Raw genomic sequence first — 211,268 nt, forward strand, 5'->3', positions numbered from 1 at the left:
TAAATTTAAGTGTAGACACATGCACAATTAGGTCAATACAAGGTGGCTTACGTTGACCTAATTTTGTAATATAGACCAATCCTAAGAAACTCCACAAACCTCAGCACCTTCCATTTCAGGTGCAGGACACTCATCTTCAGCCTGCCTTTTGCTAGTTCACAGGGCACACAAAATAAAATGTAATTAAATTTAAAAAATCCTTACAGTCTCTTCCATGTGAGGACAGGAAGAAAGAACCACACAGATGGCAGATGCTAGTTATATCTCTCAATATATTATTGCTGGTAGTGTTCAGACCATGGTGATGGGTGTGGCACAGGAATCCAAATAAAATAAAATTGGAGCTGCGGAATGCTCAGGACTTTTGAAAATGTCCTAGGAGTCTATCTTTACATGCTGATTTTGAAAATCTTGGCTGTAGTTTCTTGACCAGGACCAATGTTTAGGCTCTTCAGAAAAGGTTTGTACATTCGTACTATTGTGCTTGATTAGCCTGTACTAGAAGGTTGCACATTTGGTAGCTTGCATAGGCTGGGTGCGTTGCACGCACCAGGCACTTAGTGCATCTCTCTATTCCCCCCACAAACTCCCTGTGTGCCAGCCCCTGCTATTTCAGGAACTCCCTGCAGCCTACTACCTCATGCCAGTGGCTCTGTCACCCATTCCCACATCCACCATGTGCTAGAGGTGCTGTGTTTCCTTTCCCCCTCAGGACTTTCCAGTCTCCCTCTCCTGCCAGGAGCTCTGTATGTCCCCTATTTCTCCCTCAATTATTATTTCTTTTCTTTCTTTGTAGGAGATAAGTCATTCAGGATGTCAATGTTTTAAAACTCTCTGCCTTCCCTCCCAATAGCTGACATGGGGTGCATTGTTATGCTGGAAGGTGTTGATGGCTACCATCAACTGGTTCTTTTACCTAGACAATCACAGGTGGCTGAAGCTATTGGGTCTGCTAACCTGATGCCAGGGTCTCTGTGGGTCTCTACCACCAGGAAACTGACCTGCAAGACCTTGATATCTACTACCACTGGGCAAAAAAGTGACCAGTGTACATGTGGGAGAACAATGCAGCAAAACCTGATGATACAACGTAGGCTATGAGAGAAAATGAAAATCAGCTTTATTAAAAATTAATGAAACAAAGCAGAGTCTATTTTCAGATATGGCTTTTCCTAAGAAGAGAATGTGTGTGTTCTGGAGCCACCAGGATCACCCGCCAGTAACTGGGAGCTGTGCTCTTTGCACAAGAGCAAGAGAAATCCTTACCCTGCACGACCAAGTTCAGAAAAGCAAATATTTCTCTTCCTGTTCTTTTATCTGCTGGAGGCTTCTCTCCCTGCCTGTAGCACAACTCCTATCTGTAGAGCTCCTGAGCCCATTTACTTTCCATGGTACCCTTTGTACACCTGAAACACTGAAGTGCCACACAAGGCTTTTCTCCTGTCACTTGTAGTGCACAAAGCCCTCCATGCCTTCTACGCTGAGCAGCTGCCAGCAGGCAGGCTAGAAAAGCAGGTGAGGAGTTCTGGGAAAACACACACACACACACTCCCTCTTGGAGAGGAGGCACTTTTGTCTGGAGGAAGAGGTTGGAGGGCAGGGGCAATGCTAAGGAAGGAGGGGGAAAGGGTGTGATCTTCCAGCCACTAGCTAATGAGCAGGTCATAGTCTTCTGTGATTGTGCTGTGTTTATGAGTGTTATTTTGGGGGCTGGAGGTAGGTGCTGAGTGCCATCCCTTGACACTAGCTCTGGATGCTCTCTTTACTGCATTACAATTTACTTCCAAAATGCACGGTTCCATTTTGCACCATTCTCCACTCCCTCCAGTCAATCCAAAACCCCACAAACCTGCCTTCCGTGAAGAGACCATTATCTGGGGCAGTCTAATCTGTTCCCTTTGGGAGGGGAAGGTCCATCCTGTAAATGAATCCTTAGTAAACTGGATGGTTCGGGGGTGGCTCTCCCGTGGGGACTAGTTCCTATGGTTTGCCTTTGGTCACTAGAGGGTGCTGTGGCAGGAACAAGAGGAGATCTGTAGCTGCTGGGAGACACAGCTAGGTGAGGATACCAGTCTGCAGTGAATCTTCACTGGCTTTGTCTCCCCCAAGCCAGGACCCCCGGCCTACCCTCCCACTTTCAACTGCCTCATGAGCTGCCAGGTGTTGCTCCCTCCCTCACCAGAGGAATGGCAAGAGGCAGGCGGTTAAGAACAGCAGCTGTTAGGATCCAGCGGTCGGGTGAGTGCAGCTTGTCAGGAAACAGCCAGCCAGAAGGGGTCTCCTACTGGCAGCTTGAGGGGTTGTGTGGTGCACTAATGAGGTGGGAGGGAGGGGTGTATTGTGAGTAGGGAAAGGGAAGCGACAGCAACTACCATTTGAGGGAGTAGTTACTCCGCTCAGCTAAGCCAGACATTAATCTTCAACCTGCTGTGCTTTGGATTTGATTGGAACAGACATCACTGATTATGGCAGTGAGAGATACCTGTCACCACTAGACAAGTGGCTGAATGCGTAGAGCAGGCTGCAGGGACATCACAGCTTACTGCTCTGGTGTCCTGCATGGGACATCCACTCCTTCAGGGGAGGGTTTCCCAGGGACACCAGTTTCTTCAGAAAAGCACTGGGTTGCATTCTGGGAATGTCAGGATGGGCCTCAGAATATTTTTGCAATTTAGCCAGAATGCGAGGTAGCCCAATGGTGGAAGCGTGAAACATGGGGCCACCTCTGTGCTTTGGCCATCCGTAGCCATGAATGTAGATTACATCAATATCTTCTGGGGCAGAAGCTATTCCATCATCTAAGATCTGGAAGCCCTCATTGATGAGGGTATACAGACAACGCTCCAGGATTTCCTCCTCGTCTATGAAGCGTGTCTTAATATGATGGGCATCTCTATACCCAATCAGGAAATTGTGAAGCCATGGATCTGGATTAGCTATTCTAGCCCCAGGTTTCTCATACTGGTACCAGCCCATGCCAGTCTTCTGGCCATACCTTCCATTCTCACATAGAAGATCAGGCAGCGGGCTGTATCTCCTCCTGCCACGCAGGCGAGCAGGAGTCCCTGGAGCCAGTTCAGGTCCAGTCAGGCCCTGCCCTTTCCGAGATCTCCAGCCCACATCAAGCCCAGCAAGATCTGACATTCGGAAGGGCCCCATATTGAAACCAAATCCCTCTAGAGCTTGATCTACTTCTTCTGGTTTACATCCTTCTTCTAGCAGGAAAACTGCCTGTTCAGCATAAGGAGCCATCATTCTGTTCCCAACAAATCCAAAGCAATTCCCTACGACAACCCCTATTTTGCCTATAGCTTTAGCTAAGCCCATGGCGGTGGCAATGGTGATGGGCGAAGTGTGACGACCACGGATTATTTCTAACAGCTTCATTACATGGGCAGGTGAGAAGAAGTGAGTACCAATGACCTGGTGAGGGCGACTGGTGGCTGAAGCAATCTCATCAATATCCAGGGCGGAGGTGTTAGTGCACAAGAAGGACCCTGGCTTGCAGATTGCTGACAACTTATGGAAGATCTCCTTCTTCAGTGCCATGTCCTCAAACACAGCCTCAATAACTAGATCTACATCCTGTAACACATCAAAGTCCAGAGTGAACTGGAGAAGGGCGGGATCACAGGCATCCGGGCGTTGGCCACTCCACTGCATTTTTGAAGCCTCATGTTCTAGAAGGGATGTCACAGCTCTTCCTCCTACCTCCAGCTGCTTCTGATCCTGCTCTAGAGCTACTACGGACATCTTGGCCTTCACCAGAGAAGTCACAATGCCTCGGCCCATTGTTCCCAGCCCTAGTGATAAAAGCAAGAGAGAAACAGAGACTGTAAGTACTAGGAATTGTTAAGTCCACCTCTGCAAATGGGCTCCTTTGGTACTTCCAGCACGTAAAGCAGGACTCTGTGCAAATTAAACAGGGGCATGTAGATGGGAAAAAAGTAAATGGAAAATTGGGGGAAAGCAACATTTTAATTTGGTCTTTGAGTGCACTTAGAGGGCTAATTGGAGCATCTGTCTGAAAACTGAAGATGTAACGGCAAGCTAATGTCTGTTCAAGGATGTGGAACCATGCTGGGGTAGTATGCAGAGCACATGTACCCCTGTGTAATTTAAGTCGGTTCTCCAATTCATATATTATCATATGGGAGGTAGCTGGAGTAGGGCAGTAGAAATCAGGAAACCTGGATTCTATTTGCAGCTCTGCTACTGACTTCCAGTGTGACCCTTTGCAAGGCACTTTTGAGTACCTAAGTTCCCCAGCTGTAAATTAGGGCTGTTGAACCTTTATCTATTTTTGGAACATGCATGCAGAAAACTGTCATACGTAAGCAAGAGGAAACAAGTAAGAGTTTAACTCTAGTGAAGTACAGAACTTGATCTTCCAGACCCTGTACTATGCGGAACTTCAAACTCTGGAAATGGAATTTGGCATTTGATTTAAAATTAGAGTATCAGCCAGGCAAATCATTAATTGTTACTGATACTGTTTCTAGAGTTTATGATGTAACCAATATAATTGAAGAGGAAGATGTGGTACATGTAGAGGTTTTTAAAAATGGTTTCCTGTATCAGAAAGAGTATGGGAAGAAATTGTACAAGCAACTAGACAGAATGAGAATTTACAAAAGATTATTACAGCTATTGAAAAAGGATATAATAAAATGATATTGAAGCCATATAATCAACTTATTAAAGACTTTTCAGTAATTGAAGGAATTCTCTTTAAAGGCAATAGGGTAGTAATTCCTGTAGTGTTAACAGCAGAGATGTTGAAACACATACATGAGGAACATTTAGCCATAGAAAAATGTAAAGGTAGAGAAAGAGAGGTTCTGTATTGACCACAAATGAACCAAACATAGAGGTTTACATAAAAGAAAGTGACATATGTCACAAATATAGAAATGCTCAGTCTAAACAGCCTATGACATTTATTCAAGAAAACAAGACTTTGGTATAAAGTAGGTTTCAATCTATTTGAATATAAAGGACATGCATATGTTATAGTTCTTGATTATTTTTTGTGTTTTCCTGAAATATCTATATTAGAAAACACTTGTGCCAAACAATTCATTAATAAAATGAATGGGGGACTTAGGTACTCAAAAGTTTTTGCATGGCATACTCAATGCAGTAATGATTGATAATGGACTTCAATTTCACAGTCAAGAGTTTAAGTTTTGCCATAGCATATGATTTCAAACATATTACATCAAGTCCAGGTTACCCACAATCTACTGGGCTAATTGAAAATGCTGTTAAAATAGTACAAATATTACAACAAAAGTTAAATTTGGAGAATGAGAAGGATCCTCCAAAGGACACGCTGAAGGAGCAACTGGACGGGTAGGAGGAGAACCAGGTGAAGACAGAGTCCTGAGAGCTAAGGAAGGACAACATTTCAAGAAGAGCAGGGTCAGTTATGCTGAAGGAGTCTGACAGGTCAAGGAGAAGGATGGGGTACTGTTTCTGAGCTTTGGCTAGGAAGAAGTCATTACAGACTTTGGTGAGAGCAGTTTCAATGGAGTGCAAGGGGTGGAAGCGAGATTGGAGAGGTTCTAGGACACAACTCCAGGAGAGGAAGTCCAGACAGTGACTATGAACAGCACATTCCATGAGCCTAGAAATGAAAAGGAGACAAGGGGAAATAGGAGGGAAAAAACAAACAGTGCCACAAACATGCTTTAGTCTCTCCTGTCTTAAAAATCCTACCCTAGACCCCACTTGCCTCTCCAACTACTGCCCCATTCTTCAACTCCTTCAGCTTGTCCTTTGGAGGATCCACCTCATCCCCGCTCCAACTTTCTGCGGGGGTTCCACAGAGCTCTGTCTGGGGACCTCTCCTCTTCTCCCTCTGTATGTTATCTCATCCACAAACATAAATTCAACTGTGCAGATGATTGGCAGGTCTACCTCTCCACTCCTGTCCAAACTAAAATCTTGGCCTGTCTCTCTGACATCTCATTATGGATGTCTAGCCATCAGCTCAAACTCTACACAGCTAAAACAGAGTTCTTAGTCTCCCACCCAACCCTCTTTCTCAGCCACTGTGGACAATACCACCATCCTGCCTATCCCTCAGGCCTGTAATCTGGCTGTCATCTTCAACTCACGCTGTTCTCTACATCCTCACACTCAGGCTATATTTAAATCTTGCAGACTCTTTCTACATAACATTGTTCAGATACGACCTTTCCTATCCATCCTCACTGCTAAAACTCAGGTTCAGGCTCTCATCTTGCACCTTGATAACTGCAACATCCTTTTCCCTGTTCTTGACAAATGCCATCTTGGCCCTACTCACATCCATTCAGAACACTGCTGGAAAGATCATTTCCCTAGCTCATTTCTTTGACCATGTAGCCTCTCTTTTTGCATCCCTCCACTGGCTCCTCCTTCTCTAGAATATCAGACATACTCTACATGTCTTCATTTTCGAGGCTGTTTATGGCCTATCCCCACCCTACCATTCTCTTGTTTGCTATTGAAACGTTAATTCCTGCCTCCGACTGGTCCATGATGCCAGCCTCCATTGCTCATTTGTCAAATTTTCAAACAAACACCTTTGTGCTTTTTCCCACACCGCCCCTCATGCTTGAGAGGAGCTCCCTGTAAACATCTACAAAACTAACTCAATATCCTCCTTCAAATACTCCCTTAAAACTATTCTTTGCTGCGATGCCTGCAAAAAACTTGACAATGGTTGGGCTGCTGGCCCATTGCGTATCACTCTCCTGCTAGTAATAGCTCACCTTACCTGATCACTCTTGTTACAGTCTGTATGGTAACACCCACTGTTTCATGTTCTCTGTGTATATAAAATCTCCCCACTATATTTTCCACTGCATGCATCCGATGAAGTGAGCTGTAGCTCACGAAAGCTTATGCTCAAATAAATTTGTTAGTCTCTAAAGTGCCACAAGTCCTCCTTTTCTTTTTGCGGATACAGACTAACATGGCTGCTACTCTGAAACCTGTCATATTGTCTCATTGTACTCCCCTGTCTTTCTCCATGTGTTGTCTCTTATACTTAGATTGTAAGCTCCTTGGGGAAGAGACAGTCTTGTTCTGAGTTTGTGCAGCACCTAGCACAATGACTAGGGCTCCTGCCTGCTACAGTAATATAAGTAAATAAAAAATAGTCTGAGAACCACATAAAAAGTAAAATGCCAGTGGAGTTCAAAAGTTTTTTCATGTGCCAAGCACTCCTATAAAGCAAAGAGGCACTCTGAATGTGAGCACTGTTAACATCCAGAATAAAGCCACAACTTTACAAGGTCTGCAGTAATTCTATCAAAATGATTTTTTAAAATCCAAAATCCAGCTGACCAGGTTTTCGAATGAAAGTTTATCAGCCAAACAAAGAAACACAAACCAAGGGGATTAAAAAATTAATCTAAAGCTGCTTTATGAAGAATGACTGAAATTATGTCATCAGTAAAACAAGCTCAAGTCTCCATAAAGCAGGTCAAAAAAGGTGGAGTATTTTTTCCACAAGCAGCCTGTCATCACTGATGTAGCTCTGACCACGTGTTATACACACAAACACATGCTATGCAAAACATTTCCTATCTTGACAACAAGAACAAAGATTTTGAAAATGTGTTTTCAAAGACAGCTATTTTACTTCTGATGGGAAATATCACCAGAACTCTTATTTATGCCTGTCTTGGGTCCAATGATGAAAAATAAGATCTGTTACATCATAATCAAAGTTAACATACCACTAAAATTTCATTTATGTAACCAACAAAGGTAAAGTAATTTAAAATGATTGTACATGTCCTTCTGTCCATTCCCATATATTGAATGCAGACAAAATACAGATGTTAACACTAAAAACACGCTGCCAGCCTGCTGCCCCTCCTCCCACCTCTGCCAGATCTTTCATCAGCAACTGGGGGTTTGATGGTGGATTCGGCACCAGGACCTCAGATCTTCCACTGGTGAGCCACGAAGACTATTTTTTGTCTTAGGCAGTCCGACATCCTTGTGGTACTTCATTCTCTGGAACACAGACCTGAGGCCATGGACAAGACCTGAGCTTGCCAAGTTCAATTCTGGCCCAGGATAGTTGGTTACCAAGTTACCACCTGACTCTTCAATGGCCTGTATGTAAGGAGGTTTTCAGTAGCATGGTGGTAAGAGCAGTGGAAGCATCTGGAGCCTTGTTACACTAGAACACCCAGCAGGGATAACACTTGTGGGTTTTTTTCTAAAATTGGGTGGTCGAGACAAGGGGAGACTTGAACATTCAGCAGGTTAAGAGGCACGTCTGCCGATGACCTCATTAGATCCTCTTTGCTTGTAAGGCTGGTGATCTTGAGGAAAAGTGTATATGTGATGGGGTGTACTTCCCACACTTGCCCTGAGAGGGTAAATTAGGCCAATTAACCTATAGGCAGCACCTGGACGAAAGCCAGGGAGTGCTAATTGGTTGATGAAGTCCAGCTGGGGGAGGAGCTGGGCTGGATTTATAAAACCAGGAAGCTGGCAACACACAGGGCTTCAGGGAAGTAGGCTGCAGTCACTCCTTGGGAGAAGGTAAGTGTGTTAGCGGCTAGAGAGTTGTCCATAGTTACTCCCTGGGAGAATGGAATTGGAAGGCTGGTGAATCCAGAGAAGGTGGACATGGCACACGCCAGGCAGAGGACAGTGGACTGCCTGGGACAGTTTGTCCTGGAAAGACTTGGTTACATACACACACACACAGGGAAGGGGAAACCACGTAATGACAGCCCTCCAGAGGAGGAGGCTGCAATTCCTGGAGCAAGAGGGGTCTGCAGGGTGAGAGGATGACAGCAGACACACCATCAGAGGAGGGCGCAATGTCTGGCTGGAGCTAATCCCCAGAACGACCAGCAGGAAGTGCCACCAGCAGCGAGTGCACCCCTCCCCCTCCCATGACAGTATAACAGAACAGAAAAATGGTAGAGAATCGTCAGGACTCTCTGTGATGTGGAGGGACCTGGGGGAAAGAAGAAAAAGTAACTTCTGCTCAGATGATCCAAAATGACTGAATCCCACCTCAAACTATGCAGTCTCCAGCATCAGAAACCCAGGGATGTGACCAGGAAACACTCCACAGGTTGTATGGATTGGGGTGCTTCCTCAGAACTGTTGTGCTCAGGGATTCAGGGCTGTCTTCTCTCATTTCCTCTTAGCCATCTTAATAATAATAAACCAAGCTGTTATCAGAACTGTCTTAGCATATTTCACACCTATTGCAATGCCAACAGCAGCAGGCTCATGGCTTCCTCACAGATAGAACCACCACATCAGATCTTCCCCCTTTCAGTTCTTTGCCATACAGCTAAAAACTACTCTTCTACCCATTTCATTATACAATACATATGTACGTTACAAATCCACTTGTTGGGCAGATTGAGCAAATCATGGTTTTCAGTTATTGATCAGTCATATAAGATACAACTAATATATAGTGACTCCATATATTACAGAAATAGGTACTAAATTCAAAATATATTAAATTGTAATCTGACTTTAAATGTACAATTACATTAAAATGCTATGTCAGGGAAATGCTATGTGGCATGTTCAGAATATACAAGTATTGTTCCAGCATTATGTTTAAAATCATGCAGAACAAATGCTGGCAGACTGATGTAAATTGAGGCTGCTCTATTTCAATGATTATTTGGGGTTAATATTTCTGGTTGAAATTATTAATGTGACAGCAGGTGAACAGGAGGGGCAAACTTCTGTATGGAGTTCACAGGAAGGCGCATGAGAGGTTCTCTTTCTAGGTACAGTTCTATGCTCAAGAGCGTGATGGCCAGCAACAGATCAGTGATTGCAACCTGCAACGGATGGGGAATGTTTTTTTCCTGCCTGAAGCCAGAAGGGACTTCCTATGTACAAAGTGCGAGTTGGTGATTGTGCTGGAAGGAAAGATTTGTGGTTTGGAATTACAAGGACTGACACTGCAGAGCATCAGAGAGGCTGTAGAGTACTGGAACAACCAGATTCAGGAAGCATCGCCACCCCAGAGTCAAGGAAGAAATGAACTGGTGGCCAAAGAATGAGAGAATGTGGAAATCAGAGAGTTTGTAACCACCAGAGGCATGAGGTCAAGTTGGCATTCTACTCTGTTGGAGGCAGATGAGGATAGGCAGGCTGTAACTACCAGAGAGGACCGGGAAGAATTCCACACAGCTAGAAGTATCCAATCAGCTTCTCAGCACGGAAACTGCAGAAAATGTCTCTGAAGAGCCAGCTAGTTGAATGGAACAGGTGCATTGGACATTCCTGAGAATGGCTGCTCAGCCCAAGCTGCAAGACTATCAAGCGTACCTGTGAAGAGATCGCCAGCCATCCACAGAAGACAGATAATACCTAGATGAGGATGCTATGCAAAGGAGAATGGAAAGAACATTCTGCAAAGGACAGGCAGATAGCAGGATGGTGTGCTGCCTTACTGGAGCCAAGACATAAGACATCACTCTAAGATTGGCTAGGCTTCTGAACTCAGCAGGCAACGATCCATTGGCCTCAGTGACACCTCTTCACAGGATACCTTGCAGATTATAGACAACTTCACAGAACTCAGCATGGGGCTGAAGGAGAATATTCAAGTGATCTCTGAGATCCTTCCTGTCTCATGAGCAAAGGAAGACAGAAGTCAGACATTCCAGAGGTGAACGGCTGCCAGGGCAGTAGTGTAAGATAGAGAGTTTTGGTTTTGTGGAACATTGGTCTACCTTCTATGAGGAGAGAGAGCTGCATAGTCACCTCAGTTGAAGGGGAACCAATCTCCTCAGGGACAGGCTGGCTAGAGTAATCAGAAGGGCATTAAACTAACATAGAAGGTGAAAAGGGGCACTCATTTAGTACAAAATCAAGATATCAAAGCACCAAGGGACATGAAAAGAATAAATTGTTTAGCTGCCTATACACCAAAGCTAGGAACCCAAGTAATGAACAAGAAGAATTGGAATTGTTCATTTATTAGCATAAATTTGATGTAGACAGTATTATTGAACCAGGTGGGAAGATCTGCATGATTGGAATTTTAAAATCCGTGGTTACAAGTGGTTTAGGAAGGGTCTAGTGGGCAAAAGGGGAGAAGCAGAGTCACTCTGTCAAAAATGGCATTGCCTGTTTCCAAGTCTCTGACATCTAGGAAGTAAATTATCTTGAATGCTTGTTAGAATATGGATCTATAGATAAAGCACAAGAGGGGTGTCTGCTACAGACACCAAATCACACTTGGGAACAGTATAATCAAATAATAAGACCGATTGCCTACTGGGTCAGACCAATGGTCCATCTAGCTCAGTGACTTATCTTCCGACAGTGGCCAGTGCCAGATGCTTCAGAGGGAATGAACAGAACAGGGCAATTTATCAAGTGACAATACTTGAGCACTAATCTATAATGTGCAGGGGGAAAAAACTGGGTTGTAATGGGTGTCTTCAATCTAATTGACACATGCTGTAGGTTTCTTGCTGCCAATACTAAAAATGTCACTGGAATTTCTATAAATTACAGATGACAATTTTCTAACTCAAACAGTATTGCATCCAGTCCAGGGGGATTCTATCTTAGACTTCTTGACAGATCATGAGGAATTGATCACAGAACTAAAAATTAGTGGTTGCTTACATGCAAGTAATCAATATACTTGGTGGTTTAGAAAGGCCACTTTCACAAAGCTGGAAACAATTATGAGCCGAATCAGCTGGGAGAAAGAAGAGATATATATAAAATGGAAAAAGGAGAAATTGTTAGCAATGAATATAAACTAGAAGCTAGAAACTGTAGAAAATGGATAAGGGATGCAAAAAGACACTGTAACAGGGTGCACCCACCACTGTGGTGCCTCCTTGTGGGTAGCAATCAGCTCTCGTCAGGCCTACCACACCCTTCCATTAGTCACTCAGTTGCTTGCCCGCCCCAGCTGGGCTTCATCATCCATTAGCCTTATCAATCAAGCCTAACTCTCTCGCTGGTGTTAAGGTTAACCGGCCCTTTCTGAGCTACCTTAACCCCTTCAGGGTTGGTGTAAGGTGCATACCCCATCACAATCAAAAAGAGAACTCCTACAGCCAAAAGAGTTAAGGACAATAAGAAGAGTATTTTTTAAAAAGTTTATCAGGAACAAAAGGAACCCTAACAATCTTATTGAAGCTGGAAATGGTAGAACTGTCAATAACAACAATACAGAAAAGGCAGAAGTGTTCAATAAATATTTCTGTTCTGTATTTGGGAAAAAGCCAGATGATGTATTCATATCATATGATGATGATGACTGTCTTTCCATCCCACTAATATTTCAGGAGGATGTTAAGCAGCAGCTACTAAAGTCAGACATTTTTAAATCAGCAGGTCCAGAAAACTTACATGCAAGAGTTTTAAGAGCGCTAGCCATGGAGCTCTTGGGACCATTAACATTAGTTTTAATAAGTCTTGGAACACCAGGGAACTTCTAAATGGACTGGAAGTAAGCTAATGTTATGCCAATATTTAAAAAGGTAAAAGGGATGACCTGAGTAGTTATAGGTCTGTCAGTATGACATCGAACCTGGGCAAAATTATGCAATGATATGATGATGATACAGAACTCAGTTAATAATGAATTAAAAAACAGTAATAGAATGAATGACAATGAACAGAGACTTATGGAAAACAGATCTCGTCAGACCACCTTGATATCATTATTTGATGCGATAACAAGTTTGTTGATAAAGGTAACAGTGTTCATGTTGTCACAGTTCAGGATGACTGCACCTGTATTCCCCCTTTGTGATGCCTTGAGGGCATCCACTTTTCGGCTCCCGACTCCTCAGCCATGATCTCTCTTGAGCAGAGACCTATGCTTCACTCCCTCCCTGACCAGGCATTTTCCAGGCTGTACGGTTCCCTCCCTGCATTGTAATATTCCCAGCAAGCCGGAGTGCCTAAACATGTCAATGTCTGTGCTTTGCTTTCTATCCGAAAGGTATGAAAAGTTGTAATTGCCAGTAGTTACAATTTACCACACAACTCTTTCTAAGCACACACATTTATTCCTAAAACATTACAGTGAAAACAGAGGTCACCCCAGCTCCAACCTTAAGCTCTGGTAGGTGTCAGTTCTTCCAATCCTTCCACAGGGATTGTCCCCTCCCCTTTGAACAGAAGATCCTGTCCATTTGCTAGATCAGAAATAAGGACCTGAGTCAGTTTAAACTCAGGCTATTTATCCAAAATTCCTTTCTTTGCTGGTCTCTGGAGAATCCAGTTTGAACTAGTATATGCGAGCCTCTCCAGGTGGTGGTACTTCTCTGGAGATGTTGCAATCTGAATGAATTTGCCTAATGACCCCCATTTGTTCTTAGTTCCTGGAGGAGCTGTGGTTACTCTCCCTCATGGAATTACATATAATCCCTCCTCCACAAAGATACAAAGATACATAAACTGAATTCAGTAAGATCTCCCAAAGATATTGTAGGAAATTGCCATTTCTGTCACAGTTGTAATATATTTAGACTCCTGTAAGGCATTTGATTTGGTACCTTACACATTTAGATTAAGAAACTAGAATGATAGAAAATCAACATGGCACATTTCAAATGGATTAGACTGGCTAACTGGCAGGTCTCAAAGTGTAATTGTAAATGGGGAAAGATCATCGAGCAGGAGAGTTTCTAGTGAGGTCCTGCAGGTATCTGGTTTCGGCCCTATACTGTGTAACATTTTTATCAATGACCTGGAAGAAAACATAAAATCATCACTGATAAAGTTTGAAGATGAAGCATAGATTTGGGGAGTGATAAATAATGAAGAGGACAAATCACTGATTCAGATCGATCGGGATTGCTTGGTAAACTGGGCGCAAGCAAACAGTATGTATTTCAATACAGCCAAATGTGAGGACAAACATCTAGGACAGTGGTTCTCAAACTGCGGATCGGGACCCCAAAGTGGGTCATGATTCCATTTTAATGGGGTTGCCAGGGCTGCCATTAGACTTACTGGGGCCCAGGGCTGAAGAAGCTGAAGCCCCAGCCCCACCACCTATGGCCAAACCCCAAGCCCAGGGCCAAAGCCTGGGCTTCAGGTCTGGGTGGCGGGACTCAGGCTACAGCCCCCCCCCGGGGCTGAAACCCTTGGGCTCCTCCCTCCCCCCCACGCCTGGAGCAGTGGGACTCAGGCTTTGGCCCCCAGCTTGGGGCAGTGAGACTTGAATGGGCTCAGGCTTCAGTCCTCCCTCCTGGGGTTGTGTAGTAATTTTTGTTGTTACAAGGGGGTCACGATGCAATGAAGTTTGAGAACCCCTGATCTAAGAATTAAGAATGTAGGCCATCCTTCAGGATGGAAGACTCTGTCTTGGGATGCAGTGACTCCAAAAAAGATTTTGGGATCACTGTGGATAACCATCTGAGCATGAGCTCCCAGCGTGACACTGTGGCCAAAAGATTCCAGAATCTCGAGCAGGAGTACAGAGGTTATTTTACCTCTGAATTTGGCACTAGGGTGACTGCTGCTGGAATCGTGCATCCAGTGCTGGTGTCCACAATTTAAGAAGGATGTTGATAAATTAGAGAGGGATCATGAGAATGATTAAAGAATTAGAAAACATGGCTTATTGTGAGACTCAAGGAGCCCAATCTGTTTAATTTAACAAAGACAAAGTTAAGCAGTGACCTGATCACAGTCTGTAAGTACCTACATGAGGAACAGAAATTTGATAATGGGCTCTTCAATCTAGCAGAAAAAGATCTAACATGATCCAGTGATAGCAACCTGAAGCTCAACAAGTTCTGACTAGAACTAAGGCGCAATTTTTTAAGTGAGGATAATTAGCCATTGAACAGTTTACCAAGGGCTGTAGCAGATTCTCTATCACTGGAACTTTTAAATAGAAATTGGATGATTTTCTAGTAGATATGCTCTAGGTCAACCACAGCAGTTAGACTTGAAGCAGGAGTCACAGTTCAGGGCAACTGCACCAATATTTCCCCTCAGGATTCCAGCACAGGCACCCAATCTCAGGCTTCCAGCTCCTCAGCTGCCTTTCCTGGGTGGAGACAGGTGTCCCACTCCCTTCTGACTGGGGTATTCCCAGGATGTACAGTTGCCTGCCTTCACAGTATTATCCCCAGCACAGTCTGCCCAAACAGACCTGCTTGGTTTCTCTTCAGAGACAGTTAATAGGTGTAGTTGCTACAGTTGTAAGGTACCACATGCCACTTCCCACTCAAGCCTGCTATATTCGTAAGGTAACAAGCCTTACAGAGAAAATATATTAAAAAACAATAAAAAGAACATACATGCATGCTAAAAAGCTTATCAGAGTTAACCTCACTCCTAAAATGCGCTCTGGCAAGAGCAGTCCTTCAATACCCAACCCAAGGGGGATTCCTTGTGGTTACAAGTTAATCACAGCTTCAGCTCAGAATAAGCATCCAGCCCTTCCAACCCTACCCTAAGGATTGGGGCTCTGCATGGTCCTGAAGTCCTGTCCATTTGCTGGATCAGGGAGAAGGCCCTGAGCCACTTAAAAACCAGACTATGTATCCAACCCTTTCTTTCTCAATTGGTCTCTGGAGAAACCAGTTTGAACTAGTATATGTATATCTCTACAGAGGGTAGCTTCAAATGGTTGCTAATGGAGGAAGTACATTAGCATCCCCCTTCCCTACTGGAGAAGGTACATACAATGCCACAATAACACATACACTATTATATTTTTGATACAATGTACCCCAAAGGTGTTAAATTAAACCTTATTGAATGAGGGTTAACTCAGTAAATTTATCTTAATTCCTGAAGGTTTGTTCAGGATATTTCAGGATACTGTCAGTCTGTCACAGCAGGAATTAACTCAGAGAAGTCCAATGGCCTGTGCTATGCAGGAGGTCAGACTCCATAGATCACAGTGACCCCTTCTGGCCTTAAAAATGTATGAACCCATGAATTTCCATGAAGGAGTGTGGTTTTTCAAATGACTCATTTATCTAAGTGGGATTTATCCCCCAAACAGCAGAGAATCTCAAGTCTAAGCTCTGCTTCCTGTCACCTATTCCTTCTTACAAAAATGCAAAATGGAGCCCTCCCATGTGTGATAGGACAGATAATATTTACATGAATTCAATCATTTTGCTCAGCAATGAATCACAAGACAGACCCAATAGTGCTCCATGCTGCTTGCATAAATGCCATCTCACCAGGGAAGGACCTCATGACAATTTAATATGAGCCTGTTGGGAGATTAATGTTTGCCAGATTTAAGTACAGTACTTAAAGTCCAAAGATTCATAGATGACCATTCAATATATGACATTAATTAACTCGGCAAAACAAACGAGAAAAAGGGACAGTTCAAGAAACACCATCTGCGGTTTCTTCTGGCAGAGATGAGCTTGAAGAGGGCTCCGAGTTCATTGCAGGAAATGAAGATCCTGTATATGATAACCAGACACCGAAAAGCAGTGGCAACCTGACTGGATATCTCTAAAATTGAAATGGACACTTTCCCAGTTCTCTATTCTTGTCGAGCCATTTTACACAAAGTGTAGCGATCATCATGCAGAGCAGGAAGGTTGGGGTTTTTTTTTTTTGTTTTAGTTTTTAGATCTGTGCAGTGCATCAAAGGGTTTTATTTAAATTGCACTTATAAAAATTTAATGAAAGCATTATCTTCCAGGGGGTGCAAAACGGCAAGGGTGGATCATGATGAGATGAAAGCTTCTTAAAATGCAGCTGTCAACAAAACATTTTTGTATTTATATATCCCTGACACACACTCACTCACTCTCTACACACACAGTCACAGATGACAAAACTGGACTAGAAGAAGAATTTCATACAGAACTCTGTTTATAATATGGAATTAACTAAGCTCTCAGGACAACACTATTTTAAAATGAAATTACCTATATATGGATATTAGGAAAAACTTTTTCACTAGGAGGGTGGTGAAACACTGGAATGCGTTACTAGGGAGGTGGTGGAATCTCCTTCCTTAGAAGTTTTTAAGGTCAGGCTTGACAAAGCCCTGGCTGGGATGATTTAATTGGGGATCGGTCCTGCTTTGAGCAGGGGGTTGGACTATATGACCTCCTGAGGTCCCTTCCAACCCTGATATTCTATGAACTGAGGATGAAGCTGCAGTTGAAGTGATATCAGGGTAGCTGGAGGTAGGAGCATACAGAAATGATCTGACACTATGGGATTAAGCCATTTAACCTCATCTCAGTCCTCACTAGCAGAGATTTACTGTTACAACCAGTTAGTACTAAAAGGTTTCCTTCCTAGAATATACCAATCTTGTGTATTCTGTTTTAACTTGGGAGGCTGGAGAAGCTCTGCCTTCATGAGAGCGTGTACCCCTGGAGGGTACATGCAGAGGCACTGATGCCTCCAGAGGACTCTTCCTCAGCCCTTCCATAAAAGGTAAGGTCTTACTGCAATGAGGCTTTTGGAAGGAGTGGGGAGTAAACTAAGGGGGAAGTTGTGCAGCTTCAGGACTCCAAAGCAGCTCCCAGAGCCCCGTTGTAGGAAGTCATTCAAGACTTTCTGGTTTCCTGGGGCTGCTGTGGTCCCACAAGGTACCCAACATTATTCTATTGTTTCCTTTCCCAGCACTCTTGGGAAAAGCCATACCACTCCAGTTCATTTAGACTGGCATTTGCCATGCTGGCAAGCATAATGGATCTCACCAACTTACCTATCACAGCTACTTTCCGGATGGGCTGAGCTGAAGCAGTTTTCCAGGAAGCTCCAGAGGGTGTTGTCCACTTCTGTGCTGCTCTCTGTGCGAAGAATGCATACTGCAGTGCTTTGGCCTGGCCTGAGGTCAGCAGGAGGTTAAACAGCTCTCTCTCCTTCAAAATTCCCTCTGTGAAGGGTAGTTGCACAGAGGCCTTGACTGCTTGGACACACATCTCTGGAGACAGACACCCCCGGGCCTGCTTTTTCACTTTCACAAGAACCTCACTGAGAATGGCATCCATGTTGGGCAGACTCTGAACTTGCTTCAGACTGAGTCTGCGAGGATTTAATGGCTGACCTGTGTGGGAGAGTTGAGAAATACAGTTACTGAACTGCCAACCCTACCATTTTCCTGGTAGACTACAGATTTTTGCCCCTTTCTACATGGAAAGTCAATGCCTCCTGCTGGTTCGGTTGCTGCTTGGTATGTAAAGATTTCACATGACACCGGAGAGTGATTTGTAAAACGTTTAAAACTCTTCTTCCATTTCCCTGGCTTCTCTCACAATTGCGATTCTCCAAATGCACACTCCCCTTGCCTATTCAGGAGCATAAACCACCAAGCATGCTGTATTCTCTGTCTCCACCTCTCCGTTTCTCATATCCCTTTGCTATCATCCATTTCCAGTGCTGTATTAGTAATTGGTTTACAATTTACTTTGCTACTCAGACACATCCCAGGCAGCGGTCTGGGTCCACAGGGTGTTCATGTGAAAGATTTGGGAATGTCATTTGTTTCTGTATTAATTCTGACCTAACAGCATGAATTTCCCATGACACTTTTGGGAACATCCAACAGGATTACACCCTATCAGAGGTCAGTAAATGAATAGCCAAGGACAGTTTGTATCTACACACCAGCAAGGGGCTAATCAAAGAGTCCCACCAGTGCATGAGTTATTACAAGACACACTGGTTGCTATAGTGATGGCACAAAGGGATTTTAATTGACCAAAATAAGTTACATTTCAGGCACCCCCTCCAAAAATACAAACCCTGGAGTCACTGTTCAGGTCTTTATTCCATTTTCACTCACACAAACTCCTTGTGTTCTCAGGGGAAGTTTGCCTGATTAAGGACGGAGAGAAAAATAGAATAAGAACCTCAGGATCCATCCCATTCATGCTACTAAGGATTTCCATGGTGCTTTACAGCATCACAGCACTGTACAGAACATTAAGTAATTAGCCCTTCCAGCACCCTGAGGGGTAATGCTGGACATTGCCACGCTGAACACAACAGAACAGTTCACGGTGGGCTACCACTCATGATATCAGCTCAAAGACAGGAGCAGTTATAGACCCACACCTGGCAGTGATCTCCTTGCCTGGTGCCCTGAGAAGCATATTAGTTCTGTGGTCTTCCACTGGAGTTTCTTGGCCCCTGCAGCATCAGCGCAACCACAGGAGAGCATTTGCTTCAGCGGTTACTAGAATCTGCCCACCCAGCTCTTCCACTCTCATAGCATCATCTTAGCTATGACAGAGCTTGTGCAGCTGCCTTTCTGGCCTGTCAGCCTGAAGAGAAGGAAAAGCAGCAGAGTAGTGCCCACTCCATATTAGCTGCTGAAATGCAGAAACACTACTGGAGCCATAATGGTAGCTCCCTAACTAGCCCATCCCAGCTCCAGTTCTTCTTTCAAGCCAATAGAGCATTTGAGAGAAATACTAAGCACATGATAGATTAATTTCCTGGGTATGAGGTAAGTTAGACAGCCAGGAAACAAAGAGCTTTTTTTTTTTTTTGAAGTTCAAATTTGTTTATTGAAAACTTGTGAAGAATCCAAAAAGAGAAGGAAAAATACCTCCTGTGCAAGCTGCTCAGCTTTTCTTCAGAGTATATCTGGAGAAAGATTTCTGACTGAGATTGAACAGATTTTGGTTCAACCTTCCAAAACTGGATGGTTTCATTCTTCTCCAGCTTTACTCTTATTTATTCTCCTTTCCTGAATCTACAATTTTTACCTTCAAATCTGCAGTCCTCAATATCAAGACATATACACAGTGGGTTTTCATCTGCTGATCAAAACTGTACTTTGGGATTTGTGGGTGGATCTGATAACTGAAAACAACTGGCACTGATGAACCATACTAAGAGATTTTACATAAAATTTCTGTTGATTTGAGCAGGCCCCTGGAAAGAGATGCTACCATATGCTATGGGAGACATTCAGCATAGCCCTCAGGTAGTGTCTATCACTTGTAGTTAGGAATATTGAGACTAAAGACCAGACGAATAAAGTTCCTTGCACTGGTGACAAAACATGAGTATTTAACACCCTGACAGGGGTGCTGGAACAATTTGTATAGTGGGGGTGCTGAAAGCCATTGAACCAAACTGCAAACCCTGTATATAGTGGAAACCACTACAAGCCGGGGTGCAGCAGCATCCCCAGCACCTTAGTTCCAGCACGTATGCACCCTGATCAGATTATTATAACTCCCTACTTAGATTGTGAAATCTTTGGTATAGGGACCATTTTTTGTTCCATGTCTGTACAGAACCTAGCCTTGACTAGTCCTTGAGTGGGGCTCCTAGTTACTATCACAATAAAAGTAATTGAAAACAATCAGCACCAGATTACTAACACAATGAGAAATAACCCAAATCCAAACCTGTGACAGAGAGACCAGCCCAGACCACCTCTGGCCTGGTAAGGAAAATAAGGGAAATGGGGACAAGGGCAGCATTGTCACCCACAGCTACCCAGAGGGCACAAGAACCCTCAGTCAATGGAAGCTAAGAAAGATACACGTTACCAGGAGCTATATTCTAGGTGGCACCAATTAGAAGCCAAGGATGTAAAATGTTCCAATCTGTAGAATATGCAACAATAATAACTATCATGCCATTGAAGTAAGAGAAATATATGCAGCCTAATTAGGTGCCTAAATTCTTGAAAAATTATTGGGCTCCATGTGCGAGACCCAACCCCGCAGTCTGGTTCCAGCACAATGAACTTCCAGACAAGGAACTGAAGACCAGCTGCTAAGATTCGTCCCTACTCCCCAGGCTAGCAGAGACAGGAAGCACATAAAAGGAAGGCAGTGCACCTAATCCATCAGAAGGACAAATGCCACCCCTTGCTCTCAACTGCCCACCTCTGATCAAGCCAGGAGCAACACTGGTTGGCTCAAGAGCGCAGTATGTCCATCCCTCTTTGTCTAGAGCATTAGGCAGCCACAATAGTGAGCTTCAGAGCGGGACTGAAAAGAGGCAAGGCTATTGGGAACGTCCCCCAAGGATGGTTGAGAGATACAGTTGGTTGGTGCCTGCCTCCAGTGGTCACCACTGAAGAGTCAGGATCTGCCCAGTTACCCAGCAATCGTATCAGTGATGCCCATCGGCAACCTGCTACTCAGACAGGAGACACACATCACCACACTGGCAAATCGGCACTCAGGCTTTCCTCATCCTCTTTCCCACCTACAGCCTGATGCCAAGAGGTGCTGTTTTGACCCAAATCTGCCTCAGGTTCTGCTTGGCTCCCAGTGCGGTTGGTCTTTGAAGAATATGTGCTTTCATGCACTGAGAGCAAGTGAAGAGCCAAGTGACAGTTGAATGACTGAGACTGACAGAGCCAGAAGAGTATCCAGAAGTCACCTACTACAGGACAGGCCCAACAAAGAAAATAACAGAACGCCACTAGCCATCACCTTCAGCCCCCAACTAAAACCTCTCTAACGCATCATCAAGGATCTACAACCTATCCTGAAGGACGACCCATCACTCTCACAGATCTTGGGAGACAGGCCAGTCCTTGCTTACAGACAGCCCCCCAACCTGAAGCAAACACTCACCAACAACCACACACCACACAACAGAACCACTAACCCAGGAACCTATCCTTGCAACAAAGCCCGTTGCCAACTGTGTCCACATATCTATTCAGGGGACACCATCTTAGGGCCTAATCACATCAGCCACAATATCAGAGGCTCGTTCACCTGCACATCTACCAATGTGATATATGCCATCATGTGCCAGCAATGCCCCTCTGCCATGTACATTGGCCAAACTGGACAGTCTCTACATAAAAGAATAAATGGACACAAATCAGACGTCAAGAATTATAACATTCAAAAACCAGTTGGAGAACACTTCAATCTCTCTGGTCACTCGATTACAGATCTAAAAGTGGCAATACTTCAACAAAAAAACTTCAAAAACAGACTCCAACGAGAGACTGCTGAATTGGAATTAATTTGCAAACTGGACACAATTAACTTAGGCTTGAATAGAGACTGGGAGTGGATGGGTCATTACACAAAGTAAAACTATTTCCCCATGTTTATCCCCCACCCCACCCCCCACTGTTCCTCAGACATTCTTGTCAACTGCTGGAAATGGCCCACCTTGATTATCACTACAAAAGGTCGTCCTCCCCCGCCCCCGGCGCTCTCCTGCTGGTAATAGCTCACCTTAAGTGATCACTCTGGTTACAGTCTGTATGGTAACACCCATTGTTTCATGTTCTCTGTGTATATAAAATCTCCCCATTGTATTTTCCACTGCATGCATCCAATGAAGTGAGCTGTAGCTCACGAAAGCTTATGCTCACATAAATTTGTTAGTCTCTAAGGTGCCACAAGTCCTCCTTTTCTTTTTGCGAATACAGACTAACACGGCTGCTACTCTGAAACCAGTTGAATGTTAATTTGCTGGTGCCATCCAGTGGACACATTGTGCAATGCTGCTCTAAATTGGCAGCCGGGACCTTTATTTAAAAAAAAGAAAAAAAAACCAACCTCATGAAAGAACATTCCTCTTATAAATTACAGCTTGCAGCTCTTCAAGAAATTAATCTCTGTCTGTAGTTTTCAGTGTAGTCTCTGTTCCTTTCTTATTAGGGATATTTTCGGAAGTGAGGACATTTATTTTGTCTGCAAAAGCTAAGGCTTGAAGACTATGTTAATTTACCCGACCTGCCGCACATCAGTCTTGATTTTCACTGAATAAGTAAACGTGGAGCATCACTTCTGTAGATGATGTCTGTGTATTCTTATCCTTAAATACACAAAACTGTACCTGAGTGTCCTTCGCTAGGAACATTCCATAACCATTTGTGGATGAAGGATGTTCTTCTAACAGGTGGAGACTGTATAGACAATTCTGTTAAGCACATATTATATTAAACCAAGGAAGCCTTGCACAGTACCAGCCTATCACTATAAAATATGAAAGACTGAGCTTTAGCCACAAAATCTACAGCACTAGCAGACAGCAAAGCTCTGAAAGAAAATAATCTCCAAGTTGACTTTTTGAAACTGATCTTCCATTTACTTGGCTAAGTATCTGATCAAGTGTAGAAATTCTAACAGTGCCACCACAAGTTATTTTACATAAGCAATTATCCAGCTTACATATGAAAAAAGGTTCTTCATCAGTCCTATCAGAAAGCGAGCCTAGTGCTATATGCAAGGATAATGGACTCAAATCTTGGTATTTCCCATGCATCTTGGTTGTTGGTTCCCATAAAATACACGAGCAAATTTGGAAGCACTCACTGAAATTTGAGCTCATGAGTGCAGCCCAAGTAGCTGAGACAGCTGCATCTTTTTTTAAGGTGTTTGACACTGATGGTGCTGTTTTACTATAGTATGACGGAGAAGTAAACAAAGATCAATGTCATAAATCTATCCTATGCTTTCTCTGTCAGCTCATTCTTTCATCTTGATCAGGGATCATGCCGTTAAGTAGTGAACTGACACGTTTTCAGATTTCAGTGTTCTTCAACAAGGCTTGGTGGCAAATCCTCAGAGTAGGTGGGAAATCAGGGCTAACTTTGAAAATGCTGTCTGGGAAAAATGGACAGCTGAAACAGGTATCATGAAAGCTGTAAGGAAAGAGTACATAGCAGTTTAAAAAGCCCTTAGCTTCTTGCTATGATTCTTGTTTGTTACAGTACTCATGCAGTTAATTCTGTTAGTCACTGAGGATGAAATTAAAGTACAGAAATGATCTGGTAATGACAGTAGATATGTAAATCCCAAAAGCAAATGGCATCAAGGAACAGAATGTTGGATGATTCATCCAGTCCTGAGGTTCTCCTCTGAGGTCATGCTGGCTTTCATCATTCTCAGTCACTGCACGATGCATAACTAACTTGTCACAGAGAAGAAAATAAGCATTCAAATGTCTGGGGGTTTTATCTGATTTCAAATAATATTAAGCTGAAAACCAGAGCATTTGCCAAGTCTAGTAATGTATCTACCGAAGTTACATATCTCTGCTATAAATACTGGTATGGACCCTACACAGGGTCATCAACCTGGAGCATACTTCAGAGTGAATCCATTGCTTCTTGGAAAGACATTGCTGAGAAGGGTGATAACTTCTCCAAAAGACAGAGGAGGGACAAACATGGAACTTTAATCTAAAACAGGCAGGTGAGGTTGATGAGCAGAAGTTTCTTTGCCTTGCTTAGAACCAACAGCAAAGTATATTAACACATATCTCTAAGAGCTTTATATTTCCATAGAACTTGGTTGTCTGAACAAAAAAAGAGAGAGGAAGAAGGACTGCTTATGGAAATGATTGATTGTTGCTAAAGACAGAAATAAAAAATCTTAAAAATAACCTGAACACAGTGAGAGGGGAAAGTATCTATTGCAGGAGACCACTTCTGCCAGAGAGCTCTTGGACAAAATGTAGGTGAGAATGCTGCAACATATTGATCTTGAGCAAGAACGCATAAATTAAATAGTGTTAAAAATGGTACATACAGGCATCTAGAATTCTAGATTCACCCTTTGGACTATGCCAGCTTTTGTTGGCATAGCTCTTGGCACAAGGCCCGAAGGTCCACTAGGAAAGAGGCTGCAGCAGGGAAAGCTGTCTGCAACCTTTTCTGTGCTGGGAAGAGGTGGAAGTGGACAAACACCATTCCAGAAGAAGGTGGGGTGTTGGCAGAAAAAGGCATGTGGCCAGGACAGCCAAGGAGTGTGTGGACTCAGTGCTTCCCCGCTTGGCTCTCATGTGCAGAGCTCCAGCAGAGTTCACAGAATCATAGGACTGGAAGGGACCGCGAGAGGTCATCTAGTCCAGTCCCCTGCACTCATGGCAGGACTAAGTATTATCTAAAACCATTCCTGAGAGGTGTTTGTCTAACTTGCTCTTAAAAATCTCCAATGATGGCGATTCCACAACATCCCTAGGCAATTTATTCCAGTGCTTAACAACCCTGACAGTTAGGAAGTTTTTCCTAATGTCCAACCTAAACCACCCTTGCTGCAATTTAAGCCCATTGCTTCTTGTCCTTTCCTGGGAGGTTAAGAAAAACCATTTTCTCCCTCCTCCTTGTAACAACCTTTTACATATTTGAAAACTGTTATCATGTCCCCTCTCAGTCTTCTCTTTTCCAAACTAAACAAACCCAATTTTTTCAATCTTCCCTCACAGGTCATGTTTTCTAGACCTTTAATCATTTTTGTCGCTCTTCTTTGGACTTTCTCCAATTTGTCCACATCCTTCCTGAAATGTGGTGCCCAGAACTGGACAATACTCCAGTTGAGGCCTAATCAGCGTGGAGTAGAGCAGAAGAATTACTTCTCTTGTCTTGCTTAGAAAGCTCCTGCTAATACATCCCAGAATGATATTCGCTTTTTTTTGCAACAGCGTTACACTGTTGACTCATATTTAGCTTGTGGTCCACTATGACCCCCAGATCCCTTTCTGCACTACTTCTTCCTAGGCAGTCATTTCCCACTTTGTATGTGTGCAACTGATCATTCCTTCCTAAATGGAGCACTTTGCATTTGTCCTTATTGAATTTCATCCTATTTACTTCAGACCATTTCTCCAGTTTGTCCAGATCATTTTGAATTTTAATCCTATCCTCCAAAGCACTTGCAACCCCTCCCAGCTTGGTGTCATCCACAAATTTTATAAGTGTACTTTCTATGCCATTATCTAAATCATTGATGAAGATATTGAACAGAACCAGACCCCGAACTGATCCCTGTGAGACCCCATTTGTTATGGCCTTCCAGCATGACTGTGAACCACTGTTAACTACTCTCTGGGAATGGTTTTCCAACCAGTTTTGCATCCACCTTATAGTAGCTCCATCTAGGCTGCATTTCCCTAGTTTGTTTATGAGAAGGTCATGCAAGACAGTATCAAAAGCTTTACTAAAGTCAAGATATACCACGTCTATTGCTTCCTCTCTATCCACAAGGCTTGTTACCCTGTTAAAGAAAGCTATCAGATTGGTTTGACACAATTCGTTCTTGACAAATCCATGCTGTTACTTAACACCTTATTATCTTCTAGATGTTTGCAAATTGATTGCTTAATTATTTGCTCCATTATCTTCCTGGGTACAGAAGTTAAGCTGATTCGTCTGTAATTCCCTAGGTTGTCCTTATTTCCCTTTTTATAGATTGGCACTATATTTTTTCTTTTCCAATCTTCTGGAATCTCTCCCATCTTCCATGATTTTTCAAAGATAATCGCTAATGGCTCAGATATCTCCTCAGTCAGCTCCTTAAGGATGCATTTCATCAGGCCCTGGTGACTTGAAGACATCTAATTTGTCTAAGTAATTTTTAATTTGTTCTTTCCCCATTTTAGTCTGTTCTGATCCTATCTCATTTTCACTTGGATGCTCTCCCCAGAAGATGCACCAAAGCAGGACAGTGGTGAAAACATTTCCTGTGTAAGTAAATTTGGCCTAGTGACCTTTAAGTTCTAAATGACCTCTTCATAGGATTGCCATTTCCGGTGTATCTCCCCTCTTCACAACTCAGCTTCTTCTTAGACAATGACAAAGTAAGAACAGCTGATGGCTAAAGAAATGGTGAAATGGGCATTTAGAGACAGATGTACTGGATCAGTATGCCTGGCTGAGGATTTGCCATTACCAAGAGTTCTTTTAGTGCAGCCAGTATTGATTGTGCAGCGAGCTGTGCACAGCACCAACAAGCCTGGCTGTCCAAGAATGTACTGTATTTGGAAAGTGTGCTTAGTCCTCTTATAAACCCAGAAAACCACCTGGGGTGGAAGCAGTGCTGTTCCTCGGGGGTGTGGAAGGGTGTATGTTTAGCATGCATGAGCCATAGGGAATCTTTGTTGCTTTAACTGTATTTGTCCCCATCTCTCTGCCTCATCTGAATTTGTTGAGAGCCTTGAGGCTCACCAGTATTTTTGAGTTTTTCAGCCATACTTCAGAAAAATAATTGCTCTCTATTTAAAGCTTGTTTTCTGTGGAATTCAAAACCCAGCAAAGAGGCAGGAGATCGAAACGGTGTTTGGAAAAGAGCAAGGGTGCTCTTTTCACAGCAGGCCTTCTGGTTAGCCCCAACTGTTCTCCTTCTGGCCCGCTAACCTGACTAGGCTGAGCTGCTCCTCACCAATGGGCTCCTTGTCATTATTACACTTCCTCCCTTACCTGACACTTTGTTTGCCAAGTGGATTGCTGCATTAATTGTGTTTTCTTCCACGATTTCATCAATGATGCCCAGCTTCAGCGCTTCAGCAGCCAGCACACGTTTCCCTATAATGAAGAAATAAGGTGGCTTCAGCTTCCTGCTGTCAGAGATTTCATTACATTCCATTTGATAAAACTTCTGTATTTGGCTGGCCTGAGATATGTTCCCAGTTGGGATGCATTAGTCACACCAGACAGGAACATGCACTGCTAACTAAATCATTAATTGGCTTTCCTCTGGAATGGCAAAAGCAGGTGTGCTGAGATAACACAGAATGGGAAAAAACAAAGGCAAGCTAGCAGTAAAAACTGAAGGCCAGGTACGTCCTGTTCTGTCAGTTTTCTCCTGTTCTAATTAACTTTGAAGTGTGGTTATACACCTTGTATTTCCCCAGTTGTGCTCTCTCAGCACAGCAGGGTACTGAGGAGCAAAACTCCTTTTCATTTAAAATGTCCCACTGTTTTACTACCTAAAGGTTTCAGTAATCTAATGTGTACAGACAAAATGGCAACTCCGTCTTACAAGAAAGAAAATGGTAATAAATATCTAGATAGAGATTACAAAGCCATTCCTTTTGTCCCCCAGTTAGACCACAGCTAATTCCATTCTGCAAGAGATGCATAGGTATGAATGCATGCACACATGAATGTACCATCTAGGGTATGTCTACACTACAAAATTAGGTCGATATTATAGAAGTCGATTTTTAGAAATCAATTTTATACAGTTGATTGCGTATGTCCACACTAAGCGTATTAAGTCGGCGGAGTGCGTCCTCATTACCGCGGCTAGCATTGACTTACGGAGCGGTGCACTGTGGGTAGCTATCCCACAGTTTCCACAGTCTCCGCCGCCCACTGGAATTCTGGGTTAAGCTCCCAATGCCTGATGGGGCAAAAACATTGTCATGGGTGGTTTTGGGTATCTGTCGTCAATCGCCCCTCACTTCGTGAAAGCAACAGCAGACGACAGTTTCGCACCTTTTTTCCGTGCGGACGCCATATTGTTTTCAGCAGACGGTGCAGTAGGGCTGCTAACCATCGTCATCCACTGCTTCCGCTGCAACTCTGCTCTGCTGCTATTGGAAAAATTCGCTACTGAGACATGTTGTCTGTCATGGGCTCCCGGGTACGTGTGCTCTTCCTCGGGAAATGTGCGCGGTGCTAACAGTCGTTATCCACTGCTTCCGCTGCAACTCTGCTCTCCTGCTCTCATGAATCCACCTCGCAGGTCCTCTCATCGCTCTCTATAAATATCTATTCTCATGGCATCTGTCGTCAGCCACCGCTTCCGCTGCAACTCTGCTCTCTTGCAGACACCATATCACAGCAAGCCTGGAGCCCGCTCAGATCACCGCAGCAGTTATGAGCATTGTAAACACCTCGTGCATTATCCTGCAGTATGTTCAGAACCAGAACCTGCAAAGGCAGGCGACGGAAGTGCGGTGACGAGAGTGATGGGGACATGGACACAGATTTCTCTCAAAAGTACAGGCTCCGGCAATTTGGACATCCTGGTGGCAATGGGGCAGCCTCATGCCATGGAATGCCGATTCTGGGTCTGGGAAACAAGCACAGACTGATGGGACTCCATAGTGCTGCAGGTCTGGGATGATTCCCAGTGGCTGTGAAACTCTCGCATGCATAAGGGCACTTTCATGGAATTTTGTGACTTGCTTTCCCCTGCCCTGAAGTGCAAGAATACCAAGATGAGAGCAGCCCTCAGAGTTCACAAGCGAGTGGCGATAACCCTCTGGAAGTTTGCAATGCCAGACAGCTACTGGTCAGCTGGGAATCAATTTGGACTGGGCAAATCTACTGTGGGGGCTGCTGAAATCCAAGTAGCCAACGCAATCACTGAGCTGCTGCTATCAAGGGTAGTGACTCTGGGAAATGTGCAGGTCATAGTGGATGGCTTTGCTGCAATAGGATTCCCTAACTGTGGTGGGGCGATAGATGGAACGCATATCCCTATCTTGGGACCGGACCACCTTGGCAGCCAGTACGTAAAACGCAAGGGGTACTTTTCAATGGTGCTGCAAGTACTGGTGGATCACAAGGGACGTTTCACCGACATCAACGTGGGACGGCTGGGAAAGGTACATGATGCTTGCATCTTCAGGAACTCTGGTCTATCTGAACAGCTGCAGCAAGGGACTTACTTTCCAGACCAGAAAATAACTGTTGGGGATGTTGAAATGCCTATAGTTATCCTTGGGGACCCAGCCTACCCCTTAATGCCATGGCTCATGAAGCCATACACAGGCACCCTGGACAGTAGTCAGGAGCTGTTCAACTATAGGTTGAGCAAGTGCAGAATGGTGGTAGAATGTGCATTTTGACGTTTAAAAGCACGCTGGTGCAGTTTACTGACTCGGTTAGACCTCAGCGAAACCAATATTCCCATTGTTATTGCTGCTTGCTGTGTTCTCCACGATCTCTGTGAGAGTAAGGGGGAGACGTTTATGGTGGGGTGGGAGGTTGAGGCAAGTCGCCTGGCTGCTGATTACGCGCAGCCAGACACCAGGGCGATTAGCACAGCAGAGCGCGCTGCGCATCAGAGAAGCTTTGAAAACCAGTTTCATGACTGGACAGGCTATGGTGTGACAGTTCTGTTTGTTTCTCCTTGATGAAAACCCGCCCCCTTGGTTCACTCTACTTCCCTGTAAGCCAACCGCCCTCCCCCCTCGATCACCACTTGCAGAGGCAAGAAAATCATTGTTGTTTCAAAATCATGCATTCTTTATTAATTCATCACACAAATAGTGGGATAACTGCCAAGGTAGCCTGGGATGGGTGCGGGAGGAGGGAAACACTGGGTGGGGTGGTGGATGAGGGGAGGAGGGAAGGACAAGGCCACACTGCACTTCAAAACTTATTGAATGCCAGCCTTCTGTTGCTTGGGCAGTCCTCTGGGGTGGAGTGGTTGGGTGCCTGGAGCTCCTCCCCCCCGCGTTCTTGGGCATCTGGGTGAGGAAGCTATGGAACTTGGGGTGGAGGGCGGGCAGTTACACAAGGGCTGCAGTGGCGGTCTGTGCTCCTGCTGCCTTTCCTGCTGTTCCATCAGATGCCGGAGCATATCAGTTTGATCCCCCAGTAGCCTCAGCATTGCATCCCACCTCCTCTCATCATGCTGCCACCACCTCTTCTCTTGCTCACGCAACTTCTCATCTTGCTCATCCCTCCTGTCCTCACGTTCATTTTCTGCTTTCCTGGACTCTGCCATTGTTTGCCTCCATGCATTCTGCTGAGCTCTTTCAGTGCGGGAGGACTGCATGAGCTCAGAGAACATTTCATCACGAGTGCATTTTTTTTGCCTTCTTATTTGCACTAGCTTCTGAGACGAAGATGATAGATGGAGCCTTGAAACATTTGCTGCTGCGGGACGAAAAAAAGGGAGAGTAGTATTTAAAGAGACGTTTTAGAGAACAATGCGTAGACTCTTTCACGGTGAACCAAGCTGTTAACATTACATACTACATGTGCTTTCGGTACAAGGTCGCATTTTACCTCTTATATTGGGGGCCTGCCGGTTTGGTGTGAGAGATCACACACGCAGAGCCGGGCAACAGAATTCGGCTTGCAGGCAGCCATGGTAAGCCACAGTCTTTCAGCTTCTTCAACCTTCATAACATATGGGAATGGTTTTAAACAGCAGCGCCCTCCTTTCCCGTACCAAACACCCGTTGGGTTGGCCGTTTAAAAGGAGGGGCTGCAGTTTTTGGGTTAACGTGCAGCACAAACCCAAATCCCCCCCGCTCCTCCCACTACCCAATTCTCTGGGATGATCGCTTCACCCCTCCTCCCACCATATGACTAGTATCAGGGAAGATCCCTGCCAGCCAAACGCGAACAGCTCAGCATGAACGGGCCCCCCGTGCCACCGCGTGGCTAAAAGCGGGGATGATTTCTTTTCAGCCACTGGCAAACAGCCCAGCAAGAACAGCCACCTCTGAATGTCCCCTTAATAATGTCCTTGGAGGATTTCCGCTCCATCCCCAGAGAGGTTAACAGACTTTTCCAGTAGCTGTATTGACCAGGAATGCATCCCAAGTCTTCAGGGCAAATTAATCATTAAACACGCTTGCTTTTAAACCATGTATTATATTTACAAAGGTACACTCACCAGAGGTGCCTTCTCCGGCTTCATGGTCCGGGAGCCCGCCTTGGGAGGGTTGGGAGGGTATTGGCTCCAGGGTGATAAACAGTTCCTGGCTGTCAGGGAGAACGGTTTCTCCGCTTGCCTGTTGTGCGCTATCCTCCTCCTCCTCGTCCCCAAAATCCTCATGACTGTTGCGTGAGACTCCCCCCTTGCAGGTGTCCACGGACAGGTGTGGGGTAGTGGTAGGGGCACCCCTTAGAACTGCATGCAGCTCATCATAGAAGCGGCATGTCTGGGGCTGTGACCCAGAACGGCAGTTTGCCTCTTTGGTTTTTTGGTAGGTTTGCCTGAGCGCCTTAATTTTCACGCGGCACTGCTGCGCATCCCTGTTATAGCCTCTGTCCATCATGCCCTTGGAGATTTTTTCAAATATTTTGGCATTTCGTCTTTTGGAACGGAGTTCTGATAGCATGGATTCGTCTCCCCATACAGCGATCAGATCCAGTACCTCCTGTTCGGTCCATGCTGGAGCTCTTTTGCGATTCTGGGACTGCATGGTCACCTCTGCTGATGAGCTTGCCACGCTGGCCAAACAGGAAATGAAATTCAAAAGTTCCCGGTGCTTTTCCTGTGTACCTGGCTAGTGCATCTGAGTTGAAAGTGCTGTCCAGAGTGGTCACAATGAAGTACTCTGGGATAGCCCCTGGAGGCCAATACTGTTGAATTGCGTCCACACTACCCCAAATTTGACCCGGCGATGTCAATTTCAGCTCTAATCTTATCGGGGAGAAGTACAGAAATCGATTTTAAGAGCCCTTTAAGTCGATAAAAATGGCTTCGTCGTGTGGACGGGTGCAGGGTTAAATCGATCTAACGCCGCTAAATTCAACCTAAACTCATAGTGTAGACCAGGGCCTAGTGTCACACATAAATATGCCTTGGGAGTGTCTGCACACGTCGTGTCTGTGCATTCACACATATATACAGAGTTTATTCTAACATTCTGGCTTTGTCTAAACCAGGATTTAAAGGTTAATCTGTGTTAGCTCGCTCAGTCTAACATCTTCAAAAACTCAAGTTAAGACAAGGCAAGTTGTTTTGACTCAACCAGATTATCATGTGTTAAAATACAATTTGCATTGTCTGACTAGAGTTTTTGAAGATGTTCAGTAGATTGAGCTAGCTAAAATGATCCCGTGTCACATCTTTCCATCCTATTCTAAACAAAGCCACAGAAATTTACCTGTGGTGATTAGGTCAAGTGCAGCTGGGACTCCAATCAGTCTGGGGAGTCTCTGGGTTCCTCCAGCACCTGGAAGTATCCCAAGGGTGACCTCTGGAAGACCTACCCAGGCCTAGAGCCAAGTGAAGGTAAACAGAAGGTCTAATTAAAGAAAGCAATAATTATATACTACATACAGAATATGCAAGTACAGCAGAATCACAGTCACACCCCATTCCTTCTAACAAACTGCTCTGCGGAGTCCCAAAAGGTGCAAATTGTGTTTTTCAGCAATTTATAACTGTGCTAGATCTGGATACATTTTAATGGGAAAAGCAAAAGATACCCCCCTGACACCACAAACATCACCTGCTAAGTTTCAGGTTTCTACTTCAAAAGTAGGGATACACTAGAGCTCTTTCAAAGAAATCAATGAAGAAAAGTTCAACATTGGCAAAACTGCCTATATCCCCCCAACCTAATTCTTGAGAACAGTTTGTTGAAACTTAAAAGAAATCAAACCACTGTTCACATGGTTAAAGTTTAGCAAATTATAAGCAACTGAAACTAGGTGATTATAATGGACAGTATTTGGCAATATTAACTAGAGATGTGGCCACCTACTCTGCCTATATTTGTAAACTTTCAAAACAACTCTAATGCCACAACAGAGTGGTAGAAACTTGAAATTTGGTCAGGATATAAACTTAGGTCACAAATCTGCCTTCAGTAACTTGGTGAACACCTGTGATGGTTTGATGACTTATGCAGGTTTAAAAGTGCTGTTTTTTGCTGGGCGCTATTGGCACTCATACATTCATCAGCTGAATGGAAATTCAGGCTTTCAATATTCCATTGGTTTTCTACATGTGTGCATGAAAAATCTGAGTGGCCTTTTGTTTTTAATGTGTAGGTACATGTAGAATATGATCTGTGAGATTGTGTATGGGATGAAGCATGGCTCCATCATAGGTAGGTATCCCAGTGTGCAACATGCCATCCTCCAGTGCAGTGCCTTTTGGGAACTTTTTGCAATACGTTGTGGGATAGAAATGACTCACCTAGGGATCCCTGGGAACTAGGAGTCAAGTTCCCAGCATGCACCTTTCTCCATCCCATAATGCCATCCATATGCTAAAATGATTGTGCTTTTTTTATTTCCATAAATCCACGTGGCTCTTTTCGCTGTCCATCATCTCTGACAGAAGCCTGGAGCCTGCAGACCTCTGTGCTATTCTCACGAACGCTGGAAATATAGGACACACGATTCTCGTGTATTTGCAAATCCACAGAAAGTACTGCAACAATGGGGGACATGACAATTTCTTGGAGGACAGTTTGCTGAGGGACATAGTGAAAAACAATTCAAGGCTTTTGGTGGCGTTCACAGAGCAGCTGCAGGTGGTGGAGTGCTGCTTCTCGGCCTGAGAAACAAGCACTGGCTGGTGAGATTGCATCATAATGCAGGTTTGGGATGATAAGCAGTGGCTGCAGAACTTTTGATTGTGAAAGGCCAAGTTTCTGGATTCGTGTGCTGAGCTCACCGCAGCCCTCCAGTGCATGGACACCACAATGTGAGCTGCACTGACAGTTGAGAAACAAGTGGCAATCACATTATGGAAGCTTACAATGCTGGATTACTACTGGTCAGTGGGAAATCATTTTAGAGTTGGAAAATCCACAGCGGGGGCCATTGTCATGCAAGCGCGTAGGGTCATTAACCATCTCCTGATATGCAGAACTGTGATTCTGGGCAACGTGCGCAGGACATCATGGATGGATTTGCAGGTTTGGGATTCCTGAACTGAGATGGTATGATAGATGGAACACACATCGCTATTTTGGCACCAGCCCACCTTAATACAGAATATATCAACAGAAAGGGCTACTTTTCTACAGTTATGTAAGCATTTATGGATCACTGGGGATGCTTCACTGATATCAATGTGGGCTGGTCAGAGAAGATGCATGATACTCACATCGTTAAGCACACAGGATGGTTCAGAAAGCTGCAAGCAGGGACATTCTTTCCTGACCAGCGAATTACTATTAGTGATGTTGAAATACCAACAGTGGTTCTCGGAGACCCAGCCTACTCCTTGCTTCTCTAGCTCTTGAAGCCAGACACCTGCTACCTCGACAGCACCAAGGAAAGATTCAACTACCAGCTCAGCAGGTGCAGAACAACAGTTGCATGTGCTTTTGGTAGACTGAAGGGATGCTGACAGTGTTGATTCACATAGTGGCCTCTGGCGTCCTGCATAATATCTGTGAGCCAAAAGGGGAAAAGCTGCTGCCAGGGTGGAGGTGGAGCAGCTGTGAGCAGACTTTGAACAGTCAGACACAACAGCCATTACAAGAGTTCAGTGTGGAACTATATGGTTGAGGAAGGCTTTGAAAGAGCACTTTAATGGTCACTCACAGTAGTGTTCTGTGCTGGAGTGATCTCTGGGCCTGGAGCTTTGGATGCTACTAAGAAATGTCTAGTGCTTGCTGTACATTTATAACTATTACTGTGTGTTTTATTGAAATCAGGAGTTCTGTGGTGCTGTACATTTACAAGTACTGTATGCTTTGAGTACCATTTCACATTCTGCAATATGTGTTGTGAACAGATAAAGATAGTTTTGTTTAAAAAATATAGAAATTTATTGAGTGGAAAAAACAGTGCAGAAAGACAATGAGCAAAACACAACAGGCAATGCAATACAAACTTTTAACACAGACTAACAGCATGGAACTTTAAAAATGGAAAAGCAGCAAACATACCTGTCCTTTTCAGTGCACAAATGTAGTCCCTTGTGGCTACACATATACCAACTGTGGTTCTCACAGGCCAGTGGATGTGAAGCTGTGGTTTTCCTTGCTGTCCCTAGACAAGAAATGGTAGGGGCAGGGATGCAGTCTGTGATGCCACATGGTATGTTGGGGGGCGTAGGGAGCTGCTAGCATCGAGTTCTCTAAGGACTGCAAAGGGTGGGGAGTCCGTGACTTTTGGATCTGTAGGTCAACTAGGGTCTGCAGCATTTGGGACCGGTAACATGTCCTGCCTAGTCCTCTTCCTTCTCCCCCTCATCAAAGTCAGGCGTTCTCAGGGTGTGGAGGGGGCAAAGGTTGCAAAGGCAGAAGCTGCTGATAAAAACAAGACAGATATGTCATTGGATTTATGGTCACAACAGAAAGTGGAAGATAAGGACGGGGGCCTGGCGGGGTTGAAACTAATTCCCATAAAAACTTTTAAAAAGACATGCTTATTGACATGTCAGCTTTGGGGCACCTGTGCACAGTACCGCTCTCCAGCCCCAGCCATAGTGGGTATGGCCCACCAGTGGTGAGGGGAGAGGGGTGGAAGGAATTTTGGTTTCATGAAACAATAAAATGTCGGTGCCTATTTCAATGGGTACAAGCATAGGGCAATGATACTGAGTATTAGGAGAACTTTTTTACCGGTCGTGATGGTTTTAGCTGATATCTCTCTCCTGAGGGTCACAAAGGCACAGAGAGCACAGCTGCTACTTGTGTCTCACAGCTGCCCAGGTCTGTATGCCACTAGCCTGTTTACTGCAGTGGTGCCAGCCAAACTCATCACAGAGTGGCATGGGGAAGTGTCCCACCATTGAGGAAGAAATAGGGCAGCCATCCCTAGAAACCTTCGGGAGAGGATCACAGAGTATCTCCATGAAAGTTTCATCAAGATTTCCTAGGAGGATGCAGTGTACATAAACAAACTGCTTCGCATGATGCCTCCCATCTAATCCAACAGGGGAATGAAAGCAAACACCAACTCAACCTCTGTTTGTTGTACCTCTACCTCCTCTTGTACACGTAAAATTGAAAAGTTGATACTTGTGTCTTGTGAACTTGGGTATGGGTTGGGTGCCATCTTTAGATTTAAACACTGTAAGAAATAATGCATGCACACACTTACCAGAGGTTCCTTCCCCTTCACTGGGCTTGTCCATGCTCAGCTGGTGGGACTGGCTAGACTGTGGTGGAGTCCTGAACAGGTCCTGGCTCATGGCATGACTGGATCCTTCCACTGTATCTCCACCCGCCCCACCTCAACTCCTCTTCCTCCACCAGCTCCTCATTGTTCGGGCTGCTCCAAGGTATCCATGGTGGTCTGCGGAGTGCTGATGGGATCTCTATGAAGTATGGCATGCAGCCAGTTGTCAGAGTGGCAGGTTTGCAGCACAGCACAAGATTGATAGTCGGTCTCCTTGGCTCTGAGGTACGTCTGGTGCAATTCCTTCGCTTTGGCACTGCTGCTGATCCCTGTTGTACCCCTTTGCCTGATTCCCCATTGCAAATATTTTTGCAGATGTTCACATTTCTACAGCTGCTCCATAGCTGTGCTTGCACAGCCTCTTCTCCCCACAGTCCCAGGAGATCCAATATCTCCTGTCTGCTCCAGACAGGAGCAGGTCTAGCGTGTCCAGCCAGCATGGTTGGTTGGGCAGTTGCACACAATAAGAGAGAGTTATTAGGTGTGCTCATGAGGTGGGCAGTCAGGAAAAGGCATTTCAGATATATGTGGGTAGCTTTATAAGGGCTGGGGTGGCTTCTGATCCCTGTGACCCCTGGGCAGTGGAGTTTGCAACTGTGACCAGAGCAGACACTGTTGCAAGGAATGGGGCATAATGGGACAGCTGCTGGAGGATTGTTAGGATGGACCCATGTCATGCAGTGCATCCACCTCAGTAGGTTGACTGTGGCTCTGTGCCATTCAGGGAGGTGGTTTTACTGTGTCATCGTAACAGGGTGCTTACGTTGGCTGGAGACAAATTTGCGTGTAATCAGATACACAAATCGGTTGACACAAGGTGACTTAAGTTGACTTAACTTTGTAGTGCAGAACAGGCCTAAGTCTCACTCTTCCTGTGCACCTTCTTCCCTATTGCCAAGGGCAGTGTAGAGAATGGGAGGAGCTGGGGGTGAAGCTGTTAAGTGGGATCCTCAGCAAGCAAATGAGGCATTTGGTTATGAGCTCTTTCCTCTAGCCTTTCTTCTGCTCCCAGGAAAGCCATGCAACAGCACTCTTATTAATTCAGCCTCGGGTTCCCCTGGGCTCCCTGTCCAGATCCTTCCATTTCCCCTTGCATTTAGAGCAGCTCTAAGCACTTTATGCTGTGTAGGACCTTGTGTAGGAGGACATATCCTTCTAATACATTTGTTGTCCTTTGTTGGACTCTCGATAGTTAACAGCATGTTACCTGTGCATGTGCAATCCTATAGTGACAGCCCAATGCCACCTCCAGTCCTCCACCCAATGCCATGCCTTCAATGGCAGCCACCACAGGCTTTTCACTTCTCTCTATTAGATCAATTACTGATGTCAGATTGGGCCTGTCTCCTGCCTGAACGGAGGAAAACCCTCGAATGTCAGCACCTGAGGAAACACAGAGGAGCTTAACAAGACCATGAAACATCTGCAGGGCAGGAAGTGCTTGTCATTGCTTAGCATGCCCTTCCTTCCAGACAATTAAGCATTAATGCTGACAGACTATGGACTCCTATTCAATCCTGAACTTGAAGGAAAGCAGCCACAATGCACAGATGTGTGAAATAGGTTGGATGTGGTGAAGAAAGCAGTAAAGATAATAAAACCCACTCATGAGCACAGAGGACGCCTTGGGGAGAACCCTGATCTCAATCCTCTCTCTGGGCCTCGTCATAAAACCTTAGGGATAGATAAGGCACAACTAACTCCACCATCATTGTGGAGTTAGCACTGAAATTCCCAAAAATGTTTAGTTAAAGAGGAGGTCAGGCTGACAGTATGCAGTCCAGCTCACAGCTGAAGAGCAATATTACCCTCTCTACGAACATCCCACAGGTTACACCCTCTGGAAGTGAACATGTAAGGGAGCCAGCCACCTAGTTCCCCACTGGGTTCTCGCTCCCCACAGGCCCCCAGTGCGTGGTGTCTGCTCCTTCCCCACCTCTTGGGGAGACTCAGTGGTGGCTCATCTGGGGAGAGACCCCTACTGCAGCAGCTGCCACCACTAGACACTTCTACCACAGCCTGAGAGTTTCGGGGATAGCTTCAGGTCTGTACACAGACATAAAGCCACATGGCATAAAATAACATGGCAGCCGTGCATCAGGGAGAAGGTGGGGCTGTCCTGCCACACCCCACCTTCAGCATACAGCAACTCTCAGTTCTGGCCCTGGATCTGTCCTCAGCCCATCTCCTGGAACCATCAGGGGCTCTCAATGCCAATCAATGTCAGAACTTGAACAGTCTCAATTTGCAGCTCTGTAAAACAGCCCTTTCCATTTCAGGGCAGGTGGCAACACTACGATATGATGAGTTAATAGTTTCTCTTTGCAGGTCATCTTGATGGGGCTACACCTAATTAGCCCTCTGCAGGGAGTGCTTCCCTGAGTTGATCTCAAATCATGATGAGAGTTACCCCGCAATCACAGGCCACTGTCTGCCTAATTTGGTCTATCTATGAAAAACACTATATTAAAGACACATCTGGTCATTGTTGACTGTTACTGCTAGAACAGTAGTTCTCAAACTTTTGTACTGGTGACCCCTTTCACATAGCAAGCCTCTGAGTGTGACCCCCCTTATAAATTAAAACCATTATAAATGCTGGATGCAAAGCGGGGTTTAGGGTGGAGGCTGACAGCTCGCAACCCCCCCATGTAATAACCTCGCGACCCCCTGAGGGATCCCGACCCTCAGTTTGAGAACCCCTGTGCTAGAATAACACAAGCATAGCGAGACTACAGATCATGCTGCTACTCTGAAGGACCACAGAATTGTTCACCATGATCCTTGTAATTACTGTGGAAAAATTCTCATAGGAGGTTGGAATAATTATTGACTCAATATGTGTGTGTATACTAAATAAAGAGAGAATCTTACCTGCACTGAATGTCCCATTTGTCCCACAAATCACAACAGCTTTCACAGCAGGATCTGCATCTGCTTTCTTCACTCCTTGCTCTAAAGCCCGAACAACTGCAGAGCTAAAACAAATCAACAACAATGCTGCCATTGAGCCTGTCAATCAGGACTGCAACCTGGGGGCCCTCTGGAGGCACATGCGATATCTCTCCCTGCAACCACCTGGGCTTGGGTAAAGAAACCGAAGGGAGAAAAAAGAAAAGGAGTACTAGTGGCACCTTAGAGACTAACCAATTTATTTGAGCATAAGCTTTTGTGAGCTACAGCTCACTTCATCGTAGCATCACTTCATTGTAGGTCACGAAAGCGTATGCTCAAATAAATTGGTTAGTCTCTAAGGTGCCATAAGTACTCCTTTTCTTTTTGCGAATACAGACTAATGCGGCTGCTACTCCGAAGGGAGAAGACAGCCAGAGACTGAAGCCAGCAAGACCAGCTTAAGCAGAGGCCTGTGGATGCTGGTAATGACATCAATATTTTGGACAGTTTTGATGGGGCTTTCTCTCTGTCCTGCTTGGCTGTTTGCTGCAAACCCTCCTTCACAGTCTCCTCATCTCAACCCCACTGCACATATGCCCCCTGACCTTCAGTGTCTCCTCCCCTTCCTTGGTCTTTCCATTTAGACAATCTCTTCCCATCAAAACCCCACTCCCAAAAAATAAAAAAATTGTGTAACTCTCATGACATCTGTAGCTATCACATTGTACATTCTGCCTTGAGTGTCTCTTTGGGGTGTCAGTGCTCTGGGGCAGGAAGTGTCTGCTACTATCTGTACAGTGCCTAGCATAAGTGGGCCCTGTTCTCAGTGTGTCCCTATGCAATACTGTGATAAACAAGATTAATAATAATCTCAACTCCACCCCGTCTCTCGCCCATGTAGCCAGGCTCCAAACTGAAGGGACATATAAATGGGAAGTAGCCCAGGGCAGCGGATTTAGACTTGCTGCTGGGAAAACCCTGCTGGTGTTAAGTATTAGAAGGGTAGCCGTATTAGTCTGTATCCACAAAAACAACAAGGAATCCGGTGGCACCTTAAAGACTAACAGATTTATTTGGCCATAAGCATTCGTGGGTAAAAAACTCCACTTCTTCAGGTGCATGGAGTGAAAATTACAGATACAGGCATAAATATACTGGCACATGAAGAGAAGGGAGTTACCTTGGAGAACCAGTGCTGACAAGGCCAATTCAGTCAGGGTGGATGTGGTCCACCCCCAATAACTGATGTTGGTATTGCTTCCCATAGGGACATGGAGTGGGAAGGCCTGGGTCCTCCTACCATATCCCCTTAAGGGACAAGGCCCAAGTTGAGGTGGAGAACTGAAAATTCTTGGCTTAGTGTCAGGAACAGCCACCTCTACTACCCTGACAAAGAACAAGGGGCTGGAAGTCAGGTATTCTCCACCACCAGGCCCTCCAAGCATCCATCACACCATCTATGGTACCGTACTTGTAGCAGGGTGGTCACCCCGCTCCTGCACTGAAGGGGTTAAAACAGCCCTGGGAGAGGGCTTCCCTGGGGAGCCAATAGTAAAAGCAGCCCTGGAGAAGGCTGTGGCTGGGAAAAGCTAGGCTGACTGGGGGAAGCAGCCACAGCTGGCCCTATAAGAGGGCTGAGGGCCAGGAGCTGTAGGAATCTCACTCTAGTCCTGGAGTGGGAAGGGCTAGCTGCCTGGGAGCAAGGTACCTGAGGTGGAGCAGTGCTGGGGAAGGGCAGAGGGAGCTGGGGAGCTCCAGCCTTGTAAAACCACAGGCTGCAGGCCTTGTTTAAGGCCAAAAGATACTGGGGCTGCAGAAGGGCAGCCCAGAGATAGGCAAAGGCAGCAGGTCCTAACCCCTTGTCAATGATGAGTGGCCATTACACTGCAGTCTGCCCCAGTGAGCAGAGGCTAGATGATGGCTGGCAGTAGTCACTGAAGCAAGGTGGGTTTAGAGGGTTGGGGGTTCCCCTAGGAGGGGAGACCCAGAGTAGGGGTACTGCAGAGGGCAGAACCCCAGGATAAGCGGCACCGGGGTTTGGGAGGAACATGGGGCCAATGGCAGGCGAGACATCGGCCTGCAGAGGGCGTGCCAAAGGCTGGAAAGAGCTAATTCCCAAGACGACCAGCAGGAGACACTGCACCAGTGAGTCTTGACATCGCTACAGTACTATATGTATGACCATCAGTAATTAACAAAGGGCTACATTGCTAATGGCTCTGAATGCTGAAATCAGATAAGATAATAAAACCAATTTTGCCATGATGCAGGGAAACAGACTAGATGACTCACTAAAGGTTCTTTTCAAAGCATATAATTATACGTATCTGGATATCAAACCTTTCTAATTCAGCCATTTCATCTTCTATGGGATGAATACACATTAAAAAGTTTTTTGCATATGATCAGCAGTTATAACATGCTGAGTGTGCTCAGAAGTGTGGTAAACCAGGAGTTAATTTGCACTGGGGAGAGATTTGTGGGGTTTTATGGAAAAAAGTGTGTGTCACAGGTTACTCCTTCTGTCAAGCCTAAGGAAATCCGTCACTTGAGGCTGATACCAAGGGGCAATTCTACCCTCCATTCCCTGTCTTTCCTATCACAGCCTAACACAGAACTGATTTTTCCCAGGGAATAACTGACACTCTGCTAGTACATAAAATTTCCTTTCCCCTCACTCAGCTTGTAGCTTTCATAAATGGGATCATGTTTTTTTGTTTTTTAAGAATTCTAAGAAAAACAATTTTTACTGAAAGCAGGACAAAGGCCAAGAGGAACACCTAACTCTGCACTAGCCTCTCACTCTTGTCAGGTCCAGACAATACACTTGCTCCCATGACAGATGCTGCAGGCCCAATGTATACAAAGTTAGTAACATGCATCCTTATTAGAATGTGCTTCCAAAAAACATAACTTACCATGAAGATTCCTATAATAAGTAATTATAATAATACACAAGAACATCAGAGTTGAAAAATGAGCATAAAAGGAATAGAAGTAGCCAGTTATATTTACACATGTATTTCATTACCATGACAGTATATCCATTCAGTTAACAATGGTGTGAAAATTCACTGTACACATTCCTACAACTTTAACCCTTTCAAGATATGCCTAGCTAAGATATGCATGTATTTGTGCAAAGTTTATATAATGAGAAAGACATTCAGAGAGTTCATAAGGGTGCATGCGGTTGACTTACTGTAGATATATTGGAATGTATATGGTGAATTTTCACTTCATTACTGTTAACTAAATGTATGCCCTGTAAGGTAAGCAAATACTTATGAAGATGACCTTAACATCCTTTTATGCATAGGGTTTTCTTAATTGTAATGATCTTGTCCTGTATTTTATATTATTTTGAGTAGCAATTTCAACTAAGTTAGTTAAGCTTTTTGAATGGGAACTTCGTTCAATTTTTTAAAAAGAACATAAGAAGCCCTGAAGGTTAACTAGGCTTCCTCTTAAAAAAACAAACAAAAAAAGTGCCAAGAACAAAATTTTTCTCTGTCAAACAGGACCGGCTCTAGGCACCAGCAAAGCAAGCACGTGCTTGGGGAGGCACAATGCCAGGAGCGGCATTCCGGCCACCCTTTTTTTTTTGCTTGGGCAGTTGCAGCAAATTTTTTGCTTGAGGCGGCAAAAAACCTAGAGCCGGCTCCGCTGTCAAACACTTTGCGTTCACAAGATAGGCACTCCTCTGCTCAGACTTTAGGAGGTTCATAGCAGAAAGGTTTCCCTTCTGCAAACTACTTAACATACACAGAAAGGGAAGAATGGAAGGTGTGCAAAAGTTTAGCTGTCCTCCAGTGAATCTACTAAGATGTGCAACAACTTTGCTGCATATCTTGCACGACTGTGTATCTAAGGAGGTGCACTGGTGGATTCACAGATGCATAATTTAAGACCACAAAGGACTATTAGATGACATAAGCTCCTATGCACTATGGTAAATACAAATAAGAATAATCTAGCCTAGCTCCTGTATATCACATTTCATGCTGGTATCCAACCAAGCCCAATGATTTGTGCTTTGCTCATGCATATCTTCCCCAAAGACAACCAGTCTTGATTTGAAGATATCAAGAGGTGGAGAATCCACCACTTCCTGGGGTAGTTTGTTCCAGTGGTTAATCATCCTCACTATTAAAAAAGGGTGCCTTATTTCCAGTTTGAATTTGTCAAGCTTCAGCTTCCAGCCATTGGTTCTTGTTCTGTCTTTCTCTACGAGATTAAAGAGCCCTTTAGTACCTGATATTTTCTCCCTAAGAAGGTATCTATGACGTTGCACTCTACATGTTTTAGGGAAATATGCTTATGAGTATAAATATGATGTAACTGGAACATGCTTTATGCAAAAAGTCTCTTGTAAGATATCATTACAAGGGTTATAACCTACTGAATATATTCCTCCTATTTGTATGCATGTAACATTCTTGTATCTGAAGCTAGAAATATAAAGTATAACTCTGAGATCCTATTGTAATTATGCAAAGTGTGGGCCATTAATGGTGGTTTAGAATCATGATGGCTCCCACTGACTAGGACAGGCGTGGGCAAACTAGGCCCATCAGGGCTTTGGATTCAGCCAGTGGGACTGCCACCCTCGTGGCGTTGCGGGCCCTGCAGCGCTCCAGGAAGCAGCTGGCACCACGTCCCTGCGGCCCCTGAAGGGGGGGGGGGGGGAGGGAAGAGGGCTCCATGTGATGCCCTTGCCTGCAGGCACTGCCCCTGCCCCCACCCCGCAGCTCCCATTGGCCAGGAACTGCAGCCAGTGGGAGCTGCGGGGGAGGGGCGGCAGTACCTGCAGCCGAGGGCAGCGTGTGGAACCCTCTGCACCCGCACCCCCACCCCAGGGGCCGCAGAGATGTGGTGCCGGCCGCTTCTGGGAGCGGCGTGGGGCCAGGGCAGGCAGGGAGCCAGCCTTAGCCCTGCTGCGTGCTGCTGCCACCCTGGAGCCGCTCCAGGTAAGTGGTGCCAGGCCAGAGCCCGCACTGTGAACCCCTCCTGCACCCTGCACCCCAAACCCCTGAGTCCCCTGAAGCACCCAGCACACTTCTGTGCCCCAATCCCCTGCCCGAGCCCCCTCCCACACCATTCCTGCACCCCAACCCCCTTCCTGCACCCTGCACCTCTCCTGCACCCCAACCCCCTGCCCTGAGCCCCTTCCTGCACACTGCACTCCTTCCTGCACCCCAACCCCTGCCCCAGCCCTACATTCATGGCCCTGCATGCAATTTCCCCACCCAGATGTGGCCCTTGGGCCAAAAAGTTTGCCCACCCCTGGACTAGGACAATTGATTGTAGATGGTTTATTTACCTGCAAACCTGCTTGGGTACGTGAGGGCCAGCCCTAAAAGAATGGTGGCTGGGGTCTCACAGGACATGTGAACAGGTCACCTGATACTGGAATCCATCTTAAACCTGGTGCTTTTCCATTTAGAAGGAGGGGTGGAGACCCAGAGACACACAAGATTCCCGCCTTGGGCCAAAGCTATAAAAAGGGAAGGAGCATGACAGAGGAGGCTGCCAGTAATGAGAAGACCTTTAGTTTCCACCTACGATGTCTGCTGGAACTAACAAGAACTGTACCAGGGGAAAGGATTGGTCCCAGACTAGGAAGAAGTCTAATCTGTGAAAAAAGCTTATTGGAACATCTCTGAGGGTGAGATATTACCTGTAATCAGTTTTTTTATGTATTAGGCTTAGACTTGCGTGTTTTTGCTTTATTCTGCTTGGTGACTTACTTTGTTCTGTCTGTTATTACTTAAATCCTACTTTTTATACTTAATAAAATCACTTTTATTTATTAATGAACCCAGAGTAAGTGATTAATACCTTATGGAGCAAACAGCTGTGCATATCTCTCTATCAGTGTTACAGAGGGTGGACAATTTATGAGTTTACCCTGTATAAGCTTTATACAGAGTAAAACTGATTTATTTGGGGTTTGGATCCCATTGGGAACTGGGTGTCTGGGTGTTGGAGATAGGTGACCTGCTAAGCAGTTTTTGGTTAAAGTCTGCAGCTTTGGGGGTGTGGACCAGACCCGAGTCTGTGTTGCAGCAGGCTAGTGTGTCTGGTTCAACAAGGCAGGGTTCTGAAGTCCTAAGCTGGCAGGAAACAGGCTCAGAGGTAATTCCAGCATGTCAGGTGACAGTCCCAAGGGGGTCTCTGTAACCGAACCCATCACAGTACCTATACACGGTTATCAAGTCACTGCTCAATCTTCTTTCTGATAAACCAAACAGATTGAGCTCTTTCAGTGTCACTGTAAGGCATTTTCTCCAGTGCTCAGATAATTTCTGTAGCTCTTTTCTGCACTGTCTCCATTTTATCAACATCCCTTTTCAAATGTGAACACTGTCTACGGTATCCCAGTATCAGCTGGAGAGCTATTCTCTTGTGGATAAGAAGAATTGGCTTCAATTTTTGCCAGGATGATTTTCTGACAAAGAAATACCCTTTTTTGCAAAATGGAAATTTTCCATTTTACTGAAATTTTTTTCCATGGGGGTCAATTAAAATGACAGCTCCCTGCTGCAGGCAGAAAATGAAATTGACAGACAGCTGCCGAGGCTCTGGGGCCAAAAAGGCACAGAGCCAGGACACTCAGCCTCCTTGCCTAGCTCTACGAAGTTGGACAGGCACAGCGCTGGGGTGCTCAGCTCCTGTGGCTTCAGGGTTGGAAGGAAGGCGAGAGGCTGAGCATGCCAGCTCTCTGGCTCTCAGGCAGCCAGGCAGGAAGGCTCTTGTCAATTAAGTAAAATGGACAAGAGCCTGCCAGGCGGGCAGCTGGGAAAATCCATTTTGGTTCTCCCAAAACGAAATTTTCCATTAATTTGTTTCCAGCAAAATAATTTGCTTTTTTGGTGTCTCATCCTAATTCAGGACAAATCCCACCCCCCCCAAAAAAACAACCTGTAAAGTATTTTGCAGGAATTTCTTTTTTCTGACCAGCTCTTCTCTTAAAGCTCAGCAAAGAGAAAAAGTCCCCTTTGCTGAAAAGTTCCTGAGCTGCACAGACAAGGGGAGTCTAGGATTCCTGAGCTGAAAGAGAAAGTTGCACTCAGACCTCTGATATTTAAGAGACACTGTGGAAAAGTCATCTGTCCGTCTCCGTTCTGCTGCAGGGTGGAGTCTCTGTTCTCCTGCAAAGTTCCTGAGCTCTGCATAAGGGAAGAGCCTCTGATATTTTGGAAGAAAACAGTTACAGAGCCTCCTCTCTCCAGCAAAGCCCAGGTGCCTCTCCCACAATGCCTTTTACATTTTAAGAGGCTACGAACACTTCCCCTGAACTCATAGGAAAGCAGCAGCAGCTACAGAACCAGGCCAGTGAGGGGAAGTGCTGCATCTGAGCAACTTCTACTGATTTCTGTGGGAGTTTGTTGGTATGCGGGAGCTGCAAAATTGGGCCTTGGGGAGCCCTGCTTCTGCCGAATGCACTGCCTTCCAAGCCTCTGACTAGTTACATTTCTTTCTCGTACTCACCTCTAAAACTGATTTATTTATTTGAGAGAGAATGTTTCCTCTGTAGACTTCTCTGACAATCCTGGAATCTTATTATATATATATTCCAAATATTTATCTGTCACTCTGAAGCCTAGAAAACCTGAGTCAATATGAGGCAAAGGAAACAGCTACAAGCATGGTTAAGGGTTCTTCTTGTTTAGAATATCATCTGGTTGAATCATCATAAGGATTCACAGTCTGTTACCACCCAATTAAGTTCTCATTCATTTTCAGCTTTACAAATTGTACCCTTACGACAACCTGCACTTTTACCCAGTACAGAAAAGCTCTAGGCCCCTTTGACATAAAATATAAAGATCAATAATTCCCTTCATTTTTTACTAAATTGCACCAATTCCATCCCATATAATCGCCCCAACCAACAAACCCACAGTCAAAAGTTGAAACAATCATCCTTTTCCAATCATTTACACTGATGACTCAACAACCTTTACAGGCACTCAGGAAAAGACATGGGCTTTATAGTGTGCCCCACAGGCCATCAAGTTTGGGCTGTTTTGAATCAAGGAAGGGGAACAAGTTCCAAAGCCACAGGCACCGCAAAGAGTGCCCTCCCAACAGCACTCATTAATACGGTAATCACAGTAATAATTTTATTTTAAACTAATATATGCACAAGATCAGTTTAGATCTACATCAACCAACAGATTTGTGCTTCAACAAAAATATTTGCAGATTAAGGGAATCAAAAAAAAAAAAGTTGGACATCAAAACTAGAATCTGAAAAAATAGACCTTTTTAAATTCCTTCAAAGTCCTAAACATGTTTAATTTCCAGAATATTATCCATTTTAAAAATGGGTGGTGGTATTGTGGATATGAAACACATTTATGTTCATCCCTAACAAAGAAAACTGAAACTTCACTTTGAAAATCTCAGAGAAAAACTTAGTTGACGGTGATACTCAAGTTCTTGTGCTTCTTTAAGCCAGGTTGGGCTCCCTCCTGCTTTACAGAGACTCCAAAAAGTATGTGTGCCATGGGTGCTGGAACTAGGGGTGCTGCAGCACCTCCTGCCTTGAAGTGGTTTCCATCATATACAGGGTTTACAGTTTGTTTCAATGGCTCTCAGCACCCCCACTACAAAAATTTGTTCCAGCACCCCTGATGTGTGCTTCTGTTTCTTTGTATCAAAATGGTGAAGGACTGTACACATTTGAGTTAATTTCATGGAGGATTACAGTACCTGTGGTTAGATATTTGGCGGTGTGTATGTGTGTGTTCTCCCTGCATGCTGCCCCAGCTCTGTGCAGACAGCCAGCATGGCAGACCTCGAGCGAACTGCCCAGTGATCACAAGATCCATGAAGGTACGAAGGCACCAGGCCTGGTTTATTGTCAACAAAGCACGGTAATAGCACCTGACAGACTCTATGAGGATACTAAGACATCAAGGGAGGCAGGTATCATAGGCTGGAGGAGGCTGAGCCTACCCAAACAGCCACGTGTGGCCTCGCCCCCACTTCCCCTCCTGCTTCCCGTTCTGCAGGCAACTCTTCCTGTGTGCCATGGCCCCAGATGGGGCTGGCACCGGGGCTGCGCTGCCCGGCCTCCCAGCGCTGGGAGGGCTGGGGCTGAGCTGCCTGGCCTCCTGGCACTCCGGGGCTGGGGCTATGCTGCCCGGCCTCTCGGCACTGTGGCGGGGGTGCAGCCAGTAGCCGCAGTGGCGGGGGGACCTCTGGGCTCTGTTGACCGGCACAGAAGGAGTGGAGGCTTGGGCAGAAGGAGCAGGGAGGGGTCTAGCCTCCCCGAGCCAGCGGTTCACCCGCCGCCCACATAAGACATATATGCCCATGACAATGGAGGCAGCTCAGTGAATGGTGAGACTTTCCATTCCCCCCCCACCCCAGACAAAGATATTCCCTCCAAGATACATCTTTATAACCTGATACAAACAAGATACGTACTGCCTCTGACATAGTTACTGCCCCCGACATGGCTAGTTATCACCCATCACCCTGTACATGTTGGTTCAACTAAAACATCTTTATTGCGTACAGTACTGTTATCCTGACCTTTTCTTTTAAGAGAGCTCAGTGTGTTCCTGTTATCCTTGGGGAATGTTTTTGTACCATCCTTGATATGGGGATGTGTCTGTGTGAGTACTCTATGCTTAGTACTTCTTAGGAATGTGTATTTCTGCAACATCAGCAGTGTTTTGCCAGATTCTGTGAGCATGGCCTGCCTAATACCAGGCCTCTGATACACGGGCTTATGTCTCAGGCTCTCTTCCCCCTACAGTACCCACACAAGGAACTTTTGTTTTTTTAAGTAAATGCAGTAAAAGTCAATTGATTATAAAGTAAGCAGGTTAATGTTTAGAGACAAACCACCAGCTAATTCTGCAACATTGCCAAATTCCCTTCCAGTGCCAGGGTTCTGTTAAGCCAGGGCCAGAGTACAGGGTCAGGGTATCGCTGCAGGCCCATGAACGCACCGGCTGTGCGTGTCCGAACGGGGCACACCCCGCACACAGCGCTACTGGGGCTCGGCCGCCGAACCCCGGCCTGTCCCTGCTGCGGCCGGAGCTGTGCGGAGGGAGGTGCTGGAGCCCAGCCCAGCCCCGGGCGAGGTGCACGGGCGGGCGGAGATACCGGCTCTGCCCACCACCGCACAGGCTCAGCACGAAACAAGGGGTGCCCCGCTGCCCTTCCCGGCGCTGCAGCGCGCCCCTCACCCCGGGAGCTGCTGCTGGCTCCCCCAGTGTGACGGGGGGGGGGGGGAGCCCCGGCCGTTACCTCAGCGCGTTGAGCGGGGGGTTGTTCAGGCGGATCATCGCCACGGCCGCCGCCCCACGCGCGTACTGCTGCGCCATCCTCGCCGCCAGCGGCCTGGACTGTGCCCGGGGCGGGGCCCGCCGGCGGCGGGGCGGTCCCGTGTTCCCGAGCGGCTGCGGCAAAGCCCTGGGGAGCGCTCGTGAGCTGGCGGAGCGCCCCGCCCCCCGCCGCAAGGCCCAGCCCCGCCCGCACGCAGCGGTACAGGGTACGCGCTCCCACCCCAGCTCACGCTGCCACTGCCACAACCGCCCGGCATTGAGACACAGTCACCCCTCCCAGAGCACACCTCCATTGCATGCCCCCCCCCCCGCCCTCAACAGCTGCCTATTGGGTACAATGCTCCCGCAGAGCACATCATTGCCCCATCCCAAGGCATACCAGACCACTCCCAGACGGGACAAACCACCCTCCCCAGCACACCGCCATGGGCTACATCCAGAGCACATTGCCATGGGGTATAACCCCTCTCCCACCCAGGAGAGACATGCACCACTCCATCACACAGTGTATTCCTTGTGTCCCTGTACCGGGGGAGTAGGTGGCCAGCTCCTGCGGGGCAAAGGATTTTCTGTATAGCGTTTCAAAAGTGATACATGAAACACCAGCTGAATCTTCAGAGAGCAGGGTAGCTGTAGTTCGAAGGTGGCTGCATTAACCTGCTGCAGGATCTTGAAAGGACCAAGGCATCGAAAGTCCAGCTTGCAAGCAGGTCTGCCGGTGCAGAGATGCTCTGAGGAGAACCATACCTTTTGTCCCACTGAGTAGGTGGGGCCATGTTGTGGGGTGCTGGTCTGCATTCCATTTATTCCCAGTCCCAGTGCATCTGCTGTATCAGGTCCGAGGAGGCCAGGTTGGGAGAGGAAGCGAGTAATTGGGTGTGGTACACATAGTTAGTAAAATAGGGGCTTTGACCCATAGTCATATGTGCTGAGTTGTTGTAAGCAAATTTTGCATAATGGAGAAGCAAAGACCAATCATACTGGTGGTGACTGATATAGTAGCACAGCTGCTGCTCAAGAATTATGTTGGCCCTTCTGTTTGGCCTTTAGACTGTGGATGGTATGCAGAGGAAAGACAAGTGCAGACTCCCAGCAGGCACAGGGCCTTGCACCAGAACCATGTCATGAATTGTGATCTCCGCTGGGACATGATGTGTTCCAGAAGGCCAGAGGCAGAATACATGGCTAATCCATAGCTGGGCTGTCTCTTCAGCAGAGGGGAGGCCTGCACATCCACCAATGTGATATATTCCATCGTGCCAGCAATGCCCCTCTGCCATGTACATTGGCCAAACCGGACGATCTCTATGCAAAAGAATAAATGGACACAAATCAGACATCAAGAATTATAACATTCAAAAACCAGTTGGAGAACACTTCAACCTCCCTGGTCACTCAATTTCAGACCTAAAAGTCGCAATTCTCCAACAAAAAAAAACTTCAAAAACAGACTCCAATGAGAAACTGTAGAATTGGAATTAATTTGCAAACTGGACACCATTAAATTAGGCTTGAATAAAGACTGGGAGTGGATGGGTCATTACACAAAGTAAAAACTATTTCCCCATGCTAATTTTTCCCCTACTGTTACTCACACCTTCTTGTCAACTGTTTGAAATGGGCCATCCTGATTATCACTACAAAAGTTTTTTTTTCTCCTGCTGATAATAGCCCACCTTAATTGAGTAGTCTCTTTACAGTTGGTCTGGCAACACCCATTTTTTCATGTTCTCTGTGTGTATATATCTTCCTACTATATTTTCCACTGCATGCATCCAATGAAGTGGGCTGTAGCCCACAAAAGCTTATGCCCAAATAAATTTAAGATTCACTAGTGATTTTCAGTTGTGTACACTTTCCTTTAAACATGCAAACTGACAACGTGTGATTTTGTATGCAGTGTAGTTGTAGCCATGTCGGTTCCAGGATATTAAAGAGACAAGGTGGGTGAGGAAATGTCTTTTATTGGACCAACTTCTGTTGGTGAGAGAGACAAGCTGTTGAGCCACACACAGTTCTTCTTCAGGTTTGGGAAAGGTACGCACAGCTAAAGGCAAGGTGTTTAACAGTGGTGTTAACAGACCACTCTACTTTGAATGGTCTCTTAGAACATGTGCTAACTACTTATACTAAACAATCTGTTCCACCTCGAATCAAACTGTACCGTAGAATCTCTATGGCTAGAAATTCCATGATTGAATAAAAAGAGTACGGTAGTAGGAATATATTACCAGCCACCTGATCAGGATGGTGACTGTGAACTGCCCTGGGAGAGTAGAGAGGCTATAAAAATAGAAAACAATAATAGAGGATTCCAGTTATCCCCATATTGACTGGTTACATGTCACCTTAGGACAGGATGCAGAGATAAAACTTCTAGACATCATGAATGACTGCTTCTTGGAGCAGCTAGTCCTGGAACCCACAGGGGGAAAGGCAATTCTTGATTTAATTCTAAGTGAAGAATATGATCTGGTACAAGAGATGAATGTAGCTGAACCTTAGTAATAGCAATCTTAATGTAATTAACTTTAAAATTCTTGTGGGGTGGAAATACCAAAGAAGCCCACCACAGTAGCATTTAACTTCAAGAAGGGGAACGATACAAAAATGAGGAAGCTAGTTAAGTGGAAATTAAAGTAACGAGAGTAAAATGCCTGCAAGCTGCATGGAAAATTTAAAAAACCACCATATTAGAGACTCAAATTAAATATATTCCCCAAATTAAAAAAAAAAAAAAAGCTACCGTGACTAAACAACAAAGAGGCAGTTAGAGGCAGAAAGGAATCCTTTAAAAATTGGAAGTCAAATCCTAGTGAGGAAATCAGAAAGGCGCATAAACGCTGACAAGTCAAGTGTAAACATAAATAAGGCAAGCCAAAAAAGAATTTGAAGAGCTATTACCAAAAGACACAAAACTAAGAGCAAAAACTACATCAGAAGCAGGAAACGTGCCAAACAATCAGTGGGACCACTGGACAATTGAGGTACTAAAGGAGCACTCAATGAAGACAAGGCCATTGTAGACAAGGTAAATTAATTCTTCGCATCAGTCTTTCCTGAAGAGGATGTGAGGGAGATTCCCACCTGAGCCATTCCTTTTAAGTGACAAATCTGAGGAACTGAGGTGTCAGTAGGAGGTTTTGGAACAAACTGATAAATTAAACAGTAATAGGTCACCAGGACCAGATGGTATTCACCCCAAAGTTCGGAAGGAACAGAAATATGAAATTACAGAACTACTAACTGTTGTGTGTAACCTATCACTTAAATCAGCTTCTTTACCAAATGACTGGAGGTTAGTTAATGTGATGCCAATTTTTTTAAAAGACTCCAGAGGCTATCCTTGCGATTACAGGATAGTAAGCCTAAATTCAGTATTAGGCAAATTGGTTGAAACTATAGTGAAGACTAAAAATATCAGACACATAGATGAACATGATTTGCTGGGGAAGAATTAACATGACTTTTGTAAAGGGAAATTATGCCTCACCAATCTATTAAAATTCTTGGAGGAGTGTGATGCCGCGAGACCAGGTGACAGCTTAGGCCAAGGTTTCTAGGCCTCAACTGAACACTATCAAATGCATAGTTGGAAAACAATCTGACTCACCTGTGTGTTAGTACTGCTAAAATAGGTATTAGACTAGACTTGTAACAATGTGTTTAGACTTTGTCATGCTTGTAAATTGCTGCATACATTAATCTCACTTGTAATATCTGTAACCCATGCTGTAAGATAATACTTAAGTGTTTGTTCTGTAACTGTAAAAATGTTTGCTCTCAAACTGCAAATCCAGTGAGGAATCATCACCAAGTGTGAAATACTAGTTTGCACCTATGATCTATTACTCACAAGTGGTAAGATCATCAGGATGATCCCATCACATTTGTCTCCAGCACTGGACAACACAGCTTCAATCTCCCTTTGTTATATAAACTTATTTATAACTTTTTCTTACACATATGTATTAGTCTCTCATTTCCATGTTAAATTTCCTCACTGTCAGTTCAAACTTTCTAGCTTTTTAATTACTTTGTCTTTTCTTTTTCTCACAAACATGATTACTCTGCAATCTTATACATGCACAACACTAAACATGATTACTGTGCAGTTTCTTACACATATGCAGTTCTGCTTATCCTTACGCTGTTAAATGTTATCAGAATATAAGAACAGCCATACTGGGTCAGACCAATGATCCATTTAGTCTAGTAGAATGTCTTCTGACAGTGGCCAGTGCCTGATGCTTCAGAGGCAATGAACAGAACAGCAATTATCACATGATCCATCCCGTCGTCCAGTCCCAGCATCTGGCAGTCAGAGGCTTAGGGACACCAAGAGCGTACGGTTGCGTCCCTGACCATCTTGGCCAATAGCCATTGATGGACCTATCCTCCATTAACTTAATTTTTTTGGAACCCAATTGTACTTTATGCCTTCACAACATCCCCTGGCAATGAGTTCCACAGGTTGACTCTGCATTATGTGAAGAAGTACTTCCTTTTGTGTGTTTTAAACCTAATGCCTATTAATTTAATTGGGTGACCCCTGGTTCTTGTGTTATGTGAAGGGGCAAATAACATGTCCCTCTTCACTTTCTCCACACCATTCATGATTTTATAAACCTGTCTCATATCCCCCTTTAGCTGTCTCTTTTCAAAGCTGCATAGTCCCAGTTTCTTTAATCTCTCCTCATATGGAAGCTGTTGCACCCCCCACCCAATCATTTTTGTTGCCCTTCTCTGTACCTTTTCCATTTCTAATATATCTTTTTTTGAGAGACAGTGACCAGAACTGCATGCAGTATTCAATGTGTGGGTGTACCAGGCATTTGTATGGAGGCATTATGATATTTACTATCTTATATATCACTTTCCTAATGGTTCTTATCATTCTGTTAGCTTATTTGACTGCCACCACTGCATATTGAGCAGATGTTTTCAGAAAATTACCCACAATGACCCAAAGTTCTCTTTCTTGAGTGCTAATAGCTACTTTAGACCCCATCATTTGTATGTATAGCTGGGATTATGTTTTCCAATGTGCATTACTTTGCATTTATCAACATTGAATTTCATCGTCCATTTTCTTGCCCAGTCACCCAGTTTTGTGAGATCCCTCAGTTAAATCCTTACCAGACTGTGAAGAATTACAATCTTGAGTAATTTTGTATCATCTGCTAACTTTGCCACTTCACTGTTTATCCCTTCTTCCAGATTATTTATGGGTATGTTGAACAGCACTGGTCCAAGTACAGATGCCTAAAGGACCCCACTATTTAACTCTCTCTGACCATTTGCACCTACCTTTTGTTTCCTGTGTTTTAACCAGTTACTGATCCATGAGAGGACCTTCCCTTTTATCCCATGACTGCTTATTTTGCTGAAAAGCCTTTGCTGAGGGACCTTGTCAAAAGCTTTCTGAAAGTCCAAGTACACTATATCCACTCACCCTTGTCCACGTTTGTTGACCCCCTTGTCACACTGTTTGGCGTGGCTCATAAGAAAGAATCCTAACCTCAGGCAGACTGTTAAGAAGCAGGGCACAAACCCCAAACTGGTTGTGAGTTCTATACTTAGATCTCAGCAACCACGTAACAAGTGTAAACTCAGGCACCATAAAGCCTTAACATGGAGTCACAGATGGTCTCCTTGGGCATTCTAATGTCTCTTGCCTCCCCAGGCAAGTTTGACTCTGTCACTGATGGTCATTTTACACCTAATATCACAAAATATTCAGGTTACTCCCAGTCCCAAAGGATCAGTCACTTACACCACGTCAGTTTGCACTTTAGATCTCACACCAAACAGTTGTAGCCAATCCTGTAGTAAACTAAGGATTAACTAAGAAGAAGTAGTAACCGTTATTTACAAGGTTAAAACAGGTAAACAGACACACACAAATGAGTTGCAGTCTTACATTTCAGATAGTGATAGAGCTGCTGAAATATGCCAGCTCTATAAGTCTTTTAGGGCTAAGCCAAGTTAATCCTGGGGATCTCTTGCTTATGTTTAGGAATTTTTGTCCCTTAGAGTCCAAACAGCATAAAAAGACCCTAATTTCTTCTTGTCAAGGATTTTTATCCACATCTCCTTAGAGTTCAAGCTGATGGGACAAGTGCTTCTGCACCCCACTCTTCAAAGGTGTGCCGGGAGCAATCAACAAAGTCCTTGTTCTTTGATGGCTTACAGTGGTCCATTTGGATTTAATAGGCCTTCCTGATGGGCTGGAAATAACCATTCCTCATCACTTGCTAAGTGTTTTGCCTTAATAAAGATTTGTTAGACCCAGCTGCTAAGTAAATTATTTTCAAACCAAAATTCTGAGGAGCCAGGCAGTTTGCTGATTGGGCTAACACCTAATATCCCAGAGACTGTGACCTAAGGATATTGAGGGGTTTAAAGCATTTTTAAGGGACAATGGAGTCACTGGGGAGATAAGTATCCCCATGGTGAGGGTCCCCTTAAGGAGATGAACATCTTCACATGACCAAATCAGCTTGAAGCAGCGGTTAAACATCTGGAAGGCAACTTTTTTAGCAAAAAAGATTGCTATAAGAAAAGGGTAAAAACTGCAGTTGTTTGGGATTTGATAGTGACAGCCAGAGCTTTTATGAAACAATATGGAAACTGGAATGTTGAAAATATAAAACTGAAGTTAAATGCAGGCAGGTGAGATTCAAGAATTGACACACAAGGTCACTGAGCAATGGGCACACAATGTTACAAGGTCTGAGGCTTTGACTGAGAAAGCTCAAGAATGTGAGTCTCATAAGGAGCAGAAGGTGCTCTGCAAGCAGTGCAATTGGAGAATACAGAACCGACAGTGAAACTTTTGGAAGGAGAAAGCATTGATGTGGACAGTATAGTCTGAGGAGGCTCCACCTCCTTATAATCCACTTTTTCCTTCCTTGAGCAATCTGGACTCTAAAGCTGCCCCTAAAATGCCTGTCCCTTTGAAGCCTGTAATCACATCCACAGTCCAAAATAATCAGGGTGAAGGTACACGTACAGAAGTGAAGGTTAAACACCTTTCATTAGTGGAGGTATCAGCCATAATGAAAGAAATAGGTCCTTGTCCCAGAAGCAGGGGCACAGAAGTGGATTAGGAAAACTAGGGAGCAGGTTGAATTTTGTGACCTGACTAGAGGAGATTGGGGGAGAATTTTGCAGAAGGGAGTCAGTTCTGAGGTTTGCATATTCCACAGGGTGTTAGAGGTCTGGGACAGTGCCAGTTCCTGTGTTCAGAAATTATCTGAGTTTTATTTGGATCTGCTGCAGCAATCACCATTGCCAGTGTTTGTTAAGCCAAAACCTGACAAGCTCCCTGCAGAATAGGAGTGATTTATGTGTGCTTATTCTCTGGTTATGAATAATCCAGCTCATGATAATCCAGGCTACCCACAACTTGTTATCGATTGGCTACTTCCAGATGTTAAAGTAGTAGTTAAAATGGTGTTTGATAGGGAGCTGTACGAACGTTCAGACTTTGGTTGAAAAAGCAGAATGTGCTTTTCGCTACGTGATGTAGGGTAAGAATAAGGACCCAGTGGATGAGGCTAAAGCACACAGGGTTGAAAGTGGCCAGGAATCCAAGCTAAGGGTAGTACAGGATATTGTAGAAGGTGTGGCCAAGAGAAAGGAAGCAGCCATGTGTGCCCATGGATTCCCTCTTATGAGGTACAGAGGTGTAATGAGGTACTGGAGGAGGTGCAGAGGCTTCAGGAGTGGACCTCAGGGATGGGGAGCGGCCTACCAGCTAGAACCACTTCCTCGATTCCCCGATAGGGATACCAATCCTCCTCCCACTCATCCAAGATTCTTACCTGCATTACCTTGTAGGAGCGGGGATGCCGCCAGGTGCTAACAGTTATAGGAGGCATTTGTAACAAGCTTTGCTTGATCCTGGGGTGTCTGTCTCTTTGACATCTTGAATTCAGGTGGGGGATGTCACACAACCGTGCATTACCATGACCGGAGTGACAGGACAAGGAGCCACTCGCTGGCTTATATGACAAAGCTCTGTCCTTGCCTCCGTGGGTCCTGCGTTTCCTGGCAGATTTTGCTAGCCTCAGAGGCTCACTGTGACCCTCCATGTAACCCTTCTCTCTCTAGAGACAAGAGTCACAGTCTACTGAGCCATTTTCATCATAAGCCAGCGAGGGAGGTGAGGAGAAGTTATCCTTCCTTGCACGGTCTCTGTTGTCTCCCAGTCTCAGTGATTAATCAGGGGGCAAAGAGGGAGAGGGGGAAGAGCCCGCGCCCACTCTCTACTCCAGGCTCCAGCCCAGGGACCCTAATAGTATCAGCTATGGTAGCTGACCTTTTAGAAACATGACATGTACAATTCTCTGGGCTACTTCCCCCACAGCAGCCCTCACTTCCTCAAGCTCCACTTCACCCTTACCTCAGGGCCTCCTTCCTTGTGCCTGATATGGTGTGTACTATTCAGTCTCTCCAACAGCGCAACTTCCTCCCACAGCTCCTGACATGTACCCCCACCTGACTAACTGGGAGGCTTTTAACTAGTTTCAGCCAGCCCCTGATTGGCTTCAGGTGTCCCAATCAACCTAGCATTCTCCCTGCCTTCTGGAAAGTTCTTAATTGGCCCCAGGTGTCTTAATTGACCTGGCGCAGCTGCCACTTCACTTATTCTGGTACCAGGGATTTGTTTAGCCTGGAGCTAATATATCTATCTCCCACTACTTTTCTATAGCCATCTGGCCTTGCCCTGTCACACTTACTAAACCCTTAGATGTCACTGTAGGCAAGTTTTCTGTTACTCATGTTTGTGTGGTCCGTGACTCTCAGGAGACTGCAGACCCAGCTGCAAAATGCAATAAGCTTAAAAAGATCAGCTTTAAGATGCTAAATACATTGACTGAAAATTGTCACTCTGGCCAAAAAGGTACAAAGTTTACAATCTCAAGTTTTTGTAGCTAGTGAAGCCTTTGGAAATGTCCTATTTCACAAACTGAAACTGAATGATTTAAGGGAAATAAATGTTAAGTTAAAAGGAGTTTTGCACAGACTCTAAGGACACTGCAGAGCTTGAAAGGGACTAGACAGTCAAGGGTAGTACAAGGTTTAAAGAGCATAAGTGTTAAAGAGAACAATTTAAAAAAAGGGAGGGGGGAATACCTACGAAGCTGAAGAGGAAAAAATGAATAACAGTAGCTAACATTGCCTTTCAGAAGAACAGTTTAAGTGTAGCAGCAGAAACAAATAAAGAAAGCAAAGCATCAGTCAAACAGAACTTTGCTAAAACACAGCAGATAACAGACCTCAGGCCAAAATAAATAAAATAAAATAAAAGCTCTTGCATGTGAACACTGTATTCAAAACTGAAATATGAAAATAAAATGTGAGCTGCTTAATTTAAGGGAAGCCCAGTGAAAAATGAAAAGATTTTTTAGGGCTATCGATTAATCGCAGTTAACTCATGTGATTAACTCAAATTAATTGTGATTAAAAAAATTAATAGCGATTAATCGCAGTTTTAATCGCATTACTAAACAATAGAATAGCAATTGAAGTGTATTAAATATTTTGGAAGTTTTTCTACATTTTCATATATATTTCCTTCTGTGTTGTAACTGAAATCAAAGTGTATATTTTTTATTACAAATATTTGCACTGTAAAAATTATAAACAAAAGAAATAGTATTTTTCAATTCACCTCATACAAGTACTGTAGTGCAAACTCTTTGTTGTGAAAGTGCAATTTACAAATGTAGAATTTTTTTTTACATAACTGCACTCAAAAACAAAACAATGTAAAACTTCAGAGCCTACAAGTCCACTCAGTCCTACATCTTGTCCAGCCAATCACTAAGACAAACAAGTTTGTTTACATTTACAAGAGCTAATGCTGCCCTCTTCTTATTTACCAGAAAGTGTCACCAGAAAGCGAGAACAGGCATTTGCTTGGCACTTTTGTAGCTGGCATTGCAAGTTATTTACGTGCCAGATATGCTAAACATTCGTATGCCCTTTCATGCTTTGACCAGCATTCCAGAGGGCATGCTTCCACGCTGATGATTCTTGTTAAAAAAAAAATGCGTTAACTAAATTTGTGACTGATTCTCCTTGGGGGAGAATTGTATGTCTCCTGCTCTGTTTTACGCGCATTCTGCTATATATTTCATTTTATAGCAGTCTTGGATGATGACCCAGCACATGTTCATTTTAAAAACACTTTCACTGCAAATTTCAGAAAACGCAAAGAAGGTACAAATTTGAGATTTCTAAAGATAGCTACAGAACTTAACCGAAGGTTTAAGAATCTGAAGTGCCTTCCAAAATCTGAGAGGGATGAGGTGTGGAGCATGCTTTCAGAAGTCTTAAAAAAGCAACATTCTGATACAGAAACTATAGAACCTGAACCACCAAAAAAGAAAATCAACCTTCTGCTGGTGGCATCTGACTCAAGATAATGAAAATGAACATGCGTCGATCCACATTGCTTTGGATTGTTATCAAGTAGAACCTGTCATCTGCATGGATGCATGTTCCCTGGAATGGTGGTCGAAGCATGAAGGGACATATGAATGTTTAGCATATCCGGCACATAAATAACTTGCAATGCCAGCTACAACAGTGCCATGAGAATGCCTGTTCTTACTTTCAGGTGATATTATAAACAAGAAGCGGGCAGTATTATCTCCTGCAAACATAAACAAACTTGTTTGTCTGAGCGATTGGTTGAACAAGAAGTAGGATTGAGTGGACTTGCAGGCTCTAAAATTTTACGTTGTTTTGTTTTTGAATGCAGTTTTTTGGGTACATAATTCTACATTTGTAAGTTCAACTTTCATGATAAAGAGATTGCACTATAGTACTTGTGTATTAGGTGAATTGAAAAATACAATTTCTTTTGTTTTTTTACAGTGCAAATACTTGTAATCAAAAATATAAAGTGTGCACTGTATACTTTGTATTTTGTGTTGTAATTGAAATCAATATTTGAAAATGTAGAAAACGTCCAAAATATTTAAATAAATGGTATTATATTATTAACGGTGTGATTAATCATAATTCATTTTTTAATCACGTGATTAATTTTTATAATAGCTTGACAGGCCTAGTACCAACTAATATCTGTAGTAGTGAATTTAACCAATTTTAAATTACCAAAGCAGCTTCCTGCTACAGGGAGGACTAAAGGAAATTCAAGGAAAATTCAGTCATACCACCATTGCATTCAGGGCTGGCCCTAGACCAAATGGCACCCCAGGTAAGGAGCGTCTTCAGCACCCCCACCTCCCATTTGTTAAACTTTTGAATACCTTATTTTTTTATTGCATTTGTCGTCCATTTCACACTTGGATGCACAATTTGCATGCATGATTTATCCCTCTCATGTAAGATGATAAATTTGCAAGCTACGGTCTGTACATCTGTATTTATTCAAGCCATATATAAGCAAATAAAAAAATTACTTTGTCTAAGCTTACAGAAAGTTTTTAATTTTAAGAATAACTGAAACATACCAACACCAAGAAATTGAACTGTGCATCAAGACTGGGTGGACTAGTATTAAATAGTGTTACAGTAGATGACAGCTATAGAATGTTAACCCTTGTCCTTTAGTTCAAAAGGTTGCTTTTCTTGCTTTTGCCCTCGTGAACTGAAGCACAGCATCACAGAGATCCAAAAATTGGCAAATGGCATTTTGAAGGGATAAAATAGCAAGCAATGTCAGTTTCATCAGCCATCCTTGATCAAAAATATGCTTTAATGAGCCTGAGCTTCAAAAAGCTGCTCTTACCACTTGCTATTGTGACCGTCAGTGTGAGCAGAATCCTCAAAGCTATCCACACTTTAGGAAAAAAAGCGTCCTTTAGCTCTGCATCATGAATGAATTGGAGAACTTGGGAGTGGAAAGTGCTTCCTGTGTTGCAAAATGTGATGCATGTTGTCCAATTTGACATAGGTCTTTATCATTGACTTCTGAACATTCCCCATGTCAGCATCTGGTGAAGGTCTGTACAATTGTTCAAGAGTATTTTCCTGTCTGCTGGTCATACAAAAACCAGGTCTTTTTGTGGTGCTTCATTTGTCCAAACCTTTCTTTGATGGTGTAGTGAAGTGGACTGGCCCACCCCAAACACAGAGGAATAGGGTGGCTCCACCCCCTCGTGGGTGGAGCCCTACTCCTAGCTCTGCCCCCAGAAGCCAAGGGGTGGGGCTGGACATATAAAGGCAGGACGCAGAAGCTGACTAGGGCCCTGGCCACTAGAAGAGACAGATGCATCCCCTGAGCACTCGCGCTGGGAGGTGGCAGCAGGCCTGCAGAGTGCAGACGACTGGACTGGACCACGTGGACCCTGGACTGACCTGACCTAGGGGGAAGCAGAAAACTGGCCTGGACCAGTCTCCCCCTCCCCCTCCCTCAGGGTGGCAGTCTCCCCCTCCCTCAGGCTAGCTGAAGGAAAGCCTGAGTTAACTGACTTTGTTTCACAGGCGCCGACTCTATGGGTGCTGCAGGGCTGGAGCACCCATGGGGAAAAGTTAGTGGGTGCTCCCCCCCCCAACCTCCTCCTCTTCAGCCGAGCTCGTCGCGTCCCTGCTCCTCCCCTTCCCTCTCAGCACTTCCTGCCCGCCGCCTAACAGCTGTTTGGCAGCAATTAAGACTTTCTAGGAGGGAGAGGAAGGAGTGGGGACGCAGCACGCTCAGGGGAGAAGAGACAGGGCAGGGTCGGGGACTTGGGGGAAGAGGGTGGAATGGGGGTGGCGCGAGGGCGGTGCAGCAGGTGAGCACCCACTGGGTAGAGAGGAAGCCAGCACTTATGCTTTGTCTGCAGCCCCACCTGAGTACAGATTGGAGCTGAGTGACTTTGTTTACTGCCCCACTCTGAACCAGAGCCTAGGCTGATTGACTGTTTGCTGCCCAGCCTGAGTACAGGCCTGAGCACGAGACTCTTTGCTACCTTGCCCCGAGGCGGGGCTGGGGCTCTGTAATTGTGTTTATTGTTCAGCAGACCACAGGCCCGAGCTCATGTCTCCCATCGCCCCGCAGATTCCCCATGTCAGGTGACCCCCGGAGACGTAATGGGGTGGCTTGGCCACCCACAGACCCAGAGGAGGAGGAGCCACCTCTGGGGAAAAATGGACTACAGATGGACACTTGAGTAGTGTCAACGAGTGAGCAAAAACCCTCCCTCTTGAATTTTTCTTCTGAGCTTCCCTATCACCTCATTTCTGTCCTCATAATCAAACTGTCTTCTTCCAAACTGTCTACAAGGAAACTCATATTCGACTCCTAAATTTTCCACCATTTCTTTGGCAGCAATGATGGCATATTCAAATCTGGTCTCTCTGTAGACCACAATGAAATCAAGGCAGCTTCTCATCAAAGTTGTGGTGGCCACGCTGCCCATCAACTGATTTTGTAATGCCTTCCTTACGTTACTTGGAACAGAATATTGTGCCAAACCACAATTGAGACCAGAAATTTGAAGTCCATGATCTGGTTTACCAGGCTTTGTGTCGTGTCAGATTCGGCTTCAGCTTTACTCGACTGGGCCAGTTCCAAGAAGGCATCATAAACCTTAGTCATTTGGTACCCCCGTGGCCTTACGGCTGTCAATGCAGCTCTACCAGTGAGTTTCACTTAGTGGCTTCATGGTCAGATTTATAACATTGTCAGTGAAGATCTTCCATGTGATAGTTGATGCTGAAAACAGGACATATACCCTTTGCAGTACTCCAAAAAGAGATACTGAATCTAAGGGCTGGTCTACACTACACAGTTAGGTCAACCTAAGGCAGCTTACATCAACCTAATTAGGTCAGTGTCTACACTTCAGCCTTGCTCCTGCCAATGTAAGTGCCCTACTACACCGACATAATAACTCCATGAGAAGTACAAGCCTCATGTCGGTGTAATTAGGGTGAGACGAGTGTCTGTGTAGACACTGCGTTTTTACATGGGCTTGTGACGGGTTGGATCACAGAAACCCCTCTGGGGCTGCCAACTGATGTGCCAAGACTACTTCTGCCCTTGCTTTCCCTATCAACTTGGGATTCCAGAACCCTGCCAGGTGGTGCCAGACATGCTTACCGGCCACAAACACAGACCCAGATCTAAACCACGTCCCACAAACTGCGAGCTTAACTGAAAGCAGCTTAAGAAGTGTTCTGTCACTCAGATGCCCAACTCCCAATAGGGTCCAAACCCCAATAAATCCGCTTCACCCGCTTTATAAGTGTAAAGCTTATACAGGGTAAACTCATAAATTGTTCGCCTTCTATAACACTGATAGAGAGAGATGCACAGCTGTTTGCCCATCCCCACCAGGTATTATTATTTAACCCAGAGTATATATTAAGTAAAAAGTGATTTTATTAAATACAGAACGTAGGATTTAAGTAGTTCCAAGTAATAACAGACAGAACAAAGTGAATTACCAAGCAAAATAAAATAAAACATGCAAGTCTATGCCTAATACAGTAAGAAAATTGAATACAGATAAAACCTCACCCTCAGAGGTGTTCCAGTAAGCTTCCTTTTACTAACTAGTCTCCTTCTAGTCTGGGTCCAGCAATCACTCACACCCCCTGTAGTTACTGTCCTTTGTTCCAGTTTCTCTCAGGTATCCTTGGTGGCGGAGAGGCTCTCTCTTGAGCCAGCTGAAGACAAAATGGAGGGGTCTCCCAAGGCTTTATATAGTTTCTCCTTGTGGGTCTAAACCCCTTCCTCCACCTGTGTAGAATTACAGGTACAAAATGGAGTTTGAGTCATGCATGGACATGAGACTCCAAAACTGTACAGGCCAAGCCACATAGCCAGGAAAGCTCAGATGTGGATTGGTGTCTATTAAGGTCTATTGTCAGCTTAAGTGTTTCTTGACTGGGCACTTAACTCGCACATTCCTTTCTAAAGAAGCTGACCAAATGCCTTACGAAGGCTATTTAAAAATCAAACAAGTACACAGCCAATATTCATAACTTCAAATACAAAAATGATACATGCATACAGATAGGATGAATATATTCAGTAGATCATAACCTTTACAGAGATGTTACATGGCAAATGTGACATAAAACATATTCCAGTTATGTCATATATACATTCATGAGCATATTCCCATAAAGCATTATGGGGTGCAACATCACAGGCCTGTTAGCTGTTTTGTCAATTTCATGGCAGGAGCCATGAAATTGATAAGAAAGCTGGGTAGCTAAAGCCCAGCTATCCCCTGCTTCCTGCCAAGGTGAGAAGCCCCAGGCGGCTCTCCCCCGCATATACACACACCCCAGCTCCCGATGGGGAACGGGGAGAGCAGCTTGCTGGGAGCCTGTGGGGTAGTTGGGCTCCCACCAGGGAGTCGCCAGCGGAGCGGAGAGATCGGGCTCTCAGCTCCTCCCACTGCCCCTCTTAGGATGGTGGAAGCGCACTTGGTGAGGAAGGATGTGCACCACCGATCCAAGGAGGACATTCAGCCACCACAGTAATTACTCCGATGGTGCAAGTCAACCTAATGTAGGTTGAGTTATGTTTCTAGTGTAGATATACTCTAAAGAAAATGACGCTGCATCTGACTCAACCAGGTTGAGGAAATGGCAGCCACAAAGCAAGCTCTTGGATTCAGCATAAAGATCCTTGCCTGGATGCCACTGTTTCTTCCTTTCATGTTCATGCAGTTGTCAGAGCCTTGGCTGCAGCAGTCCTGAAGCTTTATTTTATTCTCATTCAAAATGTTCATAAACAGTTCGGTTAGGCCTTTTCCAGTAGAGTTGTCCACAAACCAGAAACAGATAAAGTGTTCCTTTGCGGGATACAGCCATCCCCGTCATCAACAAATCTTACTGTGGAATGTCATCTTTTCACTGTGACTAATGTTGGGAGTGCAATCCATTATTCTGGCATAGTACTTCGCTTTGGCGAAGCCACATCAATAGGTTATCAAGCACCTTCCTTGTCATAAGGTCAATAAATTTGTTTTGAATTATTTCACTGCAGTTATGGTCCACAGCTTCTTTACAAACTACTCAACATAGGTGCTCATGCATGACATCAACGTATTTCCCAAGGAGCTCTACCAAACAGAGGAAATTACCACTATGTTCAGTGAACAACTTACCTGACGAGCCTCAGAAAGGCAAATTATTCTTTGCAAGGAAGAGGGTAATTGAGATCAGATGCTTGAGCACATTCCTCCAATGCTGAGTTTCTACATGAATGCTGCGCTGGTTTTCTGCATCTATACATTTATTCAGCTTGAGCCTGGACTTGACCTCCATCCATTTGTAGTAGGCCATAAAAGGTTCTACAAAGGTCCAGAACATTCTAGAAGGTTAGTGAAAAATGAATCCACATAGGAAATACCCCGAGACATTTTACTTTAAACATTCTATTTTCCCTTTTGTTGCTAACAACAAAAACAGCACTGAGAGCCTAGTGTGCCCTCCCCCCACCAGCAAGCCAAGCACCCCAGGCTGTCGCCTGCTCTTAAGTGTGGCCCTGGGCAGAGCAGGAGGCAGGGTAGAGCCATGGCTGGGCTAGGAGCAGAGTGGGGCTGGGGTCAAAGACTGGCTCAGTGAAGCTCCCTCTTCACCTCCCCAAACATTCCTCCACACCCCCTGGGAGGAATGCCCCACAGTTTGGGGAACACTGATGTAGACAAATTGCAGAGTCCAGAGGAGAGCAACAAACATGATAAAAGGTTTAGAAAACCTGACCTGTAGGGAAAGGGGGAAAGAAGTGGGCATGTTTAGACAGCTGAGTGGGACACACCAAATCTTCAAGTCCATTAAGGGCTGTTAGGAAGAGGATGGTGATTGTCTGTTCTCCTAGAGTTGCGAGCTTTCTAATCTCACAAAACTGAACACCCTTGCCCAGTCTCAGCCGACTCCATCCCCGACCCTCACTCGCTTTCACCAGGGTGGGGCAAACGGTTGGGGTGTGGGCAGGAGTGAGGGCTCTGGCTAGGGGAGCAGACTCTGGGGTGGGGCTGGGAATGAGGGGTTTGGGGTTCAGAAGGGGGCTCCGGGCTGGGGCTGAGAGGTTGGAGTGCGGCAGAGGGCTTCGGGCTAGGGGTGTGGTGCGGGAGGGGGTGTGGGCTCTGGGGTGGGGCTGGGGATGAGGGGTTTGGGATGCAGGAGGTGGGTCAGGGTCGTGGCAGGGGGTTGGAGTGTGGGCTCCAGGAGGGAGTTTGGTTGCAGGAAGGGGTTCTGACCTGGGGCAGGAGGGTAGGGTGTGGGATGGGGTTCAGGCTCTGCCTTGGCAGCGCTTACCTCAGGCGGCTCCCAGTTAGCAGTGCAGTGGGGCTGAGGAAGGCTCCCTGTCTGTCCTGGCTTTGCACAGCTCCTGGAAGCAGCCAGCATGTCCAGCTCCTAGGTGGAGGATCCGGGTGCCTCTGCAACTCCTATTGGCCAAAGGGAGGTGTAGAGCCATGGGTGGGAGCTGGGGTACGGGTCAGTGAATGGAACCCCTACAGCCTCCCCGTGCCTAGGAGCTGGATATGCCAGCTACTTCCGGGAGCCACGTGGAGCCAGGCTGCCCCCCAGGCCGAGGTGCCCCCTCTGGCAGGGCAGGGTACCCTGTGGGGGAAGAGCGCTCCCCCCCCTCAGCGTTATAAGTAGCCGACCCGCCAGCCTGGTCCTTTGGGGGAGCGCGGCGCGCGCCAGGAGCGGGGCCATGGCCAGGGCAGAGCTGGGATTGGAGGGGGAGCGGCGCACGAGACGGAAGCCAGCGGGAGATCAACAGAACGGTACAGCTTCTACCCCGCCCGCGGCGCTCGCCTCCCGATTCCCGAACCCCTAGTGCGCACGCGTGTGGCTCAGCTGCTTCCCCAGGTATCTTGGAGCCGGCAGTGACGTCACCAGCGTCGGATGGCTTTGGCTGGGGGTAGTGCCTTGTTCTGCATGGAGGAAATGACGCGTTTGTTGACGCAGTAGGTAACGTAGCAGGTGGTAGCAGCGGGGCTGCAGTGGCAGTCTGAGGCGGTGGCTGGGCGCTCCCGGTGAGTGCGCGTAGCCCTTGGCTAGGTAATGTGGGGCGCTTCTTCTAACGCCGGGAGCGGGAGAGGGGCGGAGCCGAGCGGGCGTGATGGGGGGCGCAGGGGCGCGGGCATGGGGCGCAGGGAGAGGAGGCGGAGCCAAGCGGGTGGGCATGTGCGGGCGGGGAGAAGCCGGGCGGGCGGGCAGGCTGTTGGGGGGCCGTGTGGACTCGGGGTGCCAGGGCAGCGAGTGGGAGAATGGGTTGGTGAGGGGTGTGCACGGGTGTCATCGGGACCAGTGGGGGCAATGCCAGGAGAGAGAGAGGTGGGAGACTGGGAGGGGCAGTGGAAAGGAGGCTGTAGCCGCTGTGAAGTGAGCTGTAGCTCACGAAAGCTTATGCTCAAATAAATTGGTTAGTCTCTAAGGTGCCACAAGTCCTTCTTTTCTTTTTGAGATTGTTACAGTGGCTGCATTGTTCCTAGCACTTCAGAGCCATATGCTCCAATGCTGCCTTTTATTTCTAGCCCCACCTGTTTTTCCAGCCACCCATCAATACTTCACCCACCTATACCCTCTGCATTTCTCCCCAAATGCCAGGGAGGGACCCTGTGCTGAGAAAAAGGAAGCTGGTAGGCAGTTGGAAGAAACACTGAGTAGCTTTCTAATTCAGTGTCAGTGCTGAAGTTTGTCAGTAGTTCTGGAAGGGACAATCATAGGCTACTAAGGGCACGGCTTCACTAGCAACATTAAAGTGCTTTAATGTAGCTGTGTAGTCATGGCACCAAAAAAACCACCTTTATGGGAATAGCTACCATTGGGTGCGCTGTCTACACTGCTACTTTACGGAGCTAAAACTTGTAGCACTCAGAAGGGGTGTTTTTTCACACCCCTGAGCGAGAAAGTTGCAGCGCTGTAAAGTGGCAGTGTAGACAAGGCCTTAGTTACATCCTATATTAGTTACTGTATATAATAGACATAAGTTTTGAATTTCATATGTTGTCAAAGAGAGAATGTATTCTCCTGGGGACTCAGTAGGCCTTTATCCAGAGTGTCTCAGTTCAGAAATTAAGCCAAATAATTCAAAGTCCTGAAACTTCAAAGCTCTTGGTAATATGAGGATATGTACAAATATTTTAAAAAGGAGATTATAGGCCCCCTTTTCTCCTATCCTAATTAACGCAGGTTAGTGTTTGTGGTCCCAGATTAGATTAAACTGATTTTTAGAGACACTTGATTTGTTTCATTTTTCCCCCTCTCATTGCATTACTACAGTGGAATTTTAGAGTTTTTGGGTGCCTTAAATGTTCATTTCTTACAGTAACATGTTTGGGTTTCTTTTATGTCTAATGTTAACTCGTTTTAGGATAATTACAGCATCCCTGTAATGTTCTTTAATTTAAGTTACTGATATGTACTGTCAACCTTAACTACATCTTCAAGTAGTTGTTTTTGGCTGGGAATTTCCTTCATTATTTTAAATTATGAAAATTTCATACATGACTCCTAAACAAAAAACCAAAGAGAATGCTGTCATGCAATGTTTCTAATGATTTGGAGATATAAAATACCAGTCTTAAATTATTGAACTTTTAGTGGGAAAGCCACTGGTGGCACAAAACAGGAAGAGTGCACTGGCCAGTGTAGCTGGCTTACAGCTGCTTTAAATTACTGGAGCAGGGCAAAGCAACCAAAGTGAGTCTGGTCCTTACTTTTCAATTGGTTTAGTGATCTATGTTAGTGAGACTGGTGCTGTGTGAAGTTGGGGCAGGGAGAGCCCCGTCTCTGAGTCACAGTGTGTCTCTGGTTTAAGGTATCCCCCTGTGCCCCAGAATCAATTCTCCCAGCAGTGCTGCTTTAATATGCCGTGGAACTGAGGCAGCAGTACCATGATGCCTAAACTAGCATGCAGCCATGGAATCTTTAATGAGACATCACAGTTGCGCCAGTTCATCTACCAGTGGAAACTCTTGACATCTGTATTTAGTCTCGATCATACCACTGCTCATTACGACCAATAGAACTGTCATTAATAACTTAGTGTAATTGAAACTTACCTGTGAGATTTCAACTAGTTCTAATTATATGGAAACTTTGAAGTGTCTCAGTTTTAATATATTTGGGACAAAGAAAATCCTGATGCAGGATGCTAAATTTGTCAAGGAGCCTATCTTTTAATTAATAATTCATAAACTAAGATTTCCTTGTCAACTCTTGGAACATTTATTTGTACTAGGTCTGTTGATTAATGGTAGTTAATTCACACGATTAACTCAAAAAAATTAATTGCACTGTTAAACATTAGAATACCAACTGAAATTTATTAAATATTTTGGATGTTTTTCTATATTTTCAAATATATCTATTTAAATTACAATACAGAATACAAAATGTACAGTGCTCACTTTATATTATTTTTATTACAAATATTTGCACTGTAAAAATGATAAATATAAGAAATAGTTTGTTACATAACTGCAGTCAAAAACAAAACAATGTAAAACTTTAGAGCCTACAAGTCCACTCAGTCCTACTTCTTGTTCAGCCAATAACTAAGAGAAATAAGTTTGTTTATATTTACGGGAGATAATGCTGCCACTTCTTAATTACAATGTCACCTGAAAGTGAGAACAGGCATTTGCATGGCACTGTTCTAGCTGGCGTCACAAGACATTTATGTGCCAGATCCGCTAAAGATTCATATGCCTCTTCATGCTTCAGCCATCATTCCAGAGGATATGCTTCCGTGCGGATGATGCTGTTTAAAAAAATGAGTTAATTAAATTTGTGACTGAACTCCTTGGGGGAGAACTGTATGTCTCCTGCTCTGTTTTACCCGCATTCTGCCATATATTTCATAGAATCTCGGGGTTGGAAGGGACCTCAGGAGGTCATCTAGTCCAACCCCCTGCTCAAAGCAGGACCAATCCCCAACTAAACCATCCCAGCCAGGGCTTTGTCAAGCCTGACCTTAAAAACCTCTAAGGAAGGAGATTCCACCACCTCTCTAGGTAACCCATTCCAGTACTTCACCACCCTCCTAGTGAAAAAGTTTTTCCTAATATCCAACCTAAACCTCCCCCACTGCAACTTGAGATCATTACTCCTCGTTCTGTCATCTCCTCCCACTGAGAACAGTCTAGATCTGTCCTCTTTGGAACCCCCTTTCAGGTAGTTGAAAGCAGCGCTCAAATCCCCCCTCATTCTTCTCTTCTGCAGACTAAATAATCCCAGTTCCCTCAACCTCTCCTCATAAATCATGTGCTTCAGCCCTCTGACCCTTTTTTTTTTTTTTTGGCCTCCGCTGGACTCTTTCCAATTTTTCCACATCCTTCTTGTAGTGTGGTGCCCAAAACTGGACACAGTATGCCAGATGAGGCCTCACCAATGCCGAATAGAGCGGAATGATGACGTGCCTCGATCTGCTGACAGTGCTCCTACTTATACAGCCCAAAATGCCGTTAGCCTTCTTGGCAACAAGGGCACACTGTTGAGTCTCATCCAGCTTCTTGTCCACTGTAACCCCTAGGTACTTTTCTGCAGAACTGCTGCCTAGCCGCTCGATCCCTATTCTGTAGCAGTGCATGGGATTCTTCCATCCCACAGTGCGTTTCATGTTATAGCCATCTCGGATGATGACCCAGCACATGTTGTTCATTTTAAGAACACTTTCACTGCAAATTTGACAAAATGCAAAGAAGGTGCCAGTGTGAAATTTCTAAAGAAAGCTGCAGTACTCAACCCAAGATTTAAGAATCTGAAGTGCCTTCCAGAAGCTGAGAGGGTTGAGGTATGGAGCATGCTTTCAGAAGTCTTAAAAGAGCAACGCTCTGATGTGGAAACTATGAAACCCAAACCACCAAAAAAGAAAATCAACCTTCTGCTGGTGGCATCTGAATCATGATGATGAAAATGAACATGTCGGTCTACACTGTTTTAGATGGTTATCAAGCAGAACCCATCATCAGCATGGACACATGTCCCCTGGAATGATAGCTGAAGCATGAAGGGACATATGAATCTGGCATGTAAATATCTTGCAACCCTAGCTACAACAGTGCCATGCAAACGCCTGTTCTCACTTTTGGGTGACGTAAACAAGAAGCAGGCAGCATTATCTTCTGCAAATATAAACAAACTTATTTGTCTGAGCGATTGGCTGAACAAGACGTAGGACTGGTTGGACTTGTAGGTGCTAAAGTTTTATATTTTATTTTTGAATGCAGGATTTTTTGGACATAATTCTACGTTTGTAAGTTCAACTTTCATGATAGAGATTGCACTTCAATACTTGTATTAGGTGAATTGAAAAATACTATTTCTTTTGTTTTTTACAGTGAAAATATTTGTAATCAAAAATAAAGTGAGCACTGAACACTGTGTTCTGTGTTGTAATTGAAATGAATATATTTGAAAATGTAGAAAGTGTCCAAAAATATTTTAAAAAATTGATCGCAATTAATCATGCTGTTAAAGAATAATAGAAAACCATTTATTTAATTGCTTTAATTGCAGCCCTAATTTAAATATTTTTTGATGTTTTCTACATTTTCAAATATATTCATTTCAATTACAACACAGAATATGAAGTGTACTATGCTCACTTTATATTTATTTATGCTGACAAAAAGGTGGACATCCTGATTAAGGTCCAGTGGCAGTACCCTAGTGCCTAGTTTGGAGGAACTGAGAGAAATGATATTTTATGACAGATTGCATTGATATTTATTTTGTGTCCTTTACATCTGGGCAAAAAGAAAATTAGTCAAGCTCTGGCTCACTCAGAAGCGTTTTACAGCTGGGTTTCCTCTTTTGAGTCTCATGTATTTATAATTAGAAGGTGGTTCTGGGTACAATGGGTCACCCTCATCTGTTACAAATTGATGCATCCAGTTTATGGCAGATGCGTGGTCTTGTTTTAAGCATAAGACTGTGCGTTGTGAGGTCTGGATTTTATTCAGTCACTTCCACGAACTTCCTGGGGTCTTGAAACCATTTTAATCTCTATTTCTCAGTTTTTTCCATCTGTAAAATGGAGATAAATGACTTAAAGAGGCTTAATTCATTAATGTTTAGAAAATGCTTTGTTGCTGTGTAGAAGGGCTGTGTGGTGGTGGTGGGTTACGTTTTTTGTTTTCCAGTCCACTTCACCACCCTTCCCATTTATTAGCAGTCTGATTTATGAGCTCAGTACCGTAATGTGGTGCTCATTTCCATATATCTTTATGGCAGAATTCTGCTCTCAGATATGCAGGCAGAGCTCCAGTTGAAATTTGTGAGTTTTGTTTGGGTTTCTGAGGTCTGGATTTAGCACTTGGATTGAGACTTCTTCTTAGAGTTCAGGGGCTTAATCTGAGAGTTTTTCTTGGCTTCTTTGTGTAATGCTGATGGCCATTGTTGAAGGCCCATTTAAACTATAAAGCTACCAAGTTTAAAAGTAACCTGCAAAAACATGTGAGAACTGAGGTGTGCACTTTCTCAGCCCTTAATTGAATAAGTACAGGGACTGAAACCGTCACAGAGAATTTCCTGAACTGTTGGTCAGGGATTTGAATTAAAAACATATAAATACCTGTATTTTAAGACCATTTTCCAATTATCTAGTCCTGTGGTTCTCAAAGTATTTGTATTGGTGACACCTTTCATATAGCAAGCTTCTGAATGCAGCCCCCCTTAAAATTAAAACCCCCTGTTTTTAGTTTATATTTAATTTAACAGGGACTCAGGGTGCCAGCCCCACTCCTGGCAGGATTGACACTTTGTGACTCCCAGGTAATAACCTTGTGATCCCCTGGGGGGTTGCAATCCCCAGTTTGGGAACCCGAGCTAGACTGATCACCTCCATATCACAGAATAAAAACAGTTTTAAACTGTCTGACTAAAAATCCCTTCCCTTCTCAGTCACACTTATAAGATTATATGCACTTTTGGTACTTGTGATGTGATAATGCTAGTTTTTCTGTTACCTTTAGAGTCCTCCAGGAAAGTCAGGGTAGCATGAGCTGAATTTCTAGTGTAAAAATACAAACAAAAGGGAGGAAAAATGGTCTGTGGTAGTGTGGAGGAAGGGTGTGGAAATAGCCTCTTGGTCTCCTTTATGCATAATAAACAAGGAAACACAATTGCTTCCTTTGTAGATCACCTTTAATCAGGGCCCTGTGTATTCCATGATTCTGCCATTGCTGCAGAATTATGCTCTAGAATTTCCACTTTAAATGTTTCAGAAATATTCTTTACAACAGGTGTCAACTGCCCTTTTCATTTAATGGGTTGTTAACTCTGAAACCTAAAAATGACAGCTGCATGTTGAAAACTGAAATTGTGGGGACAGTATAAAATGAATGTAATATCCAACTATATATCACAGAGGTAGCTGCACTGACTAGATTAATTTTTTTTATATTTAATGCATTAAGATTCTCCATTAAATATGTATCTGAATCTTCCTCAGAACTCCCAGCAGCAGCAACTGCAGAATGTAGGGACCTTACTTTAGAATGTAGATCCGTTTACTGTGAAGTGAATGAGGTCTTGCATTGAGTAGCTGTGACTGGCCAGGCTATAGCATGGTTTGGTTCAGTTTGTGCAGATAGGGACAAATGTTATTACCTTGACAAAGCCCTGGCTGGGATGATTTAGTCGGGGATTGGTCCTGCTTTGAGCAGGGGGTTGAACTAGATGACCTCCTGAGGTCCCTTCCAACCCTGATATTCTATGATTCTATGAATGAATTAGCCCTGGTGAAGACCTAGTCTGAATCATGGTGTATAGCTTTTTAAACAATTGTCTGTTACACAGTTTGGCTGCCTCCACACACATGCCATGCTATAACTTGGTTTGGGCACAGCCAAATTAAATTACTGTCAAACTAGGTTATTCTGCCTGAAAAATGGGCCTACAGTAACATTCAGTACTCTTAGTGTGAGTGGAGGTTGTTTTGCTATTAAGAGCCTTGTCATAGTTTCTTAGCGCTATATATGCTATAACTTTGTTGTCCCATTCATGCTACAAACAAAAGGCAATCACTTTGTAGCATGGATGGAATTAGCATGGTCTAGGTTTACGTGCTGGCATGGTTAGAATAGTCTCCGAGACCCTGGGAAAATCAAATACCACAGAACTACACGACAGTTTTTCAGCCACATATGAAATCGCAGTGTCCGAAATTAAAAACCGAAAGCCATGTAAATGAATAAAGTGTGAACAGCATAGGCTAGGAGTCTTGAGACTAATGTTCTGTTCATGGCTTTGCCACTGAACTGCTGTGTGACCTTGGGGAAGTGCCTTCACCTGTCTTTTACTAATAGTTCGTACAGCACCTAATGCAATGGGTCCCTGAGCTCGGTTGATGTTACAATGTCATGATGTTAACAGACAACCTCTCCTTGCCCAAGCAGAACTGTGGTTCTGAGCAGAATAATTGTCCACTTTGTTTGGATTTGAGATGAACTTTTATGGAGCCATCAGAAAACAGGAAAAGTGCAGTATGTATGTAACAGTGTGCGCTTTATTGGAGATATATACATTAAATTGGCGTTCTTTTCAGATCTCCAGAATACCAATTTCTGTGAAGAGCACCATACGGATCAAATTAACAGAAACACATGGACCACTAAGTCTTTCAAAAATGAGCAAATTCATACTTTTCTACTGGAACCCACAGTGTCTTGAAAAAGGTAAGGGGTTATTTTTGGTTGCTCTCTATGGCAGGTGAGCTCTTCAATATCTTAGGGTCCTGATTATGCAGAGTGATTAGGGTAGGTAGACCTTTACATCAGTTCAGAATGCCTTTGGCTTTCTGAAGAAGTGCAGGCTGAAGACAAATATGGATTTAGGATCCCATATTTTGAAAATCTTAGCCAGCATTCTTCACTTCCTGTCCTAAACTCTTCTAAATGTTTGCATGCTATTTAAACAGTGGCAACATCTTGCCTAACAAATAGCTGTGTGTTAGTGACGATTCGGCATTGGAGAGACCCCATCTGAAGTACTGTGTCCAGTTTTGGGCCCCACGCTACAAGAAGGATGTGGAAAAATTGGAAAGAGTCCAGCGGAGGGCAACAAAAATTATTAGGGGGCTGGAGCACATGATTTATGAGGAGAGGCTGAGGGAACTGGGATTATTTAGTCTGCAGAAGAGAAGAATGAGGGGGGATTTGAGCGCTGCTTTCAACTACCTGAAAGGGGGTTCCAAAGAGGACAGATCTAGACTGTTCTCAGTGGGAGGAGATGACAGAACGAGGAGTAATGATCTCAAGTTGCAGTGGGGGAGGTTTAGGTTGGATATTAGGAAAAACTTTTTCACTAGGAGGGTGGTAAAGCACTGGAATAGGTTACCTGGGAGGTGGTGGAATCTCCTTCCTTAGAGGTTTTTAAGGTCAGGCTTGATAAAGCCCTGGCTGGGATGATTTAGTTGGGGATTGGTCCTGCTTTGAGCAGGGGGTTGGACAAGATGACCTCCTGAGGTCCCTTCCAACCCTGATATTTTATGATTCTATGATAAAGACTTACAGCTCACTGGGATCTGTGGCAGGTCGCTGCTGGGGGAGCCTCAATCAGCTCCTACCACTCCAGCCCCAATCAGGGGAAATGGATTGCTAGGTTTGGATAATCACTGACTGCACCTGCCAGCCTCTTAAGGCAGAAGCTATAAGGCTGGGAGGAAGTGAGGCTCAGGGAGAGGTAGGAGCCTGCTACTCTGTTGCTGACCAGGCCTGGGTTAGGCCAAGCCATTGTAAATACTCTGTATATAGTAGGAAACTGGTGGTGGGAAATGGACACAAATAAAGAGCATGGATGTTGCACGAGCTTGGAGCCTCCCTGAGTTTGGGAGGAGCAGGGTCAAGGGGCTGAATACTCAGGGGCGCAACGGGCTCCCCATTACAGGATCTTTCAGACTGAATGCTGTAATAAATGTAGTATTATTATTATATATTGCTATTATATTGTTATAGACATGGCATAGAACAATTTTCTAATATTAGGGTTTTTTTGAGTAGTTTTCACCCAAAAGGAAATTAGGCAATTGTAGCAGCAAAACTAGTAATTCATGGACTTCTGATGTAAATGTGGATGGTTGCTAAAACATAAATTTGAAAGCGTTGTTAAATGTTTGTCTGGGGATTCAGTATGATCTCTCAGCACCCTGGATAGTTAATATAGAGCAGGTTAGCAGCTAGGACAGAAAGATCTCAGAATAATTTTCTTTGTCCCAGTTAAGTCAAGAACTATTATAACAGTAGTAATAAGATCACAAGAAGATAAACAAAAGGATAAGGGAAGTGTCAGTCTGATGAGAGGGAAAGGAGGGGCAGTCTGCATGAGTGCATCAGTAAGGCAGAGTTTGGCATTGGAGAAGTAAATTGTGAGAGGCTTCAAATACCAGTGGGGATACAGAAATACTATAAAAGCATCTAGAGACATCAGAAATGTGAACAGCATAACTCTCCCACCCCCCCAAAATGAGATTCAACTTGGAAAAATCCTTCTCGGGAAACAGTAAATAATGATAAATACTGAAGTTAAATGAGAAGGAAAAATCTTTAAAATGGTAATGTTGAAAGAGATGTAGGGGGGCTAATGGAGAGCAAATTATATATGAGTTTGCGGCAATCTGTGGTAGTCAAAAGGCAGATTCAATTTTTGGGCTGCCATGCATGAGGGCATCACATCACAGAGCACGACAAATTAGTCCTTCTTCCTGGCTCCAGTGCGAACACATCGGTAATACTGCTTTGTACACTGCGAGAAATAGACTTATAAACTAGAGAGAGTTTTCAAACAGCAACAGAAGTGATCGGGGGCTGAAGAGATTGATCTATGAGGAGAGGTTAAAAGATGATTACAGGTGGGTTGAAGAGTACATATATGTTTGAAAGGTGTGAACAAAAGAGAAGGAAATAGTACAAGGGTTCTCAAACTGGTCAGCGAGGCTCAGGCTTCGGCTTCAGCCCTAAGTGGTGGGGCTCAGGCTACAGACTCCCTGTCCAGGGCTGAAGCCCTTGGGCTTTGGCCCCGGGACAGCGGGGCTTCGGTCCCCCATCTTGTAGTCGTGTAGTATTATGAAGGGCTTTAAGCTCTGCTGATGAAAAATACTATATAAGTGCTAAGCATGTCCATATATTATTTAATTCTTGTCTCTGTTGAGGCTATTTTCATTGTCTGAGGATGGGACCAGGAACAGTGCTAGCCTCTTTGCTTCCTTGCCCCTGATGTACTTGTCCTTTCAGGTCACATTGAGCCATGGCCACATCCTCATTCTCCCCCTTGCTAGTGTTAGGGAAAGCAAGGCTAGGAACATCACTCCCCATTCTGGGAGTCATAGGAGTTGGACCTTCATTGCCACATAAATCAGAGGGAGTTGATTGGGGCTTGCTGCTTCTCTCTCTGCCCTACCTTCTGCAGAGGCCGGGGTGGTGGTGTTTTTCCCCGCAGAGTCCTTCTGAGTGATGGATGTTTCAAATGTCACTGGGTCTCAGTTGTGGGGGGAGGGAGCCATCTCACTAGTGCCCTGTAGCTCTGTCTGGTCTGAGAGGCCTTTGGATGTATTTAGACCCAATGCTAAGTTCACAGCTCAGCAATTCCTGGCCCGATAGAGCGAGCTGAGTGCCAGTGCTCCATTCCATTGCCCAGCCTGGAATTCCTGATCTTTTTTCACCTCATGGTATTGAAGTTCCTCAAGGGGTTTTACACACTTGCCCACCAGTCAGAGAACCTGCTCCTGCTGGGGACTTGGTCCTCCTGAAGCTCTTGGAGCCTCTGTTTGAGGCTCTTTCAGATGTTCCTTTCCCCATCTCACTCTGAAGTTGGTCTTCCTGGTGGCTGACACTTCAGCCACAAGAGTGAATGAACTTCCGGTGCTTATGGCCCAATCCTCCATATGACAGGACAAGGTCACTACTAAGGTGGTCTTGGAATTTCATTTGAGCCAGTCAGTCCACCTGTCTTGTTACTGAAACCACACTAGATGCTGGGGGAAGAGAAGCTATAGCTCTTGGTGTTACCAGGACTTTGCTTTATTATATTGACAGGACCAAACCGGTTAGAACATTGTCCCTTCTGTTTATTGCCACAGCTAGATGTTCTAAAGGTCCATCCATCTCTCCATAGAGAACGTGGAAATGGGTAACGCAGCATATCTCGCTATGTGCCTGGCATGCTGCTTCCACTGAACATTGCTCCACCAGAGCTCAAGCAACATCCTCTTCCTGCTTCAGGAATGTGCCAATATCAGAAATCTGTAATGTGGAGAAACCCACTGACCTTTGTCAAACACCATGCCTTAGACTTAGTTACTAGCTCAGATGCCACGTTCATGAGAGCCGTACTTCAGTTACTGTTTGATGCAACTGGAACTCTTCGTTTCCTGCCATCCTGAGAGGATGCTGCCTGCCAGTCACTTACAGTGGGATCCACAGTGACTCATGCTGAAAGAGGAAAAAAATGTTGACTTACCCTCTGCAATAACTGTGGTTCTTAGAGATATTGTAGTCAGTGTAGATCCCATGACCCAGCTCAATCCCTATTGAGTCCTCAGCTACCATGGGCTTTAAATTGCGAGGGAAGTGAGGGAGGGTCACAGGTGCCCTGCCGTTACATGCACCTGTAGTGGGAACCACACTGATGACAGCATCTCAAAGAAGCACAGTTTTACTGTAGTATAAGTAGGGCTCTGTGTCTGTCATGGAGGTCATGGATTCCGTGACTTCTGCAGCGGCCAGTGTAGCTGAACCCAAGGCTGCCCAAGCAGCTCTGCAGCCAGCCACACAGGCTGCTGCTCTGGTGGCCCCGGGCAGCTGGCCACAGGGACCACCCAAGCAGATGCCAATGGGGTTGGCCCCAGGACAACCCCCCTTCCCCGCATGGAGGTGGCCCCCACCCCCGGGGCACTCTCCTCCATGCGGTGGTGGTTGGAGCATTTGCCGGCCCACCACGGGGCTCCCCCTTTGGCAGGGCCGGAGCAGCAATGGGCCCCCATGGGGTCCCTTCCCCGCAGCGGGGCCCCGGCTTTCCCCCTGCAGCATGCCTCCACGACATAGAAGTCATGGACAGGTCATGGGGCCCTGATTTTTTTTTTTTGGTTTTTGCCTGTGACCTATCCATGACTTTTTACTAAAAATACTCATGATTAAATTGTAGCCTTAAGTATAAGTAACCTTTTTGGTCCCCTCCTTCCCCCCCCCCCCCACCCCCCCCCCCCCCCCCCCCCCCCCGGTGTGTTGTATTACCATAGAAACAGAAGCAAAGCAATATATACTTAAGTGCAATATTGTTACCCTTGAGCTTTGCCTCTGCTGGAATTCCCCTGTTATTTCAGAAATATCTATTTGTGGAGTTTCGATAGAACCTGGTTTCATGTGACATAATCATTGAGGCATATCAGCCACTAGGTATCTGTGTACCTTGACCTTTGGGTTTGTGCCAGGGGGATGCACAAATATAGTAACTCACAGCATGAAAAAAGCAAGTATTTAAAAAATGAGATTGAATCATGTTTACAGAAAAGTCTTCGTATGGATATATTTTTGTAGGGAGAGCTTGTGGTGAAGAACTGGAAATAAAACTGTATCTATTGCTGACTGTAGTGTTTTTGAGTTCTCTGAATGAAAAAATGGCCAACTACTTCTTGTATTGTCTCCACTCCTGTAAAGAGTGTGTTCAGATAAATAAGAGGTTTTTTAGTTCTCAGAGTTGTGGGGAAACAAAACATAAAATGTATTGTTCCCAACACAGCAATGCCTGTAGTTAAAGTTGCATAAGTGTTCCCATTTTAAAAGTGTCTTTCATTTGTGTGTAACTTTCAAAAGTTTTACCATTTGTGTTTAAAATTGGCCATGTTTGCTCTCAGCCTGTGTGGAGCACCACTGCCTACCTGGTGGGTTTGGACTAGCCACTGCCTCAGTTTCCCCTTCTTGGACTCCTGATAACTTCAGCATTGGCTTTAATGTGTTGAGTGACACCCTTTTGTGGGGGCTGGGTTTATTAACAAAGTTCAAAAGAAAACACAAGAACTCCCCCCAGCCTTCCTAGCTGGCTCACAACCCTTGGTGCAAGGTTCTTAGTCCTGTCCCTGCTGAGGCTTTCCACTAAGCAGACTCACTCTCTATCAAGTAGCAGTTCCTAACAGCGCTTTCTGCCTGGAGTCTCCCTTCTCTTAGCTCTGGCTCTCCACAGGCTTCTGTCTTATTTTCACCTCAAAAGGCCTGATTTAGCCACATGAACTTCTTGTAACATGACTTAGCTTATTCTCTCTGCCTGTAATTGTGTTACAGGTAGGGCTGGACTCTTCTCCCCTGAAAGAGGCCAGCCTCCCTGTGCACTGTGCCTTTTGGTTTTGGGTGACAATCTATTTTGATTTGGCTGAACTTTGTAAGGATTTAGAAGACATCCACAGTGCACATGCCATGATTTCTATTCATAACAGGTATCTATTTAATTCTTTTTATTGCGCATGACTATGGGTATGGAGTATGAGCTGTGAGGGTGTTCATGGAACTAGACAGGATGCTGATTGAGAGCACTGAAGAAGGGAGGTTATAATGGAAGCATTTAGGCCTCTTTATAACTGCCATTACACACTCCAGCTAGAAGTTCATATCTATGTATTTTTATTAAAATTCTTTGCTAGAAGAACAGTTAAGTTCCCGAGTAAGTGTGCACTGTTCTGGAAATGTCAATCTTAATGGCATAGGCATAACTGACCCACTGTGCATATGAATTATTATACAGTCTCTAAAGACATGATTCCATACCATTTTTCCCCGCAGGATGCCGGCCTCTTTGGGCTGCTTGGACAGTGAATGAAACTGGCTTATGTACCTCATAAATCCTGTCTTCATTCAGCAGAGTTGATTGGCATGCTGTGAGTGATGCAAGGATCACGTATTGGTCAGTGATGATAAAATATTGAACAGGCGCTACATTCACTGAGTCTCCTATGCTAATCCTACCTATGCAGTGAATAAGACATGGTTCCTGTGGGGAAAATGGCATGTGCTCATGTATTTTGAGACTCTGTTGTAATGCATATGTGTACAGGGCAGAGGTGAACATTAATATCCCGATTAACTTGGTATTTCCTGTCTATTGGGTAGCATGCCAGGCCATGATTTGTCAGCTGCTCCTCTCTAGACACCTGCTTTCCTCATCCGCCATCTTTCTCTGTAGGGCTGTGATTATCAACAGATTGTATAAAGAAAGTTACCACGTGACACCAAGAGTGCTAGGAAATCAAAACACTATATTTTTTGACCCTGTTGGAAAAGTCAGAGCTGCTTCACAGAAGACTAGCATCCAGCTGCATTAGCGGTGACAGGTACATGGGCTCTGCAAATGGTTCTCACCACCAGCCATCAGTGCTGAAAAGAAATCTAAACCAAAGCTTCTAGATAGGCGTGTTTAATGGCCAAATTAACCATTTAATTGCCTTTTTGAGGATTGATTGAGGATGTTATCACATTTGTGCAATCTCCGTATAGTGTTCTGAAGGGAGATCAGTATTACCGTTACTTCTTATACTTGATGGCATATAGTCAGTGCACTCCCTGCTTCTTAGCAAGCACATCACAATGTACTTATATGTACTTCACAATCTGCCAGGTTGTTCTTTATGTGAGTTAAAAGCTAAGCCCCTTAATGAGCTAAAGCTGTTATGTGGGGGGTTTCCAGTAGGCTGGACAGGTTTAAATAGTCTCAGTAGTTTGTAGCCAATCACTTTGAAAATTGCTAAGACATTCCTCTTTATTAGGCTCTTGCATTGTGAGCTAACCTATGCTTTCCCAGTTTGTTCTGACACTTGCTTGTCAGTTCAATAGTTGTAGCACTGCGTGAACTAGAAGCCAGTATCCTAATATAGTTGTATTAATCTAGCTATAGCAAGAATAGGTGAGTTAGAGCTGCTTGAGATTTATTTAAAGTCAAGAGGGAGAGAGAGAGTGTAACCCTTCCCTTTAATCAGCTGATTGGCAAGTATTACTTAAACAGGAAGTGACATGGGGAGGAGAAAGGCTAGGGGCTTTTAAATGCAGAGTTGTCCCCCTTCTGGTGGCAGAGCAGGAGGGAGTGCAAGAGGGAGAGCTGCTCCAAATGGGCTTCTGCTCTGTCTTCAGGTACATTTGTTTTAGATGGGGGCAATGTGTTAGTTTCTGGGCACATAAATTGTCTTTGTTTTCCTGTTTAAAGCCCCTTTAAGACTGTTGTTAATGCACAATCACTTGTGTGGACCCCAAAAATGTTGTCTGTGGAACTGATTTCTGATAAATGTCACAGGACTCCCTGACTCTGCAAGCTTCAGCATCTCAATCTGTCCCTTCCATTAAAGGGAAAGCATCTGGGAGGCCTTGCAGGAGTTAGTTCAAAAACCCTTGTTACATATTAAACCGTTGTGTATGCCCTGGGGTTCACATAGAGTATGACAGAAGTCTATAAAATCATGACAGGTGTGGAGAAAATAAATAAGGAAGTGTTATTTAATCCTTGTAACACAAGAACTAGGGGTCACCAAATGACATTAATAGGCAGCAGGTTTAAAACAAACAAAAGGAAGTATTTCTTCATGCAATGCACAGTCAACCTGTGGAACTCTTTGCCAGAGGATGTTGTGAAGGCCAAAACTATAACAGGGTTAAAAAAAGAACTAGATAAGCTCATGGAGGATAGGACCATCAATGACTACTAGCCATGATGGGCAGGAATGCAAAACCATGCTCTGAATTGTCCCTAGCTGTTGTGTGCTAGAAGCTGGGAATGGATGACCGGAGATGGATCATTTGATGATTACTTGTTCTGTTCATTCCCTCTGAAGCACCTGGCATTGGCCACTGTCAGAAGACAGGATACTGGGCTAGATGGATCTTTGGTCTGACCCAGAATGACCATTCTTATGTTCACTGGCTCACTCCTGCTGGAGCAATACAAAGGGCCAAACTGTCAAAGTATCTGAAATGTAAAACTTTCTTATAAGAATTTCCCTTATTCTCTGTAAGCGTATAGTCTTTTAGAGGGAAATTCCTTCCTATACAGTTCCTGAGATGGTATTAATCAAGGTGTTAACTTTCCTTATTGTGTGGGGAGTGGCAGGGGGAAGAATGTTTAGACTGTCATTTTTGGGTGACTCTTGATACAGTTGAATCCTGTTCCTTGTCAGTTTATTTTTAAGACAAGGCAAAACAGGAGGAGAGGAAAGAAAGTGCAACAGATGTCTGTTTCTAGTTCAGCTGCTGGGAAACAACAAGCACAGCATATGATCTTATTAGCCCTTCAGCTCTTGGCAAAACTTTTACCAGTATCAGGCTGCTTAAGGCATTATTCAGAGCTTTCTTTTTCATTACAGCAGTGTTACAAGGATGGGTTTATCTTAAGACCGACTTTTACTAGATAGAAAGCAAAAAAGAAACAGAAGTAGTACAATAGGGAAGTAAAAATCACCGTAGGGAAGGGGTGGCAGCAGGTTCCCATGCCAGATGGTGGTCAGGATTCATTCAAACCTAACAGATGGGGGTGATTATCATCTGGCTCCTTCTCCTCTATTCAGGACGTCTTTCAGGATCACGCCCAGTGGTGTGATGGCACATTCCTTGGTCACAGCAGTCGGTGTTGATAGCTGTGATGATGAAGTTCACTTCCTCTCCTTCAGTTTAGCTCCTTTAAACTATCCAGTCCACAATCAAGTTGCTAAGTAATGCTCCTCCCCCCCCCCCCCAATTCAGGAAAAGCCATGTCTAGAAAGGGGTGGCAACATCAGCTATCAAAATTAATATTTATTATTTGTATTGTCATAGTCCCCAGGAGCCCTAGACATGGACCAAGACCCCATTGTGCAAACACAGAACAAAAAGAATTTGCCAAAGAATGCAAAAGAATTTACGTTCTAAGTATAAGGCAAGAGACAACAGATGGATACAGACAGACGGGAGTAGAAAACAGTGACAAGACAATATTTGTTAGCATGACAGGCTGTCTCTCAGCACATCAGCGACCTAACCATTCTCAAGTTTTTTGGAAGCAACTGAAGAAAAATACTGAGGTGGATTTGCAGATGTTTATGGGGAGCTTCTTTCAAGCCTGCATGATGATAAGAAGCTGGCATTGTTGGCTGATTCGATGGGGAAGTCAACATCTTGATAGTGAGTGATCAGTAAGGTGTGGTTTGGCCATGAAAAGCCTTGCTAGTGAGGACAAATAGCTTGTGTTTTATGCAGTAGAAAAGAGGGAGCCAGTGCAGGGATGCAAGGACGGTGTGACATGGCCAAAGTGATGGGCTAGGAAAATGATCCTTGCACAAACATTCTGAATGGATATGAGCAGGCAAGATTGCATTTGTCAAGGCCAGAGAGAATATTGCTGTACTAACTGAGCTGTGAGATGATGAGAGCCTGGACGAGAGTTTTAGCTGTGTGGCGGGATAAGAAAGGCTGTATCTTAGAGGTGTTATTCAGAAAGAATCTGCAAACATTAGATTTACCCTGGATGTGAGGACCTAGAGAGACTTCCAAGTGAAAGATGATGCCCAGGTTATATGGGCCTGCATGACAGGCAGGAGAGTGGTGTTGTCCACAGTAATCAAGAAAGGAGGTAGCAGGGACGGCTTAGGGGGAAGATTGATCTTGATCCGATGGCTAATTATCCATGAGGAGATGTCAGAGAAACAGGCTGAGATTTTAGTTTTTTATGGGAGACAAGTCAGGAGTAGAGAGGTAGATCTGATGGTAGTTGAATCTGTGTTTTGTGAATGACATTATCCAGAGATAAGGTATAGAGGGAGAAGAGAAGGGGACCAAGGACAGAACCCTGTGGAACCCCCTCAGAAAGTGAGAAGGCAAGAGGAGGATCCTCCAAAGAACATGCTGAAGCAGCAATTAAAGAGGTATGAGGAGAACAAGGAGAGGACAGGTTAATGGAAGCCAAGTGGAAGACAAAATTTCAAGAGGAGGAGCATAGTCAGTGGTATTGAAGGTGGCTGTCAGGTCACAGAAGATGAGAATGGAGTACTGGGTCTGAGCTTTGTCTATGAAGAGGTAATTAGAGATTTTGGCGAGAGCAGTTTCAGTGGAGTGCAAGGGATGTGTGACAGATTGTACAAGCAGAACTCCAAACAGCGATGTAGACAACGTATTCAATGAGCCTAGAGATGGAAGGGAGATACGGTGGTAGCTGGAGAGGCAAATGGGGTCCAGGGTGGTTATTTTTTAAGATAGGAGACACTAAAGCATGCTTGCATTATGAGGGGAAAGAGCAAGAGGAGAGTGAGGGTATGAGACTGGGTGTAAGGGAGATTAGAAGATGGGATGGGGTCACTGCCACAAATAGAGGAATTAGAAGAAGAGAGCAGATGAGAAATTTCTGCATGTGTGACAAGGAAGTAAGACGAGAAGGGGGAATGGTAGGTGTGCCAAGGGAGAAAGATCACGTGATATTTAGTCACTTTTCTCTTGGAAGAAATTGGTTAGAGCCTATGCAAAGAAAAATGTGGAGGCAGGAGAGAAGGAGGATTTGAGGAGTGAATCAAAGATGGCCAAAAGGTGGCTGGGATTGAAGACATGGGATTCAATTAAGGTGGAGAAGAAGAGTTTTTAGCTAGGAAGATGGCAGAGGTGAAGGGTGCGTGAACAAAATTATAATGGAGTAAGTCAGCCTGGACATGGGATTTCCGCCAGAGATGCTCCAACAGTGCACCACCTTCTCCTGTCATTCTACTGCCATTTTGATTTGTTGCCATAAGCAATTTTGTGACCTTACCAGAATCCCTGCAAACCCCTAATCTGTTCTTTTAGTTTAAACGTGTTTTGTTTGTACTAGTTTCTTTGGCTCCATCTTTCACTTATTTTATCAATGGTTTTATATAACAGGTCAACTGAACTTTCATCTGTTTTTAACAACTCAGTGTGATGGGCTGGACCCCTTGGGAAGCCACCTGATGTGCTGAGATACCACTGAGTCTACCTGTTCTGCCAGCATGGGCCCCCTTTAACCCGTCTTGCTGAGCCAAGCTCTTAAAACCTCCTCTAACACATATAGGCAGGACCACACCCAGCTGCAGATCAGCTCTGGGAAGACTCAGTTGAAGGAACTTGCTCCAGCCCTCAGATGTCCACCTCCCTTGGAGTGCAGACTCAAAGATATATTATGAAATTCACCCCCTCCCTCAATGTGGATAGAAGTGTGCATGCTTCTTGCCCCCACAGTTAGAAATGACAGAAACTGGGTTTAGTAATAAACAAAACAAGTTTTATTAACTATGAAAGTCAGATTTTACGTGGTAAAAGGGGTAACAAACAGAACAAAGCAGATTACTAAACAAATGAAATCAAGCACGCAAACTAACCTAGTTTCACTAAAGAAATTGGTTACAAATAGTATTTCTCACCCTAGATATTGCAGGCAAAGGTTGCAAAGTTTCTGTGTTTCAGAGTTACAGTTATATTGCTTTTCAGACTAGACCCCTGTTTCAGTCTGGATTCCCCGCTTGCCTTTCCTTCAGGTGGCTTTTGCAATCTTTCTTCTTGGGCAGACAGCCATGGAGAGGAGGATTCCTGCTTGCCTTCCTCTTCACCCTTAAATAGGATTTACATAAGGTGGGACTCCTTTGTTTCCCAAACTTGACCCCCTTATAGTGGAAACTTACAAGAAGTCCCAAGTAATGGTTTAGTGTCAGGTGACAAGACTACGTGACTCTGTAGTATCACATCATCCATGAGTCAGTGGCAGTATGGAGCGTCCACAGGAAGGCCAAGTCCATTTCATAGTCTATTGTCCTTGATGATGGGCCATCCGATGTGTCTGGGTTTTCCATTGTTCTACCAGAAGTGTTGGCAGTGGACGTCACCCAAAGTAGTGTAGTTGAAATACAGATACATTGTCAATATTCCTAACTTTAGATACAGAAATGATACAGGCATGCAAATTGGATAATCACATTCAGTAAATTATCACCTTTCCAATGATATCTCACATGAGCCATCTTGCATAAAGCACATCTCAGTTATGTCATATTCATGTCATAAGCATATTTTATAAAGAATATGGAATGACACATCACACTCAGGTCACAGGCCCTTGCACACCAGCAGCCTTTGAATGCTGTTTTATTTCCCGTCTCATTTCTATATACATTCTTCTCCTCTGGTTCTCCATGGGCATTGCCCTTCCTTGTATGTGCCTGCCATGCTGCTCTTGATCAGCAAGTGGCTTGCAGCACTCACTCTTCTCCTTACTCATCCTCCAGTTCCTCCACTCGCCTCCTCTTTTCTTTCCAGTCCTAGGATGATCTTATTCTTCAGTGTTTTTCTAAGCTGGTTGAGCCTATATTTGAGGCACCATCTTTTGAACTCTGTTTGAGGGTATACAGCCTTCATCCTACTATGTTGTCTAGTGTGCTATAGCAGCCTCTTAAAAGGAAATGAACAGTTAACAGGTATATTAAAAGTTAATATACTTTCTTCTTGTGTTTTAAATCTGTCATTTAAGATAAGGATGCCTTATGCAGCAGTGTGTTTTCCTAAGTTCTTTTAGTTTTGCCCGTGTTCTTTCACATCATTTCATCCCATCAGCTGAAGAGCTTCAAGGCGGGAACACACAGTGTAATGATAAATATATTTATCCTGCTATGGATCTTCTGTGTTGAACAATTTTAACTCATGGGGACAGACCTTCCTTATTGGGTATATTTGAACCAGTAGCTTCTTTTCCAGTCTTTCTGCCTCCTCAGAATAGAGCAGATGTTTCCTCCTCTGTACTTTGACAGAACTCCTGCAAGGAATCCTTTCTTAGTGAAATGAATTTCCCATTGATTTTTTTTATGGCAATTTTACTCTCTCTCCTGGAGTGATTATGGAGAAACTGAACTGAGTGGCCTGGTGAGGGGCTTTTATTATCCTTATCTGCAAGTAATGTTTTCTATCAGGTAGGAAACTCTGTCCCATCCTCGTGGATGATTACCTGATCTCAGATATTCATGCCTTTGTCACCTTTGACTACAGCAGTGTGATATACCTAAGCATGAAGACTTCAGCATTTAGGAAACTCCAACTACCACAGAATGCTGCAACACATCTCCTCAGCTACATGGGTTACTCTGACCACATCAAATCCATCCCTCCCTCTGTGTACTGGCTCCCCATAGAATATAGAGTCAAGTTTAAGGCCTTGGTCCTTATTTTCAAGACACTCAGGATATTTAAAAGGGGAGCCAGGATATTTAAAAGGGCCTAAAGCTCTGGGATAAAGACTGTGGTTGATATTTCTGCTCCTCAGGCGCAATGGTACGTTGTGCTCCTCTGTGCAGCAGAAAGCTTTTTAAGGGTCTGGTTCCAGACTGTGGGACAAATTCTTTCAGAAAGTAAGAACCATCTCAAACCTCCCCACTTTTCACTCCAAGTGCAAGGTGCACTTCCTTGACCTGTCTTCCATAATATAAACACAGAGAAGTGTTGACCTTTAAAAACCCCCCAATAAACAAAGAAGAGTGTGTGGGTGGGTGGGGGGGGGGGGGGAACCATTGCAGACTGTGGATTGGGAAGAACATTTGTGCCCTTGAATGAAGTTATATCTGCCCTTCTAAAAACTGCTAACATACAAACCTAGAAAATTCTTCCTCTATGCCCCCAGCCTGCAAATCAGCTCTTGTCAGTACCTGTTAAAAAAACAAAACACCCCCACCCCCCACCCCTAGCGTACCTGGTGGAGAGAGTCCCTCCTCCTCCTCCTGAGGAACCAGCATGAGCACCATCTGTGCTGCCACATCTTGGTATTAGGGCTCCATAAACAGATCCTGAGGTTCCAGCAAGGCCTTGTGAATCTCTACACAAAACAATGACACTAGCTAAGTGATAGGTCTCAAAATATAATTGTAAATGGGGAAACATCATTGAGCGAGTGTGTTTCTAGTGGGGTCCTGCAGGAATCTGTCCTTGGTCTATTGCTAATTAAAATTTTATTAATGAACTGGAAGAAAACATAAAAATCATCACTGATAAAGTTTGTAGATGACACACAAATTGGGGGAGAGGTAAATAAAGAAAAGGATAGGTCACTGATACAGAGCAATTGGATTGCTTGGTAAACTGGGTGCAAGCGAACAATATATGTTTCAATATGGCTAACTGTAAACATATACATCTAGGAACAAAAGAATGTAGGCCATTCTTCCAGGATGGGTAACTCTATCCTGGGAATCAATGACTCTGAAAAAGATTTAGGGTCACAGTGAACAGGAGCTCCTCATTCAGTGCTGTGGCCAAAAGTACTAATGCAATCCTGGGATGCATAAATAAAGAAATCTTGAGTAGGAGTAGAGCGGTTAATTTGCCTCTGTATTTGGCGCTGGGGTGACTATTGCTGGAATCCTGTGTCCAGTTCTGGTGTCCACAAGTCAAGAAGGATATTGATAAATTGTAGAGGGTTTAGAGAAGAATCACAAGAATGAAGAAAGGATTAGAAAACATTCCTGAGAGTGAACCAGGGATCACCCAATGAAATTAATAGGCAGCAGGTTTAAAACAAACAAAAGGAAGTACTTTTTCACACACTGCAGAGTCAACCTATGGGACTTGTTGCCAGGGGATGTTGTGAAGAACAAAAGTATAACTGGGTTTAAAAAAGAATTAGGTAAGTTCATGGAGGATATGGCTATCAGCTAAGATGGTCAGGGATGCAACTGCTTGCTCTGGATGTCCCAAAGCCTCTGACTGCGAGATGCTGGAACTGGACGGCAGTGGATGGATCTCTTGGTAATTGCCCTGTTTGTTCATTCCCTCTGAAGCATTTTGTCTTGGCCACTGTCAGAAGACAGGATAGTGGGCTAGATGGACCATTGGTCTGGCCAGTCGTATATTCTTATGTTCTTAAAATTGGAAATGACGGACTAGGAAGAAGTACTGCAGAAAAGGATCTGGGGGTTATAGTGGATCACAAACTAAATATGAGTCCATGATATAGTACTGTTGCAAAAAAATGAACATCATTTTGTGGAGTCTGAGCCATACATGAGACATAACTCTTCCACTCTACTCATCACTGTTAAGGCCTCAACTGGAGTACTGTGTCCCATTCTGGGCACCACACTTCAAGAAAGATGTGGTCAAATTGGAGAAAGTCCAGAGGACAGCAACAAAAATGATTTAAAGGTCTAGAAAACATTACTTATGAGGAAAGATTAAAAAAATTGGGTTTGTTTAGTCTGGAGAAGAGAAGACTGAGGGGGGATGTAACAGTCTTCAAGACATAAAAGGTTGTTGTAAAGAGGAGGTTAATAAATTGTTCTTCTTATCCATTGAGTACAGGACAAGAAGTAGTGGGCTTTAATTACAGGAAGGGAGATTTAGGTTAGACCTTAGGAAAAGCTTCCTAACTGTAAGGGTAGTAAAGCACTGGAACAAATTATCTAGGGAGGTTGTGGAAACTCCATCATTTTAGATTTTAAAGAACAGGTTAGACAAACACCTGTCAGGGATGAGCTAGAAAATACTTGGTCCTATCCCAGTGCAGGGGACTGGATTAGATGACCTATCCAAGTTGATTGCTGATAAAACATTGTGCAAAGGAGCTCCAATGTATGCAATGATGTTTGTACATGTAACTGGCTTCCAGCAAACATGACCCCTGGTCAGTGGAGTAGAGAAGGTAGACCAGATAGGCCATGTAAGCTGTAAGAGGTGAGGTGGTAATGGGGGAAATACTTGCACTGTTGGGGCTTTTATGCCCGTGATCCTCATCTACACTAGTACTGTGCTGCACCAGTGGAAATTGGCACAGTGCAGGTCCACGTAACAGTTAGCCTTGAGCCAGTCTAATCAAAAAGATACTGTGGTTGCTTGTGCACTATTGGGAGCATTGTTGTACGTTGCAGGCATGATGCTGGAGGGGGAATGTGTTGGCACATTAGATTTCCTTAGTGTAAGTAAAGCCTTTGAGGAGGAGGGATGGAAGGTATTGTTTTCCTTGTGGTGATGTGGCTTGTGCTGTAATTATTCTCTAAAACAGGACTAATCTATTGTCAGCAGAGGCAAAATAAGCAACGTTTATCTTTGACTTCTACAGAATAAAATAAATTATTTTCTTCCATTGGACGTTTTTCAGGCTTCATATACAAAGTGTTCCCTCTATCCAAGAGGGCTGCAGTCATGGAAGTTTGCGCACACACATGCGTTCTCACTCTCTTCACAGTCATACCTAGACCTATAATTAAGTCACTGCCTTGTCGGCCTGTGAATTACAGTGGGTTGTCAGACCTCTGTCCTTGGGCTTCAGCTTTCTCCAGACATGTAATAAGTTTTGTTTTTCTGTGTCAGGCTAGCAAAGCTTATTCTGTGCTCCTGAGTCCTTTGACAACTCAGGGCTTAAACTAAACTTTCTTAATTCATGTTGATAGTTAAATGGTGCCAGAACATTTTGGAAATGTGACAGTAGATAGGGCTGTAGGTACTAAATACCATTAAGTGACAATAATGTCTAACATTTGTCAATTAAGAGACCCAGCAGTTGCTGGTGAGCAGCTGCACCCAGGATGAATTAGTAATAAGTCTGTAGTTCTCTCTCTGGTTTAAAGTTGCCACCAGCCTTTTGAAGCTCAGCAGTTACCTGGGATTAAGACTGCAGATATTTTCCAGGCCATGTGGGATGATGAAATGCTGCTTACTACCTGTGACAGGTAGAAAGACATGATGGTTTGATTAAGGTTGGCTTGCTAGATGTGTTATGAATCCCAAGGAGTGGGTAAATGAACCTATTTTTTTATTTATTTAAATTATAAACAGACCTTTGTAGTTTTTTTTACTTTTAAAAATAAAGTACAAGAATGTCAATTTAAACCAGGTTTGTTGCAATATTTTTCTAATGATAGTCCTTTAATAAATTAAAATAATTTGAAAAATCCTTTTGTTCTTGTAAGAGTGACATGAATAGATCCAGCAAACCTAATTAAAGTCCACCTGAGAAAGGCAAGATGTAGCACCCTTCAAGGGTTTAGCCACCAATTAGGTCAAATAAGAGATCTTTGCAGATTACTTATGAAAGGGGTTCATATGTGTACAGCATTATTTTGTGATGCAGACAAGTTGCAAAACAAACTTTTGATGACCGTGAACTGATTATCAGTTTGTTGATAATTTACAAAAAAAATTTTTGGTGTGAAGCTTGTGGTGCAAAAATATTCATCTGCAACAGAACCGGCTTTGAAGACCTACTCCACAGTTCATATAGGTGTCCCAAGCAGGAATTGATTCATTAGGAAATGAATTCTCATGAGTTTAGCCTGTTTTCTGACAGATACACCAGCATGAAATGAATTCTGATGGTGTCAGTCCATTTCGGGTGGGTATCTTGTGTAGTAATGCGTTCATCTGTTAATATGCTGAAAATCATCCAAGGCTGCTTTGATATGGGGTCTTGAGCAGGACTCAAACCCAGCTACTAAGAATTAGATCACAAGAACTGGAGGTGGAGGAGAAAGAGGGCAAAGGGGGTTATCTGTGGCCTTTTTTTCCCCCCCTCCTCTTGGCTTGTTTAATCGTTTGTGCACCCATTGCTGTGGCATCTGGGCATACAATGAAAATTAAATTCAACTGGATGTGACATCTATTACAGTTTAATATTAAAAGCAATTTAAATACCTCTCTATAGTTTTCAACCAGCTGATGGTCTAAAATCAACAGAATGCTTCACCAAGAAGATGTGTCTTGGTCCACATCCTAAAGGTCAACAAAGTCAAAGTTGGGTGGACTGCTGGAGACAGTAGGTTCTGCAGATGCTATCCCTGAGAACCCAAGTGTCCCGATCCAGGCATTTTCAGCAGAACCTTTCTATTCATCAATTTTATATGGCTAAAAAATACCTTTACATCAGTTAGGCACCCTAAAATGTAGTGGATAATGAACTCTGCTTAAGGACCTAGTCCAGCATACACTGAAATCAGTGGAAGGACTCCCATTAATTTCAGTGAGAGCTGTATTAGGCATTAAATGCATACTTTAAAAAAAACCAAAAAAACGGGGCTGGCATGGAACTCTGGTTGTAAGACTGGTGGTGGTGACACAGTTACATTGCCATGCTGAGTCAGAGTTCAGGATTTCATTTTAGTACCTGGATTGGCAGAAGCTGGGAATGCAGCAAATACAACAAGCTCCTCCCTTGGAAGGAAGCATTTCATGTTGCTTCCTCCTAATGGCAGCTAAAGCCATCTTCAAGGGTGGGGCTCGTTGCCTTTGAAGAGAGCTGCATATTGCCTTTCTCAGAAGGACTGTGACTGCAGAATTGGTTCTTGGAGTGTGGGGAAAAGCGGGGGATCCTGGAGACTCATAAGGACCCACCCTAAGGGGAAGAAAGAATTCTGGGATTCACAGGCTTACTCGGTATTTTCTTTGCATCTCTCGCTCTTCAAATGTGTTGAACTCGACCTTTGAGAAGTTACTGATAAGCTGTTATCAGCCACGAGTTAAAATAACAAACCCTCCCACCTTACTCAGTTAGATAGAAACTCCCCAGGCCAAATTAATGTGTACAAATGTTATACCAATCCAGGCACGACAGCCTGGCTGAGGACAAAGTTTACTGTGTGAAGAAATCAACCGCAACTGGTAGTTTCACTGTTTATGCAGCCTGTCCCTGTATTGTAAGTATTTCTTTTTACATAGAATATTTTGTTTGGAACTGGGTGTGGTATTGTGAATATGAAATTATGTTCGTAGTCTTGTTAGAAAAATAGAATTATTAAGGGATCTAAAACTGGACATGGGAGAAATCATGCCCTGGTAGAAGTCATTGGCAGCAGTAGGGCCAGGATTTCACCAAAGATTATTTGTCTCTGTGACTCTCTTGATTTCCCATTCCTTTAAGTCATGTTTTCAGGGGACAGTATTTTAACCCAGACAGTAATAACAGTTCTGAAGATATTTTATTAGGGCAAGAAATGCTAGAGTGAAAGAATTTCTCTTAATTCCAAAAGGGAATTAAAAAAATGCAGTCAGTCAGCAAGCATTTTGCATTGGCCTCTATAGAATGTGTTTTGGGTTTTTTTGGTTCCAGTCTGTAGAGCTTGGAATTAACCCAAATGTTAGTTCATAACATTGGTTACTATATATGCACATTGTAAACAATTTTGTTTATTAAATATCTTAATAAAGTGTATGCATTTGTGCTTAACTGAATCCTGTGAGTTGTTGAGTGCCCTTAACTCCCACTAGCTTGAATGGGCATTGGAGATTCTCAGCACCTTGCTGGAATGAGGTCTAAAAGAGGCATGTATAAAGTAAAGGGTAAACCATAAAACAGAAGCATTGGTAGACTAGGGTGCAGGTTTAACTGACATACCGGTACAAGTGATGAAGACCCTGATATCTTCTCTGTTGTAGGGTGCCTGTGGTCCTTAACTAAGAGTCAGACCAGTTCTGGACTGACTGTTTAAAATCTGTTCTAGAAAAGCATTGGTGTTTATGTAAAAAAATTCTAATGGCATGTTGCCACTTTCCAGCATTTATATCCTCCAGTGTTTTTAAGAATCTCTTTACAGTCTACTGCTCTTAATTTTCTATGTGCCTGGGCCATCTTTTAACTGTATTTAGAACTATATTGAAACTATCCATCATATGTTCCTTATTATTATGCTTTTATTTAATTTAACATTAATCTTGTTTTTGTATTTTTGTTTCATCTCTGAGGGTTTACGTTTTGTGGAACAGGAAAATAAAGCTTGATCTTTATACTCCATTTTCCCTCTTGAGACACTTAAGGGTGTGGTGTACTGTAATCACCTGTTCTTTCCCTTGATTAACAACTTTTCTTTGGGCGATTCAGATTCTTGACATTTTTAGATAAAAACCTACGTTGATATTTATATTTAAAATAATTTGTTACAGACCTTTCTAAAGTTCCATCTAATCCAAATGAGCCCATTAAAATATAGTAGTATACATTCTGAGTATTTTATTCTGATTCTAATTTCATCTTCAAGAAACTCCGTTTGCCATCTCGTTGCAGTTAATGCAGTAACCCAAATTATAGTGATACCATCTCATAACTTTTTATAATTCTTAAGTAAAATTCCTTCCAGCTAGAGTAGGTACACTACTGTAGGAAGTATAATCAGGTTTATCTCAGGCCCTGTCTACACTGGCAAGTTTGTGCACAGTAAAGTAGCTTTGAGCGCTGTAACTCCCAAGGTGTACACGCTGCCAAGCCACTTAGTGCGTAGAAACTGCGCAGAGCAGTGCTCTTCTTAAAAAACAAAACAAAACACTCCGAGAGGCTTAGAGCTTTCTGCACCGGGGCTACAGCGCTGCGGTGCCAGTGTAGACACCGTGGTGATTACAGCGCTGCGGATTGGCCCCCGGGAGGTGTCCCACAATGCCTGTTCTCACCTCTCTGGCCATTGGTTTGAGCTCTACTGCCCTGCACTCAGGTTGACCAACCGTCGGCCTCACCCCATACATTCCTTTGCAAATTTGAAAGTCCCCTTCCTGTTTGCTCTGTGATGCATACAGTGGTCTCAGCACATCTTTCTAAGTGGCCATGCCTGCTCCCTGCACCAGGCGATTCCCCGCTTGGAGCAATGCTGAGTGCTGGACCTCATCGGTATTTGGGGAGAGGAGGCTGCGCAGTCCCAGCTGCGCTTCAGCCGTCGGAATTATGATACCTATGGACAGATTTCTAGACGTATGACAGAAAGGGGCCATGACCGGGACACATTGCAGTGCAGGGTCAAAGTGAAGGAGCTGCGGAACACCTACCACAAGGCGCGGGAGGCAAACCGCCGCTCCAGTGCTGTGCCCATGAGCTGCTGGCTATACAAAGAGCTGGATGCGATACTCGGTGGCGACCCCACCTCCACTGTGAAGGACCCTGTGGATACTTCATTGGCTTGCGTGCCAGTCAAGAGTGGACCGAGCCAGGAGGGGGCAATCTTGGACAAAGAGGGGGAGGGGGACCCAGAGGCAGAGGATGACTCGGAGGCCAGAGATACATGCAGTCAGGTTTTCTTTTCTACCCTGGAGGAGCCTATGAGTCACAGCAGTCAGAGCTTGGCGAAGTGCGAAGAGGAGAGACGGGCCCTGGTAAGTGGATCTGATTTTGGGAATTGCTGAAGCGAGTTGTTGGGGGCAGGAGGGTTGCAGAAAGCAGGCTTGTCTCCCACCTCATGCCTAGCCTGAGTGGTGGAACAGGCTGTTGATATACTCCCTCACTTCATGGGAATCTCCTTCAGAGATCTCCAGGAAACTCTCGTGGAGATACTGGGCAATCCGCTGCTGCAGGTTCCTCAGCAGAGCTGCTTTGTTTCATGCCCCATTAACGGTAACTTTCCCGCGCCACTTTGCCTTGACAGGTGGGGGGATTATTGCTTCACACAGGCGAGCTGCATAGGCGCTAGGGTGGAAGCCACAGGCTTGGAGAAGACCTTCCCTTGATTCCCTGCTCACCCTCAGCAGCGAGATATTGTTCATTATGATCCCCTCCTGTGGAAAGTGTGGTGACAGGAATAATTATCAGGCCCACCATACAGTGCTGACTCTCTCCAGGTTCCCAAGAGCCCAGTGTACAGCAGGGTCTGGGAACAGTGATTTACCCTGCCCCTGCTACTCACCATTTTGGGGGTTTTGTGGCTCATGTGTGCTTGCCTGGGGTCAGCCAGTTAATGACAGGTGTGTGAGTACTGGCTGCATTTTAAAGCACTGAAACAGTGTTGTGTGTGTTGGAAACAATACTGCTTCTGTAAAATGTTGCATTTAAACTTCACAGAGATGACCTTGGGAGCACAGCCTCTCTCTTTGTTATCGGCGGCAGAACAGCTGCGCAGAATTAGAAAGCATCCAAGGAGAACTAAAGAGGACTTTCTGCGTGAGGTTATGATGCACTCCGCTGCCAAGAAAAAAGAATTGAAGGAGTGGCGGGACAGCGAGAAGAGGGGACCTAAAGGAGAATGCGGCACACCAGAAAGAAGCCACGGAGTGGCTCTTAACAGTTATGGAGTGCCAAGCAGACACACTCCAGGTGATACTAGCTCTTCAAACCGAGCAGCTCCGCGCCCGCCCTCCCCTGCAGCCTCTGTTACAAAACTCTTTTCCATGTGCCCCCCCACACATCGCCAACACACTGTTATCAACCTCCTGGCTCCACTCTCTACCCGCAGCATTCCACTCCTCCCTCCTCACAGTCCAGCAGTGTGGACTCCCACTACCCACTGCACTCAACACCCATCCCTCTGCAGTTTGGCCCTGCTGAAGTACAGCACCCGCTGCATCGTACTCCAAAGGAGAAGGTTGGGTATGATCCCTGGACATACACAAATCTGTAGCCATCCCGGGACCCCTCCTCCTCTTGAGACCTCCCTTCCTCTATCCCCCTCCCTGCTGCTGATTTTTTTTTGTTTGACTCTCTCTGGTTGTTGTCTTTCAATAAAAGAACTGCGTTGGTTTGAAAGCAATCTTTATTCTATTAAGTGAAAGCAAAAAGAGCACTGCAAAGCAACATACAATTATGTTAAGGTCTCTTCTTGCATCATGTACACCAATCACCTCCAAGCATTACAAGCACTGCAGTCCCGAGCATAGCAACAAATATTAGTGGCTTTCAGCTTCAAATTGCTGCCTCAAAGCATCCCTGAACCTTATGGCCTCACGCTGTGCCCCTCTAATAGCCCTGGTCTCTGGCTGTTCAAACTCAGCCTCCAGGCACTGAGCCTCTGCGGTCCAGCCCTGAATGAAGCTTTCACCCCTCCCTTCACAAATATTATGGAGTGTACAGCAGGCGGCTATAAGCATAGGAATATATTGTCATCGGCCATGTCCAGCTTCCCATACAGGCATCGCTAGCGGGCTTTTAAATGGCCAAATGCACACTCCATAGTCATTCTGTACTTGCTCAGCCTGTTGTTGAACTGCTCATTGCTGCTGTCAAGTTGTGCTGTGTATGGCTTCACAAGCCACGGCATTAAGGGATAGGCGGGGTCTCCCAGGGTCACAATGGGCATTTTGACTTCCCCTATGGTGATCTTCTGGTCAGGGAAGAAAGTCCCTGCTTGCAGCTTCTTGAACAGGTTTGTGCTCCAAAAGATGAGTGCATCATGCACCTTTCCGGACCAGCCTGCGTTAATGTCTGTGAAACGCCCACGGTGATGCACAAGCGCCTGAAGAACCATTGAGAAATACCCCTTGCGATTAATGTACTCTGTGGCTAGGTGGTCTGGTGCCAGAATTGGAATGTGCATGCCGTCGGTTGCTCCTCTGCAGTTCGAGAAGCCCATTTGTGCAAAGCCAGCCACAATTCACGCACATTGCCCAGAGTCACTGTCTTTTGGAGCAGGATGCAATTAATGGCCCTGCACACTTCCATCAACACGACTCCAACGGTCGACTTTCCCACTCCAAACTGGTTAGTGACCGATTGGTAGCAGTCCTGAGTAGCCAGCTTCCACAGTGCAATCGCCATGTGCATCTCCAACGGCAGGACAGCTTTCATTCTCATGTCCTTGCACTCCAGGGCTGGGGCGAGCTCGTCACACGGTCCCATGAATGTGGCTTTCCTCCTGCAAAAGTTCTGCAGCCACTCCTCGTCATCCCAGACATGCATCACGATGTGATCCCACCACTCAGTGCTTGTTTCCCAAGCCTAAAAGCAGCATTCCACTGTGGTCAGCACCTCTGTGAATGCCACAAGCAATCTCATGTCGTAGCTAGTATGCGTGGTGAGATCGATGTTGCACTCCTCTTGCCTTTGTAGTTTAAGGAGTAATTCCACTGCCACTAGTGACGTGTTGGTCAGTGCGAGCAGCATACTGGTCAACAGGTCGGGATCCATTCCTGCAGCCCGAAAGGGGCAGGGCGCGCAGTACAGAAACCATTGAAAGATGGCGCCAAATGCAGACGGAATCACAGGGATTGCTGGGATCGGAAGCAATGCATCACGGGGCATTGGGACAGGACCCAGGATGCCCCATGACCCCTTCCGCCTTCCCACAAGTCTTAACGGCAAAAGAGAAAGAGGTGCGCTGTGGGATAGCTGCCCAGAGTGCACGGCTCCGAATAGTGCCACAAGTGTGAACACGCTATTGCACAGGCAGCTGTCAGTGTGAACACACAACAGCAGTTTTCCTTTGGCGCTCTCTGAGTGGTGCTGTAACTGCCGGCACTGTAACTTTGCAAGCGTAGACGTGCCCTTAGTAATGCTTCTTCTGTCTTTCTACGAGTATTTTTTTTTTACCAATAGTATAAGACAAAGATCATAATGACCTCTGTGGTTGATAATCTCCATTGAGTGGCAAATTGTCCACATTTTCAAGGAGCTCACATACTATTGTGTCGTTAACTTGTGCTTCCCTCATCTGCTTGTTTTACCCACTCTTTGTCACTCATTTTATACTTGTGTGAATTAAAACAGATACAGTTATTTTGGTGCAAGTCTGTGTGTGATCACTCAATTTAAGTCAGTTTATTGCTGACTGCAGCCAATTTTATTCCAAAATAGGAGTATCCATACACAGACTTGCACCAAAATAATTACATTTTAATCGTACCTTTTGTTATGCCAGGCCACGTGTGGGACCATGAATCTTGAAAGGTGTGTTGTGAAGGTGTGGCTCATCGCAGCAGTGGAATTATGCCTAGAGGTTTTGCATCTGTTCTGGCAGGGTCTGGTGCCACTTTGAATTGGTGTACCCTTGTCTGTGGTGAGTTTGCTTCTGATAATGAGGTTGGAGTGGGGGTTGTTTGAAAGCCAGAAGAGGAGATTCAGGAAAGATTTCTTTCAGGATGTGGTCCCCATCGAATATGGGTGTAATTGTTGGATGATACCCCGTATGGGGTCCAGCGTGAGGTGGTAGGTGACAAGTAGAGGTGTGTGGTTGGAGGGGGTTTATTTCTGTGTTGAATCAAGTTCTCTTGTGGTATTTTGGTGGCTTATTCCATGATGCCATCTACTTCTCTGGTTGAGAGTAGCAGCCGTGTTAGTCTGTATCCGCAAAAAGAAAAGGAGTACTTGTGGCACCTTAGAGACTAACCAATTTATTATGCTCAAATAAATTTGTTAGTCTCTAAGGTGCCACAGGTACTCCTTTTCTTTCTTTGGTTGAGTGTCCTTATTTAATGAAGGTGGTTTTAAGTTTATTAAGGTATTTATCCTGGACTTTCTCCTTGGATTATGTTCTGTAGTATCTGAGTACCTGGCTGTAGTGAACAGATTTCTTGGTGTGTTGGGGTGGATACTGGACCCATGAGGGTAGGTCTGGTGATCGTTGGATTTCTTGTATATAGTTGTCTGTAGGGCTCAATTGTTGAAGCTGATCATGGTGTCCAGGAAGTTAATGCTTGTGTGGGAGTGTTCTAAAAAGGGTTTAGTGGATGACTGGGGTTGTTGAAGTTGTGGTGGAAATCTGTGAGGGAGTTTAAATCCTGTGTCCAGAGGATGAAAATATCATTGATATATCTAAGGGATATCACTGATTTGTGGTGCATTTGTCCAGAAATCCTTCAAGGTGGCCCATGAAGAAGTTAGCATATTGGGGAGCCATCCTTGTACCCATGGCTGTTCCCATGGTTTGGACAAAGTGTTCGTCACTGAATGTAAAATGGTAAAGGATGCAATGGATGAGTTTGACTATGTTTGGGTTGGATTCCTGAGTGTTGTCCATTATCTTGTAAATACTGTATTTGAGACTCCACTGCTATGATGATCAACACACCTTTCAAGATCTATGGGTCCTTGTAGCGGGGCAGTCACCCCGCTCTGGTTTGGAAGAGGTTAAAAACAGCCCTGGGAAAGGGCTGCCCCAGGGAGCCAATCAGGGCCCAGCAGGGCCAGTATAAGAAGGGCTCCTGGGGAAAAGGAAGTGAGTCTTGCTCCAGCAGTGGAGCAAGAAGGGCCTAGTTGCCTGGCAGAGACAGGGGTCTCTTGGACAGAGCAGTACTGGGAAAGGGCAGGCTGAGTTGGGGAGCTCTGGCCTGGCGACCTCCCAGGCTGAGGCCTTGCAGTAAAGGCCTGAGGAGGTCCTAGGGCTGCAGGGAGGCAGTCAGGCCAAGAAAAGGCAGCAGGTCAAACCCCCTCTCCAGTGATGAGTGGCCATTTCAGACTGCAGTTTGCCCTTGAGAGAAGGGGCTAGATGACAACTGGCAGTAGCCACTGAGGCAAGGTGGTTATAGGGGGGTTGGGGATCCTCTGGGAGGGGAGACCCAGAGTGTGGGGGCACTGTTGTGGGGCAGCACACCAAGGTAAGGGGCACCAGCGTCGGGGAGGGACACAAGGCCAGAGATGGTGGAGACAACAGGGCATGTAAGCGAGGGCGAGAAATCGGCCAGAGGAGGGCGCTCCTGAGCTGGATGAGCTAATTCTTGGACTGAGCAGCAGGAGGCGCCACGCCAGTGAGTCGGCACTCTGCTACAGTTCTACATGTCCCTATCACAACAAGTGGTATACCTCATCCAGTGCATTGAATGACCCAATAACAAATATGTGTGGGTGAAACTAGACAATCACTATGCTCTTGAATGAACTCACACAGAAAAATGATAAACAACAAAAACACCTCATCACCTGTGGTTGAATGCTTTTCACAAAGCGATCATGCTAAATCTGACCTCTGTCCTTAAGCTGAAAGGAAACCTGCACCAAATATTAAAAAGACAAGCCTGGAAGCTTAAATTCATAACATTGCTAGATACTAAAAATCATGGACTGAACAGAGACTCTGTATTTGTGGTTTATTACAACAATCTATAACCCACTTAACTTCACCCCACCATGCCTGGAGAGGTGTTAACGGACGACTTCACCTTGAATGGTCCCTTGAAATATGTGCTAACTACTTATGCTAAATAAGCTGTTCCACCTTTGTTTAGCTGTGACACTCTGAATACATTTCCCAGACCTAAAAGAAGAAGCTCTTTGTAGCTCAAAAGCTTGTCTCTTTCACCAACAGAAGTTGGTCCATTAAAAGATATTACTCACGTGCCTTGTGTCTCTAATATCCTGGGGACCAACATGGCTACAACTACGCTTTATACAATAGATGTAGAGAGACATTTTGTGCTGTTCTGTCATGAATGCAATGAAGGTAGAATCAGTCAGTTCTTGGATGAGTGTGTTGAGGGTAGTATTGTTTGAAAAATATTTATCAGGGTTTCCTCCCCGCTCTGAACTCTGGGGTACAGATGTGGGGACCCGCATGAAAGCCCCCTAAGCTTATTTCTACTAGCTTAGGTTAAAAACTTCCCTAAATCCTTTGTCCTTGGACAAATCCTTTGTCCTTGGACAGTATGCTGCCACCACCAAGTGATTTAGACAAAGAATCAGGGAAAGAACCACTTGGAATTCTTATTCCCCCAAAATATCCCCCCAAGCCCTACACCCCCTTCCTGGGAAGGCTTGAGAATAATATACCAACCAAATAGGTAAACCAGATTCTTAAAAAACAGAACTTTATTAGAAAGAAAAAAAAAGGTAAAAGAAGCACCTCTGTAAAATCAGGATGGAAGGTAACTTTACAGGGTAATCAGATTCAAAACACAGAGGATTCCCCTCTAGGCAAAACTTTAAAGTTACAAAAAACAGGGATAAACCTCCCTCTTAGCACAGGGAAAATTCACAAGCTAAAACAAAACCTAATCTAACGCGCCTTGCCTTATTTACTTACACTTTTTTGCAATATTGAGACTCATTTTAGGATGGTTTATAGGAGAAGGAGTTTTCTGACCTGATGCTTCTCTGCTTCCCAAGAGAACACACAACCCCAACCCCGGATTTGAAAGTATCTTTTTTCCCCATTGGTCCTTTTGGTCAGGTGCCAACCAGGTTATTTGAGCTTCTTAACCCCTTACAGGTAAGGAGGAATTCTAGGCTACCCTTAGCTGTATGGTTATGACAGTATTAGAGAAAGTATTATTGTACATTAGTGCAATGCTGGCATAGGACTTGAAAATTGAGTGCCAGTTGAGGTCTTGAGGTGATGTAAATTTGGGGGCATTAGGTCAAGCTGTTCCTGAGATAAAGTACTCTTCAAAGTGACTGGTTTTGTTTTGTTTTGTTTTTAAATCGCTTTCTCATGTTGCTTTTTTCTGTGTCAGATATGAAGTTTCTCTTTAATTTATGGTTTCCTTGCTTCTTACTGTTTGCTGTGTCCTGAGGGGAGAGATTTAAACAACTTTAAGTTGACAAGGGAATTAAGAAATTGCTTTTCTTATTATATATTTTTAATTTTCCATTTTCATAATTAGTGAAGATCAAAAAATTGTAATGAATAAATTTATTTCAATTGTCTGCAAGTGAATGGAGACATTCATAGTTCACAATTATATGGTGAACTATTTCTTCAAATAAAACTTGATCTGTAGCTTGTTTATGAACAGTTCATTGTGAGTATTCAGTATTTATAATTTGAACTGGTTTCAGAGTGATAGCCGTGTTAGTCTGTATCAGAAAAAAAACGAGTACTTGTGGCACCTTAGAGACTAACAAATTTATTTGGGCATAAGCTTTCATGGGCTAAAACCCACTTCAGCGGATGCATGCAGTGGAAAATACAGTAGGAAGATATATATATATACATAGAGAACATGGGAAAAAATGGGTGTTGCCATACCAACTCTAACGAGACCAATTAATTAAGGTGGGCTGTTATCAGGAGGAGAAGAAAAACTTTTTGTAGTGATACTCAGGATGGCCCATTTCAAACAGTTGACAAGAAGGTGTGAGTAACAGTAGGGGGAAAAATTAGCATGGGGAAATACATTTTACTTTGTGTAATGACTCTTCCAATTCTGCAGTTTCTCGTTGGAGTCTGTTTTTTGAAGTTTTTTATGTTGGAGAATTGCGACTCGTTACGGTTGGTATGGCAATACCCATTTTTTCATGGTGTGTGTGTGTGTGTGTATCTTCCTACTGTATTTTCCACTGCGTGCATCCGATGAAGTGGGTTTTAGCCCACGAAAGCTTATGCCCAAATAAATTTGTTAGTCTCTCAGATGCCACAAGTACTCCTCGTTTATTTGTTTTTTTTATAATTTGAACTGTTTTACATAAACACAGCTCATGTTGTGTGTTTCTGTTCTCAGTCTTAGCGGAATGTAACACTTAGAACCAGCAAAAAGAAAAGGAGTATTTGTGGCACCTTAGAGACTAACCAATTTATTTGAGCATGAGCTTTCGTGAGCTACAGCTCACTTCATCGGATGCATCCAATGAAGTGAGCTGTAGCTCACGAAAGCTCATGCTCAAATAAATTGGTTAGTCTCTAAGGTGCCACAAGTACTCCTTTTCTTTTTGCGAATACAGACTAACACGGCTGTTACTCTGAAACTTAGAACCAGGATTCTAGTGTGAATGTTCACAATTACAAATTCACAGTTCACATTCTGTGAATATTTTGCAATATTCATTTTAAAGCTGCCTGTTTCAGAAACATTCCTGTCAGTGTATTAACTTTGTAGAATAGTCACAGAAAGCTAACACACAAAGGGGTGCGGGAATGGAAATAGCTATGCAAGTAAAGTTTTTGCTTCTGACTGAACAGATTTCAGTCTCTCCCAAGTCATAAGTAAAGGTGTTTGTTCCGGTTTTATATTGTCTCTTAAAATAATAATGTTGTTACAAATCTCCAAATACCTTATGATTTGTTATATAAAGTCTGTTTATGTTAGAAAGATTTAAAGTCCTATAAAGTCAACTTCAGTGTAAATCGAAGTATTCAGACTTGAAGTAGGTTTAGTACGATATAATGTTTTCAGTTTCAAAATATGTAAACATACCTGTGATCTGATTCTCCAATGACTTGACATACTGTGGGAATAGTTTGACTTCAATGGGGCTGTGCACAATGCATAAAGTTAAGCAGATCCCCATGTCTTTGCAGGATAAGGGCCATAGGCACTTGTCTTTTAGAAATAAAGTCTCTGACCATAGCAACAAAATTGTGCTAGAGTCACTGAGTCCCATCTTCTATATCTATACCCAGTGCAGAGATTTGGTAATTAAAGCTGTTCTGAAAGAAGGCTTTTTTTCCTTTTATAACATAGTTTTATTTTTACACAAACAAAAAAATCATTTCCCCACGCATCTGAGTGTGTGTGGGGGGGCAACTAAGGGTTGGAGGACCTTAATTATTAGTACTGGGTCTACTGTGAAGAGGTCTTTGTCTGATGTGTGTTTGTAGCAGTAAGAACAGTCCATTTTAAGATGATTGTATCCAAAATTTATTATGTTCTGAAACTGTCATGGCTTAACTGCATCAGCCAGATGAGCCATTGGCTTGGAGGAACTTTGACTTTTTTCTGGGAACTAGTGCTATCTGTAGATAATGGGAACATGATAGTTTTCTACAAGCGTTTGAAAGGTGTAAACACGAAGGAAGGAGACTAATAGTTTAGGGTTGTACACTGGGATATAACCAGGTGCGATAGAATATAATTAAGAAACAGAAAATTTAGTAATGAATGAATGGAAAAAATGTAATTTCTAAAATCCATTTGATGTGGCATATTCTTTCAAGGAAAGTGCTATAAGCTCCATTACCTAGGACACGTATTCATATATTCCAAGGCCAGAAGGGATCATTGTGAGTCTGAGCTCTGGTATAACCCAGGCCATAGGATTCCCCCCAACCCCCAACCCCCCCCCAAAAAAAATTTCCTAGAGCATATCTTTTGGAAAAACATCCAATCTTGATTTAAAAATTGTTAGTGATGGAGAATCTACCATGACCATTGGTAAATTTGTGCCAGTGGTTAATTAATTTTACCATCAACAATTGATCTTATTTCCAACCTGAACTTGTCTAGCTTCAATTTCCAGCCATTAGATCATGTTGTTCCTTTGTCTGCTAGACTGAAGAGCCCATTAGTAAATATTTGTTCCCTGTGTAGGTACTTACAGACTATAATCAAGTCACTTCTAAACCTTTGCTTTGTTAAGCTATTAGTGCCATTGTACAAGGCACTGGTAAGACCTTGTTTGGTAACTAGAATTGTATATAGTATTCCAATGTTCTAGAAAGATTAATTTAAACTGGAACAGGTGCAGAGAAGAGCGAGTAGGATGATGAGGGGAACGAAGGGCTCATTTTATGGGAAGAGGCTGGACGAGCTTGTTTAATCTAGCCAAAAGAAGGCTGAGAAAAGATATAATTGCTCTCTGTAAATATATCAGGGAGTAAATACCAGGGATGGTGAGGAGCTATTTAAGCTAAAAGACAATGTTGGCACAAGAAAAAATGGATATAAACTGGCAATGAATAAATTCAGACTGGAAACCAGAAAAAGGTGTCTAACCATCAAATTTGTTCGGTTCTGGGTCAGCCTCCCAATAGGAGTTATGTGGGCAAACAACTTAATTAGTTTTCAGAGAGCTAGACAAATTTGAGTGGGATTGTATGATGGGATTGCTTGTGATGGCAGGGGGCAGGGCTCAGAAGCAGTGTTCCCTTTAATTTTTCTCACACGTGTGAAATGAATTTTATGTGCACCAATATAAAGGTTATGTGTGCCACATCACCTCCATATTGATGCACATAACAAAATTCATGTAAAGGGATGGGGCCAAGGGGTTCGGAGTATGGGAGGGGGCTCAGCGCTGGGGCAGAGGGTTGTGGTGCGTGGGGTGAGGGCTCTGGCTGGTGGTGGGGCCAGGAATGAGGGGTTTGTGGTGCAGGCTGCCCTGGGGCTATGGTGGGGGGAAAGGACTCCCCCAGCTCTCTCTCCCTGCAGCAGCACCTGGGCTGGGGGGAATAGGCGCCTCTCCCCCTGCTGCGGCAGCTCCAGAGCTGTGGCTGGGTTGGGGCCGGGGAAGGAGCACCCTTCCCCCCCGCCACGGCAGGTCTAGGCTGGGGCTGGGTTGGGGCCAGGGGAGGGGCGCCTCTCCCCCGGCCGCGGCGAGCCTCTCCCCCAGCCGCGGCAGGTCCAGGTTGGGTTCGGGCTGGCGGAGGGACACCTATTCTCTGCCCACAGCAGCTCCGGGGCTGGGCTGGGGCCAGCGGGAAGAGGCGCCTCTCCCCTGGCTGCAGCAGGTCTGGGGGTGAGGGAGACGCGCCTTTCCCCCCTGCAACCTGAGTGCCTGTGCCGTGCTTAATAGGCTACTGCGCACACGGCCACGCAGCTTAGGGGGAACTGAGCTCCGCAGCCCTGTGGTTCACTTCCTGTTTGTCTTATGTTCCTAAGAGCTCATACTTCAGGGTTTTAGCTAGCTTCCTGCAGGGGTCAGGAAGGAATTCCCCCTTCCCCCGCCCCATTCTGGTTTTTTTTTTTTTTTTTTTAATCTCCTTCCTCAGAAGCATCACGGATGGCCATGGCTGGATATGGGACATTGCATGGAGTAAGTAGGACAGACTGCTGAGGTGGTACAGAGAATTCTCTCTCAGGTCCTTGCCTGGCTGGTTCTTGCTCACATGCTCAGGGTCTAACTCAGGGGGGGCGGCAAACTTTTTGGCCTGAGGGCCACATCGGGGTTCCAAAACTAGTATGGAGGGCCAGGTAGGGAAGGCTGTGCCTCCCCAAACAGCCTGGCCCCCGCCCCCATCTTCCCCCTCCCACTTCCCGCCCCCTGACTGCCCCCCTCAGAACATCTGACCCATCTGTGGCTGGTAATACTTGGCTCTAATTTAAGTTGTTGGGCTTAATGTGTGGGTGCTAGTGGGCCTGTGTTATACAGAGTAGATGATCTAGTGGTTCCTTCTGGCCTTAAACTTATTGACTGTAAGCTAGATATAATGAGCTCCTTGAGTCTATCATTATAAGGATCAGAAAACATCTTTAATCATTCTTGTTGATGTTCTCTGAACCCTCTCCAATTTATCAGTACCCTTGCTGAATTTTGGGTACCAGAACTGGATGCAGTATTCTAGCACAGAAGTTTTCAAACTTTTTTTCTGGCGACCTAGTTGAAGAAAATTGTTGATGCCTGCGACGCAGTGGAGCTGGGGATGAGGGGTTTGGGGTGTGGAAGGGGCTAGGGGCTGGGGCAGAGGATTTGAGGTACAGGGGTGAGGGCTGCGGCTGGGAATGAGAGTTTCAGGGTTTGGGGGGGGGCTCAGGGTTGGGGCAGGGGGTTGGAGTGTGGGAGGGGGTCAGGGCTCTCGGCTGGGGGTGCAGGCTCTGGGGTGGTGCCGGGGATGAGGGGTTTGGGGTACAGGAAGGGGCTCCAGGTTTGGGGGGGCTGCAGGGGATTGGGGCACTGGTTTACCTCCAACGGCTCCCAGTCAGCGGTGCAGTGGGGCCGCCAAGGAAGCAGAAGCAGCCAGCAGCAGGTCTGGCTCCTAAGTGGAGGCGTGCAAGAGGCTCTGCGCGGCTCTCGCCTGCAGGCACCACCCACCCCCAGCTCCCATTGGCTGGTTCCTGGCCAATGGGAGTGCGGAGCCAGTGGTCAGGGTGGGGGCAGCGCACAGAGCACCATGGCCCTCCCACCTAGGAGCCAGAGCTGCTGCTGGCCGCTTCCAGGGCGCAGCGTGGTTTCAGAACTGGTAGGGACTAGCCTGCCTTCGATGGGCAGCATTGGCGATAGGACTTTTAACGGCCCGGTTGGCGGTGCTGACCAGAGCCGCCGCGACCCAGTGCCTTACGTTCCATGACCCAGTGCTGGGTCACGACCCGCAGTTTGAAAACCACTGTTCTAGCAGCAGTTACAACAGTTCTGAATACAAAGGTATAAACTCTCTTCTCAACTTGAGGTTTCTCTGTTTATGCATTCTGGGATAGCATTAGCCCTTTTGGCAACAACATTGGGACTTCCTGTGCAGCTGATCATTCACCATGACCCCCAAGTCTTTTTCAGAGTCACTGCTTCACAGGATAGAGTGCCCCATCATGTAAGTCTGGCCTACATTCTTTCTTCCTAAATGTATGCATTTATATTTAGCCATTTTGAAACACAGATTGTTTGCTTGAGCCCAATTCACCAATCACTCTGTATTAGTGACCTGTCCTCTTCATTATTTACCACCTCCCCAATTTTTGTGTCCTGTGCAACCTTACCAGTGATTATTTATATTGGACTGGAAAATGTAGAACAAAATATATTGTGGAGAACAACTTTGTGCTATCAGGTATTGGACTAGATGATCTAATAGATCTTTTCTACCTTGGACTTGTATGCTTCTACTTAAGAGTGAAAGAAGAATAGCTAATATTGGATATGCTCGCCTGTATGTAGGTGTGACTCATAATTGTAGAGGCCATGTCTTCATCCTACAAGAATGAAATTTTCCTCTTGGCATTACTGATACACTGTTTTATTTTGGACAGCTCTTAGAGACAGTTTATTCAGGTCCATTCTTGTTTAAACACAACACTGAGTTTTCTTTTATTTCTATTGGTTTTAGAGAGAAGAATCCAATATTGGACCGTCTTAGACACGCTCAGTGCAGCTTCAGAGAGCAGTTTGGTTTATCTAACCTGAAGAGGAAGCATATGGACAACAAGCCAAGAGGACATGGGCTTGCAGTGCACTTGGAAAAATGATCAGGCATCAGAACTGGTTTGTATCTAACTTGTGGTAAGAGTGTGAATAACTTCAACAGATATAAATTCAAAGAGCGCAATTTTCTGCAAGTGCAGTCTTTAATTACCAGGTATATCATCTTCTTCTTAAATAATAGCCACCTCCCATTCCTCCTGTACATAGACATGTCTAATATGTAAATTGCATACTTGTGTTACTGTGAGCTATAGTGCACCTGGATAGGGCTCAGTTCTGATAGGACTCATTTGGCGTGGATAGGGAGGGACAAGAATTTATAGGGTGCCCAAAGCCTGTGGGTACACTTTCAACTGAAGGTTTTTGTCTGGTCTTTTCAAATACAACTTGAACTTTCTGGGCCATTTTGATCCATCACTGATCATGGATTCTCATGGGACAGCTTTGGGATGTCGTTCATTTTTTGCTTTTACTTTTCCTGGAAGCTGACTACTTTTCTCTAACCATTCTTTGTCATAGTAAGGGTATGTCTACACTATGGAATTAGGTCGAATTTATAGAAGTCGATTTTTTTAGGAAGAAATTTTATACAGTCGATTGTGTGTGTCCCCACTAAGCGCATTAAGTTGGCGGAGTGCATCCATAGTACTGTGGCTAGCGTCGACTTTCGGAGCGTTGCACTGTAGGTAGCTATCCTACAGTTCCCGCAGTCTCCGCCGCCCATTGGAATTCTGGGTTAAGCTCCCAATGCCTGATGGGACAAAAACTTTGTCGCGAGTGGTTTTGGGTACACGTCGTCAGTCGCCCCTCCATCTGTGAAAGCAACGGCAGACAATCATTTCGTGCCTTTTTTCCATGCGGACGCCATTCTGCGTTCAGCAGACGGAGCAGTAGGACTGCTAATTGTCGTCATCGAACCACCGCATCAATCAATCACTGAGCTGCGGCTATCAAGGGTAGTAACTCTGGGAAATGTGCAGGTCATAGTGGATGGTTTTGCTGCAATGGGATTCCCTAACTGTGGTAGGGCGATAGACAGAACGCATATCCCTATCTTGGGACCGGACCACCTTGGCAGCCAGAACGTAAACCGCAAGGGGTACTTTTCAATGGTGCTGCAAGCACTAGTGGATCACAAGGGACGTTTCACCAACATCAATGTGGGATGGCCAGGAAAGGTACATGACGCTTGCATCTTCAGGAACTCTGGTCTTTCTGAACAGCTGCAGCAAGGGACTTACTTTCCAGACCAGAAAATAACCGTTGGGGATGTTGAAATGCCTATAGTTATCCTTGGGGACCCAGCCTACCCCTTAATGCCATGGCTCATGAAGCCATACACAGGCACCCTGGAGAGTAGTCAGAAGCTGTTCAACTGTAGGCTGAGCAAGTGCAGAATGGTGGTAGAATGTGCATTTGGATGTTTAAAAGCACGCTGGTGCAGTTTACTGACTTGGTTAGACCTCAGCGAAACCAGTATTCCCATTGTTATTGCTGCTTGCTGTGTGCTCCACAATATCCGTGAGAGTAAGGGGGAGACGTTTATGGTGGGGAGGGAGGTTGAGGCAAGTCACCTGGCCGCTGATTACGCGCAGCCAGACACCACGGTGATTAGAAGAGCACAGCAGGGTACACTGCGCATCAGAGAAGCTTTGAAAACCAGTTTCATGACTGGCCAGGCTATGGTGTGACAGTTCTGTTTGTTTCTCCTTGATGAAAACCCGCCCCCTTGGTTTATTCTACTTCCTTGTAAGCCAACCGCCCTCCCCCCTCGATCACCGCTTGCACAGGCAATAAAATCATTGTTGTTTCAAATTCATGCATTCTCTATTAATTCATCACACAAATAGGAGGATAACTGCCAAGGTAGCCCGGGAGGGGTGGGGGAGGAAGGAAGCACCGGGTGGGGTAGTGGAGGATGGGAGGAGGGAAGGACAAGGCCACACTGCATTTCAAAACTTACTGAATGCCAGTCTTCTGTTGCTTGGGCAGTCTTCTGGGGTGGAGTGGTTGGGTGCCCAGAGGGCCCCCACCATGTTCTTGGGCATCTGGGTGAGGAGGTTATGGAACTTGGGGTGGAGGGCGGGCGGTTACACCGGGGCTGCAGTGTCAGTCTGTGCTCCTGCTGCCTTTTCTGCAGCTCAACCATACGCCGGAGCATATCAGTTTGATTCTCCAGTGGCCAAACAGGAAATGAAATTCTAAAGTCCCCGGGGCTTTCCTGTCTACCTGGCTAGAGCATCTGAGTTGAGAGTGCTGTCCAGAGTGGTCCCAATGAAGCACTCTGGGATAGCTCCCAGAGGCCAATACCGTCGAATTGCGTTCACACTACCCCAAATTCGACCCGGCGATGTCAATTTCAGCGCTAATCCCCTCATCAGGGAGGAGTACAGAAATCGATTTTAAGAGCACTTTAAGCCAACAAAAATGGTTTCATCGTGTGGACGGGTGCAGGGTTAAATTGATCTAATGCTGCTAAATTCAACCTAAGCTCGTAGCGTAGACCAGGGCTAAGTCATAAGAACAAAAAGTCATGCCTTTTTAACTTCAGAAATATGGTTACTGGTGAAGAGGACTCTGAATCTTCAGCTAGTATAGAATATAGTGGCTCATTTCTTGAGATGAGCAAATAACACCAGTGCTCTGTGATTTACATTGGTATTTGTTTCTGGAGCAGCTCAAGGTGTTTGTTTATAATCTGTAAAGTCCTAAATGGCCTCATATGCAATTACTGGAGAGAGCTGTTCTGCCACAGGTATTGAGATCTTCTGGGTCATTCTGGCTGGCTGTTTGAGTTGAAGCATGCCACAGCCAGTGGAAATGCATTGTCCTAGTCACATGGAAAGAGAAAATGCAACGGTTGTGGATTTATTAGGCTGCAGCTTTATTTCTTAACTCATCTGGGAACTAAATGGCAATAGTTTGTACAGTGATTCCTTCCTTAATCATTTCTACCTGGTGGAGAGCTGCCGTCAGCCCCCCACTCCTCCACAGCTAGTCCTAGCCTGGTGCTGGGACCCCAGCACCTTCCTCTCATATAAGGGTTAAGGGGCTGAGAAAATGGGGTTCTCCTCACTGTGCCAGACATTAGGAAGCCCAATCCCCTTCCCCAGCTTCTTTAGGAGATGCATTCCTCCTAAGTCCCTTTCCAATTCATCAAGGAACTGGACTATCTACGGAACGTGAACTTCCACTGGATGCCTGTCACCTGGTAAATTGCAACAACTTGAACGTTACATCCTGACCTACCCCACCGAGACCCTGAGCTGCTGTGGGGAAGGCGAAACCAAAAATAAACAAACCCACCCTGTGCTGGCCAGACTGGTGGTGAGGGAAAAATTTCTTCCCAGTCCCCAAAGAGGCGATTAATGCGGTAGCTCAGCGGTTCTCCAACTGTGGGTCAGGACCCCAAAGTGGGTCATAACCTGTTTTAATGGGGTTGCTGGGGTGGCATTAGACTTGCTGGGGTGGAAGTCGAAGCTTGAGCCCCATTGCCCAGGGCCAAAGCCAAAGCCCAAGGGCTTTAGCCCTGGGTGGTGGGGCACAGGTTACAGACCCTCTGCCTGGGGCTGAAGCCCTTGGGCTTTGGATTTGTTCCCCCATTTGATCTGAGGTGGTGGGGCTCTGGCTTTGGCGGGACTCAGGCAGGCTCAGGCTTCAGTCCCCCATCCTGGGGTTGTGTAGTAATTTTTGTTTTCAGAAGGGGGTGGTGTGCAATTAAGTTTGAGATCTCCTGCAATCCTTGCAACATACCAGAAAACCTGGTCCTATGCTAATCCCAGGAATAGGACGGCGGGAGACACTAATGGGGTGTGAGAGCAGGCTCAGTCTGGAGGGACAGTGTTTTTATATATCATTCCATATATGTGCAGAGCCAATGGGTTACTTGATTCCCACTGGCCTGTCCGTTAGCTCAGGTGATGCCTTCCCTTCCCTTCCCTTCCTCCCTCCCTCCCCCCAGCCACTCTCTTCATCATCTGAGAGAAAAGAGACCCTTAAAGGAATCACTACCCTTTTTTCCCCACCAGTCCAGACAAAGCTCCCCACCTTGAGTTTCTGCAGGTTGAATGGTCTGTGGAGGGCCTGTGTATCTGGAACTTCCTGCCTCCAGCATTCCCGTTTGGTAAACTTCAGGTGTGATGTAAGGCCTATTTGTTTGGCTAGGCTAGTGGCTCATTTCTTTATGGGTGGGGGTATTTATTAGCAAGCAGATTTACAATTGTTTTTCTGGATGTAAGAGGCCACGATGATGTGGTCGTGGGCATCAGTGAGTGCCTGAATATGCTATTTCTGAACATTCATTTGAATGCTCTTGTACTATTGGTTGACTGCAAATTAAATTTGCAAGGTGATGGCTAAACGTGGGAATCCCTTTTGCACGCAACAACAAATGGATCAATTATTACTTAATCTGTAAAATTTTTTTACAGTGACAATATTGTGATCATTTCATGTCTGAACCACTGGAACAGATTACCAAGTGATGGGATAAATACTCCATCACTTATAACTTTTAAATCAAGACTGACTGTCTTTTATAAAGACGTCACATAGTGCAATCACAAATTGTGCTCGATGCAGGAATCACTGGGTGAAATTCTCTGGCCTGTGGTTAGCAGGAGGTCAGACTAGATGATGTTAATGGCTTCTTCTGACCTTAAAATCTGTTAATTGGCTTTTGTCTTGTTGGTCTGCAGATTGAATCTGTGTAGTCTGCTTTTGGTTTTGGCATTTGGAATAAGTAGTTTTGCTCTCTGTCTCTCTTTTCCCAAAGGAAAGAAGAATTCTATAGTCTAAAATTTTTCAGATGTGCCTGCATGTGCCTTTGGTATTTCGGAATACATATGTAGTCTTCAGCATCTCTGCAGTACTATATGTAGATTAGGTAGTGATATTGTATAAGTGTATGCTAGCTGTTGCTAGATCATAGCAGTAGTCTTTACTGTTTAGCTTTGTCTATTTTATATTCTGAAAACTAAATAAAATGATAATTGTTTAAAATAAATAAAAATTGGGAACTGACAATAGAATCAGATGTCACCAGATAAAGATGTATTGCTACACAAATGCTTAGGTAAAGTTGCTATTTATTTTCAAAGTAGGAGATACTTGATATATATAGCAATAGAATAACACCGGTTTGATTATTATACAAAATATTTGAGTTTTAATTGCTTTAGGTAACAGACTTGTTTTATATAACCAAATGGAGAACAGGTTAACTTCAAAAGTACAGATTTTTGAAAGAGTACTTCATGATTACCCAATTTCTGTCTGCTTGAAGCTCCATTATAAATCATTCAATTTTATTAAAGGGAGGTTAGCCATCTAGCAATTTGAATTGCAGGCACAGGTTCCTTGCAGATGTTGTAGAAAGGAAATGATGTGTATACTTTGAGAATTAAGAACAGGGGAATGCTTTCATGGGAGCCAGGCATCACTATTTTCTGTACATATGTTCTTTGAAATGTCTCCTGTCCTTGTCTTTTAATTGTGAGTTATTAGCTAAACAGTTTTACTGTTTTGGTTAGTGCTCAGGAATCAGCATAATATGGAAAACTTCCATTTCTTCTGGGAATGGGCCTGCAAAATGGTTTTACTAATAAATATTCTCATTTAAATTTCAAATTTTGAGGAAATGTTACTTCATGAAGAGAATGCTATTCCTTTCATTTAGCATTCTGTAATTAATTAAGGTTTGTGGTTAAGGTGGAATCTTATCACAGGGGAATTAGAATTGCTTTTTGAGTTGAAACTGACTATCCTGGTGAAAGCAATCAGGTATTCAAACGAGAGGCCCAGACCTACACAAAACTGGTCTTCGTTTGTTCATCTGTCCAATGTTACTTTAATTCATCCATGATGGTTTCGTGTCTTAATATTTTCAGTTAGTAGAGCATGTGCTTCTTGAGTACCTAGAGGAAGAAATTGAACTGGATCCACTAGTGCTGATGGTTCCAGTGGGCACATCCTCTTCCTCAGCTGATGAAGCAATTGCTCCATTATTTCCATCACTGCTTGACAACTACAGGCAATGCCAGGAGCATTTGCAGAGGGTGGTGACTGAACTCCAGATCCCTCTTGAAGAGGTACATGACATGCAAAATAGACTTCTGGACACCCAGTGAACGAGGCCATTTTGGAATTTGCCAGGACAGTGTGGCATACCCCTGTCTCCTGTGCCCCCACCCCAAAAGGGCTGAACAATGTTACTTCATACTAACTAAATGGGCAGAGTTCCTTTTTATCCCTGTTGCATTTTGGGGTTCAGTCCAGACCAGTGAGGGGTTGTGTCACTGCCTGCCTAGCAACTCTCGGTGCCTTAAATGCTATGTTGCTGTGTCTCACAGTCCAGACATCAACAGCCAGGCTACAAACATGCAGGTCACACTTGGCTTCCACCACCCAGTTACTGTTCACAGAGTGACACCAACACCCACCCCCCAGCCCCAAATTCCCCAATACCATCTCCCTGCAATGTCCAGCCCACTCCTGGAACACTCTCACAGAAGTTATTAAGTTTCCGGCTCTTTTAAAGAGACAGAAACAGCAGCTTGTTATCTTGACTGGAGTTAACAATCACTTCAGTTCAATCAAAGCACTTAGTTGGTTTAGATAAAAAGTAAAACAAGGTTATTTAAGCAAAAAGAGAGAGGCTTTAAGTGAGTTCAAGTATATGGGATAAAGATCAGAAGGTTTATAAACAACCCAAAGTAAAAATATTCTTTATAATGGCTAAGGCCTAACTTAACAAGCTGTTGGCTTTGTTCAAGGTAGCTTCGTCACCAGTCTTCCTTTTCCAGCAGTGGCTGACTAGCTCTTAGTCAGGGTCCTCACAGACTCCAAGTCGCTGGTTTTCCTTGTCTCCTTGGGTGAAGGATAACTTTGGGGTTCTCTGCCCTCTCTTTATAGTCCAGTAAACCTTTGAAAAGTATCACTCCCAAAGTTCATTGACCCCTGCTTCAAGTGACAGGAAGTCTTCCTGGGGGTGCAGTGTCCATCCCTCATTGAGATTGTTAAGTGATTACATTTTTTCCGCTTGTTCTCCTGATGACTTTGTTTGCCTGCCATGCAAATGTACTTTTCTTTGTCTTTGGTCACACCTTGCTCAATTTATATGGGAGACGCATTCAAACAGGCAGAACCTCATTCCTTTATCTGGAAAAAGCTTGTTTATAATTTTCCCTTGACATGCCTGGTTTAACACATTTTAGTCATAATTCCAGCATAACTGTATCATCCTTTGTGGGCTGACCATACATACATCATGCAAGAATATCAGTGATCAAGGACTTACCAGTTTTCCAGCAGCACATTACATGACACCTTTTAGATGCAGATTATAACAGTAGTGAGTTGGGGTACATTGATCTGGTTGGACTAGGTGGAACTCACTGCTAGATACCTTGGGAGAGCCCTTTGCCTTCTGGCATAGGGATGCTCTTAAGGTCATACCCACCTAGCATTCAACTCCTTAGTAGTGCAGGGACCCATGGAGAGATCCAGACTACAACACGCTAAATCAGCTTCAGCTGACAAAGACACTAAATGCCGTGACCTTTTGGGAAGAGGGTATTTTCATCAACCAGCCTCCTATTCAAAATTGTTAACTACCAAGCCCTGTAAGCAAAATACTATTTCACAAATTATTCTAAATAGGTAGAATTCAAAGACAAACTTCCCCAGGCAGACAGGGCTCAATTTCAAGCCCTCATCAATGAGAGCAGACTGGTGGCTAAAAATTAGCTCCAAGCAGCCGTGGATGCAGCTGGCGCACTGCATCTAGAATTATTGCCAGAGTTGTCGTCATGAGGTGAGAATCCTGGCTTCACTCTTTGGCGTTCTCTAGGGAGGTCCAAAATGTCATCTATGACTTGCCCTTTGATCTAATTGCTTGATTGAGACGACTGATCACTCACTACTCTCGCTTAAAGACTCCAGGACCACCCTCCACACCCTGGGCATCTACAGCCTGGCCCCGAAGAGACAACCTCACAAACAAGCTTATAAATCCAGACCCTCTCCCTTAACCATTTTACCATCGGCACCCTTACAAACCACCACACAAATATCAAAGGGTGCAAAGACCCAGATATGTGGCTTCCTCACTTCAGCTGTCACCACTCAACAGGGCACTCAAGAACTGCATACCTGAATTAGATGCCATTTTATACTATCCCCCTAACTTTTGATGGCTGCCTCACCTACTTTGACCACAAGTGAAGGGCAGTAACAGACATGTGGGTGCTAGAGATCATCCACTCTGGCTAGCTGATTGAGTTTTGCACATCCCCGTCGCAAGCCCCCTTCCCCACCTCTCTTCAGGGACCACTCTCATATGGAGATTCTCTATCAGGAAGTGGGCTCTTGTCTTCAGGAAGGGGCTATAGAAGTGCCACCTCAACACCAAGGAGAAGAGTTCTACTCTCCATAGCTTTTAGTACCACAGAAGGATGGAGACTTATTCTTGATCTACAGCAGCTGAATGTCTTTATTTGAAAATCAAAATTCTGCATGGCCACATTGGCATTGATAATCCCCTCCCTGGGGGAAGGCAAATGGTTCATGGAACTCAACATTAAAGATGCTTGCTTTCATGTGGACATTCACCCATCTCCCAAAAAGCTCCTCAGATTCCTGAGAGGAGCACTACCAGTTCAGAGTGCTCCCTCTTGGACTGACAAGAGCACCCAGTGGTGGCGGCCCAGATGAAATGAAATGGCTACACCATCTTACTGTATCTGGATGACTGGTTCCTGATGGGCTGATCTAGCAAGGAGGTCCAGTCGTTGACATGATTCTTGCTTTGTCTTCTGACATCCTTAAGTGTCTGTGTAAACAATGAAATGTCCACTTTGGCTCCTGTGAAAACCATAAACTTTATTGGAGCAACCCTGGACTCAACCTCAGTGAAGGCCCACCATCCTATGAACAGATTTCAGACCACGAACAGACTGATAAGACCGTTCACTATCAGACCCTGCACCACAGTCAGGGACTGTCTTTATCTACTAGGCCACAAGGCTGGATGTACCTATGTAACACTATTTGCTGGGCTTCACCGCTGTTACTTGCAGCCCTGGCTCTAATCTGTTTACTCACCGGACAGAGACAGCATGAATACAAAGTGACAGTCCCTCTCAAGGTCACAGCTTCCCTTGAATGACTGACGAACTCGGGAGATGTGCGTGCAGGAGTGCCTTTCCTTCCACCTACACCTGATGCGACCATAATCATAGATGCATTCCTGAAAAGATGGGGAGCCCACATGGACCGTCACACTGCGCAAGGCACATGGCCTCCTTGGGAAGCCAGAATGCATATCAGTCTCCTGAAGCTGAGCGTAGTCTGCATAGTATGCATTGCATTCCTTCCACTGTTTTGTCATATCCAGATAATGTCAGATAATGTGATGAAAGTATTTTACATAAACAAGGCGGCGCAAAATCTCTTCCTCTCTGTACAGAGTCACGGAGTTTATGGAACTGGTGCATAAGCAACCGCATCGTGTGCTCAGCAACATACCTGTCAGGTGCACAGAATTCTCTGGCCAACAATCTCAGCAGGCATTTCTCCACAGACCCCGAATTGGAAATACATAGCTCTCTTCTGAACGATATCTTCACCCAGTGGGGAATGGTGTCTTGGGGTCTGTTAGCCTCACAGACGAAAAAGAAATGTTGTTGTCTATGCTGCTCTAGAGCAGGACTTCTGGGGTGATGCCCTTCTGTTATGCTGTACAGACCATCTGATATATAGTCCCCCCCCCCCCCCCGTTTCCCCCCTGCTTCCTCAGGTTCTTGAAAAATTCTTCATAACAGAGCCCAGGTCATTTTGATTGCACCCAGGTGGCCCAGACTATTCTGGTTTCTGGACCTTCTCCAGACATCAGCCCATCCTCCTATCAGTATCTGACCCTTTCTAGATCTGTTAACTCAGGAGAACCGCAGGATCGGACATCCCAATCCAGACCCTCCTCATCTCACAGTATTTGGATGGGTGTCAGATCTAGAGCTTTCATGTGCAGAACCCATTTGAACTGTTCTCAGTCACAACAGAAAACAGTCCACCATATAATGCTATCTAGCTACATGGAGGTGTCATAAACATAGAGATAAGGATAATATAAAATCCCTCCTGGGAAGCTGTTCTAAATCACTTTACCTGTAAGGGGTTAAGAAGGTCAAATAACCTAGTTGGCACCTGACCAGACGGGCCAATGAGGAAAGAAGATACTTTCAAATCGGGGCAGGGGGGAGGGTTTTTGTGTGCTCTCTTTGTTGTTCCCTCTCTGGACAGAGAGAGAGACCAGGCAGGTAAAACATCTCCTGAAAACACAACTGAAACGATCCATCTAAGGTTACAAAAATTGTAAGTAAGGGCAAGGAAATGCGTTAGATTATCTTTTTGGTCTAGCTTGTGAATTTTTCCTATGCTAAGAAGTAGTTTCATTCCTGTTTTTTATAACTGGGAAGCAGAGTCAGAGGAATCCTCTGTGTTTTAAATCTTTTTATTTACCCTGTAAAGTTACCTTCCATCCTGATTTTGCAGGTGTGATTCTCTTCCTTAATTTTATAAATAAAATTCTTCTTTTAAGAACGTGGTTGATTTTCAGTGTCTTAAAAACCAAAGGGTTTGGTCTGTGTTCACATTGTAACCAATTGGTTAGTGTATTATTCTCAAGCCTCCCCAGGAAAGGGGGTGAAGGGGCTTGGGGGGATATTTTGGGGGTAATAGGGACTCCAAGTGACCCTTTCCTGAATTTTTGTGTGAATCACTTGGTGATGGCAGCAATACCATCCAAGGACAAGGAAAGGAATTTGTGCCTTGGGGAAGGTTTTAACCTAAGCTGGTAAACTATAAGTTTAGGGGGTGTGACGTTATTGACTTGAACTGGAACCATATAGATCATTGTTGCAACCAAGGTCCTGTAGTGGCACCAAATCTTATATAAAGGGGGTCAAATGAAGTGTCTAAGACAAGGTTATGGTTTGCTGGTTATGATTATGCTATCTGTATATGTATATCCTTTTTATAGTTGAAGTTATGAATATTGGCTCTATACTGTCTGTATTTCAAACTTATGCTATGCTTCTGGGTGACACCCCAGACAAGTTGGTGTCAGCTCTGCCTAGCCTGCTTGATGGCCCATTAAGGACCATCAGCCATACAGTTGACCCACTGAGAGAAGGCAGACACGCCTTGGGACTCAACAAGGTATGCAGGAACATGCCTATGGACAGAACTCTGAGGTTTTTCCAGGCCATGTGATGGACAGCTTGTCTTTGGAACAAAGAAAGACAGACCACATGGCAAGAGAATATAAAAAGCTGCTGCAGCTCCTCCATCTTGTCTTCAATCCTGCTTCATACTTCTGGAGGAACTTTGCTACACTGAAGCTTTGAACCAAGGACTGAAAGACCCATCCCAGCTGTGGATGTTCTCCAGAGACTTGATTTGAACCTGCAGTTTATTCTATCACTGCTGCAAGCCTGAACCAAGAACTTTGCCATTACTGTATGTCATTGATTCCATTTCACCAATTCTAACTCTCATCTATATTTCTTTCCTTTTATGAATAAACCTTTAGATTTTAGATTCTAAAGGATTGGCAACAGCGTGATTTGTGGGTAAGATCTGATTTGTATATTGACCTGGGTCTGGGGCTTGGTCCTTTGGGATCGAGAGAACCTTTTTTCTTTTACCGGGGTATTGGTTTTCATAACCATTTGTCCCCATAACGAGTGGCACTGGTGGTGATACTGGGAAACTGGAGTGCCTAAGGTAATTGCTTGTGTGACTTGTGGTTAGCCAGTGGGGTAAAACCAAAGTCTTCTCTGTTTGGCTGGTTTGGTTTGCCTTGGTGTGCATAGAAACCCCAGCCTTGGGCTGTAACTGTCCTGCTTGAAGCAATTTGTCCTGAATTGGCGCTCTCAGTTGGGTCCCCCCAGAACCAGCCTTGTTACAGGGGGTCTTTCATGCGGGTCCCCACATCTCTACCCCAGAGTTCAGAGTGGGGAGGGAACCCTGACAAGGTGTTTCTGTAGAGCCAAGTTTCAGAGTAACAGCCGTGTTAGTCTGTATTCGCAAAAAGAACAGGAGTACTTGTGGCACCTTAGAAACTAACCAATTTATTTGAGCATGAGCTTTCGTGAGCTACAGCTCACTTCATCGGTTGCATCCGATGAAGTGAGCTGTAGCTCACGAAAGCTCATGCTCAAATAAATTGGTTAGTCTCTAAGGTGCCACAAGTACTCCTGTTCTTTCTGTAGAGCCAGTTATCCTTAGAATCAACAGGCATCCCTGCTATTTTAGACCATTTCCCATCCCTCAAAATGTCAGGACTTTCCATCAACTTGCTGCAGGTCCACCTAGCAGAAATCAGTGCCTTCCTTCTCCAATAGAAGGCCACTCTCTCTTTATTCACCCTACCATAGTTCAGTTCCTGAAAGGTCTTGATAGGACCTTTCCACCAGTGGTGAAACCCACACCACAATGGGACCTCAACCTGGAACTCTCAATACTTACTGGAATATGTTTCAACTGATAGGACATGGAACATGTAACCATCTATTCATGAAGGTCCACTTTTTAGTCACCTTCACATTGGGCAGTGGGTGAGTGAACTGGGAGCACTCATGGTTGACCTGCTATGCAGTATATTTCATAAGGAGAAGGTTCCCTTTGTCTTCTCCCAAAATTCACCCCCAAGGTAATTTGAGTTTCATGTGAACCAACCTATTCAGTTACCAGTATTCTTTCCAAAACTTCATGCTACCAATGAGGAGAGGAGACTGCACTCTCTCTCAACATCAGAATGCCAAATCAGATCTGTCTGCAAAGAATGAAACCCATTAGGAAAACAGCAAGATTATTTGTTGCTATGCCAGAGCAATCAAGAGGACAAGCACTTTCTGCTCAGAGATTCTTTAACTGGCTGCATCATCCTCTGTTATCAACAGGCAAGTACTCTTCCCGCAGACAGGGTGAGGGCACAAGCAACTTCAACAGCATCTCTTCGAGAAGTATCTGTACTGGACTTTTGTAAGGTAGCTACCTGGAGTTCCATCCACGCCTTTATGAAGTGTTATGCCTCTTCTGCAGATACAACTGTTGGGACAGCATTATTACAGGCATCTATATACCATCTGCATCCTCGCACCCTTTTCCTGTTTGAATATTGCTTACCAATCACCCACATGTGAAATACACATAGGGACCAGCATTCAAAGAAGAAATGGAGGTTATTTCGAGATATATGGTCCCTATCTGTATTCCACTACCCACCCTCCTTCCCCTGTGCTTTGGCTTTAGTCTGATTTCACGTTAAGAGGAACTGAAGAGGTGTTGGTCCGCATTGCCCCTTATGTTCTGGGCTCAGAGCATAGGGAAGCAACTTCACAGGTGTGGATCGACGACCACTCCTTGCTACAAATCTCTGGTCTCAGGCACCTGGAATGCATGCGTAACCATGTGTGGAATACAGATTAGATCACACATCTTGACGAACCTCCAGCTACAGGACAGTAACCTCTACTTGAATATAACACCATGTTAGTTAATATTTTCTAACACAACTCATTTTTCCAAAACCCCAGGTGTGATATAAAACTGGTGCTCCCTGGAGGTAGTCAGACCTAGCAGTCCCCTAGTAGTAGCCAGCTGCTCTCTCTCCCTGCAGTGAATGCCTGGTAGTATCTGGCAGTAGACATTAGAGTGAGCCTCCATGACTTCTTCAAAAAGTAGGCATTTAAAATGCCATGCAGCATTCTCTGAGGCATTCTGCCTGTGTATACCTTGCACAGAATGCTTCAGAGTGCTTCTGCTTGGTTTCCATGCTGTCGCAGACCCCTAATGCATTTGGTACAGAGTTGGATGTTTTGAATCCAAAAAGCATTTGAACAAATGTTGCACCACTTTAAACAAAAAAACAAACAAACAAAAAAATTAAACATTCACTTGAATAATTCTGAGGCGGCGATAGCTTGGTATATTTTTTAAACAGCATGATCCATTGAGTAGGAAATTGGACTGAAATCAGGAGTGCTGGGTTCTGTTCCCAGCTCTGCCATTGCCCTGCTGTTATCTTAGGCAAGTCATTTAATTTCTTTGTGCCTCTGTTTCCCTATCAATAAAATGGGGATAATTTCATTTACCTTCATGTGTAAAGCAAGTAGAAGCATTGACCAGTAAAGATAAAACAATTGATACCTGGATGATAGGTATCTACGTCTACCCTAAACATTGTTGAAAGGTTGCCTTGTTGCTTAGACTGAAGATTTAACCCAGCTGGACATCAAACTTCAGAAGATCAAATTCACTGTTTGTTGCCTCCCTGCCTTGCTGTTAAGTCTGAAAAGTTTCAGATGCCTCATTTATGTATTGGCAGATCAGGGCCATTATTGGAGAAGTATGCAAAAGCCCTTCCCTTTCTGAGGTCATTAACACTCTTTCAGGATACATGACCTCATTCTCTGCTAGAAAGGCACAGGTACCCACAGAAGAAATGCTGTGCTGCTAGATGGCTGAACATTTACAGCTTTACCAGGTGTCGTGAATTTGAGATCATTCCTCCCTTAGGAACAGCATTAGGCAGTTGAGTCCCATGTGCTGTGGTGGGGGCTGCTGTGCTAGGAGTTTTGGTTTAAAGATTTGGAGTTTACAATTTAACTTTTGCCCATCCCTTCATATTCTACTCACTCTGCCTATTCCCTTCTAGCAGTGGTTGATGGGCAGGCTTCTTACCTGAGAAAGGGAAAGAGGATGTGTGTATCTGCTAATTTCCCATCACAGGAAGCACAGCCAACAGTACAAATATCCTCTTGTGTTTAAAACAGTGAGAGGGCTTCTCTGTTCTTTCTGCTGAATCTTTAATGTAGAACCTTTTCTCTCCCACCCTCACCCCCCAGCTGTTAAAATTAGTATTAATTACAGCTGTGGAAGACGATATTCTGGAGAGATCCCTTGGGGTTGGGATTTATAGCTATATTTCCCCTGACAAATAGCTCTGCTTCTGCCTCTGGACCCACAAGGGCAGAGAGAACCCTCCTATGGAGAATTGCTGGAGGGGATTTCTATGAAGAGAAACTAGTGAATTAACAGACTTTTCTTTTCTCTCCCCCTGCCATCCTCCAAACAACTTGTGTGTTTTCTGCTCTGACGAGAGGGATTTCTTCAGTTCCCTCACGCAGACTTTCTCTGTGCTTTGTTCATACTGTAGGTTCCCTCCTTCCCTTTGTTTATGGACTCAACTTTCTCCAGATCTGTCTTTAAAACAAAGCTCAAACTTTTTTCTCCCCTCCCCTTCCTTCCAGTTCATTTTTCTCACTGTGCTGCCACTTGTTTATCTCTCCTGCACTTGTTCTAACTGGGAGCTTTCCCTCTGCTTGTGTAGCACAGCAGGTAGGACAAAACTGAGTCATGGAAACTAGATTGGCTCCCATCTACCTGAAGAAAATCCTCCATTCTCTTTGCCTCTCAGGAAGCCTCCCAACTTGCTGTGCTACCTGCCCTGCAGAGCCCAGGAAAATTCTCTGAAATTGGGGAAGAACTGTTTTTTTCCTTGGCATTGACCTTCCTCTTCCTTTGGGTTAAATGTTGGGAAAGACCGTTTGTCTGCAGGGACTTTCTGCTCCATGGGTCTCCTCAGTAGTTCCCCTCAATGTGCTATACCAGCTGGCCAAGAAGATTATGAAATCCAGGAAGTGCCTCTGTTCAACTCCTGCTGATGCTGGTTTGAGGGGCTCCTCTGCATCTCCTGTCAACAGGAGAGACCTCCCCTTCTTTTCTTCAGATCACTGTCTTACGAGGAGTAAGTGCAGTAACAGCAGTGAAAGACTCGGCTCAAACCCGCTACCCCAATATCTGTTTCAGTAATGTTGGCATCCTCTTTTCAGCAATGAGGGGACAAAAGCACAGGTCCCCATGGAACCGATACTCTTAGCAGGACTCTAAAGACTCCTCTTGAGAAAACACTAGTGATTCAGACCATATCAGACTGCTCTTCCAGCTAGGTTCTAGTATTGACCCTTAGGCAAAATATGGCCTCATAGAAATAAATCCCTTTCTGGACAATGTTCTCTTTTGGGGTCGCTCAGCACAGGCCCTTCAGAACACCAGTATGGCAGGTGCTCTTACCTAGAGATTGGAATGTCTTGGCATATTTTTAATGCTTTCCCTTATGGTAGAGGAGTTTGGCTTCCACCCAAACAATAAAATCCTCCCTTTCCAGGGTATACAAAAGTAGCTGAGTAGGCTTTCACTTTTTTCCCTCATACTCACTGATGCAGTGTTCTTTATATCTGTAGTAGTTGCCCTTCCACCAGAACTAAGCATGTTAATGCAGTACTTGAAGGATGGAGCTTCCTCTGACCTTCACTGGAAAACCTAGGGGTCCCTAAATAAGCACAAGTGCAAACTCAAGGCATCAAACCCAAGAAGCTCTCTTCCTTCTACTTACTCCTTTGTCTGCCTCTTCCTACTCCCTGCAGTTCTTTTCTGTTCTGAGCCTCAAACAGGCCTTTGTGTAGTCCTTCTGTTCTTTCCAACATGCCTTACAGCAGACTACAAATGTCAGGGTCCCAATGGTGACTACATCTCCCAGAATTCCTTTGCTTCAGAGGCCAAGTCCCAGCAACAAGTGAGCTGATGACCCCTGTTGTTAAAGTGACCCAGGGACACTTGCTTCTTCAGTGTCACCATTTTTTAGTAAATTTCCAGATGAGCCAGCTAAATCTTTCTCAGGAGATTCAACATCTTTAAATTATAATCAACAAGGAAATAATCCACTGTCAAAGAATACTCCATGGATTTGGAACACTTTCTATACCTGGTGCAAGACTGAAAAGTTGAATCCAAAATTTCAGATTTTAGAACTTCAGCAGAATAGTTTATTTATGTGGCTTGTAGTGACCAACCTTTCTGTAAGACAAAATCAGAGATATATGTTCGATCCTAGGAACAAGTAAACTGTGGGAGAAAGCTCTATTTACTCACCCTTATATTAGGTTTCAGAGTAGCAGCCGTGTTAGTCTGTATTCACAAAAAGAAAAGGAGTACTTGTGGCACCTTAGAGACTAACAAATTTATTTGAGCATAAGCTGTAGTTCACGAAAGCTTATGCTCAAATAAATGTTAGTCTCTAAGGTGCCACAAGTACTCCTTATATTAGATTATTTCTCAAAGTTGCATCCCTTCTGAATTTCCAAGAAATACATAAAATGGTTTCATGGAAACTACTGGTAGTTTAAGATGCTGTTATGAAATCACCCTTCAAGGTACTTCCATCTGTATCTCTCTCTTCTTTGTCTCCATTAAATGTACTTCATGATCTCTAACATGCCTGCAGGTTGGATTTCAGAGCTGGAAGCTTTGTCCGTGAGGTATTTTTCCCCACAGGTAAAGTTGTAGGCTAGTTAGAGCTAGCTTTTATTGCTGAAGTCAATTTAAATTCTGTGTTTTACAACTCCCAGGAAATTTTTCTTTTCTTTTTTTTTTTTTAAATCCAAACCCCAAGAATTTAAAAGGAAGGATTGGCACCTGCTTAATGTCTGATGAGCTATCACAATATGTGATAAGGACAGAATCATTCAGAAAACCAAAAACACATATTTGTCCCCTACCGTCCTACAATTACAGGATAGAAAGCATCTAAAACCTCAGTTGCTGAAAATTTGTGCAAGAGCAACGTACCAGGTTAAAGGTATGAATCCTTTGGGATTCATTAGACCTATCCGATGAGAGGCATTTTCATTTTTTGTGGACAGAAAAGTCCTTTGAATCTGATAAAAATTGCAAGGCTGCTACATGGTAATCTAGGCATATTTTTTCCTGGCATTACAAACTCCCTATAAAAGCAGCGGTGGATGCAGCCTTTGGCAGAATGCCGCAAGCAGTTACTCCCTCACAAATCACTTATTATATAATGTTGAGTGCAGCTATTCTGAAGCTCTTTCTCGGGGTTTAATTGTTGTTGAAAATCCTATTGTTGGAATGGTGAGCTGAAATACATGGGGGAGAGAGGAATTTTCCTTCACCTGAGATTTTTTTTCCTCCTAGAAGTCAGGTTTGTCATCTCCCTCCAATATGGGGGGGGGGGGGGGGCCACAGGCCTTAATTTACTATAGCTTTCTACAGACTTTCCTTTTGCTAAGTAGAAAGTTTATGGTGGGAACTGTTGGAGGAGTTCTACCACAATCCATTTGTAGATATAAATTCTGATTTCAGCTTATGGAATCCATCTCACTAAGGCAGGCGTTCTCAACCTGAGGGTTGGGAACAGATATCAGGGGATCAAGACCACCCTGTTTTGCTAAAAAGAAGGGAGGCCCTGGCTACATCCCAGTTACCTGGGAAAGAGATTCCACTGTGTTAGGGGCTTCCCTCAAGTAGATAGAGCCAAGCCAGTTCTAGTAATTGACAGCTCTGTCACAAATTCCTACAATTTAAGGGAAGGGACCATTAGATTATCTAGTCTGACCTCTGTAATACGAGCCTCACATTTTACCCAGTTACCTCACTTTTGAGTCCAATAAATTGTGTTTGGCTAAAGCATCTTCCAGAAACTCTAGGCTTGATATGAAGACATCAAGAAAATCCTCCACTTCCCCTAGTAGTTGTTTGAATGGTTAATCATTGTCAAAAATGTGTGCAGTATTAACATTTCTAGTTTGAATTGGTCCGGCTTTAGTTTCAAGCCTTTGGTTCTTGTTCTGCTTTTCTCTAAAGAGCCCTTTAGTTCTCAGTATTTTCTCCATGTCAAGGTACCTATACACTGTAATAGTCACCTCTTGATCTTCTATTTGATAAGGTAAACAGACTGCAAGACATTTTCTGTAGCCCTCAAGTCATTTTTGGTGCTCTTTTCTGCACCTTCTCCAATTTTTCAACTTCTTTTTAAATTTTGGCACCAGACTGGATACAGTATTCAGTGTACTGAGGAAAAATCACCTCCCTGCTCCTGATCACCACTCTCTTCTTTCTACATCCATGGACTGCATGTAGCCTTTCTTGTCACAGCTTAGCACTGGAAGCTCATGTTGATTTTTTTTTTTTTGGGTCCATGTGACGAAGTGGGACTGTTCTTAATGTTTCCTCTGAATACTGTAGGGGTACAGTTTTCCCTATGCATTTCTAGGTGGTGAGATAAGGGGGTGTAATTGTTGTAGAGCAAAGGGCCAGTGTACATAAATGGTTGACGCTCTGTCTCCTGGCAACTGATGGCCTGGGCCCTTCCCCGTTGCAAGGTGATAGCTAAAGGGGCTGGAGAACAAAGGAATCGGGTGACCTCCTGGCCCGGGAAAGGGACAAAGCCCAGAGGAGGAGGGGGTGGAGAGTGAGTCAGTTTGGGCTGGCTGGGGACCTGGAGTGAAGTGCAGATGTGGTTGTCTGGCTCACTCCCACCATAATGGACCCGGCTGAGGGGTCCTGTTCTCTGTACCTATAAACTCTGTTTTAGACCGTGTTCCTGTCATCTAATAAACCTCTGTTTTACTGGCCGGCTAAGAGTCACGTCTGACTGCGAAGTTGGGGTGCAGGACCCTCTGGCTTCCCCAGGACCCTGCCTGGGCGGACTCGCTGTGGGAAGCGCACGGAGGGGCAGAGGATGCTGAATGCTCCTAGGTCAGACCCAGGAAGGTGGAAGCTGTGTGAACTTTTTGCCCTGAAGACAGTCTGCTCACAGAGTCCTGACTGGCATCGTAGGGAGCAGTTCCAGAGCATTGCCCGGGGACTCTGACAGTCCATTACGACCCTTTGATCCTTTTTGGAGTCACTGCTTTCAAGGATACAGTTCCCCATTCTTTTGTCATGGCCAGCATTTCTTGTTCCTAGATGTATAACTCTGCATTTGGTACGTTAATGTGCATTTTGTTTGAATTGGTACAGGTTTCCAAACAATGCAGATGGCTCTGTATGACTGCCCTGCCTCATTATTCTTTACCACTCCACCAGTCTTTGTCATCCACAAATTTTCTCAGCAGTGATTTTATATTTAGTTCTAGATTGTTGATGGCAATGTTGAATAGCATCAGGCCCAGTGTTCCCTCTAATTTTTCCCACCCATGTGCAGAATGAATTTTGTTATCTGCACCAATATGGAGGTGATGTATGACACGTCACCTTCATATCTGTGCACATAACAAAATTCATGTGGTGGGGGTGGGGCCGACGGGTTTGGAGTATGCGAGAAGGCTCCGGGCTGGGGCAGAGGGTTGGGGTGCCAGGGGTGTGAGGGCTCCGGCTGGGGGGATGTGGGCTCTGGGGTCGGGACAGGGATGAGGGGTTTGGGGTGTAGGAGGGTGCTCAGATGCTACGGCGTGGAGAGAGGAATCCCGCCCCCCTCCCCCCCCCCAGCTCTCTCTTCCCGCAGCAGCACCTGTGCTGTGTGGGAGAGGCGTCTCTCCCCACTGTGGCAGCTCTGGAGTTGGGGCTGCAGGATAGGTGCCCCAGCAGGTCGGTGCCTGGGGCCGCGCCAGGCTGGGCCGCAGCAGAGTTGGAGCCGGGGGAAGGGTGTCCCTCCCCCGGCTGCGGCAGGTTCCTTGAGTTCCTGTGTGGTGCTAAATAGGCTGCTCTGCAGCTGCACAGCTTACAGGGGACTTAGATCAGGCCTGTCTATCCATCCCTGTGGAATTCTGTTGGACACCCCACCGTGATTCCTGATTGACAACCAACCTCAAAAAGTAGTTAACTAGCAAGTTCTTAATTCATTTCTGTGCTTTACTGATATTGTATAATGTTAAATTTGTAATTAGAATGTCATGTTGTAATAAGTCAAAAATGCCTTAAAAAATCCTAAATCTATCCGTGCAGTTACCTTTATCAACCAAACGTGTAATCTCATCCAGGAATGAAATCAGGTTTGTTTGACCAGACCCATTTTCCATAAAGCCATGTTTACTGGCATTAATTATATTCCTGTCTTTTAATTCTTTTTATCAATTGAATTTCATATCAGCTTTTCTGTTTTTTTGCCTGGGATTGATATAAAGCTAAGCAGCCTATATTTACCTCATCCTGCTTGCCCTTTTTTAGCATGACATTAGTACTCTTCTGGAATTTCCATGGTATTCTAAGATTTATTAACATAAGTGAGTCGGACATCTCCTCAGCCAACTCTTTTAGGACTGTTGGGTGCAAGTTATCCGGGTCTGCTGATTTTAAAATGTTTATGCCTAATGGATGATGTTTAACATCCTCATTGGTTAGTAAATGACTGGAAAGTATTTAATGTACCTGTATCGCACGAGGGATGATGATCCTGCTCCTTTCCAAATACAGAAAAGAAGTATTCATTGTACCCTGTGTTTACTGAGTCATCACTAACAATTTTATCATATTCATCTAGTAGTGGAGTATACCATTGCTAGGATTCCATTTGTTCCTAATATACTTAAAAAAACCCTCCTCCTTATTGTGCTAACCCTGCCAGCCATGAATTGTTCCCTGATGTCTTTAGCTTCCCTTATCAATTTTCCATACTTCATAACTTATTTATATTAATTGCTATCTCTTTCCTCTTTTTTCCTTGTGTTTTATATTGCATTTTAAATTTCTAGTTGTTGCCTTCACTTTGCCACTGAACCAGGATTCTTTTAACCATAGTTATCCTCTTTCTTCACTGTGGAATTGTGGCTTTTGGGCCATCTAATAAAATCTGCTTAAAGAACTCTAAACTTTTGTTCACGTTTTCTGTCTAAAAATTTCTTCACTTTTCTAGCTTACTCTTCACACCTTGTGCTATATTGCGTGTCTGCCTGCCTGTATGCCTTAACTCCAGATCAGGGTGGTTTTTGTTTGGTATTTTTTACCAATAGTGTAAATTCAAGATGGAAATTATTCTCTCTGTAAAATTAATGTAAACAGCAACTGCTGTGGCTATCTAATTGGGAGTCCAGGATGGAGGGGATTTTGCCCTGATGTTCAGAAATGGGTGTGCCTTTGGCACAGGTGCTTGGCTCATTTGTTGTGATGTGTAGATGGAGTGTCCATTGTGCCTGGAGTTCAGGATGTGGCTGCAAATTTAGAATCCTGCTCACTTAGATTTTCAGTCTCTGAATTGCCTGATATTACAGATTTCAGTCAATCCTTCTGTATTGCTCTAATATAGATTTGTGGGGGTGGTTTTCTTTTTGTTGTATTAGTGCTTTTGCATTATTGATCTGACACAAAACCCCACTGTATTCTGCTTGCAGCTGCCTTCCAATATATGCTTATATTTTGATTATTATTAACTTATAATACCCAGGAACTGTAATTCTAAAAGAAAATGCACAGATAGTAAGTCCTTTTTCTGCTTACCAAATACATTTTGTCCATGTAACAGATGGGGGTTATTTGGATATGCTTTTATCATACAGGGCATATGGCTCGACAGAAACTCATAAGAGAAGTCACTAAATGAAATTATAGCTTCTGTTCCTTTCAGCAGAATGGCAGCAATGATGTATTTTATCAAATTCCTCTGTGCACCTCAGTCATTAACAATGACATTTTCATTCTCTCTCTCTCTCACTCACTCACTCACACACACACACACACACACACACACACACACACACACACACACACACACACACACACACACACACACACACACACACACACGCCTGCGTCCCTCCCAGCTGGTAGGCTCTGTGTCATAATCCTGAGAGGCTCTCTTACACAGGTCTGATTGGTGGGTTCTGTTTATTCTGTGACCAGATTCTTCTAAAAGAAGGCAGGCCATAGCTGTCTGATGCTGATTGGCTGTCCCCCTCTGACTTCTCCCATTTCCCTTTCAGAGCACACACCACAGAAAGCTCTGTGCTGAATCCTAACACAGCCCAATTTACATCCATTCATGAATCCGTGACGTCAGCAAGCTTCTGTGCTCCTTTTGCAGCAGGCTGCAGATTGTGTGGGTAGAATTTCCTTTTATTTTTCTAAGCTTTTTTTTTTTTTAACCTTCTATCTTTTTAAACCAAGAAAATGGACAATCATGTGTAGGAATTCTCCATCCTTGTGAGTATTTCACCAAATGCTTGTAGAGGGGTGTGTGTAATGCAAGTGTTACTGTCTCATCATTTATTTGAGAGGGGCAGATGGATGGTGCATTTGTGATGTGGAGAGACTGAAAAAATGATGCTGAGGGAGGGGCAGAGAGAGAAATCTGAAACCATAATTTAGCCAAGAGGGTGTCTGAAGTCGACAGCTGGTTTTCCTTTTGCTTGTCTGCATGGTAGATACGGACATTTTTCATTTACAATCTTGTACGTTATCCCTTAGTGCTTCCTCTGCCTGCCTTTTAAAGGGGGAGGGAATGAATGTCAGCGTGGGGTGGCCGTATGAAAAGACAGATATCAGGGTATTCAAGGAACAACAACAGAAGAATTACTGGACGCAGAACAGGAAAAGGAAAGCTGGCTTTTTACCTGCTGGGCAAGTGTAATCTTTCCTCTCAGCTGGCTATTCAGCAGTTTTGCTTTCTTGTTGTTATAGAAATGGATCATTTAAGGTACTTTTTCAGAGGATGAGGTAAACTGTATAACATGGTGAATATTTTGTCTATAATTTTGTCCTTTTAAATAGAAGCTTTTAACTGTTTTTCTTGTTCTGGACATACTTATGGCCAGATTCTTTCATTCTTAAATTGCATAGAACCTCATTTGGGAGCAGTCCCATTGCAGTCAGTGGTGGGAATCACTGAGGGCTAGACTGTGATACTCTTGCTCACGTTGAATAGTGCTTCGTATTATGAATAATCCCATTGAAGTCAATGGGACTTCATTTGTGGTAAGGAACTACTCACTGTGAGTAAGGAAATCAACAGTCTGGCTTGTAATTTTTAAATCAGTGGGTAAGGTGAATACCTGAATTTTTAATTTGAAGAAGGCAGTGTCAGAGCCATACCTTTTGGACAAGCTAACATTAGCTGTGATTGGTCCTTATGGTGTCAGGGGAAAGCTGAAGGAAAGTGTTTTATTATTTTCCTGAAATGACAGATCAAAATGAGAACATCTGACTGTGTGGTGAACATAAAATGAGTAAAATAGGTAAGAGCATTGTCAGCTACGTTTTACAAACACATTCTGTCCATACTCACTACAGTCACTCCGCCTGGGATGTCCTACACTGTTGACAGTCAGGTTACAGTTGTTGAAAAGTTAGGGAATTAAGCTAATCTTTGTTTTGATGGTAGCTTTGTTGATCATCTAGGAAACTTTCAAAGAGAGCCAGGAAATCCTCTTGGATCTCTATGCATCTGTCTTTTCAAAATATCAGTGGACAATACATCCCAATTTGAGAGTTGGTAGGCTTTTTTAGTTCTTGACTGTTTGGACTTAATTGGGGGGGGGTGGGGGGAAGGAGGGTTGTTCATCTCACTTCTGATGGTTCATTTTATATTCCATGTTGGACTTCATAGGTTAGATCAGATAAGAGGCCTGATCTGGGATAATCTTTGGTTTAGATTTCCCTTTGTCTCATACTGGCCTAGTATACTTCAATTTGTCACTGTTCTGATTAATTTTCAATTTAATGACTAGAATTATTAAATTATTATTTATAGCATCAAATGGGTGTGAGACACTCTTAAAATTTAGGCAACCACACCTACAGCTGAAAATTGTTTTCAGAATTTGCGTTTTTCTGTCTTTTCTCTCAAATTCATGTGTCTTACTTTTCTATTTTTGCTCTCTATTTAAATGAGTTGGCAAGTCCTATGATCCTATGTTTGTCTCCAGTGGCCTGGAAAATTTGGGAATTATTTATTTGTAACTATATAGCTAAAGTATATTTCATTGGTTAAACCATACAGTTTAAAGTGTGGTTCTATTCTAGAGAGTAACAATGTGAAAATGGATTGTGGCATTCCATGTTTGCATCTCAGTGATTTCCATAGCAAATGTGCTAAGTTTACAGTGATCAGAGCTCAAGGGTTTGTTCGGTTTGGTGAGAGTTCTGGGGGTTCTCACAAGTTCTGGGGGTATTCTCTTCTAAGGCATATGGAATGCTTTGAAATGGTGGACTCTTACAATGTAAAAGAAACTCTTGAAGTACAAACACTGTATAAGTGAAAAGATGGGTTTATTGTCAGCCATACAAACTCCTCTTGGGAGTGTAAAGTCAAGCTGGGTTCTTTCCATTTCTCACATCATTTCCGGTAATAAAGCTCTTGTAGAACATGTTAAATGCTTGTGTCTACACTGCAGCTGGGAGCATGCATCCCAGTGTAGGTAGACAAACACATGCTAGCTCTGCTCAGGCTACTGTGCTAAAAATAGTAGTGTGGCCTAGGCAGCGGCTCAGGCTAGCTATCCGAGTACAAACTGGCCCAAACCCTGGGGCATGCACCTCCAGTGGCTAGCTCAACCTGCTGCCTGTACAGCTGAGGCCACACCGCTATTTTTAGCATGCTAGCTTAAGCAGAGCTAGCGCGTCTGTGTACCCAGGCTGAGAGGCACGCACCCAGGCACTGCAGACAAAGCCTTAGTGATGTTCATGCTCTTCATTGCTGTCAGTAGGTTTTCACAGTAGTAGCTAACTGGAACTTTGTAAAGAATTCTCTACATGGCTATGCAGAGCGGAACAGGAGTAGATATTTTTTTGTCATTATAATAAGGAGATGTGACACACAGAGCAGGTCTGCTGTGGAAAAAGGTGCCACTTCTATCCTCTTCAGAGTGGAATTTCACTTTAAATCAAAATACCAAATTTTGGGAGCGGCTATTTGTAAAAATGTAGTGGCTTAAAAGTGAGCTCTTTAATTTGAATGGTCAAGACATGTTTCTACTATATCTTGATATCACCATCTCCAGTAAAACTGTAATTTGTTTTAATTGTCGAATCTGATCCTTCTACTCTCTTGTCAATAGCTGCCAGCTTGGTGTTGGAAGGTAAGCATAAGGTGAGCTTAGATGGGGGAGGGGGAAGGAGCAGGAGCTTGTGTAGCCGATTGGAGTGAGAATTCTTTCCTTATGTATGGAACGCGGTGCAACCACAGTAATAATAATGCTTAGCTCTTACATAGCCCTTTTCATCACAGCATGGGTTGGCAGCAACAGCCAAAATGTAAATATTAGGGATGGGCCAAGGAGGAACTAATATTCTTAGAGGTTCTCGTCCAAGATGTTGTATGGTCTGGCTAATGCAGGAGATCAGGCTGGATGATTAGAAGGTCTCATTTCTGGCCTTACAATCTCTGAAACTCTCTCTTTCTCTGCTTTGCGTTGACTTGCACCCTATATGGTGACGGCATGTCCTAATGGATTAAGCATAGGACTGAAAACCAGCATGTCCAAATTTTAATCCCATGTTTGATACTGTCTCAGTATAGGGTACTAAACAAGTCACCGTGTCCGTGTTCACATCAGGAAATTATTCTTTCCTTCCTTGCAGGTCTGTTGTGGTGATTAAAATGTAAAATGCTAGTAAGCGCTGAGTATTATTATGGTAAATTACATCCAGATGGAGTCCTTAAGTGTTCCCTTCTATTGGATGCTGCTGTTTTCTCTGTGTACCCATATACCCTCTCCTGTAACCAGATCCCATGGGATTACACACAATCCAGTAATAGCCATTTGCATTTGTATAGCTGTTTAATAGTTGTAATACTTAGCACTTATATAGCTTTTAAATGCCCAGTGCATCATTACTTAATGTCTGCCCCAGAACTGAGGTTAGGCATGTGAATGAATTCATCTGAGAATAGTCCCAGTTCAAAGGCTAGCAAGAGCCACTGAGACGATGACCTTTACCCCATCCCACCTTGTGCTGAAGCCCAAGCCCTTCATTTACAGAATTCCAGCATAGGCTGTCCAGCACATTACGCCACTGACATGCAGAGATCTGCTGGATAGATCTGACATGCAGAGATCTGCTGGATAGCAGGCTAATTAGGAGAAACACAGGGTATAGACTGGATACTGAATGAGCAATAATTTGGCGCACAGCTTGTCTTCCCCATTAATGCCAGTATCTGCACATCACTTACTCTTTGGTCACTCCAGCTGATTCTACAGTTCATTTTCTGTGGTGTGGCAGAGGGTGTTTTTTGTTGCATTAGGCCATGTCTACATTACCACTTATGTCAGCAAAACATATTTCTCTTAAGGGTGTGAAAAAAACACACCCCTGAGTGACATAAGTTTTGCTGGCATAAGTGGTAGTGTGTATGGCGCTATGTCAACAAGAGAGCTTCTCCTGCCGACATAGCTACCGCTGCTCTTTGGGGGTGGTTTAATTATGTCAACAGGAGAGCTCTTTCCCATTGGCATAGAGCAGCTACATGAGAGATCTTACAGCGGTGCAGCTGCATTGGTACAGCGGTGCCACTGTAAGGTCTGTAGTGTAGACATAGCCTAAGTTATGAGAGGAAGACATTGCGTTAATGTGAGACACCATCACCCAAGCTCCAAGAGGCTCTTCTGTTTCTACTCCAGAACCCTTTATAGCTTTACTACTGTCTCAAAGTGAGGGCTATCACAAGGGAATACAAATTCCTAAAAAATAAAAGTTTCAACTGGCACTGCCTGAGTTCATACTGGAGCGGGCGAAGCGGGATATAAATAGATATTATACAATGGCATGTATAAAAGCTGCATATGTAAATGGAGTCTGAATGAGCTCTCCGCTGACATCCAGTGATGTGGGTAGGGGGGAAGACTTCAGCAGCAGACCAGGTTTCGTAGACATGCCTACTCTGCCTAGGTGCGCAGCAGGTGGAGTTGCATTGCCGAAATGATCAATTTTGGCTGGTTTTGGGTTACAAATCACCAATAATTGAATGCAGGGGTAATGAAATGTTGTTATCCTTACTGTACGAGTAAAGGGCAGCCGACATAGCTCCCCTCTCCCTCTACTGCACCCTACTCGCAGTTGGCTGTCCTTGGTTAGCGAAGACCCAGAGTTCAGAGGTGCATTCACAGTGTTTAGCTTCCAACCGGGGGTGGAAAGAAATGCCTCTGCTGCCACCTCTGCAACTGGCTCACAGCCACTGCGGCCCCTCCCCCGATGTCAAGTTCTGAGATTCCGCCACGTAACGCAGCTCTTCGTGATATCGGCTCTGAGTGATTTCAGCAGGTCATGGGGAACCTCACTGACAGGGCAGTTTCTGTGTTGGCTTTCACAGCAACACTGTCTGTACACAAGGTGTAAGCTTAGCCCCTAGACCTGCTCAGCGGTGATGTCAGCTCCAGGAATTACCAAACAGAAACAAGGGCTCTCAAATGAGTCTAATCAGCTCTCTCTTTAAATGCTGGAGAGGGGCAGGTCAAATGGTGTTTGGGACTCTTTAAGGAGAGTCCACATCATCACATAGGTATATCTGTCACCAAGCACTCTCATCTTCACTGGCATTTGGCATCCCTACCTCCTGCTTAGCAAATGAGGTCCAGCTTCGGGTGACCCTCTCAGTCAGAGCATGCTAAGCACAGTTCTGCTGCCCTTTACTCGTAAAATGGGATAACAATGTTTCGTTATCCCTTTGCGTTCAATGCTAGTGATTTGTAACCCCAAACCAGCCAAACTTGATCATTTGGGCGAAGCAGCTCCGTCTGCTGTGCACCTAACCAGAGTGGGCGTGTTTGTGCAAACAGTCTTCTCCTGAAGTCGTCTTGTCTCCCCTCTCATCCCCCCGGCTCATCACTAGATGTCAGAGGAGAGCGCGTTTGGACCCTGCTTACACATAGATTGACTTAATATTCCACAAGAGAAAATATATACTTAATGCATGAGCTATGAGAAAGTAGAGATGAGTTTCTGGCCCTTTCTGGGTCTCTGGATGTTTATTTATAATAAATGCACCTCTTATAGTGCTCTTTATTGACAGATCTCAAAGCAAGTTACATATGAGAGAAGTGTATTTATCCTCATTTCATTGCCATAGAGAAATTGTAGTGAAATGACTTGATCAAGGTCTCACAGCAGTTCAGTGGCTGAACCAGTAGTTTAAAAACCAGGTCTCCTGATTCCCAGTGCAGGCCTCTGACAGGAACCTGAAAAAGATGTTTTGTTTTAAGTCCCTGCTGTCATTAACTTATGCCTCTTAATGAATCAATGATGGATTACTGCAAGATCAGTAAAACACCCTGGCCAGATTTTCAAGAGAGACTCTACATTGGGGTCTACAGTTTTGAGTGTCACTAGTTTGCACCTCTAAAAACCCACATTTGCATACACCCAAAAAGCAGACATGTAACTAATCAAATTTTCATGCACAGCTGCCATGTATACCTGTGGCCTGATCTTCCTGGAGATTCACCTGTGCAGCTCCCACTAAACTCAGTGAATGTTACGTGCACACCAGGACGATTGGGTCCCTGTGAACTGGGGGTTTTCCCCTGAACTAATAGTTGGAGGCCTCTTTAAAAGTTTGGTTCGTATTAGACAGCATTTCAATTAAATGTATCATCTCTCTTTTTCCCCAGTGAAACTATAGAGTAAATATATACTCCCAAAGAGTAGCTCTTGTATCATGTATGTATTAAAGTTCAAAAGCAAGAAAGGGTGTGTTGGGGAGGAGGGAATCCATGCACCGTTCTGTCTTTCAAAGCATGTAGAAAATAACTGTGCACCCAAAGGGACGTGGCAGGCTTGTGACTGCCTAGACTTCTCTTCCATGGAAATTAAAATATAAAATTATATCAAATGGGTCAAAAGAGATCAAACTGAATTCAGATTCCTTGATTCATTCATTGGGGTTCCTGAAAATAATAGCATTTTATAGTGCTGTCCATCTTCAAAACCCTGACAGACATGAATTAATCCTTACAATACCCCTGTGAGGAAGATGTAGTGTTCATCACAGTTATTACAGGCAGGGAAACTGCTAAAAAGTATATCCCATTGGCTAGTGCTGGAGTCTCATTACATGATCACACGTCTTAATGCAACAGCACCACCACGGGACAGTTAATGTTGATGTAGTAGTGTCTGTGAATGTTTTCTGGCTTTTGTGGTTGTAAACTATTTCCATTTAAACAATGCAATAACTTTTTTTGCATTCAGTACTCTTGGTCTTAAATCAGTCTTTGAGGGGAAAAGGGCAAATTTCTGTAGGGTGGGAGAGAAGGGGGGAAAGTAGTAGAGCCAGCAGCATATCCAAGTCCATGCTAGGGAATTAAAGGGTTTTTCATAATACGGAGACAGCTGAGAAAAGAGGAGTAGAAAAGGGAGAGAAAGAGACTAATGGTCAGTCCTAAATTTTGGTCCAACCCAGCTTCCAAAAGCAGGAAGTGGTATGAAACAGGAACAAATATTCTTCTGTCATCAGAGATGACCCCTTCCCCCAAAGAGATTTTAGAAGATGATATTTCTGTTGGTTGTATTTTAGGACCATAGTAAGTGTAAAAATCATTATGCAACATCATTTGTTTTCTATAGCATTGAGTTATGCAGTTGTAGGACAATGGGAATGCAAAGTCCTGGCGGGGAAAAAAAAAAGGTACAATTTTAACGTATTCAAAAATACCCAGAAAGTGACGGGAGGCATATATATGTGTAGTGTAGTGCGGTATGGTTCTACTTTGTATTTCACAAACTGCTCCCTGTAAAAGATGCTTGCATTTGTAGGTGATTTAGGACCCAATCTAACTCCCATTAAAGTGAATGGAAAGAGTCCCATTAAGTACAGTGGGAGCTGTATCAGGCCCACTCAGTTCCCAGGAACTGGAAGCAAACCTTCTGGTTCAAATACCACTGCTTGGCATTTAACCCTTCACTTCCACTTGGACTGCTCAACTGGAAACACAGTTGGCTCACACACATAAGGGTTAAGGTCATCCCAACACTAACAAGAAGTCCTCGATCAAGTGTGCTGCTAGCTAGTCAGAGGAACAGCCGGATTCTGGTTAACCTCTGGTTTGAGGCAAGCAAGAGGTTCAACTTTAGCAAGAGCACAAGAAATGATTATGTCTGCAAAGCTACATTTGAGTGGCTCATGGCTTTGGGAATCGATTCGACCAGCTATCAATGGAAAGAGCGAATCAATCAGCTCAAGACCGACTGCCACAAAGTCAAGGATGCTAACAGCACCTCTGGAAACTCCCCATCTTCCTGCCATTTTTACAAGGAATTCAACTGCCTCCTGGGAACTTCTGCAAGCATAGGGCCCACTGTGTGCACAACAATCTGCTGAGCAGGGATGTGACTCTTATAACCCCCCAGTCACAGCAACTGAGGGATGATGGGCAAGAAGTGGCCCAGGTGCTGAGGTGAGTGCAGCGCACCCTGGGTCTGTATTCAGAGGAGCAGAGTGGTCCTAGGGGACAGCCTGCAGTGGAACCAGCAGAAGAGGCTGGTAAGTTTCTGATGCCATTTTTGTTGTTAACATATGGATGGGAGGGATTTCTGGCTTATAGCCATATTGAGTTATTAATACAAGCCGGGTTTATAGAGTGCGTCTGTTCAGGGTGGAACCCGCATCATTTCTGTAGTGCCCTCCTCCCTCCCCAGCCATCACATGGGATTCAGAATGGACACTGGGAGCTGAGAAAACACAGTTAAGGTGTTATGATATTTTTACTAGTTATTCACTGATTGATAGAAATATGGCTTGGGGCACTACAATGAGGAGCCTCACATACACCTGCCTGCTAATACTGCGGCACCTTATAAATCAGCTGTACCTGCACTCTTTCAGATCGCCAGTTAACTGAGTAAAAAAAAAAAGTTGGCTATAATGAGACCAAATGAAACCGGAGTCTGTGTTTGGTCCATAGCTAGCTAAATCCAAATTACAGTGCAGGGTGGGTGCATGTCTGTGTTAGGAGTCCCCATGGCTGGCAGTCAGTCAGGTCTGTCCATGAATGCAGGGTGCTTACAAGGAGGCTGTACTACACCTTTATGCTACATCAGCATCTTGTCGATTTTAGCATGGATTTTCACCCATTGCTGCCTGTTGAAGAAAGCAAATCTCTCATGGAGTTAGGAACTCTGGACCGTTGCTTACCTTGTGGAGCAGGGCATACTTATTAGGGCCACCTCTGTAGTTCATAAGTCCCCTCCATTTGGATGCCTGCTAGTCAATCACCAGATGCTTTAAAATTTCCTTAGCCCACGAATGGCTTGTCCTCCACTGGCCTGGAACAGAAGTTCATACTTCCACCCAGGGACCTCTAGAATATCAATGTCCTCCAGAGCTTGCCCTGCCTGAGAAGATTGTAAAATCCATAGCTAGTGACAACCTCCTCTTCCCCTGGGAAAAGTAGTGAGGATTTATAAATCATTGTAACTGAATTTTGTATGTGTATCTTACCCTTATGTGTGATGGCTTTTGGTGCTGCTCCATCTGGAGTAGCCGCTATTTTGTCTGAATAAAATAAAGCCCATTGATTAAAATGTGTAGTCTTTTGACCTTGAAGTAAAGCAGCTCCCTTGAAAGAGTAGAAATGTAATTTTTTTTATTATGGTCAGATGATAATGTGTTCTTCCATTTTCCTTTCAAGGCCATTTCACCTCTGTAGGGCAAGTGCACGGCCCCAGGAGCTTGGGGGAGTAGATGCCTCCAATTACATGCAGGGAGAAAGAGTTCAAGACGTGTTGATGGGAGAGATTCTCGATAAAACCGGTCAGCAGACTTTAACAGAAGGACCAGATTGAGTACCAGAAAGATAAGGATGCAAGAAAGGTGGAAAGAGAGAGAGGATGCATAGCACGAGGAGTGGTGGCACAGTTCTTGGAGCATTACCTGAGGTTGAGGAAGGAAGGGAGACCGCAGCAGAAGGAGCTGTTTGAGCATTTGCTTGTGGTCACCAGAGTGTAGGTTGCAGCATCCGCTCCACTCCCACATTCACTTCCTGCTCCATCCCTATGTCCTGAGTCCCCTCCACGTTATCATGTCTTGCAGACTATACGGACTTTGGGCAGTTCAGGGGTTGGCTGGACCATCTCACAGCCAATTAATACTATTAAAGGGAATGTTTAAATGTACCCTGTGCTTTCCTCCGCTCCAGTCCAGTTGCAACCTGCATGTGCAAAATACACTGGAAAGGTCAAGGAGAACAGAGGAACAGGAGACATCCAGAAACAGCTGTCATCTTATTTGGAAACATGCACTGTTCACTGTTTTTTGCACCCTTTGGATATTGTGTTGTATGTTTGGATGGCAGCTGGTCTGCATGTCTGGGTTTTACACTTTTCTTTCATGTTTAAAATAAATATTAAATTTGCACACATGGCTTCTTTAGCAAATTTTATTATATATAATGAAGTAGAACTTCATCACAGTACCCCATAAGTTGTGGGTTCAAGTACATGGCTGGCCTCACTAAAGATTTTTTTTTAAAATGCAATGTCATAGTAATCCATAAGCATAAAACATTTCCATACATTTCAGCACAGTGAGCAATACACTGTGTGTAGTGGTACATTAAAGTGTTTACAAACCAAATTAAAATTCTTCCAGAGCTGCTCCACACCCAAAAACAGAATAATTACAAATAGCATTTCAGGCCCCCGCCTCTCCCAGTGCATAGGACCATGTAAACTTATCATGTGGGTGCGTGAAGCATCCCTGATTTCCACTGTGCATGTGAATCCAGCCCTGGTAACAGATGCACTTTCTGGCTGTGTGTGAGTCTACTCTTGGTAAAAAGATTTTTCCTTGTCCCCACAGACACTGTGCACAACACAACAGGCCACAACGTTGCAGACTGGCATCCAAAAGGTTCTGAAGGCAGCGCCAATGATATTTCAGTCTTCCAAATGCATATTCAACCACCATTGTACAGCTGCTGAGTGTATAGTATGAACCTTCTTTTACCAGGGCTTCTGTGAACAGGATAGGGTTTCAAAAGTCATGGAAAAATGGGGCATGCAAGGTCCCCTAGAACAACAGTGGGGAGAGGGATTCCATTTATAACTGTTATTTGGTGGGAATAGTGTCCCAGCTTGTCCACAAAGGTAAAGTCCTGATCTCTGGAAAACCCTGGCATCATGCCCCTTGCCAGTGATCCCACATTAGTGTCCATGCATCTGCCGTGGTGGTTGACAAGGGCCTGCATAACAATGGAGTAGTACCATTTGTGGTTTATATTCTCATGTGCTCCTTGTGGAGAGCAAACTATAGGCATATGAGTCCCATCAGTGGCCGCTGAGCAGTCTGGAAAGCCCATTCTCTCAAAGTCAGCAGTAATTTCAGGAACACTTATGCCTACTACCTTTGGCTTTATCAGGAGACAGGGAGTTGGGGGGGGGTGGAATAGGGGGTGGGAGGTCGGGGGGGGGCAGTTAGGGATGGGGATCCCGGGAGGGGGCAGTCAGGAGACAAGGAGTGGGGCGGGGGGGAATAGGGGGTGGGAGGTCGGGGGGGGGCAGTTAGGGATGGGGGTCCCGGGAGGGGGCAGTCAGGAGACAAGGAGTGGGGCGGGGGTTGGATGGGGCAGGGGGGCCTGTCAGGGGGGCGGGGGTGTGGTAGGGGTCGGGGCAGTCAGGGGACAGGGAGCAGGTGGGGTTGGATGGGGGTGGAAGTTAGAGACAGGGGGTCCCGGGAGGGGGCTGTCAGGGGACAAGGAGCAGGGAGGGTTGGATGGGTTGGCGGTTCTGAGGGCGCAGTTGGGGCAGGAAGTGGGCGGGGGCGGATAGTGGGTGGGGGGCCAGGCTGTTTGCGGAGTCACAGCCTTCCCTACCCAGCCCTCCATACCGTTTTGCAACCCGGATGTGGCCCTTGGGCCAAAAAGTTTGCCCACTCCTGAGTTAGACCCTGAGCATGTAAGCAAGAACCAGTCAGCCAAGCACCTGAGAGAGAGAGAGAGAGTGTTCCATGCCAACTTTGCAATCTGGCCTACCCTATCCAATGTCCTATCTCCAGCCAGGGCCATTCCTGATGGTTCAGAGGAAGAAGGAACCCCCCCCCCCCCCCAAAAAAAAAAAAAAAAAAAACAAAACCCCAAAACACTGTGTGGGAAGAATCTCTTCCTACCTCTTGCAGGTGGCTAGCTAAAACCCTGAAACCTGAGCTTTTAGGAACATAAGACATTAACAGGAAGAGCATCCCAAGCAACACTGTCATACTGTCCCACTCATAAATTTGTCCAGCTCTTTCTGAAAATTAAGTTGTTTGCCCCTACAACTCCTATAGGGAGGCTGTTACTCCTTTGGTGGTTGGAAACCTTCTGATTTCCAGCCAGAATTTGTTCATAGCCAGTTTATATCCATTTGTTCTTGTGCCAACATTGTCCTTTAGCTTAAATGGCTCTTCACCCTCCCTGATATTCCCTATCCCTCTCCCTCTCCCCATTTATAGAAAGCAATCATATCCCTTCTCTGCCTTCTTTTTGCAAGACTAAACAAGCCAAGCTCTTCTAGTCTCTTCTCATAAGATAAGCCCTCCATTCCCCTTATCATCCTAATAGCTCTTCTCTGCACCTCTTCCAGTTTGAATGATTCTTTCTTGAACATGGGTGACCAGGACACATTATTTCAAATGAGTATTACCAGTGCCTTGTACAAAGGCGTTAATGCTTCCCTTTCTCTCCTGGAAATGCCTTGCCTGATACATCCTAGGATCGCATTTACCTTTTTCACAGTCACATCACATTGGTGGCTCACAGTCACCCCGTGATTGATCCCCACAACCAGGTCTCTCTCCTCCTCTGTTGCTTGCAACTGATGACCCTTAGCTTGTAGCAGAAATTCTTATTTTTAGACCCGAAGTTGTTACAAGATCCTGTTGGTATCATTTTTATTAGTGTAAGAGGGACAAGGCAAATTGCCACGTTTATTGTAAATACAACAAAATATTCCTATATGCAATTTCTATATAGATCCATTCATACACACAGACATTCACACACAGGTTCTACATAAAGGTTGTTATACTTACCAGCCTAGATGTTGCTCGTGCCAAGTCACTGGCCAGGTGGCCTGGACACGAGAGTGGAGCCGAGTTGTTGTCAGATGCGCATCCGATGCTCCTGGAGGGTGGTCGTAGAACCAGACTCAAAGAACACAGTCCCTGGACCCTATTTTTATAGGTCTCTGGTTCAATACAAGTCTATGGAAGTTGCTTCATCATGCTGAATTTACAACTGAGATGACCATCAGTCAGCTCAATCAGCAGGTGGTACATCCATGACGGCTCCATGATGGCTAGGTGTTATCTTCTTGTTCTTCGTTTTGGGTGGATTCCAGTTCACCCCTCAGGGGTCATCCAGTTATCTCTACTTTGCATATTCTTCGGCCCATCGATATCAAGGTTGAAATTCTTAGGATTAGGCTGGCACCATTTACTAACCAATTATTTCCCTGATTTAGGCTCTCAATTCCATGCACTCATCATTCATTCTTTTTACTTAACAACACAATCTATGACTCTTGATTCATTTAACAAGTTTTATCCCACTATCTATTTTTCCCTCTTTGGATACCAAGATTTACATAGGCATGACAAGGGGCCCCCACGGGGGAAGAGCATCAGGGTGTTGTTTTAAAGAACAACATTGTTTCCTCAAAGTTCTTATCACTTTCCAACACAGACTCTTTGTCCTGTACCAGCCTGAAATAATTAGCACTTTGGTCTTGCATTTGTTACAGAGTGAAATTCAACAGCATGGAACTGATGTTCATACCTTTTTACGATACCTATATACTCTTTTGTCTATAATTATAATTCTATCATACTTATATAACTTTGAGGGTGACCCAACAAAGTGCATGACCTTGCAAGTTGTACTATTTTATCCCATTTCTATCACTCCAGTCTTATAGCTCTTCCTGTATAACATTCAGATCCTCCTCTGTATTGATGAAGATTAGTCCCAAGACCCCGATCTTTGAGGAGCTCCACTAGTAACCTCTCTCCAGTCTGACAGTTCAGCTTTCAGCACAACCTGTTGCCCTCTCCCCTTTAGCCAGTTTGTTATCCACTTTCCAATTTGTGTACTGATCCCCACTTTCTCTAACTGATAATTTCCCATGTGGTTCCATGCCAAGTGCTTTACTGAAGTCCAAGAATGTTAGAGCTACTACACTTCACTTATCTAAAAGATCAGTTATTTTCCTTAAGAAAGAAATCAGGTTAGTCTGGCATGATCTACTTTTGGTAAATCCATGTTGCATTCCAGCTCCTTTAGCTCTGTGAATTTAGTTATTTTTGTTCCAAAACCTTGCATACTACTGAGGTCAGACTAACCGGTCTGTAATTGCCCAGATCACTTTTCCCCCCCTCTTATATATAGGTGGGACATTAGCTATTCTCCAGTTACATGTTACTAACCCCAAATAGATAGATGTATTAAAAATCCTTGCTACTAACTAGACTAGCAATCTCATGTGCCAGTTCTTTCAGTATTCTGTAATGGAAGTTTAGTCCTCCCAGTGAGTACGCATTAAGCTCTATGTGTTCCTTATTATTATCCTTATTGAAAATTGAGGCAAAGTATCATTTAGTTTTTGGGCCTTTCATCTCCTTCCTATCCATACTGCATAGCAGCCAAATTTCATCCACCCTTATTCTCTTTTTATCTATATAACTAAAAATCCTTCTTATTTATTTTAATGTCTTTGGCAAGTGCTGATTCAGCTTGACTTTTAGCAGTTCTCACTTTATTCCTGCATTTTCTAACCTCCATGATGTAGCTTTCTTTGCTGATCAGCCACTTTTTCCATTCTGAATAGGCTTTCTGCTTACTCCTAATAAGCTTTTTGAGGTGGTTGTTCATCCATCTGGGTCTGGAGCATTTCTCCACAAGTTTTTTCTCATTTGCTTGGTATTCCTGTTTTGGATAGTTGATTTGAAGAAATTCCAAACCTTTTCCCCATTTAAATCCTTAAGCTTTTCAGTCCAATTGACTTTAACTAATTCCCTTTATTTCCCAAAGTCTGCCCTTTTGAACTCAAAACCCATAGTTGATTACCCGGTTTTCATTATCCTTCCCTTTAATTTAAACTGAATCAACTTGTGATCGCTCAATCCAAAGTTATTCCTACAACCAACCCTTCTATGATGGCCTTACCAAAGCCAAGTCTAAAATTGCATCAACTGAAAAATCTCTGCCAAAAGGTTTGCCAGTGTCTCACAGATGCTCTGCCTGATTCCTAAAATAGGACTGACCCAGTGAGCTGGAGAAGTTCTTCCACCAGGTCGGAATCCATGTTGATGACTCTTGCTGCTGGGAGCATGCATATCTGAAAATGGCTCAGCTGGATGTATCAGTGGGCTCATGGAGTATGGACACACAAGGTGTCCTACAATCCACTATGAACCAAGCCCTAGAGTGGCAATAGCTGGTGTGGGTTCTAGGAAGGAACCATGGGATAAGCTGGGGTATGCCACCAGAAACAGAAGGTCTGACTTGAGTCTGCATCATGCAGTATGGAGATGTCAGCAGTGTTGGGTGGCCCATGCTTACAGTGCAATGTGGATGCTTAAATACGGGCTTGAAAACACCAAATCTGGAAGCCTGGGTCCCACAGACACAAGCTTACTATGCAGTGTAGCCATCGCCACAAAGGCAGAGCATTCGTTACGGTCACAGACGGCATTTACCTGATTGAGTTGTCCATTCAGAACAGATCATTACTTCTGAGTGCTGTTGTCATGCCAAACCCTCAGATGTTTGGCTTCAGTAGGCTGTGTGCGTGTGTGTGGCTGCTGTTAATGTGTCTCTCTGTATATGTGTGAGAAGCTCATTTATGAGATGGAAGCCACCAAGAGCAGAGATGGAATTTGGCTATTTAGCTAGGGGGAATTTCCTCTGAATTTCCTGGGTTTTTCCCAAATGTGAGTTATGAGACTGATTCAGCTGCTCTTTTATTCCCTTCTGGATGAACTGCCTTTTCTAATGCTTTTAAACTGCAGCTAAAGGCTGTCTAATGTGCTGAGTTTTCAGGGATGTCAGATCTGGCTTTTCCATAAACAAAGATGCACTTCCTGTTTCCTTCATTCAGGGAGCTAAATTGTAATGGTGTGGATGGAAGACTGTTTTCCATGCGACTGAGAATAATTTACAGCAGCTTGTGATCATACAAAATTATACTGTGCTTCAGAAGTTCCATTGTAGATTTAAAATACCTTTTTTCTTAGCTGCAAGAATAAGCATGAGCTGATCAAAACAGCTTAGCTCAAATCCGAGGTTTTGCCTTGCAACATGCTGCTGCAGTAGCATTCAGTGAAGTCTGCATAGCTTAAATACATGCATAATCCTTTGCGCATACACATACATCTAAGAACTCTTGACTTGAAGACTGTTTCTGCAGAGGCATTATTAAGCTTGAAAAACAGAACACCCCCTGAGCAGGTTGCCTATTAGAATTGTTCAGAATACCTTAACCAATGATGGTATGATTGGCTGTAAAATCAGGTTCTGAGTGTTTGCAGAGACAGTTATATTGTTTTTAGCAGTGTAGCCCAGTATGTTGTACATTTTCTTTACCCTCCTCTACCTAAACACATAAGTCTTCAGATCTAAGCCTGGCTAAAATCAAAGTAGTATTTTTTCTACCTTATATCTTAATGTCAGTGACTCTAAAGATATGAATGTGGTTCCTTTCTAAAGAAGTCCTTTAACAGAATGCCATCTTTTTAAATCATGCTGGGCCAAATCCACTGTTTCTCCTCCTGACACACGGATTATTACTGGATTGCTCAACAGCATTAGTATACTTTTGGTGTAGGAATAAGGTATACATTTTAATACCTTTAATTTACCTATTATGAAAGTGCCATTGCAGTTTCACAGTTAAGATTGAGTTGAATTTTAGTCATACAGCAGGGATTCAGCTACTTTGTTACATAGGAAGAATACAGCGTATTCTCCCCAAAATTATAGCACTTGCTCTTTAAGGACAGGTTTGATTTTCTGGGCATTTACAATAAATCCATTAAGATCTTTAATATTTAAAATTAAAAATAGGTCTACAATGAAGCAGAGAAACTGCCAGCTAGCCCTGCTCCATTATACCTGCAGCCAATTCCAGGCCTGTAGAGTGGAGAAAAGGAGAGAGCCTGGCTCATTTTGGGGCTGACTGGTGGAGCTATGGCAGGAGCTAGCCGCCTCTCTATGTGAGGGAAAGGATCACTAACCTGCCCACCAAGGCAGCCACCTGGAAGGAAGCACTGTCGCCCCAGCCATGGGAGACTGTGGAGGAGACCTAGAAGCCTTCAGCTGTGGAGGCTACTGAATGGGCAAAGCCCAGGGATGTTGTAGGGCTCAGCCTGACCAACTTGCAGCTGCCCAGTCCAAAGGAGACTGAGTCTGTGATAAGGTGCTGCTCACGACCCGTGAGAGGACCCTATGGGAAGCAGGCCACCCAACTAATTGGACTAGAGTTGCCACGCCCCAAAATGAACAGACACTGGTAGAAAGTAGCCCAGGGCAGCAAATTTGGACTCCCTACAACAGAGGTGGGCAAACTACGGCCCACAGGCCACATCCAGCCCATGGGACTGTCCTGCCTGGTCCTTGAGCTCCCGGCCCGGGAGGCTAGCCCCCAGCCCTTCCCCTGTTGACAAGTCCTGATTCAAACCAAGTTTTTGGATTCAAGGGTAAAGTGTTCTCCCAGAACTGGATGAGGTATTCTGGATAAGCAGAGTGGAAAAGGTCTTGGAGGGAATCCCAACAACTGATAGGTCTCAAAATGTAATTGTAATCTGGGAATCATCATAGAATTGGTGTGTTTCTAGTAGGGGCACACAGAGACTGGTTCTTGGCCCTGCACTATTTAACCTTTTTATTAACGACCTGGAAGAAAGCAAAAATTCATCATTGATAAAATTTTGGAGATGGCACAAAAATTGGGGGAGTAATAAAGAATGAAGAGGACAGGCCACTGATTCAAAGCAAACTGGATTGTTTGGTAAACTGGGTGCAAGAAAACAATGTGTGTTTTTCTATGGGGGGAGGGATAGCTCAGTGGTTTGAGCATGGGCCTGTTAAACTCAGGGTTGTGAGTTCAATCCTTGAGGGGGCCATTTAGGGATCTGGGGCAAAAATTTGGGATTGATCCTGCTTTGAGCAGGGGGTTGGACTAGATGACCTCCTGAGGTCCCTTCCAACCCTGATATTCTATGATTCTATGAAATATAAATATATACACATCTAGGAACAAAGAACACAGGCTATACTTACAGGATGAGGGATTCTATTCTGGGAAGCAGTGACTGAAAAAGATTTGGGGGTCATGGTGGATAATCAGCTGAATGTGAGCTCCCAAGGTTATGCTGTGGCCAAAACGGCTAATACAATCCTTGGATGCATAAACAGGGGAATCTCAAATAGGAGTAGAGAGGTTATTTTACCTCTGTATTTGCCATGCTGGAATTCTGCAATCAGTTCTGATGGCCACAATTCAAGAAGGGCGTTGATAAATTGGAGAGGATTGAGAGAAGAGAGTGATAGACTCAAGGAGCTCAATCTGTTTAGTTTAACAAAGCAGAGGTTAGGGGGAGACTTGATTAGAGCCTGTAAATGTCTACATGGGGAACAAATATTTAACAATGGGTTCTTCAACCTAGCAGACAAAGGTATACCAAGATCTAATGGCTAGAAGTGGAAACTGGACAAGTTCAGATTGGAAATAAGTGTACATTTTTAATGGTGAGGATAATTAACCATTGGAACAATTTACCAAGGGTTGTGGTAGATTCTCCATCACTGATGACTTTTAAATTAAGATTGGATGTTTTTCTAAAAATATCTACTCTAGGAATGATTTTGGGGAAGTTCTATGTCCTGTGTTATAGAGGACGTCAGACTAGATGATCATAGTGGTCCCTTCTGGCTTTGGAATCTATGAACTTATGTGTATGGGGGAGTACAGTCTGGCACACTGCTTTCCCAGAACTGCTCTCATTCACCAGCCTTCTATCCTTCTCAGTACATTTGATTTAAAGCCAAAAGTCAGTGTAACACTACTGAGTTTTAATGACCATTTTTATTAACCAGTTTATTACTCGAATTAGGTAGCAATAATATAATTTTGGCATCATGTATGTCTCATTTCATCTTTTATGCAATCTCCTTTAGCTGTTTGAGTAAACTTTTGAGCCACTTTTGTTGAGAGCCTGCTTTTCCTTAATCCCTTGTCTGATCTTTTAGATCAGGCCTCATTATTGGGGAAGCAACCCCTAAGTTGAGGTTATTTTTCAGTATAAAAGATTCTGGAGATTTGTATTTTATTTTTAGAAGCTCTAATATCTCTGTTTGCAGCAAGCTTTTGGAATTTGGTAAGGAGAAAGCCTTGGGGCCAGAGGAATTGCCCTCAGTTTGTCTCATAAAATTCTGTTCAGGCTTGAATGAAAGATGAACAACTGAAAATTTTAATTTCCTTTCTCTTGCTTGCATTGTCAATAAAATGTTGGGAGTCTGCCAAAATTCTAACTAAATATGAGCTCATCTAAGGTCATGACCATGCTCCTGCAACCATCGCACAGCGCACTGTGCTGGAAAGCTTGGGAGCAGCCCCTCTGGGAGGGAGAGAAAATGAGATGGAGTCTTCCTGTCCATCTTCCCAACCCCCAAACAAGCCCCAATGGCCAATTCCGCCCCCCCCCCCCCCCGCCCCAGGATGATAACCTGCTGTGAGCGAATGTAGTTAGTCCTATAGCACAGGCTGTGCTGTTCAGAGTTCAAACCCTGCTGATGATGCATGATGGGGTTGTTAGAGGTGCAACAAATATAATTTACTTACTTTTTTTCCTTTAAAAGACCCTAGGAAATGACATACACTTTTTAAAAGAATGTTATTTAGGTTGCAAAGTCAAGCACTCAAAAGTTAGGAAATCCCAGAATTCAGGTTGCCTGTGCAATCTTAATTCGGCCTCCTGTGCTCATGCACTGATAGTATGTAATCATGTAACTAAAGACTATTTTTGTTACTTTCAAATACTTGACTTTATAACCTTAATAGCATCATTTTAGTGTGTGCTTTATATATAAAACTGTATGTGTATTCAGAGAAAGAGATGAATGATACCAAAAAAACCTCAGGCTTTTGGACTTTCCCCGGTGGTGGTCTTATTATTTTATCTATGCAATGTACTGCTCCCTCAAAGAGGGGTAGAACACAAGCTCAAGGGTGACGATTTTCAAACATCCTCCTGATGTTAGCTGTCTAATACCATATTTAGTCACCTGAATTAAGTAGTCTAATTTTCAAAAGTACGGAACACCCAGCACCTTCCATTGAGGTTCTGTGGTCTCCAACCTCCTCCATTTCTTCCTTTTGGTGGCTGTTTTCAGACTTCAGGACCTTTGTTCTTTGCCTAGGGAAACTTTTCTGGCTTTTTAATCAAAAATCTCCTGTTGACATATTGAAGTCAAGGGGAGTCTTTCCATTAACTTCAGTGAGATTTGGCTTGTGCCCTCAGAGCAGAGGGAGTGGAATAAGCATTTTGTCTCTGACTAGTGTGTGATGGTGGGATATGTCTGTATAAAAGGGGGAGCTCGATTTTGTATTATGTGCTGAACTCATGTCTAGCCCAGCCCAGCCAAGGTTAATGAATTGCATTCCCAGTAACTTCCCTCTTCAGGAAAGATACTTGACACCAGCACTGAGAAGCCATCACAGAGCAATGGGGGCCTATAATTCTGGAATGGCTCTTTATTACTTCCCCACCTCCATGGAACAATCAGTGTTTGCTCCCCTTCCTACTGACCCCTAGGCTGGAGCACTCCAGGGGAGCACATGGCAAGGAGAGGGAGACTCTTTTAAAGAGGGTGTGCTGCTCTGAGCAGGGGGCTGACTGTCACCACATTAGCAGGAGAGAGAACACAGAAGGGACTGTACCCAGCCTGAAATGCTGACAAACCTTGGACTCACAGAAGGGACATAGATCCGACTAAGGGCGGCTGTGTCTCTGGACTTTTGTTGTGTTTGAAGAGATCTTTAACTCTTGATGCTGTCAAGAGTAAAGTGACTGTGGTCAAGAAATTTGTTTGCTACCCCTGTGTTCTTTGATGTCCTGTCCCATTGTCCCTGAAGGGGCCAAACTAGAAGCCAGAGTGACCACATCAAGGTGGAACTCTGAAGGAATGTATGTAAGCAACTGGGGGGCTAAGGAGGTCTGAGACACTGGTTTTGAGGTCTGGGGTGGCTGGATCATCCCAAGGGAAGGGCTCAGACAAAGGGTCTGTCCTGCGTAGCCAGAATCTTTACCTAGACAGAGTTGACGTGGAAAAACGTGAGACCTTGCAGTTGGGTCCACTTAGAACAGACTGGTGTCTGTGCAGAGGGGTATTGGCCCTGGTGGTAACATAGTGCACACAGGCCTTTCCTGTAAGAAGACTCTCATGGGTCAGCCGTTGCCAGTTATCTGAGTTTTCCAAAAAAGAGTCATGGTGGGTAACCCAGAGGAGAAATAACAAGGACCATCCCATTTATGATGTGCACTGAGTTAAATGTCAAAGGGAACAAATGTTGTCATTTGTAAATTTCAGTAATCATTTACCAAATATCATTGGGCCTCCAGTTTTCTAGTAAAACTCATTATCAGATCTTCTCCAGAAAAGAGCACAAAACAGAAATACCATATAGTAGTGATTAAGAAAAGAAGAAAATATTTCTTATCCCATTTTCTCTCATTCCAGGTGCTGGGGCCATTTGTTGCATCTGAATTGTGTATCATTAGTTCTCTAAGCACCGTATCGGACTACCTACTTCATGCACATGCACGGCACCATGGCCAGTCCTCAGGAGCACCTGAGCTGGCCTTCCTCTACAAACTTGATCACCAATACTTTCAATGAAGACAAAGACTTCAGTGGGATACATGGTGATCATGCACCCACTGGAAACCATCCTTCACCTGAGATCATAGAGGATGTGCGAGAGAAGGGCTTACTTCAGGCAGATCTAATAGAAAATGTGGGCAGTCCAGTCACCACAGCGGTGTTGACCAGCATTAGCGAGGACTCTAGGGACCAATTTGAGAACAGTGTGCTGCAGTTGAGAGAACAGGATGAAGCAGAAACAGCTGTGCCTCAGGGCAACAGTAACACGATGGATGGAGAGAACAGTGGGACAGATGACATTAAAATCCAGTTCAGCAGATCCGGGAGTGGGAGCAGTGGGTTTCTTGAGGGACTTTTTGGCTGTTTGAGGCCTGTATGGAACATCATAGGGAAAGCATACTCCACTGACTACAAACTGCAGCAACAAGGTAAGCCTGTGCCACAGAAATGCTCCCAATGCATTTCTTCTTCCCTTCATTTCTTTTAAAGTGAAGTGTGTGAGGATGCTAAAAGCAATGAAATCCCTTTCCCAGCTTTCCACATGACCATTTGTCTGACACTCTCTCATACAGAGTTGCACAGAAAACAGTCACTCCGTAGTGAACCGCAAGCGCAGAATTGTATAAGCTAGAACTGGAAAAGACACTTACATGATCTACTCCATCCCCTGAACTGGGAAGTGGCAGACTTTGAAGTTGAGACAATTATTTAAATTAGTCGGGATGTGGTGGGGCGGTGTCCCGCCCCCAGGCCAGACTGGGCTACAGCAGGCCAGAGCGGCTGCGCGGACAGCCAGCCAATCAGAGAGGGCCTGCAGGGAACCAAATCAGGGCCAGGCTAGGCTCTATATAAAGGCTGCCCAGGCGAGAGGCGGGGAGTTCTCCCAGACCTTCAAGGGAGAAGGTCTGTCTCCTGAGCGAAGGAGACCAGCACCCAGGACAGCGCAGTGCTGGGCAGGCTTGCGGGAGCTGAGGAAAGCTCCAGCCCCATACCTGGCAGGCTGCAGGCCCTAATAGAAGGGCCCACAAGGTGCAAGGGGGCCGAAGGGGAAGCAGCCCAGGGAGGAGAAGCGGACAAGGGGAGTGAAGGAGGGCAGGGAGGCTGCCGCCAGAGGGTCACTGGGCTGGGACCCAGAGTAGAGGGCGGGCCTGGGTCCCCCCTGCCCCCTTGTACTACACCCGGCCGTTAGAAGTGGCCATAATGGACTGCACGTTACCCCTGATAGAAGGGGTTAGACTTTGGGGATTGGTTGGCCACTGCGGCTGGGGTGAAGCGAAAAGACTGCTGTTAAACCTCCCCCCTTCCCTGGAAGGGGGTGAGCATGGACTAGGGGGCAGTGTCCTGAAGAGAATGCTGCGAGAAGGGAGCAACATGGGTCCAGATACCAACGGAGGGTGAGAGACGGACGGAACACCACCAGTGGAGGGCGCTCCACATGGACTGAGCTAATTCCCAGAGGTACCAATGGGAGGCGCTGCGGTGGTGAGACCCAACCCTGTCACACAGGACTAGAGAAATCTATGGAGAACCTAAGGAACATAATCAAGTTAGGTGATTGGGCAGCACATGGCTGATTAAAAATAATGTTGACAAATGCAAGGTAAGGTACAGTGGAGGAATAGTTGGAACTGCTCACACACCTTCAACCATACAATCTTAATGCAGGATTTTCCCGTGCTGAATGTATTAGCTAGTGTTGTGTCCAGTCTGGTACTAAATATCTGAAACATTGGGGCTTCCATCACTTCCCTGTGAGAATATTCCACTGCCTCATACATCTTGTTGTCCGGAAGACTTTCAACATTTAACATTTCGCTCCCTTTTACCTCCCCTCCCTACCATGCTGAACAATTTTTCTGTGATCTTGGTGTTTACACTTTTCATATATTTGTGGACAGTTATCATGCCCTGCATCCTTTAATTCTGATATAAAAGAGCAGGACAGAAAGAGGTGGCGTGGGAACAAATGGATTGCCAAAAATTATGGATATTAACGAAAATTGTTAATGTGTTAATGAGGTTATGAGCATAAGGCCTACATATATTATATCTTTAAAAGTATAACCTGTCCCCAGCTTTGGGAAAGGAAAAAGGCAGATTAGAACAAGTTCTCATTTGAAATAGGGAGGTGTGACGGGGTGAACACACCTCGCACTGGACTGGGAAAGGTTAACTCCTCACTGTGGGCAGAGGAAGCCACGCCCCTACATCCCTACTGGGCATGCTCTAGGTGTAGGGAGCAGCCCAGCTCAGTCTGGGCTGACCGCTGGAGAGGAAGGATGCTCCTTGCTGGCTCCTGACCAGGAGCCACTGACGCCCTGGCCCGCGGAAGCCAGAGGCGCCAAGACCCAAGCAGATGCCCAGCTACCTGTGGATGCCCCAGGGAGGTCTGAGCTACAGTGAGTTGCACTGGCCCAGGAACCCGGAGACCCCAAAGAGGCGCAGACTGCCACCAGGAGTAACATGGTAGGTAGGAAGTAGCCCACAGGAGGACTAGCCATTGTCCTGATGATGGTCAACGTGTTGCAGACAGATCCCCACTGACCCAGTGGCAGACACTCACCACTGACGGGGCCCTGATCTGGAATCTGGTGGAGCAGGGAGGACCCAGTCCCCCTACCTATCCACCACCCCTGGGTGGTGGCCCACACACCCCAATGGACCGCAAGGCCATACAGCCTCGCCTGGAGGGCAATTCTATTGTAAGGAATGTGGGTGAAGCCAAGCAGCAACAATTAAGATTTTTGTACACCAATGCAATGAGCCTGGATAACAAAATGGAAGAACTTGAACTACTGATGCAGGAAGTGAAACCAGATATACGGATAACAGAAATATGGTGGAATAGTAGTCATGACTGGAGTACAGGTGTTGAAGGATGTGTGCTGTGCAGGAAAGACGGAAATAAAGGCAAAGGTGGTGGCGTAGCATTGTATATTAATGATGAGGTAGGCTGTAAAGAAATTAGAAATGATTGAATGGGTAAGACAGAGCCTGTTTGGGCCAAAATCACTTTGGGAAAGAAAGCTACTAGAGGTTCCCTAGGGATAGTATTTGACGTATTCTGCAGACCCCCAGGATCTGATTTGGATATGGATAGAGACCTCATTAATGTTTTTAATGAAATAAATACTACTGGGAATTGTGTGATTATGGGAGATTTTAACTTCCCAGATATAGCTTGGAGGACAAGTGCTGCTAATAATAGTAGGTCCCCGATTTTACTGGATGTGATAGCTGACAGATTTCTTCACCAAATAGTCGCTGACTCAACAAGGGTCAAGCATGCCCTTTTAGATTTGGTATTGGTGAGTAGTGAGGACCTCCTGGAAGAAATGGTTGTAGGGGACAACTTTGGTTCAAGTGATCATGAGCTAATTCACTTTGAACTAAATGGAAGGCTAAACAAAAATAGATCTACAACTAGGGTCCTTGATTTCAAAAGGGTTAACTTAAAAAAATTAAGGGAATTGGTTAGGGAAGTGGACTGGACCGAAGAACTCAAGGATCTGAATGTGGAGGAGTCTTGGAATTATTTTATCAAAGTTGCAGAAACTACCTGAAGCCTGCATCTCAAGCAAGGGGGAAAAATTCATAGGGAAGTGTTGCAAACCCATCTGGATGAGCAAACATCTCAAACAGGTGATTAAGAGAGAGCCTACAAGGAATGGAAGATGGGATGGATGAGCAAGGAAAGACCTCTTGGAGGTCAGGAAGTGTAGGGATAAAGTGAGGATAGCCAAAAGCCAAGCGGAGTGGGACTTTGCAAAAGGGAATCAAAACCAATAGTAAAAGGTTCTACAGCCATATAAAATAAAAAGAAAACAAGGAAAGAAGAAGTGGGACCGCTAAGCACTGAGCATGGGGTGGAGATTAAAGATAATCTAGGCATGACCCAACACCTAAACAAATACTTTGCCTCAGTTTTTAATAAGGCTAATGAAGAGCTTAGGGTAGTGGCAGGGTGGCTAATGGGAACTAGGATTTTGAGGTAGAAATTAGTACATCTGAGGTGGAAGTCAAACTCAAACAGCCTAATGGGACAAAATCGGGGGGGGGGGGGGGGGTGTTGGATCATTTTCATCCAAGAATATTAAAGGAAATATTAAATGAAATTGCAAGCCCCATAGCAAGGATTTTTAATGAATCTGTAAACTCTGGGATCGAACCCTGTGAATGGAGAATTGCTAATATAGTTCCTATTTTTAAGAACGGGAAAAAAGGTGATCTGAGAAACTACAGACCCCTTAGTTTGACCTCAGTTGGTATGCAAGGCCTTGGAACAAATTTTGAAAGGGAAAGTAGTTAAGGTGAATGGTAATTGGGATAAAATACAATGTGGTTTTACAAAAGGTAGACTGTGCCAGACCAACCTGATCTCCTTCTTTGAGATAACTGGTTTTTTAGACAAAGGAAATGCAGTAGATCTAATCTACCTGGATTTCAGTAAGGTATTTGGTACAGTTTCATGTGGGAAATGATTAGTTAAATAGGAGAAGATGGGGATTAATATGAGAATTGAAAGGCAGATAAGAAACTGGCTGAAAGGGAGACTACAATAGGTCATACTGAAAGGTGAACTGTCAGGCTGGAGGGAGGTTACTAATGAAGTTCCTCAGGGATCAGTCTTCGGATCAATCTTCTTTAACATTGTTATTAAAGACCTCAACACAAAAAGTGGAATTGTGTTAATAAAATTTGTGGATGACACAAAGTTGGGACGTATTACTAATACGGAGGAGGACCAGAATATCATACAAGAAGATCTGGATGACCTTGTAAACTGGAGTAATAGAAATGGGATGCAATTTAATAGTGTAAAGTCCAAGGTCATGCATTTAGGGACTAATAACAAGAATTTTTGCTATAGGCTGAGGACATATCAGTTGGAAGTGATGAGGAGGAGAAAGACCTGGGTATATTGGTTGATCACAGGACGACTGTGAGCCACCAATGTGATGTGGCCGTGAAAAAGGCTAATGCAGTCTTAGGGTGCATCAGGTGAGATATTTCCAGTAGATACAGGGCAGCGTTAGTACCATTATACAGGGCACTGATGAGATCTCATCTGGAATTCTGTGCACAATTCTGGTCTCCCATGTTTAAAAAAGATGAATTCAAACTGGAACAGATCCGAGGAAAGGAAAACCTATTTTATGAGAGGAGACTCAAAGAGCTTGGCTTGTTTAGCCTAAGCTAAAGAAGGCTGAGGGGAGATATGATTGTTCTCTATAAATACATCAAACGGATAAATACCAGGGAGAGAGAGAGAAGTTATTTAAGTTAAGTGCCAATGTGGACACCAGAACAAATGGACATAAACTGGCCCTCAAAAGTTTAGGCTTGAAATTAGACAAAGGCTTCTAATAATCAGAGGAGTGAAGCTCTGGAACAGCCTTTCAAGGGGAATAGTGGGGACAAAAAATCCTAACTAATTTAAAGACTGAGTTTGATAAGTTTATGGAGGGGATGGGTATAATGAGACATGTAGCCAATCTGTGACTGCTAGCAGAAATCTCCAATGCTTGGTGATGGGACACTAGATGGGGAGGACTCTGAGTTACTACTGAGAATTCTTTCGCAGGTGTCTGGCTGGTGGGTCTTGCCCACGTGTTCTAGGGTCTAACTAATTGCCGTATTTGGGGTCAGGAAGAAACTTTACCCCTGGTCTGATTGGCAGAGACCCTGAAGGTTTTTCACCTTCCTCTGCAGCATGGGGCACTGGTCACTTGCAGGTTTAAACTAGTGTAAATGGCAGTCTCTCTGTAACTTGAAGTCTTTAAATCATGATTTGAGGACTTCAGTAACTCAGCCAGAGGTTAGGGGTCTATTACAGGAGTGGGTGGGTGAGGTTCTGTCACCTGCATTGGGCCGGAAACCAGCTAGATCAGGGGTTCTCAAACTTTTTTTTGCTGAGCCCCTCTTTGAAAATATTTCACGCTGTGATGATACACACACTCCAAAAGTGAGAGCAAATTACTGTGCATACTCATAGGAGCACCAAGTTAAGTATGTAATCATTATCCCTGCAGTCAAAGGCACTGAAGCCTTTCAACAAATGTAAAGTAGGCTTACCATATTTCAAGTTTCCAAGTACAGGACACTGCTGAGGGGAAAGGGAAGCTGGGGGTGGGTGGGTACAGCAATACTGTACCAGGCCACCCTTACTTCTGCACTGCTGCTGGCAGCGGTGCTGCCTTCAGAGCAGCCCCCCAGCTCTGAAGGAGCGCTGCCTCCAGCAACATTACAGAAATAGGAGTGGCAATACCATACCATCTCACAATGCCCTATAATAGCCTTGTGACCCTCTTCTGTGTCGAGACTGCCAGTTTGAAAAGCGCTGGACTAAATGATCACGATGGTCCTATTTGTCCTTAAAGTATACGAGTCTGTGTGTGTGAATAAATATGATGGCTACAAATGTTCCTTGGAAATTTTTAACTGTTTGTTGAATAATAGAAAACCAAATTTTTAGAGGAAACTGTCCAGACTGCATCTTCCATAAAGTGCCATAGTCCCCCTGTCTTGATGATGCATCCTTGGACATAGTGTGTCATGGAAAATGTAGTCTGGCTAGGGAACCTGGCCCATACAGGAGACTCTGGTCAGAAGACCCTGTTGCAGTGCTGCGGAAGAATATCTGAATCAAACTTTTTGGTTTTTCGATGTTTGGGTTTTGGCAAAAAACTTTCCACCGAAATCAGACACAGCCCATTCTATGATGCAATCTGCTTCTCTGGTGGAGCATCCTTGTTTGGCGAAGGCAGTTTTAAAACCACCAGAGAAGTAGATTTCATCATGTAACAGGCCATCCAGATACCCAGGAGAACCTGCTTCAATACAGGGAGAAAAAAATCCCACTAGTCACACTCTGCTAGTTGTCACTTGTCACCCCACACTAGACCCCATATGGGGTATCAAACAGTTACAACTCATATTTGATGGGGACCACTTCTTGATAGAAATCTTTCTGAAACCCCGTCTTCTGGCTTTCAAACAACCCCCCCATCCCTAACCTCATGAAGCTTATCAGAAACAAGCTCCCCATAGACCAGGACTCACCAATTCAAAGTGGTACCAGATTCTGCCAGAACAGATGCAAAACTTGTAGACATCTTTCCACTGCTACAATGATCAATACCCTTTCAAGATCCATGGGTCTTGATACCCTTTCAAGATCCATGCCTGTTACAACATGTACCTCATCAAGTGCCCAAACAACAACAACTATGTGGGTGAAATGAGACAATCACTATGCTTTCAAATGAACTCATACAGAAAAATGATAAAAGACAAAAACACCTGTGACAAAGCTCTGTGGTTCCCACGTTTCCTGGCGGATTTTGCTAGCCTCAGAGGCTCACTGTGACCCTCCATGTAACCCTTCTCTCTCTAGAGACAAGGGTCACAGTCTACTGAACCATGTTCATCATAAGCCAGTGAGGGAGGTGAGGAGAAGTTATCCTTCCTTGCACAGTCTCTGTTGTCTCCCAGTCTCAGTGATTAATCAGACGGGAAAGGGGGAGGGGAGCCCAGGCCCACCCTCTACTCCAGGCTCCAGCCCAGGGACCCTAATAGTATCAGCTATTGTAGCTGACCTTCTAGAAACATGACATGTATAATTCCCTGGGCTACTTCCCCCACAGCAGCCCTCACTTCCTCAAGCTCCACTTCACCCTTACCTCAGGGCCTCCTTCCTTGTGCCTGATATGGTGTGTACTACTCAGTCTCTCCAACAGCACAGCTTCCTCCCACAGCTCCTGACATACCCACCCACCTGACTAACTGGGAGGCTTTTAACTAGTTTCAGCCAGCCCCTGACTGGCTTCAGGTGTCCCAATCAACCTAGCATTCTCCCTGCCTTCTGGAAAGTTCTTAATTGGCACCAGGTGTCTTAATTGACCTGGAGCAGCTGCCATTTCACTTATCCTGGTACCAGGGATTTGTTTAGCCTGGAGCTAATATATCTATCTCCCACTACTTTTCTATAGCCATCTGGCCTTGCCCCGTCACACACCATACCTTTCATGGGCAAATACTTTTCATAAAGCAATCACTTGATATCTGACCTCTCAGTCCTCATCCTTAAAAGAAATTTGCACAGCACCTTCAAAAGAGCCTGGGAACTTAAATTCAGAACTCTACTGGACACCAAAAACCATAGACTTAACAGAGACACTGGTTTGGGGGCCACTTACAGCAACTTGTAACATACGCTGCTTCCTACTAACCCACCATTCTCCTACTTGACTCCAGAGGTGTTAATTGCGCTTTTCATTTTAAGTGGTCTCTTACAACATGTGAACCATTTACGCTTAACAATCTATCCCACTTATATTTATCTTCGACACTGTAGTTTCCTTCTCTAGACCTGAAGAAGAGTTCTGTGAAGCTTGAAAACTTGTCCTTTCCATCAACAGAAGTTGGTCCAATAAAAGATATTGTCTCGTCCGCTTTCTCTCTCATATCCTGGGACCAACATGACTACAACACTTCAAACAAATACATTAACTGACATTTTCCGTTTAACTTCATGCCTTTAAAAATTAGAGATTCATAGATTCCAAGGCCAGAAGGGACCATTGTGATCATCTAGTCTGAACTCCTGCATTACACAGGCCAGAGAACTTCACCAAAGTAATTCCTAGAGCAACACGTCTTTTAGAAAAAACATCCAATCTTGATTTAAAAATGGTCAGTGACAGAGAATCCACAACACTTGGTAAATTGTTCCAATGCTTGCTTACTTTCACTGTTAAAAATGTATACCTTATATTGAAATCAAGACGATAAAATTAGTAGATATCAAAGTGCAATCTGTGGGGCAAAGTTCAAGTTGTGATGTGAGGAAACATGCATTTCTTTGTAGTTCTGAAGAAAAATGTGTGTATTTTATTATGTGGCCAGTGTAACTCTTATGATGTACTTAACATATCTTGCTTTAAGTGCTTGGGTTTTCTAAATGATGTGTTAGGTAACTTAGTTGTTGTCACTGAGCAACCTTAGCTGGCTTTTTAAACAGTTTTTAGTTTTTATACCAGTGGTGGGCAACCTGCAGCCTACGGGCCGCATGTGGCCCATCAGGGTAATCTGATTGCGGGCCGCAAGACATTTTGCTGACATTGACCGTCCTCAGACACAGCCCTCTGCAGCTCCCAGTGGCCACAGTTCACTGTTCCCAGCCAATGGGAGCTATGGGAAGCGGCAGACTGCACATCGCTGTGGCCCACCACTTCCCGCAGCTCCCATTGGCTGGGAACGGCGAACTGAGGCCACTGGGAGCTGCAGCGGGCCGTGCCTGCGGACAGTCAATGGTCAGCAAAATGTCTTGCAGCCCACAATCAGATTACCGTGATGGGCTGCAGGTTGACCACCACTGTTTTATACTCGGCCCATTGTTGGCTCCATATTTATTGCCTTCCCTTCTGTGCCCTGTTTTACCCCATTTAAACAAAAATGATTAAAGGTCTAGAAAACATGATGTATGAGGAAAGATTGAAAAAATTGGGTTTGTTTAGTCCGGAGAAGAGAAAACTGGGGAAGGCAGGAGGGAACATGTCAAGAGTTTTCAAGTACATTAAAGGTTGTTACAAGGAGGAGTGTGAAAAATTGTTGTACTTAACCTCTGAAGGTAGGACAAGAACCAATAGCTTAAATTGCAGCAAGGGAGGTTTAGGTTGGACATCAGGAAAAACTTCCTAACTGTCAGAGTGGTTAAACACTGGAACAAATTGCTTAGGGAGGTTATAGAATCTCTGTCATTAGAGGTTTTTAAGAACAGCTTAGACAAACACCTGTCAGGAATGGTCTAGTTATTGCTTAGCCCTGCCTTGAGTGGAGGAGGCTGGACTAGAGGACTAATGAGGTCCGATCCTGTCCTACACTTCTATGATTCTGTGATTTTCCTGTAGAAAAACCCTTCAATTTGTTTTGGCCATTGCGGATTTTAAACGTTTCCTTTTATCGGAATGTTTGGATTGTCTATAGTTATATGTTTAATGTTGTACAGCCCCCCCTCCCTCCCTCCCTCCTTGAACTTCACCGAAGAAGGGACGCTCTCCAAATTCTCAGATGTGAAAGTCTCTAGTATATTAACTTATTGTATCACATCAGCAGCTCACAAAGATTTTGAATGTGTTACTGAGCTACTTGGTGAAAAGGTCATAAGAGACGACAAAGGAGTTGACAGTCACTGTCTCTGGTATGACCTTGCAACAGAGCACAGCATGAACTTGGAGATCTTCTAAGCTATGTGCCTTGCTTGTGTATTACCAGATACATGGGAAGTTCCTTTTGAGGAGATCTCAGAGCTGCAGTGGTTGGGCAGTGGAGCGCAAGGCGCTGTCTTCTTAGGCAAATTCCGAGCGGAGGAGGTGGCAATCAAGAAAGTGAGAGAACAGAATGAAACCGACATCAAGCACTTGCGGAAGCTGAAGCATCCTAACATCATCGCCTTCAAGTAGGTCATGACTTCTGTTATCTAGATAATTACTGGAAAAGTAATAACCTGTTTTTTTCCATGAGAAGGCATTGTTAGCCATCATGTCCTGGCCAATTGGTGAGCTCCGAGTACACGACTTGCCTTCTGGTTTATCCAATCTTCCATAGTTAAAACTGGAAACGTATTCTGCCCCTCCTCTCACGCACAGGTATGTAGTGTTGTGGGCACTGTTATGGTATGCAACATTCCAACCCAGAGGGGTCATATAGACACTCATACACACAAAAACACAGTCCTGTGAACTTTGCACATCTACAGGTAAAGGAAAGACCAAGGAAACTATTGCCAGAGAGATTTCCCCCTGCACAAAGCCCATGGGAAACTTTTCCTGTCCTGTCCATCGGGGAGAGCCTCACTACTGGGGAGAAGGAGAACAATGCGTAGAGCTGTAGTCAGGCAGAGTGAACAGAGCTGATCAGAAGAGCAACTCCTCTCCCCCTTGAGTGAGAATGAGTTGCTCCTTAGACTGTGCTCTGCGGGCTCCGGCTATGCTTAGTGAAGCTAATTAAAGATGATGGTGAGACCCAAGAACATTCAGACAGGAGAACAGGAACAGCTTCAGGTTTATGGTGGGCAGCCTGTATAAAATGCTCCCTTTCCAACTGGCAGCAATCCGTGGGTGATCACCGAGTAACTGGCTGGAGTGGTGCCTAATCCATATCACTGGGGCATGCAGGTCTATCCTTATCTAGATGACTGGCACAAGAGCACAGTCTTGCAATTGGTGTAGTTCACACCCTGTGGAAGGTGCATTCTCTCGTCATAACTGTCTGAGAGTGAACAAAGAAATATCTACTGTAGTCCTTATTCAGGTTTTAAAATTCCCAGGGACTACCAAGACCTCTTGGCCTGTAGCTTGCCTGCATCAGGACAGGTTCAGGGTCTCATCCTAGGAGCAGATCCAGGCAGGACAAATTTTCAAGACTCTGTGAAATGTGATTTGAGAGGGCTACATGATGGTGTGCTCCTCCTGTTGAGGACTCTCTGAGATGGTCTATACACCAGAGAATGTCTTAAAGGACATGGCCTTTTTTCCAACCTGCTCCTTAGTTAAATCCCGACTCTTCAAGGTACTTAAGCACAAACCTAACTCTGTGTTATGTGAGTATCCCATGAAAGTCTGAACACCCAGGGCAACTTGCGTTCTATGTTGCACAGGTGTGTTTAAATCAGAAGAGCTTTGAGGGTGCTGCTTCTTCTTTCTCACAGCAAGTGAGGAGGATTTCCTCATCAGTGTCTATTGAGTGCTAGGTCAGGGCACGGCTGATGGACTGACAGGGTGTGTGCTGTACTGGTGTGGGCCTATCCACCTGTACGTATTGTAGTCAGTAGCATACGTGGGGATTGGAAATGCTGCTTTTTAGGGGACAGAATGAGGTATTCTGCCCACTGCATTCAGCCTGGGCTGGCAGGATGGCATATGGACCCTTCCTAAAGCCAACACCTTATTGCTTCCCTCCAACAATGTTCTTGCTGCAAGGGCAGAATTTTGCCATTAACCCAATCTGAATTCATGTTATTGCAAAACATAAAAAGGCAAGAGCTCCCGCAGAGCTATCAGTCTCTACAGCCCTCATCCTCTTAAAGGACTGAACTGAATTGTACTTGAACTTGCAAGAGATCTTCTCGGAGCAGGCATAACACTAGAGTGTGCATAAAGCAAAACCAGATCTTGCAGCTCTGTGGTGTAAGTAGGTAATTTATTACTGGAGTTACTTACTGGGCATGGTTGATATGCTCAGTGCTGTACAAAACATGGACACAGTCCATGCCCTGAGGAGACAAACCATATAGTACAGACAAATAATCTAAGTCGATTTTACTCCTAACCCCATTTGTTATCCAAGTGATGCCTGCAGATACTTCCCAACCTAATTTAACTTTTGCTGCAAGAGGATTTTTGAATAGTACTAAAATATATGGTGGGCAGAAATGATTTCCTTACTGTAAGGAGTGTTAACAAGAATTTAGCTCCAAATGGAGTGGAGATGAACCCTTATTCTGTTAACCTGGCTGAATACTAATACAAGGTCCAGGTTAGAGCTACTTTAATGTGGAATTTCTGCTAATTCAGTGAGAGCTCTTCACGTGACGCAGCTGTAAAACTGAGCCCAGAGTGACTTAGTAGAAGGCAAGCCAATCAAACGAATTATGTGACAAGTTAGAAGGTGACTGCAGTGGTTCAATGAACGCAAGCTGTGTTTCTCCAGAGCATGTCTGACAAGATATGGAATAAATATAAACCCTGCTATTTTGACCTAACTTTGACGTAGGAACACCACACAAACAAATACAAACAAACCCGAAGTAAAAAATAAAGTCTAAGTCCTGCTGACTGGAGATGGATCTGTTTTCTGTAATCTTAGTGGGAAGGGAGGAGGGAGAAAATGTAGAAGAAATAGTAATAGAAATATTACTTTTAATCTAATAGTGTCACATTATTAGCTGGTTAATCAAAATGCTGAGGGACTAATGGGTCTCACAGAATGGAAGTTTTCTGATTGAAGGTTAGCTCTCTTCAGGCATTTTGGCATTGAACTACACTAAAGTTTGTATTTGCTATGTGTCTGGTGTTCCAGAGCTCTTCCTGATTGAGCATTTACTAAGGCATGGTTTTTGTTTTCCTGTGAAGCATCGAAAGCCCCTGTCATTGCTTGACCTGGGGGCTCTGTAGTCTGATCTGGACCTGTATGGCAATGTCTGTGTTCCTGTGCCTGTATCCCTGGAGAATGAAGGTCAATACTAGAAAATAAAAGCCAAAGACATAAACCTACAGAACAGCTTCTGCTTCTATAGACAAACTTAATTTCTCCACATATGAGTCAGGTGCACAGTTGACACATTCCAGATAAAGAAGAACGGTCTAATTTTCAAAAATGCTGAGCCCCTACAGCTCCCTGCCAGGAAAGTCAATGAGCTCTGGGCATTCAGATCACAATGGTATATTTTTGAGTTCAGAGAATCACTTTGATACTGAGTGTTGGGTTTGATTTGCAGTAATGTGTATAGTGTTTGTGTGTTCTCTGACAGGGGAGTTTGCACTCAAGCCCCATGTTACTGTATTATCATGGAGTACTGCGCACATGGACAGCTCTATGAAGTGCTACGAGCGGGTCGGAAAGTCACGCCTCGGCTGCTTGTGGACTGGTCCACAGGGATTGCAAGTGGAATGAATTACTTACACCTTCATAAAATCATCCACAGAGACCTCAAGTCACCAAAGTAAGTCCTTGGGTGCTTAAAACTCTGAAAAAGTAGATTTTTGAGTGAATTCCTCCAGCAAATGGATATCGAGCTAGATATGGGGCCCTTAAACTTTCTCATGGTCTGGCCCATAACTTGAGAAAGATTTGTCTTGTGTCTCCTCTGACCTGTTTGTAACTGCATGGACCATCTCTGCTCCCATTTATACTAGCATAACATCTCTGTTATGCACCAGTTGCTTATGTGGGAAAGTAATAGTCGGGAAACATGTCTGCTAATGAGATGTCTGTTTTGCCCTTTTGAAAAAGTGAATCACTCTGTCTCCTTCTTCTCTATTTTGTCTGTCTTTCTTGTCTGTTTTGTTCTGGTCTCATCCCTTGCTCTCCTGAATGTGTATCTTCCTCTTCTCCTGCACCTGTTCCCCTGCTGATACTGCCCAGCTGTCTTATCTCGTTCACCCTGGACATTGCTTCAGCCTCACCCTTCCTTCACTGTTTACAGCACGCGGTGTGACTGTGGTTCTGTTATTGTATCTGTATTTGGCTGTAAATGTTTTAAATGGTATGTTACATTGTTTGGGCAGTGAGGTTATTATTGTTACATCACTTATTATTTATATTATTGCTAGTTTGAATATCAAGATAAATTTTCCAACAAATAGTTCTACATTTTTCTGTAATTGTTACCTCTAATTATACTGTATACAGTATATACCTGTATATGGCTAATTACATCTTCCATCTTAGTAGTCATTTTGTGTTAAAACATGTATTTAAAAGAAGTTTGAAAGTCCCCCAAATATAGTCAACCTTGATGTTCCCCGTTATGACTCTGTTACAGTCGGTTTACACCAGGATGGACTTTGGCCTCTAGAATTTAGAATCAGAGTTTGGAAAAAAATCAAAAGAATTTTGTGGTAATTCATCTGTGAAGCTGCAGTATTATTAACTCTGTACTCTGACCCTGTCAAACAGCCTCACCAATGCTTCATACTGATTTGAAACAGAGCCATTTGCTAACAATAGCTACTGCACTAAGATCTTGAGTGACTGTGGTTAAAATTGAGGCTTTAGATAGGAAGTGTTTGAGCTAGATTCCAAGAGGGAGGAACTTTGTTTCCAGAACAGTGTAGTTTATGGGGCCGTGGGTTTGAGCAATGATAGAAACCAGGAGCCCTTGATCAGTAGGGCTGGAGACAAACAAGCAAAAATGTTATTGTAGATTGCTCTACTGATTTTATTTCAGCAGTACCTTATTAATGATGCAAAGCAAGGAAGAGGTCATTATGACTCCCTCCCATGTTGGCGGAACAACTGGATCTGGTGGAGTTACATTAGAAAAAGTTGTTCTGAACAGAGGGAGAGAATTTACCGAAACTAGCAAATTAATTCCATTTACTGATCAAATTGTTTTAAAGCTTTAGTTCCTGGCTGCTAGGTCCAGATAAACCACTAATTCTTACATCCTCACTTTGCCCATTGATAAAATAGTTATAGTTTATACCTGACAGTGTTAGTGGGTGACAAAAAACTTCCACTTCTGAAAGTTGCTAGGGAAGGGCAAAGCGTTTTCTCATTGCTGATACCTTGTGTTTTTCCCTCTCTCTCCAGTGTATTAGTCACTCATACAGATGCAGTAAAAATTTCAGATTTTGGTACTTCTAAAGAACTCAGTGATAAAAGTACAAAAATGTCCTTCGCGGGCACTGTGGCTTGGATGGCCCCAGAGGTGATACGGAATGAGCCCGTCTCTGAAAAAGTGGATATCTGGTGAGCAGTACTGTCATGTTAATTGCACATCTTCACCTTCCTTTCAGCCAGTCAGATCTTCCCATTATATAGCATTTCCAGCACTCTATACTCACTAGAAGGTCTGTCTCATTGCTCTCTACTGGACTTTCCATTCTCAGAGATGCTGCTAAGTATTATATGTAGGGCCCTACCAAATTCATGGTCCATTTTGGTCAATTTCATGGTCATAGGATTTTAAAAATAATAAATTTCATGATTTCAGATATTTAAATCTGAAATTTCATTGTAACTGTAGGGGTCCTGACCCAAAAAGGGTGGGGAGGGGCACAAGGTTATTGTAGGGGGGGGTCACAGTATTGACACCCTTAGTTCTCTGTTGCTGGCAGCGGCGCTGCCTTCAGAGCTGGGCGGCCAGAGAGTAGTGGCTGCTAGCCAGGAGCTCAGGTTTGAAGGCAGTGCCACGGCCAGCAGTAGCGCAGAAAAAAGGATGGCATGAGATGGTATTGCCACCCTTACTTCTGCACTGCCTTCAGAGTCGGTTGCCTGGCCAGCAGCTGCTGCTCTTCAGCCACCCGGCTTTGAAGGCAGCGCAGAAGTAAGGGTGGCAATACCACAACCCCCACCAGTAATCTTGCAACTTTTTGGATCTGGACCCCCAGTTTGAAAAACACTGGTCTCCCTTGTGAAATCTGTATATTATAGGGTAAAGGTACACAAAAGACCAGATTTCATGGGGGAGGTCAGATTTCATGGTCCGTGACGCATATTTCCTGGCCGTGAATTTGGTAGGGTCCTAATTATATGCTCCACAATGAGGAGTGGGGCTATGAAAGCAATAAAAATTCAGTGTATTTAGATGTTTGATGATGATGAGAGATGAAGGTCCTCAGCACCTCGCAAAAGTGGGCCCCAAAAACCTGCCCCTTTAAGAATTAAAACAGTGAACAAACACAGAATCATGTTCTTCTGTTCCATGCGATGTTGTTATAGCCAGGTTGGTCCCAGGACACGAGAAAGACGAGATGGGTGAGATAATATATTTTATTGGACCAGCTTCTGTTGGTGAAAGAGAGAAGTTTTTGAGCTTACACAGAGCTTTTCTTCAGGTCTGGGAAATGTAGTCAGCGTGCAAGGATATATAGAGAAAGAGAGAGAAAGATGCTGTTCCTTCTGGGATATAGTAAATTTGGACTTTGAAACTCACTAAATAGTCTTTACCACATCTCTGCATCTCAGGCTAATTTTAGCTTCTGGAACAGTTATTCAGTGAGTGCTTTTCTTTGGCTTTTGATCACCTCTCTTTTGCCTTTGTACTAACCATTTTGGCATCAGTTTACTATTTTATGATGCCCTCTATGTGGTTGGTGATGGCAGTCATTCCTTGCTACCTTTTGTGAATTATGACTTCTCTCTGGAGCCTTGGATTCATTACAGGAGAAAGGCAGATTTAGTTTTTTTACCTGTAATTTTCATTTCTTGTAGTTTGGGTTGCCTGCTCTCGACAGACCCTCCTTATACTATTCTTTTATTGATTGGTTTTAACACAATTCTCATTCATTTTTCTTCAAGTTAGAACAAGAGGGAATCTCCAATGGAGTCTGAAATGTCCAAATAGTGGCACCTACACAGTGGCTGTGTTTGTTTCCTCACTTCCACATTGTAATCATTGCTGTTGTTTTGTGTTTCATTAGCTTTGGAAGCATTTTTCTGTAGAGGGCATGGATAGTGTAGCAAACATGCCAGCAGGGGGAGTGTTTGTTTTTTTTGTTTTTGTTTTTTTTTTAAAGCAATTGAAGTCTGTTAGCTGGTTTAACATGAATACACACAAATTCTCACTTTGTCCCAAAGCAAAGGAGCTATGATCAGCAATGATTACAGCTTGGAAAAAATAACTTTGCATTTTAGTTTACTGGAAATGGCAAGACCATGACCTTCCATTGTAGATTTTACCCATATTCCATTGTATTTTGCTCATAACTTCGTATCTTTTTGAGATTAAAAACCCAAAAAGGAGGAGGATTTGATTTAGCTTTTCAGTATAAAGTAAAAGTTAAAACCGATGCAACTGTGGATAAAAGGCTAGGGTCTAGAACAGTGGCACAGACTGCACAAAGTGTAACATAACCCTGGATAACACCCTTATCTAGTTAAATATATGAACATTACCATTCTTGAATCCATTTTCAAAATCCAAAATCAGATGTAACCTGCTGCCCATTTTGATAACTGAACAGAAAGTCTCTTAGTCTGTTACAGATTTTTTTCACAACCCGTGTAACTCACTGTGGAGGTTTGTCCTTATGTTTCTGCAACAGGTCATTTGGGGTAGTTTTGTGGGAGCTGCTTACAGGAGAGATTCCATACAAGGATGTAGACTCCTCAGCTATCATCTGGGGAGTGGGCAGTAACAGCCTGCACCTTCCTGTCCCTTCCACCTGTCCAGATGGGTTCAAAATCCTCATGAAGCAAACATGGTAAGAGCCACATCCCCTGCACAGACTTGGGGCTTGATCCTGCAGTCCTGGCTCTGCCAAACTGCCAGTGGGGTCAGTGGAAATGGCGCCTGAGTAAGGACTGGAGGGTGGGGTTCAGAGCAAAGTTCTCTTTTTAAAAAACACCATTGCCGCTGAGAGAGAGACTATGTGCTGGTGGCATACTATGCTGGGTGTGACATTCCATGTCCCGCTGCCATGAAGCAAAATGACTTATCACCAGCAAGGCATTGGAGTTCCTACAGACAGCATGCAGTTACTTATGCCGTTGATGTTGAAAGAGACCAGGGTGGTCAGAGAAGGGAACTCAGTGATGGAGAAATTAGACACGGCAGGGCTTGGGGACGACCAGGGCAAGTGAGAGAGATGCTGGAGAGCTGCAGATCAAGGTGAGGACGATGAGGCAGGTGGCCAAAGGCTCATCCTGACCATGGCTGAATACAGGAGAACCAGGAGTCACTCAGAGAGGACTGTGGATCTGGAGCTAGGTGGGTGGTACATAACAACTGCTCGGAGGGTGGGAAGAGAGGAGAGCTGAGTGGAGTGCTGTTCAGAAGAGGAGGAGGAAGAGGGAAGAATTGGAAGCAACAGGAGCAGGGACCCAGTTCCCAGCCTTGGCATGGTTCTAGGTGGCGAAAGAAGGGGAGGCTGTGATCTGCAGCAGAGGCAGTGTCAGCCAGAGGGATCCGGTCTCTGTTTCCGCTGGGAGCTGGAGAGGTGCCACCCTCTCTGTGCTGTAGCTAATTCTCTATGTCAATTTGAGGATGCTGCTGCCTCTTGGCTCCCTGATCCATATTATTCCCAGACTCAGGACACCTTCTCAAGCCCCTCCCTGCAAATTCTGCTGTCTGAGGGTGAAAATATCCAAATTAGCAAGAATGTTTAAGAGCTCAGAAGCCCCATCAATCTTGTTTGACTCTGTCCCATCTGTGTTAGCAGTCATGTCTGCCCTCCTTCTGGGCCTTTATATAGGGAATCATCATTGAGTAGATGTGTTTCCAGTGGGGTCGCACAAGGCTCAGTTCTTGGACCTACACTGTTTAACATTTTTATTAATGACCCAGAAGAAAAACAAAATAATCACTGATAAAGTTTCCAGACACAAAAATTGGGGGAGTGATAAATGATACGCAGATACAGAGTGATCTAGATCACTTGGTAAACTGGGCGCAAGTGAACATGTGCGTGTTGATATGGCTAAATATAAATGTATATATCTAGGAACAAAGAATGTAGGCCATGCTTGCAGGATGTGGGACTCTATCCTGGAAAGCTGTGACTCTGAAAAAGATTTGGGTCATGGGATAATCAGGTGAATAGGAGCTCCCAGTGCGATGCTGTGGCACAAAGGGCTAATGCGATCCTGGGATGCATAAACGGGAATCTCGAGTAGGAGTTGAGAGGTTATAATACCTCTGTATTTGTCACTGCTGCTGGAATCCTGCATCCAGTTCTTGTGCCCACAATTCAAGAAAGATGTTGGTAAATTGGAGAGAGTTCAGAGAAGATCCATGAGAATGATTAAAGTATTAGAAAACCTGTCTTATGGTGTTAGATTCAAGGAGCTCAATCTATTTAGCTTAACAAAAACAGCTTAAGAGTGACTTTATCAGGGTGTATAAGGACCTAAATGGGAAACAAATATTTGATAATGGGCTCTTCAATCTAGCAGACAAAGGTATAAAATGATCCAATAGCTGGAAGTTGAAGCTAGCCAAATTCAGACTGGAAATAAGCTGTACATTTTTAACAGTGAGAATAATTAACCATTGGAACAATTTATCAAGGATTGTGGTGGATTCTCTATCACCAGCAATTTTAAAATCAAGATCGGATGTTTTTCTAAAAGAAATGCTTTAGGAATTATTTTGGGGAAGGTCTATGTCCTGTGTTATACAGGAGGTCAGACTAGATGATCACAATGGTCCCTGGAATCTGTGAATCCATTAATACAATCCTGGAAAATTATTTTTAATCTGTTGGCTCTATAGCTCTTGGACCAGTACAGTCTGAGTTCGTTAGTTAAGAATTGCATACCTCCTCATATGCACAGAAACCTCTCTATATGAGATGCAGACAAATCCACCTATTTTTCAACCTGCGTCTCATACCTGCAAGTTTGACATCAAATTTTCCCAAGGAAATATGTTTCTATTGGGGGCCTAGATGCTTCTGTCAAAACGGCTGGTCATGAGCTAGTTATAGAGGAAATCCAGCTGTGCGCTGGTCTGGGGACTTTACCCATGTGGTTGTGGGTAATGTTCTCCATACATTCCTCTTGCCAGGTTACAGAGCTCAAGGTCTTGTTCTTAGGAAGGGCATTAATGCTGAGTCTTCATACTTCAGGCTCACTAATGGCAGGGAATCCTGAAGGGGAATGGAATATTAAAGAATACCTTGATTCTCCTACATTAGCCAAGATGGGCCACCATTCGTTCTGGCTAATATACTAGGAGAATGAGGAAGAAACAATGCTGTGATGCTGACTATTCTTCACTGACCTGTAATTCTTAGGGGGGTGCTCTAAATATGTCAGTCACAGATTCAGAAACTCAAGGGACACCAGGCTGAAATCTAGGCAGTTTCACCAAATGAGTTAGAGTAGATTCAGTTTGTACCTGCCTCGAGGCCTCTGCTGACTTTTGTGATTTCACAGTTACAGTTTCCTGTTTTACAAATGTTCTCTCTGCCCTGGTGTTGTAGAAGGGAAAACTGACTACAGCGCAACAGTGAAAGGGCTTACACACGGCAAGCTGCCAAGTGCACCAAGGAAATACACTGGGTGGGAAAGAGAATTCTTGTGTTCTGCTCTTTTCCAGCTACAGCAATCATAGGTTGATTGTACCAGTAGTGGGTAAAACACTTTCAGTCTGATTTTAACTCTATAGCATGTCCCCTTAACTTGACTTTGTTGTTCTGTTCAGGCAGAGCAAGCCCCGGAACCGTCCCTCTTTCCGACAGACGCTGATGCACCTAGACATTGCATCTGCTGACGTTCTTGCCACCCCTCAGGAGACTTATTTCAAATCCCAGGTAAATACAGACTGGTCATAGCTGCTAGGAGGGCTACGGGGTCTCACAGCTATTGCTGACTCATGCTGGAAGCCAGACCAAGTGGGACTCCAGCCCAGGATGTAATGGATTGGTTTGTGTCTGAGTGGGAAAGAGAGGACTAGGGCAAGGACAGGAGGGTCTTGCAAGGGAAAATGCAATAATAAGCCAATCTCAGAAAAATCTTAGGCTGAGGCTTATGCTTTACTATTTATGTTAACAATAAAGGCTTGTGCTAGGAAGGAATTATGCTTTGGACACAAACCGTGTGTGTATGCACCTGCTGTGTTCAGAAAACAGGGTGGGGACGTTTGTACCAGAAGTGGTGTTTCCAGACACCCTTTACCCAAAAGACAGAAGTGGAAGAAGAAATGGATAGCACAACAACAGCTGCAGCAGCTACAAGTTCAGCCTGCAGCCCAATAGGCCTTGATGCAATTTATAAACGGCCAGCAAGCCTGGTCTGCAGTCCGGCATTTATAGCAGTTTACAGCATTTGCAGACCAGACAGACCCAACAGTATCAGCAAGCTCAGGCTGCAGCCAAGCCACAACTGTCTTAGAGAAGCTTCTTTGGAGACACATGTACCTGTGTGCACCATCCAGGCCTCCAATAAATTCCAGCCCTCTTCTGTGCAAGCCCAGTCGAAGATAACCTAGAGGGTCAGCTGGTCACTTCTGAGCAGTAGCTACCCCAGCGTAGTGGGAGGAGCCCTGGGAACTGTTTGGCCCCTTTCTCTTTTTGAGAGAGGAGATACAAGCAACGTACTAAGCCCAGGACAGGGATGGCTCGGCAAAGAGGCAGGTACAGATGAAAAGGAAGTGAGGGCTGCTTGACTTGTCTGGAGCCTGGAAACTTGTCTCAGCAGGAGGTAGAGTTGAGCCCTGCATCCACACACATTTTCCCGTTCCTTCACATGCTGGGGGTCTCACTGGCTCCAGGCTAAGCCCCAGACAGCAGGAGACAAATGGACCTGCTGCCGATGGAGCAGTACTTGGAGTCCGGCTGCAGGGTACAAACAGAGGGCCACCTGGAGGCTGAGCTGCCAGAGGAACCACCACAGCTATGGTGGAGCAGGGAAGGGCAGCGAGTTGGACAGATGAAAGAGCCATCCCAGAACAGTGAAGGGACCTAGGACTGCAAGGGAGTAATCAAAAGGGACAAAGACAGCTGTGCAGGATCCCCAGGGTCCCAGCTCCCTGGCCCTATCAGCTGCTCCCAGGGTGAAAGATGGGGATGATCCCCTCTGTCCTGTATGGTGAGTGAGCACACGAGGTGTGATTCTAAACATTAGGGCCACAAGGGCTAGGGACTTCTTTAGAGGGTTAATACTGTGCCAGTAAACACACTACCAGGCCTCATAGGCTTGGAAAGTGACCAAACACTCATTAAGATAAACTCTGCTGCCCATTGTAGTTCTATGTCCATGGGGTTCCTGGGACTCTTGGCAGCAGCTTGAGACTTGGGCCCTGGGTGGGCTGCACAGCACGAAGTGAATGCAGGCATGCCCTGGCTTTGATTTGTGGGGTACTGGTGTGACAGGATGGGAGGGCTTAGTGAGAAACAGGACTATTCTGCTGATCTTATGCAGCTTCTGCTGGAAGCAGACCAGGTAGGGTTCATTACACAAGCCACTTGACTGTATGTGAGGGAGCAGGGGCAGAATACAGGAGTGCTGTGGGAACCACTTTCAGTCCCTGGTATCATAGTTCCCGAGAGAACTGCATGACTTCTTCGTGACCTCCTTGAGGGCAGGCACCATGCTTAGGTCTCTAGCTATCGTCTTTCTTGGGGTGAGGTTCTGTGACTTTCTCCCAGTAGAGCAGGGAGTTAGGCTGCAATTCACTATGATCATTTTAGTAACCCTGATTTAAGTTCAGCACCTGCCATCCTGTTCTTTCGGGAGCAATAACAGGGTTAACCAGTGACCAGCCAGCCTTCGTAGGCTTCATAAGTATTATTTATTCAGAACAAAGGCATTACAGAGAAAACATATTTTAAGATTACTAAACAGCTCATATGTAAGTCTTAGCTTACCAGGCAGTCACCCGGTGTTGATGGCCCTAGTGCCTGCAATAGCCACTTAGAGCTGGGATCTCACAGTACGCACTCACTGAGCAACAGTGAATGTTGCGGTTTTAATCGCACAATTCAGATCTAACTCAGGGGCCATGTGAAATGACTTTGAGAAGCCTAATGCCAGGTGGACATTTACTTCCATATGATGTGCTTTGTAGTCTCTGTGGGGGAGCTGGAATCTGGAGGGCACTTCCATACTTGCAGGGTAGGTTACGTTTAAGAGCCTCGATAGATTGAACAGGGATAACAGGGAATTTTGCAGGTCAGGACTGAGTGTGTTGCAGAGCTGTGTGTGGAAACTTGCGTGATGCCTGCTTGCACTATACCTGAGTCTAGGCGGTACTACTAGTCATTGGTGAGGGCAGCCCAAATGCTGGAATAGCAACAGGAAGCTGCAGGCCAGGACTGGGATGGATGGGCTGTAGGGTGGCTCCGTACTGCAGGGGTGTGACAGATCAGGACAGAGGCTCTTTAGTGGACAGGTGATGACACGCATAAATGGTAGCCTGAAAATGGGAATGATCCAGTAATAGAAGAATGAACTCCTCTGCTGCAGAGTTGCCTTTGCCATGAATCATGAGGCTGTGTAACCATGAATATAAAATGCCATCCCATAGGCTGAATGGAGAGAAGAAGTAAAGAAGCACTTTGAGAAAATTAAGAGTGAAGGAACTTGCATACACCGACTAGACGAAGAGCTGATTCGTCGCCGAAGAGAAGAGCTCAGGTCTGTTGAGGATCTCACCCCTCTCCTCTGCTACTCCACCCCCTTGGGGCTACTGACCACAGTGAGATGTAGTGACCCCCCTGCCTCTCTGAGTTAATCAGATCCCTTTATTTTTGAACATTAACCTCTAACTTGTCTCCTGATTTGCAAATGCACACTCCCTTCTGAAGGCTTCTGCAGAAATGCACTTCAAGAGCAACCCCATGAGGAAAACAGATGTGTTTTTAACCACATTAGCTAAAGTGGTAGTTTTCACGTGTTGGCCTGTCAAGGTAAACCCTAGTGATGACTAGGCCATAGAATGTTGCTGGTTTACCCCTCCCCCATTCTCAAATACGTGTTTGTTCTGCCCTTCTTGGGTCAGGATCCCCGGGTTGTCCAGTTGAGCCTTGGTTTTCCTTTCTTGTTAACAGGCACGCATTAGATATCCGTGAACATTATGAGAGGAAGCTAGAGCGAGCCAATAACTTGTACATGGAGCTTAGCGCCATCATGCTGCAGCTGGAGGTCCGCGAGAAGGAGCTCATTAAGTATGTATATCTTGGAAGAGGGGAGCATACATACACACATGCTCATATACAGGAGATGGTTCTGAACTGGGAATAAATAGGTCTCCTTTCTAAACTACGCCGCATGCCTTCAGATTGAGCCTCTAGCAGCAGGCTTCCAGACCTGGATAAAGGACCAGGTGGCTGAGTCTCTGCTCGATCTCTCTAAGTCATTGTCCAGATTGAAGGGTATTCTTTTTAAGGATGGTGAATGACAGACTCCTTATTGTAAACATCCTCCTCTTTACCCTGCAGCTGAAGACTGAGAGAGAAGCGAGCTTTCATACTTTGCTACCAGCTGTGTTAAATGGCCCCTGCCATCAGCCTCTCTGTAAAGAGAGGAGACAGCGTTCCCTAAACTATGTACTAGGGCCACAGATAAGACACCTGCTCCCTGCAAAGAGAGTAGAAAATAACTAGGCTCTTTCTAAGTGCAAAACATACCACATACCTTGTCAGTCCATGAAACAAGCACACAGTGTGCATCACCACTTCGGTCACAGCTGCTTTTCCATCCAGCCAGAGGTGGATTACAATTTTGTGGAGTCCTGGGCCAGAGCAATTCCCCCACCCCACTCACCCTAGCGCTCCTTCCGAGAAGCAGGGTCAGGGTGCAGGAGCTTGCCCCGCTTCGTCAGCCTGCCCTGCTTTCCTGCTGAGGAGTGGGGTCGGGGCGTGGAGGGTTGCCCTGCTTCCTCCACCTGGCGCTCCTGCTGGAGAGTAGGATTGGGGTGCGGAGGCTTGTCCTGCTCTGCCCGTCCAGCGCTCCTGCTGGGGAGTGGGGTTGGGGTGCTGGGGCTTGCCCTGCTCTGCCACCAAAGGGGCAAGCAGAGCAGGGCAAGCCCCCACGTCTCAGCCCAATTGGCCGGGGCCCCTGGGCACGGGCTCCGTTGGGCCAGTGGCTAATCCGCCACTGCATCCAACAGTAACTTCCATTTTACAGAGAGGAGACTAGGGATTTATTCTTTGTTCCGTATTCCAGACGGGAACAAGCGGTGGAAAAGAAATATCCTGGGACTTACAAGCGTCATCCAGTCAGACCGATAATCCACCCCATTGCGGTAGAGAAGCTGATGAAAAGGAAAGGGGTCGCTCATAAGCCAGGGAGCCAGACCAAACGGTAAGAAACCTCTGCACAAAACAAAATCCTAGCTAGGGAAGCAAGTCCTACACAAGAGTGACAAGTGTGGTTTGTCTTGCAAATGTGACTGGATGAAACTGGCTGCTTCTTGCACAACAGATCTGCTTCCTCTGTGTGTTCTGTAATATGCCTGCTTTCTTCAGTGCCAAGCAGGGTTCCGTCCTTTGAGTCCTGCTAGCAAAGCAGAACCAGCGCAGCTAGGATTGAGTAAACTGGACTCTAGTCTGACTGCAACACCATCAACACAGTTGTTAATTAAGTTCATGTTGTAGGGACAAATTCTGCCCTCAGTTACACGTGGGCAACCCTGGTGAAACATTGGGTCCACAGAATATTTTTATTGATGGTGATACAGGAGCCAGAAAGAACCCAGCTTGACACTCAGAACCCCATGGAATTTGCAGGGCTGGCAGGGAGAAACAAATATCTCCTAGTCTGAGCAAATTTAGTGCCTGCTCATCGGTGGCCCTGATGCTAATGCAGTAGGGAATGCGGAGAGTGGCCAGAAACAGGATCCAAGTCATCTGGAAGGATGGCCTTGTTGCTGAGGCACCTAGCTCAGCCCCACAGTCCCTGTGTAACCTGAGGCAAGTTTCATGCAGACAGATTTTCAGCCGTTTTCCCTAGATTGTTGGGATTCTACTCACTGATTAACAATCAATGAATGATGTTTATTCCTGTGTAGCTGAAATGAACTGGCCACTGTTATTGTTTGTCTTGTGCCACTTGGAGACCTCATTGTGCTGGGCCCTGCTCAGACATATAAAAGATACAGTCCCTGCCCCGAGGCTTACAAGCTAAATAGAAAAGACAAAGTGTGTGGGAAGGGGATAAAACATACAAACAGATGTGTTAGTGTCATGATTTATTGGTGGGAAGTTAGTGGGTTTTTTAATTTAGGAGGGGATTAACTAAATGGAAAGACAAAGGGCTGTGGAGGGGACAAAGAGGGATGGGGAGGAGAGAAAGGTAGGAGGGGAATGTCACCGTTTCTGGGTAACTGCTCCTGTGCTCCCTCAAGGGCACCTGCTTAAGGTTTCCAGCTCCTAGCTGTCACCTCTCTTGGGTGTAGACCTGAGTCTCTCTTCCTCCTGACTGAGCATTTTACGGCAGCACAGCTCCTGGCCTTACACAGTGATATCGCCAGCAAGCCAATCTGCCTGAAGTCTAGTGCCTGTGCATTGCTTTCTCTCCAAGAGCCAGTGTATTGCCAGCAATTACAAATTACCGCACAACTCTTCCTAAGCAAGCACATTTATTCTTAAGGGAAAGGTATTACAGAGAAAACATTAAAACAATAAACGTTCCAGTAGCTAAACATACCAGGAATCCCCCAACAATCATAGGAGGCACTAGTAGGCCAAAATATTTCCAATCCTTCCACAAGGATTGGGGACCTTGGACATAAGGTCCTGCTGGATCAGAAAGAGTGTCTTGAGTCAGTTTAAACACAGTTTTTTTTATGCCCAAAGCCCTTTTTTGGTCTGTAGAACTCTGGAAAACGCAGCTTGGACCAGTATATGGAAGCCTCCCAATGGGTGGTACCTCTCTGCAGATGTTTACAGTCGTGAGTGATTCCCCTTAATCACCCCACGCTGTTTCAAGTTCCTGGAGGTGCTGTGGTAACGCTCCTGCATCAGTAGAACACAATCATACGAACCATATGTTCTGCCAAAGATACAGCCCATGGTTGCAATATCGGTCACACGGACCAGGGAGGGTCATAGGAGAGAAGCAGATGTGAAGGACCATGAGTGGGGATAGAGGGAAGGGAGTTGGACCCAACAGCCAATCAACAGAAGGGAAAGAATGTCCATAGACCGTAGTAAGCAGGGTCTGGTGCAGCTGCTTGTGCTTACTCCTGCTGACTGAGTCACTGGTCCCAGAGTGATGCCATGGGTTAGTTCTACCTTCAAAGTTAAATCCTGTTTTCACCTGTCTCCCAGGCCAGACCTGCTGAAGTCAGAGGGCATATCCAGTGCAGAGGTGGCACCCAGTGGTTCACCAGTCTCAGGAAGTCCCAAAATGTCAACACTCGGTAACAAAGGCCGATACCGCTGCAAACCACGTCACCGACGAGGGAACAGCAAAGGCAGCTATAATGAATTTGCAGGGATCTTGAAAAACCAACCAGCACAGGACAACTCACCCCAACCACCTCATCATCATCCTCATTCTCATCATTCCAGCCTACAGCAGCACCAGCAGCATAGCCACCCCCATTACCATGGCCATCACCCCAGGCTAAACATCCAGGGGCAAGACATCGCGAACTGTGCGAACAACCTGAGGTACTTTGGCCCTGCAGCAGCCCTGCGGAGCCCCCTCAGTAACCATGCCCAAAGGCGCGTGTCTGGCTCCAGCCCCGATCTCATCTCTACTGCTATGGAAGCAGATTGTCGGAGGAATTTGGAGAATGAGGAACATAAGGTTGATCATTGGCAGTGTTGTAAAGCAGACCCACACAACCCCTGCTCTCAGTGCAGGCAGGCAAACAGTGGTCAGAAACAGATGCCATCCATTGAACCAGGGATGAACCACCCTGAATCGACAACGTGTGGTCCCTTGTATGAAAAGGCCCAGCTTCCTGAAAAGATGGAGGAGGAAGACTTCAACAGCTGCAAGTCAGTGTCATTGCTAGGCACCCCTCAACACCAGGCTACCCCAGTGCTACCTTGCAAACCCAGACCTATTCAAAAGGTAAAGACAGGAAAGTAATCTTTAAAATAACAATTGTCTAATGTTTAAAATTGTCCGGAAAAAAATTGTACAATGTGGTATAGTATTGTTTGAGAGATAGTATCTATGTAAAAAAACTTTGTATAGCAATCAATACACAAAGGGGCAGAGTTAAAGTTGTGCATGCAACTTTAATTTTAATTTGTGTGCTTTGTTTTGCAACCTTGACATCCTTTTAAAAGTAGTTTTTATTGGGAAGGTTATAGGTGGAGGTAGTAGCACTACATATGGTTAAGGGGCCTAACACGTCCCATTATAAGACTCTTTTAAGTTACCTATAACTTTGCCAAACATTAACTGTTTGGACTGAAACTTACCAGGCCAAGTGTCTGTCTCTGACTAAAGGTTTTTTTGTTTGTTTTTTTAAACTAGAAAAAATGGTCCAGCCATTTCTCAGAACAGAGTCAGGGAAAATTATATTGTTTTGCCCATGTTAGAAAAAATTCTTACAACCATTTCTTTGAGAAGCTTTAGTTCCTCTGTGCTTTGGAGCAAGAGCTCCAAATTTGCCACAGGTGTTGCCCTAGTGTTAGCAAAATGCCTTTTGGAATTCCTGTGAGATTGTCTAAATTTACCCAAGTTATAAGATTCCAAAAGTTGCAATTTGTTCATGCTCAGCAGAGGCTTTGGCAGCTAAATACCCCAAAGATTCTGTCTGCACCGAGCATGCTCCAGCCAGGAACTGAAGGACTTTCCCTGCAATTGCTCTTCTTTGCAGCCTGGGAGTGCTTTGGTGCCAGGAACAGGACCTGAGAGAAGGGATATAGTCTTTTGTGCTCTCAATACTTCCCCTGTTGGCACTCTACAAGGAGATGTGGGAACCAGCCTGGCTGGAATGCAGAGAACAGAGGAGCTGGCCAGAGGAGAGCCTGGGACTGGGGACTGGAAGAAAGGGGATTGAAATGGGACTGGGTTGTGAAGGTGAGGTGAGATGGGGTGAAGACTGGAACTGGGACAAGCACAGGTTGGTGGGGCCAGGCACAGAATATGTCAGACTTTGGGGGAATAGGACCTGAAGGGTCTCAACACTGAAGTGCATTCCTTTCATAACTGGAATAGAATGGAGGATTCCCGAGTCACAACATTTCCTGTACTGGCAACAAATAGCTATGAAACCCACTGACAAAGTGTATGCCTCATTTCCCTCTTGTGGCTGGGCCACACGGAGGATGACAATCTACTGCTGCTATCAGTTACTCTGTTAGCTAAAGTGGGAGAGGTTAGTGCAGTGGATCTAAAGCTGCCAACCTTACTGATGGCCCATGTGGTTGGCGGTATGGTTCCACACGATGGATTTTTTTTTTCCAAGTTTGCTTTTTAAAAAAGCCCTAGAAAATTACACACACAAAACTACATTAAAATAACATTATTAAGGTTGCAAAGTCAAGCATTCCACAGTTTGGAAATGCCAGAATTCAGATTGCCTGTGCAACCTTAAATCAACCCTCCTGTGTGTATGCGTTATGAGACAGTCTTTAATTACATGATCACATGCTATTTTTTTCCACAGGACCCCTGCCTCCGTCAGTACACAGGATGGAGCTGCTCTGGGGATGAATCATTGTTGCTTTTTTCTATAGGGCCCTGTCTCATTTGTTGTGGAACTTGGAAGGTGTTTAGTGAACAAGGCAGGGGATTGCAGGAAGAGAAAGGATGGTGTCAGGGTTAAGGCAGTTACATAATTAAAGAATGTATCATAATGCATATACACACGGGAGACAAATTAACGTTATGCAGGCAGCCTGGCATTTCCTAATTTTTCAGTGCTTGACTTTGCAACCTTAATAATGTTCTTTTAATGTAGTTTTTTGTGTATAAGTTAATAAACAAAATAATCAATTTTTCAAGAGATAGAAAAGAAGATATAAGAAGGGAGGGTGACCACGGAAAAAGACAAGCTACATTGGAGGAGAAATACAAAAGGTCTGCCAGAAGTCTGCCAGGAGGATATTAGATTTTGAGAAAAATACCAGAGAAAGCAGTTAATTCTCATTTGTAGTCAAATCTTGTAGTCAAATCTGAGCACACCGGCGCTTCTGTAGGTGCAACTTATGTCACTCAGGGGGGTGTTTTCTTCACACCCGTGTGACATAAGTTTTGCCGACATAAGCGGTAATGTAGTCATGGCCTTAGTTTCGTTCCCCCTGAACAACTCCTTGTGAGAAAGTGTTCCTTTTTAAACTGCTATAGTCCTTTTGATCTTCCAGTTCTCAGGCTTTTTCCTCTCCTGGTAGTGTCTCTTAACCCTCAAATGTTTGCAGAGGAGTGGCTATTCTTTTCCTTCCTGCTTGTTTTCCCAATAGCCCCGTATTAAACTAAAACTATACAGTAAACCTCCCCATAACCAGGTCAACATCCAGTATTCATGATGATTAATAAACAGTTCCAATTCTGTCACAGTTGCCTTTTTGCTTCCTTCAGACTCTGGTGTACTCTCACTTTTAATTTTCTCAGATATCTCCCCTGCTTTTATGTATTATTGACTAGAGACAGCTAGCTTGTTCGGAGAGTTATGGAGACTATGTGACTGTATCCTTATTACTCTAATTCTACTTGTTTTAGTTCTTCTGGTTATATTCTACTGCTTCTATTATCATGATAAACCTTTGGGATGTCCCCAGAATCCAGTGCTGTTTCATATTCTACCTCTATTCTATTCTATTTCATATTCAGTTTTCTTTCAGTATTTTTGTCATGTTATATTATCACTCCAAAGTACTGTACATCTCTACCTAATGATATAATTTTGGAAACAGAGAATTATAATAATTTTCTTTCAGGTGTGACCTTGTGGCTGTCAAAGAATATTTCAAAACTAAGTACTAATAATTCCACAATAAAGCACATTATTTAGTCCCTGCTGAATTCTGTATCTTTGGTCATCTTGTCACTTAAAGGACTATAAAACTGTGCCAGTCTCTGGCTTGCCTATGCAGGGAAATTGGCAAAACTCTAGTGGCAGAATTCTACTGCTGTAGCTAGGTTGGTATAATTCCCCATGTGGACACTATTCTGGAAAAAAAAAGTGACTTTATTCCAGAAAAATTACCCCACTGCAAAACACAAAACAGAGTAATTATGCAAGGACCAAGTCACTTTTCTTCTGGAATAGAGTATCTATGTGGGAGTAATACCAACATAGCTATACTGTACAATTATACTGCCAGTCAGTGTCCCTGTGAAGACAAGATCTAAACTCTATGTTAAATGTCCCCATTTCAGGAATATTGCTGGGATATTCCAGTATCTCAGAAGTTGCCCTGGGTATTTTAACTCAGACCTTCGTAATTTTCAGGCATGATGGCTCTAAGACCCAATTGGTTGTATTTCCTGTTAAATTGATCAGCAGTCAAATATCTGTGTCCGTCTAGTGTGAAACATTTGCCACATCTCAGAGTTTCCTGCACCATTCCACTTTTCATAGCTTTTAGCTTGCAGAAGTTTGACTCCTTATTTGTTTGGAGTGCTGTAGTCACTCCCTTCCTTCATGGGCCATGGAGAGTACAGATTCTCTGAACTGCCCTCAGCATGCTCAGAACACTTGCAGGTCTGCATTATGATAATGAATATAATTTAATCTCGGGCCTCATGGCTTCAGCTGTCCTCCCTGAGCACTAAAGGTGAACTTTTTCCCCTGATGTATAATTAGCTGGATGTATTTTGAAGGTTAGGGTTTTTTTGCCTTCCTTTGAAGCAGTAGGGATTGGCTCTGGCTGGAGACGGGGCACCAGATAGGGTGGACAAAATGATCTGATGTGGTACAGAAAATCCTGTATTTTAAATGCCTGGCTGGTGTGGCTCTGTTCATGTGCTCTGGATCTAAGTGATCACCAGATTAGAGGTCAGGATGGAATTTTTCCCCAGGTTAGGTTGGCTGGGACCTTTGGAGGTTTTCACCTTCCTCTGCAGCATGGGGGATTGGTTCATCTGCTGGGATCATCTTAGCATATGTCATCTATCTGTTCCCTGCCATTGCTGGGGCCTCAGGCATTGGTGGTACCTCGGTCCCCCTGTTCTCTGCCTGTGGCACACAGCAGCTTAGTCTCTTGAGGACTGAAATGTTTTAGTTTACCCAAGATACTGGGCTCCATATGGTGGTAACTGGGTGTGAACTAATGGTCTGCGATATTCAGGAGATCAAAGTAGATGATCTAAGGGTACCTTCTGGCTTTAAACACTATGAAACCTTTTGGTGCAGTGGCTTTGTACCAGAGAACCAAGTGGCAGCTAGATAGCTGTATGATTGTTTTAAATCAGTCCAATAACATTGTTCTCTTTCCCCCTGCCAGAGTGGTGATGACTCTTCAGAACAGGAAGAAGGAGAAGTGGACAGTGAAGTGGAGTTCCCACGGAGACAGAGGTAAATAGCTAAACCCCTCCAATCGTTCCTTGAGTGGTAGGCAGAAATCTTTTTTTTTTTTTAACCTGGTTCACTTAACATCATGGCATTGTGCTGGGAATTGTGAGCCTTCTACCTCAGCATGATAGGTCCCTGTGGAATCATTGCCCAAGTTCCAGCATGAAATATATCCAACCCTGTAGTGATACTGTCAAGGGCCTGGCCAGTCCTGTGGTGACCATCAGCACTGAAAACTATGGCAAGCGCTCCAGTCCAGCTAGCTACAAGATCAATCACATGAGTGTCCCCTCTATGATGTCTCATGCTGTGCTGAGCTGTTTTCAACCCCCTGCAAGTTGCAGGCATCTCCAGCATAGCTCCTCTCCATTATGGGCTTGTTTGGGCAGGAACCTCACTATGTGTGACCAGTGCAAGAGGCTACTGCTACCCAGTCTGGTATCTCCAATATCTGTACCATTAAGCTTGAAACTGCCAGGGTCTGGCACCCTTGACAGCATCTTTCAAAAGTTCTTTATCAGATTTGTTGCTGCAGAGGGCAAGGGAATGACTCCAGCATCTGGGCTAGAATAGTGCAGCCTTGATTACACGGACGTCACTTGATCAAAAGCCTGGTTTTCTGAAACAGGATCACGTCCTCCCCATAAGGCAGGGAACATGACCCCCTTTGAAAAAGTGGGGCTTGGGTAATTGAAGGCAGGGATCCTGGAGAGAAGCCCAGGGACTGAGGAGGGAAGTCAAGTGAAACATTTGAAAGAGCATTAGCTACATCCAACTACAGCCCTTTAGTTTGGGTCTCAGCTACAGTAATTTGGTTCTCATAATTTATACTGAATTTCTCTACTCAGCCTCTTGATTCCTCCCCAGGACCCGTCACCCAGATTCCACTCCACCTCCAAGATCTCCATTCTGCTCCCCACTTTCCCCCTATTGGAGGAATTGGTCTGTTGGCTTTGGCTGCTCTAGGCAGGGGCTCCTTCATTCTCCAAACATTTTAGTCAAAGATTATGGGTGTTCCCCATGACTTTCATTGTGTTAGAAATTGCTGAATCTTGTCTTGAAAGGATGTTCACATGTGTAAAAGTGGAAAAGGAGCGTGTCAATACAAAAAGCACCCTCCTCTGCCTGTGTGTCAGCTGTGCTATGGGTGTCCTGTGATTGCTGCAGAGATTCGTGTGTGAATTAGAGCGTGCTCCCCACAACACATCTTCTCCATAAGGAAAAGAGAGCTAGGAATGAATGTTCCAGAGTGGGGTAACAAAGGTGCACCTATGTCTACCAAAGTATTGCGACGATTAGGATGGAAAGGGGATTTGAAGGATTCACATTTGTGGACAATGTAGTAAAATCTGGATCGAGTGGCTCAGAGAGTATAGAATCTGGGCCTGTATCACCTTCTGAAGCTATTAGCCACTGCCGGGTGTGAAGTATTAAAAGCTCTTCTGCTGGGAGAGACCCCATATTCCATCTGATTAATTCTGCAATAAAAGGTGTGGGCAAGTTTTATAAAACCACCATCAATTGTCATGGGAAATTCAGCATCATTTCTTCCCAGCTGTCTGGAGCACATGGAGAATGGGAACCTTTGTGTAAATGAGGTGACTCAAATGGCTAGTGGCAGTTCTCAGCATGTGGAATGAAAACTGCTGTGCAGTGCATTCACTCAGCCCCAGGGGACATCGCCTGCTTTCCTAATTAATCATGAACCATTGCCACCTGGACAGTACCCTTTTCTAGTGTGGAGGGGCATCAGGGAGGACATTTATATGGGGTTAGTGCCCACTCATTGCCCAGGGGGTTTTCAGAAGTGCTGTACACTTGACTCAGCATGCAGGGGCATCAGCCAGGTAGTGCTGCTTAGACTGCCTGGAGGAGCACCTGCTGGGCTAGTGCAGCGATTCAGTCCCAGTGCGGGAGGTAAGCTGAGCGGTGCACTGTGCTGCCCCGGGCGTGCTGTGTTGAGGAGAGGGGCAGTGGAACATATGATTGAAGAGGGGATCCGCAAGAGCGAGTAGCTGTGATATCCACAGTGCAGGAGCGCGCTGAAAACTACACATTGTTAGTGCAGAAGCAGGGAGGTGGGAAAGGGGCGAGGACATGTTCAGTCATTGTGGTGTAGTGCTTGAGCAGTTGTACAGTTTCAAAAGGGATCTATGGAAAGCATTCCAGTGCTTTGGATTTATTATAATATTTATTGTAGTACAGTATCTGCTCACTTAAAGTCATCCCGGTTAACATTGTTTCGTTGTTACGTTGCTGATCAATTAGGGAACATGCTCGTTTAAAGTTGCGCAATGCTCCCTTATAACATTGTTTGGCAGCTGCCTGCTTTGTCCACTGCTTGCAGGAAGAGCAGCCCATTGGCGCTAGCTGGTGGGGGCTTGGAACCAGGGTGGACCGGCAGCCCCACATCAGCTCCCCGCTCCCCTAAGTTCCCTGTGCAGCAGCCGCCCAGCAAGCTACCAATTGCCAGCAGTTCAGCTGTCCCTCCCCCACACTGTCATGTGCTGCTCCTGCCCTCTGCCTTGGAGCTGCTCCCAGGAACCTCCTACTTGCTGTGCAGGGGTGGGGGGGAGAAGGGGGTTAATGTCAGGGTGTTCCCCTCCCCCCCACTCCTGCCCCCCGCTTACCCCTTCTCCATATAGAGCAGGGTGGGGACACGACAGGGCTCAGGACAGAGGGAGCTTGCTGGCAACAGCTGCTATCTCAACTTGCTGATCTACTTAAAAAGGCAGTGTACTTAGAGTGGTGTCAGCGTACTTAAAGGGGCAATACGCATCTCTCTCACACAGTGTGTGTTTCTCTGTGTCTGTCCGCCATGCTGTCTCCCCTCCCTCCATTCATGCTGCCTTGTAGAGTGTGAGGCTACATTAACAATGTGTTAACCCTTGAGGACTCAGCCGAATGCTAGTTCATCATTTAGCAGTATGGCATTCCCTGGGAAATATCTCACCCTCTGACTTCACCACCTCAACCAAGCTTCACAATCATCATTGCTGTGTACAGTATTAAATTGTCTGTTTAAAACTTATCCTGTGTGTGTGTGTGTATATATATATACACATATATAAAAATATATAGTTTTTTGTCTAGTGAAAAAATTTCTCTGGAACCTAACCCCCCCCCCTTATTTACATTAATTCTTATGGGGAAATTGGATTCACATAACATCGTTTCGCTTAAAGTTGCATTTTTCAGGAACATAACTACAACGTTAAGCGAAGAGTTACTGTAGTACCTAGGAGCCCCATTCAAGGATCAGGGCTCCACTGTGCCATAATTAAAGTTAAAGGTAGCTTCATTTTATAAACCTCTCATGGGATACAATCACTGCTAGGGTGCCTCCTTCTGGCTGCTTTGGGCATTAGCTCCTTCCAGGTCCAACATCCCCTTCTGTTGTTCATGTGCCAGGCATCCTCCCTCTCAACGACTCAAGGTGCTCTCTCTTTGTGGCTTGGTCCTCTGGCCAGGTCACTATAGTCCTTCCTTTCCAGGGTAGCAAAATCCCACTGGACAACTGCCCCAGGCATTCTTCTGCTCCACTGCCCAGTCTAGGCCACTTCCCCAGTGGCTCATAGGGGAACCTGGGCCCGCCCTGTACTCTGGGTTCCAGTCAAGGGACCCTGTGTCTAGCACCTGTGGTCTGCTTGCTCACAGACCCTGCTGCTGTTTCCCTGGACTCCTTCCTGCATCTTCTCACACCCTTCCCCCCACCCACTTTTACCAACCCAAACTCCCTTCTTCCAGAGGGTGACTGCAGACTACTTCCCCTGCAGCCCTCTTCTGCTGCCAACTTCCTGGCTTTATACCAGCCCTGCTTGTTCCTTCTCAGATGGGCTCCATCGTCAATCAGCCTTTCAAGCCCTGGCTCTCCCTCAGGTGCAGCCAATCAGGTTAATTAACCTAATCTAACTTGCTCTGCCTTGAGCGGGGTAGACACCCCATCACAGAGCCCTTCATGCCCCCTCCCTCTCCAGAAGACACCTTTTCCTTCTCAAGTTCTCTGTAAAGAGACCATTCCCTGTGAAATTTAGCATGTCACTTCTCAGTCCTAGCAAGAGCTCTTCTGGGAATTTTGTAAAAATCAGAAAACAAACCTCAAGTTCAGGTTTTGAAAATTCAGATCATGTCATTCACTTTTAAACATTTTCCTAATACTTTTTGTCTCAAAGCATGGCTCTGTGCCTGCAATCTTAGCAACTTGTTTTGCTTTGTTTTGAATAATAATAACAATACTTGGAGCCAGCAACATATGGTTAGCCTGTTACCGATGCATAGAGCAGATTGAAAAAAGTGGGGAGCTCTTATCATTTTGTACAGAAATGAAGGTGACATCACATCTGGCAGCCCCTCCACTCCCCATCAATTCTGCCTCCTCCGGATCCCCATCTGTTCTCCTCCCCCAACCTTACCTCTGCTTTTTCTGCAGCTTCTGGGGTTCCTCACCCCTCTCCAAGGCCTGGGGCAGGGCTGCGGCAGGATCCCCACTGTCACTTCCAGGTTGGGTGCTGTGGAGAGAAGGTAGAGAGGAGCTGTCCCATTGTTCCCAGGGAGTAGGGGGCCATCCTGGGCTCTTTCTGCTCCCTCTTCCCCTCCCCTTTTGTGAGAATGATTTCAGCTTCTGAGGGGTGGGGAGAGCCGCTCTGATTGGCTGCTTACACCTCTGGAGGTGGGGAAAGGAGCCAGTCAGAAAGGTTTTTTCCCCAGGCAGGGCTGAAATATGTACCATCAGTGACATGGCTCCAGCTGGAGAAGTGTTCTTTGCTGGCTCCCTTGCCCTGCCTAGTGAACTTTACAAAAGTGGAGGATGGGATTGGAACTACCAAAAAGGTGGCAACTGAGGGGCAATTGGAGACCATCCTAACACAGGCTCCCACAGTGTGTTCGGTGGATGTGGGTTAGCTTGTCAGGGCCAATCTCTTTTGGGTGTGAAGTGGAGCAGCCCGGCCAATAATGTGGAGTGGGGGAAGTGATTTACCAGTATAAACAGAAACACTGCAATGCAGGGATTGAGCAAAGTGAAGCTAAGCTGTTCTCCTGGGCTTGCAGGCCTCACCGCTGCATTAGTAGCTGCCAGTCCTACTCAACCTTCAGCTCTGAGAACTTCTCCGTGTCCGATGGAGAGGAGGGAAACACCAGCGACCACTCAAACAGCCCAGATGAGCTGGCCAACAGGCTGGAAGACCAGCTGACTGAGAAGCTGGAGGACATGCTGTCCCAGACTCCGGAAATCCCCATCGAGATCTCCACTCAGTCTGATGGTCTTTCGGACAAAGAGTGCGCCGTGCGCAGGGTAAAGACACAGATGTCGTTGGGCAAGCTCTGTGCAGATGAACACAGCTGTGAGGTGAGTGGGGCCTTCAGTACTCCCCTTCCTCTTCTGTCGGGTGGTGAAAATAACTAGAAGCCAGACAATAAATCCATATGACTAGAGAGGCAAAAGCCTGGGACTGCACAGAAAGGGGCCATGAGAGGGGTACTGCAGAGAGAGGGTAGACTGGGCACTTCTCTTCACCCTGGAACGTTCCAAGAAATTGAAAGGCAGAAAATGTATAACTGATAAAAGTTACACAAGACACAGTTAGCCTGTGGAACTCATTGCCACTAGATATTGTTGAGGCCAGGAGCTTAACGGGCTTCAGAAGAAGAGAGACCATTTATATGACTAATGAGGCATCCACAGTTACATTAGATAGGATGAAAAATTGGAGTTTAAATAATAAAATGGAAGGGATATAAGCTAGGGCTGTCAAGCAATTAAAAAAGTTAATCGAACGATTAATTGCACAGTTAATCTCACTGTTAAACAATAATATAATACCATTTATTTAAACATTTTTGGATGTTTTCTACATTTTCAAATATATTGGTTTCAATTACAACACAGAATACAAAGTGTACAGTGCTCACTTTATATTTATTTTTGATTACAAGTATTTGCACTGTAAAAAACAAAAATAGTATTTTTCAATTCACCTAATACAAGTACTGTTGTTCTATCTCTTTATCGTGAAAGTGCAACTTACAAATGTAGAATTATGTACAAAAAAAACTGCATTCAAAAAATAAAACCAGGTAAAATTTTAGAACCTGCAAGTCCACTCAGTCCTACTTCTTGTTCAGCCAATTGCTCAGAGAAACAAGTTTGTTTATATTTGCAGGAGATAATGTTGCCCGCCTCTTGTTTACAATGTAACCTGAAAGTGAGAACAGGCATTCTCGTGGCACTGTTGTATCCAGCGTCACAAGATGTTTATATGCCAGATGCGCTAAAGATCCATATGTCCTTTCATGCTTCGGTTAATATTCCAGGGGACATGTGTCCATGCTGATGACGCGTTCTGCTTGATAACAATCCAAAGCAGTGCGGATTGATGCCTGTTCATTTTCATTATTTGAGTCAGATGCCACCAGCAGAAGGTTGATTTTCTTTTTTGGTGGTTCGGGTTCTGTTGTTTCCACATCGGAGTGTTGCTCTTTTAAGACTTCTGAAAGGGTGCTCCACATCTCATCCCTCTCAGATTTTTGAAGGCACTTCAGACTCTTAAACCTTGGTTTGAGTGCTCTAGCTATCTTTAGAAATCTCATATTGGTACTTTCTTTGCGTTTTGTCAGATTTGCAGTGAAAGTGTTCTTAAAATGAACAGCATGTGCTAGGTCATCACCCGAGACTGCTATAACATGAAATATATGGCAGACTGTGGGTAAAACAGAGCAGGAAACATACAGTTCTCCCCCAAGGAGTTCAGTCACAAATTTAATTAATGCATTATTTTTTTAATAAGCGTCATCAGCATGGAAGCATGTCCGCTGGAATGGTGGTCGAAGCATGAAGGGTCATACGAATGTTTAGCACATCTGGCACATAAATACCTTGCAGTGCCGGCTACAAAAGTGCCATGCAAATGCCTGTTCTCACTTTCTGGTGACATTGTAAATAAAAAGAGGGCAGCATTATCTCCCGTAAATGTAAACAAACTTGTTTTTCTTAGCGATTGGCTGAACAAGAAGTAGGACTGAGTGGACTTGTAGGCTCTGAAGTTTTACATTGTTTTGTTTTTGAGTGCAGTTATGTAAAAAAAAATCTACATTTGTAAGTTTCACTTTGATGACAAAGAGATTGTACTACAGTATTTGTATGAGGTGGACTGAAAAATACTATTTCTTTTGTTTATAATTTTTACAGTGCAAATATTTGTAATAAAAAATATACACTTTGATTTCAGTTACAACACAGAATACAATATATATGAAAATGTAGAAAAACATCCAAAATATTTAATACATTTCAATTGGTATTCTATTGTTTAACAGTGTGATTAAAACTGCAATTAATCATGATTAATTTTTTTAATCGTGATTAATTTTTTTGAGTTAATAACATGAGTTAACTGCGATTAATCAACAGCCCTAATATAAACCCTCCTATTTTGGTCATACACCAGCCTAAGAGGTTAGAATAATTTCCTCTAGGGCAAGTTATTCCTCATTCTCCACAGGGGAGTTTCTTGTACCTTCCTGTAAAGCAACTGGTTGTGTTTACTGTTGGAGACAGGAGATTGGTCTGACTAGATATGGCATTCCCTGTGTGCCTGTGTTCTCTCATCTTTCTTGCTCTGCCTTCCCTCTTCCCCTAACTTCTGTGGTTTTAGGAATTTTGCATTAGATTGGCCTATGTGCTGTTCTCCTTCCAGTTTTATGTAAGTAGGACAGTGGGCATGTGTGTGGGGGAAGGTCCTTGCTTTCCCTTTCCCTGTTCCACCAGTTACACTCTCTAGCCAGCAGGTCTCTGTGGCTATGTGTTGGGGATCAGAAGTGACGTTCCGTGGATCCTCAATGCCCCCTGCTGGCTGCCAGAAGACAAGAAGTGATAAGCTCACTGATTGGGACCTTTCCCTGTCTCCTGCTCCTCTACCAATCAGCTGCTGATCCTGCCAGTGCAGTCACTCTGCAGTGCAGGGAAATGACTAAAAGAGTTTCCCTGTCCTTTTGCCTTACAGAACCAGGCACAGTTTGGAGAATCGGATTGTGACTCTTCCGAGGGGGAGTGTTCTGATGCAACCGTCCGGACCAATAAGCCCTGCAGTTCTGCTACTTGGTAATGACAAATTCCCCACCAAAGCCCTTCTGATACTGGCATTTGGATTCCCCAAGACTCCCTTCATTTCCCCCACCCCCTCATACTTTGACAGGAAGAGAAGCTGATTCTCCTTCCCATCCCAGAAATGATCTGCAATAACTTGAATCTCTGGAAAAATGTCCAAATGAAATTAATTCTCACTGAGCATTTCAATCAAGAATGGCAGGGATGTACTTTATTGAATAATCTAGCTACTGTAACATTGATATTTATTTTATTTTTTTTATATTTTAACACTTTTTACTGTAAAGAGTGGACTATATATTGAGAGAGACATTAATTTGTTGCAAAAAAAGTTAAGAAAGCAAGCAAATGAAAGAGACTCATCCTTGTGAGTCTTACATAAATAGCATGATGGACACATCAGGATCTACTGCTGCTCTCCCAGGGGACCAGGCCTCAGGGCCCTAAAGGTTGGAGAATAGATAAAGAGAAACAAACCAATCAGTCTTATCAAATGAAGAAGCATAAGAGAAACCTTGCTAAAGGTAATCTATGAACAAATGGCATTCAGTATAACCACTGGGTCACTTTTAATCAGAAAGTGGACATGTTCCTGGAGAAATTTGGTACCAAGGTGCTTACATCCAGGGTCTTCTGAATCAATACATTCCCCCAGGAATGTGATAATGGGGGTTAATTGATGGGGTTTTGGTTTATTTTTTAATCAGCATTTTGTTGTGAGATCCTGCAGATGTATTCTAACCTCATTCTCTCTCAAGACTTGGTATAACAGCACTTTTTACCATCACCGATCAGCTTCACTATGGCAGACAAAACCGTGTGAATTTCCAGCTGAGCAGAGAAAGATCTTTCAGCTGCAGAGTGCCATTTTCCCACAGTTTACTTCCTCTCCTCACTTCCCATTCTCCCATTTGTTTTCTTCAATTAAAAAAAAATCAATCAAATCAGTGCTGGAAACACAAGAAGCATGGAAAGCACATTCTGCGAAGCCTGAGAACTAGACTGGGGAGGAAACCAGAGACACCTGTACTGAACCTTCAGAGGCAACCTCCCACCTATCACATCACCACACAACTGGCCAGCGCCAAGGGAGAGAGCTGTGTATTGGGAGCAAACCAGGGAATACGTTGGCCTGGACAACAGTATCAACCCTCCCTTTGTTATGTTTATTAATGATTTGGTTTTGGAAGCATTAACATCTGCCTGCCCTTCATGTTAGGCTTGGTGTAAAACAGAAAGCAAAATTTGGACTCAGTTACATAAGGCCGGGGGGAGTGGGAGAGGAGAGAGCGCTTGATTTTGGTTGTGGGTGTATTTTATGTGGGGGACCTCAAAGAGCGTATCCCACTCCTGTAAATTCCAGCCTGGAGGAGAAACTGACGCATTGTGGGGGTATCTGAAAGGCAGAGGCACTGACATTTGAGTGACCAGCCTAGCATTCCCAGGGGCCTCACTGGGCCTTCCGTTCAGAAACAAATGGTTCCTTTTAACTGACACACAGAACAAAGATTTTAGTCCGTTTCTCAGTTATTTTCCCTCTGGAACAATTTCAGCTCTGCCTCAAGAGCCCTGGGAAAGGCAGCTGCTCTTCCTCATGGTCTGGCTAGCATGGCTAGAGCAGTGTGTCCTGGGGAAATCAGCCGTCTTGTTGAAACCATGCATGAGCCTCAGATGACCGGCAGGAATGGACAGTAGGCAGGTTCTTCTGTTGCTTTGTTTGTTTACATTTTATGTTAAAATGTTGATTTGAAGGTAGCCTTGGTAATTTATAGCCTAGTGGCAAGAATGAAGGAAAATGTTTTGCTTATACAAAGAGCAGTATTGTGTGAGTTAAATTATTCCATATTTTTAAATTTTTGTAGCTGGACTACATGTAGATCTTAAGTTATTATTTTATTTATTAACTTTTCTGTAGATCAGAAGGTTGGCTTTACTGCTAGCACAATTGTTCTCTCTTCATGTGATGTTATTTCCTCCTTGTGCATCATAGAAGGATGGGAACAGAGCTGGTTTCAGGGGCTGTCAGGATTTGCTCCCCTACTGGTGTCATGCAGAGTACAGTCATTCTGGAGGCTGTGTCAGTGCGGGCTGGCCTGCAAGGCGAAGGAGGAGGTACTCAGTTTCATGGGCTTTAGAGATCTTCCACACGGGTGAAACTGTACAGTTTGGGTTTGCTCCTGATTAACGAAGGGGCAACAGGGTGTGAGTGTTGGGGGGAGGGGGAGGGCAGATGGAGTGAGGGGAAAGGGTTGGACAGGAGGGAGTACTTTATAGTGAGAAATAAGCAGAAAGTTTTGACCAAGCCTCTCTGGAGAGGCTTTCTCGACTGCTAGTACAGAGCAGGGCATCAATTCTAGTGGTGGTGCTACGCAGGAGGTCCCAAATGCTCGCATAAAACAGCTAGGTAAAGGAGGAGAGAGGACCAGCAACCACCCCCTAGAAATTGAAGGCAGGGGCCAGACTGACCACCACAAATGCAAGGGGGACCAAATTCAGTGTGCTAGTGATGGGGAGGTTCACCCCAGAATGGAGTGCCGATGCCTGGCCCTGCCGAGAGCTTTAAGCTCCAGCAGAAGCTGTGCTGCTAAGGGTGATCTAGTTACTGGACTGTGATGCGCAGAGAGGGCACCCATGTGCCAAGCCAGCCCTGCTCACCTGAGATGTCAAGTGTTTTCTTAAGAGTGCGCTCATTTCCCAAGGCAGCCGTAGAGCATAGGCAAGAGGGGACCATCCGACCTCATGCTGTAGACTGCCAGAGCCCTGAGTCAGGTACTTGGACTCCATATCAATCAGACCCGGCTTGAGAAGGCACAAAGGATTCCCCGGTGCCCACAGGAGTTGTTTTGCCAGCATGCAGAGATAGTGGTAGCCCCTGGTGAGTTACATGAGGGAGTTCTCTGAAAGTTCTTAGACTTATAGTAGCACCTGCTAACATATACTGAGAAGCATGTGGGTTTGTGGCCCTACCTGCTTTCTGTACTGTACACCTCTTTAGGCTTCTTCATGGCCTTGCCTTCAACCACATTGCTCATCTCCACTGTCTGTCACAATCATGCCTCACTCTCATGGAGAGGCAGTACAAAATCATCCCCTTTGGTGTGGGCACTTTCCACCCTAGCATTGGTCTGCTGCCCCTCTTCATACTGAGAGGCACTTCCCCCATTACCTGCTGGCAGGTATCCGAAATCCTGCCAACAGCTAGTGCCTCCCTCAGGAGTCCTGCTAGCGTTATTGCTCCTTATGCACTGGTAGCATGTGGACAGCAGCTCTGCTGTATGAGGTGCTGGGCTCTCTTGGGTCCTGAATGGACCTTGGTGTGCACTGTGCAATAGCTCAGGCAGCCCGAGTGCACCTGTGCTTATCTCCATCCCAGAAGGTTCAACATGGTCTAGTTTTGCATGTGCACTTTTCCTAGTGTAGAGTATGCCATGCATGTGAGGATGTCCTGGCACTGAAGCCCCTGGCCTACGTTCCACACACACTCCTGGCAGCTTTCTTCTAACATTCTAAACCTCTACACACCCTGAAACAACAGGTAGTTAAAAAGGAAAAACCTACCAGAGCCAATCACCCCCAATTTTACTGGGCCAAGGCTCAAAGCAGGCAGCGGTCAGGTGTAGGTCAGAAGCAATTTTAAGGTCCAAGATCTTGTCATAGGGGCTAAAAGCAGAAGCCATGAAGCCCTGGGATCTGGATATTTCAGTTCTCGCTTCTATCCCGAGATATCAGGTCTCAGACATGCCACATTATAGCACATAGAACAACTATTACTTGTGGAAGTTTCCAACCTATTATTTAGTCCCCATCAGACTAGATGACCTTATGGCCCTGTCTGCCTTGAACTATGATCGTTTCTGGGTTCCCCTGGCTCAGGGTGCGGCACACTCGGATTTACATCACTCGGGCAGGCTGCCTTTCCAGGCCAAGGGATGGAGCAACAGCCTGAGCTGTTTTTAAAAACTCCTTGAAACATCAGTGAAATAGTTTGCTCCGTAAACCATGTCTTATCCAGCATGGGATGCTGCAGGGCATTCAGGGGTTTGTTTTGGGTCCTGGCTTTGCCACTCACAAAAAGTACTGCTATAACTGATAGTACATGCCATCGCCACTCTCCCTCCATAGGGGCAGAGCCTCACACATCGCTGTACGTCTGATTCCACAGCACCAGGAGCTTTTGTAAATAGCATGCAGAGGGTGAAAACCAAACCAAGGTACAGGAGTAGGATAAAAGTCCTAGGGCTGCAGGTGCTGGCGCTTCTGAGGAGTGCTAGGTACCATATTTCTGAACAAGGAGGTTGAGTTTATGAAGGTACTTGAGGAACACTGTAGTAAGGATCATAATCTGACCCATGACATGAATAAAATCCATGCAGCTGTGCCAGTGTTGGTGCAGTCTGATGTGCCAAGGTGGGAAGGAGCAGGCCAAGTTTTGTATTTCCGGGCAATAGCTCTGTAACGTCTGCAAAGGAATGTGTCCATTTGTACTGCAAAGTCTAGACTTCATTCGCTGGTTAGGCTGTAGCTCTTAGGAAGGTGAGAACTAGAGGCCAAGGTCTGCTCTCAGCTACATTCCTGTAAGCCCAATGTAACCTCACCAAAGCATGTTGACGTACTGTGGATTTATATGGTGGAGCTGAGTGCAGAAGGTGCCGCTGTCTGGCTTGAGTGCAGAGTTTGCACTAGGGGATTACAAAGGGTAGGCTGCAGGCGGAAGTGCCAGTAACAATGCTGTTCAGCCTGGGCAAGGGCAGGCTCAAAATGCCCAGAGAAAGCCCCATTACTTCATTTTCTTTTCTTCCCTATAAACTCGCCTTCCCAGGAGAAGGGTGAGTTGTGGGCTCCCTGCCCACTCCCCACCCAGCATGGCTTCTGACAGCTCCTCAACACCAGCCTGGCTTCTGGCGTTTATGTTTAATGTTGTTTTTCCCGCTGTGTGTTGAAAGTGACCATTTCATCTCAGCCCTTCCCAGTTTCTCTCATCTCCCTTTCTCTCCTCCCTGCGCTGCGGCTTCCTGATACAAACTTGATTTCTGTACTGAACTGTGTACAGTGATGGGAACAAGAATGAGTGTCAAAGCAAACAAATGCATGGAATAAAAAGCCAGTGTACTTCAGTACGTCCCAGGCTTGGCATGGTGTCTGGGTGGTGTGTTGTGTCTGAAGAATTTATACTGGAAGTTGTTGAACTGACAGAAAATCGCTGATCAGTTAAAGTGTCTTTGAAGTTAGCTGTGTTTCTGACTCCAGCTGTGCTGGTTCTGACCAGAGTCCCTGACTCTCCAGCCTGGACTGGAGGGGCTTGTCTGCGTGTACACTCCCAGGCGTGGGAGCATGGCCCTGAGCACTTTATTTTTATAGAAGTGCTGGTTTTCATCAGCTGACACAGATCCAGGCTCCATCACCACATGCACCTCAAGCACCATTCCTCCCCACACAAGTAGTCTTGGCTCTGCCTCCCCATGAGTCCTCCCACTGGGCTTACCCACTGCCCTCCCTCCAGTCAAGTCAGGGGTGGGGGGCACCCTCTTTCTGGCCAGAGCAGGGTTCCCCCCACCAAAACCCTCCCCTGCCAACTGTTCTGCTTTGTACTTTGAAAAATCTTCCCCTCCCCCAGTTGCCATTCAGAAAGCAGAACCTGTCCAGTCATGAAAGCAAACAGCCATGCAATCAGAAAGGAGAACTAGACTCCAGCCCCTTAGGGTCCCATGCATCCTTTTGTCAGAGGGCTCAGCCGTTACCCCCACGTATTACGTTCACAAGCCATGGATGATGACCTAGCAAACATATCAGGGCCCATTTATGGCACAGTCCACACCATGGCAGCCAGAGAGCACAGACAGACATGCACACCACAGGGTCAAACCCTGCTTGGTAGGTGGGAGTCCTGGCTCCTAGGTGAGTGATGGAACAAGAGTCCTGTGCTCAGGTGGCTGCAGGAGCAAATACTCGGCTTTGCACCTGTTGTTTGTGCTGCAGGGACAAACAACCCTGGGGCAAAGGAGGCCACGAGTCAGCCCTTCTGAAAATCTACCCACACTACGTGGGTAAGCAGCCCCTCCAGGCCAGCTGTGCATCAGTTCCGCCGGTGCTGACACAGACCATTACGCTGGGTTCATGCAGATGTAACTGAGCAGAATTGGGCTCAAGGACTTGAACAAATGAAGGCTGCTCCCTGTGAGGTGGGTACGTCTCCGCCTTGGAGGGTGGTGGGCAGAGCTTTCCGGCAGAGAGGTAACTTAACTGAAGCCCTACAGCGACTCAGTGTAACAAGAAGAGCTTGGGCCCTTCTCCCTACTCATCCCTTTCTTAGCTGCTGCTCTCCAAGCAGGAAGCCCCCGGTCCCGAATGCAAGCCCTGGATCCCTGCTAACACTGTTTGATTAGCCTAATGTAACCAAGCTGCCTTCCAAACACCCTCCGGCTCAGTTTCCCTTCACTGCGGGTGGCACTGGCAGCTCACCGCAATTGTAGGCAGGGAAGACAGTGCACTGAAGCCACAGGGATGCTCCCTGCCCCCAGGAACCTCCCAGGGAGAGTAGCAGAGCATCCATTTCTTACAGTGCTCTCCCCTTGCAAGGTGCTAGCAGACCAAGCTCCAAGGCTTTCATTACCCTCCTCTTGGGATGAGCTCAGTGCTGCGGTGAAACAAATTCAAGCTGCACCCTCTTCCCTTGTCTCAAGTTAGTCTTGCTACATCCTAACAGCTCATGTACCAAGAGAAAGCACAATTGCCTCTGTGAAGACTGCTTGACATCACGTGACAGGAAACTAAAATAACTAGATAAGCTATCAAATACAGATTTGGAAAGGATACTGTGTGAGAGCTCAGAACCTAGGACCAAGGGTGCGTGTCTGAAAGCAGCCACAGCCTGGTGCCACACATGCTTTTTAAAGCAAGTGCGGCTTGGTGCTCCATGTGTGCTAGACAGCCGCCGTGGTGTGGGGCAGGGTGCCCGACCAGCTCCCCCACCTCCCATGAGGAAAGGAGAAATCAGAAAGAACTGCATTTGTAAAAGGAGACAGACAAGGCCAGGCCCAAGGCTCACCCTCCTGCCTTATTAGCCAGTGTCTTATCTAACCCTAGCTGGGATGGTACAGTGCTAAAGGAGCTATTCATTAGAGCCAGGGTTCAGGAAATGCTTCGGAGTCTGTCCACCCTTCCCAAGCAAGAGGCCTCGTCATCATCTGGCGAACAAGCACATAAGATCCATCCGATGAAGTGAGCTGTAGCTCACGAAAGCTTATGCTCAAATAAATTTGTTAGTCTCTAAGGTGCCACAAGTACTCCTTTTCTTTTTGTGAATAAGACTAACACGGCTGCTACTCTGAAACATAAGATACAGGAGAACTCTATAGTTTAATCTGTTTCCTATAAAGAGGTGCCTGGCCCTAGGGTACATGGGCATCCTGGCATTACATTATTAACTCACCTTAATGCACCTGATGATATGCTGTCATAACTGCTGTCCACAGGGGCTATTTAACTTTATGGGATCACTGACATCACGTAGGGTGCCCAATGGCAGGATGCTGTGACTGTTGCCAGGTTCCTTAAGTTGACAGGGCCTCAAGGAGTTTCACGTACAGTGCCTTCACCCTCTCACAGGCCTGTAGTAACAGTTCCCCTAGCATCTGTGAGACACCAGCTCCACTTCTATATAACTTGGAAGGGGGTCTGATAAGGCCTGAGGTGGGAGCTTTACGTCACATTACCTTAAGTCTGGTTTCTAGTAATGTTCTAGAGGGACTTAAAATGGTGGCGCATGAGGCAGCATGAAGTGTGGGGCTGTAGGACCATTTCCCCCAGCACTTTCCAACAACACTAAATTCACTCAAGCAAGAGGAAAGGCTGGTGTGATGGGGTATTTACCCCACAACAGCCTCTGAAGGGGTTATGGTGGCTAGGTGAGCCAATTAAGCACTGCGGCTGCACCTGGAGGAGCCAGGGAACAATGAGGACTAATTAAATGATGAAGCTCACTTGGACAGGGAGCTGAGGGCAGAAAGGGGCTGCAGGGAGGAGATCTGCAGTCACTGTCTGAGGCTATGGAGGGCAGGGCATGCCCAGAGAAAGGTGGAGAAGGAGCCTGCTAGAGGCAATGTAGGAGACAGTCCAGGACAAGAGTAGCAAGGCGTGGGACAGCGCAGACCTTATCCACTGGTTGTAAAGTCCCTGGGCTGGAACCAGGAGTAAAACGTGGGCTCAGGTTCCCCTATCAGCCACTGAGGAAGTGGCACTATTGATGGGCAGTGAATTGGAAGATGGCCTGGTACAGACCTTGGTACACAAACCAAGGGGAAGGGGAAAACTACAGTGACCTGTCCAGAGGGCCAAGCCACGAAGAGGGAACTAGAGGGTCCCAAGAGAGACAGAGTGAGCACCTGCAGGAAGGGCATCAGACTGGCAGAGCTAATCCCCAGCCATCACCACACGGAGGTGTGCCAGTGGGACATAGAGAACACCCTGTGCTAGATCCACAAAGGGGACTTAGTTTCAGCATTGCAACGCCTAACCTGCAGGTGCCCTGCTGCCTTGTGGAATCTGCAGCCCCGAGTTAGGTGCCCAGGCTCCTTGTACAAGACATGGAGAGAAACAGGTGCCTAAGAATGGGACTCTCAGAAGGCAGCACACTGAGCTACCCATGAGGTAATGCCAAGGTGAAGCGTGTGGTCTAAGCCCTGCCCTCAAAGGGGACTGGGCTTTGCCAGGGGGAGGTGCCTATCTCCACTCCGGATTCTCAGCCATGAACACTCCTGGAGTCAGGGACCTGAGCCGGGGCCAGTCCTTCCTTGCCAAAAAAAAAAAAAGTGCTAGTGTCCCCATTGCCTTTTCTACCACTAGCGGTGGGGGTCTAGCACTCACCCAGGACACGGGAGACCGAGATTCCCATTCCCCCTTGACCTGAGAGCAGATGGCATTTGAACCCATCTCCCACGTCACCGGTGTGCGTTTGGTGGCGGGGCTCAGGCTCTCCTGTTGCAGCTGTTCCCCTCTGTATACATACTGTAGTCAGCGGAACACGGCCTTGAACTCGCTCTCCCACATCCCAGGTGATGCCCTGACCACTAGCTTTAGTGATTTTCTCTCGCTCAGGCCCAGTGAATCGTTCAGCCTGTTATGCAAAATGGAACTGCTTCAAGAGGTGAGAGAGAGACGTGCCCCAGAACACCCCAGAGCCCAATGGTTAGCGCACTCAGCTGGGTTCACGTCCCTGCTCCTCTCAGGGAGAGGAGGGAACTGAACGTGGATCTGCCCCAGCCCAGGCATGTGACCTACAACCTTCTGAGTACGCACTGTGTGTGCTGGGGGGAGGGGTGCACTGGCACCACGAGTGGCTCTTTTCTGCAGGGCCCAATTGGGTAGGCATGCTCTAAGGCAGTGTTTCCCAAACTTTTTTGGCCACGGACCACTTTTTAGCCTATTATGGAACACTTATATTATTTTGTAGTCGTTGGGTTTTCAAATAAACAATTGCGTTATTTATGCTCAAATATATTTTATTTTCTAAAACAAAGCAAAAATTCAAATTTAAAATAACTTGAACAATTTCTAACTGGAAAGTGTGTATAACGTAGTACAAAAATCAAGTGCAAGAGTCAAAATTAAAGTCTAGATTCTTTCGCGGAACACCTATTCACCTCGGGCAGAACAGCAGAGTTCCGCGGAACATGGTTTGGGAACTGCTGCTCTAAGGTAACCTCTGAGCCTGCTTCCTGTAAGACTGCTTCAGGGAGCAGATAGTCCTGGAACCCACCAGGGCTGAGGCAATGCTTGATTTAGTTCTAAGTGGAGCACAGGATCTGGTTCAAGAGGTGAATGAATATAGCTGAACTGCTTGGTAATAGCAACCAGAATGTAACTACATTTAATCTTCTTGTAGGGGGAAATACCGAAGTATCCCACCATAGCAGCATTTAACTTCAAAAAGGGGAGCTACGCAAAAAGACTCTAGGCCATGTCTACACTACAAAATCATGTCCATCGATGTTACATGAGCCACCACAGTTATTGCATCGCTTGTGTGTGAGCACACTACTCGCCATGTGTCGGCGAGGGCTCTGTCCTCATTGGGCGTGCTTGTAGTGATACAGAGTGCAGTGCACTATGGGTAGGTATCCTGTGCAACTCGCCACCACCCAGTGCAGAGTGTTTTGAGAAGTATTTGCCATGCCTCATGGAGCCAAAATGAGATGCACAGGGGTGACATGGAGCATGGGTTCAACTGCCTGTAATGCAATGTTCTCCAGCCCATAATTTCATCTGCTTCCCATAATAGTTCACACTTCTTCAAAATCCCCACATCCCTCCTTGCTGGCTGTCAGCTGTGACAGAAGCATGGAACCTGCACAGCTCAGCACTATTGTCATGAGCATAGGGAGGACACCTAATCCTGCAGTATTTGCAGAGATGCAAGAGAACCTATGGGGAACAGGATTCCTCGGAGGCTAGACTGCTGTGGGATATAAAAAGAAACAATTCAAGGTTGTTGGTGTTCTCAGAGCAGCTGGAGATGGTGGAGCACTAGTTCTGGGCCCAAGAAACAAGCACTGACTGGTGGGATCGCCTTGTAATGCAGGTTTGGGATACTGCGCAGTGGCCACAGAACTTTCAGCTGTGCAAGGCCGCATTCCTGGATCTCTCTGCTGAACTTGCCCCAGCCATCCAATGCAGGGACATCAAAAGGAGATCTGCACTGACAGCTAAGAAGCAAGTGGTGACTGCACTGTAGAAACTTCCTATGCTAGATTGCTACTGGTCAGTTGGGAATCAATTTGGAGTCAGAAATCTACCACAGGGGCAGTGCTCATGTAAGTGCGCAGGGCTATTAATCACCTCCTGCTATGCAGGACTGTGACTCTGGGTAATACGAACAGCCAGATAAAAGGGCTAGAAGAAGAGCTCAAAGTGGAGCTGTACAGCTCAGGGAGGCTGTTAAAGACCATTTTAATAGTGAGCCAGAGTAGTGTGGGTTGCTGGAGTATGCTCTACCTGGACTTTCTCTTTTCCAGCCCAGAATGAATCTTGTAGTAATTGCTGTGTGTGTGTGTGTAGGAAATAGAGCATTGTCAATGCACCTATTAATGTTGTCTGTGAACGTTGTTATAGGTTCTGTGACAAAATGAAGTAACAGGAAATTGGTGGATGTCAGACCTGCTCAGCACCAGCCAGCATATGTTGTGAACTAATAAAAATGAATTATGTTCCAAAAAGTGAAATTTTATTCTGTGACAGAACCAGGCAAATAATAAAACATTTAGAACTTAATAAATTAAGGAAACTGAATGTATGAAGGGGAAACAACAGTCATTTCCATTTCAGATGCACATACACCAACCGTGCCTTTCACAAGTCAGGGCATGGGCAGCTCTGACTGTCTTCATGTCCCCTGGGGTGGAGGGTAGTACAGCAATTGCTCATGGCACATGGAATGTGGAAGGGGCGGGGGCTGCAGAGGGAGGTGAGCATGGGATTCTTGGACCTGCATGTCTACCAGAGTCTGCAGCATCTCTGTTTGCGGCCTGAGAAGCCCCACTATGTCCTTGTGCATCCCCCTCTCCTTCTCCATGCTGGCTGCACGGGTGATCCTCCAGGCCCTGGTCTCATTCTCTGTTGCAGCACAGGCTTGCAGGATCTCCTGGAACATGTCATCCTGAGCCCGCTTCTTTCTCCCACTCATCTGGCTAAAACTTTTGGCGGGTGTGGAGGGGGAGACCCTCAAGGCCACAATAGCAGCAACTGCAGGTATAACACACACAGGAAGCGTTGTCAATGTGTTCACAACAAAAATCAAAACTTAGGCTACTGAACTCACTCCCCTTGATCCGCAGAAGTTGTAAGCACTGACTTCTCACTTCTCCTTGGGATTGATACAGCATGGCATCAGCCAGAGCACCACCCCTGGTGAGTATGGCTCTTGGGGTGGGGCCAGAATGAGGGGGATACACCCCAGGCATGAATATATTTATATAGGGCAATGAAACTCAATACTGGCACCAATTCCCACAGGCAGAAGTGACTGTAGCCACTCTGCCTCTGTCACCCTCAGGAGTGAGAGAGCACAGCTACTGCTGTCATCCTGATGCCACCTAGACCCATATGCTGTTAGCCCACGTGCTGCAATGATGCCTGCTGAATTAACTGCTAAGTGGCATGGGAAAGCGTCCTACCGTGGCAGAAGTAGTAAGGCAGGCCTCCCCAGAAACCTTTGGCAGAGGATTGCAGAGTACCTGCATAAAAGTGAGAGATCTCTATAGAGGATTCACAGGACATCCCAGTGCATGTAAAAACTGCTCCGCCTGGCCCCCTCTGCATAACTCCAGAGGGGAATGAGGAGCAGACAGCAACTCTACCTCTCTTGGTTCTACCACTGCCTTGTCTAGCAGAAGTGATAGAGAGTAATTCAACAGATGTGTCCTGCTACTTTGGGGGCTCTACCCTTGTAACTTCAAAGCAAACTGCACATTTACCAGAGGTTCCTTCCCCTGCATCAGGCTAACCTGTTGGGACTGGCTGGACTGCACTGGAGTCAAACACAGGTCCTGGCTCACTGCACAGCTGGATCCTCCAGTCGCCTGTCCACCAGCCTCCTCCGCCTCTTCCTTGTCCACCCTCCCCTCTCGCTGATCATGGTGAGGGCTCATGGTCCTCCAAAGTTATTCATAGGGCTCTTGGGGGCGGTGGTGGGGTCTTCTCCAAGGTTGACATGCAGCTCTTTGTAAAAGAGGCAGGTCTGCAGCTCAGCACCAGATGGATTGTTGGCCTCCTTAGCCTTCTGGTACCCCCGCTGCAGCTCCTTGGCTTTCACACAGCACTGCTGCTGGTCCCTCTTGTAGCCCTTCTCCTGCACGCCCTGAGCCACCCGCTCACAGAGGTCAACAGCTCTGTGGCTGGATTGGAAGTGTGCCTGCACAGCCTCGTCTCCCCACAGCCCCAGGAGATCCAACACCACCTATGTACTCCAGGCAGGAGCGTATCTGGAGCACGTAGCTGGCATAGTCAGCTGGGCAGTAGCACACAAGAGTGGAGAGCTGCTCCACTAGGTGTGCTCACCAAGCCAGGCAACCAGGAAAAGGAATTTAAAGAAGTTGCGAGGCTTTAAAAGGGAGGGGCAGCTTCCCGTCCACTTGGCCCCTGGGCAGCAGAGTACACACTGGTGACCAGAGCTGTCAATGTGGGGCATTGTGGGACATCACCTGAAGGCCAGTAACAGTCAAAGTAAGTAACAGTGTCAAAGCTGACCCTCTGTCGACCTAACTACATCGACCTTGATTCTATGCCACTCAGGGAAATGGTGTTATTAAATCGGTATAGTGGAGCAGTTTTGCAAGCAAGAGCGAAATTTAAGCATAGACACTTCCACAGCCAGGTTGACGCAAGATGCCTTGCATCGACCTAACCGTGTAGTGTAGACCAGACTCAAGTTAAACAGAAATTAAAAGGAACACAGTCACATGGGTGAAATGCTGCAAGCTGTATGGATACTTTTAAAAACCATGATAACAGAGGCTCAAACTAAATGTATTCCCCAAATAAAAACAGTGAGGGGACCAAAAAAAAAGTCACCACAGTTAAACAGAGTAAAACAGATGGTCAGAGACAAAAAGATGTCTTTTAAAAATTGGAAGTCAAATTCTACTGAGGAAAATAAAAAGGAGCATAAACTCTGGAAAGTCAAGTGTAAACATAAATAAGGCAGGCCAAAAAAGAATTTGAAGATCAACTAGCAAAAGACACAAAAACCAACAGCAAAAAAAATTGTAAGTACATTAGAAATAGGAAGCCTGCTAAACAACCAGTGGGGCCACTGGATGGTCAAGGTGTTAAAGGAGCACTCATGGAAGATCAGGCCATTGTGGAGAAGCTAAATGAATTCTTTGAAGTCTTCACTGCAGAGGATGTGAGGGAGATTCCCACACCTGAGCAATTCTTTTCAGGTGACAAAGTTGAGGAACTGTCCCAGATTGAAGCGTCAGTAGAGGAGGTTTTGGAAGAAAGTGATAAACAGTAATAACTCACTAGGACCAGATGGAATTCACCCCAAGGGTCTGTGGGAACTTGTATGAAATTGCGGAACTACTAACTATTGTATGTAATCTATTGCTTAACTCAGGTTCTGTACGAGATGCCTGGCAGATAACTAATGTAACTCCTATGTTTTTAAAAAGGCTCCAGAGGCAATTCTGGAACTTACAGGTCGGTATGCCTAACTTCAATACTACGCAAACTGGTTGAAACTATAGTAAAGAACAGAATTATCGGACACATAGATGAATGCTATATGTTGAGGAAGAGTCAACAGGGCTTTTGTAAAAGGAAATCATGCCTCACCGATCTATTAGAATTCTTTGAGGGTATCAACATGCACATGGACAAGGGTGTTCCAGTAGACACAGTGTACTTGGACTTTCAGAAAGACTTGGACAAGGTCCCTCACCAAAACCTTTTAAGCAAAGTAAATAGTCATTGGATAAGAGGGAAGGTCCTCTCATGGATCAGTAAGTGGTTAAAAGATAGGAAACAAAAGGTAGGAATAAGTAGTCTGTTTTCACAGGGATCTTTTAGACCAGTGCTGTTCAGCATTCGTAAATGATCTGGGAAAAGGGGTAAACAGTGAGGTGGTAAAGTTTCCAGATGATACAAAAATTATTCAATATAGTTATGTCCAAAGCAGACTGCAAAGAGACACCATGAGATCTCAAACTGGATGACTTGGCATCAAAATATATGAAAATCAATGTTGATAAATGCAAAGAAATGCACACTGGAAAATACAATTCCAACTATTATACACACATATACATATATATACACATATACACACACACACACACACACACAAAATGATGGGGTCTAAATTACCTGTTATCACTCAAGAAATATCTTGGAGTCATTGAGGATAGTTCTCTGAAAACTTCTTCTCAATATGCAGTTGCGGCAGTAAAAAAAGCTCACAATGTTAGTAACCATTAGTAAAGGGATAGAAAGAAAGACAGTAAACATCATGCCACTATATAAATCCATGGTACATCAACACCTTGAATACTGCGTGCAGTTCTGGTCGCCCCATCTCAAAAAAAGATAGATTAGAATTCGAAAAGGTACCAAGAAGGGCAACAAAAATGACTGGGAGTATGGAACAGCTTCCGTGCAAGGAGAGATTAAAAAGGACTGGGACCGTTCAGCTTAGAAAAAAGATGACTATGGGGAGAAATATGATAGAGATCTATAAAAAAAAAAACAATCACAAATGGTGTGAAGAAAGTTATTTACCCCTTCATATAACACAAGAACCTGAGGTCATCTAATGAAATTAATAGCAGGTTTAAAAACAAACATAAGGAAGTACTTCTTCACACAGTGCTGTGGAACTCATTGCCAGGGGATGTTGTGAAGGCCAAAAGCACAACTGGGTTCAAAAAAAGCATTAGATAAGTTCACGGAGGACAGGCCCATCAATGGGTATTAGCCAAGTGGGTCAGGGATGCAACTCTATGCTCTGCGTGTCGCTAGCTTCTTACTGCGATATTGGGACTGGGTGACGGGATGGATCACTCAATAACTGCCCTATTCTGTTAATTTCCTCTGGGGCACCTGGCGCTGGTCACTACCGGAAGACAGGATGCTGGGCTAGGTGGACTGTTGGTCTGACCCAGTCTGGCCGTTCTTATGAGAAAAGCGGGAGAACACTTCATTTAAGAATCCAGCTGGGGTTAGGTGTGTGTTAGCTCCCAGACTTTGAGAAACCAGCCCCATGGCAGTGAACTCAGAATCCAACAGGCCCTAGCCTCAAGGGAATTTCAGCATGCTTAGCTCTTCCAGAAAACATTTTAAACTGGGAAAGACACTGCAAGGTAGGATGGCAGCACATCTCGCGTCAGGGGATACCGACACGCCACTGCAGGGCATCTGAGTGCAGCAGGAA

At 44.8% G+C, this 211,268-nt stretch overlaps 2 protein-coding genes and 1 long non-coding RNA gene across 9 annotated transcripts; 1 reads left to right on the forward strand and 2 right to left on the reverse strand.

Annotated features, from left to right (window-relative positions):
• Positions 1-1,103: 1,103 nt before the first annotated feature.
• Positions 1,104-49,884, reverse strand: EHHADH (enoyl-CoA hydratase and 3-hydroxyacyl CoA dehydrogenase). The gene is made up of 7 exons (XM_037908600.2): positions 49,655-49,884; positions 39,362-39,465; positions 37,695-37,870; positions 32,503-32,614; positions 27,119-27,223; positions 17,684-18,025; positions 1,104-3,803 (listed from the first exon to the last, which is right to left on the reverse strand). Exons 1-7 carry the CDS (start codon positions 49,729-49,731, stop codon positions 2,533-2,535), a joined length of 2,187 nt encoding a protein of 728 aa, XP_037764528.1. The 5' UTR covers positions 49,732-49,884; the 3' UTR covers positions 1,104-2,532.
• Positions 49,885-65,363: 15,479 nt separating this feature from the next.
• Positions 65,364-67,531, reverse strand: LOC122461872. Its single transcript, XR_006284093.1, has 2 exons — positions 66,937-67,531; positions 65,364-65,989 (listed from the first exon to the last, which is right to left on the reverse strand). It is a non-coding gene; the product is annotated as an uncharacterized LOC122461872 (long non-coding RNA).
• MAP3K13 (mitogen-activated protein kinase kinase kinase 13) lies at positions 67,514-200,463 on the forward strand. Of its 7 annotated transcripts, none has more exons than XM_037908335.2 (17): positions 67,536-67,689; positions 75,185-75,314; positions 81,405-81,525; positions 109,913-110,067; positions 154,509-155,080; positions 164,928-165,111; positions 168,184-168,375; positions 169,968-170,126; positions 172,424-172,582; positions 175,525-175,633; positions 178,348-178,457; positions 178,871-178,987; positions 179,988-180,125; positions 182,093-182,846; positions 187,175-187,245; positions 192,292-192,589; positions 195,243-200,463. In XM_037908335.2, exons 5-17 carry the CDS (start codon positions 154,582-154,584, stop codon positions 195,342-195,344), a joined length of 2,892 nt encoding a protein of 963 aa, XP_037764263.1. In that variant the 5' UTR covers positions 67,536-67,689; positions 75,185-75,314; positions 81,405-81,525; positions 109,913-110,067; positions 154,509-154,581; the 3' UTR covers positions 195,345-200,463. The 7 variants fall into 7 exon arrangements, with proteins under 7 accessions (XP_037764262.1, XP_037764263.1, XP_043379128.1 ...); XM_043523193.1 differs by having other exon boundaries at positions 81,405-81,499; XM_007052612.4 differs by lacking the exon at positions 81,405-81,525 and adding an exon at positions 94,150-94,240.
• The last annotated feature ends 10,805 nt before the right edge of the window (positions 200,464-211,268 follow it).

This window comes from Chelonia mydas, chromosome 9 (assembly GCF_015237465.2).
Source record: "Chelonia mydas isolate rCheMyd1 chromosome 9, rCheMyd1.pri.v2, whole genome shotgun sequence".
Classification (NCBI taxonomy): domain Eukaryota; kingdom Metazoa; phylum Chordata; order Testudines; family Cheloniidae; genus Chelonia; species Chelonia mydas.

Coding starts and splice junctions, on each gene's coding strand:
- MAP3K13 (XM_037908334.2), top strand. CDS start 154,582: ATGCACATGCACGGCACCATGGCCAGTCCTCAGGAGCACCTGAGCTGG. Junction 155,081..164,927: donor CTACAAACTGCAGCAACAAG/GTAAGCCTGTGC, acceptor GTGTATTACCAG/ATACATGGGAAGTTCCTTTT. Junction 187,246..192,291: donor GAGTTCCCACGGAGACAGAG/GTAAATAGCTAA, acceptor CTGGGCTTGCAG/GCCTCACCGCTGCATTAGTA.
- EHHADH (XM_037908600.2), bottom strand. CDS start 49,731: ATGGCGCAGCAGTACGCGCGTGGGGCGGCGGCCGTGGCGATGATCCGC. Junction 37,871..39,361: donor AAATGGGACATTCAGTGCAG/GTAAGATTCTCT, acceptor GTGTTTCCTCAG/GTGCTGACATTCGAGGGTTT. Junction 27,224..32,502: donor ACTTGACCTAATCACCACAG/GTAAATTTCTGT, acceptor TCTTCATTATAG/GGAAACGTGTGCTGGCTGCT.